The sequence below is a fragment of the Podarcis erhardii genome, assembly GCF_964252035.2.
Source record: "Podarcis erhardii genome assembly, chromosome: 3".
Taxonomy (NCBI): domain Eukaryota; kingdom Metazoa; phylum Chordata; class Lepidosauria; order Squamata; family Lacertidae; genus Podarcis; species Podarcis erhardii.
The window spans coordinates 10,641,767-10,930,124 of record NC_138507.1 but is presented as its reverse complement, the minus strand read 5'-3'; the positions used below and the strand labels follow the sequence as shown (position 1 = coordinate 10,930,124).

At 42.2% G+C, this 288,358-nt stretch overlaps 3 protein-coding genes and 2 long non-coding RNA genes across 10 annotated transcripts; 3 read left to right on the top strand and 2 right to left on the bottom strand.

Moving 5' to 3' along the window:
- Positions 1-19,657: 19,657 nt before the first annotated feature.
- On the top strand, positions 19,658-50,479 carry GABRP (gamma-aminobutyric acid type A receptor subunit pi). Of its 3 annotated transcripts, XM_081855639.1 has the most exons (11): positions 19,658-19,765; positions 19,868-19,957; positions 25,310-25,415; positions 27,351-27,466; positions 30,988-31,055; positions 37,642-37,859; positions 40,260-40,342; positions 46,362-46,499; positions 47,036-47,188; positions 48,571-48,740; positions 49,634-50,479. In XM_081855639.1, the coding sequence occupies exons 3-11, from the start codon at positions 25,360-25,362 to the stop codon at positions 49,928-49,930; spliced, it is 1,299 nt and encodes a 432-aa protein (XP_081711765.1). In that variant the 5' UTR covers positions 19,658-19,765; positions 19,868-19,957; positions 25,310-25,359; the 3' UTR covers positions 49,931-50,479. The 3 variants fall into 3 exon arrangements, with proteins under 3 accessions (XP_081711765.1, XP_081711766.1, XP_081711767.1); XM_081855640.1 differs by having other exon boundaries at positions 19,673-19,957; XM_081855641.1 differs by lacking the exons at positions 19,658-19,765; positions 19,868-19,957; positions 25,310-25,415; positions 27,351-27,466; positions 30,988-31,055 and adding an exon at positions 35,558-35,590.
- An 18,588-nt stretch (positions 50,480-69,067) lies between these two features.
- Positions 69,068-78,758, top strand: LOC309338424 (kazal-type serine protease inhibitor domain-containing protein 1-like). Its single transcript, XM_081855703.1, has 4 exons — positions 69,068-69,566; positions 76,546-76,706; positions 77,158-77,302; positions 78,608-78,758. The coding sequence occupies exons 1-4, from the start codon at positions 69,107-69,109 to the stop codon at positions 78,736-78,738; spliced, it is 897 nt and encodes a 298-aa protein (XP_081711829.1). The 5' UTR covers positions 69,068-69,106; the 3' UTR covers positions 78,739-78,758.
- A 6,319-nt stretch (positions 78,759-85,077) lies between these two features.
- Positions 85,078-274,506, top strand: RANBP17 (RAN binding protein 17). Of its 4 annotated transcripts, none has more exons than XM_081855480.1 (28): positions 85,078-85,135; positions 90,533-90,679; positions 92,325-92,415; positions 95,164-95,330; positions 98,103-98,168; positions 98,889-98,993; positions 100,697-100,862; positions 103,967-104,040; positions 105,433-105,552; positions 108,026-108,172; positions 108,484-108,656; positions 109,441-109,634; positions 113,821-113,926; positions 118,225-118,360; positions 191,176-191,249; positions 192,038-192,118; positions 201,560-201,623; positions 201,722-201,830; positions 204,931-205,034; positions 213,552-213,640; positions 217,395-217,502; positions 224,508-224,590; positions 230,683-230,897; positions 233,648-233,786; positions 242,543-242,709; positions 265,557-265,655; positions 271,283-271,410; positions 273,800-274,506. In XM_081855480.1, exons 1-28 carry the CDS (start codon positions 85,118-85,120, stop codon positions 273,894-273,896), a joined length of 3,267 nt encoding a protein of 1,088 aa, XP_081711606.1. In that variant the 5' UTR covers positions 85,078-85,117; the 3' UTR covers positions 273,897-274,506. The 4 variants fall into 4 exon arrangements, with proteins under 4 accessions (XP_081711606.1, XP_081711605.1, XP_081711604.1 ...); XM_081855479.1 differs by having other exon boundaries at positions 85,082-85,135; positions 90,530-90,679; XM_081855478.1 differs by lacking the exon at positions 85,078-85,135 and adding an exon at positions 88,907-88,975.
- LOC309338508 lies at positions 107,378-108,477 on the bottom strand. Its single transcript, XR_014154950.1, has 2 exons — positions 108,239-108,477; positions 107,378-107,666 (listed from the first exon to the last, which is right to left on the bottom strand). It is a non-coding gene; the product is annotated as an uncharacterized lncRNA (long non-coding RNA).
- On the bottom strand, positions 119,691-137,242 carry LOC309338482. Its single transcript, XR_014154921.1, has 3 exons — positions 137,126-137,242; positions 121,260-121,547; positions 119,691-119,929 (listed from the first exon to the last, which is right to left on the bottom strand). It is a non-coding gene; the product is annotated as an uncharacterized lncRNA (long non-coding RNA).
- Positions 274,507-288,358: the final 13,852 nt, after the last annotated feature.

Sequence of the window (288,358 nt, the reverse complement as noted above, 5' to 3'; positions counted from 1 at the left end):
CACTGTATAAGCAGGCTGGCTGAACCCTTCAGCCCAGTTCTGTTCTGGCCTGTGAATAAACAAGAGCTGTTTGAAGAATCACTGTGTCGTCTGATATGTTTGTTGTTAAAAAGTGTGGCAGTTACTGTAACAACTTCATGGTGAGTACCGGCACCTGTTTTTTTAAGGGAAAAAAAGCACTGTTTTGGAAGCATTTATAAACCATGTGGCACTTTTACAATCCACTGCAAATTTACAGTGAAAAGAGAGAGAGAAAAATATACACACAATGTTAAATGGCCTGTTGAACTTCTCAGGCAGCCGTGGCGTGAAAAGCGTTGCACGTTGGAATCTTCTTTTCTCTCCCACCTCATAATTAGTGAGCTCCTCCTCCTGGAGTCTGTAGCGAACCAGGAAATGGTATGATATTTGTGTGATTTGGGGTTCAAATAACTATGGGAGATACATGATTGCAAGGCGACCCCATCTGGATCAGACCAAAGGCCTGTCTAGGCTAGCATCTCTTGCACCCACCATGACCGGGTACTTATGGGAAGAGGATAAGTAGAACATCAGGAAAACAGCCCTTTCCTACTAGTGTTCCTTGGTGACTTATTCAGAAACACGCTGCTTTTGATCCTGAAGCCATTAGACGCTGAAGGCTATTGAATTACCTCCATGGATGACTCCAATCTCCTTTTAAAGCTGACTAAGATGGCGGCCTGTTGTTACATCTTGCAGTAGCAAATCCCATCATTTAGCTATGTGCTGTGTGAAGGCGCCCTTTAAAGGTTGCTTTAAAGTAGGGATGGGGAACCTCAGGCCTGGGGTCTGAATGCGACCCTCCAAGCCTCTCTCTCTGGTCCTAAGGATCTTCCTTAGGTCACACTACAATCCTCACCAGGTGCCCTCTGCATCCTTGAATGCTTTTGCCTTCTTTGATTTCTGCTTGCTTGGATGGGGGGGGGGGACGCAGGTGGCGCTGTGGTCTAAACCACAGAGCCTAGGACTTGCCGATCAGAAGGTTGGCGGTTCAAATCCCCGCAACAGGGTGAGCTCCCATTGCTCTGTCCCAGCTCCTGCCAACCTAGCAGTTCGAAAGCACACCAGTGCAAGTAGATAAATCGGTACAGCTGCAGCGGGAAGGTAAAGATCGTTTCCGTGCACTCTGGTTTCCATCACGGTGTCCTGTTGCGCCAGAAGCGGTATAGTCATGCTGGCCACATGACCCAGAAAGCTGTCTGTGAACAAACACCGGTTCCCTTGGCCTGAGAGTGAGATGAGCGCTGCAACCCCATAGTTGCATTTGACTGGACTTAACTGTCCAGGGCTCCTTTACCTTTACCTTTTAGAAAGTGAAAATTAAGATCCGTTACCCCACCCACTTTTGCCACCAATGGCAGGTGGCCCTCAGAAGATTGCCTAGAAGGGAAAGTTCCCCTCAGACTCAAAAGGATTTCCTATGCCCGCTTTGAAGTTAGGTACATAATGGCAGACCATGTTTGTTTCAGCCCTTTGGCTGATGCTGTTGTTTTAATCACGACGAAGCAGTAGTCTCCATGTATGCTGTCAAAACATAGGCATCCAGCTGGATGAAACGAGGTTATGCTGAGATTTACATAAAGATATTTTCCTCCGCTGTCGGAGGCTTGGAGAAATGTGAGACACTTTTGGGTTCCTTTACAAGGGGCAGGAATTGGGCAAGACATGTGCTCATTTTCAAGCAAAGCAAGGATGAAAGGAGATGCTCAGAAATTAAAGAGGCAGACTGAGGAGACACAATGCATGCTATGAATTACATCTGGAAGAAGGGGGGGGGACCAACAACTGCTGTTAAATAATTTGCCATGAATACGTTTAGTTAAAATATAAGGCTTTGTCTGTTTTAATGAAAATTCAGGGACCATTCCCAACTGAGCCGCCAAGGCGATAGAATGCAGTATTTCTTACTGGCAAGAGCCCATAAAACATTCATGCTTATGTAACAGTATTAGGGATCTTATTCTTTGCAAAGTGAAGTTGCTATTTATTTAGTTTGATTTATGAAATGTGCCGAAGCAACACTTTAGTGATATACACACCACACACACATATATTACACGTTTAACTAAAATTACAGATGGGACTTGTCTATGGGCATCCAGATTGCCACTATTTTGCTGTAGGATTCAAGCAAACACCATCCAATTCAGGATCTGCAATCAAAGCTCATTTGGTGCTCCTGTGCCACCACCCAAAGATCAGACGTTTTGCAGCAAGGAAACTAAAGGGGAAACACTATGGACAGTATAGAATAGGCCCTGGACTGGATCTAAACACATAAAAAAAAAACATTTCAGGAAAACGCATTGTAAACCTCATACTGTAATGGGGAATCACGTTGCAGAAAGAAGGAGCTCTATACCGCCATCTGGTGTCACAATGTTATAATGCATTTAAAACATTATTAATTTTTTTTACTAATGTAGCCGAGTCCTTGCTTTGATGCAACGTTGCCTAGCCTCTCCACAAAGAAATCAAAGTCAGTGCTCACTGACTAATCAACAGCACTTAATCCTCAGCAAACAGGCTGCCTGGAAGCGTGTTCTGGTAACACATTCTTGTTGGCCATCAAACAAAGTCAGCCGGCCAAAGTCTTGTGATGCTGAGAGCAGCCTGATGCCAATTCATCCTGAAGGCCAGCAAACATGCGGACCTCAGTCCGGTGTTAACCATTCACAAGCACGTAACACAATAATTTTATTTATTTCAGACATTTACATACCACTCAATTGCTTAATTGCTTGCATTTCTAAGCCTTGTGCATAAAAAACAGTAACAGAAAATGGGACGATAAAACCAGGGAAAAGTATCATTAAACCAAGCACTACGTTAAAATGCCTGCTGGGACTACGTTAATATTCCTGCATTGCAGGGGGTTGGACTAGATGACCCCAAGGTCCCTTCCAACCATGATTCTTTGAACAGGAAAGTCGTAATCATGGACTTGACTAGCCTCAAGTCTGGATGCGTCAGCAAGGAGGGTGCCTGCTTAATCTCTGAGAGGCAGTTCCACAGGGTTGGCCCACTGAACGCATCAGAAATAATAATAATGTTATTATTTGTACCCTGCCCATCTGGCTGGGTTGCCCCACTCACTTTGGGCAGCTTCCAACAAATAGATAAACCTAATAAAACGTCAAACATTAAAAACTTGCCGATACAGGACTGCCTCCAGCTGTCTTCTGAAAGTTGTAGTTCTTTATCTCCTTGACATCTGATGGAAAGGCGTTTCACAGGAAGGGTGCCACTGCTGAGAAGGCCCATTGCCGGGTTCCTTGTGTGTTGATGACACTTTGCTACAGAATGACTGCTTCCAATATATAGATGTTAAGCAGAGTTGGTGACAGGATGGGGCCTTTGCAAGGCCCCAAAGCAGAAGGGCCACAGGGCCAGGACACAACCCCCCAATGCTATTTTCTGGACACAGGGAGGGAGGGAGGGATAAAACAGTTCCCACTGCTAACTCAGAGCTGGTCTAGGAGGATATCATGGTCAAAGCACTTGTGTTAAGTTGTGGGTGAACATATCAGACGACACAGTGATTCTTCAAACAGCTCTTCTTTATTCACAGGCCAGAACAGAACTGAACTGAAAGTTTCAGCCAGCCTGCTTATATAGAGATCCACTAGAATGCAACAGTAACCACTTTCTGTAAATATCCAATCACTGAACGTCACTTTCGATCCCTTATTTGCATATCTGGACCTGAACTATCTACAGTATCCCCCTGCTGGCCCAGGGTGAGAACTTCAGTACATAACAACTTGAATACAGCGCTGCAGTAAGTTTTGGATGTAGAGGCATTCCTAAATTCTTAAGTAAAGAAACTGATAATAAAACTAGTAAGCCGCTTTGAGTATACAGTCGTACCTTGTATCCCAAACACCTTGGTACCCAGACGTTTTGGCTCCCGAACGCCGCAAACCTGGAAGTGAGTGTTCCGGTTTGCAAATGTTCTTTAGAACCCGAACGTCCGATGGGGCTTCCACGGCTTCTGATTCGCTGCAAGAGCTTCCTGCAGTCAATTAGAAGCTGTGCTTTGGTTTCTGAACGTTTTAGAAGTCAAATGGACAGATTCTGTTCGACTTCCAAGCTACAACTGTAGGAAAGGTTTTTTTAAAAAAGAAAATAATATTGTTGGTCCTTCAGCAGCACTGAGTCCATGCAGCCAACGGCCACTCACTTACAGGAAGCCCTCCCAAACTGCTCAAGATGCCAAATATATCACTTGTAGTTCTGTGGATCCTCTTAATAATAAAAAAATGCTAGATGAAACAGCAAGAAAGGTGTGGGGAGTAGAGGATTAAGTTGCCCTCCCTCTGCTATTTGCATCTGGAGGGAAGTCAAGCCAGGTAGGGTTGACCTCTAGGTAAAGGTAAAGGTACCCCTGACCATTAGGTCCAGTCGCAGACGACTCTAGAGTTGCAGCGCTCATCTCGCTTTACTGGCTGAGGGAGCGAGCGTACAGCTTCCGGGTCATGTGGCCAGCATGACTAAGCTGCTTCTGGCAAACCAGAGCAGCGCACAGAAACGCCATTTACCTTCCCGCTGGAGTGGTACCTATTTATCTACTTGCACTTTGACGTGCTTTCGAACTGCTAGGTTGGCAGGAGCAGGGACCGAGCAACGGGAGCTCACCCCGTCGTGGGGATTTGAACCGCCGACCTTCGGATCGGCAAGTCCTAGGCTCTGTGGTTTAACCCACAGCGCCACCCACGTCCCTTAGGGCTGACCTCTAGTGCCACTAAATTTAAGCCCTCAAGTATGTTCAAGTCTCCATCTCTTCCTCTTTCTGATCAGGCTTCCTGAAAATCTTGCCAGCTCCCCAGTGGACAGGAGAAATTGCATCCCTGAAGGAGAATCTTACAATAGCTATGGTTTCCTAATCACACCACCAGATGTCACTAAAACCTTTTGGAAGGTGGGTTATGAATGAAAGGCTGCAAGCCTCTTTGGCTCCTCAGGGTTGACCATTCGCAAAGAGCAGGGTTAAAACTGGCAACCTCTGCCGATGCCCCCTGCCTCACTTGGCAAACTGTGCAGTTGGAGAGGGTGGTGCAAGGTGCTTTTGTCATCAGCCGGGAAATGATTAAATGCACACCCTCCACAGAATTTCCTTGATAGGTTTTTTGCACCTTTCACAGCTGGGCAACAGGCAGCTCCAAGTCTGGGGAGGCTGTACCTGTTGATTTTGTGTCTGCAGCAATGCAGCTAAAAGGCCCTGCCATAAAACGCGAGCCACTGATCAACGATGGAAGGCAAGGGGGAGAAGCTTCAGGAAGACCGAACGCATGGAAGAAGGCAGAAGGCTGGCAGGACCCAAGAAGCTGGGAAACTACTTTAAAAAAAATTATTCAAAATTATAACAAGACATATTATCCAAAAACATATCATCCTTGTGTCCCCCCCCATTTTTCCTCCCTCCCCCCCTACAAACCCCACCCACCCCCCGACTTCCCTCAGTTCCAGTCTTTGGTTTCTCTAAGAATGCTGTTTTCTGCATGTTACAAAGTTGTATAGATCCTCAAACTATTTAGCTGATTATTATCAATAAAAAGTTTGTGAATGTTTATTCAAAACCTGCCAAGGAGTCCAGTTCGCTTTGTTGAGTCTTTAGATACTTTGTAAAGGGTTCCCATTCATCCTTAAAGTCACAGTTATCCTTGTCCTGTAGCTTATATGTCAGTTTTGCCAGCTCTGCATAGTCCATCCATTTTTCTTGCCATGATTCTTTAGTTGAGGTTTCTTCAGTCTTCCATCCTTGTGCTACCAGAACTCTCGCGGCCGCTGTCACATACATGAAGGTGTTTTTCTTCATGTTGGGAAACTACTGACCATTTAAACAATACATGCAGACTCTTCCAGTTGTGGTGTTTTCCTTTCCTTTCCTGTGGGGACACAGAGACCCTCAAATGCAGGAGCTGTTGTGTGCCTTAGAGGCAGCCCGGCAGATGATTGGTAGCAGAACGGAAACAGTGCTGATTGTGATGAGCACAGGATATGATGGAATTGGCTGCCTCCATACCTTCTTAGCTGGGCATGAGCCTTGTCAGCTGCTGTGCTCAGCCTGGAGACTGGAGACCTGAGCCTGGAACAGTGATTGAAGGCCAAGATAGAAGAGCCTGGGCCGAGCTCTGCCTCCCATTCACCTGCCACCCTAGCCAGGTGTGTGCTGACTTACCAACCCCAAGCCTTCCCCAACGGCCAAATGGCTTGGGGAGAAGAGGTGTGTGACCAGTGTGTGTGAGAGAGAGACTGAGAGAGGGAAGGAGAGACATGTGCACAGGCTGATTAAGTATCTGGCACATGGGTGTGCACGACTGAGGCAGGAAAGGGAAGGTTGGGTGTGGGTAGGAATGAGGCAGAAAGAGGAAAGGTGAGGTGTACAAGGGTGGCAGAGGACATATTTTGCATGGAGAGGGTCAAAAGTTCACTACCCGATTTTTGCAGCTAATGGGGTCCCAAAGAGCTTCTGCCAGTGTGGAAAACAATGAGCTAGATGGGACAATGGTCTGGCTTCTTATATGGCAGCTTCACGTGTTGTAAGATGGGGAATGTATGGAGGGGTGAGAAAGAAGGAGAGAGAGGGAGAAAATATGGGGTGTGCAATAGGTGGGTGCATGAAAGAGAGAGGATGGGGTGGATACAAGAAAGGGGAACATGTTTCTGGTAGAGATGGCTCTCCTTGAGTGATCATGAGCTTTAAGTTATCTCTATGGCTTGGCTCGGGACGTGGGTGGTGCTGTGGGTAAAACTACAGAGCGTAGGACTTGGATATCAGAAGGTTGGCGGTTCGAATCCCTGCGACGGGGTGAGCTCCCGTGGCTTGGTCCCTGCTCCCGCCAACCTAGCAGTTTGAAAGCACGTCAAAGTGCAAGTAGATAAATAGGCACCACTCTGGCAGGAAGGTAAACGGCATTTCTGTGCGCTGCTCTGGCTTGCCAGAAGCGGCTTAGTCATGCTGGCCACATGACCCGGAAGCTGTACGCTGGCTCCCTCGGCCAATAAAGTGAGATGAGCACCGCAACCCCAGAGTCAGTCACGACTGGACCTAATGGTCAGGGGTCCCTTTACCTTACCTATGGCTTGACTCATCTGCCTGTGGCTTGGCTCATCTGCTTTGCATGGAGTTCTTTGCCTGGAGTCACACTAACTGGCCTTCAGGCGAAGGGGCAAAGCCGTGATGAGGAGATAAAAGTGTGTTTGCCTTAAATCAGACCTAATAGAAACAAGATTACGCAGCCAAAGGAAGCTCAGACATCTCATTGAATTTGTATACATACTCAAGTTACATATGTTATGTAAGAGGCTAATTTATAATTATATTTTGGGAGTAATTATTGTTCTTATGTAGCTGCATTGTTTTATACTGTCTGGCTGTTCCACCCCACGATCATATTGTAAACAGCTGTGTTTTATGTTATCAAGCAAGCCCTGTTTGAAGTTCTTTCTTTTCGTTTTCCAGTGTATTTCTTGTCAATAAAAAAGTTGGTGCGCGAGCAAATTTTTATTCTGAAATTGTGGCTCAGGGAAAAAAGGTTGAGAATCATTGGGCTAGGCAAACAACGTTTGGTGAGGCCGTTGTTGTCCTTAGGGCAGGGGTAGGCAACCTAAGGCCCAGCGACTGGATGTGGCCCAATCACCTTCTAAATCCGGCCCACAGATGGTCCGGGAATCAGCGTGTTTTTACATGAGTAGAATGTGTCCTTTTATTTAAATTGCATCTCTGAGTTATTTGTGGGGCACAGGAATTCATTCATTCCCTCCCCCCCAAAAAATATAGTCCGGCCCTCCAAAAGGTCTGAGGGACAGTGGACCGGCCCCCTGCTGAAAAAGTTTGCTGACCCCTGGGCTAAGCCAACACAGATAACTGAGTATCATATGCTTGTTGGCACGTGCTCTATCTGCATGCCTTAGTTTAGATCAGGGCTGGGGAACAAGCTTTTCAAGGCTACACAATCTTCTGCCTTTCAGGCTTTTGTCTCCCCTCCCTGTTGGTGATGCTGTTGTTTGTCATGAAGTCAAAGAGAAGGAAAGAGAATCTCCTGCCGCTGTTCCAGGCATAAGTTCCTCCACTTGTTTCTCTAGCACTGACCTGAACTAGCTTTTGTATGTCTAGGACATCTCATTTTTAACTGGGAAAAACGTTAAGAGGAAGGCCACCTCACTGTGCATGATTGTGGATAAACTTACACGTCCCAAGCTTTATTTTTTTTGAGACTTCTAGGTTTGCACCCAGGAAATTTTCCTCCTTGTAGTGAGTAACAGAATTTCCACAAACAGGACCTGCCTCAGAATGCTGCTGGGTTTTCTAGGTGGTTTGGGAAATACCATTCTGTTGGTAGAGAAACTCACGTATAAATTAAGAGTGGCTGAAAGCTAAAAGAACATCCGATAAATTTGTCCAAGATTGGTATGATTTGATTACCTCTGTTAATAAAAAGGGCAACAACAAGAGAGCCACCAGCACAATATGCTCTCATCTAGAACTCTTGACTGTTTGCCAATCCAGACATTGAACAGATATGTATTAACTGCTGGGCACACCTGAAAAAAACCCCACACAATTAGAATGGAAATTTATTTTGAAACACCCCCTCCCGCCAAAAATCCCTCTTTGCACCCTTTATGTATATGAAATTATTTGTCTGTTAGGTTTTGTTCTATGCCTGTTAATATAAAATATTAACCACCCTTGGTAACTCCCTCCCACTGCATATCCACCTTCTCTGTTGTCTTTTCAGCACCTGCTAAGTGTCTCTTTCAACAAGCTTTCTAAAAACTTTATCCCAGGAGATATCTGTCTTGCAATTGAATGGATTTTATGTACCATATTTTTCGTCCCATAGGACGCACCGGCCCATAGGACGCACCTAGTTTTTTGGGGGGGGGGAAATAAAGGAATTTCCCCCCCTTTATGCCCCCAAAACCAGGTCGGGGAACAGCGGTATGGCGGTGATCTGCCTCCCCACTGTCTCCCAAGCTTGTGGGGCTGCCCGATGTCTGCCCAAAGCGTGGGGCGCTCTACTTCAGCACGCCCCGTGCAGCAGGCTACTATCCGCAGCCTGGGGAGCCCTGCGGGAACTGCCGCAGGGCTCCCCAGGCTGCGGATATCTGCCCTGTGCGAGGGGCGCTCTGCTTCAGGGCGCCCGCGCACCGGGCAGCAGGCTGCTATCCGCAGCCTAGGGACCCCTGCGGGAACTCCTGCGGGCTCCCCAGGCTTGCGGATAGCTTCCTGAAGCCTGGAGAGCGAGAGGGGTTGGTGCGCACCGACCCCTCTCGCTCTCCAAGCTTCAGCGAAAACCTGTATTCGCCCCATAGGACGCACACAGATTTCCCCTTCATTTTTGGAGGGGGGAAAGTGCGTCCTATAGGGCGAAAAATATGGTATGTCCTGCTGTTTAAAACTGTTTTTACAATTATGTTTACTTTAGACACACACACACAACTGTGTGCTTTTTATATATCACTTTGGGATGCCTCAGGTGAAGTGGTTCACAAATGAAATAAATAAAAATTATTGGGAGCGGAAAAGTTGCAATGTGGCAGCCTTCTTTTAGAAGTTGTTGTTCCTCCTCACCCCTCACAGAGACAGACATTCATCGTTCTGTGACAAATGAACATGCTCAGTCCTCTCAAGTTGTTTGTGAGTTGTTATGCCCTGCCTTCATCCCCCCCTTGTACTTCTTCAATTCTTGAGCCCCCCCCCCCAAGCACAATGATTTACTCCTTTGGTTTCTCTTGTTTGGGGTCTGTAGCCATCATAACTCAACACCTGAGCTTGCTATTGTTATATATTAGGAATGGGGAACCTGTGGTTGTCCGGGTGTGGTTGGACTCCAGCTCCTGTCAGCCTCTACCACCCCCATTCAGGGATGATGGGATTTCGAGTCCAACAACATCCGATAGGCTGCAGGTTCTTTTTATGCACGATGCATTAAAAAAAGGCTTCTAGGGAACATCATAAGTCTATTTTGGAAGGCAAAAGAAAATAAACTCTTGGCATGAAAATGGAAGTTTTGGGTGAACAAAATTAAGCCTATGTGACTGGAAAGAATGGACGAAAATGGTTTTAGCTTCCCTTCACTCCACTTCAAAACATTTTTTTGGAGATGTTGCCTTTTTGCAGAAAGTACAATGGAGCTCAGTTATGGTGTTTTCACTCAAAGAAGCTTCCTTCTGATCATTCTGTGTTCAAGGGTGCTGTTGTTGTGTGGGTGTTTTGTGGTTTCCATGGTGTTTACTAGGTGATCTATTCAAGCTGTCACAGAGTCTTCCCTCGGGGTGCATGTCCCTGTATATGGTGATCTGGCATATCTCCAGCTATAACAGACATAGCAATGTTATTGTGAAAAATGTCAAGCAGGGACTATGCATGTATAATCTGCTTACCTTGGACAGACGTGGGAAGGAGATAATACATTTGTTTTATGTTTGGCACAAGACATCTATATACTCCTTTTCCCAAAATCAGTCCCAAGCAGGTAACTCTATCAGTGTATATTAACTATGGGTGGTAAATAGGACCTCAGATTACCCATAGCTGGGGAGGGTTGCTGCTTTCTGTGGGCTTCCTAAATGCACCAGACAACCCCAAAGTATACCATGTTGATGGTACAAAAAGCCACTGAAAGGTTCAAGAGAATCAACAGGGATGCATTCCTCTCAGGTTCTCTTGGGTCATTCAGGAGGACGTCCAAAGCCACTTCTGTCACAAACACAGGCTGGAAGCTGGGCTGAAATGGGCCAAATTAATTTGCGTTATCTAGAAATTTCTGGAGTTGTCTGAGCAGTGCCTGCTTGCACCCATTTTCCCCAAAAAGGAATGTTGATGGTGAGGCAAAAGTAGGCAAAATAATCAGGAGCCAGTGATGGTTGCTAAATGAGTGGACTCATGACATATGCCTTCTAGGCAGCCAAGGTCATCTCTTCTTTCATGGAGACATTATCTGTCTCTAAGCTTCAGTCCTAATGGTGACCATTTTCAGCATGGTGAAGTGAAGACCTTCCTCTTCCAGTAGGCTTGAATTGACTGACAGTTCCATGATTATCACAGTGGCCGTGAAGTCCCCCTGAGGTACTCAACATTAGGTCTACCTCAACACTAGGTCTGAGACAACTTCCAGCAGCCCTAATAGGCACCACAACAGCTATGTGGAGTAGGTCACTTTCAGGTAGTGAATGGAGGTAATAACCTGGCCAGGACCACATTGTTAGTCCATGACAGACATCATTCTTGAACTCAGATTTCCCAAATTCAAGCCTGTCCGTGTCCTAGACCATACTGATTCTTCGTTACACATAGTCAAGTAATTTAGAGAACATTGTTGACAGAGTTTCTTGGGTAATAAAAGCCAAATTATGCTTAACTATTGCCAAATGTTTCCCCCACTATGATTCCCTTGGGTAAATGTTGTCGGGGGAACATTCTGGGAAATGAGTCAGATAATATGAAGTACTGTTAGGGTACATTCCTTTCCCAGTGATTTCGTGTTGACTTTGAACAGCATAGGAGGTCATGAGACGGCAAAACCTCACAGCACAAGTGCCATGGGGCAGCATGAAACCAGTCAGATAGAGGAGGTCCCCAGACAACAGTGGGAAGAACATTGTATAGTAAGCTACATTGAGCCATGAGAAATTCAGAGGTTCCTACACACAAACACCCTCTACTTCTCTATTCTTTATCTGAGCAAGCAAGAGGCAGTTGAAGGACACAAAAGCACTTGAGGAGAGTCCAGAACATGGCTGCTGGTGGGTGTAACCTGGGGAATAGAGCGTTGCTTAGGGAGAATCCCAGGAATTCAGATAGCTATGGAGGTCCATTTTTGTCCCCCATGTTTTTGGTTCCCCACCCATGTGATCTAGGAACCAAATAATTGAAGAACAGTTTTCCCAAGTCCCATATTAGTCAACCAGTCCCCAAACCCTAGCATGCCTCTCCAATCCCTTGCTTCCTGGGGTTGCATAGTGACAGCAGGGTCTGTTAAGGTGCTCATGGAGACACCACCCCATGAGGTTCCACCACCCGAGGCAACTGCTTCAGTCTACTGTCTGAATGGGCTGGTCCTGATGTGACTCACCTTGCAGGCAAATCTGCTTACAGGGCAATGTGTAGGTGCTCAGCACTAGAAGGAAAAGCCAAGCACCTCACAGGGTCAACCTTTGTATTGTATTTGAGGTGAGCATTACCAGCTGCCAAGTTTTGTATTTCTGAGCCAGGAAATACAAAATTCAGTGTCATCACATTGTAAACCCCTCTAATATAATCTTACCCATGTACTACCAACCTTACCGTATGCTTGTGAAATGTGGACCACTTATAAACGCCATCTCCAACTCCTTGAAAGATTCCATCAATGGTGTCTCTGAAAAATTCCACAGGCGAGGCAGGCAAACTAATGGCAGTGTACTGGAAGAAGCGAAGATCACCAGTGTCGAAGCAATGATTCTTCAACATCAACTTTGTTAGACTGGTCATGTTGTGTGGATGCCTGATGATCGTCTTCCAAAGCGACTAGTCTATTCCAAACTTAAAAATGGAAAGCGTAATGCTGGTGGTCAACAAAAGAGGTTTAAAGACTCTCTCAAGGCAAATCTTTTAAAATGTAGTAAACACCAGCAACTGGGAAACACTGGTCTGCGAGCACTCCAATTGGAGAACAGCCTTTACAAAAGGTATCATGGGCTTTGAAGACAGTCAAACTCAGGACAAAAGGGAGAAATGTGCTAAGAGGAAGGCATGCTTGGCAAATCCACACCGTGATCAATTCCTGGCTGGAAACATATGTCTCCACTGTGGAAGGACGTGTGGATCCAGAATTGGCCTCCACAGTCACTTACGGACTCATTGTTAAAACTCATTGTTCATGGAAATCAATCTTACTTGGTTATGAGTGATCGCCAAAGAAAGACCCATGGCATATGTTCCTAGAGCAGCTGCTACCACTAAGATAAGGCAAATACTGGTCTGAATTCACTTAAGGTTAATACCTCACTCATATTTGTACATAGGAAGGTGATGCTACCTAAAGGAAGGAATGTGCTCAGCTCACCCTATAAGTCATTTACACTTGCTCAGCAAGGCTGACAATGCAGATACAGTGGTACCTCGGATTAAGTACTTAATTCGTTCCAGAGGTCCGTACATAACCTGAAACTGTTTTTAACCTGAAGCACCACTTTAGCTAATGGGGCCTCCTGCTGCCGCCACGCCGCCGGAGCCCAATTTCTGTTCTTATCCTGAAGCGAAGTTCTTAACCTGAAGCACTATTTCTGGGTTAGGTCTGTAACCTGAAGCGTATGTAACCTGAAGCGTATGTAACCCTGTACCATTATTGCCAGAAAGTGGAACTTCTGGGTGTCGTTTTGACGAACGCAAGTATATCTAAGCTTCTTCCATTTCAAAGAAAAACTGATATGGATTGCATTTTCCCACTTAATTTATTCTCCTGAAACATCTGCTACATAGAAAAATCACCATACATAATCTTCGGAAGCATTTAAAGCACCCTGTAATTAAAGTTTTGCAATCTCATTAGTAATTCTTTCTAAAATTCTTTAACCTTCCTGCACACTCCCTTTAAGAAATTCTTGAAATCAAGAGAGACATGTTTTGTAAGAAACGGTACACCGTGCATCTGCCAATGTTGCTTCACCCTATGAAATACTGGACTCTTATTACTGTCTTTGGTTGAGCTATTTTTTATTTTTTTGTAACTGTCGCACTTTGCTTATTGGTGTTTGCCGCTCTTGCTGTGGCTGCTCTGTTGAGTGAGAAGAACAATTGTCTACACACACACACACCCCATGCTCTGTAAAGTTTTACTGATTTGCTACGGATTACACACATTCTTGTCAAGTGCATTGACAGACTGCCTTTAGCAAACTTCTTTTTTTTTTAAATGATATTTATTAAAGTTTCAAATATTACACATAAACATAACCACAATACAAACAAACACAAACAAAAAACAAGTATAATTTCAGTCCTTATTTTCTTGTAACTTACTTCCCCGACCTCCTCGTACCTCCCCTTTCTGTATCCCAATTTCTAATTATCAAATCAGCAAATCCTCTCCCTTATTTTTCATTTACTTTTTAACCTTCTTTTTCTTTTATTTCTTTTATCATTATTCTTTTATTTCTTTTATCATTTCTTTTATCATTACCACTGAAAACCATCTAAGCTTCTAAACCCACATCCTTCTAGCATTCATTAATTTTACAATATTTACTAAGATAGTCCTTAAATTTCTTCCAATCTTCTTCCACCGTCTCTTTCCCCTGGTCTCAGATTCTGCCAGTCATCTCTGCCAGTCCCATATAGTCTATCATCTTCATCTGCCATTCTTCCAAGGTGGGTAGATCTTGTGTCTTCCAATACTTTGCGATGAGTATTCTTGCTGCTGTTGTAGCATACATAAAAAATGTTCTATCCTTCTTTGACACCCCTTGGTTGACCATACCCAGGAGAAAGGCCTCTGGTTTCTTCAGAAAGGTATTTTTAAGTACCTTTTTCATTTCATTATATATCATCTGCCAGAAAGCCTTGATCCTTGGGCACGTCCACCAAAGGTGAAAGAATGTACCTTCATTTTCTTTACATTTCCAACATTTATTATCTGGTAAGTGGTAAATCTTTGCAAGCTTGACTGGGGTCATGTACCACCTATAAATCATTTTCATAATATTCTCTCTCAAGGCATTACATGCCGTGAATTTCATACCGGTGGTCCACAACCTTTCCCAGTCAGCGAACATAATGTTATGACCAATATCTTGTGCCCACTTAATCATAGCTGATTTAACCTGTGTATTCCATTTCAACAGCAAGTTATACATTTTTGACAAATTCTTAGTTTTGGATTCTAACAATTCTGTTTCTAATTTTGATTTTTCCACCTGGAAGCCAATTTTCCTGTCCAATTTATAAGCCTCCATTATTTGATAATAGTGAAGCCAGTCTCGCACTTTTAAAACATTTTTTTAATAACCAGGGCTGCAGGTGGGGATCAAAAACAAGGTCTTTATTTCTTCCCTAGCAGGGAAGGGATTGAGCAACCTCTGCCGTGCCCCCAAAGATTCCAGCTTCCCCCTGGGCACTTTCCCTTAAAATCCCCACTGAAAAGTCTAGTACATAGTCTAGCATGTCTGGTTTTTACTTGCAAAATATAAAAATCACACAGACTCCTCTGAAGCCTTCGAAACATCCTGCAGGGTTCCACAGAAGCTATCAGCACCCCATATCTCACTTTCAATTTCAGCTGCAGATCATCTTCTGGCTTGAACTGGTTTTATGCTGGGATGCACTAACTATGCTCACAAGGGCAAACAGTAGAAGAATCCAGACAGCTGATGGATGTTGGCAAGAGGCTGAGTTTCACTGCAGCTTGTAGCCGAAAGTGTGGGAGTAGCTTGTGTTCTAGCAGAAAAGTGCTCTTGCGGGACAAAGTGTAGTTAGAGAAAATAAACAGTGTGCTTCTAACTAATTGATCAACATGTTCTGAGCTGGCAGTTTTGCCCCCTGTTGTGATACGGGGGTGGGGGCAGCTAGATGCTGTAATATTACATCAAGACTGTTACATTTGGATTTCACATCCTCTCATTTTACTGGCAGAGAAATCCCCGTCAACTCAAGACAGCTCTCTGGTCCTTATTTGAACTACACAGCCCACATACGGCCTTGTTGCATAATGTTAATATTTATAATAAATAGAAGACTGTCCATAGGGGTGGAGGAAGGGGGGTGCAACAGGTGTGGGTCGCCCCGGGTGTTACCACTGAGGGGGGGGGTGACAAAATGCCGGGTGACACTCACCACGGGCCTGCATTGTGCATGAGCCACGTGTCTCTCCTGGAAGAGACGTGGTGTCACGGTCCGGTTCACAGGCGATCGGAGTCCCGGCTGGGGACGTTGGGACCGGGGGCAAGATGGCGGGGTGGGAGCAGGAACAGGAGTCCGGAAGCCAGGAGTCAGGAAGCCAAGGGTCCGAGGGTCAGGAAGCAAGGAGTCACGAAGTCAGGGGTCTGAGGATCAAGGAGCCAAGTGTCCGAGGATCAGGAAGTAAGGAGTCACGGAGTCAGGGGTCCGAGGATCAAGAAGCAAGGAGTCACAAAGTCAGGGGTCCGAGGATCAAGGAGCCAAGTGTCCGAGGATCAGGAAGTAAGGAGTCAAGAAGCCAAACACAGCAAGGAAGGAAGCATGTTGCTGTGGCAAAGAGCCGAAGGGAAATGCTGACCTTATATCCCTTCCGGGCTCTTGCCACCAGGTGCTGTGAGTTACCAATTGGCCTCACTTGTGCGGCCATGCCTTGCCTCATCAGAACAAACTTAGGAAGGCCCCAGCCCTGCAAAGTCCTACTGGTCACAGGGCCTGGCTCCTGCACGCACACCTGACACACGGTAGCTTGGGCGCACGCAGGCTCTGTGCTGCCCAAACGGTCCGCCCGCTGCCTCCGCCCCAGCTGTAGGGTGGCTGAGTGAGAGGAGGCAGGCAGACTCTGGAGGCCTCGTGGCTTGCCCCACTCCTGGGCGCGCCGCCTCAGGCACCCAAGCAGCTTCCTCTGCCGCTGACTGTCCATTGCTTCTTACCAACAATTTCTTATTCGTAATTCACAGAATCCAGGGACCGCAGATCTCAGTCGAGGTCCACTTATTCCTGGATGAACATGTCTAGGAACTAAGATTTTCCTCAGGGACCCTTCTTTGTCCTTTGGCTGTTGAAGCTGAGGAAAGTGGTGTCCTGAGACAGGGTCTTTTCATTGGTGGCACCCTGTCTTTGGAACGTCATCAGAGATCAACCTACCAAGGTCTGTCTCCCTTAGCATGGAGTTCCAGAGCTTGTGAGAAGGCCCTGATCTCTGGAGTTCCCACCAAACGTGTTGGCATTATGGCTGGAAGGGTCTCTCCCAAGGAACCTGGGTAGGTTTTTATGGGAGAATGCGGTCTTTTAAATAACATGGTCCTAAGGCATGTAGGACTTTGTAGGTCAAAACCAGCATATGATCAGTAAGAAACTGCCTATAAAGTTCACACACCCCAGTAGCTGAGCATAGCCAGAGTTGCTTGTGTTAACCAGAATGTATGAAATGAACTATAAAAAATGTACACCTGCACAATTACTGACAAGTATCATCCAAGCGGGGGACGCAGGTGGCGCTGTGGGTTAAACCACAGAGCCTAGGACTTGCTGATCAGAAGGTCGGTGGTTCAAATCCTTGCAACGGGGTGAGCTCCCATTGCTCGGTCCCAGCTCCTGCCAACCTAGCAGTTTGAAAGCACGTCAAAGTGCAAGTAGATAAATAGGTACCGCTCCGGCGGGAAGGTAAACGGCGTTTCCGTGCACTGCTCTGGTTTGCCAGAAGCGGCTTAGTCATGCTGGCCACATGACCCGGAAGCTGTACGCCAGCTCTCTCGGCCAATAAAGCGAGATGAGCGCCGCAACCCCAGAGTCGGCCACGACTGGACCTAATGGTCAGGGGTCCCTTTACCTTTACCTTTATCATCCAAGCATTAAATACGAACCCAATTGCTTGAGAAAGGTTTTTTTAAATAAATAAATAAATAAATAAATAAATAAATAAATAAATAAATACAGTAGTTTACTTTTAAGTTTACTTTAAAATACCAAACAGCATTTAGAAGATGACAAGATATGGTATGAGAGCATAGAAGACAGACAAAAAAAGCACAAAAGTGGTTGTACTAATAAGCACATTTCAGGAGATTTCTAAGTAAGCTTTCTAAGCACCTCTTTCCTTTAAAATGACTTACCCAAAGGATCTTTATGCATTTACCCCAAAGCAGGGAAGAAATGCCATGATTATGTTTTCTTTGAACTGACTCTTATATTCCCTCAGTACATCCTCTTAAACTCATATAGGTCAGTAGCAATCATCTTTTGGTTTTAAAAAGTCTTGGCTCATCACTCTTAAATAATGAACTGTCTAAAGTCCAGATTTATCATCTGCATGTTAGCATTTCTTAAACAATGAGTTTCAACTAAGATTCGAGACAAAATATTTGACTTAGGTCATGTCTAAGTTTCCTAGCTTTCGCCCCCAAGTCAATTGTTTTGAAGCTCCAAAAACATTTTCACTCCGTGTTCATCTTGTTAGCAGGCAACATGAACCAACACTCCCCTTTTCAAAAGCTATGGACACAGCCTGAATTTGCTGGTATGTGATTGAATCTGACCCCAAAACAGCAACAGTCTAGAATCACACTTGATTACTTGTTTATTGAAGTAAATCTCCAGCTTCTCCTTCTCCAGTGCAAGATCCTTAACTTTCTTGTGCCTCTCCCAGACATATTTTCAGTATGTACGGTGCAAGTCTAGTAATATTTCAATTTTCCATGCAAGTGGAAAAAGAGCACTTTTTGTTATGTACTGAAGTTCTCACCCTGGGCCATCAGGGGGATACTGTAGATAGTTTTCACTCAGGTCCACGTATTCAAATAAGGGAATGAAAGTGACATTCAGTGACTGGATAGTTACAGAAAATTGTTACAGTTGCATTGTACTGGAGCTCTATATAAGCAGGCTGGCTGAACCCTTCAGTTCAGTTCAGTTCTGTTCTGCCCTGTGAATAAACAAGAGCTGTTTGAAGAATCGCTGTGTCGTCTGATATGTTCAACTTAACACTTTTGACCACCCTTTGTTCCAACTTACAGTGGTACCTCGGGTTACATACGCTTCAGGTTACATACGCTTCAGGTTACAGACTCCGCTAACCCAGAAATAGTGCTTCAGGTTACGAACTTTGCTTCAGGATGAGAACAGAAATCAGGCTCTGGCGGCGCGGCAGCAGCAGGAGGCCCCATTAGCTAAAGTGGTGCTTCAGGTTAAGAACAGTTTCAGGTTAAGTACAGACCTCCAGAACAAATTAAGTACTTAACCTGAGGTACCACTGTTATAGGAATTGTAAGTCGTGTTTTTTTTAGCAAGTCATTCTTTCATTAGAAATTGTAAACCCCACTCCAAAAGAGAGTGTGCTGCAGTGATGCAATTGCTATAGGTTGTGATTTTTAAAGTGTTTATCAAATTAAATAAATTATTTCGAGAGGCAACTTATTAATTGATTAATTGATTGCACTTATGCCCTGGCATCCAGGTTATGAAACAATGAAATTCAGCTTGTTGAAGCCAGTTAAGTGAGGATGAATGCACAAAAAAGAAAGAATTAAAATCATTAACGAGGAGGCATAAATATTTATTTGGGACAAAAGACTGCATTTATATCTTTTTTCACTTAAGTCCCTTATTCTCTGGGGCCTGCATCCTGGTGGGAGCCATGTTGTTTTGATTAATCAGCCACATCTTTTATTACATCTCATATATATATATATATATATATATATATATATATGAATGAGAGAAGGGCCATTTCCATGCCTCGGAATGGAACTTAAATGGAACTTACATCTGTGTGCATGCAGTAAGTACAGTTTGTGATGATCTAACTGTGGAAAAATGGTCTCACTGAAAATGCTGGAACATAAATGATGGCATGGGTTGGGTTGGGACAACGGCTGAGGGGGACGGGCCATGCAAATCACGTTACAGGTAAAGTCCTGGGAAAGCCCACGGAGGATTTACCTGCAGTTTGTGTCCCTGGGAGGAGAGGGGATTTCGCACGTTCACTTGACTGAGTGAAAAATCGCAGCCCTAGAACAGATGCCCAGCATGATTGATCTCAGACAGGATTATTAGTTGCAGCTGAATGAATGTTGACTCCCGACAGTGAGTCTCTCAGACTTTCATTGAGGGAACTCGGCTTGTGTAACACCTTGACAAGTGGATTGACTTCTACAGCTTCTAACTTTCACTTATTTGCACGCATAGGCTTCAACTGTTAGTGTCTGCCGCTTTGGTTCCGTGCCAACAAAACCGGGAGCCAACACTGGTCATTTTGTGACAAATAATATACTAAATGTAAGTAAATGCTGACAATCCTTTCCCCCCTCCTTCTTATCTTTTCTTTGGTGGTTTAATAGAGGCATACCGTTTTTGCGGGGTTGGGGCTGGGGCAGGGAGCGAGTTATACCATGGAAAACAGCGTAATGACCATTTCTTGAAGGGCTTTCCATGGGCACAATGCTCTGAATTAATTTTTTACTAAAGTGTGCCGTAGTTCCTTCTTGTTGATAGCTGAATGGGAGGGGTGCAGCTGGGATCATGGAAGGTACACAGGGCAGGGAAATCCAATGTGGTGATGAAGGTAAGGTTAATGTTGTCTTCAGATGTTTTGGCACTGAGATCTGATTCTGTTCCTGGTGTCTAATGCTGGCCCAATGAGGAATCTTTGTCATCTGTGCCTTGATTGAAGATGAGATCACATTTTTATTATTACAGATTCATCATGGCTGGAGATGGATAGGTTGGTATTTTTCATGATGGTTCTCCCATTTGGGCATTATTTTTCACTGCCACAGATACCCTGCTTTGCAGGAGATGTGAGGTAAAGGGGACACGAAAGAGAGAAGACCAGAGTTCAGTTGGCATATGACTCATGCCAAAGCTGACTGCTTAAGGCAGGGGTAGGCAACCTAAGGTCCGGGGGCCGGATGCGGCCCAATCGCCTTCTCAATCCGGCCTGCAGATGGTCCGGGAATCAGCCTGTTATTACATGAGTAGAATGTGTCCTTTTATTTAAAATGCATCTCTGGGTTATTTGTGGGGCCTGCCTTGTGTTTTTACATGCGGGATGCGGGTGGCGCCGTGGGTTAAACCACAGAGCCTAGGACTTGCCGATCAGAAGGTCAGCGGTTTGATTCCCCGCGACGGGGTGAGCTCCTGTTGCTCAGTCCCTGCTCCTGCCAACCTAGCAGTTCGAAAGCACGTCAAAGTGCAAGTAGATAAATAGGTACCGCTCCGGCGGGAAGGTAAACGGCGTTTCCGTGCGCTGCTCTGGTTCGCCAGAAGCGGCTTAGTCATGCTGGCCACATGACCCGGAAGCTGTACGCCGGTTCCCTCGGCCAATAAAGCGAGATGAGTGCCGCAACCCCAGAGTCGGTCACGACTGGACCTAATGGTCAGGGGTCCCTTTACCTTTACAATGATGTCCAGCAGACTTATTTCACAGTAGTAGTTTGGATTTGATATCCCGCTTTATCACTACCCGAAGGAGTCTCAAAGGGGCTAACATTCTCCTTTCCCTTCTTCCCCCACAACAAACACTCTGTGAGGTGAGTGGGGCTGAGAGACTTCCAAGAAGTGTGACTAGCCCAAGGTCACCCAGCAGCTGCATGTGGAGGAGCGGGGAAGCGAATCCGGTTCACCAGATTACAAGTCTTCCGCTCTTAACCACTACACCACACTGGCTCTCCACATTTCACAGGGCATCTCCACATAGGTGTATTGATGACAATGAAACTCAGTGTAGTTTCTCAAAGCTAAACATTTTATTTTCTTTAAAGAAAAGAAAGTGCTTGATATTTTTCTAGAAATCTCTGAGTGGTGTACACCATGTACAATATAAAAGCAATATACGTGAAGAGAAAAATGCAGCCTAAAATCAGGTGGTCTTTCAGGTAGAACAGGGGAGATGCACCTCAGCTTTATAGAATCCCGCAGAACAAGTTCCACGGGGTGGAGAAGAAATCTTATTCAGTCTCTCCACCAAGTGGGAACAAAGCCAATGTAACACCACGCTCCTGGCCGCCACCTCTGGCTTGCTCAGAAGTATACTACAACTGTTGGTTCCGAAAGCGACTGATTGAGAGCTCCTAAAGAATCCGAGGGTCACACCTTGGTGGAGATTGTCCACTGGAATGGGCACAGCAGTTTCTGTTCCAGATGTGGGACCTGAATCTATTCTGACATGGGTCCAGATGGTCAGCTTCCCCTTCAAATGCACACCCCAGATTTGCCAGTATGCAATTGATTCCCACCCATGAAATAACAGCAATCTGGAAGCAGCCTTAGACTGCAATCCAATGGCCGCTAGAATGGAGTTCCAGGGGCTTAGGATATATTGGGTGTCCAGTGTTGGAGATCTGATGTCAGATTCTTCCATCATAAACCTCAAGTTGGCATATATAGGATTCCCAGACAATCAAACATCCAGACCATGGGTAGGCAAACTAAGGCCTGGGGGCCGGATGCGGCCCAATCGCCTTCTAAATCCGGCCCACGGACGGTCCAGGAATCAGTGTGCTTTTACATGAGTAGAATGTGCCCTTTTATTTAAAATGCATTGATGGGTTATTTGTGGGGCAGAAGAATTCATTTGGTCCCCCCCCCAAAAATATAGTCTGGCCCCCCACAAGGTCTGAGGGACTGTGGACCGGCGGCCCCCTGCTGAAAAAGCTTGCTGACCCCTGATTGAGATACAGTGGTACCTCAGGTTACATACGCTTCAGGTTACAGACTCCGCTAACCCAGAAATAGTACCTCGGGTTAAGAAATTTGCTTCAGGATGAGAACAGAAATTGTGCTCTGGTGGAGTGGCAGAAGCAGGAGGCCCCATTAGCTAAAGTGGTGCTTCAGGTTAAGAACAGTTTCAGGTTAAGAACGGACCTCCGGAACGAATTAAGTACTTAACCAGAGGTACCACTGTACTGCTTAGCTTCAGTCCATGTCTTTACTGAAAACAAGCCTGCTTGAACTTAAACACATTCAATATGCTCTCAATGACTTTGCAAGGACAGGGGTTGTTAAGTTGTGGGTGAACATATCAGACGATACAGTGATTCTTCAAACAGCTCTTGTTTATTCACAGGCCAGAACAGAACTGAACTGAAGGGTTCAGCCAGCCTGCTTATATAGAGCTCCACTAGAACGCAACAGTAACCACTTTCTGTAACTGTCCAATCACTGAACGTCACTTTCAATTCCTTATTTGCATATGTGGACCTGCGTGAAAACTATCTACAGTATTCCCCCTGCTGGCCCAGGGTGAGAACTTCAGTACATAACAGGGGTGTCTTTCAGGCGAGCGTGTCTATCATTAAACATCTTCTTATGGAAGAAGTCTTGAGCTTCTAAGGAACTCCAGAGCTCCCTAGCACACATTTTGAGCACCACTGAGAGTGTTTCAACTGAGCGAATGCCGTTCCATTGTTTGGCTTTGGTGAGCAATAATAGTGGGCAGGACAGAATGGTGGCATTAGATGAAAGCTAACTGCCCCACCCCCACCCCCGCCAGTTCATGCTTTGGTGAGCACAGCCCTTGTGTAACTTCAGGCTTTGAAGCCAGTGCCATGCCCACTCCCAGGAAAGTCAGCGAAAGCACTTCAAAATATCGCACATTCCCACTTCTGTTCCAAACAACCATACCCATCAGAATGAAGCAATCCAGTATGGCGACACCAGTACTTGCTTCCAAGTATTGAACAAGTATTATAAGCCTATTTAGTGAGACATATAATGGTACCTCAGGTTAAGTACTTAATTCATTCCGGAGGTCCGTACTTAACCTGAAACTGTTCTTAACCCGAAGCACCACTTTAGCTAATGGGGCCTCCCGCTGCTACCACGCCGCCGGAGCACGATTTCTGTTCTCATCCTGAAGCAAAGTTCTTAACCTGAAGCACTATTTCTGGGTTAGCGGAGTCTGTAACCTGAAGCGCATGTAACCTGAAGCGTATGTAACCTGAGGTACCACTGTATTATGTTCCTCTGTTTGGACAGGTGTTACATCCGTTCAGGAGAAGAATAGGCGAAGGCGTGGGTAGGCAAACTTAAGGCCCGGGGGATCTGGCCCAATCACCTTCTAAATCCGGCCTGTGGACGGTCTGGGAATCAGCGTGTTTTTACATGAGTAGAATGTGTGCTTTTCAGCCCCCTGCTGAAAAGGTTTGCTGACCCCTGGGCTAAGGAGTCAACCCTTGCTCTGCTTTCCTTTGGACCATGAGGTTGGGGGGGGGCTTGTCGTCTGGGCAGCCCAGGACCTCCATACACACTGCCCAGGCTTGCGCCCCAGGGAGCTACTAGCACAGTGTTTTGACTTCACCCCTGGAGACTCCATTGTCTCTCAAGACAGATAGATGCCAACAGCATCCATTCCGTACATGTAAAGCACTCTTATATCACTTTAATAGTCATGGCCAGTCAGTCAGTTTTATTGCACATAGCCAAAAGCTGCCACAATGCACACGGAATCATTCAACAGTTAAAAGAAAATATACTGGATTGATACAAAAGACTTAAAACATTTATCTTATCAAAACATTACGTACTCTAAACAGAGCTATAAAAGTACAGTGGTACCTCGGGTTACATACACTTCAGGTTACACACTCCGCTAACCCAGAAATAGTGCTTCCGGTTAAGAACTTTGCTTCAGGATAAGAACAGAAATCGTGCTCCGGCGGTGCGGCGGCAGCAGGAGGTCCCATTGGCTAAAGTGTTGCTTCAGGTTAAGAACAGTTCCAGGTTAAGAACGGACCTCTGGAACGAATTAAGTACTTAACCAGAGGTACCACTGCACCCCAATATACAAATCAAGACATTAAACAATAAAATTCATAAGCTAAAATCATCACATGGCCACTAATATATCAAAAAACAATGTCAATTAATACAGTGTGCAATTATGCTCGGAGTTTGCTGACGAAGCTAGAACATAGCCTGATATAGATAGGGTCAAATAAATTCATCTCCTTTACAGTTGGTGGCTACCTTGGCTATATAATTTGCTCTAGTTTTCCTAGCGGCAGTTGCAAAGAGTGCCACATGCCAAGTCACATACTTATCTGTGTCTGCGAGGAGATATAAAATCATGTTAAAAGTCATGGCTTTCCCCAAAGAATTCTGGGAATTGTAGTATGTTGGGAATTGTAGCTCTGTGAGGGGTCTCCTAATAATGCTCAGCACCTTAATGTATGGCTGTAAACAGGGTGTGGTTTTTTAAAAAAAACTGTGTGTGTGTATTAATTTTTTTAGGGTGGCTTGTTTTATGAGACAAAGTTGGGCACCTAGAGGTTTGCTTGAGGAATTTGAGCTTTTTGAATTCCAACACCTATTGACTTGATGTGATTTGCACCTCCAGAGCTAATGTGTGGACTCTCTCTCTTTCGCATCTCCTAAATGGTCTGATATAGATCTAAGCACTTTGTTATTTGTTATTTTTTTAAAAAAAGAAGAAGATGAATTTAAAATAAATTTTTAAATACACATTTAAATGTGAACTTTTGTGTGGGCTTAAAAAAAAATATTGCTGGTTGGTGCAGAAATGGGCTGAAACAGATATGTGAGTGATCACATGTGATGCTGATATGAAAATATACTGACTGATTCATCTCTGCTTATACAGGTGAAATACTTATCTGCTTTGCTTTGCAGATCATTGACAAGTGAGCCATCTTAGCCGGTGGTGAAAATAATCTTCACAAATGTCTTGCAGTTGTTACTTCTCCATCCATGTCTGTCTGTTTCTTTTGTGTGAAGGGTAAGCTGAAATATTTAAGAATCTCTGCCGCACAGCTAATCCGTTTATGCAAGAAAATAAGACTTGGTTCCTAGGGCTAGGGGCTGGCGGTGGAAAGGTTCTCTAGCATAGAAGCATCCAGATAATTTTCTGGGGCTATTGTATGATGTAAAAATCTGAGGCGGGAATTTAGATAGGCTTTCTAAAGTGTCCAAATCTTTTTTTTTAAAAAAAGAGGATATGCTGAAAAGGCAAAAAGCTACATACTTGCATATGTATGTATGTGTATGTATGTGTGTGTGTGTAATATATATATATATATATATATATATATATATATATATATATATATATAATTTACACACACGCACACACGCACACACATTCTCTCTCTATATATATATGAGAGAGAGAGATGCAAATTTAGAAAATAGTTACTAGAATGTATATTTCACAGAAGGCTAGCCAATTAATTTCACTTCCCAACTAAAATCACCCCGGATAAATTATTGTATTAATTTGTACCCCATCCACATGTCCCCCAATTAACTTATTCCAATAACGTCTTGCCCAGTAGCAGCACCAAACCAATTCCATTTCAATTAATTATCCCCATCTCAGATTCCCCCCCCCCAAAAAAACTTCTAATTGGGGTGGAAATCATAGCTGGAATCCCATATGGAACCACACAGAAAGAGTACAGACTTTGCTGCAGACTCCCCTCTCCTTGTGGGTCTCACAAAACAAAATAATTTAACTGTTAAAGGCCAGGATAAAGAGGCTTGTCTTCAGCAAACAGCAAGAGCTATGCAGTTAAGATGCTAAGTAAAGGTATAGGGAACCCTGACCATTAGGTCCAGCCGTGACTGACTCTGGGGTTGCGGCGCTCATCTCGCTTTATTGGCCAAGGGAGCCGGCGCACAGCTTCCGGGTCATGTGGACAGCATGACTAAGCCGCTTCTGGCGAACCAGAGCAGCACACAGAAACGCCGTTCACCTTCCCGCCAGAGCGGTACCTATTTATCTACTTGCACTTTGACGTGCTTCCGAACTGCTAGGTTGGCAGGAGCAGGGACCGAGCAACGGGAGCTCACCCCGTCATGGGGATTCGAACCGCCGACCTTCTGATCGGCAAGTCCTAGGCTCTGTGGTTTAACCCACAGCGCCACCCTAGATGAGTGGTTTTTCCCCTTCATACCACGGACCGCTTGAAAATTGCTGTGGGTCTTGGCAGACCGCTTCATGGTTTTTCTTCCAGTTGTAGCAACACTAGCCAGTAATTTGGCCACTGCAGTTCTGTTCCAGTTAAAGTTATAGCTTTCCTTACCTGGTACCTGTTGATTATACGATAATAGCCACTTATTTGTTGTTTAGCAATTATCTGGAGCAGCAACAGAAACAATGTTCAGTGTTCTACATGCCTTTTTTTTTTTAATAGTGAAAAAATCCTGCCACATGGCTTTGCACCCATGTTCTTAGCCTCTAGAAGTGAGGCAGAAAGTGGCTGATGATTTATATTGGACACAGGGAGGGCCTCTTCCTTTGGCTCATACTTAGCAGATTATCTCATACTTGCTGTCCAAAATATTCAAGTATTTAGTGTTTCTTTTGGTTCCTCCCCCCCCCCCCGCTTTGCACTGTAAAATTATTCTTGACTGATAATTAAATCCTGCCAACTGGGGTCTGTTGGTGGGGAGTGAAAAAGGTCCCTATTTTCATCTGAGGAATGTGGGAAAGTAGGCAAGCCCTTGTTTTAAATCCAGTGACAATCTGACACCGACTACCTTCTCACACAGAACAACAAGCAGGCGTTTAGGATTTAAATGCTGCATAAATGCAGAATGAAGATTCTGTTTGGTTTGCAAGTGTTGGGTGTGATGAGAAGAGCAAGGCTGCAGCTGTGTAACAGATGAGTATCCACTGCCACATTCAACATTTCTTACTTTTCGTTTTCAGAAAGTGCATCTTGGGTCATTATGCTGACACGTCAGATAGCCGAGCCTCAACATCCCTCCCTGGATTCGGGAACCTAACCCGGGGATACAACAAATATCTCAGGCCAAAATTTGGTGGTATGACATCATCAGCATCTTTTGTAGTTGTGTAGGACCTGCCAAAGCCTTTCAGCCTTGAAGAGAGGAAATAATTTATTGGTCTTTATAATTTTGTCTCTATGCCCCTGTTTAAGCTGAACTTAGAGACCCTTGCCTATTCCCATTCCATTTTATTAACTTAAGATCAGTTGCCCTTACCCTAATTCCAGTGTTTTTATCTGTATCTGGAGAAAGAAGGCTGATCGCCGAAGAATTGATGCTTTTGAATTATGGTGCTGGAGGAGACTCTTGAGAGTCCCATGGACTGCAAGAAGATCAAACCTATCCATTCTCAAGGAAATCAGCCCTGAGTGCTCACTGGAAGGACAGATCCTGAAGCTGAGGCTCCAAGACTTGGAGGCCACCTCATGAGAAGAGAAGACTCACTGGAAAAGACCCTGATGTTGGGAAAGATGGAGGGCACAAGGAGAAGGGGACGACAGACGACGAGATGGCTGGACAGTGTTCTCGAAGCTACCAGCATTAGTTTGACCAAACTGCGGGAGGCAGTGGAAGACAGGAGTGCCTGGCGTGCTCTGGTCCATGGGGTCACGAAGAGTCGGACATGGCTAAACGACTAAACAACAACATCACATCACCTCTGTCATCTCTTCTGTAGGCTAACCCTACCCAATGCCCTCACCTGTTCCATTGTTCATTTACTAGGGAGTCTAAAGCCTTCCTACTAGGTATAACTGAAGATGAGATTCCCATAAAGGCATGCAACTTATTTCTCTATGCAACAGCTGCGGCCATACACTAGATGTTGGAAAGAAAGTAAAACTAAGGAACAATGGCTATATAAATTGACAGAATCTGCAGAACTTGCCAATATGAAAGCCAACATAAGAAATCTGGATGAAAGGGTGAATGGGAAAGCTTTGGGGAGTACCTAAGAAAATATGATACTGCAATTAATTTGCAAGAAGGAGTAATCACATGAGCAGCAGTCAACTATAATTAAGGAGTAAAAGGGATGAAAGAAAGGTGGAAAAATAAATGGAGAAGCAGCAAACCTTAGGTTTATTATGAATACCGTGGGAGGCTAGGTTGGGAAGTCTGTACATAAATATTCTATGTGGAGGAAACACGATGTGAAAATGGAAAAATGGAAAACGCATGAATATATATATATATATATAAAATCATTTACTAGGGAGTAAGCCTCACAAAGCTTGGGACGTGGGTGGCACTGCGGGTTAAACCACAGAGCCTAGGACTTGCCGATCAGAAGGTTGGCAGTTTGAATCCCCGCGACGGGGTGAGCTCCTGCTCCTGCCAACCTAGCAGTTCGAAAGCACGTCAAAGTGCAAATAGATAAATAGGTACTGCTCTGGCGGGAAGGTAAACGGCGTTTCCGTGCGCTGCTCTGGTTCGCCAGAAGCGGCTTAGTCATGCTGGCCACATGACCCGGAAGCTGTACACCGGCTCCCTCGGCCAGTAAAGCAAGATGAGCGCTGCAACCCCAGAGTCGGTCACGACTGGACCTAATGGTAAGGGTTCCCTTTACCTTTAAGCCTTACAAACACATTAGGACTTACTTATGAGTAAACATGCATAGCCCAACATTGCACAAAGCCTGGTATGTTCCTTCCTTCACAGTGGAATTCGATAGTTTCAGTGTATTATTCATATTATTGCTAAACATTTTCTGTACTTTGCGTACTCTTAATAGCAGACACCTCCTAACCTAGCAATAATAAATATGACCTTAGCAGCTGTAGAGCAATGTAAGCAGTTTGAAATGCCGGGACCAAATTTATTTATGTAGTAATTTTAATATCCCACCTTATCCCAAGAATTCGGAAAAGCTAACTAAACGCTGAGATGCAGCGGTTTTTATGCTGCCATATCACTGGCAGGTATTAAACACAGCAAATCCCTGTACTTTGGGTAGCTCTGTAAGCTCCATTGAGTTTAACGGCACTTTCTGCTAGGTATATGTCTGTAAATGACTATAGCCTGATGGCCCTTTAAACAGTCTTTCAGTGCAGCAGATAAAAAGAGCTGGAATGGGAGAAAGAGAAGAACTGGACCAAAAAAAAAAAAAAAATTGAAAAAGCATCATAATTTAAAAATGTAAGAATCTTTACAGACAGATAAACAATTATAGTGATTACTTCACCCGAATGGTGGTCAAGGCAGCAGAAGGAATAATTCCCAGCTGATGGGGCAACATTGAAAGGGCTAGTATATATTTTTAGTTTTTTTATTTATTAAACTTATTAGTTGGTTGTCACCCAAAGGTCTCCAAACAACTTACAGCAAAGAAAAATAGAGGAATCGCCTGGTTATGTCTGGGCATAAGCAAATACTTTCCAAGTTCTAAGTGAGTGAACAGGAAGAAGTCTATATTATAACTAGGATTTTTTGTCCAATCTTCTTTTCACACACCATTATAATCTCCTCTCTATGGAGTCAACACATCAGATGTCATTGTCAACATCATCTCATAAGAAGACCTCAAGATGCTTATTAATCATAACAGTCATTCTGCTTCTTCATGACAAGGCCATGCACTGTTTAGGTAACCTTCATTTTACGATGAATCTGACCTTCTTCAACTTGGCCATCTTCGTTCTTTCAATGGCTCGCATTCCTGTAGAACACAGGAGCTGGTCATTCACATTTTGAAAGCATCTGCTTCAGAATTAATGAGCTAACCACATCCTGGTCTCTCCTGCTAACACCCCTCAGTTAAGGAGCTTTGCACCGTGAGGCCTAGGCATGTCTACTCAGCAGTAAGCCCCAAGGATGTTAATGGAATTTACTCCCAGGTAAGCATGTATAGAATTACAGCCTCAGAGGGCTATATTCTTAATGCATCAGCTCATCGTAATAATAAATGCCACTCTTCCCAAATGTCCTGGCAGGTCAACGGGAATTTTGATTTTGTCCTCATTCATGCTTTCTGTCTTTTGCTCAGTAGGCAAAGATGTCATAACCTGTTTAGGAATGCATTCAAAACTATCTTCCAGAGTGGGGACTGAGTCATAGCAAAGCAATAAGCTCACCTTTAGGGCTGGGCGACGTATCAACATATCGTCCCAAACCGGTTTGATGTCCATATCGTGATATCGGTTTCATAAGTTTTGACCTGACAATATATCACGAATCATAATGTGTGTGCGCGCTATGCAAAAATCACAATGTTGGGGAAACCATGAAGCCATCTCTCGATTCCTGCAGCCCCAGTTAACTCTGCCAGCTCCGTTCTGCCATGCACCCCGGAAGAGGCAGCGAATCATAAGAGCAGGCTCTGGCACAAATCTTGATGCAGGAAAAACTGTGAAGCCAGCCAACAGCCTGTCATAGCTTCATCCTTATTTCAGACATCATGATATATCGGTATATCTCAATGTTTAGCTGGTGATATATTGCGATGTTGGAAACCTAGCCCTGCTCATCTTATGCTAAGTCATTAGACTATTGGTACCCTTAGCTTGGTACCACCTAGACTGATTCTGCAATTTAAACTTCCCTTTCCTTTCCTTTTGCAGGAGAGCCTGTGGTGATAGCCATGAGCCTTGATGTTGCAAGCATTTCCAGCATTTCTGAGAGTGATATGGTAAGCAAACAATCCTGGAGGGGGGAATAAAAGGAATTAAGGCAGCTCCGAGGAGCAGGGAGACAGTGGGAATCCAGATGCAGTTTCTGATACAGTCATACCTCATGTTGCGTCCGCTTCATGTTACGTTCTTTCAGATTACGTCCTGCGGCGACCCGGAAGTACCAGAAAGGGTTACTTCCGGGTTTCGCCGCTCGCACATGCGCAGAAGCGCAAAATGACGTCACACACATGCGCAGAAGCGGCGAATCACAACCCGCGCATGTGCAGATGGCCACTGCGGGTTGCGCTCTTTTCATGTTGCGCACGGGCCTCCAGAACGGATCCCGTTCGCAACCAGAGGTACCACTGTACTTTGCAACCCAGGTTCTCCTGGGTTGCAAACTCTTTCCATTGTGTTCAGTGGTTCTCGTTGCGGCATCCATAGACTTTCTGAGTGATTCTGTGCCATCAATGCTGCCAGAGGCCCACCCTCACCCCAGTATACAGGTGAGAAGTGCCACCACTGTCCTGGCTCTGGTGGTGGAAAGGGCAGAGCAGGAGGTGTTGAGACCAGCTGCAGAAGCATGCCATGCCCAGCTTGTTTCCCTGACATGCCCTCCAGAATGGTATAGCCATAGACTTGTGCCAGCTCTGGGCCTGGCATATATTAAAAAGGAATAACTGCCCCCCATTTCATCCTGGCAACAGCAAGCTGGCATGGCAATGGATCTAGCAGCGACTTTGTCGGTGGATCTCCCTTTGACCCCCATTCCTGATAAGTGACCCTCTGGATGGCTCTCTTAGCAATAGCTTTTGTTTTTTGCTCCGTTTCTGAGAATGATGGTTTTGTTGTTAGTTTTATTAACAAGGTCAGATTAGGTAAAAGTAAAGGGACCCCTGACCATTAGGTCCAGTCGTGGCCGACTCTGGGGTTGCGGCACTCATCTCGCTTTATTGGCCAAGGGAGCTGGCGTACGACTTCCGGGTCATGTGGCCAGCATGACTAAGCTGCTTCTGGCGAACCAGAGCAGCGCATGGAAACACCGTTTATCTTCCTGCCGGAGCGGTACCTATTTATCTACTTGCACTTTGACGTGCTTTCGAACTGCTAGGTTGGCAGGAGCAGGGACTGAACAACGGGAGCTCACCCCGTCATGGGGATTTGAAATGCTGACCTTCTGATCGGCAAGCCCTAGGCTCTGTGGTTTAACCCACAGCACCACCCATGTCCCCTAAGGTCAGATTACTTACCCCTTAAAAGCATTCCAGAGGTAGACATTAGGGATGTGGGGTTTTTTTGTCTCTCAGCCGGGTAGATGAATTAGTCAAAAGTCCTTCAGTTAACTGCACACACCTGAGTAATTGTGCATTGAATTGTATTTTTTCAAATTACTATTTTTAATAAAAGTCCAGAAATCTTGGGTGGTAGGTGCTTTCCTCTCTCATAGAGGAGGTAATGACTGTTCCAAGATGATTCCTGCTATGACACATATAAGCATCATCTAGGAACAAGAATGTTTTCCACTCCAGAATAACTGTTTATGCAAATAGCATGACCTCACTTGGAATACTGAACACAGTTCTGGTGACCTCACTGCAAAAATAATATTGTAGAGTTGGAAAAGGTTCAGGAAAGGGCAACCAAAATGATTGAAGGCATGGAGCAACTTCTCTATAAAGGTAATAGTGGAGAGGGTGGCGCTGTGGTCTAAACCACTTAGCCTCTTGTGCTTGCCGATTGTGAGGTCGGCAGTTTAAATCTGCGCGAAGGGGTGAGCTCCCGTTGCTCTGTCCCAGCTCCTGCCAACCTAGCAGTTTGAAAGCATAGGTACCACTGCAGCAGGAAGGTAAATGGTGTTTCTGTGCACTCTGGCTTCTGTCACAGTGTCCTGATAGCAAGAGAGCCAGTGTGGTGTAGTGGTTAAGAGTGGCGGACTCGTAATCTGGTGAACTGGGTTCGCGTCCCCACTCTGGTTTCTGTCACGGCGTTCCATGGCGCCAGAAGTGGCTTAGTCCTGCTGGCCACATGACCTGGAAAGCTGCCTATGGACAAAGGCCAGCTCCCTTGACCTGAAAGTGAGATGAGTGCCACAATTCCATAGTCGCCTTTGACTGGACTTAACCGTCCAGGAGTCCTTTACCTTTTACCTTTACCTACCTTTTGTGTACAAATAAATGTGGTTGATTCATTACCTTGTTATTATAGACCTCTGGTAAGGGAACTTAATATGCAGGAACAGGAGAGTAAAAGCAAGTTAAGAAACCCCAGTCTAGTCCAAGGTGCAAAGGACATAATTCTCATGAACATGGTGAGCAATGTGTTGGCGTGCCGGGCAGTGTCTCCTTGTTATTCAGGTGAACAGCAGTTGTGGGCTGGTACATTGGCCACTTTCTTTCTCCTTCAACATCAGCATGACATCACAATGGCCTTTGTCTCTCCTTCTGGTTGGACACATCCGTGTGAGAACACAGTGGCCAGTCTGTGAAATAGGCAGCATCAGCATGAGATCACAGTGGCCAGTTTTTCTCCCTCGGGTGGCTAGCATGGGACACAGTGGGCAGCCCCTGTCCTTCAGGCAGGGAGCATCATCTTGTGGGGAGAGGCTTTCATTCGTCTTCGTTCCTCTTCCACTCAGGCAGGCAGTAGCATGTGGGCAGAATATTTATTGCTCTTGCGGAAGATGCCAAAAGCAGATACATGTCAGCACAATCTCTTTCTCAGTGAGGTGGGCTTAGTTGGGAGCAGATGGTGGTCCCTGTATGTTCTTCTCTTAGTGAGGTGGTCAGCAGAAGTATGAGTGTAGTGGTCATCTCACTGAAATGGGCAGCAGCATGCGGACAGAGAAGCAGCAGGCAAGGCGAAGAGCAGGCAAGTAGGCAATCCATCTATTACAGGGCCTCTCTGCTTACAGGAAGTGGACGCGGGTGGCGCTGTGGTCTAAACCACCGAGCCTCTCATGCTTGCTGATTGTGAGGTTGGCAGTTCAAGTCCTTGCGAAGGGGTGAGCTCCTGTTGCTCTGTCCCAGCTCCTGCCAACCTAGCAGTTCCAAAGCACACCAGTGCAAGTAGATAAATAGGTACCACTGCGGTGGGAAGGTAAACAGTATTTCCGTGCGCTCTGGTTTCCATCACGGTGTCCCGTTGCACCAGAAGCGGTTTAGTCCTGCTGGCCACATGACCCAGCAAGCTGTGGACAAACGCTGGTTTGCTCGGCCTAAAAAGCGAGATGAGCGCCACACCCCATAGTCACCTTTGACTGGACTTAACTGTCCAGGGGTCCTTTACCTTTACCTTTTACCTGTAAAGGAAGGTTACAGCATTTGGAACTTTTTAGAAAAGGTGAATAAGAAGCAATATGATAGAAATTTATAAAATCCATATAAAATCTCCTTCTGTTGCACCCTACCTCCCATCTATTATGCTATAACAACAATGCTATCATCTCCAATTCCTTCTGTTACTCATGGTTCAAATCCTGCTCACAAATTCATCATACTGCAGCATTTCTTTAAGTAGTCCGAAAAAGGCTCCCATTCTTCTTTGAAACAATTGTCATTAGGTTCTCTTATTTTGACTGTTAACTTTGCCAATTCCATACTTGTTTATCTGTTCTTCTTTGGTGGTGATGACTTCTTCCTTCCATTTTTGTGCACAAAGAATCCTAGCTGCTGCTGTTACGTACATAAACAGCTTAATCATCTTTTAAAAAAGAACTTCTATCCCTATAACCCCTAAGAGAAAAGCTTCAGGGTTTGTTGGTTTTTTGGTATAATCACTTTAAACATCTTTTTCATCTCATCATATATCATTTCCCAAAATACCCTCGCTTTCTTACAAGTCCACCGCATATGAAAAAAAGATCCCTCTACCTGTTTACACTTCAGAAGTGTATAAAATCCTGCAAGTGGCTAGAGAAACGTTTTTCTGCTTCCCTAATAGCACTAGAATTTGTGGACCTCTAGCAAAGCTGAATGTGGTAGTTGTCAAATTTCAAAGTCCTGTACAGTTTGGTCCTGAAGTATCAAAAGGACCACCTGTTCCTACATGATTTTGCCTGCCTGTTAAGATCTGGAAGTTGTGTTCCTGCTACCCACTGCCATATGGGATGACGAGTACATGCAGTAGAGTCTTTTCAGTGGTGGCACCAAATTTCTGGAACTCCTCCCATGCAGATGCTCCTTTAGCCCCTGCTACCCGATCCCCAGTGTCTGTTTATGGCGATGCTGTTTTTAGCAAATGGATTGTTTCTTTTAAATTCCTTGTATTGTTGTCATAGTATTTTGTTTGCGGGCTGCTCTGGCCAAAAGAGGTGTTAAAATAAACAAACAAAGAAGCCCAGACTTGAGACACTACAGGTATCTTTTGAAAATAAGGCACCTCTGAGATGAGAATGACAAATAGGTGTCCGAAGTCATTGGTCTATAGAACACCGCAGCTTTTTAGTATCCATTTAAATGCAGAACTCCGTTGAAAGCTGCTGTCTACTGGGGTTTGGAACCCATAAGAAGTCTGTGAAAGGCTGAGCCAATCTTTCATGAAGCTAACTTTCCAGGTATCCCAAAGCTATTAATCAACAAATATTATCTTCATACAGTAGTCTTCTCATCACTATAGCACTCACATTTTCAGGTCTCACGCAGAACATTATAGAGATGTACTCTTTTGCTAGATAAATAATTGAACTACAAATGACCCGGGGGTTTTCACCTTCATTGCTGAGATTAATAATTCACTGCTTTGAAATGCATAATGGTGCACCATCTCAATCATTTAGGTAGAGAAATTTCCCCCCTAACAGCATGAGAATAAAATCTGAAAGCTAGAAATGATATACATGAAGTCTTGGGGTGGCTTTTTTTGGTTAACAGCTTTCATTCCAAAGCCTGTTAAAGTCTATGCACTCAACACAAAAGGAATCCTTTCACCCAGCACTGAAGTAGAGTGAAACATGATATTCTGAATGCAGAGAGCAATGAATCCCACTTTGCCTGCCATGATTACCTGAGGACAAGGCTGATGTTCAAATGCGGCAGGCGAGAGACACACCTACAGTGCCATACCTGCAACAGATGCGAATTTAAACTACTTAAGCTATGTTAAGGAACGACAGGTGGGCGGGTTGTGGCCTCATCCAAGCTGGGTTGCAACAGGAACACTCCCACCGTGCAAATTGTCAGGGTACTGCCATCAGTACTGGAGGGAGAGCGCGAAAGCCAGAGGGATTCAAGAGGGCGTCCAGGGATCGGGAGAAGCAGCCCATCTTCTGGGGAAGAGAATCAGCGTAGCACCAGTGGAGAAGGGGGGCAGGTGGGGGAAGTGGCGAGGCGGTCCCATGACTCCTTGCCTGGGACCAGCGGGGAGACTAGGGGTCCTCCGTTGCCCACGCCCTCCCTGCGCAGAAGGCTTCCACGCAGAGAGGGTAGGCGGAGACTAGGCGTCAAAGAACTTCTTTGCTGGAAGAAGTTTAAGAAACGCCCACTCACAGATTCTGCCAGCGATTGAGTCAGCAACGGGCGATTGGCTGTCTGGACAGAGGAGGTTCACTTTGGCAGCCCAGCCAGGTGTTTGCACCCAGCCAGCAAGATAGGCACCTGCTTACGCACAAGCAACCCCCTTAGGAACCATTACACAAATATATGGTAAAAGATTAAGAAATGGGTCCCCAGATGGATGGGTGTTTGGGTTAAAAGTCGATCCTGGGTCTGAAAAGTTTGAAGACTGGACCTTTAAAGCCCTTAACGGCCTTCGCCCAGTATACCTGAAGGAGCGTCTCCACCACCATCATTCTGCCCACACACTGAGGTCCAGCTCCAAGGGCCTTCTGGTGGTTCCCTCACTATGAGAATCAAAGTTACAGGGAACTAGGAAGAGGGCCTTCTTGGTAGTGGCGCCCTCCCATCGGATGCCAAGGAAATAAACAACTACAGTGGTACCTCGGGTTAAGTACTTAATTCGTTCCGGAGGTCCGTACTTAACCTGAAACTGTTCTTAACCTGAAGCACCACTTTAGCTAATGGGGTCTCCTGTTACCGCCGCACTGCCGGAGCATGATTTCTGTTCTTATCCTGAAGCAAAGTTCTTAACCTGAAGCACTATTTCTGGGTTAGCGGAGAGTGTAACCTGAAGTGTATGTAACCTGAAGCGTATGTAACCCGAGGTACCACTGTATCAGACTTTTAGAAGCCATCTGAAGGCAGCCCTGTTTAGGGAAGTTTTTAATGTTTGATTTTTTGTGTGTTTTTAATATTCTGTTGGGAGCTGCCCAGAGTAGCTGGGGAAACCCAGCCAGATGGACAGGGTATAAATTTATTATTATTATTATTATTATTATTATTATTATTATTATTATTAACTAACTAAGTGTAAAACAGCAAAAAATGTACTGAATTACAGAGCAGTGTGGAGAACTAAAAGAATCAAGATGAGCAAATTTCAGAAATGCCTTTAGGACAGAGGGACTACATTCAATAATTATATGCTCAGAGCACCCTTTGGATAAGCCAGTTGAACTCCACCTGCCAAAAGTCTCTCTAACTTAGAGAGTTTCCCTTTTCCATGCAGCAAAGTCCTGAATGCCTGCTCATAGGCTGCCTTCTTTTCCAGGACTACACGGCGACAATATATTTGCGACAACGCTGGACAGATCCTCGCCTGGTTTTTCAGGGGAACAAAAGTTTCACTCTGGATGCCCGGCTAGTGAAATACCTGTGGGTTCCTGACACATATATTGTGGAGTCTAAGAAGTCTTTCTTGCATGAGGTCACAGCAGAGAATCGGCTTATACGGCTGTTCTCTAATGGCACTGTCTTGTATGCTTTGCGGTAAGTCTTGCATGTGCTCCTACTGTTTTGCTACCCTTTGTTACCCTTGAGTAGCAGAAAGATTGCAGACTGGTGCAACAGTCAGGAATTCAAGGCCCAAGAGACACCATTAGATTCTGAGGGTCAAGAATATCTGGGGAAATTGTTTTGTCAGTTGCATATTTCATCATAATTCTCATAATTCATTGTTTCATTATTCCATTATTTCTACAGCTGTAGCTTCCTTTCTTCAAACACTCATCACAGGTATCACATGCTTTTGATAACACACTGACATGCTGCAATAGAGAACTTAGGTACAGGGAATGTACTGACTAATATCAAAGAACAATTGAGGTGGCTGTTTTAAATGAAAAATAGTATGGAATAAAATGAATGTATGAGGTACACAACTGAACATCTATAACACAGCCTTTTAGGGGCCAACCCAAAATACCACAGGGACACAGGTGGTGCTGTGGGTTAAACTGCAGAGCCTAGGACTTGCTGATGAGAAGGTCGGCGGTTCGAATCCCCACAACGGGGTGAGCTCCCGTTGCTCGGTCCCTGCTCCTGCCAACCTAGCAGTTCGAAAGCATGTCAAAGTGCAAGTAGATAAATAGGTACCGCTCTGGCGGGAAGGTAAACGGTGTTTCCGTGCGCTGCTCTGGTTCACCAGAAGCGGCTTAGTCATGCTGGCCACATGACCCGGAAGCTGTATGCCGGCTCCCTCGGCCAATAAAGCGAGATGAGCGCCGCAACCCCAGAGTCGGTCACGACTGGACTTAATGGTCAGGGGTCCCTTTACCTTTACCTTAAAAATACCACAAAATAGCATGTAAGTTTTTGCATCTTTCAGAACTCTGCATCTGGCCAGCTCTGGGGTCCCCAGTGCAATGTACCCACAGACAGTACCCTCAGACACTCCACTTGGTGCCCCCAAAGATACCTGTGCCTTAAATTTTGGCATTTCATTTGTTTTGGGTGGGGAGGCACACGGTTTACCAGTTTTTCCCCTTTTGCCTGCATTATTATTATTTTTTGCTTTGGTGTTTTGTTTGTTGTTTCTGTGGGAGGTTCTGAGTATCATCACTTTTCCTTCTGTGAAATGGATGTTTTGTGACAGTTTCTTAGATTTCTAAAGGTGCCGGCATGCCCTAAGAGGTTAGGAAACCCCGGGCTTGATAGTAAACAGAACAGGAGAGGGGCTGTTGTTGTAAGGATTGTGCCCAAACTATTTTCAAAGAGGACCAGATTTGATGAAGTGAAGTTGTTGAGGATTTTAGTTGTTGAGGTTTAGGGTTTTTTGGGATTTTACCCCTGGAAATAAACTGCCACAGGGGCTGGATTAAACCGACTTTGTACACACCTGGTTTAAAGCAAGACTACACATACATGTTAAGTGGTTTGAGTGTTATATAATTTATTTTTTTTGCAATTTAACTTTTTATGTATCCAGGAATAGCACTTGATGTGGGTGAATTTGAGTCCACATCCTACAATCTTTAGTAGTCACTTGCTTCTTATATAAAGGAGAGAATGGGCTTTGCAGAATGATGGCCATCACACAAATATTCAGCTCAAACTGGCATTGTTGTTGTTGTTGTTTAATCGTTTAGTCGTGTCCAACTCTTCGTGACTCCATGGACCAGAGCACACCAGGCACTCCTGTCTTCCACTGCCTCCTGCAGTTTGGTCAAACTCATGCTGGTAGCTTCGAGAACACGGTCCAACCATCTCGTCCTCTGTTGTCCCCTTCTTCTTATGCCCTCCATCTTTCCCAACATCAGGGTCTTTTCTAGGGAGTCTTCTCTTCTCATGAGGTGGCCAAAGTATTTGAGCCTCAGCTTCAGGATCTGTCCTTCCAGTGAGCACTCAGGGCTGATTTCCTTCAGAATGGATAGGTTTGATCTTCTTGCAGTCCATGGGACTCTCAAGAGTCTCCTCCAGCACCTGAATACAAAAGCATCAATTCTTCAGCGATTAGCCTTCTTTATGGTCCAGCTCTCACTTCCATGGCATAACCTGGCCCAAATTCTGTGCTGTTCTGCTGATCAACATATTTTTGTACATTTTGGCCTAGCAGAGGATGCCAAGGCAGATTATGTCACATAGCCTTAAAGCAGCCTTTGCGATCCTGGTTCTCTCCAGATGTTTTGGACTTGCTGGCTGGGGCTGAAGGGAGGTTGAAACATCTGGGGAGCACCAAGTTCACAAAGGCTGTATTACATTATCCTGTTTCCATAAGTGGAATGATCCAGAGCTGCCAATCTGAACTAAAGGGAAGTCCAGGCTGCAGCTTCAGTGCTAGTTTTAACAGTTATTTATTCTTCGAAGCAGAAACATTGCCACCTGTGGACTGCTATGGAAAATACAGGCCGTTCCTCATCTATGCCTTCACATCACTTTCTCTTTTTGCAGAATCACTACCACAGTTGCGTGTAACATGGACCTGTCAAAATATCCCCTGGATACGCAGACCTGTAAACTGCAGATGGAAAGCTGTAAGTATCACATTCTACAAGAAGATGAAACTATCCCAGCCCCGACTGCTCTTGAATTTGTTTCTTCATATTTAGGTGACCAGTTCAAACATTTCATTTCTGTCTTGGAGCTCATGAAATTTTCCACCTGCCCCTTTCAAATGTAGAGCCATTTCAAAAAGTAAACAGCTGCACCTAATCTTCTAGTAATCATACTAATTTTAAATGGGCTGATGATATATATTCTGAAACCAGAAGAATGAAAAAATAAATCCATAGGTGTAGAACACTTGGCATTTGTAGATTCTAGACTTTTTTTATCCCACCTACGGAAGGTGTCTTTGTGGCAAGTAATAATAAAATAGCTTTTCTTTTTTACTTTTCAAATATTTCTGCATTGCTTCTAGGCTAGCAATGGGCCTTTGCCGAAAACCTTATAGTTTGTACTCATGATATTGGGGCAGTTATACATGATACTGATCCCAATGTTGTTTGGGGTTTAAAAATTTTCTTTCTTTTAATACATTTCAGTCTTCAGTTTTTCAAATTGCCACCAATAATTATCAAACACAATTACATACATAGTTGTAGTTGTTCAGACTGCCCTCCTCCCCTTCCTTGGTTCTCTTTACAAGCATAACAACAACAACAACAACAACAACAACAACAACAACAACAACAACAACAACAACAACAACAATTTATTATTTGTACCCCGGCCAGCTGGCTGGGTTTCCCCAGCCACTCTGGGCAGCTTCCAACAGAGATTAAAAATACATTAAAATGTCACACATTAGAAACTTCCCTGAACAGGGCTGCCTTCCTATGTCTTCTAAATGTCAGGTAGTTGTTTATCTCTTTGACATCTGATGGGAGGGTGTTCCACAGGGCGGGTGCTACTGAACGGGGGGAACCTGTGGTCCTCCAGTTGCTTCTGGATGACAGCTCCCATCCTCTGTGATTATTGGCCATGCTGGCTCAGGTTGATGGGAAAGGGAGCCCAAGAACATCTGCAGGGCACAGCTTCCCTACCGACCTTTTACAATGCCTATCTTTTTTTTTTTTTTAAAAAAAAAAGAATATTTATTAGCATTTCAAAAATAGTACAGAAACAAAAAAGAACAAAAATACAAAAATACAAAACTAAAAACAATTAAAAACACATAAAATTTCAATTGCTTATTTTCTTTTGATTTATTTCCCAGACCTCCTCACACCTCCCCTCTTTGTATTCCAATTCAAGTTATTAGGTCAGCAAATCCTCACCATTAATTATAACTTATTTCTCAACCTCTCTCTCTCCCCCCCCCCCATATTCTCTTAAACATTACAGCTGGGAGCCACTTAATTTCTGTCCAACATCATTCTAGCATTCATTAATTTTACAATGTTTCTGTAGATAATCCTTAAATTTCTTCCAATCTTCTTCCGCCGACTCTTTTCCCTGGTCTTGGATCCTGCTAGTCCCATATAGTCTATCAGCTTCATCTGCCATTCTTCCAGAGTGGGTAAATCTTGTGTCTTCCAGTACTTCGCAATGAGTATTCTTGCTGCTGTTGTTGCATACATAAAAAATGTTCTGTCCTTCTTTGACACCAATTGGCCAACCATGCCCAGGAGAAAGGCCTCTGGTTTCTTCAGGAAGGTATATTTAAATACCTTTTTCAGTTCATTATAGATCATTTCCCAGAAAGCCTTAATCCTTGGGCACGTCCACCAAAGATGAAAGAATGTCCCTTCAGTTTCTTTACATTTCCAACATTTATTATCGGGCAAATGATAAATTTTTGCGAGCTTGACTGGGGTCATGTACCACCTCAATGTCTATCTTTTTCATCCTGGGACAGTTTTGGAAATACATGTGCAAGATTTTATGGACAGACCATACAGTGTCTCTTGCCTTGCCCTACATGGGATGGGGTTCTTTTAAAAACATGAGACTGTCACACAGCACACAAAACAGGCAAGGCGAATTTGCTCCTAATCATTTGGACTTGCCTTTTCTCTCTGCTCTGTCATTTATTAACAGAGCAAACCAATTTAGGGAGCAGGTTTGAATCTGATTGCCAACTGGATAATTGCCACCCCACACAAGCTGTGGCCACGGTCTCATTTTCAATAGCTAGGCCACTTTACTGTATGGAATACAATTATTTTGTATTTAAATAGGCCTCCAGTTGCATTCCCTCTCTGTGTCTTTTCTGTAACTCAGAAATGTTGCGTTTTTACAGTACATTTATTAAATATGAAATTATAAGCATACTTACTAGCCACTATGGAGCAAGCCACATTGAGCTCCATAGGATTCACATCTGAGTAAGCATACACGGACACAGGTGGCGCTGTGGGTTAAACCACAGAGCCTAGGGCTTGCCGATCAGAAGGTCGGCGGTTCGAATCCCCGCGATGGGGTGAGCTCCCATTGCTTGGTCCCTGCTCCTGCCAACCTAGCAGTTTGAAAGCACGTCAGAGTGCAAGTAGATAAATAGGTACCACTCTGGCGGGAAGGTAAATGGCGCTTCCGTGTGCTGCTCTGGTTCGCCAGAAGATGCTTAGTCATGCTGGCCACATGACCCGGGAGCTGTACGCCGGCTTCCTTGGCCAATAGAGCAAGATGAGCACTGCAACCCCAGAGTCGTCCGCGACTGGACCTAATGGTCAGGGGTCCCTTTACCTTTACCTAAGCATCCATAGGGCAGAACTACACTTGGTTAGACACTTCCATTGCCACTAGTGAGAACTGAATCAAGGAATGCATGGGAGCATACGATGCGAGCTTTCCTTTAAGAACTTGACCTCTTTGCTACCTCAGGTTGAATGGTGGGTTTAACTAGGGTCGTATCTCAGTATAAAGCACCCTTGGTTGTTTCCAGAAATCTGGTTGTGTAAATATACGATCAGGAAGCGTAGTCATTGACCACTATTGCTTGCTGTAGAATTGACGAGGGGAAAGTCCGGGCTATCAAGCAAATATCTAAAGAACACAGAGGACAGGTCAAAAAAATCACTGTGAGGTCAACACGGGCTTCACATGCCCATCCTGGCATTCAGAAGGACCTTACTTGACCCACTGACTTTTCTAGCCATTCTGCTTTCAAGCCGACAGGCTTGTTCCATAGTATCAGTTTCCTCACCAACAAATATGCGTGGATTGCTGATCTCACTTTTCATTTTCACCTCATTTTTTTATCTGGGAAATCCATCTAGAACAACAGAAATCGGCATGGTGGTGTGGCGGCAGCAGGAGGCCCCATTAGCTAAAGTGGTACCTCAGGTTAAGAACAGTTTCAGGTTAAGAACGGACCTCCGGAATGGATTAAGTTCTTAACCAGAGGTACCACTGTACTTCAGATGGTAGTGAATCTGTCCTCAGTTTCCTGAAGGAAAGACCCTTTGGGGAGGGGTTTTTCCACCATCACATTTGTGTAAGATTTAGCAGTTGTTAAAAGGTCTGGTCTATTGGATAAAGCAGCCTCCTGTCTGTGTACAAGGTAACCTTTACTTATTTAATAGATTTATTTATCAGGGCACACAAACTGCTCTCTTGTGTGTGACATGCTACTGTGCCCTTGCACGCAGTTTGTGAATTCCTGAGTTAAGGAGTCATGGGCTTTTGTCACACATGGGGCAAGAAGAACCAGAACAATTTGGGTGCATGCGAGGCCTGAACATCTTGAAGACTCTTTGTTCATCGTGGTTACCAATTCAAGTAATGTCTAAAATCTCATTATTTTAAGACCAGGTTTTACTTGCCAGCTACTTGAGTGGAGTTCCTATGGAAGGTCCTATTATTTTCACATTAAAATCATATTAGTTTGCCATGATTAACTTTATTACAATGCACAGAAACTGAAATAATAATGATTAGCCTCTTGTTTTAAAATGTAGCTGGGTTTAGCCTTAAAAAGAGAGAAAGAGAGTAATTGGGTCCTATGTCAAGCTCCTGTGCCATATTATTCTTATGAAATTACATGCACATTGCCAACTGGAGATGTCATTAGGATAAATGCCTGGAATTAATGCTATTTAAATATATGCCAGATGAATTAAGAACAATCAGTCATTTATTATAAAGTTTCCCTTAGTAACGGCAGTTATTATTACAAACTGGGCGCAAACTTTGAAAAGTCATATTTGGATGATTTGTACCTGGGGAATCAGCAGATTCTGTGTAATATCTGTTGCAAGGTTCCCGTCATTTGTTTCTAGTGGAAAACACAATTTCTCGCTCTTTGCTGTGAAGGCAAACTGGTAAATATCAGTGTTTCCGTTTTTACTGCGTGACAGATCTTTAATTAAATAGCTGGGCCGACGAAAACGTTATCGGCTTGTTTATGAAAGCAATCTGATTTTAGGAGAGTTGTATAACTCTTTGTCTTTGCAGTACCTTCCGTTCATAGGGGGAAATGGCTCGTAATTTCTGTTGGGATGAACTTACATCCATGCTGCTGATGAAATGGCAATCTTTACTTACAAGAGACCTCACTCACCCAAAGCTTCCTTTCCATTGTCAACAATGGGGGATAGACTCAAATAACCAGTCTTGTAATGCTGAGATTAAGGGGATGCTGGTGGTTCTGTGGGTTAAACCACAGAGCCTAGGACTTGCCGATTAGGAGGTCGGCGGTTCGAATCCCTGCGACTGGGTGAGCTCCCGTTGCTCGGTCCCTGCTCCTGCCAACCTAGCAGTTCAAAAGCACTTCAAAGTGCAAGTAGACAAATAGGTACCGCTCCGGCGGGAAGGTAAACGGCATTTCCGTGCGCTGCTCTGGTTCGCCAGAAGTGGCTTAGTCATGCTGGCCACATGACCTGGAAGCTGTATGCCGGCTCCCTTGGCCAATAAAGCGAGATGAGCGCCGCAACCCCAGAGTCATCTGCGACTGGACCTAAGGGTCAGGGGTCCCTTTACCTTTACCTAATGCTGAGAGTAGAGAGGGGAATCTGTGTCCCTTCAGCTGTTGCATGCCCAGGTGCTGTGGCCCCAGCCACTCAGGACACCATTGTAGGGTTCAAATTAGGGCGCAACTTCATCAATTACAGGTGTAAGAGGTTTGGCTTACTCATTGGGTTATAACCTATATCAACCAACTCGTCTGCTGGATGATTGACCCAGGGGTCAAACCCAGGAGACCCTATGACATCCATCAAATCCAAAGTGCGTAATTAAGATGCAAAGTTCACCTATATAATTCTATCTCTCAATATGGTCTTTGGAATGTTTTGATGGTTTTATTATCAGTTTGTATGTATGTTTTGCCTGTATTGTTATAAATGAAAACACGCATTCCTCCATCCTCAAGAATCCTGGAAACTGTAGTTAACGCCTCACAGAGCAGCAGTTTCCAGCACCTTTGACAAACAATGGTCCCCAGGACCATTGTAAGATGTGGTTTGAATATATGGTGTGTACACAATCAATCAATCAATCAATCAATCTTTATTACGGTCAAAGACCAGACAGCAAAGTTAACAACAACAACAACATACGCCACAACCGCATAAAGAAGCGGATGTAATTAAAATTTCCCTCTAAACTTATTTACATTAAAAATAATACTCCTTCAGCTCAAACCTTCTATTCCGGAAATTAAAATCAGTACTCATTCTCTGGCCATCACTGTCACCACAGCCTGTCTTGTTCTCGTTGCTATAAAACAGTATTTCGCAACAGGCCTGATGATATCCAGATCTTTATGAGCAAGAAGGTATTTAACATAAGATTCCTCTGAGCGGCCAGGTAATTTCCTTAATAACGGTAAAATTAGCTTTCTTCAGGTATTACAGTACAATGGTACACAGTACAACGGGCCCAATAGAGAAGAATGTGCCCAATGGATTCAATCTCATTAGAGTTGCATGGACATAATCTTTGTTCAGCTGGGATGTCATGATATCTGCCCTCTAGTAGTGCTGAAGGGAGAGCATTAAAATGGGCTCCGGAAATCAAGAACTCCAGTGGGTGTTGAAGAGTCCAGTGCAGCTACTTACTCAATTGGTTGTCCAGTTACCTCTTGATGCTTTCTTAATATATTGCCTGCAGGGGGATATGATGAAAACGATGTACTGTACACTTGGTTGAGGGGAAACGATTCGGTCCACGGCCTTGAGAACCTGCGACTTTCTCAGTACACAGTGGAGCACTATTACAGCCTTGTAACAATGTCTCACCAGGAAACAGGTAACGAAAGCTGAAGAAGCAGAGACGTAAACAAATATGGCTCACAAACGTTGGCTATTCTGAATGGTCCAGGGCCACCTACGAACCTTTCTCTGATTTTGAGAGCTTTGGAGATGTGATCATAGAACTATACGGTGGGTACCTTGGGTTACAGATGCTTCAGGTTACAGACTCCGCTAACCCAGAAATAGTACCTCGGGTTAAGAACTTTGCTTCAGGATGAGAACAGAAATCGTGTGGCGGCAGCAGGAGGCCCCATTAGCTAAAGTGGTACCTCAGGTTAAGAACAGTTTCAGGTTAAGAACGGAGCTCCAGAATGAATTAAGTACTTAACCTGAGGTACCACTGTAGAATCATAGAGTTGTAGAGTCGAAAGGGACTCGTTTCTGATGCCAGACCTGTCTTCTGGCCAGTAATATGGTGGCTCTCTACTTTGTCAAAAATCTGCATCCATTGAATAAAACTTGGCGTAGGGTTGCCTTCTCTCTGTGGATGGTTTCTTTTCATTGTAGGATGTGTTTTCTTTCTCCAACTAGGCAATTACCCAAGACTAGTGTTGCAGTTTGAACTCAAGAGAAATATCCTGTATTTCATTCTGGAGACATATGTGCCATCCACCCTCCTTGTCATATTGTCTTGGGTTTCTTTCTGGATCACTCTGGATTCCGTTCCGGCAAGAACATGTATTGGTGAGCTGTTCTCTGAAGTAGGATACTTCCAGCAGTGGATGGGAGAAAGAGCAAGAGAGCACAAGCACCTGTTGTTTATGCAGTCCTACAAGCTATGTTGAATGTAAAAACTGAAATGTTGTGGTACCCAAGTTTCTAAAGCTGAGATAAATCATCACAAACACTTGATGTGTTAACCACTGTCACCTGTCAAATGCTAATTTGAAGAGCATCTATCAAATACTGTCAGATGGAAAATACAAATTAACTCTGAATGTGCTTTCAGACTTTGAATATTATTGCATGCCAGCCATGTGTTTTTCAAATTGCCTTCAGGAATGCATGAGCTCTTTAGAAGGGGATCAGTCCTTTAAAATTAAAAGGTAAAGGTACCCCTGCCCGTTCGGGCCAGTCTTGCCAGACTCTAGGGTTGTGCGCTCATCTCACTCTAGAGGCCGGGAGCCAGTGCTGTCCACAGACACTTCCGGGTCACGTGGCCAGTGTGACAAGCTGCATCTGGCGAGCCAGCGCAGCACACGGAACGCCGTTTACCTTCCCGCTGGTAAGCGGTCCCTATTTATCTACTTGCACCCGGAGGTGCTTTCGAACTGCTAGGTTGGCAGGCACTGGGACCGAACGACGGGAGCGCACCCCGCCGTGGGGATTCGAACCGCCAACCATGCGATCAGCAAGTCCTAGGCGCTGAGGTTTTACCCATAGCGCCACCCACGTCCCTTTTAAAATTAGCTGTAGCTTAGTTTCTGGATGACATCCTAAACTGAGGAAAATGGATGAGGAAGGGCTATAGCTCAGTGGTAGAGCACCATGGCTTAGCAAGAATGAGCAAATGCATGTGGACCCAGAAAGAAAATGGTGAGACTTCAGTGCTCCCCCAGTTCTTCTGCTGCCATGCTAAGGTAAGGTATAGGTACCTTTACTTGGCAACAGCCACAAAGTCATTCCAGCGTGGTGTAGTGGTTAAGAGCGGTAGACTCGTAATCTGGGGAACCGGGTTCGCGTCTCCGCTCCTCCACATGCAGCTGCTGGGTGACCTTGGGCTAGTCACACTTCTCTGAAGTCTCTCAGCCTCACTCACCTCACAGAGTGTTTGTTGTGGGGGAAGAAGGGAAAGGAGAATGTTAGCCGCTTTGAGACTCCTTCCGATAGTGATAAAGCGGGATATCAAATCCAAACTCTTCTTCTTCTTCTTGAGTGCCTCACCTGTTGGAAGCCAGAGCAGCTAGCCTGCTGCTTTCAGATGTGTCCCATTAACATTGTTGAGGTAGGATTCAGTTGTTAAGGCCAGTCAGATTCGATATGTGAAATGTGAGGGACCACCATCTTTGGCCAGCCCTGTGCTTTTCATTTGATTAAAGTGTTCCTTCCTCCCTCCCACCCTGCAGGAGTAACAACTGTGCTGTCAATGACAACTCTGATGATGGGCTCACGAAACGCTGTGACGAAGACCAACGGTTTCATAAAAGCCATTGATGTTTACCTGGGCATCTGCTTCACCTTCATATTTGGTGCCTTGGTAGAATATGCAGTAGCTCACTATATCGCTTCGCAAAAGGTAAACAAAAAGATTTATTTATTTAGCTTGTAGGCCACTTTCCCCTATACATATACTCAAAGCAGTTCACAACACAAGAAATATGCATCAACATCACAACATTCAAACAGTAAAGGTAAAGGGACCCCTGACCATTAGGTCCAGTCGTGACCGATTCTGGGGTTGTGGTGCTCATCTCACTTTACTGGCCGAGGGAGCCAGTGTACAGCTTCCAGGTCATGTGGCCAGCATGACTAAGCCGCTTCTGGCGAACCAGAGCAGCGCACGGAAATGCCGTTTACCTTCCCGCTGGAGCGGTACTTATTTATCTACTTGCACTCTGACGTGCTTTTGAACTGCCAGGTTGGCAGGAGCAGGGACCGAGCAACGGGAGCTGACCCCGTCGCGGGGATTCGAACCACCGACCTTCTGATCAGCAAGCCCTAAGCTCTGTGGTTTAACCCACAGCGCCACCCATGTCCCAAAATAGGGGGCATCTTATACACAGGGGTTTGTTATACACAGGAAAATACGGTATCTCCTAGATGGTGGCATGGTTTCTCTGAGTGTTGGCACTGCAGTAGTGAGGGGAAATCATTTTGTATTGGGGCTGGAAACTCACTTCAAAAAACACCACCACCTGTAAGCCATCAAAGGGTGTGTTCACCAAGTTCCTAGACAGGATATTAAATTTTGGTCCCTCGGGGTCTAGCATCAGTAAACAAGAATTTGGCTTTTGCTAAAGACTTCCAGGGATTTATTTATTCTTCTAACATCCCAGACTAATGGTATGTTGGCAACAGAGTCACAGTGAACTTTTGCCCTCTTGTATTTCCTCGTACTTGGTTTTGGTGCGTTGGTTATGAAATAGTGATATGGCCCAAATGTTTATTAGTAACTTTTTCTTATTTTAGGCTTCTACAAATGAGGTTACCAGAGAAACGGAAGATGTCACCAGTATCTTTTCCACATCTGTCACCAGCTACAATCAAAAGATCAACTTCAGTCCCATCGATAATATCGCCCACAGTGGTCCAACTATGAAACCAAAGGACAAAATTCGGTTTCTTTTGAGGAACAAAATGCGCAGGGTTGTCGGCTACTTCACAATTCAAAATCCAGGCAACATCGAACACTACTCAAGACTGCTCTTCCCTCTATGTTTTTTGGTAGTCAATTTGTTTTATTGGGTTTATTACTTATTCTTTTAGCAATAGTAAGACCATTTTGGCGTGTGGTGGTGAGAAAGTCTTGCCTATGTTGGCTCCCAGCCGCTACGAATTGTTATGGGTGTGACTATGGGTTACATATCAAGAATTTGGCCCAAACCCAGCATTGATTGTATTGTATCAAAGGCCAAATATTGTACAGAGCGACACGTTAGCGTGACTGTAGAGCTAGAACAAGTGGAATCCAAAAAGAGCAAGCCTATCCTTGAAGCCATTGCTATGATGGATAGATCTTGTGCTTCAAGGCCTTGCAACTGTTTTACACTGTCAACATAGCTAAGCCCCAGTGTACCCTTTTTAGTCTGATGTTTTACATTTGTGCCAAAGAGGTTTTCCGCTAGTTGTTTTCAATCACTTGGGCGCAAGTTACTGCCAACCTGAGGATTGCTCCCTGCTGATCTCAGGTAAGGTAATCACTGTGAGATTATGGCAAATGGAGGGCCTTCTTATCGTCTTCTTTCAAGGTCACAGAGAACTGCAGATATACAAGATGCTGCTTTAAATTATAAATAAGTGCCCTTATCACATGAACACCTCTGGATCTCTGTTAATAACAACTAGATGCTCTGAAATATATTCAGAGTTGAGTGTTGATTTCATGCTCTTTATTTCAGCTCACGGTAAACATTGAGTGAGTCCTTTCCTCCAAAACCTCTGGCTATATATACATTATTTACACAATGGGTCCTGTGTGATTGGCTGATTCAGTTCCCCTCCTGGAGCCTGATTGGACTGTCCTGCAGGCCAATCAGGTTGCTGATTCACTTCCTCCTGGAGCCGGATTGGGCGGCTCCTGCAGGCCAATCAGGTTGCTGCTTTTTAGGATCCTATTGTTCTAGGATCCAGGCTCAGTACTACATTACATGCTCAGTTGTTGTTGTTTTTTAGATATCCCACATCTATTCAAAACGAAAGCTATTTTGAGGTAAATAGGAAATTTATACGTTTCCACAACTTCAAGTGGAAAGCAAAAAAGGGGAAGAAGCCCTGACTATGTTGGTTTGAAAAATGAGTTGGGATGCCTATGCCTCACACAGTGCTAACTGAAGACATTTTGGCATCTGAGGTGAAGGACAAAATGGCGCCCTCTTCCCCATTGTATGTATAGAAGCTAACTGGTTGGGCAACCAAATCTTACTTCAACACTAGAATTGAGATAGCATTCTCTGCTACAGAAAAGGCAGCCAGCAAGTTTAGGCGGCTTTGTACAAGCTGTGTGACATACACAGCTCTGTCCTTCAAGAGAGGGGAATATTCTCTTTTCCTTTTTTGCCTTATGTTGAAAATCTGCTTTGGGAAAAGTCTTGAAAGGAGACAGAAACAGGGCCGACAAACTAATCAGGGTTCATGCAATCAGCTCTTCTGTGAATTACTTAAAAGATAAATAGCAGTCATGGGGGACTCAATTTGGATTGGGGCTGTGGTGTTGAGAAAGGGGCTTTAATCTCTTGCCTCATTTTATAGTCCCAATCCAGCTCAACCTTACCCATGCCTGGTACTTGCATTGAAAGAAAAGATCTCATTTGCCCTAATGGAAGCTCTTTTTCTTTTTCTTCCTGCATGAAGGTCCTGAATCAGATCAGAGGGGGCTGCTATTACTTTTTAAAGCTATTGACATAATTGCTAAGCGTACAAATAGAATCTCATCTACTTTTGGCCCTCCACAATGAATTCCAATAAATGGCCTCAGAACATCTCTTACGAAGACATACCATTTTGACACAGTAAGGTCATCGTTGGAGTTCTGCTGACGCTCCATAATGGCATTTTTAAAACTCAAAACTCTGTGCTGCTGTCAGGGGCTCAGGAGCAGAGGCACAGGGAAGAGAGGAAATGGAGAGCGAAGGGGAAGAATCTGAGGGCAGCGTAGGAGAAGATGACAGTGGCCCGAGAGATTCCATGAGCCTCTCCAGCGAATCAGAAGATTCACAGAAGGGGGCGCCGGTGGCCAGGGCAAGGGGGGTCCCAAGGGGGACACTCCAGAAGCAAGGGGCCAGCGGGGACTCCCAGAGCAGCAGTTGGAGATCAGGACCAGCTTCCCCACCAGAGCGTAGTGGGGGGGAAGAGTCCCAGGTATCGGGGCCAGCGTCTCCCCCAGCAGGGAGAGAAGATGAGTCAGGGCTGACCACGCCTCCATCGGAGAGTCAGGGAACGGAGGGGAGGTCAGGTCCAGCTAGCCTCCCGGAAGAGGGAAGCAGTGACAGAAGCAGTGTAACGGTCAGGAGGAAGGTCACTGGGTTGGCGCGAGCGCCAAGTTCAAATGTACAGGCGCGTGGGACAGCAGAGAACCTGGATTGGGAACCAGGTCCTAAAGCCCGCCGGAGGCAGGGGGAGGAGTCAGGGGACTCAGCGTCAGAAGAGTCCAGAAAGGGGAATGCACCAGTGGACAGGAGGACCCAGAGGAGGAGAGAGCAGAGGAAGAGGTGGAGCAGGGCTAGAGTCTTAAACTGGTGTCAGAGGGGAGGAGATTCAGACGGAGCTTCGGCGGTCTAGGGTTTAAGACGTAGAGCTGCGCGCCACGGCTTTGAAATAGAGACTGAACTTGAATAAAGACTTTTGTATATAACAACGACCTGGCGTTGGTCCTCTGTGAGCTGGGACCTTGGGCAGCTCTGACAGCTGCATTTATCATTCACCCAATATAGGCATGTCAGTTGGGTCAAGGATTTTTATTTTTATTTTTACCAGTTAACCTTGTGTCTAACCATTTAGTATTTAATCAATAATATCAAAATACACATAATGTGCTGTAGACCCCAAGCAAATAACAACACTTATCCTCTCAAGGTAGAAGAATGGAATGCATTGCCTGAGGTCAAAGGTTTACATAGATCCACAGATAGAGCTCTGCTGCCCACAAGGGCTTCCCCATTCATTTAGTGGAGGCGACAGTTTGCACTGTTGGGTTTTGGCTGACGCAGGCCATCTAGGCTGGTGTTAGTTACATATGCTGAATGGCAAGTTCAACTCGGAGGTGCTTACCATGTGATTGATTGTAGTCTTTCAGGTCTCTTGCTCTAGGATGGGAGCACAACATATGAAACATTATGGATTTTTCTTTAATAACTTTTTATTGAACCATTTCCCCACCGTGTATTGTGAAGGATCAAAACCACATATTCATAAATCATACGTTTGATCAAGTATTATATTTCAGGGAGAAACGAAACAAAACGGAAACACCCCGGCAGAGAAGAACAATGGGAAGTGAAATTCTAGTAATGAAATGTAGGCCTGTACTTTTTGACATTTTAAAATATCCTCTATAAACTGTAATAAAGTTAATGGTGTGGTTTAAAATTAAATTTTAAAAAGCTACAAAAATGATATTTGCTCTTTATATAATGTATTTCCAGCCAAAATAAAATGCCTCCTTTCCCCCCAAAGTAAATCTCTTTGTATGTTCAAACTCTTGGCTTGTTGTTACCTAATATTGTCAAGAGCAGCCTTCCCTGACCTAGTTGCTCTCCAGATTTTGGTGAACTCCAAAGCCCATCAGCCTCAACCAGTTTTGCTGAGTGTAAGGCAACTTCCTATGGTGAGGGACCTAACTAAGATCAGGTGAGACTGGCGAGAATATGAGGTCTTGCTGAAAGAACATTGACGCAAAAAGGGAGCAACTCTGCTCAAGACAGCAAGCAGATCATGCCAACAGCAAATACAGGAAGGTTAGATTGCTAACTTTTGTGGTTCCTGAAATCATAGAATCATAGAATCATAGAGTTGGAAGAGACCACAAGGGCCATCGAGTCCAACCCCCTGCCAAGCAGGAAACACCATCAGAGCACTCCTGACATATGGTTGTCAAGCCTCTGCTTAAAGACGTCCAAAGAAGGAGATTCCACCACACCCCTTGGCAGCAAATTCCACTGTCAAACAGCTCTTACTGTCTGGAAGTTCTTCCTAATGTTTAGGTGGAATCTTCTTTCTTGTAGTTTGGAACCATTGCTCCGTGTCCGCTTCTCTGGAGCAGCAGAAAACAATCTTTCTCCCTCCTCTATGTGACATCCTTTTATATATTTGAACATGGCTATCATATCACCCCTTAACCTCCTCTTCTCCAGGCTAAACATGCCCAGCTCCCTTAGCTGTTCCTCATAAGGCATCCTTTCCAGGCCTTTGACCATTTTGGTTGCCCTCCTCTGGACACGTTCCAGTTTGTTAGTGTCCTTCTTGAACTGTGGTGCCCAGAACTGGACACAGTACTCTAGGTGAGGTCTGACCAGAGCAGAATACAGAATACAGTTGCACTATTACTTCCCTTGATCTAGATGCTACTCCTATTCATGCAGCCCAGAAATTCTTCTGGATACCTTAATTCAGGACTCCAGGAGCAAATACCTACTAGAACTTCCCCTCCACTGCTGCAACTGGGACTGCAAAGATAAGGTACCTCCCACAGAGGTAAGCAACGGAAGGTGAATGTTCTGCATTCCTGCATCCTAAACAGTGATAGAGAAGGAGTGAGAGCTCTGAAACAGCGCATGAACAATGCAGCCATCCCTAAAAATTGACACTGTTTTGAACATTGCAATGCAGTTCTCCAGCTAATGTGCACAGAAACGCATATAACATACAAAAATATGATACATTAGAGGAAATTGCTTTGCGGAAATGTGCAGAGACATTTGCACTAAAAGGAATTTTCGACTTTTTTTTTCTAAGTCGAAAACTGCTGCGGAAATGTGTAGAAATGAATATAACTTGGGGAAAATGAGAAACGGAGAGAAATTGAAATTGACAGATTCACCCATTTCTGTGTTCACGGACTTGTTAGTTCTCATCCCAGAGCAAGCAACAAGCTCACTTTTCTGGTCCTAAATGAATGTCAATTGGCACTTGAGAAAGCTTGATTTTAATGTGAATTGACATGAAAGACTTCAATCCATGCATTGTGTTTTTACTCTCCATGTGGTTTATATTACTGTTTCAAAACATAGTGGTGTATGTAAATGTTCCCATCTGTTGACATGAAGTTCATGCATTTTTCATAGCCAATGGGGCTACACAAACAGCCTTTTACTGGGCTGGTAGCAGATTCATCAGCCTCTTCCTTACAGAATTAAACATGACAGCATGAAGAGAACCCCAAAGCTATATTTTACAAAAATCACATATGCCTTGATAAGGTAGAATTACTCCTGTTTGCTGCATGAGTTCTGCCTCTTGCACTGGAATCTTATATATTTTACAGCTATTGGGAATGGGGCGGAAGAAGATAAGTGATAACAACTTTCTCAATATATGGCCTGCCATCGCCACTGCTAAGCAAGACCTCTGTAGAGCTAGTATGAGGGAAGCCTACTTAGGAACAACTGTGCTAATAAATCCCAGAGGGTTAGTAGCCTTGTTAATCTGTTGCAGCAAAAAACAAGAAGTCTTGTGGCACCTTGAGGTCTAATACGTACGATAAGGGCGTTTATTGATTGATTTTAAAACCTCTTAAGTGGTTTACAAAGAAGCAAAAAAATAAAATAAAAATAAAAATGGCAACGTTTGATAAATTTCCTCGAAACTAGATAAAACCAAAATGCAGTTTTGGTCTCTCCTCCATGACCTGTTTGTTTGAGCATTCATCCTGATTAGTTTGCACACAAATTGTGGGGAGCTTAGACAGTGGTGGCTATTTTTTGAACGTCCATTCTGATTTGTTCACAAGGAGGTTATACCAAGCTGGGTCAACCAACTGTTGCATCACCCTTTCGAGTGCATTTCCTGATCATTTTAAGGGTGTTTGAATTATGGTGCTGGAGGAGACCCTTGAGAGTCCGATGGACTGCAAGAAGATCAAACCTATCCATTCTTAAGGAAATCAGCTCTGAGTATTCACTGGAAGGACAGATCCTGAAGCGAAGGCTCCAATACTTTGGCCACCTCATGAGAAGAGAATACTCCCTGGAAAAGACCCTGATGCTGGGAAAGATGGAGGGCACAAGGAGAAGGGGACGACAGAGGACGAGATGGTTGGACAGTGTTCTCGAAGCTACCAGCATGAGTTTGACCAAACTGCGGGAGGCAGTGGAAGACAGGAGTGCCTGGCATGCTCTGGTCCATGGGGTCACGAAGAGTCAGACACGACTAAATGACTAAACAACAACAACAGAATAATAGACTGTTAGTTGGGGGATATGGAAGCATCCAATGAACCCCATCTTTAGACTTAGAGGTCAAAAACAGCATCTTAAATTGTGCTTGGATAGTTACAATAAAATCATGAACCTATAAAGCTGCCTTGTTCTGTATTATACTGTACTTGCCTAGCAGAATCAGCTACGTCTGACAGCAGATCTCCCCAGAGTTAAGGATGGTGCCATTCTCAGCCTTGGACGAATCGGAATTCAGATGTTAAGCTATTTTATCAAACTGAATGGGCCTGTGACTTAGAGGAGTTTATTTGTTTTTTAAAAAATCCGTTGAGTACCCATTACTTAATGAACATGGCTCAGACTTCTGCTGAAGCCAAACTCCACCCACTATGTCAACTACTCTGCTGAAAAGATTGGCAGACTCTTATATATTCTGTGTTGATAGATATATACTGCTTTTCCTGTTCTCATTCAGTTCCAGAATACGATATATGGTTCATATATTGTGTATACAGACCCTCCACGTGTCCCTATTTCCCAGGGACAGTCCCGGATTTACAGAAGCTGTCCTGGTTTCTGATTTGATCGTGGATGTCCTGCTTTTCTTTGTTGTTGTTGTTTAGTTGTTTAGTCGTGTCCGACTCTTCGTGACCCCATGGACCAGAGCACGCCAGGCACTCCTGTCTTCCACTGCATCCCGCAGTTTGGTCAGACTCATGTTTGTAGCTTCGAGAACAGTGTCCAACCATCTCGTCCTCTGTTGCCCCCTTCTCCTTGTGCCCTCCATCTTTCCCAACATCAGGGTCTTTCCCAGGGAGTCTTCTCTTCTCATGAGGTGGCCAAAGTATTGGAGCCTCAGCTTCACGATCTGTCCTTCCAGTGAGCACTCAGGGCTGATTTCCTTCAGAATGGAGAGGTTTGATCTTCTTGCAGTCCATGGGACTCTCAAGAGTCTCCTCCAGCACCATAATTCAAAAGCATCAGTTCTTCGGCGATCAGCCTTCTTTATGGTCCAGCTCTCACTTCCATACATCACTACTGGGAAAACCATGGCTTTTACTATACGGACCTTTGTTGGTAAGGTGATGTCTCTGCTTTTTAAGATGTTGTCTAGGTTTGCCATCACCTTTCTCCCAAGGAGCAGGCGTCTTTTAATTTTGTGAGTGCTGTCACCATCTGCAGTGATCATGGAGCCCAAGAAAGTAAAATCTCTCACTGCCTCCATTTCTTCCCCTTCTATTTGCCAGGGGGTGATGGGCCCAGTGGCCATGATCTTCGTTTTTTTGATGTTGAGCTTCAGACCATATTTTGCGCTCTCCTCTTTCACCCTCATTAAAAGGTTCTTTAATTCCTCCTCACTTTCTGCCATCAAGGTTGTGTCACCTGCATATCTGAGGTTGTTGATATTTCTTCCGGCAATCTTAATTCCGGCTTGGCATTCATCCAGCCCAGCCTTTCGCATGATGAATTCTGCATATAAGTTAAATAAGCAGCGAGACAATATACAGCCTTGCCGTACTCCTTTCCCAATTTTGAACCAATCAGTTGTTCCATATCCAGTTCTAACTGTAGCTTCTTGTCCCACATAGAGATTTCTCAGGAGACAGATGAGGTGATCAGGCACTCCCATTTCTTTAAGAACTTGCCATAATTTGCTGTGGTCGACACAGTCAAAGGCTTTTGCATAGTCAATGAAGCAGAAGTAGATGTCTTTCTGGAACTCTCTAGCTTTCTCCATAATCCAGCACATTTTTGCAATTTGGTCTCTGGTTCCTCTGCCCCTTCAAAATCCAGCTTGCACTTCTGGGAGTTCTCGGTCCACATACTGCTTAAGCCTGCCTTGTAGAATTTTAAGCATAACCTTGCTAGCGTGTGAAATGAGTGCAATTGTGTAGTAGTTGGAGCATTCTTTGGCACTGCCCTTCTTTGGGATTGGGATGTAGACTGATCTTCTCTAATCCTCTGGCCACTGCTGAGTTTTCCAAATTTGCTGGCATATTGAGTGTAGCACTTTAACAGCATAATCTTTTAAAATTTTAAATAGTTCAGCTGGAATATCATCACTTCCACTGGCCTTGTAATTAGCAGTGCTTTCTAAGGCCCATTTGACTTCATTCTCCAGGATGTCTGGCACAAGGTCAGCAACCACACTACCTGGGGTATATGAGACATCCATTTCTTTCTTTTTTTTTTTTAAAAAAAATAATATTTATTAAGATTTTCAGAAATACAGAAAGAAAAGATTAAAATACATTCAAAGCCTTATTTTCATACACCCACTTTCCGGGACTCCCTCTTTCCCCCACCCCTACCATATTCCCCTATCATATTGTTGGCTCCACAAGCTCTCAATTCTAATTAAAACTTAGTTTGTTTAAACCATTAATCGAATTTAAATTTAAATTTGTACAATCCTCATCAATACCCTTACTAACAAAACAAAAGTTCTTTCCCCAGGGCCCACCCCCTTTCCATTCCGCAATTTCCCTTTTTTTTAATGATCAAAAACACCCCACACAATAGAAATATAAGAAAATAAGAAGTAAAAAGTGTAGTAAGTAAAAGAAACCCATTTCAGAAGATAGTTGACAAGCCTTTGGATTCTATTTCTCCCCCTGCCTCCCGTCCCCGGTTTAGTTTCCCCCTGACCACCAATCCATGTTGTCTGCCTGGAATTTTTAAAGTCCATAAATCACATTTTTCCCCCAACTCCTTGCTGGCTTTTTCTTTTTATAATTATTTTTAGAATTATTTTTAAACCATTTAGCATCAAATCTATAATAACGCTCCCCCTATTGTTCTTTCCAAATTGTAGTCCAGTTTCCTCTTGTTCCGCTACTAAAACGTTCTAGTTCAGAAATTTAGTAAGTCTGCAGGGGTTATTGTTGTTCAGGAACAAAAACTTGCGTTCAGTCCCTTCCTTTCTTCAATAGAAAATTCTATTGTCTCCTTTAGCTGAACACCCTGTAGACACAATATTGTTTCCGTTTTGCAGCTTTCCCAGAAGATAACCAGTCCTGTAAAATTCCGATGGTATTTTTCCACTTACGACCTTCTTTGTAATGTCCCGAAGCTCCTCTAGGGGGATTATTGTAACTTTGTTTTCTCTAGTCCAAAAGTCCGATTGTTATCCATGTTTTCGCCATTTTGTATCCAAATTTTAACGGGTTGTAACAAATTATAACAAAATTTAACCAGCAAAGTCCTCGTATTAAAGTCCTCTTTGAATTTCTGACTTTGACAGCTACTTTGACAGCTGTCAAAGTCTCCTTCGCTTTTCGCCAGGCTCTCTCCTCAATCACCCCGGTTCCCGGGGGGTGGGTGGGTTGCGTTTTCCTTCTCCCTCAATTCTTCCTCCAGCACAGTTCTTGTAATTTCCCATCGTGGAATTCTTAATTTTTATCAGCAATACAATTCTTTTTGGACCTTGGTTTCCCAGTCCTTGTTTTGGAAGGTTTACAATAGGGAGGGGGACTGACTTCCTTTTTGGATCCCCCCCGCTCGTATCAAATCCGAAAAAAAATTCTTGTTTTTCCTTTTAAACCCGGTTTCCAAATTACTCACGGGTTGTTGTTGAAAGTCCGAATTCTCAATGGAAGAAGTCAGCGCTCTCCGCCGGATGGCAGAGACATCCATTTCTTTCTGGTATAGTTACTCTGTGTATTCTTGTCACCTCTTCTTGATGTCTTCTGCTTCTGTTAGGTCCTTTCCACTTTTGTCTTTTATTATGGCAATCTTTGTACGAAATGTTCCTTTCATATCTCCAATTTTCTTGAACAGATCTCTGGTTTTTCCCATTCTATTGTTTTCCTCTATTTCTTTGCATTGCTCGTTTAAGAAGGCCTTCTTGTCTCTCCTTGCTATTTTTTGGAAATCTGCATTCAATTTCCTGTATTTTTCACTATCTCCCTCGCATTTTGCTTGCCTTCTCTCCCCCGCTATTTGTAAGGCCTCGTTGGACAGCCACTTTGCTTTCTTGCATTTCCTTTTAACTGGGATGGTTTTAGTTGCTGCCTCCTGTATAATGTTACGAGCCTCCACCCATAGTTCTTCAGGCACTCTGTCCACCAAATCTAAATCCTTAAACCTGTTCCTCACTTCCACTGCGTATTCATAAGGGATTTGACTTAGATTGTATCTTACCGGTTTTTCCTACTTTCTTCATTTTAAGCTTGAATTTTGCTATAAGAAGCTGATGATCTGAGCCACAGTCAGCTCCAGGTCTTGTTTTTGCTGACTGTATAGAGCTTCTCCATCTTTGGCTGCAGAGAATATAATAAATCTGATTTCGATGTTGCCCATCTGGTGATGTCCATGTGTAGAGTCGTCTCTTGTGTTGTTGGAAAAGAGTGTTTGTGATGACCAGCTTGTTCTCTTGGCAGAACTCTATTAGCCTTTGCCCTGCTTCATTTTGAACTCCAAGGCCAAACTTGCCAGTTGTTCCTTTTATCTCTTGACTCCCTACTTTAGCATTCCAATCCCCAAAATGAGAAGAACATCCTTCTTTGGTGTCTTTTCTATAAGGTGTTGTAAGTCTTCATAGAATTGGTCAATTTCAGTTTCTTCAGCACCAGTGGTTGGTGCATAAACCTGGATTACTGTGATGTTAAAAGGTCTGCCTTGGATTTGTATCGAGATCATTCTATCATTTTTGAGATTGCATCCCAGTACAGCTTTTGCCACTCTTTTGTTGACTATGAGGGCCAATCCATTTCTTTTACAGGATTCTTGCCCACAGTAGTAGATATGATAGTCATCTGAACTGAATTCACCCATTCCCGTCCATTTTAGTTCACTGATGCCCAGGATGTCAATATTTATTCTTGCCATCTCATTTTTGACCACATCCAACTTACCAAGGTTCATGGTTCTTACATTCCAGGTTCCTATGCAATATTTTTCTTTACAATATTGGACTTTCCTTTCGCTTCCAGGCATATCCGCAACTGAGCGTCCTTTCGGCTTTGGCCCAGCCGCTTCATCAGCTCTGGATCTACTTGTACTTGTCCTCCGCTCTTCCTCAGTAGCATGTTGGACGCATTCCGACCTGAGGGGCTCATCTTCCAGTGTCATAACTTTTACATGCCTGTTGTCTTTGTCCATGGGGTTTCTTGGCAGGGATACTGGAGTGGCTTGCCGGTTCCTGCTCCAGGTGGATCACGTTTGGTCAAAACTCTCCACTATGACCTGTCCATCTTGGGTGGCCCTGCACGGCATAGCTCATAGCTTCTCTGAGTTATTCAAGCCCCTTTGCCACTGCAAGGCGGTGATCCATGAAGGGGGCTTTTCTTTAGGACGTCCCTATTTTCATCAGAGAAATGTGGGAGTGTATGGTAGGATGTCTCTATTTTTCATTGGAGAAATGTTGGAAGCCACCCAGAGTGGCTGGGGTCATCCTCATCATGGAATAAGATGTCCCTATTTTCATTGGAGAAATGTTGAATGGTATGTGTATACAAGGCAAATCAGAGAATCCACAATTAATGGCTAGGCTGCAATCCTAAAATGGAACAGGGGAGCAAGGACTGGAGACTCATTCAAACCCCTCTTGGTGCTTACTGGCAGGGCAGAAGAGGATGAGGAGGTTAACTCTTGTGGTCCTCTGTCCTTTCCTGGATTTTATATGCTCTTATTTTACAATTTCCCCTGCTGCTGGAAACGATGGGAGGGAAATAAACACTGCTAGCTCCAGGTGTAGTTTATTTTCTGTTTTGGGGGTGCAAGTTGGGGTTGACAAGGGCATTGGGAATGCATTGGATCCATACCTTCCCTTGGTCTGCCACATTGTTATGTGCTGAGTTGAATAGGATCCAAAATGCAGCAGTCTGATTGGTCCTAGAACAATAGGATTCAGAATGCAGCAGTCTGATTGGCCCTAGAACAATGCAGCAGTATGATTGGTCCGCAGGAGCCACCCAATCCAGCTGCAGGTGGAAGTGAATCCGCAGCCTGATTGGGCTACAGGTGAATCCCGGGATTAGCCAATCACATGGGGCCCATTGTGTAAATAATGTATATAAAGCAGATATTGTGGGGGAACTTCCATTCCTCCTCACCACTATGCGCTGAATAAAGAGCATGAAATCCACTTTCAACTCCAAGTATATTTCACTGGCGATGAGGATGGGATCCCACTGAGCTGACCGCTACACACAGCACCACAGCACCGCCACCTGCCGTACAGCTGCCTCACACCGTGTGATTTCACACATCATGCCCCAACTTCCCCTGCCACTTCCCATTTTCCAGGCCTTTGCTGTCTTAATGGAAACAATTGGTCTCTTCAAGTTAGCCCACTGTGAAACAGAAATCACGTGAAGCTGAAAGGAAAACTTCCTGTTTTTATTTATGACCCATGGGCTAGGTTTTTTAATGGTCAGGTAGGTAATAAGACTTTGAACTGCATTGGACTTTTTACTTTTGAGGCTTCCGGTGTATAGTTAAAATTGCCAAAATATACACGATCCCAATAATAAAAATGAATATTTGCAGCGCCATGGGCTAGAATTACATTATTTGAAATGAAACCTGCCGTGCATATCTTGACTATGAAGACGTTTGAGATAAATTGGACATAGCTAAGGGCCCCGCTGACTAATATCAAGGCTGCCAAAGAAAATGACTTTATGTACAGTGACTCCAAATTCTCAGGTCTGCCTTTTTGGGACTGTCAGAGCAAACACACGGAAGCTTTGAAATATTGAAGAGGAGGTGATCTAGGGGTCAGACTACATGTTATACTGGAAATCCATTATTGACTCTCTGTGTATTTATTTTCACAGCCTTGTGGTCTCCTGGATAAGACCAGATTTTCCTCTCCTGCATAAGACCAGATAGCTGTGGAAATATCAGTTCTGGGTTGAGTGTTACTCCTCTTTAAAAGGCAGATGTGTCATTGAAACTCTACCCAGTATTGCTCCAGAGTAGATTCCAATGTATAGTTAGCAGAGTAAAAACCTCAAACATGTTGCAGGATTCTCAAAAAATAGACCAGAGGCAATTGTATTTCATCTAGCAGAGCTTTACTGCTACTGAAGGCAAATGAGCATAATGGTCACAAATCCAATACATTCAGGATTGGCACTGTCCATAAGAAATCCAGTTGCAGAAGACAAACTTACGATAACTTATAAGTCCTCTAAACCTTAAGCATGCTATGTACAGAACACCACACCAGAAGGGAGATAGAAAGAGAAAGTGAAAAACAGGCTCCTTCTCACCCTACTTTTATAGTCAGCATGACCTTGACAGAAAGACATAACAGAACCAGTTTAAACCAGCTGAACTCAGCTTCTCTGAAGGAATAACCCAAACATCATGAACCTTCTGCTTGTTTCTTTCACATAGAGAAGCTTCCAGAACCCTCTTGAATTAATTAGAATAGGAAAGAGCTCTGCACAAAATATCAATACTTTCTGCACTAAGAAATGTGCAAACTGACAAGATGTGCAGTTTGAATGTAGGCCTATACCCAATATTTTTCCTGGATGACCAGGTAGCACGGTGCATTTTGGCAGCTCTGGCTGGTTCACCAGCTGTACTCAATATTTAAAGTTAAGAGGTCACCAATGTGATTCCCACAGGTGCCAGTGTGCCCACCAGTACTTTGCATAGTGGCCACAAAAGGTCTCAGTACACATTCTCTCAAAAACCTTTATTTGATGAGAGACTGTTGGTTTCCCAGTTCCTTTCCTGTTTACACTGGCTGAGATCGCAGCCACCCCCCAAAAGTGCCACCCCCCCCAAAAAAGTGCAGCCTGAAATCACAAAAGATTGCAGCAGCAATTCTGGCCACTGTCCTCTCCTAGGTAAAAACGGGGTGCCCCATTTTTCCAGGGCAGTTGATTGGTCTGCATTTATTGGTCGTTCAACCTGGTTTCTTGGTGGGGGCGCTAGGTGACATTGAACAGTTTCCAGTTCGTTTTGTGGGGAGCAGGTCTATGGCACAAGACTTCCAACCAACCGTAACTACAAAACTTGAATTTGTCAGCATGCAATTGTATCCTACCCAAATCTGGTAACAATCTGGAAGCACCTTTCCTTCCTTCCTTTTCTGATTTTTAATTTTCTTTAAATACCAGGAATAGACTGTTCCTCTCTGTGCCAGTGTGGTGTAGTGGTGTAGTCTCGTAATCTGGGGAACCGGGTTCGCTTCCCCGCTCCTCCACATGCAGCTGCTGGGTGACCTTGGGCTAGTCACACTTCTCTGAAGTCTCTCAGCCCCCACTCACCTCACAGAGTGTTTGTTGTGGGGGAGGAAGGGAAAGGAGAATGTTAGCCGCTTTGAGACTCCTTCGGGTAGTGATAAAGCGGGATATCAAATCCAAACTCCTCTTCTTCTCCTTCTCTGTTCAATCAGTCTTTGGGGAAGTGATTTTGACTGACTGGTCCTTTACATTCTATTATGCTTCTGTCACTTGTAGTGTTTTAGTATTTAAGCAAAAAAACCCAAACCACTCTGGTCTCCAGTGCCCCAGAGTGTAATTGGATAGTTACATTACTCTGGCCTTGACAGTCTAGTTCTCTAGTTTCCTGGACAGGAATTGCCACATAACTGGAATTTCTTGTGACAACTCTCTTTAGAGGGGGAAACAACATATATCTCCAATAAAAGTCACTTCACGTTGTTATCAATAACAAGTGATGTTTCCCCACCAGACTATTTGCGAAGCCCTGTTCCTCGAGAGCGGTGGTGCCTTTAAGTCTATTTTTAGGAAATTGTGTTTTTATTAATTTCCTGCCTTTCGGTCATGTGACAGTATCATGTTAAGTGCTGAGTTCTGTTGCATTATTCTCCATGGCATGGTAATGCTTGGCATATGACTAATGAAATTGTATTCTGATGGGGGGGGAGGGGGGAGTCTTTGAAGTACAAATTGGTGTCAGGTGTTGCTGATCGCAGACTGCGGGGCAGGGAGGAGGGAGGAAAAGAAAAACCTTGCACTGAAGCACTTCCTGAGTTGATGTCAAATGGGAGTAGGGATTAGACAGTAAACAAAAGAAGTACAGTGGTACCTCAGGTTACATACGCTTCAGGTTACAGACTCTGCTAACCCAGAAATAGTACCTCAGGTTAAGAACTTTGCTTCAGGATGAGAACAGAAATTGTGCTCCGGTGGCGCGGCGGCAGCAGGAGGCCCCATTAGCTAAAGTGGTGCTTCAGGTTAAGAACAGTTTCAGGGTAAGTACGGACCTCCGGAACGAATTAAGTACTTAACCTGAGGTACTACTGTACCAAAACTGAAGTTAGGACAAGATATGCAGCTTCAATAACTGGCCACAGAACTGGCCCACTGATGAAACGAGGGGAAGCACCCGCCTCAGGCAGCAAAAGAAGAAGTGGCGGTGCCATTCCTGCCCCACCGCCACCAGAATTTCCCCCCTCTCAAGAGGCAGGCCTGTTGTCTTTGTCCATGGAGTTTTCTTGGCAGGGATACTGGGTGGCTTGCCAGTTCCTGCTCCAGGTGGATCACGTTTGGTCAAAACTCTCCACTAGGACCTGTCCGTCTTGGGTGGCCCTGCACGGCATAGCTCATAGCTTCTGTGAGTTATTCAAGCCCCTTTGCCTCAGCAAGGCAGTGATCCATGAAGGTCCGTATAGTTAAAGCTATGGTCTTCCCAGTAGTGATGTATGGAAGTGAGAGCTGAACCATAAAGAAGACTGATTGCCAAAGAATTGATGCTTTTGAATTCTGGTGCTGGAGGAGACTCTTGAGAGTCCCATGGACTGCAAGAAGATCAAAGCTATCTATTCTGAAGGAAATCAGCCCTGAGTGCTCACTGGAAGGACAGATCCTGAAGCTGAGGCTCCAAGACTTTGGCCACCTCGTGAGAAGAGAAGACTCTCTGGAAAAGACCCTGATGTTCGGAAAGATTGAGGGCACAAGGAGAAGGGGACGACAGAGCACGAGATGGTTGGACAGTGTTCTCGAAGCTACTAACATGAGTTTGACCAAACTGCGGGAGGCAGTGGGAAAGAGGAGTGCCTGGCGTGCTCTGGTCCATGGGGTCACGAAGAGCCGGACACGACTAAACGACTAAACAACAACAACAAGAGGCAGGCATTCTAGCAGCAGTGGCGTAGCATGGGTTGTCAGCACCCGGGGCCGAGTAGAGTGGTTATGTATTTTGTGTTTTTATATTGTGAAGTTATATTGTGAACCGCCTTGAGACCTGTGGGTATAGGGCGGTATAGAAATATAATAATAATAATAATAATAATAATAATAATAATAATAATAATAATAATAATGGAAAGTGATGGGAAAGAGAAACTCCCTCTCTCTGCCAGAAACTACTGGAGAACCACTGCCACAGGGTTGGTAACACTGGGCTTGATGAAAGCAGGATCTGACCAGACACCCCTTCCACACTGGTGTTGTTGTATTTCCCGTGTATTCTGCACCATGTTCTTGACGTGTGTGTTATTTGCACTTTCCCCTAATATGTGCTCTTCTCTCTTTTTTTAAACGTTGCTTGGAGGACTGCATTGCAAAACTCACATCAGCATGAATTTCAAAAGGCAGTTCGCGTACTCTTTCAGAAAGCACGAGTTTGACGGATTCAGCTTTCAATACAAATGGAATAGAATTTCTTAACCATCCCTACCCGTAGCGCCATCATCTGCAGTCAGGCATACAATAGATCGAGTTTATCCAGAAAATGATGTGGAAAGCTGATACAGTTGACACCCCTGAACAATAGAGAACAGGGATCTCTCATTTCCCCCCAGAATTTGTCATAAGAAGAAGAAGAGTTTGGATTTGATATCCCACCTTTCACTCCCTTTAAGGAGTCTCAAAGCGGCTAACATTCTCCTTTCCCTTCCTCCCCCACAACAAACACTCTGTGAGGTGAGTGGGGCTGAGAGACTTCAAAGAAGTGCGACTGGCCCAAGGTCACCCAGCAGCTGCATGTGGAGGAGCGGAGACGCAAACCCGGTTCCCCAGATTACGAGACTACCGCTCTTAACCACTACACCACACTGGCTCTCAAGAAGAAAGGTCAGTGTCACGTCCAATGTGCATGTTGCAAATTTGTGCCATTGCTGGGATTGTTTGCTATGGTTCTAGGCCAGGGTTGTTGTTTTTAATACACTCTGCCCAGGAAGACCATCCACACTTCAGCTCATAAAACGGTAATTGCTGAGCAGTCTTGGAAGCAGAAGAAAATTGTAAATGAGTAGTGAGGATAAGTGGGAGAAGAATCAGAAGTGATTGGATACCCATTAAACGTTCTCTGAGGAGCTGCTGTATTTTCAGGCAGCTTTTTCATGCCAATTTTACTTTGAAGATACATAAATTTTATAATTCTCATCATTAGCGCTATAAGCATGGTAAAGTATAAGTTAATTCTACAGTAATGTGATTATTAAAACCATTAGTCAAAGCCAAGGGATCCATAATTAACTTATTCTCCAGCATCAAGTAAATGATTCTACTGTGTGCTTTAAGGAAGCAATTGTTCACTGTTATGCAAAATACACCAGAGCTATTAGACTATAAAGCTCTGCAATCTTATAATTAAATTATAAATTTTACATATTTTAATAATCCATCCTATATATTTTAATTGTTTTCTACATAATATTAAAAAGAGAGAACTATAATTCTGTTCTTCCGCCTCCCAGACAAATGGAAACATTTCAAAAGTGTTCAACAACAATTGATATCTAACCGTTCAAACGGAGAGCTGTCAATCAACTAGAGGGGGGTTCTGTAATTGGCCCTGAGACAAAACTAGAGAGCTACTTGATCAACTCCTGATCTAGAACAACAAAGGATCAAGAAAGCACTTCCAGACTGCCAATATATTGCACGAGGGATTCAAGTGCATACTAGCAGTTTAGGTTTGTGCCCTGTTACCCTAACGCAACAAATCCACTTTTTAAAAATAGGAAACAGACTTTTGCAGTGTGTACAATGAGCACTGCAAAAAAGTAGGAAAAACATTGCAGATTATGGAATGAAAGAATGAACAATTTACATGTTTTGTAAACAGATCAACAAACAAAGGGCTTGTCCACACTTTACTTGTAGGAGGTTTTCCACTTACACTATTTTTTCATTTGTTCCACTCCTTTCTCCAGGAAAACCCGCTCTTTACTGCTGAATCAGAGCAAATGGAATACCGTATTTTTCAGTGTATAAGACGATGCTTTTTGCTTAAAAAAATGGCAAAAATTGAGTGTCGTCTTATACATGGATAGTGAATGAGGAGGGGGGGGGGACGTGCAATTAATGGCAGCAGCAAGCAGGAGATGGCAGCGGCGATTGGGCGGGTGATTGGTGGCTGCAGCAAGACCTGCTGGCGATTGGCTGTGGCTGTGGCAATTGGGCAGGCGATTGGTAGCTGCGGCAAATTCCTGCAGCTGCTCCAAGCGGCAAATGTATACATTGAAGATTGGCTAAGGTGATTATAAGGAAAATACAGTGGTAGTGAGTGTTACTTGTATGATAAAATTCAAGGGAGGTGAAGAAAGGAGGAACGCTTTTATAAATACTTCCGATTTATTTTTGGTTATTGTGGAGCAACAGATTTGATCAAAACCTGCCAGCGAGGGCAGAATTCTCCTTCTTTGTGGCTGAAGTTATAGAAACAAACAAGTGCTGTGCATATCCTTGTTTGGTTTCTATAACTTAACGTGTTTGCAATGCAGTTACTAATTTATGTCAGTTTTTGCAGGGGGATTGAGACATGGTTAAAGAAATGCACACAGCAACAATGTAAAAAACACAAGTCAGGTTCATGAGTAAAGGAGAAGAGGGTTGTTGTTTTTTTCCCCCATGTGGGGTAGCAGTAGCTGCATTCCAAAACGGTGCTAAAGAAACTTGACATTTAATCTTGACTGTTATTGATATGGGGAAGCTGTGATCTGGTGCTAATTTCTCTTTTAAAGCCTCTAGCGTTTGTTCCAGATTCATATTCCAAACCGAAAAGTGGAATGTGACTGTGACATGCTTTCTTTCGCTTGCTCTCTCCTCCTCCTCCTCCTCCTCCTCCTCCTCCTCCTCCTCCTTTCTTCTGGCTTGCCTCCAAAAGGTCTTTGCTTCTTGTTGATTACATTCTCAAGATGAAACCCCTGGTGGCTACAGTTTTCCTGGTAGCCCTGATGCAACTTTCTCAGTCCTTCCCTGCCTGGTACCACAGAGGATGGTTGAGACTGCTGAGGGAAGGGGACAACTGTGGAATATGCAACCTGGAACTCTGTCCTGTGCCTACAGCCTGCCAAGCAGGGACCGTGTTGGACTCATGCGGCTGCTGTCCCGAATGCGGGAACGTGGAGGGGCAGATCTGTGACTTGGACGAAGGCAGCCATTTTTACGGGCAATGCGGGGACAACCTGGAGTGCCGTTTGGATGTCCGTGACATCAAGTCTGGAGAAATCCCCGAGCCACAATGTGTCTGCAAGCTGCAGGAGACTGTATGTGGACCTGAAGGGAAGACCTATGAGAACATCTGCCAGTTCCATGAGGCTTATGCAGGAAGGGGGATAAATGCGAGCATAAAGCACAAAGGACCATGCAAATCGGGTAAGGAAAGGCAAAGCAGAGTCTAAAGTATGTACCCGGGGGAAGCTGAGATTTACTAATGGTGATATCTAGCAGCATAGTCTAGGGATGCAACAGAGGGGCTCGGAAATCACTCTTTTGGAGTTAAGCAGATGAGCAATTTGTTATCTTTTTGGAGTTTAGATGAGAAATCCTATGTGTGTTTATGCTAAAGTGAGTCCCACAATGTTCGTGGTGTTTACGTTCAGGTAAGGATATATGGGATTGCAGCCTGACAATGCAAGAAGTTAAACTTATTGACTTTATTGGGACTTAAAGGTAAAGGGTAAAGGGACCCCTGACCATTAGGTCCAGTTGTGACTGACTCTGGAGTTGCGGCGCTCATCTCGCTTTATTGGCCGAGGGAGCCGGCGTACAGCTTCCAGGTCATGTGGCCAGCATGACTAAGCCGCTTCTGGCAAACCAGAGCAGCGCACGGAAACGCTGTTTACCTTCCCACCGGAGCAGTACCTATTTATCTACTTGCACTTTGATGTGCTTTTGAACTGCTAGGTTGGCAGGAGCAGGCACTGAGCAACAGGAGCTCACCCCATCACAGGGATTCGAACCGCCGACCTTCTGATCAGCAAGTCCTAGGCTCTGTGGTTTAACCCACAGTGCCATCTGCATCCCTTTATTGGGACTTACTCAATTGTAGATTTGGGTTCCCTAAGGACATAGGCACAAGTGTGATATTATGTGATCCTGGAATGAGAAAATATACTCCCTCTTGTATCCAGTTCCCTCCCTTATTGACATTTTATTAGATAAAGTTCCTCTTAAGGTAACAAACAGTAACAACGAGGAGTCCTGTTCAAAGTGTGTCTTCTGAGGCTACAAAACATTGGATGCAGAGTCCACAAAGCTTTTGTTAAAGCATGTAAACGTGTTCTGGACGTATCCTGTGAGATTAACATTGTAGAATTCACATGGGAATTGACAACCTGTTGATCAGAGGGGAATGTGAAAATGTGAAGCTGAAGAACACAAATTGCCTGCAGATTTGTAGGTGGGCCATAACAGAGTCCTTTTACCACTATCCATGAATGAAAGGCAGGACTGAAGACTCTAGGAATATGGGTAAACGTATAGAAAAAGATGCCCTTTATTTAATAGCTAAAAAAGTAATCAACATAAAGCAGCTAGGTCCAATCTCAGTATATAAAGGTGAAATTAACAAGACAGCAAAGATCTAAATAACCACTGTATGTCAAAGTAGGAAGGTTCAAGCTGAAACAATATATAATGTTTAAAGTCTCAGATCCCCCAAATCCCTTACAGTCTTATGCAGATTTAAATAAATCACATGCAAGGTCATGTTTCTTTTTATACCGAAGAACAAACCTTTGCATGCAGCTTCACTGCATGTGAAAAACCCCAATGGAAAAGATAACCAAATGGAGAGATTAGTTCTTAGCCTCCTGGCAGCTTTATAGCCTGATGTGTAAATGATTCATTCTTCTGCAATTAGCATCATCGCTTTACAGGATTCCAAGAGATTTAGCACAGCCTTTGGAGTGAGGTCCAAATGGCACACAGTTCCGAAACGGAGCCAAGACGAATTTATGTAAGATTTTCCCATATGTGATTTTCTGCATTCTTCAAAGCATGCCAGTGATCTATAGCAGTCGCATGTGACATTATGCGCACAGTGATAACTCCCAGGCACCCAGTTCATACAAAGGCACCCGGGCGTATTGACTGGCAATGTCAGCGAAATGTTTCGGCAACGCTGGCATCGTCTGTGCCATGCTGCAGGCGCAGTGGTCAAGAGCTCTCCATACGAAAAGCACAGGGATCTCAGGCCAGCCTAGAGGTGACATAAATTGCGCATGTAGAATGGTAGTATTGCCCATGCGGTGAATTTTGACAGCAATTGGCAACGCTTCGTATAATTTTACAGGCTCTTGCTGGGTTGAACTGATCTTCTCCTGTTCCTTGATCTGTGTCGGACAACGTTGTATGTATAGCGGAAAACGGTTTTAGGATTCCATGGGCCAATAAAACAGAGAAACATAGGGATAAATATCTGAAGTATGTACATGTGTGTGTTTGAGCGTGGGCATGCGCATGTACAGAGGAATGTCGTCAGTTTATGTAATGCGAGAGTTTCAAAGGGAAAATAGATAGATCCCTGCAGTGATAGAGCATTGGGGTGGCACGCGTGCCCTGTGCCCAGCGGTGGGGCCAGCCACCCACAGGGTGGGGTGAGCCTGGGCAGGACACTCTGTGGGGCCTCTGAGGTGTCTGCCTGCCTCCTCCCACTCAGCCGCCCTACAGCTGAGGGAGAGGCGGTAGGCGGACAGTTTGGGGCAGCATGGAGCCTGCAGGTGCCCAAGCCACTGCATCACTCCCAGGAGAGACGCGTGGCTCGGGCACGCTGCAGGCCCCGCAGTGAGTGCCGCCTGGCATTTTGTCACCCCCCTCAGTGGTGACACCCGGGGCGGACCGCCCCCCCTTCCTCCTCCCCTGCATCCCTGTCCTCGAGGAGCTTCCGATCTAAAATAAGGGATGGTCACATTCGACTAGTTTGCAATCTGTGAACCTGTGCACACAAATAATTAAGCAACATGCTCTCATAAGTATTCACATGTAACATTCAATGGGGACGTGGGTGGCGCTGTGGGTTAAACCACAGAGCCTAGGGCTTGCCGATCAGAAGGTCGGCAGTTCGAATCCCCGTGACGGGGTGAGCTCCTGTTCCTCGGTCCCTGCTCCTGCCAACCTAGCAGTTCGAAAGCAGGTCAAAGTGCAAGTAGATAAATAGGTACCGCTCTGGCAGGAAGATAAACGGCGTTTCTGTGCGCTGCTCTGGTTAGCCAGAAGCGGCTTAGTCATGCTGGCCACATGACCCAGAAACTGTACACCGGCTCCTTCGGCCAGTAAAGCGAGATGAATGCCGCAACCCCAGAGTCGGTCACGACTGGACCTAATGGTCAGGGGTCCCTTTACCTTTACTGACATTCAACGAGCATGGAGTTTGTGCGTCTGTGTGTGCAAATCAACAAGTGCACAGTCACACAATTACTTGTACTTGTGTTGTGTGTAATTTATGAACAAGTCCATAGGTAACAGACAGTAGGGGAAATGGGTGGTAGACGAGGGCAGCGGGCAATGAATGTATGAAAAAACCATCATCTGTTGTTAAAACAGTTACAGTTGGTAATTGGGACCAAAGTCCTCATGCTTCCCATCTCTTCAATCTGTGCAAATATTAATACAGTATCTGCAATAGGTCTTACTTCCTAGGATCACTGCTGATTGATATGGCCTGGTTTGGAAGTAACCGACGTGGTACCTTCTAGGTGTTGTGGAATACAACTCCCATCATCCCTGAAGATTGGCCATGCAGGCTGGGCCTGATGGGAGTTGTAGTCCCAAACAACTGGAGGAAGCTACACGGGCTACTCACTGCCTAACTTGTGCTGCCCTGGGGTTCCACTTTGTGACAAAGCCTGTGTGTGTGCAGAGCTATACAGATGTGGACTCTCCCTCTTCTGATGTTTATACGCAATGCATGGACATCTGCGGGGGGCGGGGCAGCAATAGATTCCCCCTCTTCCCTTTAATCGTGCAAACCTGCTTCATGCATCTAATGCAAGGAAAGGGCTATTGCTATTGAAGATTTTAAGAGGCAGTCGGTTTGACATTCCCAGAAGTCAGGTGACATAAGTGTTGTTCTGCTCTCCCCACTAGTGAGGAATTCCTGGGGCGGTAGTTCCGTGGATAAGCCTCGATTTCCTCTGAAATGAGAGATCCATTGAGAGCACAGGTGGAAGCAAATGGCACGGCAGTTCAGCAAATATCACATCCGCTGCACCCACTTAAGATATCTAGAGACAGAGGCACCACTTCATCGCCCAGATGAAGAGAATAGCACTTTTAGCTCTTTCTCAAAAGTCAAATCTGTTCCCTACTTTGTTCTCAATTTGGGGGGATGTGCTTCTTCTTATTTGATGATGTGTCTAAGTGCATTCTCCCCTCTCAGCCAAGAAATTAGCAACCCAGTCGGATAGGTGGGGTAGTAATAGTAGTAGTTATTGTTGTTGATGGTGATTATCCTATGCCCTCTTACTTGACAGAAACCCCATTCAACAATCGGAATCTGAGTAGAGAAATACAGGATTTCAACAACAGATATGCTTTTTCAATTCTGCATCTTCAAAAGCCCCAGTCTTTATTACACTGGTTGCTCGTTTAATGTGTTCAAAGGAAGACATTAAATCCACTCCCTCTAGTGGCTGTATGTATATGTGTGTATAGATATATATATATATATGACAGGGTCCCTTTACCTTTACGACATACTTTTATTTACTTATTTTTGAAAACACACAACTGAAAACCACATCGTCGTCCTTCAGACAAATGACAAAAATTCTACGTGGTCTAGTATTTCACAAATTTAATCTGAATGTGAAATAGAAAACTGCATTGTAATTACATTTTTAAAAGGTGCTCTCCACCCCACCCCACCCCCCGCAAAAAAGCATAATGACTTTAATAGCTTGATCAAAATGAAAGTTATAAAACAGAATTTAGTGCCCAAATGAACTGGCAGCAACTCACATGGTTCACAGTTATAACTGTCCTTCATGCTGGGTTCAAAATTAACAGCTACCATTCGGAATAAAAGAGGTGGTGGTGGTGGGGGGGAAATCGAAGCATTCTTGTAAGCAGATGGGGTGTTCGGCTTCACTGTGTGCAACAGTGGTAACAAGAACACAAACAAAGCTTAAAAATGCTTTTTAAAAATGCCAGTGTAGCAGTGGCTAGCTGCTGAGCTGCAATCCTGCACGCAGCAACCTGTTTTAACTTTGTGGAAGTCTATGGGATTTGAACTGCCTAAATCTACTCAGGACTGCAGTCTTCTTGGCCACAGGTGGGAGGGAAAATTCTGGGTTCAGTACTTGGGAAAGTCACTCTCCCTCTTCAAGAGGTTATTGTGAGGATGAAATGCTTTGAGGAATTGCTTAAAAAAGGACAATTCCCCATGCTGTGGGAACTGCACTTGCTGCAGATTGGCTCAAGGTCTGTTTGTTAACATTGAAAAGCCCTGAACAGCTTGGGACCAGGTTACTTGAATGACTAAAGGTAAAGGGACCCCTCACCATTAGGTCCAGTCGTGACCAACTCTGGGGTTGAGGCGCTCATCTCGTTTTACTGGCCAAGGGAGCCGGCATACAGCTTCCGGGTCATGTGGCCAGCATGACTAAGCCACTTCTGGCGAACCAGAGCAGCGCACGGAAACACCGTTTACCTTCCCGCCAGAGCAGTACCTATTTATCTACTTGCACTTTGACGTGCTTTCGAACTGCTAGGTTGGCAGGAGCAGGGACCGAGCAACGGGAGCTCACCCTGTCGCGGGGATTCGAACCGCCGACCTTCTAATTGGCAAGTCCTTGGCTCTGTGGTTTAACCCACAGCGCCACCTGCGTCCCTTGAATGACTGCTCCCCCCTATAACACCATCTGGCAAATTATACTCCTGGCACTACACTCTTCATAATATCATAGGATGCAGTCCCCAGAAAATGGTCATTTCCAGCTGTTGCCCCTGCATGGTGGAAGGGTTTTACCTGTGCCAAATATGAATCAGCAACCACCAGTTGCTTCAGACACCTTGAGATGACCAGACGTTTGCTGGCCTATAAACTAGGACCCAGTCTGACATGTTTGAATCCTCTGGTTTTCTGTTTAATGCTTTTATGTGCTTTGTTATATTGGTGTTTGATTGGTTTTTGGTTGTGTTTTTGTACTTGTTTAAAGATTTTGTTGACATATTGCTTGCTTTTAGTCTTTACACCGTATATTTTTTGAAATATTAAGCAGTTTTCATTTAGCCATTCATAGGGAAAGTTATTTCTCCAACTCCTTTGGGATTAAAATCTGTTAGTGGCTAACACTTGCTCTTATTAGGCCTAATAGATCAGCAGTTTGACCCTGCCTTGGTTTAGCAGAAGTGCAAACATGATGCCATTCTCGGTTACCACAGTTCCATCAGTCACATGTGTACTCCTAATTCTCATGGTCAGAGATGACACAGTCTACAAACAACACAGCTGCAAACCCTGGTCTGAAAAAACAAAACAAAACAAAACAAAACAAAACAAAACAAAACAAAACAAAACAAAACAAAACAAAACAAAACAAAACAAAACAAAACAAAACAAAACACTGATACAATTCCCAAAACATTGTTGTTGTTTAGTCGTTTAGTAGTGTCCGACTCTTCATGACCCCATGGACCAGAGCACTCCTCTCTCCCACTGTCTCCCGCAGTGTGGTCAAACTCATGTTAGTAGCTTCGAGAACATTGTCCAACCATCTCGTCCTCTGTTGTCCCCTTCTCCTTGTGCCCTCCATCTTTCCCAGCATCAGGGTCTTTTCCAGGGACTCTTCTCTTCTCATGAGGTGGCCAAGGTATTGGAGCCTCAGCTTCACGATCTGTCCTTCTAGTGAGCACTCAGGGCTGATTTCCTTCAGAATGGTGAGGTTTGATCTTCTTGCAGTCCATGCGACTCTCAAGAATCTCCTCCAGCACCATAATTCAAAAGCATCCCAAAACATGCACACAGGCAATTTTATGGCTGGTGACACTTTCTCCCCTCCTTCTTTTCACTCTTGGGACATGCTCACATGGAGATTTATGAAAAACAGCAAAGCTTTGTGACTTCACTAATGAGTTGTCAGGAGTTGCCAACCTGTGGGGGCTATTGGGTGCATTGAGTGAGTGCTGTGGGCGCCAGTCACAAATTGGCTGCTGTAGGGTGGTGGCATAACCACACAATGCTTGTCATAAGAAAACCTCTTTGAGTTGTTTGTTTGTTACAATCAAGCAGTGTATAAATTTTATGAAACAAGTAAATAAAATAAACAAATGAATAGAATTAGCCCGTGTTGTGAAATCTGTTTAATGTGACTCTTGAGCGTGATGATCCTCTCAATCGTGTCTCTTCCAGCTCCTGTTATTTCTTTGCCACCTCGAGACACCCAGAATTTCACAGGGAATGACGTCATCTTCGGTTGTGAGGTATCTGCATATCCCATGCCACACCTTGAGTGGAAGAAGAAAGGAAATAAGATGTTTCTGCCAGGAGATGATGCTCATATTTCAATACAGGTATACAGTTTAAAGTAGGTAAGGTGATATAATTACCTTTTCTTTGTGGTAAACTTAGCAGGAGACACAGACCTCTCCCTACAACAAAATGGCGGCTGAAGAAGACATCTAGAATTCCTCACCTTTCAAGGGTGGGAAAAGACAACCGAGGATTGGTTTGGGAGCAGTGATTTTTAACTTGTTCATAAGTGACTTGGAGTTTGGGATGAGCAAATTGTTCAGGTTGAATTTTAAAAAAGCAAAGCTTGTCCTCTTTGCTCTCCTCTTTGCCATGTTGAGGAACACTGCAAAAGTAGTTGCTCCATACATGACCGTAGAACATATATAACGCCGCAATCAAAATCTCAATGATGTACATTTCACTGACGTCAGTGGAGTATACATGGTGAAGACTTCATCCTATTTGTTATTTGACCTTCATTTATTTGCTATTTGGCTTTCATTTTCTCAGGCAAGAGGGGGACCTCGGAAGTACAGTGTGTCTGGATGGTTACAAATTCAAGGGATCAAGAAATCAGATGAAGGTGTCTACATATGCCAAACAAAAAACAAATACGGGTTTGCCTATTCATCTGCAAGGCTGAAAGTTATTGATGGTAAATCACTGTATTATTATTATTATTATTATTATTAGTCCTTTTTCCATGACAGGGGACTCAGGGTGGTTTACAGATAAAAATAAGAAAAACTAAAAACATAGAAAAAAACAATAATTAAGAAAAAAATTAACATTGATAGAATTTTATATCTATTAATAATATAACCAGCACGGCGCCAGCCCTTTTATTAAAAACAATCAGTTCCCAAAAAGCCTTCTGGCGGAAAGATACAAAAAGATCAAGCTTTCGGTTGTGGTTGCCTGATTCTGCTAATAGTAACCCAAATTGTTCATTTCAAACCGGTATGTTTTAGATAGGAAATCTATGTTTCAGTGGACATAATGGCTTTTTGTAACCTTTGGTCAGTGGCATGAAATTAAGAAGTGGTGCTTCGCCGCAGGATTTGGCAGCGCGACATTTGAAAACTGAACTCATATTTTAATGTAGTTGATGTCTTTCCAATGTCTGATTAACTCACAATATTTTTGTTTGAGGTGCAATTTCCGCTCTCCCATTTTCTCCCTCTCCCCAAATATGAAGCGGCCTTAGGCTATTAGCCTGTGTAATGCAGTAGTGTCTGCTCTGACTGGCAGCTGCTCTCCAAAGTCTGAGCATAGCTGTCAACTTCCAGATTTGAAAATAAGGGACCAGCAGCCTTGAAAATAAGGGACCAGCAGCCAAAATAAGGGATTTTTCGGGCACAGGTATGTTCAACTTCTGAGCCCCTCCGAGCCAAAGGCAGAAAGCCCAGCCAGCAGCCAAACAAAGCCTCAAGCGGTGGTTCCCACAGCGCAGCCACCCGGCAAAGGGGATGCAGCAAGGAAAACCACCGTCACCTCTCCGCTGGGAAGCGCTGAGCAAAGGCGAGTCCCCAGGCAACGCGGCCGATTTGATCAGCACAAGGCATGCAAGCTCCACCCCCCCAGTCGTTCTTAGACTCCTTATTGTGTGAGCAACGCAGCCAAGCAACACAGTTGGAGCCTCCTTCCTCCCTGACCGGTAGGGTGGGAGGGAGAGGAGCTGCTTCCTTTGAAACCCGGGAAATTTAAGGGACATCATCAATAAGGGACAGCAGCGGGACATGGCGCTGGGATAAGGGACTTTCCCGCCAAATAAGGGACAGTTAACAGCTATGAGTCTTGAGGCACAGTCAGTCTGTTTCCCAGTCCTGCCACCTGAACTGAATCTGCCCAGGAATGAAACTGGGCCTCCTGCAGGCAAAAGAGGGCCCTATTCACTAACCTATGGCCACTCCCCAATCACAAGCTTAATTGTTAACACTATATATGCCTTATTCTGCAGACTCATCATTAACTTTCCAGAATATTCCTGGCAGCTGGAGCACAAGCGATGGCACAGATTATGGAGACGATTTTGATTCTGCTGAAGACGAGGAAGAGGTAGAATATGAATCTGGAGACTATGAAAAATGAAGCAAGTTTGGATTGTGTAAGGGGTTGTTATGTGCTGATGCTTTCAAGTTCCTCTGTTTCGCTTGTGTGATTTGCACTGTCCTGAAACCTCATATTATCACAACAAAAATGTGTATCAAATTCTAGAAATGATCACAGTGCCCTGAAGTATACATACCATTTCAATCACACTTTTCTAATTTTAAGCCTCCATTGTATTTATTATATTCAGAATCCTGTACACTGAGAAAAACCATAGTGGCAAAATATATAAACGTTGCACTTATCAAGATCCCTCTACAATTCATTGTGTGAGATATAGCTCTCTGTCATACAGCTGTAGGGCAGGAAAGTAACATGAGGACTTCACAGTCACAGTAAGTTTTTGAAGACCGATGCCACCACATGATTGCTGTCCAGAGTGCAACAAGAGTGGGACAAAAATAACCTGTTAAAAAGTTACAGGATTTCAGCAGGAAGTTACACTGATTGGAAGTGCAGTTGTGTGACCATCCCAAAACATTTTCACCGCCCTGATCAATGGTAAAGGTAAAGGTAAAGGACCCCTGACCATTAGGTCCAGTCATGACCGACTCTGGGGTTGCGGCGCTCATCTCGCCTTACTGGCCGAGGGAGCCGGCGTACAGCTTCCAGGTCAATGTGGCCAGCATGACTAAGCTGCTTCTGGCAAACCAGAGCAGCGCACGGAAATGCCGTTTACCTTCCCGCCGGAGCAGTACCTATTTATCTACTTGCACTTTGACATGTTTTTGAACTGCTAGGTTGGCAGGAGCAGGGACCGAGCAACGGGAGCTCACCCCATCATGGGGATAGTTGCATATTTTTTAGTCCCCATGCAAAAGGGACCCAGTGGTACCAGCTGATTCAGAATTGCTGCCATTTTTATAAAGCAGTGACATGCTGCAGGGGTGAAAGGCAATTCTTTTCAAGCTTTTTTTCTGTCGGAGAAGCTGAAATATTCTGGGAATTCCCATTATATGCAGAAGGCCTGTATGTAAATTGGCATTGTTAAAACAAGAATACCACATCTTTGTGGCATGGAAGTTAATCAAGCACAGTGCTACCGTTGCAAGTGAATTTCACTATGGTTTCAACAAACAATTTTCCATGTCTGAAGCATTCATGTTTCATCTATCACAGTATGGATTTATTTCAAGGTCAGCTTCACATAAATAATTCAATCTAACATTTTAGGGTAATCTGCAGCACAAAACATTTGACAAACTACAGATTGCTTATTTGCAAAGAAATGTATTTAAGTCTAAGGACAACAATTAAATATTCATAAGCACATAATATATAAGGCAATACTGGTGATAACTTCCTCTTTTTATACTCCATGGACATCTCAGATCCATTATAAGGGTAAACCTCCTTTGGAGGTGTGAAGTTTTAGCTCACAAGCCTGTTGAATGCTGGAAAGTAGGACCTGGTCATACTAAAGCTGGTGACAAAATATCACAATTAGCACAATTAAATCCTCCTTTTTCTTCCAAACGACTCCGATTGTTCAGAGCCTATCTAGGAGCAAGAGAAATCACTAGTTTGCCAGCAGGTTGACTCAGGAATTTCACCCCTCCAGTTTATCTCAGAAGCTGGCTGCCCAACTCTAGTGCACTTTCCCCTCCCTTTCTTTCAGGATTAAAAGAGCACATTTGCTTGCTTGTTTTGGCATTAGAATGAAACATGCCCTTTGGAGGCCTAGTTCTCACAGAAAGCACTAAAAAGAGGCAGGCGGTAAAACCATTCACAAATGCACTTTTCCCAGCAGTTTTGCAAGTCTCCTCTCAAAAAAGTTATTCACGTGTTCCCACCTGATTCTAAAACTGCGAGCAATATCTGGTGTGAGTCTGTTGGACAATTGTTGTTCAGTACTTCCAGAGCAGCCCTCAGGCAGAGGCTCAAAGGTCTCAGTTTCAGCAGATCTCCTTCTCACTAACCATGGTCAGGCGATCTCAGGGAGACTGAATGGCCGTTTGCCTGGCTGCAGTTTCAGTCCGCCCCACAATAATAATAATAATAATAATAAATTTTATTTATATCCCGCCCTCCCCAGCCGAAGCCGGGCTCAGGGCGGCTAACAACACTCAAACAGTACAACATTATAAAACATTATAAAAATGGATTAAAATGAATTAAAATCAAAATTGATGGCAACCATAAACTAAAGTTTTGTAAAGATTGCCAGAGGAGGGAGTCAGGCTGCGCCCTGACCAAAGGCCAGGTGGAACAGCTCTGTCTTGCAGGCCCTGCGGAAAGATGTCAAGTCCTGCAGGGCCCTTGTCTCTTGTGAGAGAGCGTTCCACCAGGTTGGAGCCGCAGCCGAAAAAGCCCTGGCTCTAGTTGAGGCCAGCCTAACCTCTCTGTGGCTTGGGACCTTCAAGATGTTTTTATTTGAAGATCGTAAGTTCCTCTGTTGGGCATACCAGGAGAGGCGGTCCCGTAGGTACGAGGGCCCTAGGCCGTATAGGGCTTTGAAGGTTAAAACCAGCACCTTAAACCTGATCCTGTACTCCACCGGGAGCCAGTGCAGCTGGTGTAGCACCGGATGAATGTGATCTCTAAGCGAAGACCCCGTAAGGAGTCTCGCTGCAGCATTTTGCACCCGCTGGAGTTTCTGGGTCAGTCTCAAGGGCAGCCCCACGTAGAGCGAGTTACAATAATCCAGTCTGGAGGTGACCGTCGCGTGGATCACAGTGGCTAGGTCAGGGCGTGAGAGGTAAGGAGCCAACTGCTTAGCTTGGCGGAGATGAAAGAATGCCGCCTTTGTTATAGCTGCAATCTGCGCCTCCATGGAGAGGGAGGTATCGAACCAGGATCACTGACTGTAGATACAATAAATGAGCTGTGATGGTTAAATCACTGCCAGGGATGTTACGCTCCAGACTTCAGGTGGAAGAAAACTTTGGAGTGAATGTTCTTTCATGCCAAATAAATAAATAAATAAAAATCAAATCTATATAGTGGGGCACAGAGACAACTAAATGTCAGGGAGAAGAATTCGAGTCTGGCTTCCTCCTAAGGAGTGGTTGTGCCAATTTGACTATTAATGTTCTAAGCCCACCACTAATAGTTGCAAGAAAGGCAGTGGTTAATATTGACTGAAGAAGGCTGGCCTTAGTCATGCAAGACAATGACAGCTCCGGTTTACTGATTGTTCCATTTTAATTTAAGTGTGTCACTAAATTGAAGTTTCCGTTCCGACTGTCCCAGGTAAGACACTAGGCTATCTCACACATATTCCATATTCTCCCAAACTGAGCATTACTTAAGCCTGTGTGATGTTGCGGTTAGTCTAGGACCGGGAATCTGGAATTTTTCAGATACACCTGTGCATATCCGCATGAATTTGAAATTCTGTCTGTGCTTGGCTACCCGGAGTTTAAATACATGACCTTCCACACAACCTTCCACACACATGTATTTGGAGAGGTTCCCTAACTTGGCAGAAAGAGAAAGGACCTGAAATACAGGACAAAACTGTTATCCATCTGCATTTTACATTGAAATACAGTGGTGTCCCGCAAGACGAATGCCTCGCAAGACGAAAAACCCGCTAGACGAAAGGGTTTTCCGTTTTTCGAGGTGCTTCGCAAGACGAATTTCCCTATGGGCTTGCTTTGCAAGACAAAAAAGTCTTGCGAGTCTTTTCCCTTTTTTTCCCTTTTTCTAAGCCGCTAAGCCGCTAATAGCTGCTAAGCCGCTAAGCCGCTAATAGGGATGCTTCGCAAGACGAAAAAACCGCTAGACGAAGAGACTCGCGGAACGGATTATTTTCGTCTTGCGAGGCACCACTGTATGGGACAATCCTGTATTATACAGGACAGGTGACAACAGCGCCAGATTGAACCCTATGGAGGGCCCTTAGGGCCTAGGCAGTCGCAATCTCAGAGGGCCCCTCGCAAATTATCTCCTAATACGTTTTTGATTTTACCAGCCAAACCAAATCAATATTATTTTGACCCCCAAAAGGCCCGTAGGTCGGCACCTATTCTGCCTATTTGGCAACCCCCAACCCTAGCTCCCTAGAGTCCAGAGACCTTGTTATGAAAGCGTGCCTTTCGCACACGTATCATAGGGGTCAGGGCTGTATTTAGGTTTGATGTGGCCCTAAGCCAGGCGTAGGCAACCTAAGGCCCGTGGGCCAAATGTGGCCCAATTGCCTTCTCAATCGGCCTGCAGACGGTTTGGGAATCAGCGTGTTTTTACATGAGTAGGATGTGTGCTTTTATTTAAAATGCATCTCTGGGTTATTTGTGGGGCCTGCCTGGTGTTTTTACATGAGTAGGATGTGTGCTTTTATTTAAAATGCATCTCTGGGTTATTTGTGGGGCATGGGAATTCATTCATTTCCCCCCCCCAAAAAAATATAGTCCGACCCACCACAAGGTCTGAGAGACGGTGGACCGGCCCATGGCTGAAAAAGGTTGCTGACCCCTGCCCTAAGCTACTGAAGGTCCAGCTGTCCTTTCTCAACAACAAATTGTCACTATTTTCCCCCGCTTATGCGGTAATTTATGGACCTAAAAGGCATCTAAAGCCATTTGGACATTACGAATAGGATTACGCAGTGGCGTAGCGTGGGGGGTGCAGGGGGGGCCGGCCGCACCGGGCGCAACATCTGGGGTTAGGGCAAATCCACGGGTTAGGGGGCGCAAATCCACGGGTTAGGGGGCGCAAATTACTTGCCTTGCCCCGGGTGCTGACAACCCATGCTACGCCACTGGGATTACGAATAGGAGCCTACACAACACAAAACACTGTTGCTGTATGTAGGTTTTATTTTATTTCTTTTTTATCTTACATTTTGGAAATGTACATCCATATTTTTTTTCTTTACATTTTTGGGGAGCCCCAAGAGAGTGGAGCCCTAAGCTATAGCTTGTTGAGCTGATATGTAAATCCACACTGATAGGGGGTCAACTCCTGGGGGGGGTCTCCCCCCCAAAAAAAATATTTGAAGGGGCTGCCTCACCCCGCCCCCAGGTTGATGGACACTGAGAGGCACAAATACAAGATGGGTGACACCTGGCTTGAGGGCAGTACATGTGAAAAGGATCTAGGAGTCTTGGTTGACCACAAACTTGACATGAGCCAACAGTGTGACGCGGCAGCTAAGAAAGCCAATGCAATTCTGGGCTGCATCAATAGGAGTATAGCACCTAGATCAAGGGAAGTAATAGTGCCACTGTATTCTGCTCTGGTCAGACCTCACCTGGAGTACTGTGTCCAGTTCTGGGCACCACAGTTCAAGAAGGACACTGACAAACTGGAACGTGTCCAGAGGAGGGCAACCAAAATGGTCAAAGGCCTGGAAACGATGCCTTATGAGGAACGGCTAAGGGAGCTGGGCATGTTTAGCCTGGAGAAGAGGAGGTTAAGGGGTGATATGATAGCCATGTTCAAATATATAAAAGGATGTCACATAGAGGAGGGAGAAAGGTTGTTTTCTGCTGCTCCAGAGAAGCGGACACGGAGCAATGGTTCCAAACTACAAGAAAGAAGATTCCACCTAAACATTAGGAAGAACTTCCTGACAGTAAGAGCTGTTCGACAGTGGAATTTGCTGCCAAGGAGTGTGGTGGAGTCTCCTTCTTTGGAGGTCTTTAAGCAGAGGCTTGACAACCATATGTCAGGAGTGCTCTGATGGTGTTTCCTGCTTGGCAGGGGGTTGGACTCGATGGCCCTTGTGGTCTCTTCCAACTCTAGGATTCTAGGATTCTATTTACAGATAGGTAGCCGTGTTGGTCTGCCATAGTCAAAACAAAAAATTCCTTCCAGTAGCACCTTAAAGACCAACTAAGTTAGTTCTAGGTATGAGCTTTCGTGTGCATGCACACTTCTTCAGGTACACTGCCAATCACCGAATCCCACCACCCTTCTGAGTAATACCCCTCCCCACCTTCTCAGTATATAGAAGGGTCTGGTGACTTCTGTTTCAGTGTATCTGAAGAAGGGTGCATGCACACGAAAGCTCATACCTAGAACTAACTTAGTTGGTCTTTAAGGTGCTACTGGAAGGAATTTTTTGTTTTGACTAGGATTCTCTGACACCGCCATTCAAATGGCGCGCGCGCGCGCGCCGCGACACGTGACCAACCCTGTGGGCGGGGCTTAACCTGCCCGCCTGTCATTCCGTTCAGGCCGGCGCCCTTGACACGCGTCGAGTTCAAACGGGGCCAGATAAGGGGAGGCGGGGGGGGGGATTTAAAACACGCGCGGAAAGACTTCAGAGGGCGGCGAGGGGCCTGGTCTCTCTCCTCCCTCCGCGGTGCTCCCCTCAAGCCCTTCCCCGCCGCCGCCGCCGCCGCCTCCTCTCGTTCCGCCCCGACTCTCCGCCCGGGCTGCTCGCGGCGTCGCCCTCCCGCCCCGCTGGAAGATGGCGCTGAGCGGCCAGGTCAGTGGGCGCCCCGCGCGGCGGCGGCGGCGGCGTCGAACCCGGAGCCTGAGACCGTTGCGTGGCGGGGAGGTGGCTCGTCCCCTCGGGGGGCGGGTAGGCCGCCGGCCGAGCAGCCCCCCGGGGGGGGGGAAGGAAGGGGTGGGGGGCGGGCGGGCTGCCCCACCGCCGCACGTCCGTTGGGGATGCTGCGAGGAAGAGACGCCTGGGGGGGGGGGGGAGGCTGCAGGCATCGTGTGGGGCGGGGAAAGGTAAGGGGGAAAAGGATGTCCTGGCAGGATTTATATATCTACACACACACACACACACACACACACACACACACACACACTCCTTTCAAGATAGAGAGATGCCAACTATCTCTATATCTCTATCTCAGTCTATGTCTATGTCTATGTCTATGTATCCATGTTTCAGTTACAGATAGGTAGCCGTGTTGGTCTGCCATAGTCAAAACAAAAAATTCCTTCCAGTAGCACCTTAAAGACCAACTAAGTTAGTTCTAGGTATGAGCTTTGGTGTGCATACACACGAAAGCTCATACCTAGAACTAACTTAGTATCTGAAGAAGTGTGCATGCACACGAAAGCTCATACCTAGAACTAACTTAGTATCTGAAGAAGTGTGCGTGCACACGAAAGCTCATACCTAGAACTAACTTAGTATCTGAAGAAGTGTGCGTGCACACGAAAGCTCATACCTAGAACTAACTTAGTATCTGAAGAAGTGTGCGTGCACACGAAAGCTCATACCTAGAACTAACTTAGTATCTGAAGAAGTGTGCATGCACACGAAAGCTCATACCTAGAACTAACTTAGTATCTGAAGAAGTGTGCTTGCACACGAAAGCTCATACCTAGAACTAACTTAGTATCTGAAGAAGTGTGCATGCACACGAAAGCTCATACCTAGAACTAACTTAGTATCTGAAGAAGTGTGCGTGCACACGAAAGCTCATACCTAGAACTAACTTAGTATCTGAAGAAGTGTGCATGCACACGAAAGCTCATACCTAGAACTAACTTAGTATCTGAAGAAGTGTGCATGCACACGAAAGCTCATACCTAGAACTAACTTAGTATCTGAAGAAGTGTGCTTGCACACGAAAGCTCATACCTAGAACTAACTTAGTATCTGAAGAAGTGTGCATGCACACGAAAGCTCATACCTAGAACTAACTTAGTATCTGAAGAAGTGTGCGTGCACACGAAAGCTCATACCTAGAACTAACTTAGTATCTGAAGAAGTGTGCATGCACACGAAAGCTCATACCTAGAACTAACTTAGTATCTGAAGAAGTGTGCATGCACACGAAAGCTCATACCTAGAACTAACTTAGTATCTGAAGAAGTGTGCTTGCACACGAAAGCTCATACCTAGAACTAACTTAGTATCTGAAGAAGTGTGCATGCACATGAAAGCTCATACCTAGAACTAACTTAGTATCTGAAGAAGTGTGCATGCACACGAAAGCTCATACCTAGAACTAACTTAGTATCTGAAGAAGTGTGCATGCACACGAAAGCGCATACCTAGAACCAACTTAGTTGGTCTTTAAGGTGCTACTGGAAGGAATTTTTTGTTTATGTATCCATGTATATATATAACTGTAGTTACAGGTAGGTAGCCGTTGTTGGTCTGCCCTAGTTGAAACAAAATCAAAAAAACGTCCTTCCAGTAGCGCCTTAGAGACCAACTAAGTTTGTGATTGGTTATGAGCTTTTGTGTGCATCTGAAGAAGGGTGCATGCACACGAAAGCACACACCAATCACAAACTTAGTTGGTCTCTAAGGCGCTACTTGAAGGATTTTTTTGTTTTTTTGTTTGTTTTATATATATAAGTGTGTGTCTTGGAAAGTTACATGTCCGTTTGTGCAACTGTTTCTGTGTGCCATGAAAGACACAGGTGCGTGTATGTGTAATTATTTGTGTGTGTCTTGAAATACACCTATGTGTGTGTGTATAACTTGTGTGTGCCTTGAAAGACACATGTGTGTTTGGATATAACTCTTTCATTCTGCCATGTATGCATGTATAACTCCGTGTGTGTGCCTTGAAAGGCACACACATGTATGCATGTACAGTGGTACCTCGGGTTAAGTACTTAATTCGTTCCGGAGGTCCGTACTTAACCTGAAACTGTTCTTAACCTGAAGCACCACTTTAGCTAATGGGAGCACGATTTCTGCTCTCATCCTGAAGCAAAGTTCTTAACCTGAAGCAATATTTCTAGGTTAACGGAGTCTGTAACCTGAAGCGTATGTAACCTGAAGCGTATGTAACCCAAGGTACCACTGTATAACTATTTGTATGTGTTAGGAAAGACACAAACGTGTATGCATGCATGCATGCATGCAGAGAGCATGTGGCACCAAACTTGCAAAGTTATGCTATCTTCTTTATCCAGATCAAATTTAATATACAAGTCCACCCCCACCTTTTTATATATTCTATTTCAAGCAGCAAACAAAACATTTATTTCTCAAAACTGTGACTTTCAAATTACACATAACACCAGTGTATTTTAGTTACATAAGAACAATTGTTGCCTTCATGGACAAATGTCCTTGTTTGACACTCCTAGATAATTGTTTGGTCTTTCTTTTCTCTGTTTCTGATACTCTGTTACAGCTCTTTTTCTTGTTTTATATCCATTGGAAAAAAATAAACAAACTCCCACCAGATTATCTCTTACAACTGTAAGTCATGTCTGAAATCTATTCACCACACATTGGGATTATCTGCATAAAGCATTAAAGCCAAGCTCGACATCAGTTTTTAACCTTTAAATCTCTAAAAAGTCTGGGTCTGGGGTATTGTAGGGAATGTATTTTCCTGTGTTATCTCACCCCTGAGAAGTGAGATAAGTGATTGTGAATTCCATTGTCAAGGGTGGCTTGATTGGCATCTACTGGTAAAGGCTTGGCAGGGGGTTGGACTCGATGGCCCTTGTGGTCTCTTCCAACTCTATGATTCTAGGTGGTGACTCCTTTTCTGTAGAAAAGGGAAGTTTGCCTGATCTCCGTGCTTGACTCTTGGGCAAAGCAAGAGGGAGGTGGGTGAATCCTCAGTGAAATAATAGCCCAATCCAGAGCCCTGACAGTTTTTGGGAAGTGTGTATGTGTTGGGTGGTGGTATGCCTGCCCTAGACTCCCCTTGTTGGGGGAATGGGTAGACTTTAGATCCTGTTGATATGAAGCTTCTCTGAATGTGTCACCATGAAGAGTGAGGTCTGCAATATCAGCTGCCCTTAGAAGAGCAGTTAATGCTCAGTCTGCTGAAGCTTTTGAACTCTGGTTGTGTACTTCTGATATCATCTCCTGGCTGGCTTTAATTATTTGATCGGTATTGTTTTTATTGAATCTGTTGTTTGAATTTTGCCCCTATGCTACCTTGGATTGAAAGGTGGCTTACAAATACCATATTTTTCGTTCTATAACACACACCCGACCATAACACGCACACAGTTTTTAGAGGAGGAAAATCCGTAGGCATGCCACCCGTAGGCATTCCCTCCATAACACGCACAGACATTTCCCCTTACTTTCTAGGAGGAAAAAAGTGAGTGTTATGGTGCAAAAAATACGGTACTTGTGATGATTTCTTTCTGTCCATTAGAGGTACGAGGTATATAACACTACTTGAAGTTTGTATTTGCATCATGACTGCACTCATGCAAACGATGAGGGGACATATTGGGGCCTATAGTTAATGCACATCTGAGTTTGCGGAAGGTAGAGAAAAAGTTGGTGAAACACCCTTTTGGCTGGTGACCAAGAATACCTATGCCAGTCCTTGCCATTTGGGAACAGAAAAGAAAAATATTTGACATCTATTGGGTAAAAATTCAATTGTTTATTTCAGTTATAGGACATATTTACATATTCAACAAAATCCCAATTATTTACTCACTTCTGCTTAAGACAAGGATAGACAACCTGTTGCCCTTCAGATGTTGTTGGCTTACAACGGCTATTATCTGTGATCATGAATGGGGTTTATGGGAACTGGAATCTAGTAACATCTGGAGGTCCATATCTTTTTCATCCCTGCCCTAGAATATAAAAAGGACATGCTGGACCAGAACATGAGCCAGTCTAGCTAGCCAAGTACCCCTTAAACCTTACAAGTAGGTAAGAAGGTGAAGGTATCATTCCTTTCAGCATGGAGGTTCTGTTTAGCTATCATGGCCAATAGATGCTAATAGACATCCCAGAAGGAGACGTCTAACTCCCTGTGAAAACAATATGTTGTTAGGGTGGAGAAGGGGCAGTGTTAAGCACTTTGTATTTTTATGTACTTTGATAATCATCCAATAACTGTCCTTCATATGAAGTTGCTATTACTAGGGTAATGACTGTACCTTGACATGCACCTTGACTCTTCCTTTGATTAGGAAGGATATCCCACAACTCACAAGTGGTGAGTGGGAAATAAATGGTAAAGACCAAAAGCAGCACTGAAAATATTGATTATTACTGTTAACTTTGCCTGCTTTCTTGTTTGTTAAGCGCAAGAAAAAAATATTGCTGATTTAGATGCTCAAGGAAATTTAATTGCTTGTGCATGATCTTCCATTTTGGAACTGACAAATAATCCCCGTTTCCTTTGCACATATGCTACTTCAGTGCTAGGATATTTTTCTTGGGTGATAAATGAACAAATTACTTTTGAGCTGTGAGTGGGAGGAATTGGATGAGCATCCCCTGTGTCCTTCCTCCTACCCCTTGGCAATGGCTTAGGGATACTTCATTATTTAAACACACAGGGTTGTACTTACAATGTATGTGCATTTAACCAATGTGATTTCAAGTTTATGCACTTGGCAAGGTGGGAGGGTGGGCAGTAGGCTGGGAGGAAAACATAAGCAATTCCACCTGCAATTGCACTTGCATTTGGTGGTTCGGTTAGAGTGTGTGTGTGACCTTAGGGTTAGGGTGAGTATTACAGGCCATTTTCCAGTTTTAAAATGGTTTTTTTGACTACATGCGATTGTTGTTTTATGCGCTGTCTCTGGAACAAAATATGTGATTTGACTGTACCATATTTTCTCAAGTCTAATGCGCCATCAAATCTACCATGCACCTCAATTTTCAGAACCTTGAAACCAAAAAAAGTATTTGACGGTGAATGTAAATGTGCCATCGAATCCAATGCGTACCTTAATTTTCGCAACGTAATTTGGCCAAAAAAGGGTGAGCATTAGATTCGAGTAAATATGGTAGTGATACTCAGGAAAGACACGTTGAGGTAAATGGTATTAAGGTAGTTATGAATATGACTTACTTGGACACAGCCCATTCTGACTTTCATATTCTATATCAATGTGCATGAATAAATAGTACTGTGGGGATATTAATGGAGGCCAATTCATGTCTGATTTTTACCCCCAGCAGAGTCTGGCAGAGCTAGAAGTTCTTTGTAAACAGCTCTACGAGGGGACAGACTTAGCACAGCGAATACAAGCAGAAAAGGTGCTACTGGAGCTTATTAATAGTCCTGAATGTCTTAGCCAATGCCAGCTTTTACTGGAACAAGGAACAGTAAGTGCTTTAAACTTTATTATCTAAATACACATTCATTAAATGCCTATCCTTTCTCTGCTTTTCATAAACAGTAGTGTGAGATTTGAAAGTAGTGATAATGAACTTTTGTAGATTAAAAGGAGATTCCCTCCAACCCCAATGAAAATAAGTTGGCTGCAAAGTAATCATTGGAGGTGCTTTTTCTTCTGCTTGTTTTGATTTTCAAATGATCCCCCCCCCAATTATGGATAAGGTTTGTACAAGCATTAATACTTTAGAAGAACATAGCAAATATGTCATATTTATGCATAAGTTTGGAGTTAATCAGGCTTACCATTCCACATGACAATGGCTTGGTTTACACGAATGAAATACCATATTTTTTGCTCTATAGGACGCACTTTTTCTCCTCCAAAAATGAAGGGGAAATGTGTGTGCATCCTATGGGGTGAATGCAGGCTTCAGGAGGCTCTGCAAGCCTTGGGAGCCCGCGGAAGTTCCCGTCGGGCTCCCTAGGTTTGCGGATAGCAGCCTGCATCTTGAAGCCTGAGGCTTCGGTTCCCCGACCTGGTTTGGAGGCTGGCGGTGGAGAGAAGCACGCTTCTCCCTGCCGCCAGCCCCACAAGCTCGGGGGACAGCAGGGAGGCGGAACGCCGCCATCCCACTGTCCCCCGACCTGGTTTGGGCTTCAGGCAGATATCCGCAAGGCGTGGGAGCCCGGCGGGAAGGTGGAGAGCTGCCTGTTGTGGGGGCTGGGAAATATTTTTTTTTCTTTATTTCCCCCCCCCCCAAAAAAAACCTAGGTGTGTCCTATGGGCCAGTGCGCCCTATGGGGCGAAAAATACGGTATTAGCTCCCTTGGGTAAAATGGTGAAATCATTCTAGACTATTCAAGTTTATCAGTCTAAAGCTATGATCTGACAGATCAAATCTATGTATTCAGGTTGAGCATCTCTCTTCCTGCTTACGGACAGGGAAAGAGTCCCCTTAACTTATAGAGCTCAGAGGCAGAAGGGGCCACATTTATGCAGTATGAAGTCTGCAGTAGGGTCTGAGAGTTTGGACTCAATGTCCTTCAGCCACAGGCAACTTGGTCAGTGATGAGGGATGGTGGGAACTGTAGCCCAAACCATCTGGAGGGTACTGGGTTGTTGTTGGCAGCCATTTGTCTTGAGAGACAATGGAGTGCATATCCTGGGATGAAGTCAAATTGCTGTGTTAGCAGCACTGAAGTGACCTCCCTGGGGTGCAAGCCTGGGCAATGTGTGTGGAGGTCCTGGGCTGCCCAGATGACAAACTCCTCTCTTGGCCTCGCTGATGTTGCTTTAGTTGTTCTGAGAGAGCCGTGATTTAAAAGGAGGGACTGTAGGGTCTATGAAGGTCTGACCCTGTGTATATTTTACAGCGTATCCTTGAAAATAATAAAATAGCTGTTAGATAAAGACAGTATGTGTCTTAATCCCATGTGCTTACATAGTAAATCTCAGGACTGAGCTGTAAATTGTATCAAAATGCACACATCCAAATAAGTAGAGCAAATTTGTGACAGCAAGGTTTTAGGAGATGTATTTCTTGTTACAAGATTATATTTTGGGATGCTATCTAAGGATTTTTCAAATGAATAGTTATTACTGCCACCTGAATTGTGTGCATTTTCCTCTAGACCTCTTATGCACAACTGTTAGCAGCAACATGCCTCTCAAAACTTGTGTGCAAAACTCCTCCTTTACCTGTTCAGCAAAGGATGGACATCAGTAAGTATTGTTTATTGCTTTCAGTATTGCAGTAGGGTATTTCGTGAGTGTAAAATTCAAATTTCAAATTGCCCTAGTAGTTAGTCAAAGAGTTTAAGATTGTGGTTCGAGGACCTGACCCCCGCAATGTGAAATGAATACGCAAGGACACGTGATATAAGGTTAATGGGCAAGGAAAGGCCACAACTTTATTGATTACAGCAGTGAAAAGAGATTGGCTTAGGCATTGGATGTCTAAAACAAGGGGGGTTTATTCACCAGTAGGTGGAGCCTGTTGATGCTAATCCAACTATAGGCTCTCCCCTGATGTCACCGAGGGTCGTGCCATGGCCTCCCACCAAGCAGGCATCGGACAGAGTACACGACCGCCGGATTCCTTTAATGGAATACCCAAAAACTGAAGGCATAGGCAATGGCCACACCTAGCCCTTCAACACACCACAACACATTATTCCAATGCCTAACCTACCCACCAATACCGCAAAAGTTGTGACGATTGCTACGGGGTAGGCGAAAAAACCAAAAAGCCTTATGCCAAATGGAAAAATTCCTACCAGCCCCCCTGGGCAACCAGGCCGACCAACCTAAGGTCCATAGCAAGGCCAGTGAACTAAGACCCTGAGCTAAAGGGAGTGGAGGGTGGGTGACTCGCGACGGGTCAAAGGCAAATGAGACTGAGAAAGGGCTGGCGCCTCAGCATTTAGGATGCTGTCCATGCCCCCCCGGAGGCACCTGGTTGGGTGTTTGCCAAGGGGCGTGGGCGCCAGCCAGGTGAGGGGAGGAGGCAGGGGGCTAATGCCCCCTGCTAGGGGCGGTGCTTGGGCTCCCACCCACAACCACTTCCTTCTCTTCGAGGGAGGAGAGTCCTTGCCAGTCAGAATGATTTTAGGTGTTCTTCGTTTATAGCTGCTATATACTTTATCATTCTTTGAAAAACTGTTGATGTTTCTAACTTAATCTAAAAATCAGATTAAGATGCGATCTGGAATTTGTCTTGTCCTTTATTTTTTATGGGACAAAATGTGTAAACATGTGGGTGTGTTTGTATTGCATGAATTAAAACGCCTAAGAAATTGATCAGGAGCCTAGGTACATGTATGTCCTTGTTGTAAATGCATTTATTTTAAACTATCCCATTGCTTTCAGTAGTCCTGAACTCAAATACTTTTAGGTCTACTCCCTTAACTAGGTTTGATCTGTCAAACAAATGCAGCAGCAGGCATCTTCTTCATCTGCTTTATAACAAAAATAAAAAAATAAATATGAATAGATGTGCTAACAAAAATTGGCTTCAGTTTCTCCGCATAACATACCGTATATTTTTTATTTGGTTGTGGGCATAAGAGTACAAAATTCACAAATATCTGTGACTCTTTCGTAATTAATGTGGTACATGCGTGCTTGGGTATCTGTCCCTTAGTATAAAAGTCTTGTAAGACATGACCTTCAGTATTTATTGATCTAAAATATGGACTGTTAGTTTATCAGTTAATAACAAAGGAAAAATATTTTTTATCTGGGGTATTTTGGAGAAGTCAGCTACATACTGAATTGTGCAGCAGCTCCATCAAAACCAGCCCATTTTGTGATTGAGGCTCTTGTTTAAGTCTAAGCTTAAGTCTCCTTCTTTAAGGAACCTATGTATGTGGGGTTAACATCAAATATTTGCTTAGCTCTTTGGTCTTCAATAATAAAGAGTTTTGCTAATAGTACTTGCCTGTAGTTCTAGTCCAGGGACTTAACATTTAAGGGAGACAAAGCCATATTTGGATCTTTATTCTGAGGCACGCTGTCATGAGCATGTTGCCTACTTGTATCAGTGAGCTGATTATTTTAATCAGAACATCTGGAGCTGATACAGTTGCTCAGCTAATTTCTTGTTTAATACAGAGACTTTTCAGACTCTCATCTTCACAGATTCTGAAATAATATCTCCAAGTAAACCTGGCACCAAGCTGTTTTGGCCTCATTGATAGGCAAGAGGCTTTAGACTAAATGGGGGAAAGTGAATACTTGTAATGGAGGAAGAAAAGATTTATTTATAGAATGTTGTAATGCATCAGAATATGAAATAAGCCTTCTAAGAAATTAAAAAGCAAAATAGCACCCTGAGATAGCTGATCAGGTAGTCAACCAAAATAATAGGGCACATGGTGATTGATTCCAGTTGACAACTGGAAGCTCACAAGGTATGGCACACACAAGTTTCCTGCAGGGTCTTGTCTGCCAGGAAACACCAAACGGTTGTTTAGAGAATTAAAAGTGAGTCTGGTAAGCTGTTCCCATAACCTTGGTAGTTTTGATGAGCTATAGCAGAAATAGCCAATGTGCTTGTTCTGTAACACCCATTGACCCTGTCCAGTATGGCCAGTGATTTGGGGTGATGGAATCTGTAATCCCAACAGAGACAATCAGGCACTGTTTTGGCTATCGCTGAGCTTTGGTTTTGGCATGGACAGCATGGAAGCACTATGCTTATGGACACACTGGACATTTTTCTTGTACAGTCAGCTGACATGTTCGGCCTTCTCAAAAATACTATTTCTTGAGTAATTGTAATTTAATAATAGCACTAAAATACCTGCACTTGCCTTTGAAGCATTTAATTAGGAATATTACTATACAGTTTTCAAGATCTGGCCTTCTGGAGACTCAATCCGTGTATTTCACAATAACAATATAACTTAGAACAGCTTGATGTATTGAACATAAAATAATTTTGATTTAATTTTTGGTATTTCGGTACAGGAAACTACATATTAAACTATGTTGCATCTCGACCAAAACTGGCCCTTTTTGTGATCCAAGCTCTTGTTCAAGTAATTGCTAAGATCACAAAGTTGGGTTGGTTTGATGTTCAGAAAGACCAGCTCATCTTTAGAGACATTATTGCTGATGTTAAAAAGTTTTTGCAGGTAAGAGAAAGTGAACATGACTGCTTGTTAAAAACATTTCTGTATTAAATATAGTAGTCGCATATTTTAAATGCCATATGATCCTAAGGAGGAGATACAGAAGGAGAAAGTAGTTCAGTCAGTTGCAAATTGTACGATTAAGAACTGCCTGAAATAGAAAAGAAGAGCCGACTTAAGGCGGAGACTATTTATGACTTTGTCGTGAGAACTGTGCTGTAGAAAATGATGCAACTGGATGAAAAATTGATGCAAAAATGTAGCATTGAAATAGACCTCTTGCTAGTGTAATGTTGCATTGGCACTAAGGAGATGTATGGGGTTGCTGGGGAGGTGATGCTAGAAACAGTTGGTTGCATCTCCTTTCAATAATTTCTGCTCTGTACTTCCTCCATGTCGGTCCAGCAGTGCCAGGGGTTGTTGCTGAATGGAGCTAGCTTCTAGTGCTGAATAAAAACAATGATGTGTCATTTGCACCAGAGTTTCCTTTGCCTGTTAATAGTAGGGGCAGCATATGTAGAGACTGGTGAATGAGAAGGCTTTTGTATATACAGGAAATCCACGTGCATATGAAGCCCCAACCAGATTTGGGAAGCTATGCTAACCCAAGTACATAAGAGGGGATCCATTTATTGTATATTAAATATTCTGTTTTGTGTTGTTTGGCTCCAGCTCCCACCATTCCTGACCTTTGGTCATGCTGGCTGGGGCTGATGGGAGTTGGAGTCCAACAACATCTGGAGGGCCATCCCTGCTATAAACTCAAACCTTCAAGAAATAACAAGAGTTAAGGTAATGCCCAAGTCCGGGAAATGCCTATTTAAGGTTTTCCCTACTTATGGGTGGTGCTTACCTTGAGAACTAAGTGATAATTTATACCCAGGACTGTGTTTTGATTCTCTTCTTGTGATTCTTATGGCCAGGATTGTTGCTGTCATGCTCCTGTCTTCTCAACTGTTCAGTTCAATAAGTTTTAAAAACTAAAATAGAAAAGGCACTTCATTTGTTTCAAATTATGTAAGGCAAGGGGAGTTAATAGAGGAAGGCAGTTTCCAAGGGATTGTTTTTCTGTGTGGGGAAATGAGTTCCCGTAACTTGGAATGAGAAATGTATTTTTATCATCAAAGCTTAGATTAGGTAGTTTTTGCTACCCAACCTAGGTGGAAGTAGAGTTGTCATGGAATTTTTACAAATTCATTTGAAAGTAAATAGCAGCTGCAAACTGAATATTCAAACCAAAGTGGTGGATTGAGTGTTTTCCCTCCTGGTAAATCTTTGATGCTTGCCAAACACAACTCCTTTTGTTAGATAAAATCTCTGGCACTCAGTGGGAGTGGTGAAGGAGATAAGGAATTATTTAGCAAAGCGAACTCATGATTGTGAGACTTAGATTTATTGGTGCTCAAAAAGTGTTTGATATACTTTTATCTGAGTAATCCTTCCCAGTGTGTGGTATGAGGGAGTAGTATTATCCGGATATGGGAAAAGGACTGACTGTAAGAGTTGTTTGTCTTAGGCTACCCAATATGTTAATGGCTAAATGAGATTTAAACTGATCCTGGTTTCACAAATGTGAAACCATCTGCTGTTAAATGTCACTATATTCTGTTTCTATTTTTGCATGAGGGGGGAAAGCTGATAATATGTTACAGTTAATGCACTTTAAAATCATTAGGAAAGTGTGATAAAAATGGCCTTGTGTTCATTAACAACAAATATGGGAAGAATACTGCGGCTGTTTTGCAGTTATTTTTATTAATGTAATTTGATTTTACATTTATTATTAAAATGTTTGAAGTGCGAATCTGCTGTAGTTAATTCATTAATAATAGAGATTCAAACTCAAAACTCTGCTTCTTGGGAGACTTCCTTCACTGAATTATTATCCTTTGGGAGCCAAAATGAAACCATATTTCTAATTCCCGGCTGAACTTACCATTTAAAATAGAGATGTTGATCAGCAATAAATATTAAGTCTTGGGCACAAGTGTTTGGATTGTCATTAAATAGGGAAAAACGGGGAGGGGGAGTACAGTTTAAATTTGTAAATATATCTGTCTTGCCTAGTATAGCAGTAAGTTTGCCTGCCATCCCTGGAGTTTGCCTGTGTAGGGCTTTGGAATGGTTTATTCTGATTGCCTAAGACATTGAGGAGCCAAGGCCAATTTGAGTAGATGGCACTTAACTGGGTTAGCAAGACTAATAGTCAACTAATATAAGGCAACCTCATGTGCTTGTGATAGCAGAGAATCTCCCTCCTCCCTGATATAGGCATTCAGGTGTTAGTACTTGTGGGTACTGAATTCTGAAGGGGCCGCGAGAATGTATGGGGACAGCCCTACCTACTTGATGACGTTTGTGCTGGCCATCATATTTGTTATGATAATATGGATAAAAATGGCCAGATTCATCTAAACTCAGTGTTTCCCAAACTTGGGTCTCCAGCTGTTTTCAGACTATAATTTCCACCATCACTGATGCTTGCTTGCTAGGGATGATGGGAGTTGTAGTCCAGAAACTGCTGGAGACCCAAGTTTGGGAAACCTTGCTTTAGCAGAAGCTAGTGTAAGGGCTCTTGCTAGCTCAGTGGTCTTCCTCTTCTCCTTCCCACCATGTACCCTGTTTCTTCCCCCAAATTTGCTCTGCAGGGTTGGGAGAAATGCTTCAGCTGACAGAATGATCAGAAAAGCACGGTGCTGAATACCTACTTGAGATTAAAAGCCACCTAAAACATTCATTTTGGAACATTAACACTTTTTTCCCTATATGCTGTAGGGGACTGTGGACCACTGCATAATAGGAGTAATGATTCTTTCAGAACTGACTCAGGAAATGAATTTTGTAAGTGCACTTCTTTCCTCTCGAAATTCTTTTATGCTGTCAAGAGAATGGTCAGAGTGTCTTACGGGGCTGAAAATTGGGAAGCTGCTGTACATTGTAAAAAGTAAAAAAAAAATGCCTAAGAAAGGTTTTTAATGGAATGAAGCAGAGAAATGGGTTGCAGGGAATGTGGCCCATCCAACAGTTACTAGAATTAGTTATAATACTCTGAAAAAGGACAAAGAAACAAAATACCGCCCCCCAGCCACATCAAGAAAATCACAGTTTTCCTCAACCATGCAACATAGATGTGCAGGCAAATGCACCCTGCATATAGGAAATAGGTTAAGAGAGGAAAGATGCAGAAATGTTCTCTCACTTGTCCTGCAGCTTTTAATAATCCTATCCACACCCCACTAAGGGCTGCAAGGACTATTAGTCTTTATCATTTTGGAGGAAACCAAAGAGAAGATTGAAGGGAAGGAGAGCAGGGTTCTTGCTTCTCTTTATTTGCATTAACTTGTCTTTGCTTCGAAGTATAATCCAAAGTGACACTTTAAAGTGGCATTTTCTTCTCCCGTGGATATTTTTACCCTTGAACCTTGCATATGAATTAAATAATAGCATGTAGACCTCCTGTTGCATAATAATTTTCTTGTAGCTCACATACAAGTAATATGTTTTATCAAGTCAAAATGAAGACACACTGATTCTGAAGTGTTTTTTAATTTTTATTTTAAGGTTGATTATTCTAGACCTTCATCAAAGCATCGTAAAATAGCTACCTCATTTCGTGATACTACTTTAAAAGACATTTTGATGCTGGCATGCTCGCTGTTGAAAGAGGTAGGTCTAAACACAAGCTGTATTATAAAGATAGAATTTTCAGCAATGCAGAAATCTTTTGCCCACCATGGGTCTCAAACTCACTACCCTGAGATGAAGAGTCTCATGCTCTACTGACTGAGCCATCCCAGCTTTACCCAAGTGGCTAATAATTGCATTTGTTTTTGAGCAAAATTAGTATGCCACCAGGACATTGTTTGCTGTTGAACAAGCAACAGAATAGAACATAGTAGAACAGAGATGAATTCACGATTGGAATCAGATGCAGAATATACATCTATACCTGTCTATGATAAGTCTAACTGGCTTACGAATTCAGCCGGAAACAGAACTCTTGCCAGTAAAGCTCACATATGCTGGGTTTTTAACAAATAATACTCTTTGCTCCAGTGTAATTGAGAGAGAGGTACAGCTGATTGATACTGGCAGACATTTGTGGTGAAAAGTTAAACTAGCCACTGAACATGGTATACTTTAAACACATGAATAGGCTTATTTCAGTGCAGATCCGTGAGAAGCCTTGGTGATGGATGGATGGGTGCAGAACAGAGGGACAGCAAATTGTTTATTTCTCTCCCTGCTTGCCCCCATCAGGTCCATCTCTATGTTGTCTCCACTTAAATTTCTGAAGCATGATGGTGGTTTATATTTCTACTTTATTTTTTGAATAAACCAAGAGAAGCGATTTTTGCTTATTATTATTATTATTATTAATTGAATTTTTGTATACTGCCCTGTACCAGGGGGTCTCAGAATGGTTATTGTTGGATTGGTTACCGTTGGATGTCAAAGCAAACCACAGGGTACAATTCAGTGCTATGCTACTACAGTTGTTCCATCAGTGCAAAAATTTCAGTTTGCCAGACAGAATGAGCTCCCCTCTCTTCACCCCACACACTGTTATGGGAATTCTCCAGATCCCCCAGAGCCCATTGGGGGAGGCAGGAGGGGAAGTCCCATTGCAATAGCAAAACTCAGTCCACTGGCTTCCACGAGTGTGTCTATTTAGTTAAATCCAGCCCATAGTTCATATTTTACCATGAATGTTCAGATAGCTCCCATGTAGCGTTTCCCACGGTGAGAGCAGCAAACCAGGATCATTGGCTTGCAATGATAAATTATGCTGGTGATCATAGTTCTTTTTTTGCTTTGCACAGTGCATAGTTAAAATGCAGCATTCCTTTCCATGGGATGACCACCAACTTTAGTTATTTTAAAAAGCAGATTCGACAAATTTATGGAGGATATAAATGGTAACTAGCCATGACTGCTATGTTCTGTGCCTCTGAATAACAGTTGCTAGGGAGCACAAATTTATTAATTTGTTTTTATTTATTAAACTTGCATACTGCCCTTCATTCATAGATCCCAGGACGGTTCACAAATGGGGAGATCATTGCTACATTCATATCCCACTTGTGGGCTTTCTGTAGGCTTTTGAATGCTGGACATGATGGACCTTTGATCTGATCCAGCAAGGTTCTTCTTATCTTTATGGTGTGACCTGATGGTGATTTGTATGAGCCCCCAAAAAACTCCACAGCCCCTTGTTTGGACATATTGCTAGGAGAGGGATCATGCTTTGTTGCTCTCAATAGGTGAGGAGGGAATAAGCAGCTAGCTATCTGCGAGGTCGACTATGATGTGTGAATGTGGCCAGTTACTGACACACACTTTTTTTTTCTTTTTTGGTCTGGATTTAGATGTTGGCAAAACCATTAAATCTTCAGGATCAGCAACAACAAAATCTAGCAATGCACCTTTTGAAACTTGTCCTCAATTGTCTTAACTATGACTTCATTGGCAGTTCAGCAGATGAATCTGCAGATGATCTGTGCACTGTACAGATCCCAACAAACTGGAGATCAAGTAAGAGAATTAATTAGTGGTGATAACCTGACATTTTACGTGGTGCCCATGACTATACACATTTGAAGTTGAATATCTGTTTTGCATCTAAAGGCATTCTATCTTATGGAGGTATTTTTGATCATATTAGTTGCAAAAAAATAATTCTATTGGTTGGGAGAGGAACTGTCACGACAAAACTTCCCATGTTTCGCAGCTCACAACCATTTGCAGTCCCACACCTTAATTCCCTGAACTTGGACAGTAGTCCTGGGTAGAATTAAACTCTTTGCATGTGAAGTGTGAGCCATGCAGTCAATATGTAATGTAAGGGACCATGGTTTATATTTGTCATACGTGATACTTTAGGGTGGTTGGTATCCAATGAAATAATGTTGTACTAATTTTGTTTCTTTCCCCCTGCTAGCCTCTGAAGTGTTAGTATTAATGCTACAGGGGCACAATGATGTACTATGGAGTTCCATGATACTAGGACTATAATATACCCTAAAAACAGGGATCGGCAACCATTAGTGTTGTTAGCCGCCCTGAGCCCGGTTTCGGCTGGGGAGGGCGGGATATAAATAAAATTTATTATTATTATTATTATTATTATTATTATTATTATTATTATTATTATTGGTCAGTGGGCACATTTGGAATTTTGAGGAAGTGCCAAGGGGCAGCAGTCACAAAAATCCCCTCATTCCTTTTTCCTTCACCTTTTCTTATTCTTTCCCTCCTGAATATTCCCCTTAATACCCTTCCCTCCCATTATCCATCTAGCTGTTCTTCTATAATTGCTGTTTTGCAAATATTCTCTTGAAAAAGTGCAGGTGAATTCATGCCCAACTAACCATGATATTACTCCCAGTCCTTCCCTATCTAAATAGAATATTTCATTGAACCCATTCTTAGTGGTGAAAACTGCTTTAAGTTAATAATTCTTTAGCGGAAGAGAAGTTAATGAAAGTTAAAATGGGCAACGTGTATACAGCAACAACAGTCTGCAGAGTGCAATCTTTCTTTTCTCTCTAGTACATCCATTTTGCCTACTCTGGAAGCTTTTAAATAGCGTACATTGTTGCTGCAGTGGTTGCTTCATTGGTCCATTAGAAAGCTTCGGTTAGATTAGATAACGTACTTAAGAAGTATGTGCAAACTATATTCTGTGGGTTTCCCTACCTTCCAGCTGCTGTGCTTTATGCTGAACAGCTTTTTAAAAATGTCAGCCTTTCACTTTGGAGGGGCAGTAGTAAAGACTGAGATGCGTCTTCTCATTTTGTGTATATATTGCTAAAGTTTGTTCCTTGAATGTTTTCCCTTCCCTACTGTTTGAAAAGAGCTTTTCGTTAAAAAGGAACTTTTCAAAGCAAAGTTATTTATACCTGTAATATTTGTGTATTTTGTGGGACATTTTTAAAAACCAGTAAGCATACATAATGTTAAAATGGCAAACAGCACTGTTTCATTGTGTTAATAGAAAGCTATCTGGGTCATGAAACAAAAACTGTTGGTTTTCAGGGGTATGCTAAAACCTGGCATAGGCTGTGAACAAGAACTTTATGTATATTCACTGTTTGCTAAATGTAACTCTGACAACCAATGAAACGGGGAACAGGGCTATGGTTTGGTTTACAGTGGTACCTTGGTTCTCGAACTTAATCTGTTTCGGGAGTCCATTTGACTCCCGAAACCTTTCGAAAACCAAGGTACGGCTTCCGATTGGCTGCAGGAGCTTCCTACACTCAAGCGGACGCCGTGTCAGACGTTCGGCTTGCGAAAAGCATTCGCAAACTGGAACACTTACTTCCGGGTTTGCAGCGTTCGGGAGCCAAGCTGTATTGTCCTGCTTCTCCTGTGCTTGACAGTCACAAGGAGAGGCTGAGTCAAAAGAAGGAATACTGAAATAGCAAGAGTAGAATTTAGTGCTGATCTTAAGCAGTGGCAGGTTCACATCCTTTTTATTCCCCTTTTCTCTGTGGTGGTTTTGTGTGTTTTTTTGGGGGGGGGACACACACAAAGGAGAGTATGCAAACAGGTGAAAGTGTGTTGCAGCACAGCTTCCTGCACATTGTTTCTTGCCCTAGCTTTAATTGGCTTTGTGACATTCTCATGCAGCTGTATTTTGATTGGCTCCATGGCATTGTGATGTAAACATGACCACACATTGTCCCCAGTTGGCTGGGATCTCAGTTCAGCAGCAAGGTGAGGCAGTTAAAGGGGACAGAACATGGATTGGAGCATCACTTGACAATGGTTAACACTATCGGTGAACAAGTATAAAATATTGGGAGGGAGCTTGGAAAACATCCTCACCCTACACCAGACACCCATTTTATGTAAAAATGTGTACTGGTGAATATTTGACATAGCACTAGTATAATTTGGATTGTACAGTGGTGCCCCGCAAGACGAGTGCCTCGCAAGACGAAAAACTCACTAGGCGAAAGGGCTTTCCGTTTTTCGAGGTGCTTCGCAAGACGAATTTCCCTATGGGCTTGCTTCGCAAGACAAAAACGTCTTGCGGGTTTGCTTCCTTTTTCTTAAAGCCGTTAATACCCAGGGAATCCGCGCTCCGCAAGATGAAAAAATCGCAAGACGAAGCAACTCGCGGAACAAATTAATTTCGTCTTGCGAGGCACCACTGTACTCTTGAAGTAGAGAGCATTTAGAAAAAAAAACCTGGGTTGTCCAGTTACAGTAAGCCTGCAACTTACACGGGGGTTACATTCCAGGGATCACACCAAAACCCAAAACCACGTGTAGTCAAAACCCATTGGGTTCAATAGTGGGTGGGATTGTCAACGTCATTTTTCCTGTAATCCTGCCTCCTTTCTGCCCTTTTTTATTTTTATTTTGTGACATAAAGCTGAATGTGCACATGTTAAATGCACATAAATTGTGGGCTTACCTTAGCAGATTTCATTTTCTGCAGGAGTCCCAACAGTTTGGGCTATGATTTATAAGGCCTGCTTTTTTCTTTTTCTTTTTGCCAGTGTAGACCAAATGCTAAACGGTTATATTTCTTACCATTTTTAAAAAGAGGAGTGGAACTTGGGAAAGTTATTTTCTTTGTAACGCAGGGATTTGTCCATTTCATAATTTTGTCTTTCTCTTCTCAGTCTTCCTGGAGCCAGAAACCTTGGATCTCTTTTTTGATCTGTATCATTCCCTCCCATCAATGCTGTCTCAGTTAGTAAGTATGTTTTTCCAATAGTAAAAGAAAGTGATTTCTGAGAAGCTGTTCGGACATTAGTACATGCTTAATGAATATGTCATACCAGAATTGCCCCTTGTATCTCCTTAGATTTCACTCCTGTTTATATGCTCCAAAGGGGTTTCTGTGGTACAGTTCAGAAGAGGGGGAGCAATTGCAATTGGAAGCAATAGCACTTTTCTGCTAATCAGTCAGCAGCAAATCAACAGTATATTTATAAATGTAACTGCAGCCTCTCCCACAGTCCACAGCAAATGCTCAGCCCACCATCAATTATGTATCTGCCCACAGACAGTAAAAACGTGCAAAAAGCACATGCCTTGCTTAAATGTGTGGGTTTATTTTGGCCTTGCATTTCCTGGTGCAATTCCATGGGCCTCTCTGTCCTTAGGTGTTGCAGTAGCACTCTTTGTTCGTTTATTAAATTTGTGTACTGCCCTTTATCCGAAGATCTTGGGGCGGCTCACTGTTCTGCATGTGCTTTGCAGAAACTAGTTTTCAGAGCCCTATCGTCTCTGATGCTGGAGTTATTAAATATCCATCATGACTATTAGCCACAAATTGGTCTAACCCTCTTTTAAAGCTGATGTTGTGGCTGTTGTTGCATCCTGTGGAAGTGAGTGGGTTGACTGTGCCCTGTGTCTGCCCTGAAGTTTCTGTCGGCTTCTTTCAGTGACCCCAAATTCTAGTAGTCTGAGAGAAGAAAAATCTCTCCCTCCAAATAATGCATAATTTTAGATGTCTCTCTATAAATAGCCTCAAATATTAATTTCTGTCATACAGGAGTTGCTCCAGGGATAATCCCCAAATTGTGGAATGATGGGTAGAATTCTAATAAAATGGGCCACTCTGCCATGCTTCCCCTACCATGCCCCTTTTCCCACTAAGTTTTGGCCTTGTATTGCCAGAGTTGCTATGACATTCTTACATTGTCACAATACAGCATAAGTGACTGCGCTCTTCTGGTTAGCTGTGTCACAGCACATGCCCTTGCAACAGGGCACAGTATCAACACCATGTTGCCTGGCTAGTGTTCTGTTAGGATATGATCATACCAGAAGCCAGTAACTACCTGAATTGTGTCCGTTGTAGAGATGGTGTACATACAGATACGTGTATTCGAATCAGTTTATTTAGCATTGTTTTTAATGGCGCTTAAACACTGATGACAGCTTTCTGTGTTTTAAATATAGACACTGTTTGACTACTGTAGCTGTTGGCCCAACATGAATATATAGACTTTTCTAAGCTAGAAGAAACCTGACTGGTATAGCAGTAAGGTGTTTGATGCTTCTGGTAGCCATTAGTCCCAAAAGGAATGGTTGTATCTTGCTAATGAATAAAATTATTAAATCCTTGTTTTCTTTCTAGGCACTTTCTTGTTTAGTTCAGTTTGCTTCTACAAGGAGATCCTTATTTAGCAACCCAGAACGTGCCAAATATCTTGGTAACTTGATCAAAGGAGTAAAAAGAATACTTGAAAATCCTCAGGTATACATTTGTCAGTTTTTTCCTCAGTTCTGAGTATAAGATGTCCACTTTTTAAAATATGTCTTGCCGCTAATTTAAATTGTGGATGAAGCTGTTATCTTCCTGTTTGTTTGGGCTAATAAGCTGGGGAAGGAAGGGGAAAATAGGGGGCACCACGTGTGGCACATAAGCTGCCATACAAAGATCCTCTACCTTCTGGGTTAAAAAGGAGCAATAGGAAATGCTTCTGTGCTTGATGCACAGTGACAAATGTTATAGAGTTTCCTGTATGGCAACTTCATACAAACCATTGGTGAGGGAAACATACCAATTACTCAGCAAATATCTCCTGTGGTGTTGCTAGCTTTTGGGGAAGACATGAGGGTTGGGATAAGTATGGTGGCCCATCAGCTCCAAGTGTTGTCTGCATGGTTCATTTTTTCACCAGACTTAGCTTTGTGCCTGTGCTGTCTTTTCTAGAAGAAAAAGGCAGCTTTAAAAATATTTCCCAGCAGTGATGTTGCTGTTTTGTTTAGTTTCAGCAACTATGTTTGAAAATACACTGTTGTTTATTTGAAAAACACAGCTGCTTATAACTATGTGGAATATTCATTTATTAAATTTATTAAATTATTATACTACCCTTCATTTACGTACCACAGGGAGGCTTACAATATAAAAATACAAATACGCAGAACATAGTAACAAACAGAAACAATACCCCTCTTCCCTTATAGTCACTTTTAACTGTTTGTCCCTGTTTTTGTCTTTCTAAGTATGTATGATATAATCACCTTTTAATTACTAGTTTTTATTCCTTACCTGTTTTAAGTTTTATGTGTTCAGTTTATCTATATGTTTTATCTTATGCTGCTCTGTGACCGGAATAAAGTTTGAGACTGATACTGTAATGAAGTTGCCAGGTGAACTTCCCTGGGGAGAGCATTCCACAAACGGGGAGCCACTGCAGAAAAGGCCCATTCTCGTGTTGCCACCGTCTGGATCTCACATAGAGGGGACCACACAAAGAAGATGATAACCTAGTAGGGTAAATGAAAGCATAGGATCATCAGGCAAGGGTGCTCTCTTTAGCCACATCTCAGTCAAGCAAAAAAGTGTGAATCTGCAAATATCATGTCTGACCTCCACATAATGAGAGTTGTATTATTGCTCTCGTATTTTATATGCTAAGCAGTATAGAAATTCCTATCAATAACTAAAGAATCAGAAAGGAGTCGCAACAAGCTTGGCTTTCTTCTGCCACAGGTTGTGAGATCTCGCTGTGCTCCTAGTGTGCCTGAATCAGGGTACTAATAGAGCTGGCTGAGGACATGAGAGAAAGTCCTCATCCTGCTCAACCAAATGGTGAAATGGTGCTCAGCAACAATTAACAAGAGGCAGCCAAGTTGCTTACATCACTATATTTTAAAAATTGCTTTTTTCTCAAGGACATTAAACTTGAAGCATTTTGTGTGAAAGTAGCTGGAGGAGACTCTTGAGAGTCCCATGGACCGCAAGAAGATCAAACGTATCCATTCTTAAGGAAATCAGCCCTGAGTGCTCACTGGAAGGACAGATCCTGAAGCTAAGGCTCCAATACTTTGGCCACCTCATGAGAAGAAGAAGAAGACTCCCTTGAAAAGACCCTGATGTTGGGAAAGATGGAGGGCACAAGAAGAAGGGGACGACAGAGGACGAGATGGTTGGACAGTGTTCTCAAAGCTACTAACATGAGGTTAACCAAACTGCGGGAGGCAGTGGAAGACAGGAGTGCCTGGCAGGCTCTGGTCCATGGGGTCACAAAGAGTCGGACACGACTAAACGACTAAACATCAACAACAAGCAGTTGAAACATGAATGGCAGAATCTATTCTCGTTTAGCTTTTAACATCAGTTGGCACTTGCATGCACACAAACTTTATATTAATGATTCCAAAGAGACAGCCAGCTGCTCCACTGCTGTAACTCCGTATCTGCTCACCTAACACATGGGCCTCAGTTCTACTGATTTTTCTTCTTATAATAATAATAATGTTCATTTTTCTGAATATGCCACTTGTAACACAGCTTTCAGTGCCCTTCTTAATCTTTCAGGATCCTCTTCAGGACATGCAGATCATTCTGGAATGGCCCACCTTGTGCAAAATAATTTAGTATATATTTTCAAAGCATGCCTTTCTGCCATTCTGAGAGCCAGTGTTGTGTAGTGGTTAAGAGTGGTGGACTTGTAATCTGGTGAACTGGGTTCGATTCCCCGCTCCTCCACATGCAGCTGCTGGGTGACCTTGGGCCATTCACACTTCTCTGAAGTCTCTCAGCCCCACTCACCTCACAGAGTGTTTGTTGTGAGGGAGGAAGGGAAAGGAGAATGTTAGCCGCTTTGAGACTCCTTCGGGTAGTGATAAAGCGGGGTATCAAATCCAAACTCTTCTTCTTATTATTATTAGACGATTGATTTACTAATTACAATCTTCTGTGTTGGTGTGCAATTTAGGGTTTATCGGATCCTGGTAACTATCATGAATTCTGTCGATTTTTGGCTCGACTGAAGACTAATTATCAACTGGGAGAATTAGTAGTTGTGAAAGATTACCCAGAAGTTATTAGACTGATAGCCAGTTTCACTATTACTAGTTTACAGGTAAGAAAATGGTAGAACTGTTCTGTGATCTACTTAATAAAAAGGAGGATTTTTTAAAGTGCATACCTTGCACGATGATGAACTCATTAAAACTGATGCTTTTACATGTTCCAATAGCCTTACTCTGTGAGAGCATCAACTTTGGGGAGCATATATTTTTGCAGTTTTACATAACACCTTGGGGCTTTGGTTCTAATTGAGGCATGGACAGAAATAGTAAATAACAGTGATAGTATAGATTACAATGTTTGTAATTGCTCACATTGGGCTAAAACCTACTTTAATGAAAATCTCCTTTTGTTTCTTTGTAGCATTGGGAATTCGCACCAAACAGCGTTCATTATTTGCTAACCCTTTGGCAGAGAATGGTTGCCTCGGTGCCTTTTGTGAAATCATCAGAACCCCATCTCTTGGATACATATGCACCTGAGATCACAAAGGCATATATTACTTCTAGATTGGAATCTGTCCCCATGGTTATAAGGTAACAACATGAAGTAGTCTGCTCCACGCGTACTGCTGTACTGTTTCCAGTTTGATAGCATACTGTCTTTGTCATGTATATTCTTCTTGTGTTATGATAACAGTATTGATTGATTGATTATACAAAATTGTGAGGGGAAAAGTGCTCCTAAATTCAACTGGGTCCAGTCAAAGATTGGGTTATTTCCTCTGTTGCATGCCTAAGATAATAGATCATCGTAGCTTTATAATCTTTCAGTGTACAGTGGTGCCCCGCAAGACGAATGCCTCGCAAGACGGAAAACCCGCTAGACGAAAGGGTTTTCCGTTTTGGAGGTGCTTTGCAAAACAAATTTCCTATGGGCTTGCTTCGCAAGACGAAAATGTCTTGCGAGTTTCTGCGGGTCCCCCCCCCTTTTTCTAAGCCGCTAAGCCGCTTATCAGCTGATCCGCTAAGCCGCTTATCAGCTGATCCGCTAAGCTGCTAAGCCGCTAATAGCGCTAAGCCGCTAATGGGCTTGCTTTGCAAGACGAAAAAACCGCAAGACGAAGAGACTCGCGGAACGGATTCTTTTCGTCTTGCGAGGCACCACTGTATGTTTTGAAGGAGCTCTCCTGAGAAGCTTTTTTCAGCTTGTAGCTAATACAGAGTAACACAGAGCCATCCATATATGTCTGTGCTGAAGTAAGACCCGTTGTATCCAGGGTATAGGATTGCAACCTTATACGTAAGCCAAAATGCTTACATTCCTACACAATGCATTTTACATTGCCCAGAATGACTTTCCTATTTGTATGTATTCTAGAGATGGCTTGGATGATCCCTTGGATGATACAGCCACAGTTTTTCAGCAGCTGGAGCAACTGTGTACTGTTAGCAGATGTGAATATGAAAAGACTTGCGCTCTTCTTGTACAGCTATTTGACCAAAATGCACAAAGCTATCAGAAGCTGTTGCAGTCTTCTAGTAGAAATCCCTTGGCGATCTCAATTCAGGAAGGTTAGTATTTATGTTGTCTGAAAGTTTGCCTGTCTGGTACATTTGCCTTCACCTCCTGAACAACTTTGCTGGCACAGACAGGAAAAATACTATCAGAAAACACAAAGCAGGGCGGGCTAACCTGCCTTGTTGGAATCTTGTTGGCCCCAGTCAGCATGGCCAGTCATCGGGAATGATGGGGAAGTCCCACAACTTTCAAAGGGCTCCTGAGTAGCAGATTTTACCCTGCTGTTCAGCCAAAAAGACTTCTTGAGCAGTTTAAATAAGAGAAATAAAAACAAATATAAAAGTCATGACACAAAAGAGTGTTTTTTAAAAAAAGAGTAGGAAGAGGAAAAACTTGAGCACCAGTTCAGTTGCATTGTAGCTCTTACACTGAATGGCTGGAATGGAAGCAGTCCAGAGAGAGAGAGGAGCCAGATGGACCTGGCCTTTAAAGAGAGCTGACTGAGTGCTCCTATTTCTCCTACTGATTTTTCTGCTGAGCCTGATGAAATGGCTTCTGCCAAGTGATAGATTAATGTGGGCAGGGAGGAACTTGATCAGTGGGGTTCAATGTTTGCTGCTGCCGCTGCTTTTCCTTTTTCTTAGGTGAGGGAATTTGTCAAAACTATTTTTGAAAGTTGAGGTGTATATAGCCTGCTGGATCGCTGCTATCAGCATGCTTGCTGAGACACTCAAAGAATTAAAGTTTGGTGGGATGAAAATGACCCTTTTCAGAAGCTAGATCTTTTGGTCTCTGGACTAGAAATTATTATTGTTGGCTTTCCAACTGGTCGCTATGCAGTTGTGTTTAAGCATAGGTAAGGGACCCCTGACCATTAGGTTCAGTCGTGGCCAACTCTGGGGTTGCGGCGCTCATCTCGCTTTATTGGCCCAGGGAGCCGGCGTACAGCTTCCGGGTCATGGGGCCAGCATGACTAAGCCACTTCTGGCAAACCAGAGCAGCGCACAGAAACGCCGTTTACCTTCCCGCCGGAGCAGTGCCTATTTATCTACTTGCACTTTGACGTGCTTTTGAACTGCTAGGTTGACAGGAGCAGGGACCAAGCAATGGGAGCTCACCTCGTCGCGGGGATTTGAACTGCCGACCTTCTGATCGGCAAGCCCTAGGCTCTGTGGTTTAGACCACAGTGCCACCCGCATCCCTTGTTTAAGCATACATAATTATAATCACTAAGTGGCCTTACATTACCAACTATCTCAGCCTTGGTACCTCCCCGTTCCATATGTAATACCAGAGTAACAACTCTGACTTATTTTACAGGGTTGTTGTAAGGACTCTTGACATAATTTATGCAAATAGTTTTTAATACTCATGAAGCAATATGGGGTTGTTAAGGATTAAAACGGAGGATGCATCTTTTGAAGATGATACTCATGCTATAAGAAAATGAATGACTCCATTAATATTTTTGTACCCCAAGTTGTGTGTCAGTACATATGATGAAAGTGGTTAGATGCTATTCTCAGAAAACCTCTGTAGGTCAAAGCGTTTGAATCTGCCCACCACCACCAAAGAAAACGTTGGCATTATTTTAAATTTGTATTTCTCTTTATATAATATTCAATATCTTTTCTGTGGACTAAACATTTTCTGTTAGCACAGAACAATAAATGTTACCTCCTCTAGTTATGCACACTTTAATTTAGATGTTTAATGGTTTTTAATGTTACAAAATAAGTTAATGCAATATTAAGACCTCATTTTATTATATTGTCTTGGTCTCTGTATCGATTGTGATGCAGTCGTGGTTTACTAAAACAATAATCCCCAAGAAATGGGTCATTAACAGTAGTTAACGATTACTTGTGATCTATGGTAATGACTGATTTCTTTGGGATTATTGCTGTTATAAAACATAATTACAGATTATTACAGCAATAATTATTTTGGTAAGGAAAAAAATATTCTCCTTAAGCAGCTGGAAAAGCAGCAATACTGAGTGTTTTGAATAGAGGAAGTAAGCATCGAGAATTGTGATGGAAAATGAATTCTATTTTCTGTGCATAGGGACTAACTCAGGATCATTAACAGAATACTCCATGTGCTGATGGGAGTAGTTTAGAGTTTAATCTTAAATGTTGAGGAGGCTATCAATCCTTTTAACGGTTTTCTGTGCTTCAGACTTGCCAATATTCCAGCTTTCAGACATGGTGGTGCTGGCCTTAAAATTGTGAAATAGTACTTTTAAAATACTGATTTTATATTTGCAATAAGCATTTGATTACAGAATCTGCATTAATGGCAGCAACCAAATAGATAGCAAATGAGGAGCAGAACTTGGTCAGTTTATTTTAAATAGTTATCACTTTAAGCTATTGAGACTATAACAAATCAAATCAAACCAACGGGGGATGGGGGATAGAAAAATGATCATGTTTTCACTCCTCGCAATAGATCCCATAAAGAAGGGATGGTGTCTGCAGTGATCACTGTTCATCTATTTATAGCCCACCCGGCATCCTAATATTTTAGAGTGGGAACAATAATTTTTTTTTTTTAAAGCCACAATCCAGTAACTGAACATGAGAACAGATCAAATTTCAGTTGGTCATAAAATTGCAGAGACATGCCTCGAAACCCAAAGTTGAACATTAATTATTTCCAATGGCTTGAGTAAACAGACATGTTTTAAGCTGGCACTAGGATGGAAAGAGAGTAGGTACCAGCTAAATTTCAGCAGCGAGGACATTTCACAGCTGGGGTGTCACCACCAAGAAGGCCTTCTCTTGCATTACTGCAGGACGATATAAGAAGAGGCTCTTTCAAGTATTTAGGTCCCAAATCATAAGAGTTTTATAAGTTGTCAACAGTACATGATGGCATCCACTCCTTCAGAACTGGTGGTATGTGGATCTGGGTGACTGATCAACTTCTGCTATTTCAGAATCTATTGTAGAAAGACAGGCCTATGTAGAGCACATTGTAGTAATCTATATGAGAAGTTATTAGAGCATGAATTACTGTGGCCAGGCTGTCACTGTTCAAGAATGCCTGTAGCTGGCAAACCAGATAAAACTGGCAAAAGACACTCCACATCACTGAAGACTCTTAAGCCAATAAAGACAGCTAGATCTAGGAGTAGGACGCGGGTGGTGCTGTGGGACTTGCTGATCCTAGGACTTGCTGATCAGAAGGTTGGCGGTTCAAATCCCCACGATGGGGTGAGCTCCCGTTGCTCGGTTCCTGCTCCTGCCAACCTAGCAGTTCGAAAGCACATCAAAGTGCAAGTAGATAAATAGGTACCGCTCCAGTGGGAAGGTAAACGGCGTTTCCGTGCGCTGCTCTGGTTTGCCAGAAGCGGCTTAGTCATGCTGGCCACATGACCTGGCAGCTGTATGCCAGCTCCTTTGGCCAATAAAGCGAGATGAGTGCTGCAACCCCAGAGTCAGCCACGACTGGACCTAATGGTCAGGGGTCCCTTTAGATGTAGGAGTATTCCTGGTTCCGCAGGTTCACAAAATGTGACCATTGGAATGACCTCTCGGATACTTGCCAGATGTTCAAGAAGGTCCCAAAGAATAGTGTCAAAAACTGCAGAGAAGTCTACCCAGGATGAGGAAAGAGATATTCTTTCTGTTGATTTGCAGTGAAGATCACTTGCTAGAGGTGTGAAGTCCTTTCCCCTCTCATAGTCAAGGGCCAACGAACAGAATCTAGGTCTGCAATGTTTTTTTAAAAAACCTGCTGTATTGGACCATTAGTCAGAATGTTGTCATAAAAATGGACGTTATAGTGCTTGGGCTGACTATATCAAAGTATGGTTTATAACAGAAAGCAAAATTTGGTCTTAATTCTGAAATTACTTCCTCAGCTGTGTTATGATACATAGCAGAAACTTAGGGAATGTTGATGTTTGCTAGCAGTTCTTAACATTTTAGAAGATTTTATGAATAGATTTGAAGGCTAACCAAGTGGTTTTGGTAAACTCCTAAGTCTCATCCGCATTTCCCTCTTCCTGGTAAAATGCGATACACAATAGCATGCCCTAAAATATAAGCATTTATGAGTTTATTATAAGAATCATCAAGTGGCTTCAAAGAATTAGACAGAAATTCAACAATTTTTCAATAAACATTAGCATTTACTAGAACAGGCTGCAATATGTTTGGATCAGATGCTGTATGAAGTTGTAATGTAAATGCTCTCTCTCCCTCCCTACTCCCATCCCTACCATGCTAGGATGCTTGGCATGGCTTGTATATCTTGTTGGAACTGTTGTAGGCGGAAGATTAACTTATACCAGTACTGATGAACATGATGCTATGGATGGTGAATTATCTTGTCGGTAAGTGTGCATCATTACCCTCAATTTTTTTTTTTTAAAAAAGAAGGCATGTTTTGTGAATGAAAATTGCTATGGGCAAAAGTCCTGTTTACCCCTCTGTGTTTTCAGATTTGATGAACAGAGAATGGTTTTCAAAACAGCATAGTGACTTGGAATTTGAATTGGCATTATAGAACTGCTCATTTGACAGCATTGGATAACACCTCTGTTTTAAATCACAGTCAGCTGACTGTCCCTGCAGATTGCATGCAGCTTGTTTTCAGTGTGGTAAACCAGTTGAGTTTGTGGGCCTAGGTCCTCAGTGCTAAACTAAAATGGGCAATTACAGATGGGTAGCCGTGTTGGTCTGCCATAGTCAAAACAAAACAAATTCCTTCCAGTAGCACCTTAAAGACCAACTAAGTCAGTTCTTGGTATGAGCTTTCGTGTGCATGCACACTTCTTCAGATACACTGAAACAGAAGTCTCCAGACCCTTCTATATAGTGAGAAGGTGGGGAGGGGTATTACTCAGAAGGGTGGTGGGAATGGATGATTGGCAGATAGCTGTGATGAGCCTGTTGACGACTCTTAACGACTGCAATAGGTCTTACAGGAAAAAGCAAGGGGTGAGAAGGTGAAAAATGGCTTTGTCATGTATAATGAGATAAGAATCCAAGGTATCTCACTATATAGAAGGGTCTGGAAACTTCTGTTTCAGTGTATCTGAAGAAGTGTGCATGCACACGAAAGCTCATACCAAGAACTGACTTAGTTGGTCTTTAAGGTGCTACTGGAAGGAATTTGTTTTGTTTTAAAATGGGCAGGTTCTTCTTTCATGGAAGGTAATCTGATCCTTCTGGATGTTCTCTGTGTGGAAAACAAGATTAAGGAGAAAAGGGTTCTCCTAATTGGCAAGAGAAGCAACCATTTGTTTGCCCTGTGTGTGTATTTTCCTACGCAGAACACTTTCCCAGCCTAGAGATCATGGATTACAGGATCTTATTGTCAGGACAAGGTATGGATCATAGGTCGAGCCCAAACTGACTGGGTCTCAAAGAAGTGCATTGCGACCATGTGAAGAGAAAATCCTTGGTTGCCCACCTCTGCTCTAGCTATTGTTGACTTTATGTTCTTTGGACACAGGTATTCATACACACACTGTGTTTCACGGTGTGATACACACACATATCATCATACGTATACAGTGGTACCTTGGTTTAAGAACAGCTTAGTTTATGAACAACTTGGATTAAGAACGCTGCAAACCCGAAAGTAGGTCTTTTGGTCTGTGAACTTTGCCTTGGAATAAGAACATGTTTCGCTTCCTGTTGAGTTTGTTCCATTTGTAAATAGAGTCCCCCGCTGCTATGGGAAAGCATGCCTTGGTTTAAGAACGCTTTGGTTTAAGAACGGAGTTCCGGAATGGATTTAGTTTGTAAACCAAGGTACCACTGTACATACATACAGGCACTATTCTATATATTGTCAGGATCCAGTGTCCAAAGCCCCGGGACATTGCCCAGCCATTGATTGATTAGCAGAGTAGTGGAACTTTGGCGATTGCATGCATCCCAAAAAGACACCAGACGCAGGAAAAATCATTAGTAGAAAGTTTTCTAAGGCATAAACATTTCTTTGCCAGATCCCTGGCAAGGCACAATTCAGCTCTTTGTCGAGCAAAATCCAGTTCCAACATTAAAAAATTACACCACACGAACATAAAATGCAAAAAATAAAAGCAAGGAAATAGAAGTCTGTAGAAAAATGAGAGAAAAAGAGAAAAACTGCTCACTGGGCAGCAGATACACTCTTCCCAGTGGCCTTGGCACTTCAGATGCGTGCTCAGAGCAGAATGGAAAGTTACAGGCTCTCTAGAAAGTTCTTGCGCAGGCTTCCTCAGCCTCGGCCTTCCAGATGTTTTTGGCCTACAACTCCCATGAGCCCTAGTTAGTAGGACCAGTGGTCAGGGATGATAGGACTTGTGGTCTAAAAAATCTGGAGGGCCAAAGTTGAGGAAGCCTGCTCTAGTGTGTTCTAATATTTACTGGGAGCTTCTGCACATACACAAAACTTCATAAACACACACACACACACACACCAACACACAAATATATATATTTTCCGCACCAATCAATACATATTTTTTAGATGGCTAGCAAACAAAACAATATTAAAAATGCAATATACAATAATTAAAATGAACAATAAGTGATAAAAGACAGCAAAAAGGTATGTGCAGCACAGACAGCATAACACATTTTCACAGTCCAAACTGAATCAAAAAGCCTGGGTGAAAAAATCGGTCTTCGCCTGTCGCTGAAAATACCATAGAGTAGACCCCATGGGAAAAAGGAATACGGGTGGCGCTGTGGTCTAAACCACAGAGCCTAGGGCTTGCCGATCAGAAGGTCGGCGGTTCAAATCTCCGCGACGGGGTGAGCTCCTGTTGCTCGGTCCCTGCTCCTGCCAATCTAGCAGTTCGAAAGCACGTCAAAGTGCAAGTAGACAAATAGGTACCGCTCTGGCGGGAAGGTAAATGGCGTTTCTGTGCGCTGCTCTGGTTCTCCAGAAGCGGCTTAGTCATGCTGGCCACATGACTCAGAAGCTGTACGCTGGCTCCCTCGCCCAGTAAAGCGAGATGAGCGCCGCAACCCCAGAGTCGTTCGCGACTGGACCTAATGGTCAGGGGCCCCTTTACCTAGACCCCATGTGAGCTTCTCTAGGGAAGCAATTCTGCAGCTGCAGTCCTGAGGCCCCTTCCTTGGTATCTCCTACTCCCAACTTCACTTGATGAGACCCCTGGAGCAGAGCCTTTGAAGAGGACCTTAAAATTTGGAAAGGCTTGCACAGGAGGAGGTGATCTTTCAGCTAACATAGTCTCAAGCCATTTAAGGCTTTATGGGTTAAAAACAGCATTATAAATTGGGCCTGGAAACGGACTGGGAGTCAATGCAATTAATAAAGTACTGGCATAATGCCTCACTCCAGTTAAACGTTTTGTGTCCCTGTTTTGAAACAATGTCAGTTTCTGGATTATTTTTAAAGGCAGCCCCATATATACCGTATTTTTCGCCCTATAGGACGCACCGGCCCATAGGACGCACCTAGATTTTTTTTTTTTGGGGGGGGGGAAATAAAGGAAAAAAATTTCGCTCTCGGAGCTTGCGGGGCTGGGGGTGGGGGTGGGGGAAGCTCGAGCTTCCCCCGACCCCAGTCCCCAGAACAGGTCGGAGAGTGATGGCGAAGGTGCGCGCACGTTCACCATCGCTCTCGGAGCTTGCGCGGCTGAGGGCGGGGGAAGCCCGAGCTTCCCCCGACCCCAGCCCCCAGAACGGGTCCCAGAGCGATGGCGAAGCTGCGCACAGCTTTGGCATCACTCTGGGAGCTTGCCGGGCTGGGGGGATAGCTTCCTGAAGCCTGGAGAGCAAGAGGGGTCGGTGCGCACCGACCCCTCTCGCTCTCCAGGCTTCAGCAAAAGCCTGCATTCGCCCCATAGGACGCACACACATTTCCCCTTCATTTTTGGAGGGAAAAAGTGCGTCCTATAGGGCGAAAAATACGGTAATACACTGTCATAGTCTTAAGTGGCAGGTTACCAAAGCCTGGATAATTGGATAAGCTATCCTCATCCTGGTATAGGTATAGGTATAGGTATAGGTATAGGTATAGGTATAGGTATAGGTATAGGTATAGGTTTATTAGCTGGAGCTGACTGAAGCTGCTTTGAGACAGAGAAGCTACTCAGTGTTGGAACAGAAAACACACCCAAACTGTGAACCTGGTCCTTTAGGGGACTGAGCACAATCACCATACCTCTCCCTACCTGAAACTGCTCTTATAGGGGCATCTGTATTCATCTCCCCAGGTCCATCAAATCACTCTGTACATAATTAAAACCACAAACCAGGAGCATTTAAATAACATACAGTTAAAAAGGGCAATAAGTTGAAAATAATGCTATGCAACAAATAATACTATGCAGAAAAGAGTTTCCAAAACAAGATCATAACAAGAGATACATGAAACAACAAACTGACAGTGTTGGTTCCTATTGGCTCTACAGTGATACTCATATCCTAGTCAGCACTTTGGCTGCTTGTGTGTTGTGTAAACTCAAATTCAGAACAGGGAAATTGGTAAAAATGACTGCCCTTCTCTTCTGTTAGCAGAGGTGTCTGCTTGATCAAAAAGAACACAGTTTTATTCAGCTGAAGACGTGTTTAGATTTTAATGGTTGGTGCACCTGTGAATTATTTTGAGTATCAAGTTTAAAACCCAACAACTTTATACATCTTTCTTTTTTTTTACTGATTTCAGAGTCTTTCAGCTAATTTCTTTGATGGATGCCCAGTTACCACGCTCTAGCAATGAGAAAGTGGAACTTGCCATACTCTGGTTTTTGGATCAGTTCCGTAAAACTTACGTAGGGGATCAGCTCCAGCGCACCTCAAAGGTAAGTGTTTCCCTTACACAATTTAATTTTATACAGAAAAGCCTGTTGTTGTTAGATATGTGTGTTGTGGGGAGAATTGATCCTGAACCAAAGAGTTTGCGTGTGCTCTTTCACTTAATAAGCAGCTCTGCTCCTTTTAGTAGAGAGAGATTATCTGCTCTTTAGTTCATTGAAAGTAAATTGGGAAGCTGTTTGGGCAAAGGAGCTGAAACTGCTGTTTGTGGAACAGAGTGTGGAACTGGTGTGACTAGACTGTAGATGAATGTGATTTTTATCTCTGACATATTTTCTGTATTTGTAGTCAAGTTCATTTCAGGGTGCTGTATGAAAGTACTTCACTTTTTCAACAGTTGTATTCATTAAACAGTTTGAGATTACATTGCATTTTGTCTTTTATTTCAAGCATTTAACAGAGTTTGCTATATTGTATTATATTTCACAGCTGGGTATGCAGGATTTATACTTTTAATAGTTCTGTCCTTTTGACAGTTACTCATTTATTCGGTTTCTACTGAATTTCTCACACTACATGGCTTTTCCTGCATTTTGACTAGAGAAGAAAGAAATAGTAAGACACATACTTTAAGGAAAAAGTACCGGTAGTTAATTCCTCCTAACTTAAGGGGACACTCATAATACAGATATTAAACAGAGCTGATCAGTTGATGTTGAGAAAGATTGAAATAGTTTTTGCTTGTTCTCCAAAGCAAATATTTAGCAGGAAGACAGTGATGAAAGACTAGACACAGCAACTGGACTTTCTGATTACCAGATCAGTATCATGATTTTTATTCTCCCCTTTTGGTGTACGCCTCTTTTTAGAGATACTTAGTGTTGACCAGATTCTGCCAGAATCTGGCAGAATCCAAGACCAGAGAGAAGAGTCGGTAGAAGAAGATTGGAAGAAATTTAAAGCCTATTTACAGAAACACTGTAAAATTAAGGAATGTTAGAGGGAGGTTGGAACGAAGCTAAGTGGTTTTAGCAATAAGGTGGTTAAGGGGTATGTAAAAATGGATTGTTAACATGTAAAAATGCAAAGCTATAATATATTATGATAAAGTATCAAGATAAATGCAAAAAGGGTAAGGACTTGCTGAAACAACATTTGAACTAGAATACAAAAGAGGGAGGTGTGAGGAGGTCAGGGAAATAAGTAAAAGAAAGATAAGATATGGAAAGATTGAAATGTTTTTAATTGTTTTTTTTTTACTTTTTCTGTATTTTGTATTTTGTATTTTTTTGTTTTCTTTTTCCTCTTTCATTTTTGTAATTCTTTTGAAACTTTAATAAATATTATTTTTTTTTTAAAAAAAGAGATAGTGTTGAGTCCCATGAAGAAAAAAATAAATTTAATTGTGTATGTGGACACTCAAAGTGGGGACAGGGGTGCGCACACAATCCACACCCCCAGGGTGGTCCTCCATAGTCACCGACCTTTGCCTTGTTGTGTGGGAATGGTCTTCGAGGGGCCTCCGCTTGTGTTTACTTGAAGCTGGGTTGCTGATCACGTGGAGGAGTCTAGTCTCATTCAAGCAAACTTGAACAGGAACTCCCTGCAGACTTTTCCTATACAACACAAGAGAAGGCAGAGAACTGACCGTGTGTGTGCAATGCAGGCAAGGATGTTTGGGAGTGGACTTATAGATGCACCCCTGTCCGCGCTCAGAGATTTTGTGTGTTTAGGCAAATTCCTGAACACAGAACGTGTTTCTGTTTTGAGATGTGAACAGTGGCAAACACTGGTCCTTGACTGTGGCAGTAAAGATTTGATTTGATAGTGACCAACTATAAAATTCCTTTTCCTGTTGTTGAAGAAGTCTAGGCTGTTGCAAGCTTCTCTAGTTGGAAGTACGTTTTTTTCTAATGCTTTAATTTTTGTAGTTTCTTTTTGGCTATTTTTGTTTTCACCTGATGTCATCAAACTGAGAATTGATACTGTGGAAGAGCACATTAGTTTCATTAAAAGGAAACAATCGTGTAATGAGGCAAAGCAGTAGTCTGTGAAGCCCTCGGCTGCCCTCTCTGCATTTGTTGCATATGCATATTTCCTAGGTCTGGGCATATTGACCCTGCTGCCATAGCTCCTGTTTAACCAAGTGTACCTTACCTAGTTAAAAAGATGGATAGAAAGTTATGTTTTAATCAGAGTAAGGTAAAGGGTAAAGGGACCCCTGACCATTAGGTCCAGTCGTGGCCAACTGGGGTTGCGGCGCTCATCTCGCTTTATTGGCCAAGGGAGCCGGCGTGCAGCTTCCGGGTCATGTGGCCAGCGTGACTAAGCCACTTCTGGCGAACCAGAGCAGCGCACGGAAACGCCATTTACCTTCCCGCCGGAGTGGTACCTATTTATCTACTTGCACTTTGACGTGCTTTCGAACTGCTAGGTTGGCAGGAGCAGGGACCAAGCAACGGGAGCTCACCCCGTCGCAGGGATTCAAACCGCTGACCTTCTGATCAGCAAGTCCTAGGCTCTGTGGTTTAACCCACAGCACCACCCGCGTCCCATTTAATCAGAGTAGATGCACTGAAATGAATGGACCTAAGTTGGTCATGTTCATTAATTACAATGGGTGTACTCAGAGTAAAATGCCTTTTCAGAGAACCCTATCTTCATTGATTTCTTAGAGGAACACTGTGTGCCTGCTGTGGCCTCCCTTTAGATAGGATGCACTGTAAACGATATTGGATGATATTGGATAACTTTCAAGCGCTGATCAGCCTAGAATCATAGAATTGAAGAGTTGGAAGAGACCCCAAGGGTCAACTAGTCCAATCCCCTGCAATGCAGGAATAATCTGGTATCCCTTTGGGTAAAATCCCTTTGGGTAAAAATTGCAGGGGAAAGTGAGTGGTGGTAGATAGCAGTTTTTAGGGGTTCTAGTCCATCGTTACTCACTGATTCTTCCCTCGGAAAATGAAAGAGGAGCCCAAAGACAGATCTAGTCCAGTATTCTGTTTCTGATGGTGGTGAAGAAGATGCCTAATGGAAGTCCACAAGCAGTATTTGAGGGCAAGAGGCCTCTTCTGTTATTTCCCTTCAGCAGCTGGTATTCAGAGGCAATCTACTTCTGAATATAGCCAGGATCAAGTTGCTTTGTGATCCAGGTTCACCAGAATAAAACTTGACCACCACCACACTGTGAATCAGTATTGGATCCTTTACACAATCCAGTTCAGCACGGATCTGTGAAAGGATGAGAGAACTTGTATTGTAAATCTATTCTGAATATAGTGTTTCTGAGATCTGGCAGGCAATAGAGGTGTGTAGTTGTGGGATGGTGGGATTGAAGAATGACAAAACCCTGGTCCTTTCTTTGAATGTCTGAGCTTAACGTTTCTGGGATAAAATGAAACAATATGATCTCTAAAGCATTTTTTAAAAACTAAAGGCCCGGTTATGTCTTTGTTTTTTTATCTCCCCCTGCTATAGCAGCAACTGTAGCAGCAGATGGCATTATATCCCTACAGTAAATCCTCTGCTATATATTGCCTGCATAGATATACTCTTATTGATTAGAAGGATTCATGTTTGGAAACAGAAGTAAAGAGGGATGTAAAAACGGATCTAGTTAAGATGACAACCATTTATATGGCTACTGAAAGTAGCTTAAATTAACTGAAAGTGATATTTATAAACTTGATAAAAAGATTGTCTGTGTTCTTCAGCCTCATTGAGACACAGCTGGGGATCCTTTTTAAGCTGAACTTTGACAGATTTTTTTTAAAGATGCATTTTGTTAGCAACTGATAAGGGGAGGCTTAGTATCCAGCTTAACCAAAGAAGCCACAAGGTCATGCTTTCTGTAATATAGCAAACACTTTATTATGCTTGCTGCAAATCTGGAGGGTTTGGAGAATACTAACAAAGGTCCTGCTCTGCCTACTGCAGTGGGGAGTTATAAAAATAGGCTGTACTTGGTTGTACAAAGGGCCAAGTTGCAAATGTTTGACTAACCATGCAACCAGTCAATCAATGATCATTCTTTCAAATAGCTATGCTCAGACGCATAGGTGGAAAACTGTGGTGCTGTAATGCTATAGAACATTCGCTGTGTGTACCTTTTTCTGCACATAGATCTTGAATTTGTTAACCTTTACATCTGTATTTTCTCCCATGCAAATTATACACGTTCTTTCTTTCTTTATTTTATTTAATGTGGTTATTTCATTCTGTTGAGGAAATATAAGCAGTAGGGAATGATCAGAAGCCCAAGTGGGTAAAGACTCCCTCTGTTCTATGTATTACACATTTATATTGTTATGGTTTTTAATGATATTTATGAGATTGCATTTCAGCATAATGTGCTCCCCAAGTAGCGCTTGGTGAAAAAGAGAGGGAAGGAATCAAAAATATTCAATTGACTGTGGATGTTTTCTCTCTTCAGGGCACCAGGTTTATCCTTCCATTTAATTGCCCTCTGCTTTATGCAGGAAATAAATGACCTTGCAGGGGTAACGGAGAAATATATGTCTTGAAGATTAACAGTGGAGAGAAAATATTTACATTTGTCCTTTATAGTTAGAGGCATTGATAATAAGCACTCTCAACATTGCTTAGATTATTTCAGTTTGGAGTGTTTAACAACCTATAAGATTTAATCCAACTACGGTAAGTCATACTTAGAGTAAACCAACTGAAATCAATGTGTATGATTAACGTTAGACCATTGATTTCAATGAGTGGTACTCAGTGCTAGTCCGACTCTGAGTGGACCCATTGAAGTAAGCTGGAATGACTTAATTTAGGTTCATTAATTTCAGTAGTTCTACTCTGAGTAAGATTTAGTTGAATACAATCCAGTAGATTTATTCTGAGTTATGCTTTACTTGGATACAACCCACAAATTTTGGAGATGAGTATAACCAGTTGTGGGACACGGGTGGCGCTGTGGGTTAAACCTCTGAGCCTAGGGCTTGCCAATCAGAAGGTCGATGGTTCGAATCCCCACAACAGGGTGAGCTCCTGTTGCTTGGTCCCTGCTCCTGCCAACCTATCAGTTCGAAAGCTTGTCAAAGTCAAGTAGATAAATAGGTACCCCTCCAGCGGGAAGGTAAACGGCATTTCCGTGCGCTGTTCTGGTTCGCCAGAAGCGGCTTAGTCATGCTGGCCACATGCTTAGTACGCCGGCTCCCTCGGCCAATAAAGCGAGATGAGTGCCGCAACCCCAGAGTTGGCCACGACTGGACCTAATGGTCAGGGGTCCCTTTACCTTTATAACCAGTTGTAGGAACTGAAATAGTTTTAAAAGCCAGAATGATCATTGGTAATGCAATAGTATTGGTTTAAATACTACATATTGTTACCTATGCTCACCTATAGCCATAACTCTTTATAAGGAATGCACATCATAATTTAATTTGACCATAGATGCCTATTAAACAGCTTTCCTCATATTTTCATTTATTTTAATATAAAGGGCTTAAAATTACTGTATAAAAATTAGAAACAACACACCCTTATCTTAGGCTTTCAATCTGAATATAGTCTCTTTTGGAATGTGATTTAAAGGGCATGAGTGATTGTCCTGTCCGCAGTATTGCAGCTGGTGGCGCTGTGGTCTAAACCACTGAGCCTCTTGGGCTTGCCGATCACGTGAGGTCCTGTTGCTCTGTCCCAGCTCCTGCCAACCTAGCAGCTTGAAAGCTCACCAGCGTAAGTAGATAAATAGGTACCACTGTGGCAGGAAGGTAAACAGCATTTCCATGCCCTCTGGCACTTGTCATGGTGTCGTATTGCGCCAGAAGCGGTTTAGTCATGCTGGCCACATGACCTGGTAAGCTGTCTGTGGACAAACGCCGGCTCCCTCGGCCTGAAGAAATATGAGCGGTGCACCCCATAGTCGCCTTTGACTGGACTTAACCATCCAGGGGTTCTTTACCCTTTTTAAAACCTATGTTGAATCAATCCATCTGCTAAAAAATACGAAGACCAGATTCTCCCTGATCCATAAGATTGGAAGTTGTTTTATGTGTTTGAATCCTCTGAATTGCTATTTTTATATACTTTTACTGCTGTTTTGTTTTAGGTTTCATTTTTGTTTTCGTTTTAATTATATATATATAATATATATCTATCTATCTATCTATCTATCTATCCTACGAAAGCATATATATATATATATATATATATATAATCTCATTACAGTGTATCACTTAGAGATTTTTGAAATACTAAGTGGTTTATAAATGCTGATACAGTGGTGCCTCGCAAGACGAAATTAATCCGTTCCGTGAGGCTCTTCGTATAGCGGTTTTTTCGTCTTGCGAAGCCATCCCATTGACAGCTTAGCGGATTAGCGCTATTAGCGGTTTAGCAGCTCTTAGCAGATCAGCTGATAAGCGGCTTATCAGCGGATCAGCTGATAAGCGGCTTAGGGCTTAGGAAAAGGGGGGGGAGGGAAAAAACCCCGCAGGAACTTGCAAGGCATTTTCGTCTTGCGAAGCAAGCCCATAGGGAAATTCGTTTTGCGAAGCGCCTCCAAAACGGAAAACCCTTTCGTCTAGCGGGTTTTCCGTCTTGCGAGGCGTTTGTCTTGCGGGGCACCACTGTAGATAGATAGATAGATAGATAGATAGATAGATAGATCAGTGTTTCCCAACCTTGTGCCTCCAGCTGTTTTTGAACTACAACTCCCATCATCCCTGACTAGCAAGACCAGTGGCAAGGGATGATGGGAATTGTAGTCCAAAAACAGCTGGAGGCACAAGGTTGGGAAACACTGAGATAGATAGATAGCAATGTTGAGAGGCGTTTTCATTCCCCATTTTGGTCTACATGTTTTGGTGTCGATTGCACAGCATTATCAAATGCCAACATTAGTCTTGTTTTTGCAGTTAGTGTCATTCTGTTAGACTGAAGATCTGTGGTCGTATAGCTTGACACGGATAGGATGGTTGCTTCTTCTTCACAAATTGCATCTTCCAGCACTCAAGACAGTCTCATAGTTTTGCTAGTTGTATTGACGCTAGTCGTAGACTGAATGGTTGACAAGGCATATTCATCCTGGTGATCCGAGGGGTAGCTGGCTGTTGGTGTTCTAGAACCAACTGAGCATGTTCTGAAACCTGTTGAGTGTTGAAATGACTTGTGTGTTCTCGTTTATGCAGATGGGGCTCAAAAAGTTTCCCAAACAAGGCAAGGCTTTATTAGGCTGCACGCAGTGTGTAGATCAGGGATATTGAACTTCCAAGAGACTGCGATCTACTCCCACTGAAAAACACCGACAATGATCTACCCATTGTATTGACCAGAGTTGTTGAGCTTTTTTGGGTGGGCAGGGTCCCGTGATCGACCAGAGACACCCCGCGATCGACCAATAGATCACAATCGACCTGTTGGACATCCCTGGTGTAGATCACTGCTGGGGGACCTCGGGAGTTTGAATGTGGCCCACCAGGCGCCACTGTCTATCACTTGCAATTCTCCCCAGGTCACAGCTTCTGTGGCTTGGCTTTGCCTGGCTGGAATGTGTCCTTCAATTCTGGTAATACCTCTTACTTTTCTGGATGTGAATAAAGAGAGATATGTGAAAGTACATAGAAGCTAGCCTACTGCACAAGGTAATATTTACATTCATTGTTCCGCCCCCTTTTCTCCTGATTGTGGCCCTTGGGCTGAGCATGATTTGGAAGACCCAAGCATCTACAGTACATTGTTTCTGTGAAGAGGTGCTATAAAGCAAAGATGAATCTGTGAAGCATAACTATTGCAAAGGACATTTGGAGCAGGGAGTAGAGTTTCTTGGAAAATAATACTAGAAAGACACCCCCCCCCCCCAGTGCAGGTGATTTAGAAGAGAAATTGTTAGTAATCCCTCACTCCAAAAATATAGAGACATTGAGAAAGTTGGTGATTGTTTCCTGGAAAGAACAACTAAGTATTTTAATTGTAATTCCTGTTTTAATCTCACTTTCTTGTGTGCAGTTTCTATCTGTGCTTGATAATTGTGGAGTAAAAATACAAAATATAGGGACATAAATGTACAGTATGTTAAAGAAAATTTTCTTTCTTTATCAGTACAAGTTTCATATTGCAAACAGAATCTGTATATATTCTGGCAATTTACTTTATTTGGAACTGGAATGGTTTAAAATAAAAAAATGCTCATTATTGTGCCTCTGGTTTTCTTGTTAATCTTAGTTTATAAAATACTGTATTTTTGCAAGGCTACAGAAGTGATTTTAAGTATAAATATATGGTTCATGTATTTCTAATATTTTTGCAGTGCATTTCACAGTGTATACAAATGCATTTGCTTCATTGGGACTAGAAGAATTGAATATACTATATATGGTTCACATTGTAATCAGGGATTTGTACTTTTAGTGGTTAATTACATTAAAATGTGTGTTCAATTTTTATTTTTAATGAGCTGAGCAGAAATATACCTCATTTTATTACTAGAAAGTAAAGGATTGCTGTTCTGACAGGTGGTGGAAATTAGCAGGCATTTTTGAAATTGTGTTGTGTGACCAGGAATTGGATCTCATTTTAATTCATCTTTTCTCAACTGGTAAATGAGGTTAATGCCATACATATTCAGCTGATATGGATGAAGAAATTGATATAAAGTAGATCAAGATAGCTAGAGGGCTGCTTTAATTTATAGGTAAAGAGGCAGTGATAAATGGAAGCAATGTAGTAGTGGTCACTAAACTGCTCAGCCATGAGGGCTTAAATAGCGTTAGCTGCTCATTAAAGGTATTGTCAGGATGCAACAAACAGGAATGTGAAAAGGAATAGCCAACTAATCCTTAATTATCAAAATACAGAAAATACTAATTATATCTTAATTAGTTTTTCTCTTAATGTACTGAAATTGTTACTTTTTGTGTAGCACAAATGGATAGTTATATCAACAATAAATAGGTTGTTTTAATAACTTTCTTGTACCTCCTGGGAAAACTGAATTCCAATTTTTAATATGCAATAATGCTTCTCTAGCCTGTAGGAGATGAAAATTATTAAGTAGTTTTATTTTTTTGAAGATTTTTACAGCAGCTTTGGGAAGAATTATTTCACCATGCATCAATTATTTTTAATTGAACTGAATATTTTTCAGATTGCATTAAATGCCTCTCATTTAACTTTAACATTTAGAGTTTACGGAAGAATTTTAGCAAATGGTGGGTTCAGTTGTGCCCCCGAATGTTTTAGGGAAGGGCTGTTGAGATGGCTAAATTAGTTTTAAAGTAGGGCTTTTAGGGTTCTTGGCCAAAGTAGGTGAAACTTCACAGAGGTATGACAATGATAAAGATACGTTGGAGTCCAGTTTTATAACGTATTGATTACCAAAGTACCAAACTGTACGTGAACTGTTATTTAGGGTCATGAGAAAGAATAGCTGGGATGAACAGATACATTTTGTACTTCCACACATATGAAGTGAACATTGGGCTCACATGGCCCTCCATCCCCGGACTTCGTTTGCTCAGATGAACTTGATTCCATAGTTCGCTGTTACATCTGAAACTGTGGACTGTGGCACTTCCTCTCTTAATCAGAATAGGAAACTACATTCAACATTGGAGTGTACAAACCTACATACTGGCAAATACATCTTACATTGCATTTTTGTATGTATGGCTGCCATGGGCTACCTCCCTAACGTTGGTTCAAGTGGTGTAAAGAACTCATATGCTCAGTCCTCCTGTTGCATTGTGGCTTGGCTTGCTTTATACCATGTCAGACCATTGGCCCATTGAGCTTGGTATTGTCAACACTGACTGGCAGTGACTCCTCTGGGGTTTCAGGTAGGTGTTTTACCCAGCCTTAGCTGAAGATTGAACCTGGGAGTACTGGCTGTTTTGAATGAGAGTCCCGTTTCCCGTTTCCAGACAGTTGTACTAATGACTTTGCCACGCACTGTTTACCATATCTAGTTTTCTGTATGTTACAGAAGTACCATAATTTTTAACGGCCCATAAGTAAAGGGGAGGCAACCAAGTGTCATTTTATATATCACTATTAAAAATGGATTTACCGTGTTATTCTATAATGTGGCTATAGTCATGATTATGGAGAAGAAGGAGTTTGGATTTGATATCCTGCTTTATCACTACCCGATGGAGTCTCAAAGCAGCTAACAATCTCCTTTCCCTTTCTCCCCCACAACAAACACTCTGTGAGGTGAGTGGGGCTGAGAGACTTCAGAGAAGTGTGACTGGCCCAAGGTAACCCAGCAGCTGCATGTGGAGGAGCGGGGAATCGAACCCGGTTCACCAGATTACGAGTCCACCTCTCTTAACCACTACACCACACTGGCTCACTGGAGAGTGCTTCTGAATGGCCTTCTTGCACCAGACAGATCCTTTTGTTCAAAATAGCAAGCCAGTTGAAAATGCCTACTTTGGGAGATCTCCCATCATGGTTGTAAAAAGTATAACTTACCTGGGTTTGCTCAGAAACAGAAGTGGCAAAAGCAGGAGTTTTGACTGTTTGGAGGTGATGGGACTTGAAGTTATGGTCATACTGGCATTGCTTGTCTAACTCTGGTCAGAGGAAGACTAAATGTGAAGACTAAAACTGGAAAACATGCATGAAACACACAATAATAATAGGGATAGAGAGCTGTCTTTTGAGAAGTATTACTTGGCATGTCTACCCTAGTAAAAAGCTGAGGCTGAGATTTGATCTGGCTCTGCGAGGAAGATTTAACAGTAATAAAGTGCTGGTGTTCATTATCAGTGAATGATTGTGGAAGAAATGAAACTCGGGTGTTCATCCATTTAACCACTGTTTTATACATACTGTTCTATACATATGCATGTCAGTTGGGTAGTGTGCTTGTTGGCCGGTCAGCACACATATCCTCTGCTTCAATGTAATCTGTATTGTACAAACAGTGTGTGAAACTTACATGGAGGTTATGCATATTAGGTGCATAATGTATAGAGTGGTCATTTTGTGTTCTCCAGTATCCATTTTTGATTGTCTTTATTGATCAGACGGTGAACAATATTCCCTCATGATGCTGTCAATTCTTGAATATTCTCCACATCTTCATGTGAATGCGTACAATCTCTGGTGTGTATGAACTCACAATAACCCCAACAGATATGAAATTTGGTATTGTATTGATATAAACAAGAAAAGGTACATGGGTCAGGATAGCAAAAAGAGCAATTAAAATTATGTGCACAGTCTGAATGAGTCCTAGGTAGCAAGGACCTGGTGATATTCAGCCAAGGGCCCTCGAGCTGCTAGCTGAGCAAACCTCAGATTATCTAGTTATGTAGACAATGGGAATATTTGGTTCAATATACTTAAACAAAAACAAAACAAACTCCAAAGGATAATTGGGATGAGAAGCTGGAGAATTGGAATTAATGGGGTTACTAAGGGTTGAAATGAAGACTACCAATAATTTTTGAATATTTTAATTCAGCACCTGTCTAATATTGGAAATATTCTAATATCATATTTTATATTATATGCAGTACTCATGATAGCATCCCAGGTACCAGGAAGTGCTCTTGCTTTCCTGTTTCCTTCAGTACTCAACTTGTTTGTTTATCTTTTGGTCCAGTTTAGATTCTTTTTGGCTCCGTGAGCATGCAGGTGGATTTGCCACCAGGCTGAATTTGAACGGACACATTGGTTATGAAGTGGTACTTCCATCTTTGAGTGCGTGGTGGACATGCAATTGATGTGATTAGCGAAATTTGCCCCTGCTCCAAAGATGTTCACCGTTGGAACATCATAACTCATCATCATAGGGGTTCCAAAACCCTTGGCACAGGGTCTACAAAGTATCATGTGCCTACTACTTGGTTTACTTGGGGTAGATTTCAGCTAATGAGTCCTGTCAGTCCTGAGCAGGAACTTCGACTAGTGCAGTGGGTCTTTCCCACCCTATTCTTCCCTAAGCCTGCCCACTCCCTCGGTTGGCATTCAAGGAGGAGATAACCTCTGGAACAACATCCTGGTGGAAGGGAGGGGAGATAATTCCATCTGGTGAGCCAAGATACTTGCACTGATGGAACAATCATGAAAGTGCAGTGTTGAATTCTTCTCTATCTGAGAACAAAGGTATTATATTGGAATGTTCATGCTGCTAAAGTGTTACACCATTGCTTTTACTTGCTTAGCTCTAAGATGAAGTTCCTTTCTCTTTAAAACGTCTGGGAGATTGATCTGGGAGATTAATTTACTTTAGTGCTGTTGATGGACTTATTCAACAATTCAGGCGACAACAAAGGAAGGTAGAACAATTCCTATTAGTATGAATTTACTGAATTGGGCTAGATGATCATACTATTATCCGAGAAAGGCACTGATAAGCTAATTGTTGTTATCAGAATCCTGGAACGTTCCTGATGCATATTTTATGCTTTCTTAGAAATGTATCATTAGAATAGGCCAAAATTCTTGCTGAAATTAGAGACAATGACTATGCCATAAAGTAGACATAGAACTGACTTAAAAAACCCACATCTGATATAATTAAAGTACAGTTTCAGCAAGCTTTCATGTAGGTGGTAAGCCAAGATAGGCAGTGCATGAACTATTCAGTCCAGACCTGAACAATTTGTTGCTCAGACTGAGGATCCAGGTCAGAGTCGGCTGCACTGTAGGGCCAGATTCACTCCTAATGGTGCCTGATCTCTGTTTGGGGCTACTTGGTACAATAACACCCTCTGACCATCTGAAGAGGTCAGGCTAGCCATGTTCTTTGCTTCCAAGTAACCATAATTGAGCCGGGAGTAAAGTGCCTGGGGTGTGCCACTGTAGCTCCCGGTTCAAAACCTGCAATGTTTTACTTTGTTCTGTGAGAGTTTACTCTAGATCCAGTACTGTTAAAATATATATATATTAATGAAATACAATGAAATTTAGTAATAGTGCATTGCTAAATTTGTGGGTCATATAGAACCAGAGAGAGCTATAAACGCTGCATTAGTGTGTGTAAGGTTATAAATTCAAAATGGTGTACAACAACAGAACATTAGAACATAATGGCTTTACTACTGAAAGTATGGCAATACTCGGCAAGAGTATTAGGCTTGTCCTATTATAATCATCATGTCGTAACACTTTTTCATCCAATTAATGTAAAATCTTCAACCATGTACTAATTAAAACCTTGATCTCTCTCTCCAGTCTCTGCTAGCTCCACCCACCGTGCCTAGTTATGTTACCTATATGAATACTTTTCATTTTTTATTACGCGATTGTCGTGCAAATCCTGATTTCGGTGTTTTCTGTTGTCTAGAGTTTTTAATAATATGTTCTATATCTGGTCTCTAAAATGCTTAGCTAAGTTCAGTTCTGGCTTAGCTTTTATTTTGCAGCAGCTAATAAAGGCATATTATCTTGTTCAGGCATTGTAATTATTGAAATGTGTGTGTCCATTAACTGCAACATTAGGCTGTGGATATAATTACTGTCTAGAGCCAATATCTTTGCAAAGCTGCATCTTCAGTGCTTTGAAGCCATAAGCAACATTTGTGAAATAATATTTAAATGATTCAGAATTTTATCTTGCAGATTGAAATGTAGCACTGCTTGCATTCAGATGATTGTGTTTATAAGTGGGTCATTAGCAACTATATTATCAGGTTATCCTTGTATTAAATTTTTTTTGTATTTGAGAGAAGTTACTATTGCCCCAAATAAAATAATTATATCAGTAGGTGACAGTTATTATGTATAAAAGCATTGCTGATAAATCATTGAGAGAGCTTTAGAGGTACGTAGTTAAGAATTATATACTGTAGCGACAGAGGCTCAGCTCTTTCCAATCTAGGATACAGTGGTGCCTCGCAAGACGAAAAGAATCCGTTCCGCGAGTCTCTTCGTCTAGCGGTTTTTTCGTCTTGCGAAGCAAGCCCATTGACGGCTCAGTGGATTAGCGCTATTAGCGGTTTAGCGGCTTTTAGCGGCTTTTAGGCGTAGCGGATAAGCGGCTTAGCGGCTTAGAAAAGGGGGGGGGAGGAAAAAAACCCGCAGGAACTCGCAAGACATTTTCGTCTTGCGAAGCAAGCCCATAGGAAATTCGTTTTGCGAAGCACCTCCACAACTGAAAACTCTTTCGTCTAGCGAGTTTTCCGTCTTGCGAGGCATTCGTCTTGCGGGGCACCACTGTACTCCCTTTTTTCAGAAAAGACTGATGTAACTCTGGGCCAGGAGGAAATTATTTTGCCTCTCCATGAACTGTTTATATGAAACAGCATTTTCTATTTGGGATGGTATTATTTCTGGATAAAAATTGGAAGCACACCACTCATCCTTCTCTGCAAAAGCAGAAAAGCCTAGTCTTACCCTCATTATGTCGTAACACTTTTTCGTAACATAGGGAAAAACGTACACCTGCAGTCATGGAAATGGCTGTGGCTCCATGTGTATATAACACGGTTCATGCTAATCTAACTCTATTTTGTGATATACTAGTGTGCTGATTTGTATGGCAGAGTTTGACAATGTGAACTTGCCCTTTAGACTTTAGGGAAAACAAAACAAGTTCGGTAGGTGGGAATCTTGCTTGTTTCCAAGTACACTTTGTGTAAGATTCGCATGCGTATTCCTTTTTTGTCTTCTTAAAGTTTCATTGAAGGAGATAATCTTTAGTTTAAAGTGTGGTTTTATTTCTTGGAAGCTATGAAGAGAGTCACTGCTGGACTGATTCCCAGATGTGAGTTTGTGTAAATACCTCTTCCCAAGGCAATGTTCAGGTACACTTGTTGGCACAGAGTGGAGGAGCCTGATGGTTTTACTTATATAAGAGATTTTCTCAGATTACTGATTGAAAGTATTAATCAGCAAGGGCATCTATTAAACATTCATGAGCAATGTCTGCAGATTTTAGCAAATTCCTTTCATTTAAGCAAAGATTATTATTGCTTTATTACTAAGTAATGTTTTGCGCTGGCGGCAATATGTGTGTGTGTGTATATATATATATGGATGAGAAAATGAGAGATTTTTTAATTTTTGAAATCAATTGGTAAAATAAAGACTCTCCTCCCTGGAAGAGACGGGAGTGGTTGTGGGCGGGAGCCCAAGCTCCGCCCCTAGCAGGGGGCATCAGCCCCCTGCCTCCTCCCCTCACCTGGCTGGCGCCCACGCTCCTCGGCAGGCACCCAACCAGGTGCCTCCGAGGGGGCGTTTACTGCAGCCTTTTTCCTGAGGCGCCAGCCTCTCCTCGGCCTCATTCTTCTCTGTCATCCCGCCGAGAGTCACCCACCCTCCACTCCCTTTAGCTCAGGGTCTTAGTTCATTGGCCTTGCTATGGACCTTAGGTTGGTTGCCCTGGTTGTCCAGGGGGCCTGGTAGGAATTTTTCCATTTGGCATAAGGCTTTTTGCTTTTTTCGCCTACCTCGTAGCAATCGTCACAACTTTTGCGGTATTGGTGGGTAGGTTAGGCATTGGAATAATGTGTTGTGGTGTGTCGAAGGGCTAGGTGTGGCCATCGCCTATGCCTTCAATTTTTGGGTATTCCGTTAAAGGAATCCGGCGGTCGTGTACTCTGTCCGATGCCTGCTTGGCGGGAGGCCATGGCACGACCCTCGGTGACATCATGGGTGAGCCTATAGTTGGATTAGCATCAACAGGCTCCACCTACTGGTGAATAAACCCCCCTTGTTTTAGACATCCAATGCCTAAGCCAATCCCTTTTCACTGCTGTAATCAATAAAGTTGTGGCCTTTCCTTGCCCATTAACTTTATATCACGTGTCCTTGCATATTCATTCCACATTGCGGGGGTCGGGTCCTCGAACCACAAAATTGGATATGAAATGGCAGAATAAGAATGTAAGGATAACCTGCTGGATCAGGCCAGTGGCCCATCTAGTCCTGCATCCTGTTCTCACAGAAGCTAACCAGATGCCTGTGGGAAACTGTTAGAATTCCTGCTCCATGATTGCAGTCATGGGATTGTTGTCTATCACATGATGGTATATGTTTTGACTCCACAGAGTGGGAAGTGACGGAGACAGGATGTTTGTGTTCCTGTGTTCCATGAAGTGGGACTATTGCCCTTGGTTCATTCTCTTTGCTGTCTGATGCTAGAGAGAGAGGGAGCCATGCTGCAGTGCTCCCTGTGTGTTTATATGTAAATAAAGTAGATTAGCCAAAATGCTGAGGTCTGTCTCGCAAGCTGCGAAGTCTCTGCGGATCCCTAAGTGTGCTGATGTCTGTTGACATCGCTTGCTGTGATGTTTGGGCAGAAGAAAGCTTTTTAAGCTCCCGACCGACCAAGAGGGAGGGGACATGCCCAGTCGTGCATGTGTCTCTGCCAGGGTCCTACTTGAGTGTAGGATGAGCTCCTGACAGAAACTAGGGAACAGAACATGAGCACAAGAGCATTTTCCCCTCCCATGGTTTCTAGTAACTGTTATTCAGAGGCATTGCTGCCTCAAGCTGTGGGGGTAAAGCATAGCCGTCAAGGATAGTAACCATTGATAACCCTCTCCTCCGTCAATTTGTCTAATCCTCTTTTATAGCCATCTGAGCTGGTGTCCATCACCGCCTGCTTGAGGAGCGAGTTCCATAGTTTGATTATTAGCCGCATGAAGAAGTACCTCCCCCCCTTTAAATATATCTTTATTAATTTAAAATAAATACATTTATGAAAAAACAAACGTGCATACAAGTAAACAAACATACAATCAATCAATCAAACAAAGAAACATATAACAGAAGAATCAAACAAACCACCACACTATTAAGATATACCATATTTTTCGCTCTATAAGACACACCAGACCACAAGACGCACCTAGTTTTGGGAGGAGAAAAACAAGAAAAAAAAATATTCTGAATCTTAGAAGCCAGAACAGCAAGAGGGATCGCTGCGTAGTGAAAGCAGCAATCTCTCTTGCTGTTCTGGCTTCTGGGATAGCTGCGGAGCCTGCATTCGCTCCATAAGACGCGCACACATTTTCCCTTACCTTTTAGGAGGGAAAAAGTGAGTCTTACAGAGCAAAAAATACGATAAATACCTTTTTTTCTTATCTGTCCTGCACCTTCTAACATTCAACTTCATTGGAGGTCCATGAGTTCTAGTGTTATGATAGAAGGAGGGAAACTTCTCTCCACCCACTCTCTCCATGCCATGTATAATTTTGTAAACTTCTGTCATGTCACTTCCGAATCTCCTTTTCTCTAAACTAAAAAGTCCCAAATGCTGTAACCTTTCTTCACAGGGGAGTCGCTCCCTATAGCGGTCATTTTTATTTTATTTTTATTTTCCGCATTCTGCTGTTTCGTTTGTTGGCCTAAGCACTAGATCTGTATGGCAAACTTAGGGAATCCCATTCCCTGTCTTGTGATTATCTACCACTTTAATTGAACGTAGCTGGTTGACTCTCACTCTTCTGGACTATTACTGCTCAAAGACTAAGAGACTACTTCTATCTCTTGTTAGAGGTTACCATAGTTTATTACGGCAGGAAGGGGCATCAAGCCCCATGCTCTGCATTCCTCTCACAATCTGGCTTTACAGTTTTCCAGTCTGTCTAGAAAATTAAACTCGGATTACGTATTGGTCAGCATCAAGAAGCCCGTAAGATTAAAAAACGTAATCCAAGCCTGCATTGTTCCGCATAGTGCATGTGTGTAGACTTCCCACAGTGCCTACAAGACTCTGTTTTCTGCCCCTTCTGACTGAGATGGAATTTTAAAAGATTCTAAAAAAAATTAATAGGCACTAGGTTATCCACTACCTGTCCCTGAACCTACTGATGATAGCTGTGCAGGAGGCTGGAAGAATCTTTAAAATTGACATTTTTTCTCCAACCAGCCTTCTTCTACCTGCACTTTCTGCTCCCTCCCATCCTTTCCTGCTGAGCCAGAGGTGTGCATTGTTGTTCCCCTTCCCTCTCCAAACACTGCAAAATGGCTGTCTGGAGGAAGCAGGCAGAGGCAGCAGTATGAAGCAATTATTTATTTAAAGTAAAATATTTCTATGCCACCCTTCATTTAAAAAAACCCCCAGAGTAGGCTACGGGCAATATAATCTGATCTTCATTAAATAAATAAATTAAAATAATAAAATATACAATATCCACCATAGCTCAGACAAATTACTAAGAGCTTGTTATTATTCGCCCGAGCATTCACTTGTTATTAAGCAGTTCTTGGAACAGATAACTGAAACCAAACAGAGTTGGTATTTGTCTTATTTCAGGGGGAGATTTCCAAAGGCTAGGTGCCACCACAGAAGAGGCCCTCCCTCTGCTCGCTGTAAGATAGATTTGTGGAGGTGGCGGAACAACCAAGAGGAGGACCTGATCCGTTCTCAATGGATGGGTTGGTTTATATTGGGGGGGGGTGCAGTCTCCCAGGTAATCAGATCCTAAATTGTTTGGGGCTTTATCCATTAATAAACTTGCTTTAAACTTGGCCTGAAATTGGTAGCCAATGTGGTTATTTGGGGAATGGTAGGTAGTTTCACCCAACAACCTTTCCTTTGCCAGCTGCTACAGATGGTGAATCAAAGCTTTTGTTTTATCTGTGTGCAAGTTTGAAGTGTCTGTGTGTCAGGAAAGGATGAAACAGCACTACCTAGGTCTCCCTAGAAGTAGATCATTTTGTTATTGGCCACACTCGCAGAGTAGTCGTTTTGTGCTAGTGTCCACAAACCTTTTTCAAAATTTGAAATGTGCTCACAGGTTGGGGACCCCTGACCTAAAGCCGGTAATCTGACACTTGCTGATCATTTGGTTTGGAGATTGCTAGCTAAGACAGAAGTGTGTTCTGCTGTGTGTCCGCCCCCCCCCCCCCAAAGTCTGTATAAGAAATAAAAGGGCAGTACTTACATATATCCCCAGGTTAATGAGGAGCAGGTTGTTCAGGACGAATAGTCTGTCTTTGAAAAGAATTTGGACTACTTTTGATTTTGTGCTCAATCCACCAAGCTTGCTAAATATACACAAAGAGTGTTTTAACACAAGGTGCAGATCAATCTGTGAGTGAAAGGTGCCATTCACATATGGGTGGGCTTCTTTTGGAGTCAACTCCTTGCACCCCTGCTTGCTCACTTTGGCATACTTTTCCTATTATACTCCATAATTTATATGAGTTCATAAGCTGGACATAATCTAGTTAATAATAGTGTTCAAAAGGTCTCCCTTCAGGTGCCGAGTTACAATGCATTTTGTATCATTCCTGCCACCTCAAAAAATGGGTGTAAAGGGTTGAACTGGTGTTTGAATTTAACATGAATTGTTGCATCATAAATGTACATATCAAGCCTTATTGTGATGTCTTACTCCTCCTATTACATCACCATATTTTGTTCAAATAATTCAGTGGCCCAAAGGGAGATGGTTGCAATCAGACACACTGAGTTCCAAGCAGGCAAGTTAAACCAAATGGTCAGAACATGTGGGATTTAGTTTGGGGAAAGGAGGAGGGAGCACAGGTGTCTGTGATCTCTTAAAACTTTGACTTATGTGCCATATCTACTGGGCCTAACTAGTTAATGGCTTATATAAGATTTGAATTGGGACATCCTGGTCTTTATAACTTCAGTGTCTTAACCGCTGGACCACTTGAGTTGAATTTAAATGAAGAGTACTAGAATGAGAATAAGAGAGTTCTAGACTAATTTATTAACAGTGGTTTGGTGCTGGTTTTTCTCTTAGATCTATAGTTGTCATGTATGCCAGGAAATATCAGAGGCTAACTGTACTTCTAGAAAATGTTGAATATTACCTCCTAGATTTTTCTGTTCTAAGAGACAGCCTGTGCACCAGACCCTGTGCCTAGATGTTCAAAACTGCTTTTCATCAGTGGGGTTTTTTATCCAGTTTCCAGATTTTTCCAGGTATTCCAGTAATAGCATACAAGAAAGACTTCTTGTTTTTCAGCACCTCACAGTTCCAGGGGGAACTGGAACTTGTAGAACAAGAGGCTGGTTGCAAGGTCAGTGCTACTCACTGAAAGATCTTAAAGTTTCAGCAGAAATGATTCATAACAAAATTCTTCTGTTAATAATGCTCTTAGTAATAAATGAACATTCCTTTCAAAAGCAAAAAAGAAGGGGCCTTGCCACCAAGGAGCCTACAGTCTAAATATGTGCCTTCAGATTGGTTCAGAAGTTTGTTTGTTTGTTTTAATTGTTGTGTCAGATAACTATGGCTGCAGTCCTAATACCACTTAACTGGGAGTAAGCCCCATTGAAAGCAACAGGACTTACTTTGAGTAGGATTGCACTGAAAATCTTTTTATCATTGGGGAAACTATCAAATTGGCACTCATAACTTACCATCAGAAGGTTTTCTTTTAGACAGTCACTTTTTTTGTAACTTGTGAGGTCTTGAATTCTTAACATAATTTTTGATGGTCAGTTTTCATTCAAGAGATGCCTTATTTGAGTTCACCACTTCTAATTCTATAAATATAACTTCTTGCTGGCTGTTACATTTGGTATGTTAATCAATGGAAGATATATTTTTTAATTCCCTCTGCTGTGTGGTAAATACTGAGAAAACTGGGCCATTTTAATTTTTGGAAGAAACTATTTATTTATTAAATTTATATACTGTTCATCTGAGAATCACAGGGTGTTTTACAATATAGAAACACAAAAATACATGGCATAAAAGCAAACATAACAGTAACACATACACATACACATACACATACACATACACATACACATACAGGTCATAGATTGTTCAATTAGTCAACTATTGACGAATACAGATATCAAAGGAATATAAAAAGGGGGAATCCTTTATTTATTAACCTGGAGTGTTAGCATAAACTATGGAATAATAATAATAATAATAATAAATTTTATTTATATCCCACCCTCCCCAGCCAAAGCCAGGCTCAGAGCGGCTAACAACAGTAAAATAATACAATACAAAATAATAAATAATGTTTGTGTTTCCTCTTGACACCTCTAAAGGAATATCCATAATGTGAAGTTATCCTCTAGATCTGAAATTTTAGTTACATGATACACAGCTGGCATTTTCTTTGAAACATCTGGTGGGTGTGCACTGTAGGTTGTATGAGCCCTTTCCACTTTCTAGGGCGATGAGCCTTGGCAGTATTAGAGCTGGTGTCAAAGAGTCTGCATTATAGAAGTTGTCCCACAGAAGACTGCCCAGATACTGAAAATCTGGCGGATGCAGCCTTACTTACTCTATTGTCTTTGAATAAATACAAATTCTGGTGACACTTTGGACTTTAAATAATATAAGATTTAGCAGTGGAGAAATTTCAGTCTGGGATAAATGTAAAGGGACCCCTGACCGTTAGGTTCAGTCGTGGCCGACTCTGGGGTTGCGGCGCTCATCTCGCTTTATTGGCCGAGGGAGCCGGCGTACAGCTTCCGGGTCATGTGGCCAGCATGACTAAGCTGCTTCTGGCAAACCAGAGCAGCACACGGAAATGCCGTTTACCTTACCGCTGGAGTGGTACCTATTTATCTACTTGCAGTTTGACATGCTTTCGAACTGCTAGGTTGGCAGGAGCAGGGACCGAGCAATGGGAGCTCACCCCGTCACAGGGATTCGAACCGCTGACCTTCTGATCGGCAAGTCCTAGGCTCTGTGGTTTAACCCACAGCGCCACCCGCGTCCAGAATAGTAATAAAAGTTGATTTTCCTTCTAACATAAGGAACTTCCAGAATTTTGTCGACAGCATAGTTTGCACTGCAACCAAATTCCCAGTGAAGAGTGTTGGTCTGTCTAGCAGAGTATTGTCTGTTTTGATTGGCAGTGGCTCTTCAAGGTTCAGGCAGAGGTATTTCCTAGCTCTGTTGAGATAAGAGTCCCATCGAAGAATGCATGCACACACATACATATATTAGGGCTGTTGGCTGATTAAATAATTTTTAATTGATCATAGGCCTTTATCCATTGAATTGGACACAGACCTTTTATACAATTAATTGGATACATTTAATTTTCATATGATAAAAGAACCTCCCTGTGGTGCCTCTGAGAGATATTGACAGAGATGTGAGTTATAATAAACAAAAACTGCCACTCATTGGAAGAAAGGCTGTTAATAGTAACACACAGCGACCAAAATAACTTCAGAAATAAATATGCTCTTAATTTTCAGCACCGTCAGTTAAAAATTTCCCTCTCTGATAAATGAAGTAAAGCTGATATTCTGATTTTAAAGCTTGCAGCCCTAATCTGTATATTTACATTAATCAAAATGGGAATGCATCTACTACGACTATGCTCTCTTTCCATATCTGTTTTTGTTTTATTGCACAGAAGACTGTCCATCTATCTATCTGTGAAGACTTGTAGCAAACCAGTTTGCCCTCCATACTTGAAGATTTTGGTTCCTCTTTTGCTCCATGCGGCAAATGGGTCAAGCCTGTCTTTCATGCATGACGCAAGGTAAGCTAGTAAGAAGACTGGCATTAGAAATGGATTGACCTAATTTGGAAAGTTTAACAATGAATACATTTTGTACATCTCTTTATAGGTGAGCTTAACTGGCGGCCAGAACTGCCCAACATTTGTGTGTGCGTGAATTAATAATTTATGTCCTTATTCATCTTACAAATACATTGAATGTAAAGTTTGGATTTATTGTGTGATGTTCAGCAATTTAGAATAAATGCATTGTGGGGGGGCAGAAATCAACAAGCCGTTCCTGTATCATGCGGCACATAACGGAGCGCGTTACTTCCGGGTTTCGCCGCGCGCGCATGCACAGATGGTCAAAATGATGTCACGCCTTCTGGATGTGAACGGGGCTCTGGAACGGATCCCGTTCGCATCCAGAGGTACCACTCTCTCTCTCTCTGTGTGTGTGTGTGTGTGTGTGTGTTTGTGTATGTGTGTGTGTGTGTGTGTGTATGACTTTAGAATTCCGATAACAGTTGTAAGAATGCCGTTTGTTTTATGTCTGCTTTGGTTACTATAATATGTAGTTAGGGCTAGCAGTTTGATATGTATACAGTGTAGGATTTTGCAGAGCACTTGACCATCTGAAAACTCAAATCTTAGAATCCCAGCTTTCATCTTCCTAGTCCCCATGGTTGCAGATATTTTTGTAGGTGTGTAGGCAATGCCTGCAAAAGGTTTGGTTCTGTGTGAAGGAGAAGCATTCAAGCAGACATGTTTTCCTTAAGCTTTGAAGTTGAATCCTGCATGCAAGTCTTTACTAGTCATGTTGTAAGCTTTCCTTGTACCCCTGGCAAGATAACTGTCTCTATTTAAGATGCACAGTTGTATTTTGTTTTAGCCACTGCCTCTTTGGGGGAAACGTCAAACCACTTTTGTTCACTAGTCTAACAAGTTAATTGATGAAAGGATAGCTGCCCTAATCTGTGTATCTGTCTATCTGTCTACTTACAAAAGCTACATGATTTAGTGTGCATTAGTCCAGGGATAGTTGCTGCCCTGTACTATCTGCATATAAAGGTTTGGGTAATGCACTCAGGTGGTTCTTACTTAAATCAGCCATACTCAGTAATTTGGGCTCTTTTGGGACGATGGGCAGGATACAAATTTAATAATGAATATTTATTTTGACCAATATGTTATTACAAATTCTCATAGCTCTGGTAAATAGCTTTCATATGACAACTATAAGGCTTCTTTTCTACAAAAAGAGATGTTTTGTTTTTTTGTTAAGAATTATGACTGACCAATGAGCGAGAAAAGGCCTTGCTAATCAATTTTAACATAATATTTCTTTATAATGGCCCTTACTGGAGTCCATTTAATTACTGCAGTGGGAAACCTGTAATGAGTGTTTATATATAATATATAAACATTTTTTTAAAACCCTTCTTAACTGATCATGACTTTCTGTATCCTGTCTCACGGTTATAATTTGGGTGGGTGGTGTTATTGCATTCACGAATGGCTTAATGATGGCTACCTGCTTATTTGCATCAATATAGTTAACCCAAAATAATGTATATATTTGCAATAGTTGTATACCGCTTTTAAAAACGAATACATTGATTTTAGTTTTTATTCTCATTCTGTTGTGTCTTACAGACCTTTCTGCAAACTACTAATGGGATGAACACAATATATCACTTTTATAATAGCGAGCTATTAAAGGCAAACATAAAGCAGTCTGAAGGCCATAAGTGCTGCCAACAGCTCCTGCTTTAATGAATTCCCTTTTAGATGTCCATTAAATGCTCATGGCAAATGTACTCATAATGGAAATGGCAAATCTAAATGGGTAGATATGAATAATCCATGGAGTTTAAATTCTGTTTATGATCATCTTCACATTTAGTTTTCAAGACAGCACAGTTTAGTTTTCATTACAGTTTGGAATAAAGAGGACAGGGAGTAATTGATTGCTTCAAGCAGATTAAAATCAATGGTCTTCTTTCCAAAGAACGAGTTCAATGCCATAATTCCAACTTTAAATATTGATTTAGGGAATTCAACACAATGTTTTGTGCTGTGTGAATTTTATATAAAGACAAATATTAATTTTATGTATTATATGTATGTATATAGAACCACGGCAAGGCTGTTAGCAGTATGTGCATGAGTTAATAGTGATCTATATTAAGTCATTTTGATATTATTGCAGTCATAATGAATCAATGATATTCCCGTCATCATTGTAATACTGTTTGTAACCCATTAGCACAGAGAAATTACAACCCATCATACCTCATTATAGTGATTGAGGGTTTATTACCATATTCTCAAATTGCTTGCTTGCGATAAAACTAAATAGGCACCAGACAACTGTAGGTAGACCATAGACTATGTGTTATCATACTAGGGTAATGAAGGATTGTTATAGCATAATAGGACAAAATCTATGCAGAAAATAAACTTGCCAGTTGAAAAGAGCCAGAGAGTATTTTTTATACTTGTCAGTGTATTAAAGGTCAAACATTTGTTTTCATCATACTGTTTAGCAAATTTCAGGAGTCATACGGCTTTTACACTTGAATAGGTGCTGCACTGGAACCTTTTAAAGCCTTTAGATCACATAACGTGCAACTCGTACATAAACTGACAAGCTCTAGGGTGGTATTTAAATAGCATATTTTTTGTTGCAGAACTGTACCAATTATTTTTACTAAATCCCACTGTTCTATTGAGTTATGTGCATTGTTTTGAGAGACGGGGACTTATACTCTTAAGAGTCACAATCAATAGTGACACATTGTATGCCAGAAGCAACTTTCGGGCCCTCCAAACATTGAGGGACTCCCATCTCCCAGTTCATTGGGACATGCCTTATGGTGCTGATGTGAGTCAGAGTCCCCACCCAGGCAAACAGAAAAGGGGCATATGCTATTATTATTATTATTATTATTATTATTATTATTATTATTATTATATTATTATTATTATTATTATTATTATTATTATTATTATTATTATTATTAGTCACTTTGTCTTGCCAAAAGCAGCTCAAAGCAGCTTACAAGCAAAAAAGAAAATAAACAAAAATCTGCATGAATACATTAAAATGCACGGATACATTTAAAACAAACATAAATGCATTTAAATTTCAAACGATTTAAAAAAAAAAATCTACAGGGCAGGTAGAATTGCAAGCATATGCAAGAGTTTATTGTCCTGGGGTAAAATTTGTTTCACATTTTATGTGTGTGTGTTTGTGTGCGAGAGAGTTTTTCTTTGTGTGCTTATGTCCAACTCAGTTCTGGTGTAGTGGTTAGAGTGTTGGACTAGGAACTGGGATACCAGGGTTCAAATTCCCGCTGAGTCATGAAGCTCTCTTGGGTCTGTCATAGTCTCTCAGCCTAGCCTGTCTCACAGGGTTGTTGTAAGTATAACAACAAGGAGGAGGCAAATCATTTTATGCCACCTTGAGATCCTTGGAGGAAAGGTGAACTATAAATGTAATAACAGAAATAAAAAATAAGTAAAGAGTACAGTTTCTACTGAGCTGCAATAAAATTGGAGCGGGGATGTCCTATGTTATGGTTCGCAAGCCATGTATGGTTTCTGAGACATTTCTCCTAGTCTGTGCTAGTACAGTGGTGCCTCGCAAGACGAAATTAATCCGTTCCGCGAGTCTCTTCGTCTTGCGGTTTTTTCATCTTGCGGAGCACGGCTATTAGCGGCTTAGCGGCTATTAACGGCTTAGCGGCTATTAGCGGCTTAGCGGCTATTAGCGGCTTAGTGGCTTTAAGAAAAAGGAAACAAACTTGCAAGAACTCGCAAGAAGTTTCGTCTTGCGGAACGACTCAAAAAACGGAAAACTCTTTCGTCTAGCGAGTTTTTCATCTTGCGAGGCATTCGTCTTGCAGGGCACCACTGTACTCTTGTGTTGAGTCACACTCTGTCTGGTAATATGGTGGGGAAAGGTCAAGGAGTATATTTAAAGGGAAAGCCTTATTGGCCGAGTGAACTCCCTTTTAATGATGCATTGCTCTCTATCCGAGAGGACTATCAGACTCTTTGTGCATTTGGGTTTTTATATTATCTGAAAAATATAATATCCAGTTGCGCTTGTCTACTGAGTTGCTCATTTATTTGGCCTTTTCTGAGCAGGTCGTGTAAATGTGGTCTTTTATATCTTTCTAAATGTTCTTGGGACCTTTCTAGTGCCTAAAATGGTGTCCTTTAAGGTACTGTTAGAACGTTTAGTGCACAAATTGTGATAGAGATGCAATAAATAAATGTTCTTTTGCTAGGCTAATAAAAATTTGGCTCGGGAGTTAAGGAATAATTCAGAAGACTTAATAGTTTTATGTTATTGACGGCATTAATCTACTTGAGTCTGAACAGCCCCTGGAAACCGCAATCAAGATTGAGCCTTGTTGCACTATGGATATGAGGCACAATCCAAATGCCTGGCCTTGCAGTGAAGGGAAAGGCTCTGCACATCACACATACACAATTATGTTGCTTATAGATGATATACAGAAGACCCAGGAGGCCTTGAATATCAAGCATGCTTTGGAACTCCTGGATCATGGTGGTAGTGTGACTCTGTAGCAAATCTGTGCATGCATGTGCTTACTTTTTTGGGGGGGTGGGGACAACTCTGAAAGTCAGGAAGTTTTTTTATGATGGGTATTGGCAGGAAGTGAAGTTTGGTTTGATGCTAGGAGCTGCTATTATGAACCTGGACTATACTGTTGACTTGTTTGTATGCTTGGCACAAATTTTATAGCAAGGCTGTGGAACTTGCAACCCTCCATAAGTAGGACTGCAACTCCTATTGTCCTTAACCATTGGCTATGCTGACTGAGGCTGAAAGGAGGTGGACAGCCAACAACATCTGGAGGGTTGCAGATTTCCCATCTCAACTATAGCAACCCAGAAGAAGAGCAAGTACACAGGGCTTATGTCAAGCAAGGTAGAAAGCCAGCTTTTCCCGTTTTAACTGCATGCAGTGGTCATTTTGGTCTTACAATATTGAATAGGTAAGATGGCTACTGTGACCACTCAGAATTTTCATGAATGTATAGTGATCTGAGATTCCTGTTCTTTTAACATAAGTTTATTCTGTGCTCTCTCTGTCTCTCTCTCTTGACAACATTCCATTTCTGTCTTGTTATTCTTGGCGGGACACATGTGACAAATGAATTACCTAGCTGAAGGACATGGGAAAGGGCAAATTCTCATGTGGGATTTTGTTCCAACACATTGGTCATGGGGCTTTTGCTGGTTCAGCTACCTCTTCCCCTCAGCCCATCCTTATTATTTACTGTACTTTTCCGTGTATAACACGCCGCCATGTATAAGACAACCCCTATTTTTTTGAACCCAATATTAAGAAATCACAATTTCTTGAGTTGTTGAGCTTTTGAATGTGGGGGAGATCTCCCACCTGTCGGCCTAGCTAGCACCGATTGCAACAACCACGATGCCCGCCCCCCTATCTGTGTATAAGAAGATCCCGTATTTTTGCCTATAATTTTCCCAGGGAAAAACATCATGTTATACATGGAAAAATACAGTACTCTGTTTGATGCAGTATCGCAGAGGAGGTTGCGGAAGAGAGGTAAAAAATGACTCTTGATGGCCACTAAATTCAATTTCTGCAAATGTACCCATACATGTACATCCTAAGAACCTAAGTTACTATAATGCCTGTTCATATGCTTGTTCACCAGGACAGTTTTACTACTGAAAGAAACTTGTCTTCATCAAAAGAGCTGTCACAGTTTGGGAGGAAAGAGTAAACAAAGAGGGATAGTTTTAGAAGGTATATTCTCTGCATGTCATGATCTTTGAGGAGGACAGTGTTTGCTCTCTGTCCCACTTCAGCCAGTCAGTGGTAAGAAAACTGGTGATATGGTAATGCCATATCACCTCATGCAGGCCCTTCATCTTCCATCCATCACCTTCCTTTGTGTATCTTCATTAATCCAAGATTGAAAACTTCAAAAAGCAAAGCATTCTCATTCTCTCTCTCTCTCCCCCCCCCTCTATATATATGAACAAAGAGCAAGTAAAGATTAAAGACCACAGAAAGACAAGATAAGAGAATAAATAAATTAACAAAAACAAAAAATACACTCCCAGTTTACTTCTAGCTTTATTAATGTCCAGCTTTTTCTCAATCTTCACCTCCAGGCACCTCAGATTCACCTTTTTCCACTCAAAAATCGAAAGTAGCTCTTCAATTATTGTTTTCATTAAGTGTCCAAAATAATGCATCTCCAAGCCAAGATGATAAATTTCTCCCCAAGGGTTCCACAAATCTTAATAGTATAATAGTCCCAACTTATTTGCTTGTTATATCTTCATTAAATCAAACTCAGTTCCATGTTTTCTGCTCTCATTTCCTGTTAATCATTTTTCATCCATTTCTTCCAGTCTTCTCCCACACCAACCACCAAAAGGTTTGAGGCTTTTTGTACTGTGTTCACTTCAATTTGTTCACTTGAACCTTTCCTCAGTTCCATCTCTACATCCCTCCTAGTGTTTCTGATCGTAAATCCATTTATCTCCCCTGGTATCGTAGCTGCTTCCTTTGTCTGTTCCAGTCCTCCAGACAGCTGCAAGGCCATCCCCTCCAGTTCATTATTTCCTGCTGTCTCATGTACAGGCAGAAATTGATCCAAATCTTCTCCCACAAGTCCAGTGCATAAGAGATCTCTCATCTCTTACAATTCCACGTATTTTGACTCTTAATTCTGACAACTGTTCATTTAGTAGCCGTTGTTAAAAAAAAAAAAAGCCACACTCTGTGGGGTATGCAACATTATTTTTGCCTTATTCTGTTTAGTCACCCACCCACCCCTTGCGAGTCTCCACTTCCAGGAAGTTGTGTCTGCCTACACATTCCTTCCCCACAGGAATCAAATACAGTTTCGCTTTTCACAGCAGACACAACATGCCCAAGATGGAGATTTATAGGCAATGTAAGCTGAAGATTTATAGCAGGTTCAGAGGTACTTTATCAGTTGTAATCTTTCAAAGTCTTCAGTAGTTAATTTAAGCTTTTTGGTTCGTTCTCAAGCTTGTTAACTAGCCTGTTGGTGCTTTATCATCACCCAGCAGCCCACTTCCTTTCTGGATACTAATTAACTGGCAGATAGAAAGTCCAGTTCTTATTTGCTTCCAGTCTAACAAATAGTTAAAAGAAGGAGTTTTGTCAAACTTGTGCCCTAAATGGGTAATTGTGCAGTGCATGGGCCAAGTGGAAAGTTCCACACTCGAGATGTTCATTCTGAAAACTTCCTTTTCTCCAGTGTGATGTTATATTCTTCCAAGCCTTTGGGGTTTCCCAACCTCCCTTATCTCAAAAGGGAGTTTGGTAACCAAGATTTATGCCTTGATTATATCTGACCACCACGTAATTATCTCTGCAGACGGGAGCATCGGTAGCCAATAACTTAGTCCGCCACCTTTCCTCCCCAGAGGTTGTGGTGATGAACTTCAGTTTAAATGTCCTGGCATACTCAACGAACCATGGTTCAAACAAACTTTGGCTTTGTGTTGTGTCAGTATTGTGTTGTGATTGTATTATTGTATATTATTGTAAATGAGCAGAAAATATTCTGTTCTGCGGCATAAACAGAATGCCATTTAGGATGCTACTTCAGTGTAGGACTGCAACAAGCTGAGAGACTAAAGGTCTGTTCATGCTCTGAAAGAACTGGCTGCCAATGAAATTCTTCACTTTGCTGGTCCCTAGGCCAGCAGAGTACATATCTCAACCAAGGACTGACCAGTATATGTCTCCCTTAACAATAAAACTGATTCTTGCCATTCCCTCATAAAATAAAGTACATCCTCAAGAGACTACACATTGAATTAGATGTTACAAGAGCTGACCTGATGCAGAAAATACAAAACAAATATTATGAATACCAAATAAAGCTATATTTCATCGGTGGTTTGAACTTTATTTTTTGAGGTAATGGCTGTGAACCCTGGTTGGTTTTGGGGTTGTTGTTTTTTCTTCCTTTATTTCATATTCCTTATGGGATTGTTATTGTAGCTTCATAATAAAATATTGAATTTTTTATTTATTTTTAACTGATTCCTAGGGCACATAGGAACAGAAGGCAGAGATTATCCTAGTTGTTCCTTAGAAGACCTCCCTGGGTCTTGTCACATAGGCTGGATCTTATGAGCAAAACTCAGTTGCTCATTCTCAACCCTGCCTATTACCTCTTACAGGTGGAGGTTGAGCAGCAACAGCTCCACAAACTAAGGTACCCATGGTGTAGCATTCTCATTCTGCCATGGTTTGATATTGCATAATCCACAGATTGTTGAATAGATTTTGAAAAACATTGCGTTTTCTTGTCTGATTTTTTATTTTATTGCCACTGTATTTTAGATGCTTATTTTGCCCATAAGATGGAGAAAAAGTGTATTTACTCATAATAAAAGTATTAGAAAAACTGTCAATAGATTTTCTGTTATAATTTAATCATCTGATATCTAAATTGTTGATAATGTGATCTGCTTGTTAAGCAAAAGTGTCTGGAGAAAATGATGGATTAATTGACTGATGGCTAAGGTTTCTCTCAAATATAATGGCTTACCCAATTTGATTTGATTTGTGTAAAATAACTTTCTCTAATAAACAATTTGCTCAGAGGCAATAGAAGAAATGAATGGTTATCAAACCAAACTTAATTAGTCTATCCTAGATTGATATTACTTGGGGAGTCTTCATTTTAATTGTGAAGGGCTGGATACAAAGAGTTTGGTTCATTATATTTTTTCCTGTATAAACACTATTGTGTAACTACCTATGGAATAATAACATGTGAATTCATTTTAATAAATGCTTGTAAAGTGAATTAGCTAATCATGCCACACTAAACATGATTCCTTTAATTATTTTCAATATTTAACTGGTACTTCAGTGTTGTTGTAGTTAGTCTGTAAAAGTGATTTGTATTTGATCTGCCAAACTAATTATAATGTATAAAGCACACAGCTTAACGGTTTTGCAATACCCTTAATGATCTCCTTCATACCAAGGAACACATTTTAAATTATGGAAAATATCGCAGAGGAAGAGCAAGATATTAACATACTCACAGAGGAAAGTAAAAATGATCAATATATTTTGTAGTACTAATAATTTTCCTACTCTCTGAAGATGAGTTCTTAAAACAGTTCTGTCCCTAAGAAGGATATGAACACTTTTTTAAAAAAAACAATCTTGTTTTATTAATGTCATTGACATGGTATTTCTGAATAGGGACCGCTTTTGATTTCTTTGAGATGTATTTCTATAGTGTTCCTCTGTATTCTTTTGGCATTTCTTCAGTGTGTCTTCCCTTTACAGCCCTGAATAGGGAAGTTTTTGATGTTTAATGGTTTATTATGTTTTTGTATATGTTGGAAGCCACCCAGAGTGGGTGGGGCAACCCAGTTAGATGGGCGTGGTAGAAAGAATATATCAACAACAACAGCCAGTGTACAAAACTGTTCTCATCTAGAATTATTATTATTATTATTATTATTATTATTATTAACCTTTATAAATGGGTTGTTTTATGTAGTTTTGCCTGTCATAAAGAAATCACTAAGGGGAGAGAAATTATCCCATCTTCCCACAACCATCACTTGCTAAAAGTATCCGCTTTTGGCTGTGTGTAGCAGCTCTTGTCAAAAGAGCTGGAGAATCAGGAAGAACACATGAAGTCTTCTGTTTGTTTTATTTAGATGAATAAACTCTCATTTTCCTGATGGTCCACGTGGGCTATAAGAAGTTTCTAATACAAATCAATAGGTCCACGTTCCCTCAGAAGAACTCATATTAGAAACAGGAGAGATGAATGGCTCTCTCAAATAAAAATGAGGAGTTATTGAGTGATGAGTTCACAACTACTCTCTTAAATAGCTGTTGTTTAACCTTAGCAGAAACTTTGATGGTAAAGTACTTTTGTACTGTCAGCACAGTGGGGTATCAACTGATCCATTTTGGTCTGTCACTGATGGAGTGAATACTCAGTGTCTTAGAATTCTTCTGACTGTGATCACACAAGTGAGGTAGCTTCCACACTTGACTCCCATCGTAGTCCTCTCATGGGACAGTTCTTGGTCCAGACTGATAAGGACTTCCTACCGCCTCCAGTGTTTTCCTTGTTGTGGGTGTTTTCCCCCCCAGTGTGTCTAGGAGGGTCAGGCGTTTGGATATTATTGGGTAATTAGCAGTCCTTTTTTCTAAAAAAAATGTTTAGAGGTACTCTCATTTTCCTACTCAGATTGAAATGCTGCCCCTCAATGAGTCCAAACTTAGATTCACAAAATGTTTAGGGGTATGCGTATCCCTGCGTCCCCCCAGAAAAAAGCACTGGTAATTAGTAACCATTTCCCAAATGATTTTGAGTTTTTTTAGAGGGAAATTCTACTTCTGGAAAATTAAGCTTTGCTCTTTTCTTTTTTTCAGAATTGTGTAACAGGGTATTGAAAACCCTGTAGTATGAATTTCCCTGAAAATCTGTTGAATATGAATTTGCTACAAGATTTTCAGTTTTCCACAATGTAAGTTGGATTTCCTTTGTTTAATCCTACTTTTCACACACAATTGAATGGCTTGTTCTACCTTTTCCCTTACAGTGTACCTTGATAGGAAGCAAGTGGTGTATTGTGTCTAGTTTGATTGTCTTTTCTGTGATTCTTAATTCAAAAGTGAATGATCTTTGTTAAGGTTTTGTTGTTGTTGAGTCATTTTGTCATGTCCGATTCTTCGTGACCCCTTGGATCAGAGCACGCCAGGCTCTCCTGTCTTCCACTGCCTCCACAGTTTGGTCAAACTCATAATGTTGATGTTACTAGGGCTCAATAGGAATATATAAAACATGGTTTGCACAGCTAAATTTGGCTTAGGGCCCTAGGGGTGAACAGATCTGATCTAGTTACAAAGGTGGGACATTTTGTTTTTAAAAGAGATGGTACTGGTATCTCTGTAATTTCCATGATGGATTCTGTCAGATACAGAGATGAGGACTGGCGCTTGATAGCGAGCTTGAGGACTGGAGAGAAGGTTAAATAACATGAAGTCATTGCTATTTTTGACTATCTGAAATGCCCTGATTTTGTGGGACTTCAATGCATTTAAACCGTGCATAGTAATGGCACTCAAGCCAAGTAATGACGAACTACATCAGCTTCAATAATTTTGCGGTTTGCTATTTTCATGTAATGTGTTCTGATTCTTCTATTACTTGAAAAATATTTATTATAGAGTTCCTTCTTAAGGATATCAGTTCGCACCCATTTTTGTATACAAGACACTGCCAACTAGATAGTGTCTTGAAAGGGACTCCAGGTCCAGTTTAATCATGGAAATGGAGAGCATTGCCTGGGACAAATGGGAAGGTTGCAGACGTTAAAGCAGTACTTCATGTCTTGTCTTTATTTGGACATTTCCAGGGTGCCAGTAAGTTTGTGGCAAATGAGTCCAGTCATTGTAACCCAGACTGAGAGAGTTTTATTGCTGAGCAAACATCTGGGAAAGTAAATGAAAAGGTTGAGAAAAACCAGTAGGTCTCTGTTTGTTTTCTGGCATTATAATCTTTACAGAATGTTTCACTGCATTAGCAGGGCTCACAGTCAGGCAAGTGTTCATAGGATTGCAATCTTAAGCTCTCCCTAGGACAGGGATGGGGAACACCTGGCCTGCATAGCAGATTAGGCCCTCCAGACTTCCTCATCTTGCCTTGCCAAGCCATACCTACCTGTCGTACATCTAACATCATATGCAATATAAAAGCTTGGCTTAGCCAGGCATGGCCAAACTTGGCCCTCCAGATGTTTTGGGACCACAACTCCCATCAACCTTACCTAACAGGACCAGTGGTCAGGGGTGATAGGAATTGTAGTCCCAAAACATCTGGAGGGCCAAGTTTGGCCATGCCTGGCTTGGACAAAAGGCCAATTGAATAGTGGTGCCTACAGTCCCTATGCAAAGCACTGGGTGAGAAAGCATTTTAAAAGGGGATCCTGAAGCCCCAACTGGCAGCTGATTGCCAGGTGCCCAGAAATCAGCTTTTGAAGAACTCTGCTGGTTGTGGTGGAGGTTAAAGGTAAAGGTAAAGGGACCCCTGACCATTAAGTCCAGTCGTGACCGACTCTGGGGTTGCGGCGCTTATCTTGCTTTATTGGCCGAGGGAGCCGGCGTACAGTTTCCGGGTCATGTGGCTAGCATGACTAAGCCACTTCTGGCGAACCAGAGCAGCGCACGGAAAAGCCATTTACCTTCCCGCTGGAGGGGTACCTATTTATCTACTCGCACTCTGATGTGCCTTCAAACTGCTAGGTTGGCAGGAGCTGGGACAGAGCAACGGGAGCTCACCCCGTCGCGGGGATTCAAACCGCCAACCTTCTGATCGGCAAGTCCTAGGCTCTGTGGTTTAACCCACAGCGCCACCCGGGTCCCTTGTGGTGGAGGTTACATGACATAAATGTGATACAAAGTCACTGGCAGGTGGGTGGCTTTGCGCACCTGTCACACGTGGGATGGAAGGGATGGGGGAAGCAATGTGGCTCGATTCAGTTCCCCACTTGTGACCTAAAGGGTCAGGTAGTTGAGGGACATGGTTGAACCTGATGGTTGCCATATGTCCTCTTTTTTTTGGGTAGAGTTCTCATAGCGATCCATGGTTAAAGCTGAAGTCGGCAAATGTGTCCTCTTTTTTGCTCTTCAAAATATGGCAGCCCTACACCTGCTGTCTCTTCTGAGTCTTTCCCATTGCTTCCAAACTCCTGAACAGCAGGTTAAAAATGTATTATGCACACCAGTGTAGCAACCCCTGCCAGCGCCGTGGGGGCAGGGGAGTATACCTGCTCACCCCCCCCCCTGCACCATAGGTTTGAATGCATCCCTCCCGGGTGGGAAGCAACTGACATGTGCCAGCCCAGTGCTGTCGGAAAAAACATGGGGTGCGCCACTGGCAGGACACCCAGGACTCAAGAGGGAAACCTGCAGGCTATCGCATGCCAGTGGTGCCCCTCCTGGGTGCCCCTTCCAGGTGCCCTCCTGGCAGCGCAACCCACCATGCTTTTTGTGGTAGTGCTTGGCCTACTCATGGCCAGGAGGGATGCAGCAGCTGGAATGCCCTGCAGGCCGGAACATCTGCAGTGTGCCCAGCGCTGCTTTTTCTGGCAGGGCTTGGCCCGTTGGAGGGTAGCTGGGAGGGAGGTGGCGGCTGGAGTGCCCTGCAGGCTGTGCGCCACCCATGCCTCACAGTATACTCTGAGCTGTCTTTTCAGGCAGTGTTGGACCCACCTGCTGGAGGGCACCTTGCAGTCCCCTTCCTCCGCTATGGATTATGCCGGCATGCAGGCTACATTTTAAATGGCAGTGACCAAGAAAGGTGACTATGTGTTTTGCAAATGCCAAATCAATGTGATCTATCTATCTATCTATCTATCTATCTATCTTTCTTTCTTTCTTTCTTTCTATCTATCTATCTCCTGTGTAAGACAATAGATTGTACCAAGCAGATACTTTCATATTTACATAGCTGTAATAATGGTGCAGTCAAGATTTGCTTGTAGGAATTATCAGTATAGCGGACTAAAAATTGCCTGTTTCTTAGAAGCACTCCAACCCCTTTGCAGCGTCCATCCTGCATCTATAATGCTATGACAATGTGTACAAACGTTCTAGCTGCTTGGACAGAGCTCTTGGCAATAGCCTTGACAGCATAGCTTCTTCTGGGGCTTGAAAGGTGGGGAGGAGTTTGACGAACCATTGAGAGCATTGGCTGAAGGTCTCCAGTTACTAATGAATAATACACCCATTATCATGTTACTTTGGTTCTGCACGTGTATTAAATAGCTTCATAATACCCACTAATGGCCAGCTGCTTGACATTATAACACTAATACTCCATCAAAGATGTCTAGACTAAATGGTGTTAAAGCTGTAGCTGTATTTAAGGTTGCGCTAACTTTTATTCAATTAGGGAGCGTTTTAGAAGAAAGAGATCTTGATTTCCTGTGTGCATTTTTAAGGGGTGGGTCGCACTCGGAAAGTCATTTTGCATTTTGCAGCAATTGCTGCAAAAGTAAAGAAGGTAAAGAGCATATATACAACGTACACTACAAAGCTTGTACAGTTAATGGTTGTACAACAATTAAAAACAACAACACTTGTCTGCTTCAGAACTTAGGCCGTTTCTTACTGCTTATATGCAGCATTATGACGTTTGCCAAGGGAGGACAAAGACAAACATGCTGCCGTTGTGAGAGCATAGCTCAAGCTTTTAGACGGAAGTGGTTTTTTAAAAAGCACCAATTTCACAAGAAAAAGCTAGATCCTACAATGTAATTAATGAAGCATTTTATTTTGTATTCTGCTTCTGATAGTCATCCAAAGAACCGTGCAAGACCACTGAATATCTTGTTCCTTTTTGAATCTTGAAAACTTGCTTTAAGTTGAAAAATTCCAGAGCTGAATTCCCTACCTACTATTGCATCCTTTGCAACCAGGTGGTTATGGAGCCACACCTTGCTACAGGCTGCTGTTATTGATCGACTGTTGAAATAACGCTGTCTAGCAATTCTGGTTCTCATGTCTTCATTCTCTGTCTTTGAATTACCATGAATTTGAGGGAGGTTGCTCCTGGGTGTCTCCTTCTAATAAACGTCAGAAAGCTGGTCTAAGTGTAGAATTTAGTGGCGCGCTATGCTGAACATCTTGTCAGCATTGCAGCTTGCCAGATTGAATGATCCCCCCTTTCCTCTTCCTGTGCATTGTTCTGGGGGTTCCCTGACACACAGAGACATTGAGCCAATTTGAGGAGGAGCACAAGGGAAGGCGTGGGAGGAATGACCCATTGCACAAGCAAAAGTCCTTGTGCAGGGCTTGGACTCACTAGGCGAGTCTCACAAAAGGTCTTCAACTGACCTATCTAGTAAAGTGAGGGCATTTGATAGTGATTGCAATACTGCAACTCGTAAGTCTTACCATTACTTTTTGTTTCTCAGTATTATAAAGGCATGTACTATTCTTCCCTCCCTTTTTTTTCTTTTTTGGGGAGGGCATAGTTATCTCCCCCCAACAAACTCCTTATCCCTTCTCTTTGCCCTCTCCATTGGAGGAATTCGTTTTGACTAGGCCTACACGGTTGGCGCTGTGGTCTAAACCTTTCCGATCAGAAAGTCGGCGGTTTGAATGCCCGCGACGGGATGAGCTCCTGTTGCTCGGTCCCTGCTCCTGTCCACCTACCAATTCGAAAGCACGTCAAAGTGCAAGTAGATAAATAGGCACCACTCCAGCGGGAAGGTAAACGGCATTTCCGTGCGCTGCTCTGGTTCGCCAGAAGCGGCTTAGTCATGCTGGCCACATGACCCGGAAGCTGTCTGTGGACAAACGCTGGCTCCCTTGGCCAGTAAAGCGAGATGGGCACCGCAACCCCAGAGTCGTCTGCAAATGGACCTAACAGTCAGGGGTACCTTTACCTTTACATATACAGCAGAATAAAATGATGAAATCTTTATTTCTGCTATCGATTTTCTGCTATGCAGTTTTACGATAGTGGTTATTGTTCCTTATGCCCTTTTAATTGTTTTTTTTGCATTCAGAATTAATATTTTTATTATTATAATTTGCTCTGTCTGGAAGCCACCTTGTGGTGGTTTGGCTAAAATTGAAAGCCAAGGTGTGGGTATTTTAAATAAAATATATAAATAACATCCTATTATGCTCCCTGTGCCTATGAGCCTGGGTAAGCAGAAGATAGGGTGAAAACATCAAAATTATTTGCCATGCCTCTAGTGCGCATGGATTGCACCTATAGTTTTGTTTGGGCTGCAAAATTTGGGTTCGCCAAGGATTGGCATATAAAAAATACAGAGGAACAGGTGAAATATGGGCAAATTTGTTTTCGTGTGTTACTGTGCATTTGACATAAATATGCAGCCCTTGAGAATATATCCGTTCTTTTACATCTAGATAATACATGTGTATGTATGTATGTGAGGCGAATAAACATAAGTAGGGGATGCCATCTTTGCTTTTATGGAGAAACGGTATGTTCTGCTTCTCTTAAGAAGCACAGGAAAAGTGCATCCATTTACAGCCTCTGATAAATGCAGTGTCTCCGAGAATAATGCTTGAGAACCGCATGCTGATTTTTTGATGGCTCAAAACTCTCGGAATAAAATGAGAACAAACTGCCTTGGTCCAGACAAACCGGTAAACAGATTTGGTATGAATATGGGAGAGGGCTTCAAACTTTAATTCCAGAAACACTTTTTAAAAGGCCTGTGTCAACCATACCCCAATAACTCGGGTTGCAAGGATGCAAGAGCGAAAGGTTAAGTTCTCGTTGCCAAGTGTGCTTCTATTGTATGCATTATCCTGCTTTCTTTCTCCCCCCTTCTAATGGTCAGTATTATCCATATTGTGTACTGTTTACATGTTGGAGATCTTGTTTGGATTTTACTTGGTGATTTGATATTAATTTTTAATGTGAAAGCACTTAGCATTAGGAGTTTGACATTTTGTCTGACCTTAATCACCAGGAGGATCATGAGAGGTTTATTCAGTGGGAAGAGAACTGTTACAGCGCTGACAAAAATGATGGGAAATAAGTAAACAGCCTTTTAAATCTTCTCCAGAAATCAATAGGGTTTAAAGATGATGGACGCTGGTGTTTTTGTTCTTTTTTGTTTTTTGCTGCTTAAGGACTTCAACCTTTTACGGGAAATGTCTTCGAGAAAGTGTCAGCAATTTTTTTTTTCCTGAGCACAATGAATCATTGCTCCAAATAGAACACTCTGCATGGAGCACTTTATCATTTATTACAGCAATGATGTAGTATGGTACTTATTGGGGTAATGCAGTTGATGTTTTGCAATTTAGTGCTTTAGGGGGAAAAAAACCTGATGCAGGCCTTCATAAACTCTTTAATTGTTGAATCGGTAGACACTTCCTTTGTAAAACATAAATGGAGGAATTGGCAGTTTTCGTTCCTTTAGTGAAAGGCTTTCTTTTCCGTCCCCTCCTCCCATCGCTCCTCCGTCAGGTTTCCTTAAGGTCAGCGAGAGCTTTGCTAAAGTGACAGTTGTCAACATCATTTAATAACTAAAGGTAATAGTTCTGGAGTAATTGAATCAGCAGTCTTTTTAAAAAGGCACAGGTTTTGAATTGCCAAATAACAACACATAAATATATATTCCGTTTCCATGAATGATTTATTAGACACTAAGCTGATGCAGAATTTAGTAATGTATCCACAAACAACTACATTCAGACTTGAGTATTCCTGCATTGATTTACATCGTCATTCGCATGCTCTGCTGGTTTCTTATGTATTAGCCGATACTGAATTCATTTTTGAAATTGCCAAGTATATGATTATTTCAGACTAAGCATGCTTGCTATTAAACAGTAATTGGGGGTTTCAAAGACTTCAGTGGATTTGTTTGTATCTGTATACAACTGTATGCTTTGAATAAAAATGAAAGATTTAATGTGTGTTTTGCAAATAGACCTTTTACCCATTGGCCATTAGAATGGGAGCAACTCTATGCTAATACCTAAGTATTCCGCACATACAGTACTTCTAATTAAACTTATTCCTTAGATGCCTAGTACAAAGTCACTTTTGATTAATGATGCAATACTTGGACTCTGATTCTTATTACTGCTTAGCTAGAATTATTTTCGAGCTGAATGGAAAATGTTTTAATTTCTCAAAGCCACGTGCCATGCCTAGTACTGGGACCTATTTATGGCAATTCTTCCTAATTTCTTGCGAAACAATCTATGCTTGCCGTTAGCTTTTTCCCTCCTTTAAAAATATTTTATATCTTTTGGGGCTCATGCAATAGCGAAAGAACATTGGGCTTTTGATCCGAGAAGATGCAGAGTTTGTCTCCTGTTGAGGCGTTTAGACGGTTTGGACCCTAACAATGCCATACTCTCATGTGGCATGTGTTGTTTTTATACAAACTTTGCCATACGGAATAGGTGCAAAGTAGTATAGCAGCACAAAGCTATTCATCTTTCAATGCTTGATTTGTTAGCCACAGTGAGTACCTTCCTTTTGGAGTGGGAATAAATCCCTATTATTTATAGATAGATAAATAGTAGCTCTGTGGGTTGAGAATTTCCAGAGGTGGCAGTCTTGCCATCAGTTGCGCAGAAGTAACAAGGATGCACAGTTGCGTCCTTGGCTTGTACCACAGCATTTTTGTGGGGAAGATTAGCAGAGTGGAGTTGGATAGCTGTGCCCTGCTTGTCTAACTCTTTGTAGAGAGCAAAAAAGCATTTGCTATAGATTCTGACCACCATGAGGTTGTGTCAATGCTCCTGTGATGACCCTTGGGGTTAGTTCACAACACACACACACACACACACACACACACACACACACAGAAAAACACACGACAGCAACCAAATCCTGAAAGTCCATTGAAAATATTACAAAGTATTAAAGTCTCTGAGGTAATCAAAATTTAACTGTTTTTAGAAATTTTGATAGTAACTTTTTTTAGTATTGATGTGTTTGCTGCCCTGGGCAGGAAGGGTGGGGAAATTAATTAATTAAGCAACCAATCAAGCATATGCACTGTGTGAAGATCTTGAGAGAACTGCTCCTCTGATCTAGATTGTTGAAATTCAGACATGCCTTCTGCATTTTTTAATTGTATTTAACAATAAATTTATACCTCTTAACTGTAAATAAAACTTCTAAGCTGTTTACCAAACACAACAACCATAAAAGTTACACTCAAATGATTAATTACAAGCAAAAGCAAATTTTAACAAGCATGCACTGCCAACTTATATTGGTTGGCTGCTGGAAACAGAATGGCTGGGCTGTGCTCAGGTGAGGAGCAAATGAATGCAGGGGTGTGGCGGTGGTGGCCAATCACTGAAACACGATAAACCACCCAGCCCCCCAAAATATGCTGCTAAGCTTCCACACCTGACTGTGGATGTATAAAGAGCTAAGAGAAATCCAGATTAAATAATAAGGTTAACAGTGTTGGGCGGACGATGCTAAAGTCTTGCATGCATGGGCACCACCAATTCCAAAATAAACTCTCATCCGGAAGATCATCAGAGAGAGAACTGAAGTTCATGTGCTTTAGTTCCCTTGCAAAATATGATATTCTCTATGCAACTAGTAATGTTCCCCCACACTGTAACCCTATTAACGTTTTAGGCTGCAATGTGCAATAGCCAGGGATGGAAAAAATCATATTGGTGTGTCATTATTATTTATATTTCACTGTCAGCAAGCATGGTATCTTACAGAGTGACATAAACAACATAGATTTCCCTGACCCTAATGAATTTATAGTCTATAGACAGTGGTAAAACTACAGAGGGAGAGGGAGAGGCAGTGGAAGAAGGATGTGTGCAAATGCTGCTTTGCCTACTTAAAGCTTGGCTATAGCTGGGAATGGATATTAAAATAATAAGCCAAGGGCCATACCAAGCTGGATTTTGAGGAGGCATTAGGAGGAACGGAGTGTACAAGTTTAGAGAGGAAGCATTGTGCATAGAAGGGCAGCAAGGGAGAATGGTAAGAGTTGTTTAAACCATCTTTGGATATTTTGCCTTTTGCAAAACGGTTGTCGTTGGGAATATACAACATCGTGTAAGCAGAAGACAAGCACACATAAGGAATTTTCTCTCCCCAGTCCCCAACAGCGCATGGCATCCTGAAAAGTCTCTCGGAGGGGCAGGGAGTTACTAACATTGTGGAATATGTTGTGTGCTGCTGCAGTGAGAGAAAGGGGATTGCCTCAAATTGGGCAGAATAATCCTGTGCTAGCAGAGCAAAAGATTTTAGGAGATTCCCCCTTACTGCTCCAGCCCATACACCTTGGCCCATGATGTTTAGTAAGTCCCCCCGCTTCCAAAATGCCACCAGTGTGGAGAGTCTTTTCTGGTGGTACTGGGGGGCTTCAGCAGGGAGGTAGGGAAGACTTTTGTTACATTACCTTGTATTCAGCATATGTATATATGGGGAAGAACTGTTTTGTGCATATCTCTAATTGTACTAATGTCTGTTAACTATAAAGGGAAGCGGGTGGTGCTGTGGGTTAAACCACAGAGCCTAGGACTTGCTGATCAGAAGGTCGGCGGTTCGAATCCCTGCGACGGGATGAGCTCCGGTTGCTTGGTCCCTGCTCCTGCCAACCTAGCAGTTCGAAAGCACGTCAAAGTGCAAGTAGATAAAAAGGCACCGCTCCAGCGGGAAGGTAAATGCGTTTCATGCGCTGCTCTGGTTCGCCAGAAGCAGCTTAGTCATGCTGGCCACATGACCCGGAAGCTGTACGCCGGCTCCCTCGGCCAATAAAGCGAAATGAGTCCCGCAACCCCAGAGTTGGCCACAACTGGACCTAATGATCAGGGGTCCCTTTACCTTTGCCTGTTAACTATGGCTTGACCATTGAGTGGCTTATCATGGAAACATGGAATCAGTTGTGGTTATATACTTCTGTGCATTAATTGCACTCTGACAAATAATCACGTCCTTTCAGCTTCATTACCTCCATGGTTTCTCTAATTCTGAGTTTAACCGGACAACACATTTTTGCTTGACTTTGGCACTCTTTGCCCATGAATTTAATAAAATGAAAACCAAAGCATTTGCAGCACTTTTATATATCTTCAGAATTAAAAAGAGCTGACAGTTTTACTGGCAGAGCAAATGTTAATGCCTGTTACATTGATGTTAAAGGACCCAATCATTTGTCAGTGCACTATAATGCATGCAGTACATCTTCATTTTATAGGCATATAGAAATTGGCTTCATGTTTCCAAGATAAACTGGTGATCAACTTATAATTAACCTTTTGAACCTTGCTTTGTAATAGAATAGCCAATTAGTATACATTATCAATTGCAATTGCAGTCAATTCATTGTTGTGCTAAAAGAGCTCTTGTGAAGGGATGTGGACTGTAATTTTTGCCAAAAAGTAAAATAAAATACTAAAACTCCTGGGATAAGTAAATTCCTTACTACTATAATGCTTTCCCAGTTTATGGCTGGTCTTCTTTTTTCCTTTTCCTTTTTTCAAAGGGTTAGATGTTTTGATATTGCTATCCAGGAGGATATTTAGTTGTTTGAAGCTTCTTCTTAACAGTTTTTAAGCCTGGACTCAAATTTGGGATCCAAGGGGGGGGGACTGGCACTTTTGCTTGGTTTCGCTGTGTGTTTGTGGCAATTTTAAGAAGCAGAAATTATAAATAATTCCACATTCCTCAAGATCACCACATGGCTGCTTTCAACAGAGTGTACCTGTGACGAATCAGTGCAGTGCATCCCTCTCCATGAAAGCCATATTGGATTAATAAAGATATTATTATTATTATTATTATTATTATTATTATTATTATTATTATTATTAGACCTACATTGGAATACAAATATGGGTTGTTTTTCCCCCAGATGGAGGTCATTGTCTCTTTTTTGGTTGCTGTTGGATATGGATACGTATCCCTTATGACCACCTATGCCAACAATAGTGCCACAGCATTCTGACAACCGCCATTTTGGAATGGGACTGAAAAGAAGAAGTCGGGATTGATTTGCATGCGCGTAACAAATTCATTTTAAAATTGGTGTTAGGGTGGGTTGTTTTTTAGGCGTAAGGAGGGACAGCTCTGCCTTTGCCCGTATTTGCATGCCGAGCCAAGAAGAAAGACATCCATAGAGTTTCATCCTCTTTGTGTCTGAATTCAAGAGAGGCAGAAACATGACTGCATGGAAACTTAGCCATTTATTCCCTTTGCTTCTTTCTGACCCAGTGGCATTCATAGACGTCGAAATCAATGTTTTTCTTTAGGGGGAAATACTTTGTCAATGCCTCCTTTGCTTTGGAATAATATTCATCAACCCTGTGTGTTGAAGAATGGTAAAGATGTCATATACTTGTTGTGCAGCATAGTGCAAAAGGAGGATACTGCCCTGAGATCGCTGGGCATAGGGCAATATAGTAATAATAATACACTTCCTGGTGTCACTGCAGTTTTGTAGCAGAGAATAAGCTTTCTAACATTTGGATCCATTTATCCCAGGAAGATCCCAGAGTTGTCTGGGATCCAAGGCTATATATTTAGAAGAATTTAGCACAGGAGCCCGCTCCACAAGCAACAGGGGCAAGCCAGCTAACAAAACATCTCTGCCCCTGTGACAAGGCCCCTGAGCATTAGGTCCAGTCGTGACCGACTCTGATGTTGCGGTGCTCGTCTCGCTCTCGAGGGAGCCGGCGTACAGCTTCCAGGTCATGTGGCCAGCATGACTAAGTCGCTTCTGGCAAACCAGAGCAGCGCACGGAAACGCCGTTTACCTTCCCGCCAGAGCGGTACCTATTTATCTACTTGCACTTTGATGTGCTTTCGAACTGCTAGGTGGGCAGGAGCAGGGACCAAGCAATGGGAGCTCACCCCATCGCGGGGATTTGAACCGCCGACCTTCTGATCAGCAAGTCCTAGGCTCTGTGGTTTAACTCACAGCACCACCTGTGTCCCTACCCCTGTGACAAAGCAGGAAGCAAAGATAACAAGTGAGTTAAGCAGCTGGGCAATGAAGCTAGAGCAGACTACTGCCCTTCTCTTTGGGTCATAACAAATCTCAAGTTTCGAAGTAAAGCAACTCAATATACAGTCATACCTTGGTTTTCAAATCCTTGGGAGTCGAACATTTCGGCTCCCAAACAATCGAAAACTGGAAGTGATTATTCTGCTTTCTGAAAGCTCTTTGGAACCCAAGCGTCTGATGTGACTTCTGCGGCTTCCGATTGGCTGCAGGAACAATCGATTTTATTTAAATAATATTTTTTTACAGAAAGACACATTCTTGCTGGTATAATCTTAATATTTACAACCAGGTGAAGGTTTTATTTTTGGAATAATAAATTTTCAGAGTAGTTTTTACAGTTATATCAAAAATTTGCGTTTTTTTTTTTTGATGAAAGGTCACCTTTCATCAGACATCCCAATCTCGAAAGGGGTAAAACAAGGGTGTATTCTTGCCCCCTTTCTATTTAATTTATTTTTATCAGACTTGCCAGATTACCTTCAAAAAATAGAATCACATGCCCCTAAACTTAATCAGAAACCAGTTCCTCTCTTACTATATGCAGACGATGCTGTCCTACTATCCTTAACGAGCTTGGGTCTGAAACGTCTTATATCTTCACTGATCCTCTATTGCGAATGTAACAAACTCTCTATAAACTATGAGAAGACAAAAATTTTGGTCTTCTCGAATGGTTGGAAATTAGAGAAATGGAAAATAAGAGGGCAAGAAATCCAACAAGTGAAAATCTATAGGTATCTGGGAATCTTATTCCAGAGCAATTTAGGGTGGGCAACCCATCGCACAAATGCCATAAAACAGGCAAAGTGCATCTCATCAGCAGTTGCCCGTTTTCATTATCAGAAAGGTAATCAATTTATTCCTGCGGCAAATCAGATATTTCAAACAAAAGTGCAATCCCAGATATTTTATGGAATCCCGCTATGGGTCCAAGCATATAACAATGATTTAAAAAAGATTCACTCTAGCTTTCTGAGACGTATTCTTGGACTCCCAGCTACGATCAAATATGAAACAATGTGTGCAGAAATAGGCATACACACAATGGAATATTGGGCATGGTCCACCTCAATAAAGTATTGGTTACGCTGCCACTTTCGCTGCCCTCCATCAAGTCTGCTCGCTGATTTGCTCAAAGACTCCTATAAATCAAGATGGTATCAGCACCTCGAAAAAAAGATTGAATCTTTAGGCATCGAGCTGGAGCCCCTGTACAATTCTAATGAGCAATATATTTCCCATAATATCCTAACTAGACTAAAGGATGTCGAGAGACAAAATATTATGGCAGCTGTAAACAAAATTTGCTCCCCCATATTCTATGAATTAAATATCTTAGATAGCAGAGCCAATTACGTCACTAAACTAATAATCCCAGCCCAACGTAGGGCTTTTATGCTGGCCCGTTTGAATGTTTTTCCCTCAGCATTTGTCAGGGGAAGATATCAAAACATTCCTAGAAACAAGAGACTCTGCAGATGCTCTATGAATGTCCCGGACACTGTAGAGCATATTCTCCTTCATTGCCCATTGTACAGTACGCTCCGTCAACGCGTGCTGTCCCCTCTTTTGGGTGGTCTGGAACCGCAGCAAGGTGAATGTGTGGGATTCTACCTATCCGACGTTGACCAAAGGGTAACGGCGGGGGTAGCCGAGTTTTTGGTAGCAGTCCTCCAAGGAGCAGGTTAACAAGGAAAACCACTGACTCTATATGTATATATATATATGCATTTAGCAAACTGCTGCCTTTTTATATATATTTCAAGGCTTTTATATGTTATTTTCTCTTTTAAGGTTTTATTTCCATAATGCCTAATAAAGGTTTGATAAAGTATATCAAAAATTACTGGTTATACTATTAGAAATACAAAGACTGATAATAATGAAATTATTGTGAGGTTTGATAAGTTAACTATTTACATTTGGACAACTTTGCTGCTTACTTCCTTAGAAGGAAAAAAAATAATCATTTCCTTAATAACAATTTAAACAATTTAGTCAACTAAAACAATAACATTTTAGCATATGTATCCATGTTTGTTAATTGACGTGGTTAAACAATAATAAAAAAAACTTTGAGTTTTAGCACACATGAAAAACTTACAACAAATCCTTATTTCCTGATGAATAGCCTTTGGGCTACAATGCAACTTAAATAGAAAACTATCTTTAGAAAGATTTTTCCTCCGAAAGCATTTTATTTTAAAAATCCAATTTAAATATTTTTTTTTTAAAAAAATCCGATATTTATTTATTTAAATCATTGATTTTTATCCACCCCGGCATCAAGCCCATCACTCGTTGTGTGATGTAATTGTTCTGTAAGGAGTGAGGTTTGCTACTCTATTTTGGGACATAAGCATAACAAGAGTCCTGGTGGATCGGACCAAATGCCCATCTAGTCCAGCCAACAACATTCCTTTGGGAAGCTCTCTAGCAGGACTTGAGCTCAAGAGCGCTCTCCGACTCGAGTGTTCCCTAGCAACTGCTTTTCAGAGGCACATCGCTTCTGATACTGGAGATAATATATCCATCATTAGTAGCCACTCTAGCCTTATCCTCCATTAATTTGTCTAATCCCCTTTTAAATCTGTCCAAGTTGGCAGCCGCCATCCGTACTCAGTTTGATTGGATTACTCCAGATTCTATTAACTACGAGAGAGGGAGAAACCTACCCCTGATCCACTTTCTTTACACCATTCATAATTTTTTTATGCGCCTCTTTTTTCTCCCCTAAGCCAAGAAGCTCCAAATATTGCATCTTTTCCTCGAGTGCAGTTGCTGCACCTCATTGATTATTGCAGTTGCCCTTTTCTGCAGCCTTTTAAACTCTTTTTGGGGTGCGGAAAGCAGGGCTGGTTATTCCACAGAATTGGGTTAATTCGTCAAGATAATGGCAGTTTTGTTTTGATCCCTTTCCAAATGATCCCCTCAGATGGACCTGTATTGCCTTGCATTTCAGGTTAGGGGAGCATTTTGTAGTCAAAAACTTTCTGTACAGTGGTACCTCAGGTTACATACGCTTCAGGTTACATACGCTTCAGTTACAGACTCCACTAACCCTGAAATAGTGCCTCAGGTTAAGAACTTTGCTTCAGGATGAGAACAGAAATCGTGCTATGGCGGTGCAGCGGCAGCAGGAGGCCCCATTAGCTAAAGTGGTGCTTCAGGTTAAGAACAGTTTCAGGTTAAGTACAGACCTCAGTAACGAATTAAGTACTTAACCCGAGGTACTACTGTACCTCGGTTTTTGAACGTATTCCGTTCTGGAAAACCGTTTGAGTTCCAAAACGTTCAAAAACTGAAAACTCAGTATGGAAGCTTCAGTATGGAAAACTCAATACGGAATCCGTGTGGCATATTCAACTTCCAAAAAGTGTTCGAAAACCAAAGCATTTACTTCTGGGTTTATGACGTTCGATAGCCGAAACGTTTCTCAATGGTGACGTTCGAAAACCAAGGTACCACTGTATCTGAATTTATTTTAAGAGCACAATCATATGCATGTCTACTCAGAATCAAATCCCATTGAGTTCAATAGGACTCATAGCTCCCAGGTCACTTACCGTATATAGGATTGCAGGCTATGTGCCACCTTGGCAGAAGTCCCTGCTCCCCATCGCTTCTGTGGGAACTGGGTTAAGCCATTTGCCGATTTTTAAGTACTGCTTTCCATCTAACGACATTGACCAGCACTCCTTTTCAGTGCAATTTAGGGCACTGATTATGCAATTACTACCCCCCGCCTTTGCACTTGATGTGTGTACTAGTAATTCTGACATTGATACTTTGTCATGTATTGCTGTGGTTTTGTTCCCCAGTGTGTCTCCATGCCTACAATTTCTAGCAACCCAAGCGCTTACAAATAATAATTTTAAGGACAAGCTTGGTATATCATTATTTTTTACCAGCGCGGCAGCTATATGACAGGGTAATCTGCTGTTTCTGCATTGTATGGGTTTTGCATGTTGAAGTAAAGGACTGTGAGCATTAATAAGACATTTAAATTCATTATAATGAAAAAAAGTCTCCATTTAAAAGCAACGATTGTATATAATGTCTGCCAGAGCAAACTGTCTCATAGAGGAGCCTTCCCTTTATCTCTGTATAGAAGAGTGCTGGAAAACATGTATAAAGATAGCTGTAGTAATGAGCAATACAGTCGAGAGAGGTGATTTATGATACCTGTATTTGACAGCTATAGTGCTGAGATTCCCAGGGTATGTGATCACTGTGTTAGCATTCTGACAGCTCAGCATTTAGAACATTATGGTAATTTATGCAGCATACGCTGTCACCTGCACTGTCAGAGTTTCTCTTTAATGATGGTGTAACTATTTTGTTTGTTTGTACTGCATTCTTTTCATTTGGCTAATGCCTTCTCATTAGATTCAGCCTAGAAAATGAGAGTAATTAAGTGCTTCCTATAGCTCAGATGCAATGATTAAGTTGCAGAGCTGCTGCTGGTTATGTCTTGTCATTTATCTCTATTAATCTGAGAATAATCGAGATGATAAACACATGTAATTTTTGCTAATGTTCAATAGATGAAATTTATAGTTTCTTAATCGAACCCAAATACTGCGCATGTGTTCTGTGTGTGTGTGTGTATGTTTTATTATTGTTGTCGTGTTTTAAGCAAACATACAATTATCCATAGAATTACAGCAACAGAAAAACATACAGCATTATGCAGTGATTTCAACTTTCTTGAGAGCATCTTCCTTACCGGAATCTGATATAAATAAATAAATAACTGTGTGCATTTGTAATTCTCTGGGGAGTCTGCAAAATATGCTGAGGTTTGTGATTATTGTTCAGGGACAAAGCTAGTTTTATTTTTAAAAAATACTTTCCCGCTTTCATCCTTTTTTTGTGTGTGTATTCTACAGCATTCTGTATTTAAGGCCTCATATCTTTGTAAAGCAATACAGGTATGCATAAAATAAGGTGTGCATATTACTTGATCTCTAAAGGGTTTTAATGTCTTTCAGCAATTTGTAAACCTTTTGTTCTGCTTGTCAAGCTGGCAGTGGAGGTTGTGTCAAGCTTTGTTCTCTTCCTACATTAATTGTGACTGAAGAGCAGCTTCACATGTGAATTTAGACGTTGGGGAATGATATGTGCAGTGCAAGAGAGTTGAGCTTCCTGTTTTTGCATGTCTGGCAGATTTGTTTTTAGGAAACTTATGTGAGGTTGTTGTACAAGGAGATTTTGCATCTGGAGCTTGTGCCTTCCCTCTAGGCAACTAACTTTCTAAGCATTAATTATTATTATTTTTTAAAAAATTATATATCACTTTTCCTATAAATCCCAAGTTGGTTTAAATCTTTTTTTAAAAAAAACAACCCACCACCCCACATTAAAACAAGGTAAATAAAAGCTTGCTTCTTGCTTGTTTAGTCATGTCCAACTCTTCGTGACCCCATGGACCAGAGCACGCCAGGCACTTCTGTCTTCCACTGCCTCCCGCAGTTTGGTTAAAATCATGCTGGTGGCTTCGAGAACACTGTCCAACCATCTCGTCCTCTGTCGTCCCCTTCTCCTTGTGCCCTCCATCTTTCCCAACATCAGGGTCTTTTCCAGGGAGTCTTCTCTTCTCATCAGGTCGCCAAAGTATTGGAGACTCAGCTCAGGATCTGTCCTTCCAGTGAGCACTCAGGGCTGATTTCCTTCAGAATGGATAGGTTTGATCTTCTTGCAGTCCACGGGACTCTCAAGAGTCTCCTCCAGCACCAGAATTCAAAAGCATCCATTCTTCGGTGTTCAGCCTTCTTTATGGTCCAGCTCTTACTTCCATATATCACTACTGGGAAAACCATAGCTTTAACCAAACGGACCTTTGTTGGCAAGGTGATGTCTCTGCTCTGCAGCCCCAGCCCTGCCATTCTGGGTCTGTGGGTGGATTGAGCGGAGGCATCCCTCTGTTTGCTTCTTTTGGCTCACCCACTGAACTTGTGGCAAGCAGAAGTTCTCCTGGCAGTTTCCCCACTTTCAGAGCCCAGTGGATAACCACAAAACGGGGTGTTCCAAGGGCTGGGGTGAGGCAGGGCTGAGTTGGCCTAGGATCCACTGGATCTTGGGCTGCTCTCACAACTGGCTTTAGCCAGCATTGGACCTGATCTGGCTCCAGCTCCTGTGGCAGCCGGAAGCTGGCATGAGGATTGGGCCCAATCTGCCTGCCCCATCTTCTGCTGTGAATGCCATGCTGCGGATACGCAGGGTCTTCTGTTCCACTCCGCAGAGTCTCGGCGGTGGCAGATTTGAATTCCAGTCCAAAACACAAGAAATAGACACTTTAGCCAAACAGTCCCTCGAGACAAGTTATTGGTAACCCACGAAAGCAGAGTGAATAAATGCATTTTCACGAGGCACCAAAAACTCAACCATCATTAAAGGCAGTTACCTTAAGTTCTTGCCTTTAAGCAGGGAGCAAAAGAACTGCTTTAGGAACTCTTGATGACTTGGGCATGGTCAGTTAATTTTTTACTAAACCTTCACGGCATATCACAGCTTGCTTTTGAAACTCGTCAGCTTTTTTTAAAAAATAATAATATAGTGATATAGTGAGTTGCTGCTGATTTTTATTCTTTTTAATGCATCCAAACCTCCCTTTAGGGCTGTGTGAGATCTGGTTTTCAACATTGTGAATATCACTAGCTAAACATAGTGATATACCGATATATTGTGATATCGTGATATCTGCAATAATGATGGAACTATGTAGAGGTGAGGGAAGTGGGTGGTGCTGTGGGTTAAACCACAGAGCCTAGGACTTGCTGATCAGAAGGTCAGCAGTTCGAATCCCTGCGACGGGGTGAGCTCCCGTTGCTCGGTCCCTGTTCCTGCCCACCTAGCAGTTCGAAAGCACGTCAAAGTGCAAGTAGATAAATAGGTACCACTCTGGTGGGAAGGTAAATGGTGTTTCCATGCGCTGCTCTGGTTTGCTAGAAGTGGCTTAATCATGCTGGCCCCATGACCCGGAAGCTGTACGCCGGCTCCCTCGGCAAATAAAGCGAAATGAGTGCCGCAACCCCAGAGTCGGTCACAACTGGACCTAATGGTCAGGGGTCCCTTCACCTTTTTATGTAGAGGTGAGACACAGGCACACACATACAAACAGAAGGGAGGAAGCGAGAAGGGAGACAGAGACATATGGGAGACACAGGAGAAAAGAAGGGGACAATGGGCTCCCAGTGTCTCCCTCAACCATTACCAGCCTGGTGGCTGCTCTTGAAACAAAAAGCTCATGATGTCTATATTACTGAGGACAGTTCCTGGGTAGACTGCTTTCTTCTGCACATGCTCTTGTGCTTCAGCGCCCTTTGAGAAGGAAGGAGAGAGCTGAGGCAGCAGAGCAACAGGGGTGGTAGGAATTGTGAGAGAAGGCCATGGCAAAGAGCAGGGGTAGGCAACCTAAGGCCCGGGGGCCAGATGCGGCCCAATCGCCTTCTCAGTCCAGCCTGTGGACGGTCCGGGAATCGGCGTGTTTTTACATAAGTAGGTTGTGTGCTTTTATTTAAAATGCATCTCTGGGTTATTTGTGTGACATAGGAATTCGTTCATTCCCCCCCTCCAAAAAATATATATATATATATAGTCCAGCCCACCACATGGTCTGAGGGACGGTGGACCGGCCCACGGCTGAAAAAGGTTGCTGACCCGTGGCAAAGAGGCACATTTTCAGCATATGACGAAAACACTAGTAACTGTATTTTGGGGTATGCTTCTAGGTAGCATAAAGCTTACGTCTAGCAACAAACGGATATATTTTTAATTGTTGATAGTCAATTATGCATGTTCAGGAAATACACAGAGGAGCTTGATTTGCATCAGTGATTTAACTCAGCCCTGTGTGCGTGATATTTTAAATCCATCTCTGCAACCCACGAGACTCTTGACTCTTCGTAATTTTTATATTAAAGACTACAACAAAGTAAACTAATTGAGGGTTACCTGTGCAGGCAGTTGCATTGAATGTTTGTTGGCCTGTGGAAGTGGTATGCAGTTAGTTTTACTGAGAGAAGACCCACTGAAATTAATGAACGTTACTGAGTTTGATTCAGTAATATCAGGGTGTCTATTCTTAGTTGAATAGTGGTTCGAATCCCCGCAACGGGGTGAGCTCCCATTGCTCGGTCCCTGCTCCTGCCAACCTAGCAGTTTGAAAGCACGTCAAAGTGCAAGTAGATAAATAGGTACCGCTCCGGCGGGAAGGTAAACAGTGTTTCCGTGTGCTGCTCTGGTTCGCCAGAAGTGACATAGTCATGCTGGCCACATGACCCGGAAGCTGCACGCTGGCTCCCTCGGCCAATAAAGCGAGATGAGTGCCGCAATCCCAGAGTCGGTCACGACTGGGCCTGATGGTCAGGGGTTCCTTTACCTTACCTTTTATTCTTAGTTGAATTAAAGTACCCTATTCTGAACCAGTTGGAATCAAACTCACAGAGCAGGAAACACTTACTCTCCTGCAAGTCACTTCTGACATCTTGGCCAGTTCTCACCTGTGCTTCATGGTTGCATCTAGGGTTGCTGAGAGATAGGTACAGAGGATGTTGATATACCAGGCCTCCATCTTACTTTAAATAAAACAAATAAAATAAAATAAGCAAGCTGCTAGTCTTCCTAGAATGTGGGTCTAGGATTACAGCCTAGGTTTTGGTTTAGTAAATTGGTACTGGGTGGGGGAGAGCAGAGTTCTTGTGGCTTTAACAGTTAGGTGGCAGGCAGAAATACAACAGGTTCTTTTCTAACATGGAAATACAATTATGGGGAAAGTCTCACTTGTTCGCATTCTGTCTGTCAGACATTTCATTACATGTGTAGCCAGTGATTTATTTTTGGGCTTTCCTCAGCACCAGAGCCTAGGGCTTGCCAATCAGAAGGTCGGCGGTTCAAATCCCTGCAACGGGATGAGCTCCCGTTGCTCGGTCCCTGCTCCAGCCAACCTAGCAGTTCAAAAGCACGTCAAAGTGCAAGTAGAGAAATAGGTACCGCTCCGGCAGGAAGGTAAACGGCGTTTCCATGCACTGCTCTGGTTCGCCAGAAGCGGCTTAGTCATGCTGGCCACATGACCCGGAAGATGTACGCCGGCTCCCTCGGCCAATAAAGCGAGATGAGCACCGCAACCCCAGAGTCGGCCACGACTGGACCTAATGGTCAGGGGTCCCTTCACCTTTACCTTTATTTATCGAGCATATAACTTAAGTCTGAGGGCATTCTTCACCCTCCCACAACTCTCGGAAGATTTTGGACTATATTTGGCACAGATACGGAAGTACCTTGTTGTTGATTTAACATTTGATTGTCCCACACCACACATATGCAAATTTTACAAAAATCTGTGTCCTCTTTTGCTTGTGGGCTGGACAGCCCAATGCACATACATTGTATTGGACCTAGAAAAAATTATTGGCACCCCTGGTTGCATCCCTTAGGAAGTTATTAATCTCCAGCTTCTGTTTCTCATTTATATAAGAGATCCACCGGAAATGTTGAATTATACATTCGTAGTAGCTGTGCATCTGGGAGTTTGGGGGTTCATGTAAATGGTTTAAGGACATGGAGTTTCCTGACTGATGTTAAATAAGGGGTGTTAATGAAATGACTTCTTGATCCATCTCAGCCCAATGATTCTGTGACCTTGGATCACCTTGGCCAGCTCTTCTTTCAATGTGACTTTTAAAACTAAAGAATTAAGATGTTTATCAGCTTTCATGGCAACTGTCTCTATGTTCCACCTTCCCCATTATTTTCTTCGTGTGACAAAAGCCTTGGATACTTGTGGTACATACCAGCATTTTTCTTCAAAGCTTTAGTAGGTATACATTAAAATAAAAACAGAAGTTACGCCAGAATCATGGAAGGTTGTAGGCATAGAGAAAGGCTGGACTATATTGTGGAAGGGGGTGAGAAGAGAGGGAGAGAAGATTTGTCTTTGAGCAGTCGAACGATAATTTGAAATATCTGCAGGCTTTTCAAGTGAAAGGGGTTTACTTGTCAAGCATGACCTGGGTTGTGGCATTTTTGATGGATAAGTCAAAGGCCTCCTAGCTAAAATGTATTAAATTTTACCAGATTTTTTTAAATTAAAAAACAACAACTTATAGTTAGAAAACCTTATTTTACAATATTATTTCTATTTGCTCTGGGTTACTACAGCTATAAGTGACTTGGAATGTCCCAAAGACATTAATTGCCTGGTTTTTCAGACCTGCTCCCATTTAAAAGAATATTTAATTTTAATACAAATTGCATTGTTGGAATATTCTGTCCAAAGGGTAAGTGCATTGGCATTGTTTTTAGAAACAACATTAAGGAGTAATTACCACTTATGTAGGGCAGCTCTGAAGCTGTCATTGAAAATACCATAAATTCTTGGATCATTTCTCCAAGAAAAAGGTTGAAAGTAGCCAGTGATGGCTGCTGGGCTTTCATTTTTCTGTGACTGGTAAATGAAACGCATGCAGCCTCACCAAACTACATGACTAATGACAACCTCTAGTGGCTTCTGCAATCAAAGATTAATTTGCTTTATCAAGTTTAAAGAATAGTAGGTGATAAATCATGTCAGAAACACATAATCAGTGGCAGGCTGATGTTCTTTTGCACAGTGGAGGGCAGGTGCAATGGAGAATTTGTATCCACAGACATTAAATGCTGTTCCCGCAGTCTTGTGCTAAGTCCTAATTTTTATTGCGTCGATTTTTGAGCTGGACAACATCCTTTGTCAATTCAACTAATTTTTTAAAAAGGAATTGGCTTACCCTTTAAAAATGAAGTGCATTTTGAGGGACACATGCTTTCACTTATTTAAAATAATTGTTGGGTATATATTTATAGCATCGCTTTTAAATAGCTGAATGTGTGACTCAGAATAAGGATGTAAAAGTGATTGTGTACCTATGTTTTTCCCCTTTTAATTATTTAAAGAAGCCAGGTATTTGACAAATTCAGCCCAATATGATACATCATAAAAATTGGTGAATGTATCGTGCATTCATAAAAACATTTAACTTGAATGTAAAGCATGTACACTGGGATATATTTGAGCTTTGCAAGATGAGTCCACTATGGATTGTGTGGCTAAAATCCAGCGATTCAGTATAACCATTCCACAAGTATTCAGTGGAGATAGTAAGCAACAGTTCAAAAAAAGTAAAACTACAGCGTTTTTAATTGCGTTAATTTTTGAAGGGTCTAGGTATTTTTCTATGCACATTTACCTAGGAATAAACCTTAATGAACACAGTGGGCTTGTTTCAAATGCTTATGCATATACGTTTAGGTTATAAAACAATATAACTGAAAATCAGCTATGCAGTCCTCGTATTTTAAGGACACAGGTAAGGTAAACATAGAGGTGATAACACTAGTTGTTTCTGAGAATGTGTCGAGTGCTGACATAAGCTATCCAGGACCCATCATTCATTGTTGACTACCGTTTGTTGTTTCATGTCTTGTGATGATAGGCAGTCGAGACAATTTTGATAGTGACGCATTGAGAATCAGTATATACAATGGTTGCTCTTGCAGTAACTATTTGAACTGGAAGAATTCCCCACCACCACCCCACTTGATAATTATCTTCTTTTTAAAAACTTGAAATGTGAATACAGTGATGTTTTTCCCTTCTAGCTTACCTCTTCTGGGAATGGTCATTCTGCCCCATTAGTGTCTGAAAATGATGTGGATGCAGTAGCATATTATATGTGGAGAGAATGAAAGCAATACTCTGTATTAAGTTTTTTCTTTTGAGCTGATGTAATGCTAGATAGCAACCTTTCTGAGTCAAAACACTTCCCTTAAATATGAGGTTTTTTAAAGATCAGAGTTGAATAATTTATTGGCGTTTTTGTACAGTGTATTTGTCATTGCCTATTTGTAGAAGTGAAGGCATCTCTGTATTTGCTTTTTACAGACACGGCTGCATTTTCCTGCAGTCTGATCCTATTAAACTGAAATGTCTGCTTGCCATAGACTTACCATATAATTAAAGATACTGATCTTTTGTGTGGCATTAAATGTATACCATCTATGCAACACTATTTGAAATAGAGAAAATATTTCCTTATTCTTCTTGAATAAAGCTATGATTGTTATGTTTTAAATCCATGAATTCTGATCCATGAATTCAGTACACTCCAGATTTTCCTTTCCTCCACATTTTTCTGAAGAACTTAAGATGTAACTTAAATTTATGCTATATAGAACTTTCGTTTTAGAATTATTTAGCATGGACACTGCTGGTCCACTCATGCAACACACCTCCACATGCCCAACAGATCTGCCTCTTGATTTTATTTCCCCTCCGGCCCCCTACACGCCCTCAAAATCTACTCCAGGGTGTCGGAAACCCTCTGGAGCATTTGGAGTGAGGGGTTGAATGCAACCCAATGCCTTAATGGATAAATAATAAACAAAAGACTCTGTCTCATTACAGCACACAGCCACACATTTAAATGCAGTATATAGAATTAAAATATAATTACAAAAACATGAAATAATTCTAAAATGAACTCAAATAAAGGCCCCAGCCACTGGTCACCAAGGGAACCATGATTTCACTCCAGAATGCTTCTGTAACATTTAAAAACCTCAATGTCAGGTGGGCAGGACCAATCTTGTAAGTATTTCCCATGCAGTTGTTGGAGAAAAGGATATAGTTTTGGTGTCTTAAATGCTACAGCACAAAAAAATGAAACCACAGGAAAGTGACTCCCACGTACAAAGAGCATCCGAAAGCTAGTCTGAACTTAATATTTGTATTTCTTCCGTAAAATAGTTAGGCTTGGTTTTAATCTTCCATGAGTGTATTTATTTTCTTAAGGTAAAGAGCATTTTAAACAAGTATCTACCAAATATTAAGTCAAAAATAGTGAAATACATGATTGTAAAAAGCAGAAGCTGTTTTCTTAACTGCTGTCTAGTTCTGTGGACTTTTGCAGAGCCAGGGTGTCCATGTCAGAAGTCTGAGTTAAACAGAGGTAAAAATAAGACCTCGGTCTTCTCCAAGGAGTCCTGCTAAAACATCTACAAGGGAAGTTGTCTCCGTGGGACACTAGAGACAAACATTCAAACATTCTTTAGTTGGTCATTGTGGAAGACTCTACCTCTACCTCCCCGGAGGAGTTGGTTGGCCGAATTATTTGGTTAAATGGCCCTTGCCTTATTTTGTAGCCTTTGGCTTTGTTGAGGCTAGAGGGGCAGAGGTACTGTAGGGAACTCATCCTCTTGAGTCTAAATATGATGGGAGGGTAGTGCTGGTGGGCAGTAATGCTTCTGACTACCAGTTCCTGGAAGCCAAGGAATGGGAGAATTCTGATGTGCTTAGGTCCTGCTTGTGAGTGTCCCATGGGCATTTGGTTGGCCACTTGGAGAATAGGATGCTGTACTAGATGGGCTATTGGTCTGGTACAGCAGGCTGTTCTTATGTTCATATATCCTCCAGCTGGGAGGGACCTGAATGACTTTTTGGTGATTCTTCCCTCCCACCCCACCCCCCAGGAAATAGCCCGGACCTCTTCCTCATCTGGGTCCCCAGCCATGTACTACAAGGTCTCCAGGCCGTGGGTTATGACAGCTCTGTCCTCTGGCTCTGCAGATTTATTATTGTGGGGGGAAAGCATTAGTTTATTTTGCTGCTGCATCACACTGTTGACCTATGTTAAGTTTGTGGTCTACTAAGACCCCTAGATCCTTTTGTGCTAAAAGAAATGCACTGGCAAGGTCTAAAGTTCTATTATTAACTTGCAGAGATCTAAACAACTTGGGAACAAGTTACTGAACACAGCTCTTTCCCAGACATAGGCATGCCGATTACCAAGAAACCTGTTATCCCATGTTGCCAACCATAAACTCCATCTTGTGGTGACACAGACATGTCTGCAGTTTAGCAGGCAGCTGCGATGGTGTGCTTCTGTCACTTACTAAAAACATTTTTTTGCACAAGCATTTTCTGACTTTGGATGCCAGATTTTCTTGCCCCATGTCCTGTAACTCTGATGTTTTACTGTTTCATTGTTATCTTTTATTAGAACTATTATTGTTTTAATATTTGTAAACTTAATTTGGATTTATTTTTAAAAGGAAAGTGGTACAGAAATGATTTAAAATAAATAAATCAGGTATTCTGTTAAACCAGGCAAGGGATGGAAGCAGCCGCAGAAGGAGAGTATTCAAACTCATTGCTTGTTCCCAAAATGTCCAAAGCATCATATGAGGACATGAACAAAGACCAAAGAAAAATCCCAAGGGAGGGGGTGAATACATCTGAAGATGCAAAGGTATCTTCATCCCTAACCATGCAGTAATCCTAAATTATAATTGCTGTTTGCCAGAACAGCAATCACCTGTGTTAATTAACTGGGAGGTCGCTCCAAGGTCTTAAACTATTAAGAAGAATGGGTTGAAGATCTACATTAGCCTGCTTCATGGGGGCTCCCTTTGGCATCCTGCAGAGAGAGGTACAAAAAATAAATGCTACTATTTCCATCACGTATGAGGGAGCTTGAGCCTCTTATCAGCTAAGATCTTTCAAGATCATTGAAGTCTAGGTAGTCCATGAATGCCAGACTTAACTGCAGATGTTCCCAGCAGTGACAACATTCTCCCCTTCGTTTGTGGTTCCTCACCACCCCCGTGTTGATCACAGTTATGGAAAAGGAAGAGGCTGATGCTCTCTAGAACCAAATTGCCTTGTAATAGTCTTCGATTCTGAATAATCCCTTTTTCCTATCTGTATTGTACAGCCCATGCCTCCTATGAACTGTTGAGCATGTTAATTTCCTTGTAGATAGGCCATTCCCTTGACCAGGCTGCATTTGTACATGCTTCAGATCTGCTCCGCTGCTTTGAAGATCAAACGATTGGCCCCAGTACTGCAAGAAACGTGGTGGTGGTCCCAGTAGAACACACTAATATGGGGGGCATCCATTCAAAAACAAGGAACAGGATTAGAATGCTACAGATACAAGCCTCACTTTTGGAGGAGCAGTGATTAACATGGTCCAATCAAGAGTAAACAATTATTACTTATGTAAACTCTAAGCAGGCCAGTTGGTCCTTCAGGTCTCTGCTTAGGATCTCATATCATGTGTAAAGACACATTGCTTGCTCTATTTCTTGGAATTTCTACCATAACCCCAAACTGTGTAAATATACAACTGTGTTCACATAGCTTATAAAGAACAGTGTTGCAGACTGCTTCACTAGAAGTTAAGAGCCAGTCAGTAGTAAGGAAAAGTTATATGTGAAGAACACAGCATATCAGGAAAATCCTATATTTAACCAAAGCATATGAAATATATAGTGTAATTATGAGGCTCTGGAGAGCCCATTGTGTTCCAGCATGGTGCAATGTTATCAAAGTGTACCTTCATGATATTAATGGTATTTACTGTGACTGTACGATTAAATAAGATTGCCTTGGTTGTGCTTCATTATTTGCTTTTTAACCTAAAAGAGCTTTCTTGTGGAATTATTAAATGTACCTAATGAACAATCAGTACAACTTGCCCCCCGCACGTCCCGAAAATGTGTATATATTGTTGAAAAACCTTTGTAGTTATGAGATTTATCCATAACTCCCATTTTCTTATGGAAAGTGTAGCTGAAAATTAATGTTCCTTTTTTGTCCAAGTTCAAATCTTATTACTTCACTGAAATTAAAACCTAAGTTTTAATACTGTTCAAGTCGAACAGTAAGGTGTTGAGGGACACCTTATTTTTGTAAGCATGGCACATCTCGACCAGCTAATTATTTTAACTGTGTGCCAAATTTTGTGTTGATTGCATAATAAGAATGGCAAGAATTGAAGTGTTAGTGGATAGGTGGCACATTCTCTATGTGTATTTACTCTTAGATATAACCTCAGATTTGCCTTCAGCTACTAGATAAAAGGTCAGATTTTCCTAAAGTGGTTAATAAGACATAAATATAGACATTTCACATGATGTACCATGTAAATGTAAACCTTTGTAGTTACAAGTTTTTGTAGCTGGAGAATTGTTTTAAAAGGCATGTAATTTATTAGCTATCGGTAGCTGCTTTATTGCCTTGCCGCACTGCAGTAATAAATAAAAGAAAGTGAACTGATTTTACAAATGGCACACAAGGTGCACATTTTGTGAAAAAAGTCTTTTTTTTAAGAATTGGCATTAAATCCTTTTTTTGTGATGACAAAGAGGCTAAGAGTGCAAACTGTATTTTCTGTTTATCGAAAACAGAGTCTTTTTTTCTCGAGGGCATTTTTTCCTATGATCATCAAGGGATTTCAAAAGCAATAAAGTGTGGAATCGTTGTTCGACTTGAACAGTATTAAAACTTAGGTTTTAATTTCAGTGAAGTAATAAGATTTGAACCTGTCTCACGTTACAGCACTGTAAGGCATTTAGCAATTGTATTTTAAAGGAGGTTTTTAAAATGCATCTCACTTGTAAGCTAACAGTCTGTCTAATAATTAATAGTTTCTCCTTGGTACGAACTGTGTTTTTTCATATGGGCTGTCTTGGTTTCGTTAATAACAGATTATAATAATTATAGGGTTGTTCATTCTTAATTAGCTTAAGCCCACAGCCACTCTTTGTTCTTCTCGCCAATTGCTGTTGTGATTATACATCTAACTTTAATTTTGTTTCCTAATTCTCCTCATGAAACCCTAAATACATTTTATGTCTAGAATTAATAATGGATCTTCTCCGAACATGACTTGCAAATACTGTAACATTCAGTTTTCAGCAAAATAAAATTACATAAAACACACTCTTGTCTTACTTGTTGCAAGTATAGCACACTTAGGTAGTTCTAACTCTACTTACCCAGGGGTAAGCCCCATTGAATTAAATAGGAGTTACTTCTGTGTAGACATAATTGAGATTGTGCTGTTACATTTGCATTATGTGAAAGCTACGTAAAGATCTAAAATGTAACTACCTGTACAATAATTTTTCTAACGAGGTCTTATACTTAGATAATTAGTACCTTTTATTATTCTAATGGGACATGTTCAAAATGGCTGGCAATATTTAACGTTGGAGAGGTGAGCTATGATCTTTCAGGATGATATGAAATACTAACAGCCTCGATTAGCTGTAAGGTTTCTTTTCTTTATTTTAGTAGATGGTCTAGACTGTAAATATTAGAGGATCTAAAATAAATCAACATATTATCCTAAGGATACAAAATGTAAGCGCTGTTTGTGGTTGGGAACCTTTGACAGATAGTTTGGATGAAGCAGATGATTGCCCGCCTTTCGTATCTGGCCTCCATTACTATGCCTGGAGGCAGTTTAGTGTTATAGTTGTATACTGATGTCAGGATTACTACTGAGTGGCTAGCAATGACAGATGTCTATAATTACAGGCAATGCTTCCAGTAGTTCAAAAGAGCCAGCCTATGTTGAACAATTATCTTATTTCTGGCCTGCCAAAGAGTAGTGTTCAAATTGCTAGTATTAGCTATGGTGTATCCTTCCCCCAAGGCTCTGATATAAATGTGCAAAAAGCATTCTGATATATGGCTTAAAACGCACACAGGCCCTGATCCAGGAAACCTTGCATGCAGGCAGTAGGCTTCATACATACTTTTGCGCTTGAAGATATCCTGTAAACTCAGAGGAGGAAGAGACTGTCTGAAAACACACAGTGCATGCTACAAGTCATCAACTCTACTACTGTTTATTTGGTGGAGCATGCAGGATATAGAAACAAACTCCTCACATGCACCACGATTCCCACCCACCCAGCTCTGTACCTTTTACACGTAAATGACAGCATCCCAGATATTCAGCCCATGCACATCCCAGATATTCAGCCCATGCACATTTCTGAAGATCCCTCAACCTTGCTGGATTGAAATGATTATCTACTTTAAATAAGGGCCCTGCTATGCTTCTGACACATAGGAGAAAGACCCTTGCAAGATGGATTCTCTAAAAATACGATTGGCTAAAAATAACATTAGCCATCTTGTCACAACTTTAAGGACTACTTCACACATTGTTTTTTCATAATGTGGTAACTAATGTTCAAGTTGGAGGGATGTGGGTGGCGCTGTGAGTTAAACCACAGAGCCTAGGACTTGCCGATCAGAAGGTCGGCAGTTCAAATCCCCGCGACAGGGTGAGCTCCCGTTGCTCGTTCCCAGCTCCTGCCCACCTAGCAGTTCGAAAGCACATCAGAGTGCAAGTAGATAAATAGGTACCGCTCTGGCGGGAAGGTAAACGGCGTTTCCATGCGCTGCTCTGGTTTGCCAGAAGCGGCTTAGTCCTGCTGGCCACATGACCTAGAAGCTGTATGCCGGCTCCCTCAGCCAATAAAGCGAGATGAGCGTTGCAACCCCAGAGTTGGTCATGATTGGACCTAATGGTCAGGGGTCCCTTTACCTAATGTTCCTGTTGAGGGGGAACCAACAGAAAGAAATTATCTTTGAACGGGAAGTGTCAACGCAAGGCGTCACAGAATAGGAAAAAGAAAGAATATAACACATTATCATAAGACTGTCACAAAAGGCTATAAATAGATGGTATTTGTTGGTTGGTATTATGGATATCTTGATGACATGTCATATATTTCTAGAGCATAGCTTGGAGGTGAAACATGCTTTGTAAGCAGAAGATCCTCGGTGTCTCTTTGGCTGGGAAAGATTCTTATCTGTAAACTTCGAGAGTTGTGTCAACACTGAGCTAGACGAAAAGGCCCATAGTCTGCCTGGGCAAGTTAGCTTCCTAATTTTCCTATGTGACACCTTGCTGTGTGGTCTGATAGGATATGGCCTTTTGTGCTATCTTTATGCCACAGTGCAACCTAAGGTCATCAACCTAAGGCCAGTGGGCCACACAGCCCATGGACCCCCACCGCCTGCTTGGGGACCCCTGCTGCCAGCTCGGTCGGCTCCCATGCGCCGTGCTAAACCGACGCAGAGCAGAGTGGGGACCACCTTCCATGACGCAGGCCGGCTTCCCATTGGCTGCAGGAAGCTCCTGCAGCCAATAGGAAGCTGCACACTCCTCCTCTGAGTCGGAAGGAGCGCCAGAAATAGCGTTTGTGCATGCGCGCACACACACTCCAGCCCGCCTCAGCGGGACCGTGAACCGGCCCAGGCCACAAAAACTTTGCCGACCCCTGCCATAGTGGCATAGTCTACTGAAGGCCTACCTCTGCTCAACAGTGGTGGGGTGGAAAAGATGGAGGTGCTCTCTGAAGCTCCAGGAATTATGAGAGTTATGTCTGAAGAATTTGGGGGAAGGCCATCCCACTTCTCCAGTTCCTGGCGTTAAGTAGCTTCAGGGATTAGCCCCTTTTCCATGATGATGCAAGACTTCTCCATCCTTTACCATGCTGAACTTTCTGATGTGCAGAAATTTCTCACTGCCTGTATATGACTGCTTAAAGATATGTCAGATTTGGCTGGGAGAGGATTGCTGGAGATGGGAGAGTATCTCCTTTCCCCAGATGCCTCTGTTACTGCCAGAATTCCAGCTGTGGCATATTTGGGTACAGAATCTGTTCAGAATTCTTTTAATTGGCAAGGATGGGGGGCATCTGAATGAAATGACAATGTATTTGCTAGCTACTTCACACACAGGGATAAAATTCCAAACAGAGAGTTGAACAGGGATCAACAGCTATATTTTCTTGCACATACCAAAGGCACAGTCAAAATAAACTTCCGTTATACTTTCCAAAGGGCTTTGTCCTTTGTACTCAAGACACTGCTCTAAAATGTATCTGTTTAGAACTAGTATACTCACCTTTTACATTTTGGAAATTTTAACTTTATTTTCTTCATGGTGTCTTTATCCCACTCTTCTTCCAAAGTTCTCAGGACAGTTAAGTCCACCCCCTTTAATTCTCAAAACAACTCTGTGAAATTGATTCAGCTGAGAGCTATGTGACTGCCCCAAAGACGCCGAGTGAGTTTCGTTGCTGAATGGGGATTGGAATGTGGGCTCCCCAGCCTTTGTCTAGCACAGGAACCATTACACCACACTTAGCTCTCTCTGCATGGAAAGGAGGAACTTAATTCTTTCCCTGGTACCTGTGTCTGTGTATTTTTTTCAGGAATAAGTGGTGATGTGAACATTCTCAAATGACATAAGGTGTGAGTGTTTTGCATTCTGATAACTTGTGCCTGAATACCAAATGTCAAAGTCAGAAGTAGCCCTAAGAATAATGTGAATCAGGGAAAGGGTGTGTATGCTCAGTTTGCATACAGAAGGTCCCAGGTCCAAACATTAGCAGTCTCCAGGTAGGGCTTGCAAAGACTCCCATTGGAAACCCTGGAGACCCGCCTTCTCCAAAACTGCTTTCTTCTTTTTTTAAAAATAATAATATTTATTCCAGTTTTAAAGGTTACAAAGGGAAAAAAGAAAAAACACCAAAGTAAGGAAGAAAAAACAAGACAATACATCACAATAGATAAAAACAAACAAACAAACAGAAAAACAGAAAAATACAAACAATTAAGGGGGAAAAAACAAATCAAACCTTCCCATAACTTATTTTTCATTTGCTTGTTTCCTTGACCTCCTCACACCTCCCTTTTTTGTATTCTAGTTCAGTTAGATATTTCAGCAAATCCTTTCCATCTTTGTTTTTATCCTAATAATTTATCTTAATATACTGTCATTTTACATTCTCTTCTTTCACCAATTAACAATCCATTTTTACTTAGTCCTTTATAACATTTCTGCTAAAACCACATAACTTCATTCCAGCATCCTTCTAACATTCCTTAATTTTACAATGTTTCTGTAAATAAACTTTAAATTTCTTCCAATCTTCTTCCACCGACTCTTCTCCCTGGTCTCGGATTCTGCCAGTCATTTCCGCCAGTTCCATGTAGTCCATCACCTTCATCTGCCATTCTTCCCGGGTGGGTAGATCATGTGTCTTCCAGTACTTTGCAATAAGTATTCTTGCTGCTGTTGTAGCATACATAAAGAAGGTTCTATCCTTTTTAGACACCAATTGGCCGACCAATTGGCCTCTGGTTTCTTCAGGAAGGTATATTTAAATACCTTTTTCATTTCATTATAGATCATCTCCCAGAAAGTCTTAATCCTTGGGCACGTCCACCAAAGGTGAAAGAATGTACCTTCCGTCTCTTTACATTTCCAACATTTATTATCGGGCAAATGATAAATTTTTGCAAGCTTGACTGGTGTCATGTACCACCTGTAGATCATTTTCATTAAATTCTCTCTTAAGGCATTACATGCCGTAAATTTCATACCTGTGGTCCATAACTGTTCCCAGTCAGCCATCATAATGTTATGTCCAACATCTTGTGCCCATTTGATCATATCAGATTTCACTGTTTCATCCTGAGTGTTCCATTTCAACAGCAAGTTATACATTCTTGACATGTTCTTGATTTTGGGATCTAACAGTTCTGTTTCCAATTTTGATTTTTCCACCTGGAAGCCAATTTTCTTGTCCAAATTGTAAGCCTCCATTATTTGATAATAATGAAGCCAATCTCACACTTTATTTTTTAGTTTTTCAAAACTCTGCAGTTTTAATCTATCTCCCTCTTGTTCCAAAATTTCCCAATATTTCGGCCCAAAACTGCTATCTTCTAGAGGTGGTTGGACTCCAGCTCCCATCAACCCCAGCCAGCATGGTCATTGTTCGGGGATGATGGGCTTGGAGACCAACAACATTTGGAGGACACCAGTTGGGGGAAGGCTGGTGTAGACAATAGTGACTTAGATGGACCAATTTTGCAGCTTGGTATAAGGTAATTTCCTACCTATTGGCACAATTCAACACTGCACTCTTCCAGTGGTTCCATCTCCACAAGCATTGTGGTTTGCCACATAGAGCAATCCCTCCTCCATGCACTGTTATAGGGGTTCTTGTGACACCACCACCCCAAGCCAATTTTAGGGGGTGGTGAATGCCCCATTGTACAAGCAGAAGCCTTTGTGCAGGGCTTCTGCTGATGGGCTTGTTAAGTGTGTTTTCCCCAAACTCCTATGCAGTGGCCATTGTGTCTATTATCTCAGCTCAGCTAGTAAATGTTCAACTGTCCTAAGTTATCTGATGACAAAATGCTTTAATGTTGCATCTGTATTACTGCTGGTTTCCTGCAGCAAAGCCTGAATAAAGTTCAAGAAGTTGTAAGAGCTAAAACATTTATGCTGTGCCTCTTGGTAATAACTTTACTGTAATTTTGTGAAGATCTGCTACCCAAAATCTTAATTCATTACTGCAACCCATATGAAACACAGAGAATCAACATTTTCTTTTCTTAGTTGCACAGTGTGAAGGATTCATTGTTCTAGTTTAATTTGTTTCATGCGGTGCTTCTGAGCACATTCCATACAGAGCTGTTATTGAATTTCTCTGACTGTCATTATATATCCATACAACCTTTAGAAACCCTCATTCTCAGTTTCCCAGTTTTATAATATGCTTCACATTTTAAGGATTGACGTAATTAGCTTCTTCTTCTTACCTAAACATGTCCGGGGCCGAAGGATTGTATGAACAATATAGTATGAAGCTTTCATTTATTTAATGATGATACCATCTTTTCTCAGCCTAAGATTAAATACAAATATACCACTTTCTGCAATTTTGTCTCTGAAGTTGGATATTTGTCTCACTGCCTCCTGTATTCTTTGCAGCATAGCACAACATACCCACCCCACCGCCCTAAATAACTGCAAACCCTTTTGGATTGCAGAAGAAATAAGAATAGGCTATTCTCGTTTCTGTAATGTTACCTTGTGGTATTTTAAGTATTGAATTGATTGGGGAATAATTTGATTGGACACTGCTTCACCTTCTGATCACATTATGTCCTGTAAGAAGAGAAACATTAGCTAATGGGAATATATTTGAATGGAGCTCATTGCTGAATCTTTCCTTGCTTTCAACTGAACCTAATTTTTTACTTAGGGCATAAGCACTGAATATGAGGGGGGGCTTTTGTAATTTAGCTCCAACTGAGAATATTGTAGCCCCACACTGCTGTGTTTGTTACACACGTTTTGTATTATTTGTGAGATGCAAAATTCACCTGGAAGCGCCCTTTCAGCTCTTGCCAGAGGCATAGAGTTACAAGAGTTTCCCATAGAGGCACCATGTTACAGGTGCCATGTTTGATGAATATGGGGAACATGAGACTGAGTAGAGGCTATAGCTCTGTGTTACATGGAGTTATCACTCCTATTGGCCTTGCCCCCTTTTTCTACCTGACCTCCACATGTTGGCAGCTCCAACTTCGAAGGGGACTGTGTGATCAATAACTCTTCCCCCCCTCCCAGCAGCATATGGTTGATTCCATGCATTGGGGCAATACCCTTTCGCATCTAAACCTGCAACCAGGATTTGGATTACAGAGAGGGACGAGCTTGTTGCGTCCATCTCAGTCACATCCCCAGCAGAGAAGTGGGAGGCAGTGCCTGATCTCAAGCTGAGACCGGCACGAACCTGCAAGAGGGGTTACATCTTGAACGTTACAAGTGGGACCTGCCGCAAATTGCTGCAGCTTCCTCACCACCCTAGCAGAAGACTAGCAGGGAACCAACAAGCCAATCAGGGCCCCCACCCACCCAGGAAGATGGAAGGCACTCAAGCAAAATATTTGGCTTTCCCCACCCTTTTTTATTTTCCAGCACAATCAATTTTCCGAGGCTGCCACGCAGGCACATGCTCCATTGGGCTGTATTTGCCTTGTTCGCTTTTGGTTTTTTTAAAAAGAAAAGAACCAAAACCATTCCGCAGCCTGCGTATGTTGTGTGTATTTATGGTACTTTTCTAGGCAAAATTGTACTAGACAAAATTGTACAAAGAGCAGGAAAAACATAAATAAATAACATAATTCCGTAGCTGTTTTAATTTAAGAGCTATTCTTTCCCACAACGTACGGTATAGCTATGTTACCCACACAGCTATTTAAAATGACCCTGTCACATGTGAAAACAAATTAGATTGTTGCTGTTAATGAGCTTTTCAATTTACTTATTCAGTGGTTCAGATAAGTAGATTTAAGAGGTAATGATCCTGTTTAGCACCAAAGCTTAGCTGTCAGATTCTAGTAGTTGAGGGACATCTCCAGGGATAAGTGTTGACATAGATCTTGATGGGATAATAGGAATCATAGCGAATGCATGATAAAGGGAGTAGCGAAAGCAGCAAGGAAATGGAGGATTAAAGGAGTGTTCTTTGTTAAATTTGACATCTCTCCCAGTGTTTCATTTGCTAAGCCATGATCTGAATGTTAATTGACAAGAGAGCAAAATGCTACCACATAGCACACAGCTTCCTATCTTTCTTGTATATTTTTATTTTCGTTTTCATACAAATGATAAATATTCGTACGCCTTGCGCAAAATGTTGAAACAAAATCTAAGTTTGTTAAAGAATCCTGAAATATCATTGCATGCAACGTCTAGGGCTTGTCCACACAGGAGTTTAATGAGGATGTAAATCTGCTGTGTGTCATTCTTGTGAGTGGCATCCACACAACATCCTTTCCAACTATTGCCACATTCCCTGCTTCCCTGCTCTAGTTATATCCCGCTTGGACTACTGCAATGCGCTCTACGTGGGGCTACCCTTGAAGGTGACCCAGAAACTACAACTAATCCAGAATGCGGCAGCTAGACTGGTGACTGGGGGCGGCCGCCGAGACCACATTACACCAGTCTTGAAAGACCTACACTGGCTCCCAATATGTTTCTGAGCACAATTCAAAGTGTTGGTGTTGACCTTTAAAGCCCTAAATGGCCTCGGCCCAGTATACCTGAAGGAGCGTCTCCAGCCCCATCGTTCTACCTGGACGCTGAGGTCCAGCGCCGAGGGCCTTCTGGCGGTTCCCTCATTGCGAGAAGCAAAGCTACAGGGAACCAGGCAGAGGGCCTTCTCGGTAGTGGCACCCGCCCTGTGGAACGCCCTCCCATCAGATGTCAAAGAGATAAACAACTACCTGACATTCAGAAGACATCTTAAGGCAGCCCTGTTCAGGGAAGTTTTTAATGTGTGACATCTTAGTGTATTTTTGGTCTTTGTGGAAGCCGCCCAGAGTGGCTGGGGAAACCCAGCCAGATGGGCGGGGTACAAATAATAAATTATTATTATTATTATTATTATTATTATTATTATTATTATTATTATTCCATTTGCTCCTCACCTGAGCTCAACCTAGCCGTTTCGCTTCCATCCACCCAAAGGAAAGGATGCAGCGCGACTATTTCACAAGCGAAGGCATGTTTGTGATCCATTTCTAAAATTTTAAAACTACTGTTTTGCACAAAAATGCTGTGTTAAAAATGGAAATGAACTTTCAGTTCAGGAAGAATCAACAGCTCCAGGAGCTGGGAAAGTAAAAGGAAAACTTACTTTCTTCACCAAGCCGAAAGTGGCTTTCTGCCTGGCTCTTCTTTGCCTCTCTGCTGCTCTGCTGTATTTTATGCTGCTTGGCATAAAACTGATAAATGAAAAATTCGTTGGGATTTCGAAAAACGTTGAGATTGATTTCGAAGTTACTGATTAAAGTGCATACAGAAAAATTGAAGCACACATGTATTAGTGTAGTGTAGACATAGGAATAGTAGATGGTTCTGGGTTAATTAGCTGGAAGGTCTAAGGAATTCAAAATACACCAAACTTTACTTTCTCCTTTATTCTTAAATATGTGTTTCTCCAAGACTTGCATGTTTGCATACCATTGTAATTATTGGTATGTTCTAAACAGATTTTATGTATGCATGTAACTTTAATTCTATCAATGTTTAATAGTATTTAATGATTAATTTTTCTATGTTATTTATGTTTTTAATCTGTAAGCTGCCTTATGTCCCTTCAGGGGGAAAGACGGAGCTATGGCTAATACTATTACTAGTAGTAGTAGTAGTAATGTTTCTACACAAATAGAAACCAATCCACTAATAAAAATAATCTCGTATATCAAGTGTCCTTTGCATAGTGATGTACGTAGAATTAATCCCTAATTTATAACTTTTATCATGTGCATGTGTTGTGTGACTATAGCTATTAAATGTTTATTTACCAAAAAAAGAGTTGTGCTTCTGAAAGTGAAACATTAAATGTAATCCTAAGAAATACCTTAAAACCCAATGGCCCATCCATCCAGATTCCACAGAGAAATAACTAAAGTTGGGCAACCCTTCTTAATCCTGTCACCTACTAGGTAGATCTGTGCTTTCTCTGAATCTCAATGTTGCTGTTCTGTAATAGCTATATCCTGGTGATTATAGCCATCACCTAATCACCCAGAAAAGCAAGGATTTTTATCACAGTAAATGTGATAAATATGAACATATATGTACAGTAGAATACCATCATCTTTTTGCCGAGCGCTTGTTAAAACACTCTTTTCTATTCTAATATAAAACTTTATGGCGTGGCGTGGGTAGGCAAACTAATGCCTGGGGGCCGGATCTGGCCCAATCGCCTTCTAAATCTGGCCCATGGACGGTCCGGGAATCAGTGTGTATTTGCATGAGTAGAATGTGTCCTTTTATTTAATATGTATCTCTGGGTTATTTGTGGGGCCTGCCTGGTGTTTTTACATGAGTAGAATGTGTGCTTTTATTTAAAATGCATCCCTGGGTTATTTTGGGGGCTTAAGAATTCGTTCATTCCCAGCCCAAAAAAAATATAGTCTGGCCCCCCACAAGGTCTGAGGGACAGTGGACCGGCCCCCTGCTGTAAAGGTTTGCTGACCCCTGCCTTATGAGATCTTTTATGGGGGGTCTCAAATTGCTTCCTCATACAAAGAATAAAATAGTAGCATTTATCCCCAATAATAAATAATTTAGGATAAATGCAAGAAACTAAAAATATTAGTCACCGTAGCTTTTTGACATATGGATGGATTCAGAATTTGAGAATACAGTTGGCAGTAGGTCTGTGAAGCGGATTCAGCCAAAGCCCAGCTCCTGGGCTGAATCATTCTTATTTGGGGGAATCCAGGCATCGCCCGAGTTGGGTTAAAATAGCCATGGATTGCTGTGAGTCTGGTGGTCCAGAGCAATTTGAAACTGTCAGGGTTGGGCATCAAGCAGAAACAAGGTCAAGCAGGAAGAAGAAGCAGTGACAAGGCCTAGGATAGGAGAAGGGAGCTTCCTGACTGGCTGCATTTTCCTGGGAGAAGGTGGGTGGCTTTGGGTTCGGGGGTTTGAGGTGGTTCTTTCATAGCAATTTTCTCACCCAACCCCTCCTTCCAGCAGCATTTGTAGCTTGTTGTTGTTGTTTAGTCATTTAGTTGTGTCCGACTCTTCGTGACCCCCTGGACCAGAGCACGCCAGGCACTTCTGTCTTCCACTGCCTCCCGCAGTTTGGTCAAACTCATGCTGGTAGCTTCGAGAACACTGTCCAACCATCTTGTCCTCTGTGGTCCCCTTCTCCTTGTGATCTTTCCCAACATCAGGGTCTTTCCCAGGGAGTCTTCTCTTCTCATGAGGTGGCCAAGTATTGGAGTCTCAGCTTCAGGATTTGTAGCTATCACCCATCTATTTCAGTCTGCTTAGTCATCACAAGTTGCTTGAGACAGTCTTTCTTTCTTAACTATATAATGCAAGCAGGCTTCCTCAACTTCGGCCCTCCAGATGTTTTGAGACTACAATTCCCAGCATCCTTGACTATTGGTCCTGCTAGCTAGGGATCATGGGAGTTGTAGGCCAAAAGCATCTGGAGGGCTGAGGCATCTGGAGGGCTGAGGTTGAGGAAGCCTGGATTATAGAATAGGAGGAGGAGGAAGCAATGAGAAATACAGTTTGCCCATATTTTTAGCCTCATAGTCACAACAGAACTGACTTTCAAAACCAACACCCAACTTGCTGGTTCCCTGCTACCAAAGAAAGTGATCTCTCTTTAGAACAATACATGCTTAAAAAAATCACAGTACAGTAAGCCATTAAGATTTCACTGTTGAATTGGTTTTTTCCAGGTTTATGCTCGAATGTCAGAAGTTTTGGGAATAACAGATGACAACCAAGTTCTAGAAACATTTATGGCAAAAATGTGAGTTTGAAATACCTTCTCTTGTGGTTTTTGTCCCGCCCCCAATGTAAACATTAATGCAAATGCTGCTAATAGTTAATGCCTTAATTTTAAAATTTTGAGATGTGACATATGAATGCAATTAATGTGGCTTTTTACTGTCGCCACCACCCTTTTTCTGTTATTATCAGTTAGCAACTGTCTCCTGTTGTTTTCACGTTTTGATTCAAATCTGAAGGCAACCTTGCTCATTTTGTATTTCCCTTTTTATGCTACATTATATAATACGTTGCATAATACACTGGGGAAACTATTCAGCAAATCTTGACTCTCTAGATAGTTGTTTGAAACATTGGTCCAAATTCTTCTCTGGAGAGAAAAATAAGTGAACCATGAGAAAGAAGGACAACTTTGTAACTGGGATAAAAAAATCCAATTCTTGCCTTCATACCACCTGGAACTAAGTTATTTTTAAGCAGGCCAGTGGCTGATGGTTTAGAGTAGAGTTCAATTTGAGTTTGAAGAGAAGAACAAAGAAAGTATGGATTGCTGCAAACTAGAATGAATACAGTGTATCTGAAGAAGTGTGCATGCACACGAAAGCTCATACCAAGAACTGACTTAGTTGGTCTTTAAGGTGCTACTGGAAGGAATTTGTTTTGTTTTGACTATGGCAGACCAACACGGCTACCTATCTGTAACTGGAATGAATACAGTTAGCTGGAAATAAGTCCCATTGAACTAATATTGTACATGTGTATGTCTGTTTAGAAGATACATTTGTAAAACTTTTCTTTTTTTAATTCTAGTGTTACAAATCTTAAATACTGGGGGCGATGTGAGCCTGTGATCTCAAGAACTCTTCAGTTTCTAAATGACCTTTCAGTTGGATATCCTTTTAACTGTATATCATGGGTCCTATCCACTGGGTAGTTTAGACAATGGTAGAATGTGCACCATTTTCATCTTTACTTTTTTACTTGTTAATACTCTTGGGAATAGTTGATACTGAAATAGTAATTACCGTATTTTTTGCTCTATAAGACGCACCAGACCATAAGACGCACCTAGTTTTTGGAGGAGGAAAACAAGAAAAAAAATATTCTGAATCTCAGAAGCCAGAACAACAAGAGGGATCGCTGCTCATTGAAAGCAGCAATCCCTCTTGGTGTTCTGGCTTCTGGGATAGCTGCACAGTCTGCATTCGCTCCATAAGACACACACACATTTCCCCTTACTTTTTAGGAGGGAAAAGGTGAGTCTTATAGAGCAAAAAATACGGTAAGCATAGCCCTTTCTGTGCATAGTCCATTGTACAAATGCCATCTTGCACGTAATCTTCCTTTCAAATTCATCTAAAAGTTCTGGTTCCTGTCCAGTTTTATTGGTCAGTAAAGCTGGGATTTTGATATAAAACCAAAATAGGTTTATTGTGTCCTTCAACCCTGCTTCTGATGGCTTCCATGAAAGGGTAACAGCTATGGCAATTGGAATCGGGCAGTGATTGGTGAGATGGCCAGAATTGTCTGTGCTTGCTTCAGAGCCTGACGTTGATTGAATGTTCAGCAGCTCACTGGTCCTGTGAATTAGACTTTTTGGAGAGCACATGGTCTTTTTCACTTTCTCCCATCATCAGCCCAGTGCCATCATCTGCTGTGCAACTCAAGGTCAGGGTCAACTGAGCATTCAGCTAATTGTACTTCTAGTTTAATTAGCTGGTTAACATGATCTGGTGTGAATGTATGTTTGGGTATTTTATGTTTGCCTGTGAGTGTGTGTAAAGGGAAGTGTCACTTGTATGTGACAAAGACGGAAGAGAAGAGGTTATTGTCTTGTATTGCTAAAATGTTAAAAGGGTAAAAATGATTGTTTTTCCTCGATGATTTCTTTCAGTACCTTATTGTTCAATAAACTAAAGGTCAACAAGAAATTCTACTTTAAATAGCTTTGTTAAGATATGATCAGTCTTTAAGTAATAAAAGGTAATGAACTTCTTTCATTGCTGCTTCTGTTCCTAGTCTACGCAGAGAATTTTAAACTTCAAGCAGTTGCTGCAAAGCAGTTGTGGTGCAAGAACACTCTGTGTTCATCTCAGTCACCATCTTTCTCCTTGTCCTTTGCCATTGAGAGGTGAGGATGACCCCAGATTGGAGGAGGAGGAGCTACTAGGCAGCGGCAGGCAGGAGAGGGGAAAGTAGTAGGGGTGAAGGTTGAGGAAAAAGATGGTGCAATGGGGAAAGCAATGGCGACAGTGACCCACCTTGGGTGGCACACTGTGTTGTGCTGGGCCCAGATCAATCTGACATCTTCAAAATAGTTGTGTGAATGTCTGTTTTGCTCTCCTTCCTATTCCCCACCCCCCAATTGAATCAGCATGTTCTTCCAAGCTGCCTTTCCACCTTTGTTTTCTTCTCCATTTCTTTTATAGCAGAAATTGCTTGTTTCTTCCACTCTCTGAAACAAACAAGCTTTAACAAATGCTTACTCCTTTACAGTGGGCCCTCGAGTTATGTACTGCTCTGGATACGTAACTTTCAGGTTGCAAACGCGGCAAACCTGGAAGTGTATAATTCCGGATTTCGCAGCACATGCGCAAAAGCGCTCTGTAGTGCCACGTGCGTGCGCAGAAGTAGCGCCTCGAGTTACAGACTTTTCAGGTTAAATATGGACCCCTGGAACGAATTTAATTCGTATCCGGAGGGTCCACTGTACAGTGGTACCTCGGGTTAAGTACTTAATTCATTCTGGAGGTCCGTTCTTAACCTGAAACTGTTCTTAACCTGAAGCACCACTTTAGCTAATGGGGCCTCCTGCTGCTGCCGAGCCGCTGGAACACAATTTCTGTTCTTATCCTGAAGCAAAGTTCTTAACCTGAAGCACTATTTCTGGGTTAGTGGAGTCTGTAACCTGAAGCGTATGTAACCTGAAACGTACCGTATTTTTTGCTTTATAAGACTCACTTTTCCCCTCCTAAAAAGTAAGGGGAAATGTGTGTGCGTCTTATGGAGCGAATGCAGGCTGCGCAGCTATCCCAGAAGCCAGAACACCAAGAGGGATTGCTGCTTTCACTGCGCAGCGATCCCTCTTGCTGTTCTGGCTTCTGAGATTCAGAATATTTTTTTCTTGTTTTCCTCCTCCCAAAACTAGGTGCGTCTTGTGGTCAGGTGCATCTTATAGAGCGAAAAATACGGTATGTAACCCAAGGTACCACTGTATATGCTGCTTTAAGATCTGCAAGTTAACCTTTCTTCCACAAGAAAATAGGCCTGTGAGTGCTCAGAGAAAGAACCTTGCCTGCCATGCGCTAATACTAATTCATAATAGATGTCAAGTCCAAAAGGTTCTGTACTACTGAGCTTTTAATGGTTTTTCACCTGTGCAGTTCACATCTGCTCATTGCCAACATTATACTCAGATTAGACTGCAGAATGGTCCTGCTTCTGATGTTATTGGTTCTGGTTTTCTTTTGATTAAGTGGAGATTCAGATTTTTTTAAAAAAAATATATATGCTTGTTTCAGTTTTGTTCTTGCTATCATTTTTTAAAAACTGTCTTTAATTTATAATATACAGTGGTACCTTGGGTTACATACGCTTCAGTTACATACGCTTCAGGTTACACACTCCGCTAACCCAGAAATAGTGCTTCAGGTTAAGAACTTTGCTTCAGGATAAGAACAGAAATTGGGGTCCAGCGGCGCAGTGGCAGCAGGAGGCCCCGTTAGCTAAAGTGGTGCTTCAGGTTAAGAACAGACCTCCAGAACGAATTAAGTACTTAACCCGAGGTACCACTGTAATTTAAAAGATACATAAAATGTATGAATCTTTTTTTAAAAGAAGAAATGAATTGCATTGCAACTGTGCTTCAGGTAAGTATCAAAGCAGTTAAATATCTCCTGTGTTTAAGAATCCTTGGTGTGATGGGATGATGAGCTGCTTGTGCGTAAAAGCTTAATCCCTCAGAGCTTGGGCATGGTTCTCAAACTCTGTCTTTAGCGGAGCCCCTTAAACATAACTCCCTTAATCGCTGGCAGAATCCGACAGTGGGCGTTTACGGAATCTACTCCAGCATAAAAGCTCCTTAACGGAAACGCGTCTTCGGGTTTCTCGACGCGACAGTTTCCGGCGAGGAGTGGGTGTACCTATAGGAGGTCCTGAGACTTCTCCACTGTTTTCGCTGGAAGACTCCCTGAGCCATCCCTTCGACTCACTTTCTCTCTGATCTTCCTCTCTCCCCCTGCTGGTACCTTCCTCCGCTGCTGAGTCTCTCCTAGCTTCCGAGAGCCCCTCCACCACCTGCCTTTCCGATGGCAGTTCCCTGACACTTGGCCTTTGGATATATTTTTTTTCATCTCTTTATCTGATTCAGTGGCATATAGCAGCATTGGACAATAAACTGGGGAGGCATCATAGCTCAGTGGGTAAAGCACATGCTTTTGATAAAGAGGGTTTTAGGTTCAAACCTGGTTCCTTCTTTCAACCAGACTGGAAAGAACCTCTAAGGCAATACTGGGCTAGGTGTCCAATGGCATGGCTTGGTATATGTTCCCCTTGTTGCTTATACAGTGGTACCTTGGTTCTCGAACGGCTTAGTTGTTGAACAAATGGCTCCCGAATGGTGCAAACTCGGAAGTAAGTTTTCCGGTAGGCGAATGTTTTTTGGAAACAGAATATCCAATACGGCTTCTGATTGAGTGCAGAAAGCTCTTGCAGCCAATCAGAAGCCACACCTTGGTTTTCAAATGGTTTCAGGAGTCGAACGGACTCCCGGAATGGATTAAGTTCGAGAACCAAGGTACCACTGTATCTGTTATTAAAAAATCTCATAGAAATTGATGCACTTTTTCATTCCAAACCAGGGTCCAATAATACTCAGCGTTCTACTCTTCTCTTTCTTTGGTATTATTATTCCCCAAATGAACTTTGTAAAACCCTCTTGCTTGGTAGGTAATTTTGCTATATCAATGAATGGGGGTACACAATGAAAAGAGCATATAAAATCGGCATTAACTTTGCTAGTTAACTTTTTTTTAATTGGCAGCAATGAAATAAACAACGTTTTGAATAAATAAACTGCATTAAATGTAATTTGACTCGAACTTCTGTGATTTGTTTCTTTTTCCAGTTAAAATGAATGTAGCATGATAGAGCTAACGTAAATGCTGTTTCACTTTATTCTTATGTGTTAGTATTAGTTAAGTTTAAAATTGTGTTCTTTGGCAAATGAAAAAAGAATTCAGAAGTATTAAGACACCCACTTTTGTGCTGGAATTTAATATGCAACTTTTTATTGGAAAATAATCGTCCTTGTCTGGCAAAATCCACCATGCAATATTTCTGTTAGTAGGCATAATGTAATAAAGGCAGGGAGGGCTATTTATCACAACAAATTTTGAGGATTTCAGGATTCTTTTTATTATTTTAATATATTTCTTTGGTATTAAATCAGAAAAATGATAAATTACACCTGTCGAAGCTGTTTTTCCTTTTTGTTGGAAAATGATGTACAACCCAATTTTGCTGGTCATTTTGGCTTTTAACGATACATACACTTTTCCCTCTTTTAAATCTATTGGCTCAGCTTTTAAAGAACAATACTGAAGTACTTCTTATTTCTTACATATGAAGTGTTTATAAATACTTCCTGGTATTGCAAACTTTAACCTTTTAACAATGCATTAGTTTGTCAGAGCAACTCAGTGGCTGTGACGTTCAAGCTCACTTCAGACAAGCCCTTCTCATTCTGATAGGGATTAAGTCACTGTGGTCGGTTGAGGATTAAGCTTTCATTATATATAACTTTGTTGAGAAGCGCCATGTTTTTTAGAGACCACATCCAGGGGGCCCATTTTCAGTACACAGGGTACATTAAATTGTGATTAATTTGAAAGGCTAAAAAATAATTAGTTTAATTTAAATGCCTGCCCATTGCTTAATTCATTCATATGCATATAATTTTCTTTCAGAATCAAGCGCTACATGTTCCTTGAAATTGGTACTTATCTTTTATTATGCATAAGGGTTATTTATTTCTTCAGAGATTCTATAACAGTTTTTTTTAAAAAAAAATCACAATTTTAGAAAGGATTAAACAAAAGAACAAATATATATATAGGGAGTATTTTAAGCAACAAGAGGCAACAAATGATTTGTGTTGCTGTCTTGTTTTGCATTATTTTAACAATTATTCCAGGCTTGCATATTTAGAAATATATTAGCCCAATTTGATTTTAAGGCTCAGTTATTTGAATTATAAATCATTATGTCCCTTCTAGCTGATAAGTCACGGAATAGCTTTGAATTCATTTACATAATGGAATGTGTTAGTGTTTCCTTTCTGTCAGTGTAGTCATGGTACTCCCTCATGCATCCTCTGTTGTTTCTCATAATTAACTTTAACACACAAACACACACACACACACACACACACACTCATGGTTATTTTGTGAAGGAACTGACCACAAAGTGTCTTTCAGGTATCTGATTGTTCTTCTTCCTAGTTACACTGTGATTGCAGCTATTAAAGTTTTTCTTTTGGTTTAAAGCAAAACCCCTGCAAAAAGACTTCACAACATAAAACAGTCACTTGATAAGAAGCAATCAAGCAAGTTACCTAAAAGTCTCTACATGTAATTGTTAAAACATAGCCTAGGAAGTGGATTATTTAAAATGTTCATCTTCAGCTGATGAAGACGTATCTAGACCTAAGCTGGCTTGGTTGCAGAAGCATTGCTGTAAACTATCATTTGGCAATAGAGAAAGAAGGAAAATTCTAGACAAATGTAGTAAAGATAAAAATTATGGCCAAATCCATTGATGCAAGTGTGTTTAAACATGCTTGCTTCTATACTGGATTGTGATTAAAATACAGGCAACTCTCAGTTTACACTGGGGTTACATTCTAGGTATAGGGATTTTGGCGTAAAGCCAAAATTGTGTACAGTATAGTCAGAACACATTGGGTTCAATGGCAGGTGAGATTGCCACCTTTTATTATATGTTGTTGTTGTTTAGTCGTGTCCGACTCTTCGTGACACCATGGACCAGAGCACGCCAGGCACTCCTGTCTTCCACTGCCTCCCGCAGTTTGGTCAAACTCATGCTTTTTTAGCTTCGAGAACACTGTCCAACCATCTCATCCTCTGTCGTCCCCTTTTCCTTGTGCCCTCCATCTTTCCCAACATCAGGGTCTTTTCCAGGGAGTCTTCTTTTCTCATGAGGTAGCCAGAGTATTGGAGCCTCAGCTTCAGGATCTGTCCTTCCAGTGAGCACTCGGCTGATTTCCTTAAGAATGGAGAGGTTTGATCTTCTTGCAGTCCATGGGACTCTCAAGAGTCTCCTCCAGCACCATAATTCCTTCTTTATGGTCCAGCTATAATATATATATATATATATATATATATATATATATATATATATATATGCAGGTTTTGGTGTCCTCGGGTGTCTTCCCGTGTAAAAGTTGGGGTGTCTAGGCGACGTTTCGACGAGGTCTCACTCGTCATCTTCAGGCTGGTGCTTTCGGCTTCTTGTTACTGGAACAGAGCAGGATCTCAGTGTTTGAGTTCCTATAAATACTGTAGAGGGGGTGTGGTGTATAGCCTCCAATGTTCTGGGCAGAGAGGAAGTTCCCAGGCTAGTGTGCCTTTTCTTCTTTTGTTCCTTAATTACTTGAGAGATATCTTGAGTGATTTCTTGAGTGATATCCTGAGTACCACTTAGGTGGGTCATTAGGTGTGGATTAGTTGTTAAAGTCTTTGTGTCTTGACCTCTTGAACTTTGTGAAGAGTTTTCCTGAGAAGATGGCTGTACTGTACTTAGTTGTGCTCTGGCTTGGCTTCGTGTATAGGGGCGAGCTGTGGTTTTGTGGCTTGTGTCAGCCAGATCTGTGTAGGGATTGCAGGGGGGTGCAGCATCCGGAGGTGCCACCATGGATTGGCTACTGGATGGTGTCTGTAATTCATCTGTGGAGAGGGTCTGGGTTTGGGTCTGGTGTGGTTGATTGGTGTTGGCGTTCTGTGTGCCTCTGGATCTGGTGTCAGTTTTTGTGGGGAGGGCTAATTTCCAGATGTCTGGCAAGCGGGATGTGTCGTCACGCTTGTTCATGTTGTGAGGGTGTTTCTCTATCTCGATGGCTTCCATGATTATTCTCTTGTGGTGATGTTCCGTGTTAAAGAGCAATTTGGAATCTGCAAAATTAATTTCGTGTCCTGTTTCTTTCATGTGTTGGAAAAGAGAGGAAGTTTTTTCTTCTTTTTTGAAGAAGGTGTTGGGAAGAAAGGCTAATGCCGTATTTTTCCGTGTGTAAAAAGACCCCTATTATTTGATCCCAAAATTAAGAAATAATTAATTGCAACATTCCGTGTATAAGACCATACCCAATTTTAAACTTAAAAAAATTGGGGGGAAATATAGTCTTATACACAGTAAAATAGTGTTTCCAAACTTTTGACTATTTTGCTGTATTGAATATTCAGTGCCTCACTATAGCTAACTTTGATGCAGAGACACAGTGGTACCATGGTTCTTGAACTTAATCCGTTCCGGGAGTCTGTTCGACTCCTGAAACCGTTTGAAAACCAAGTCGTGGCTTTCGATTGGCTGCAAGAGCTTTCTGCACTCAATTGGAAGCCATATCGGATGTTCGGTTTCCAAAAAACGTTCATCTACCAGAACACTTACTTCCGAGTTTGCGCCGTTCGGGAGCCGATTTGTTCAACAAGGCCTCTCCTCCTTCCGGAGGGGAGGTGTTGTGAGCGGGAGACGATTCCCGCGTCACGCAGGGGGTGTTCTGCCCCTTGCCCCACTCACATGGCTGGCGCACCACGCCCCCTGTTGAGCACCCAACCAGGGGGCTTGGTGGGGGCATGATTTGCTGCTCAAATGCAGTTGCGCCAGCCATCCTGCCCACTCAGTCACCTTTCGCCTCGAGTCACCTTTCACCTTTCTGCACTCAATTGGAAGCCATATTGGATGTTCGGTTTCCAAAAAACGTTCGTCTACCAGAATGCTTACTTCCGAGTTTGCGTCATTCGGGAGCCGATTTGTTCGACAACTAAGCCATTCGAGAACCAAGGTACTACTTTATTTGTTTCTTTCCTTATACAGCCTCCCTCAACCTGGTGCCCTTGAGATGTTTTTACCTACAAATGCATTATCCTTGACCTATAGTGATGCTGGCTGAGACTATGGGAGTTGGAATCTGGAGGGCACCATGTTGGAGAAGGTTCTCCTAGAGTAAAACAATGGTACGGGATAATGTCAGTATTTTTCTGTAGCTCCTTCCTGTCTTAACCATTTTAAACAGAGAAAATATTTTAATAGGAACTGTGAGAGATGAGATGTTGAACTCAAAACCTTGATCCATATGTAGCAGCAGGTTTTGTGCCAGTTCTTCTGCATGAGAAAATCCCACCCTCTTCCGCAATATACACACTACAGAGGACCAGCACTATCTATTCTGACAGAGCTGCTCTCTGTGACGTTAAGAGAGAGTGCTAGAGGTAAATAGTTAAACAGGTTGCCCAGTCAGGACCCAGGGGGGTGGAATCAGTGGGACTATAAAACCAGTTCTGGGAGGAGTTTGGGGAGGAGTTCATTGGGAGTTGTTGGTGGGTAGTTGGTTGGATTTAGTGGGTTGGCTGGTGGGGAAAGGCAGTTGGTAATAGAGAGACAGGGCAGTGGGTTCTTGAGTGTGGGGAGTTAGAAGAGATAGAGAGAGGAAAATAAGACTAAGAAAGTAAAGAGCAACAAGGTTTGGAATGCTCTAAAAGTTTTGTTTGTGTCTGAAATAAAATACACTTTTCTTTATTTAATTGAGAAGCTGACTGAGACTGAAGTGATTTTACCAGGGAGGACCTGGTTGGTGGCAGTGGATTAGTGGTGTACGGGTCAATAGTCCGTGAGACGACCGGGGGCTCCGTACGAACGCCACACTTACCTGTTGAGGATTAGTGACAAGGTTTACCTGAATTTGGCACCCCATTCTCCCATCTGCTGTGAGAGACGACTGCTGTAAAAGATGAAAGAATTGGCCTCTATATGTCCTGACAAGTATCATACATTTCCTACTTGTCTTCTAAAAAAATTAAGAACACCATGACTGTTGATAGTTTTAACAACTTCTGCTCTTCTGCTTAGTAATATTATTTATTAATTATTATTTTCTTTGCATTTTTTAAAATAAAAAGCCTAATTTTTGAAATCTCTATGTTCTAATACTCTGTAAAGCTACCAATATGGGGGTCTCTGAAGACTATAAGCATTAAAAAGTTAGGTTTTGTGTTATCAGCATATGAATTGCATACTGTTGTTTCCCTTAATTTCAAACACTTATATTCTCCTAAAAAAGCTTGTGAAAATAGATGCTGTGAAGTTCATGCTGCAGAATCATACGGTAGGTCTCTCGAATTAGCTTCAATATTTTAAAAGTTGTTAACATAAAATAATGAATGGTGGTGACTTTTTTAAATCTGTTCTTCATTTTTCCACCAGAGTAAACACTTTCCTTTCTTGGGTGTAAATGATAATTATGGTTTGAGTGACCTTAGGTGCAGAACCAGATTCTATACTGCACTCACACGCCTTCTCATGGTAGATCTAGGTAAGAAATTTTTCATTGTATGCCTTCACTCCCTTCCTGAAGTTAGAAAGGTCTCCCAAATACATAGTCTACTCTATGGTCTAATAATCAGTTCCTGGCAATATTGATATTTCTTTTTAAATCAAAAGAACACTACGCCAGACATGTTATTAAAACATGTTATGACCACTTTGAGACCTAATCTGCCCACAGAAGGATTGTTTTCCTCATCATGTGCAAGAAAGGTGAAACTAAATTCAACATGGTTCTTCTGGTTGCATTAAAGTCCGCATGACTGCTTGTGCCAGAATCAGCATGAAATTTGCTATAGAATGTACTAAAAAATACTCCTTCAAAATATTTGTAGAACGTATTGGTGGCTATTTTCATTCCATTCAGGTTCCTTGGATCCAGTTCATTTTATTTTCCTACGGGCTTTCATTTCAAGGCTAATGTTTCTTACTATGAAATAAGTCTTAGAAGAGTTAATTTCTGAATAAACGTATTTTAGATTGGTCAGCTAAATTATAAAAGTGTGATCTTTGGACATGGGATCTATCCCTGTTTCACTGAGGAACCTACTTTCTCTTCCTGGATTCTATGCCAGGAGCAAAAAGACAGATTTGAAATGTACTTTCTTTTTATTTCCACTGGCTTTAGATTGTCCCAAAGATGATTCAGTATTTTAAGTTAATGCTACTTTATTTCCAGACTTATAATATTCCTCTGCAAAGTAAGAAGGTCCCTCGCCAGATTCAAACTAGAATATGCAAAGTTCACCTGTAAACTATCTATACAGTCCTTAAAGTTATATTGCTATTTCCTGGCACCTTGAAAATCCCTATTCTCATTGGGATTTTTTGAAAAAAGTTTAAAATGCCATAGCATCTAGAGGAAGAAATAAACTGAAAGTGATCATTAGCATCAGTGACTCAGATTATGTTTTAAAAATAGCTAGACTGAATAAAAATCACTATCTTGCTAATGCATCTCAGAAGGTGGTGGATTACTCAGTTTCTGTGTGTGTGCAAAATGTGGACCCAACAAACCCCATAACACAGTACTGTCTAAGCTGAGAAAAAACTCTTCTTCGCTACCACTAATTGTAGCCTTTTAAATGGGTTCAATTACCTGTTTGGTCCAACTGAGCACAAAAATTGCACCACTTTGCTATATTGTCTCCCAAGCCTCAGTAGCCTTCTGTAATCCATCCACCGAAGGAAGGTCTATTTAGGATTCGGAATGAGAGAACACTTAGCAGCTGTAGTAACTTCTTCAACTGGTCACCTATAGGCATAAGTAAAATTAATCTCCCAGAGCATTCTGTAAACCCATTGGAATTTTCAGTCTCCAAGTCTGGGCCATCCTTTGGCCTGTGCATCTCATCTCTCTTCTGCCTCCCACCAGAGACTGTGTCATGAAAATGTACACCCTTTGTGATGTAATGATCTGATCATAAGGGTGACATCTACATCCCCCATACTCAGGCTGCCTGTTTCCATGACAGCGTAATACAACAAATCCAACATAGTACCTGTCACACGTGTCAGTAACAATGACTTGATGTAGCTGAGTGTGTTATGAGGGACATGTATTTTTGAGCCACAGCCTATGAGGTGGCCTCAGGATGAGATACCTGGATACACCACATGAGGCATGGGGCTTCAGCAGATCAAAAATCCTTGGATCTCATTATAAGGTAAAGGTAAAGGGACCCCTGACCATTAGGTCCAGTCGTGGCCGACTCTAGGGTAGCTGCGCTCATCTCGCTTTATTGGCCGAGGGAGCCAGCGTACAGCTTCCGGGTCATGGGGCCAGCATGACTAAGCCGCTTCTAGCGAACCAGAGCAGCGCACGGAAATGCCATTTACCTTCCCGCCGGAGCGGTACCTATTTATCTACTTGCACTTTGACGTGCTTTTGAACTGCTAGGTTGGCAGGAGCAGGGACCGAGCAACGGGAGCTGATCCTGTGGCGGGGATTTGAACTGTCGACCTTCTCATCAACAAGTCCTAGGCTCTGTGGTTTAACCCACAGCGCCACCCGTGTACACACATTCAAATTTGATTGTGCAGAATGTATCCAAAGGGATGTATATTCTTTCAAATAAGTGTGATCCTGTTTCATCAAATTCCATCCCATGTTTGCTCAAGTGGAGTAGTCCAGAGAGTCCTTGGGGGAATTCTGAAAGTGATGAGGAGAGGGATGCGTGCTAAAGCCGGTATATAGAAATCGAAAAGAAATAAGAAGAAGACAGACAATTAGAATATATAGACATCAGCAGTGTCAACTGGGAGAATTAACATGTTAACTGGAATAATAGGCAGCTATAGTTCTTGATATGATATCAAAATGCCCTATGAGTTTTGTGTTTCCATTTCTTGCATAACAATGGAAAATCAGTACTCGAGAGTACAATGCAACACAGTATGAGGGAAGCTGGATTTAACTACAGATTAAATAATATTGGCTGGGCAAAACCCTGCTCTGAAGCCTTGGTGTGGTGTTGCCATTCACAGCAGGCAGTGCAGGAAATAATAGATTCAGGATTCAGACCTGGGGCGGATTGAGTGCCAGTTTGGGCCCCCGATCAGATTTGTGTGTGCATGCGTATAGCCCTACACACAGGCTTACCCTAGCTGAACAACTGAGTAACTAACGCTAGTAGGGTCCTATGAGTGTCAGTCATCCCAAGGGCCCTGCTCTGGAGTGGTCTCCTAGACTACATCTTACTGTAAAAATGTGAAGTTGTGAAGAATGTGGATTCAACCTTTAAAGCTGTAACATTAAAAGCCCTCAGCAGATTGGGCCCAGGATACTTGAGTAACCACCTGCACTCATGCCAACCTGTCCATTTACTGAAATCAGTGTTGGAAGACTTACTTAGGTGTCCACCTGTGAAGATGATTAGGTTGGTGGGCACCCTTAACAGAGCCTTTTCATTGGCTCGGCAACAATGGAACTCCATCGCTTTGTAGGCTTGGCAGGCCTTTTGAAGACCTATCGCTTTTCAGTGGCCTTTAGCAAGTTTTGTATATTAGGAGTCCTTGTTGTAGGCCTCCTGGACTTCATTGTTCTTTTCCTGGCATTTAACCCTTGCCTTTCTTCCTTTTTTCCATAGGTGAAGATGAAGATGAATTTGAAAACTTCATGCTTCCCCTGACAGTTTCATTTGAAACTTTAGCTCAGATATTTAACAATAGTTTTAAACAAGAGGAAGCAAAGGTAAGTTGTTTTGAAGTGGGAAATCTTATTTCTCATAAACCAATAGGGAGATTGCGGGGTGGAGAGATGTGTGGGGAGACATCATCCAGCAAAAAAAAAAATCACACTAAGGCCCATTGACTTAAATTGATGGAAATTAAGTGTGAAAGTAATTCTGCCCTTAAAAACAGAAAGATTCAATTTGGCTGGTTGCCTTTTTCTCAGTTCTGCTTTAGTTTATGTGATGTTTCCCTTTGAAGGTCCATATGTGAACTCTTCATTTTTAAGCCTCTGGGGATATGAATCTACTCTCCCCTACATGAAGGGGCAAGGCATGAGATTTGTTTCCAGAGCAAGATGAAGCAGAGACTGGCATAATGAGCAAACAAGTTGGAAGATTAGGTAGAAGTAGAATTGGTTCTCTGCTCATTCCTCTCTTGCGATACCTCCCTGCCCCATCCCTGCTTGCAAGGTGCCCTACTTCCTTATCTGTATCAATCCCCATGTGGTGCTGAGCTTATTCCTAGGCATAGATGTCAACTTTTCCCTTTTCTTGCGAGGAATCCTATTTGAAATAAGGGAATTTCCCTTTAAAAAAGGGAAAAGTTGACAGCTATGTTCCTAGGCTCTGAGGAATGCTGAAGTAGAAGAACAAAAGGCCTTGATAATCCTAAACTAGGAGAAGCAAAATTGCACCGTTGAATTTTCCCTGAGAATTTTGCATTACTGGTGAAACTAGGCTGTTTGTGGAGTTTCCATTAAAAACCTACAAAACCCACACCTAGTTCCCTTGTCTCTCCCTATGTCATTTCATAAGGGAAGTGTGTGATATGATGTCATCATATATTGCGTACTTGCTTCACTTGCCATCCTCCCCTGAATGGCAGTGATGAAAACATGACGCCATCTCACACTTTTCCTTTAATCAGTGGGAGATAGGAAGTAGATATAGGGTTGCTGTTTTAGTGACAGCCTTATGATCAGCATTACATTTAGCTCCACTCTCTGTTTTTCAGTGGGTGATGCACAACATTAGTCATACACAGTGGACTGAATGAAACCAGTGGACTTAAGTTCATTGATATCAGTGACTCTGCTCTGAGCATGATTAATGTTGGTCTCTGCTCTGAGCATGATTAATGTTGGGTTTCACCCTGACTGCTCAATATCTTATACTTCTGGAATTTTGGCCTGTTGTTTATTAACTACTTTCATTTTTTGTGTGGATGAGCTTTTCTGTTTCTTTATGTATTTATTTATTAGGTGTGTGTAGACCTACAAAGTTATAGGAATAAACGGGATGGAAACACTGTATATTTAGAACATCTCTTCCAAACAAGAATTTAATATATAAATCAGGAGTTTATTAAATGGCTGGGCATATATGTATAAATAGGAACTGGTCTTGAAGTATTGCGTTCTTAAACCGAACAAAGTGATTAGGATAACTGATAGCTAAATAAGGTTTTTATGTGCCTGTGGGAGCCATATTAGGATTGATTTGACAAGTCAGTTCAGCTGTGGCAACAGTCATATTATCTAGCACAACATTATGTTTTATTAGTAAAATCCTTAAGTGTAGCAAGCTGTTTGTGTCAAAACAACAGTATATTTTAGAGGGTGGGGGGAGACTTGCTAAGTGGAACGAAGCACATTAGCATAGCATTACATTAAATAGATTGCCTTCTACTATTATGAACAAACAGTTAACCATGCACTCTAGAGTGGCTATTTCAGCTACACTGTGTAATATTTGCAGAAGCTCTTATCAATAATTTTTCCTTAGCATTTTAAAATGTGGTGGGAAACTTCGTGGTGCCATTGCTGTTCTTCCCTCTCCTCAGCTCTTCCAGAAAACGCAAACAGATCTGGAGAACTGTATGCTTTCACTCTATATATAGGTAGCAATCTTCTTTGGATGCTTCTGCCTGCCTTGACAAGGTTTCGGGAGGTAGCTCATGGAGATATTGATGGGAGTGGAGAAGCCTAGAAGCCCAGTTTATTTTTGTACAAACCCTGGTATATGCTAAAATGTGGCCCTAAATAATAAGCATATGCTAAGCATGCTTGCTAAATGTTGTCTTTAATGTTGCTCCATGAGAAAATTACTACCTTGGTAAGCAACTTTTTGAGAAAAATATGACAAGTGTTTTGATGCATCAGTGCCTTTAGTAACAGTAAATGCACTGTTTTGACTCAAAAAATACCACATACATTAAACTCTTCACTTGACTTTGCTGATCATTCAGAATAACACATTGTTTGTTAGTTTGTTGAATTTATATCCTGCCCTTCTTCCTGAAGGAGCCCAGGGCGGCATTAGATACTACTACTACTATGTAAAGATTGTTGTTCCAGGGAGCAGTTTGAGGTTAGGAATCAGATTTGGAGTGGATTTTAAACGACCTTCATGAAAGATTGCAGCTTTCTGTCATTTGAGGACTTTATCAGTACTGAAACCATTTCGCTGTTGCACTGTCTTGTTTGATAGAGAAACGTTCTTACTGGTGGAAAATTTTAATAGAGTTCCAGTGGTATATCCCTAAACTAGCAAGTTCTTAATGACCCTGGAAAGTGATTGCTTTGATTACACTTTAACGGTATTTGCAAATAAAATCACAAGTAATTAAGGGGAAATCTCCAGGCTTTTGAGCAACTTTGATGCATGATAACTGCCTGATTCAGCTCCATCTAGAGTAATGCTGTGTAGACAAGAGCTACTGAGATCAATAGCAACATAATGATAGTGGCAGAATTAAGTGAGTAACCTGAGAACTGTCCCTTCAGAATGCATGCAGCTGCCACAAGCCAGGGCCACACAGTGCACTCCTTGCTTCCGTCCTAAATGTTCATCAAAAGACGCCCTGCAGGAAAATGGAGTTAGATGCTCTTTATTGCTGATCGTGTCTCTTGCCACATTTATCAGGGAAATTGGATTAGCAGTTGGCAGCTGCAGGTAGACAAGGTTCTGCAGTGATTAAATATGCAGCTTGGCTGCATTTGTTGTGACAGACCTTTAGTAAATTCTACTGTAAGCACCATCTGTCTAATTTGTATAAAGGGAAACTTCATGCTCTAAGCCACTGCTAAGGAACTGAATTTGTTGCTTTATCATAAAGTAAACTTTCCCACTGAAATCTTTTTAAACGTAATTTATTAGATTATAGAGTTTTTTTGATTTTTGTTTTGTTTTGTTTATTTGTTTGCTCATCCTGATGAATAAATAATACGTGGTAAAGTGCTTTCAGGTACTCTATTTGGAAGTACTGAAAAAGAAAATAATAATCTGTTCCGCTCTTCAATAAAATGTTTAGTATTCTTATCTGCAGGGAGGTGACACTGTTAAAATATCACTTAGAAAATGCCCTATGAATGCCAAGCTCATTTAATTTGTGGCTTCTACTAGGATTTTCTAATTGGCTTTTTATACATCTGAAACACGTAGTTGAAAAATAATTGCAGTGGGGCAGCTTACCCTTGTTGAAATACATTTGTAGTTGACAATCCTGTTCATAAAGCATATGTTCAGGTTTATTTTCCAGGAAGTCCTCACCAAATATGTGAGGACGTCATTAGCTAAGGATGGAAAAAAATCATAGTTACAAGATTAGTGCCTATTTCCTCACCACCGCTCTCTTAAAGAAGCCCCCGTATTGGCCCTGGAAATTTGGCTCAATAATATATCGACTTTCTATACTTAACCTCGTTGGTACTTTGATATTATTTATGACATGATTAGTTTGATAGGGGCAAATAAAGCAATGTGATCCGAGGAAGAGGAGTGGTTAAGTAGCACGGTGCTATCTATAGCTGGTTCACAGAAACTCGAAGCTGCTGAATTATTTAAAATCCTTGATTTTCAGCTTGCACACATTAAAAGTTTTCACACTAAGTGCCAAATGTTGCAAACAGCACTTTAACAGAATGATTTTGCTTTGATCCCTGTAGCAGTTCCTGAATAATTTATCACAGGTTATTGCCTTAATTCTGGAGAGGGATAGCGCAATAAAGGCAGATGAAAACACTCCAGTTGAAACACCTTGGGGCCTGCTCATTTCTCTGACATGGCTCTTTTGTTGGAACTATTTAGAGGTTATTAAGACGTGTCTGTAGAATTAAGAGTATGCTGTAAGGACGAAGACAGCCATCTTAATTCTAAAGACAAAGCACTATGACCCTTCACCTTTTCCCCGGCTGTTATTATATAGTAGAATTATGAGGGTAATATTATAGCTGCACCCAGAAGTGCAACTATAGTTAAAGGTCTGTCAGACTTCCCATTAGAAAATCCTGTTTTGGGGTGTTTGAATGGGTTGTCTTGTCTGGCTCCACTTGGAACAAGTTAGCAATGCGGTGCGCGGGCTGTCAAACTGCAATTTCGGTTTCGATGGGTCTTTTGCCCCCATGTTGCTCTTACTTTTAGAAAGCCGCGGAAATTTATTTCAAGAAATCAGGGGGAAATCAGCAACAGGCCTAGCGAAGTGGCTTTTCAAGCAGCCAGCCTGTTCTTTTATTTGTAGTTATGAGAAATGCAGTAATTATTTCAAAATGGAAATGTTCTTATTCATCTGAGTTCTGGCTACCAAAATTCTCTCTGCACGTTTTCGCATTCAGTCCTTCACGTAATAACTACATTGTTCGACAGTGGTTACTATGCATCCCAGGAATGAATGTATCTCAGTGGTACATGTGTTATGATCCTTCAGTAACCTTATGTTCCTCAGATTAGATGCAAGCCATTTGAGGTTCTTTGAGGTTATAAACAAATAAGCATTTTTATTTTTTTAAAAAACAGTTGCTTATTCGTGTTTCTACCTCCCTTAATATCACACATATCTGGCAACAAGAAAATAAATCATGCAATGTGACTACTGTTAGAGGCATCTTCTGATTTTTTCTTCAGACCATGCCACCTTAAATCTGTACTTTTAGATAGATTCATCTTACTGAAATCTGAAAATAATCTACACCTGCTTTGAGAGCCTAACATGGACTAGTAAATTGATTATTGGTCTTACAATGAATTAATGAATGAATTTGGTGGCCTTAACATCCTTTTAGTGTCAGCATGTGATCACATAAATGTTTGGGGCATCTGTTCAATTTGAGCATTTGTTTTTACCATTTGGAATAAGTAGGATCTTCTGGCTAGTGAGACTTGACCTCAGTGGAACTTCATGATTCTCCCCGCTTAGACTTACAGTGTATGGTGTGTTCTCCATGCTCGTTGTTTTAAACAATGAATGATGACCCAATGAAACACATAGTTCTCACATTCTTTTTCTTTCATATCGTATGTGATTGGTATTTTTCACACTTATTCATAACTTTTAATTTATTTAGCCCCTATTATTATTACAGAATATTTGTACAGAGTGTGTATATACAGAGGACTGAACCAGCCATTGAAAGGAGAGGTAGACTGGTTTCACCTTCTCTGAACTATCCCAGATTGACTTTGTTGCATGGATCTCAGTGTGAGTCATTAGGGACTAAACCAACCTCCAAAGGCGGTAGACTCTCCTTTTTAATGGAAGCTGGATGGTCGTCTGTCAGGGATTTGTTGGGTGTGATTCCTACATTGCAGGGAGTTGAACTAGATGACCCTCCCAGCTCTACAAAACTGTGATTTCTGTGATCTCTGCAGCCATACACTGTGTAGCTTTAGGTCAGGCTTCCTCAACCTCAGCCCTCCAGATGTTTTGAGACTACAATTCCCATCATCCCTGACCACTGGTCCTGCTAGCTAGGGATCATGGGAGTTGTAGGCCAAAAACATCTGGAGGCTTACAGTAGACTTTGCTACTGTAAGTTATATACATTTGCCATTGGAAATGATGAACATTTATAAGGGGAAGCAGGCTTCATCTGGAAATCATAAGTAAAAGAGCTAATAGAAGAAAAAGAATTCTGAGAAATGACATTGGTGCTTGGAATTATTCATACTGTCATACCGTTTGTATTGAATGACAGGCAGTACATCAACGTAGTCTTGGTCATAGAAAAGTTTCTGTGACAAGGTCCATTCTGAGGTCTCATTGTAAGTCTTGTCCAAGAAAGAGAATTGAAACATAACCAGGTCCTGTCCAAACCATATAATTGTAAAGTGCCCTTCCCCCCTCCTGACACGAGTGGGTTATATTCTCCCAAGTTGCCTATTCAGAATATTGGCTGTGTTACTTATGCTCAATGCATTTTGTCAGAAATGTAAAGAATTTTGGACTAATTAGGACAAGGGAGTGAGGGGACCTCATAGTGGTGTTGATAGAAACACAAGTAATACAAAATAGTCATGTGTTCAGTGGTATAGTGCTAAATTTTGAACTTCTGGATCCCCATAGCCAAACCTCAAAGGGAGGGAGAGAAAGAGAGAGAAATTGCTTTGAAGGCGTGGGTTCCCGACCCTGATGATCCATGAAGTTCACAGATGACCTGGGACCAGTCACTGTCTCAGCCTAGCCTGCCTCACAGGATATTGTTATGTGGACTCCAAGACTCTAGCAAATGTTATTATCACTTCTGAGCCCATCGCTGTGCTCATCCACATTCGCCCTCCCTACACTGTGTCCCTGGGCTCTCTGCTAAAAACAAACATGAAATATATTTGACAAAATAACCTGGATTTTCCTGTATAAATTATGCAGATTAAGCACATTTACACTTGTTTCTTTGCTTTGTGTTATTATTTTTACTTCTAATCATGGGGAAGGGCAGGTTTCCGCGTAGAGTATTGCAGATCCGGGCCCTCATTGCTGGATATCCTACCATTGCTGCCCACTAGGGTGGTTTGCTGGAAATCTATTTCCACAAGTAGAAAAAAGGCAAATATAAATCAAAGGCGAGGGATGCGGGTGGCGCTGTGGGTTAAACCACAGAGCCTAGGGCTTGCCGATCAGAAGGTCGGCAGTTTGAACCCCCATGACGGGGTGAGCTCCTGTTGCTTGGTCCCTGCTCCTGCCAACCTAGCATTTTGAAAACACGTCAAAGTGCAAGTAGATAAATAGGTACCAGTCCGGCAGGAAGGTAAAGGTTCAATTACCTGGTTCTGTTAGTGAAAACCAGCGTAAGGACTCCAACTACTGCAATCGAACTGTCTCCGTCATCCCCTCTGTGCCTCCTCCAAGTCTGCTGGGGGGGTCAGGAGAACCCCCAGAAAAGCACACAGCAGAAGGGGAGATTGTTCCCTTCAGCAATTGTTCCTTAGACCAATGTTCAGTTCCACTCAAGGTTCCCATGGATTACATCTTCCTATATTCCCTAAACAATGGTGCAAAAAAAGTCTGCATTGGTTCTGTGTGTACCCCAAATTCCTAGATGAATTGGGGAGATTCAGGGAAGGGTCCCACATTTCTGAGTAGAATCGCACCATTAACAAGGCATCTCAGGGACTCCCCAAGTTTCTGTGCTGCCCTACGGCGTTACCTGTCCAAAAATATAAAATAAAAATGCATGACTTTTGTAGTTGTTTTCTGTTAAAAGAAGATGAAATGGGGAACTTTGCTTCTTTTCATCCTTGTTAGTTTGGGTCCATACGTTTTCAGCGTGGGTGATACACGCTGGATAGAAGCTATGTTGCGAATTCAGTAGGGTGGCTGAATATAATTGATGCCTCAAATTAGCCCTGTCTTGCAGTAAACGTAATTCCAGCAAACTATATTTCTTATGATAAACCCATCTGATTAACCTTCAGACCAAAGAATTCCTATTCAGAGTCAGTCTGATTAACATTCTCATTTTAGAGCTAACTATATGCAGATGGCAATGTCAACCCCCATTTTTTGCGGAGTCTAAAAATGGCATAGCTTATTTATTTACCTAAAAGCACCACTTTCCTCTCCTAGAGGACAGCCATGTACACTTGAAGTCTACATGTGATTTTAGGAATTGTCTTTTAAACAATTTCAGCAGCTGCTGAATCTGTTTTATAAAGAGGATGCATGGGCCAATCTTTAAAAACAAACATTTTATACTAATAAATGTTTTCAATGAATTGCATGTTGATACACACACACACTCAATAATGAATATACTAAATAATAATTATGGAAATATATATTCATACCCCATGCTTAGCATCTATTCTTGTTTCAAACATAAAACTGAACAGCTAAATAAATTTTGCTCAGACTATTTCTGAGGGATAACCAAGTTAGAATAAGTGACATCAGTGCAAATCCCCATGCCCAGTTTAAAAAGAGAAAAACGAAAAATGAAAGGGGGAATATAATGGAAGTTACTTTCTGTTTAATGTGTCTTCTGGGCTTTAATTTATTATATGATCTCATATCTCATATTTCAAGCTGAATTCATTTTATTATTTCTATTGATAAGCTTATTGTTGTGCAAAAAGCACTTGATTAGTATTAATATTTAAGTTGGAGCCTTAGAAGCCCTAGGTTTTTTTAAAAGAAAAAAGAATAAAAGACGTTTACGCTAATGAATTAAAATCAGATATTGTGCTCATTATTGGCTGATCATGACTCCATCTGCTCTGTGCTAACGTGAAAATCAATTACTGTGTCTCTTTCCCACTGACAGCGTATGTTGATCGGACTGGCGAGAGATCTTCGAGGGATTGCCTTTGCTCTGAACACAAAGACCAGCTACACCATGCTGTTTGACTGGATGTATCCTTATTACACTATGACAATGCCGGCTCTGTGCACAGAGGGATAGCAGGTCCCTTGCATTAGTTTAATAGTGTGGCACAGTGGGGAAGAGGAAACAAAGCTAAATGAACTAATGCGTAATCAGCTAAAATTACAGTACAGTTGCAGTCATACCATTAACTGAGAGGGCAACATTTGGAGAGAGACCACAAAGAGGTCACTTTTGGCAGAGCGGGGGTTGTGCCACACTAATCCCTAATTATTCTCCTACTCTATTGTTAGCCTGCAATACTTAGATAAATTTAAAGCCCTTTAATTTACAGTGTGATGTACCTCTGCTATCGGGGCTCCTTTCTGATTTCTTTTTATTATCATCATAATCCACCCATTGAAGAAATTGTATTTAGTATATTTTAGTCATTACTGTGTAAGTAACTGTGAGATCTCTCCTGTGACATTATGCATGCTGTAGGATTTCCATTATTTGAGTCTTCTCTTACGCTAGAGAACCAAAATTACTTTTTCTGCAAATGTTGGATGCTCGCTTGTGGGTTTGAAAGGGGTAGGGTGAGCAAGTTGAGCAACTCGAATTCTTAGGGGATTTAAGGGTCTGAAGCCTACAAAGTCATGGGGCTTTCTGGACTTTTACAACCTGCCCAACTTAGGTAGTGGCACCTGCCCTGTGCAATGCCCTCCCATCAGATGTCAAGGAAATAAACAACTATCTGACTTTAAGAAGACATCCGAAGGCAGCCCTGTTTAGGGAAGTTTGTAATGTTTGATGCTTTTTAATATTTGGCTGGGAGCCGCCTAGAGTGGCCAGGGAAACCCAGCCAGATGGGTGGGGTAATAACAACAACAACAACAACAACAACAACAACAACAACAACAACAACAACAACAACAACAACAACAACAGCAACAACAACAATATATCATCATCCGGTGGATAGTATATAAAGTCAACTCAAACACTTTAGGGCTTTAGCAATTTTATGATGTTCCAGTTGCAGGTTTTCTTAAGTAATGTTTAAACTGGTTTTTGTGTTTCTCCTGTCTATAAAGTGGTTTTGGGTGTTTTTAGAAAGAAAGAAAAAGGACACCTCACTCTAAAAATAGGATTTTATAATTTTAATTTTTTGATTCCCTATATGTAAAAAAAATATATCCAAGCAGTATGCAGATTAAAACCTAGGAATATTAAAACTGTATAAAAATGATTCAGCAGCAAGTAGAATAAAAGGAAGAGAGCAAAAGATGAAGCAGCCATCATCAGTCATATGCATGCATTTTCTAGAGAGCCTAGCTTCCATTTCAGATGAACAACATTTTTAAAAGATTCAAAAGTGGTCTTAAAATTGCTAGTGGTGACCCCCTTAGATATCCTCTTCAGATTTGAGGAAACCACTCTGATTTTACTTCTGTCCACTAGATGGCAAAGATGAACAGAATTCATAACATCTTTGACTTGGTCTTTAACCTGGGAATTATTATGTTTTATATATTATAGCAGTTCTTGGGTAATGTTTAGAAGCGAATAGCCCAGCAAGCAGAATAGTAACATTATCCTGTAAAATAGGATTGTTTGTAGCAGGCTTGCTTATACTAATTGGGTTTCTGTAACAAATCAGGCTCCTTGGAAAAAGGCCAAAGGCTTTTCATAATTGTATTGACAAGAAAATGAATATGATAAATGGTGTTCATTCAGTTGAGAAAAGATTTATAGTTTTTCCCTCTGGGCAAAGGATGAAGAGCAAATATGTGCAATAATAGAAAAATCTGTTACAAAGTTGTTATTTGATCTCTCATAAGGCTTTATTAAAATATCTCCAAATATTTTAAAGACATTTCTGGTGGTAAGGTATATAGGCTGTTCTTGAAGTATTGCGAGGGAAGGTGCATGGAACTAAAAAGATCATGAATATGAAAGTCATTCATTTCTTTTAAAATATTGATATGTCAAACTGTCAGTGATTCAAGTGTTATATTTTGGAAGTTGGTTTTCCTTGTATATTCAGCAATACAGCATATTAGGTGTGCAGGGTACTTTTGAATATACAGGAACAATATTTTCTAAGACCATGTGCCCTTAATCATAAAATCAGAATGCATTCTCATTAACATAGTTTTCAGTAGTCATGTGGTTCTAGCACTTACTTATCTCAAGAAACTACATACTTTGATCATGTTATATGACCTATTTTGTGATAATGCTGAAGAAATAGGTACTATAACATGATCAAAGTGTGTAGTTTATTGAGATAAGTAAATATTAGAACCACATGACTATTGAAAACTGTTAATGAGACTGCATTCTGATTTTGATCATTTGAATGAGTTTGTGTTAGACACTGCTTTGAGAAGTGTAGCATATCTTTTAATGTAAATTTGATTCTAGTGTACATTTGATTGGTTATATATTGATGTCTGCAGATCAAAATTTAGTGGAGGAGGAGAAATTCAAGTCTTATCAATTTGTCCATGATTATCCATTTGTCCTTAGACTTCAATTTCCCCCTCTTCCACAAAATGCTTGCCTGCAACCTCTGGCCAGAATTTGGGAGATGAGATTTTTGTCCATAGGCACGTTATGAAGCACAGTACATCTCTCCAGACCATGTAGACCCTACTTCTGAAAATCCAACTTCCAAGGGTTCAAATCCATAGGTTTTGGCTTCTGGAGGCAATCTTTTGCTCCCTCACTTGGTAGGTTTTGCCAGCTCAGCTAAGCTGAAGCTGCCCAAAGGAGCAATCTTTTTAGAATAACAGCCACAACAGGTGCCACTCTGACCAATGGGCATCCCATTGCCAGAAGCCTTCGTCTCTGAGCCTCCAGTGCACCCGGGCCTATCACATTTGGCTTCCAAGTTGACAGGTTACTACATTCACATCATGACCAACAGTGTTGCCACAAAAGGCTACATCACCAGACAGGGAGCCTGTGCTCAAAATCCCAGAAGAAGGAGAAACAAGTAGACTGGCTCAGCTGCCAAAGTCAGGACCCTCCCTTAAACAGGAGATAATTGCAGCAATCTAATATCTACTGAATGTTCAGAAACTCCATTAAAATTTATTTATTTTGGCCAAGAACACAGAACTTCCAAGTTATCAACGAAGGAAAGCAGATATAAAAAAAAGCTGAATGAACTGTCTATGAAGTTCCTTCTGCCACTGTACTAGGCATCCATGAAATCAAGGATGCCAAAAGCCATTCTTCCTTTGGGTTTCCATCACCTAAACTTTATCTCCAAATACCTCCCGCTAGAGCTCCTCAGTTTTGATTGAACCAGCTAGCCATATCAGGATATTTGCAGAGTTTTTATAACGGATGTTATCAGAGCATTTTGCTCTGATGGCTTTCCATTTAAGACTAGGAGCATTGATATATTGATTGATATCCTTGTTTTTCTTCCTTTGTAGCTACATCGGGGGTTTTTATTAGTGTTGTCTGTTCTTAAACTATTCCTCTAACTTTAGCATGGTTGATTCTTTCATTAAATTTGCCTCTGCTGCTCTTGGGCTGCCAGAGTTGGACCCGTCAGCAAGATCTTTGATTCTCTAGTGATTGATATGACTACAAAACAAAATCTTCAGTTAGTGCACATTAAGATTGTCTTTTGAAGCAATTTGGCTTGGTTTCAGAGATAATTTATAGCAGCTAAAGAACAGACCTCAAACCTTAGTCATGTTTTTAAAAGTAAGTTTTGAAATGAAGCTGTGTGTGATGAGCATCTTTTATTAAGAATTTTATCTTTAACTTACATTACGAAAGATACCCATCATATCTCCCTATTCTTCAAAGAGCTATTGAGCTGTGGTATCGTGAACCAGCATGTACTACTCCTATTTTGAAGCTCATGGCTGAGATGATGCAAAACAGGTAGAATTAATCATGGGCTTGCTCAACTGTCCTGATAGTTCCCTTTAGAGATTGTAATACGTTTTCAGACTTGGAATATACAACTACCATTGCCATGCTTTGGAACTCCTTCAAAACAAATTTTATTTTGCATTTGTGGAAATCACATCTAAGATTCCTCTGGGGTCTTTCTTCAAAATGATATTGATGTTGAAAGGTCACACCTTACGGCCATGTTCACACAAACAATTGCAGTCCTTGAAGTTCTTGTGCAATGTTGTTGTTGTTTAGTCGTTTAGTCATGTCCGACTCTTCGTGACCCCATGGACCAGAGCACGCCAGGCACTCCTGTCTTCCACTGCCTCCTGCAGTTTGGTCAAACTCATGCTGGTAGCTTCGAGAACACTGTCCAACCATCTCGTCCTCTGTCGTCCCCTTCTCCTTGTGCCCTCCATCTTTCCCAACATCAGGGTCTTTTCCAGGGAGTCTTCTCTTCTCATGAGGTGGCCAAAGTATTGGAGCCTCAGCTTCAGGACCCATCCTTCCAGTCAGCACTCAGGGCTGATTTCCTTCAGAATGGATAGGTTTGATCTTCTTGCAGTCCATGGGATTTGCAAGAGTCTCCTCCAGCACAATACAGTCTTGTGAATATTTTGCTCAGTGGTGAATCCCATTAAGTTCAATGGGACCTACTCAGACTGCGTCCTGTGCACACTGACTTGAGAATCAGCCTCATTGAACACAGTGGGACTTGCTTTTGAATAAATATGCATAGGATTGCTCTGCAACAGGGGTCAGCAAGGCTTAAGCAGCCTGGACTGCTTCACTCCCCCGGAGATCTCTCTGTGCACCATTCATGCGCAGAGCAGGCACATGCGTGTGTGCGCACATACGCAGACGCTAATTTTGGTGCGGAGGAGGCACCTGCAGCTTTCTATTGGCTGCAGGAGCTTCCTGCAGCTGATAGGAAGCCCCGCCAGCACCGCAGAAGTGAGTCCCCCGAGACTTCCGGGTTAGCGCCATCGTTTAATGGTGGATTCCCTCCGAGCTCCGGAGGGAATCGGCTCCGCAGGATCGGGTCTTGCCCGCGGCGGCGACGCGGGGACCCTCAAAAATCACAGGCGCGGATGCCTGTGAACCTGGTGACTCAGCGGGCACCATTTGCGCCCCCCCAAACCGCGAAGGAGCCTTTTTAAAGGCTTCTGAACGGAGACGGGGTGCGGCGCGGTGCTGTGCTTTGAGTCCACTGCTCCTTCTGCGGAGCGAAGCCGCAAGCCATTGACGGAGAGCGCTGACTTTTTCCTTGGATCAATTGGACTTAAAACTAAAAACCCGTGAGTAACATGGAATTTGGAATTTAAAGGAAAAATTTACTTTGAATCAGGAACGAGCGGGGAAGGGTTAAAAAGGAAGTCCGCCCCCCCCCCCATGTAGATAATTTTAAAGCAAAGAACTTATTACCTAAGGTCTAGAGGATCTTCTTTTTTTATTAAATGATTTCAACCCTCATGGTTTGACACTGTAAGAAATTTTACCGGAGGATATAAGACTAAAGTGTGGGAGCTCAAGTTTTCACCCTCCTGGACCCGGGAGTGTCCCGCGAGAGAGCCTGCTGATAAAGCACTGAGGACTTTGACAGCTGTCAAATTGGCTGTCAGAGGGAAAAAGAGAACTTTGTTTCTGCTGGTTATTTTTGTTATAAATTTGTTGCGAACAAGGAAGAATTGATACAAATAAATTGGCTTTTGGACTGGAGCTGAAAAATACTAACAAACTAAAATCCCCCTAGAGGGGGTTTTGGACATTACAACAATGGCTGGAGAAGGGAAAATCCAGACTGAACTGGAAAGAACATTTGTTCTCTTGGGAAAATTACAAGGGGAAATTCGTGTTTTGGCTACAAGTGTCACAACTCTGGCCTCAACAGTAAACAATGCTGGTGGAGCTGATAAGGATTTGAAGCAGGAAGCTCATATATTTGAACATTTAGGCAAACTTGAATGTTATGAGAATATGGAAGAGGAGATATGTGCTGTTTCTGGAGCCAAGGAAGGTGGAGTTGTAACTTCCCAGATGTTAAAGGAAAGCTGTTATGAGAGCTGCAATTGGTGGCCTGACATGAAGGCAACAAAGGAGAATGACAATCTGATGTGGAAAGCCTGGCCTGAATTGGTGAGCCTGAAACTAAGAGATCCCCTTTTGCGGAGATCTGAGGACCGAAGGATTACAAACTTGATCTTGGGGATATTTGGACTTGATAGGAGTATGTTGGGGTACCCTAGAGGTTTTAAGTATGGAGGGCTGGCTGGGAAGAATATGGACCCTGTTGGGCCAAAGCCTTGTCGAAATGTGGGGTTTAACATTAAGGACTATCAAAAAGGCCGGCAGAGAGGGGTTGAAAGAGATTTAAAAGCCTCGGACGTGAGATCGCCAGGCTAGACAAGATATTGAACTGATGAACATTTTTTGGGGACTGAAACCGGGAAAGGGGTGGGTGGGGTCTGGGAATCCAAAGAGTATATAACTATAACCTGCTTTATTTTTACTATGCTCTGTTATTTGTTTGGAATTGGGGAAAGCCATGGAAGGGATATTTTGGTCGACTTTAGGAAAAGTGTAAAGAGCAATGTTGTTTAAGTATTTGATGTCTAATTTTGAATATAAGGATTTGTTGAATTAAAAATTTAAATTGGAATACAAGAAGGGGAGGTGAGAGGAGGTCTGAGAAACAAGTTAATGGAAATAAGCATTTGAAATTGTATCTGTTTTAATTTTGTGTATTTTGTGTTTTTTGTATTTTTGCTGTTTTTTCTTTTTTTAAAAAAACTATTTTTTGGAAAATTCAATAAATATATTAAAAAAAAAAAAACAGAAGTGAGTCCCCGAGCCGCGCTGTGCCGGTTTAGTGCATTGCACGGGGACTTGCCGAGCGGGCAGCAGGGTTCGGGGGTGGCTCGGGGGATGGTTAAACGACTCCTGCAGGCCATATCCAGCCCCCGGGCCTTAGGTTGCCGACCTCTGCTCTACAAGTTGATCATTGTCAGGACTGCTGACAAATAGGTAGAAAGGGTAGGATTTAAGGGCCAGCAGGGCCCCCAGACACTTAGCTTTCATTTTTCAGAAAGAGTAAGTCAGTTGGACATTTGAGTAGAAAACTCAGAGCAGCTCTAAAGCTTTTGCACTCAGCAAGCAGCACTATTGCTAAGTACAGTGGTGCCCCACAAGACGAATGCCTCGCAAGACGAAAAACCCGCTAGACGAAAGGGTTTTCCGTTTTTCGAGGCGCTTCGCAAGACGAATTTCCCTATGGGCTTGCTTCGCAAGACGAAAACGTCTTGCGAGTCTTGCGATTTTTTTCGCTTTTTTCTCCCTTTTTCTAAGCCACTAAGCCGCTAATAGCCGCTAAGCCGCTAATAGCACTAATCCGCTAAGCCACTAATAGGGTTGCTTCGCAAGACGAAAAAACCGCTAGATGAAGAGACTCGCGGAACGGATTTTTTTCGTCTCGCGAGGCACCACTGTACGCTTAATTCTAAGCAACCAGAGGAAGGGATGTTGACACCCCCCCACCTGAGACTTAGAAGGGGCCCCTTCCATTATGGGGAGGGGACCACCTCAAGCAGGATGATGGAGGAGGATACTGGGGAATGTTTCTTAAAGCACTTAATTTATGTCCACATCATTTCACTCCCCAAGTGATGTGCCACTTGTACAGAAAAAATCATTGATGCTTGGCTCATGCAACCACTTCTAGTTTGTTTGTCATCTCTGGGCTGCTGTTTATTAATATACTGTAAACATCATTACCCTGGCCTTTGACAGTTGAGATGTGTGTGTTTTTAGGACCCACCCAATTCCTATGGCTATGAACTGTTTTTAACTGTTATTAACACTTAATTTTTGGGACGCGGGTGGCGCTGTGAGTAAAACCTCAGCGCCTAGGACTTGCCGATCGCATGGTCAGCGGTTCGAATCCCTGCGGCGGGGTGCGCTCCCGTCGTTCGGTCCCAGTGCCTGCCAACCTAGCAGTTCGAAAGCACCTCCAAGTGCAAGTAGATAAATAGGGACCGCTTAACAGCGGGAAGGTAAACGACGTTCCATGTGCTGCGCTGGCTCACCAGATGCAGCTTGTCACGCTGGCCACGTGACCCGGAAGTGTCTGCGGACAGCGCTGGCACCTGGCCTATAGAGTGAGATGAGCGCACAACCCTAGAGTCTGGCAAGACTGGCCCGAACGGGCAGGGGTACCTTTACCTTTACCTTTACCTTAACACTTAATTTTTAAGTGTTGTGACCTGCCCTGGGACCTGTTGGTAAAGGGTATGTAATGGAATAATGATTATGATGATACAAAAATATAAAATACAAAATGAATCATCAAATACAACCAAATAATAATTACCGTATTTTTCGCCCTATAGGACGCACTTTTTCCCCTCCAAAAATGAAGGGGAAATGTGTGTGCGTCCTATGGGGCGAATGCAGGCTTTCGCTGAAGCCTGGAGAGCGAGAGGCGTCGGTGCACACCGACGCCTCTCGCTCTCCAGGCTCCAGGAAGCTATCCGCAAGCCTTGCGTGCCGGGGGAACTCCCCCCGGATGCGCAAGGCTTGCGGGCGGCAGCCTGCAGCACGGAGCAAGGGGCGCCCTTTGGAGGACGCCCCGTGCTTCGTGCAGGTGTCCACAAGCCTTGCGCGCCTGGGGGAACTCCCCCCGGCGCACAGGGCTTGCGGGCGGCAGCCGGCAGCGCGGAGCACAGGGCGCCCTTGGGAGGACAGACATCCGCAGCGTGGGGAGCCCTGCAGGAGTTCCCCGCAGGGCTCCCCACGCTGCGGATAGCAGCCTGCTGCCCGGCGGGTGGAGCGCCCTGAAGCAGAGCGCCCCGCGCACCGGACAGACATCCACAGCGTGGGGAGCCCTGCAGGAGTTCCCCGCAGGGCTCCCCACGCTGCGGATAGCCTGCTGTCCGGCGCGCATGGCGCCCTGAAGCAGAGCGCCCTGCGCGCCGGACAGACATCGGCCAGCCCCACAAGCTCGGGGGACAGCGGGGAGGCGCAGTGCCACCATCCCACTGTTCCCCGACCTGGTTTTGGGGGGGAAATAAAGGGGGAAAAAATTCCTTTATTTCCCCCCCCCAAAGTAGGTGCGTCCTATGGGACGGAGTGTCCTATGGGACGAAAAATACGGTAAACACCTTTCAGCTGCAACAAGTTAATATTCCTATGGACTATACTATAACATAAACATACGTTTATCAATTTCTGCAAAATGTTTGGTATGCATATGTTTTGCTGAGAGTTGTGAAACTGCACAAATTGGTTGCTTGTTCTGTATTTGGAGCTTGATCTTTCATCCAGGAGCTCAAGGCTGTTGTCCATTGTCTTTCCCTTTCCCCTTTTACCTTCACAACAGCCATTTGAGGAGGGCTAGTTGGACAATCTTAACATTCATTTATCTATATCACACGTCTTTAAAATTAGTAATGCTGAGACATTGGAGGAGAAAGTTTTTGGAGACATGTTTACAAATACTGACAATGCAAAGAGGTGCTAGTAGATTAAATCTTCAAAGGAGGAAACTCATTGAACTACTTTGCATATTCATGGTATTCATCTACCTATTGGTATGCAGAAAGCCTGTATTGTTCCCTTTAGAGAACGTCATCAGGGATGGATTTGCTTTTTCTGGAGTTGTGTATTGAATTAGGTTTTACAGGTTAAGATGCATAATACAATACACTTTGACATGGTGAAAATATGTTACAGGGTATCAAATTGTGCATTATGATAGAATGAGGGTTTGCTTCAGTTTCTTCCATCTGCCAGATGTTACCATTTTCTACAGTGTATGTAATACACACATTTTGTAAAGCATTTCGGTGCCATACAAAATTGCAACTTCTTGTAGAGAACTGAAAAATCTGATAGGTCTCTCTGGTATCCACAAAGCTTTGCTATGTCTATACAAATGAATGGAACATTTTGCTCCATTGCTCCATTATTTTAATTATTACTTAATTTAATTTAATCTAGCATTTCACAAAAATAGTACTGAAGCTATTTACAAAAGTTCAGAAGATGCAATAAATGAAAACATAACTATAACAACAATTTAAACCACCAATAAACCAGCACTGTAAATACCTAAAAGATGTCACTCATATGGAACGAGAAGAAATATCCGCAACATGTGTAGAAGGAAGCATGGGATCATGCTTCATCCTTCTCAGAGCCTGTGAGATAAATCTATTTCCACCTCAGCACCTTCATGATGGCTTTCCACATGTTTTGAAACTAATCCTTTCATTCCATACAGGAGAATGTAGTGAATATGCACCTTTCACTTGAAGAAGTGGGGTGTTGTGATAGATCCTCTTGTGAAAATCACTGAGGGGAGCTAATACTTGGAAGTAACTTTGAAACTGCAGCTAGTGTAGAATTCAAATACTGAAATCAAAGTGCTGTTTTTTGCTTTGGTTTTTTTTTAAAAAAAAATCTTTTATATATTTAAACAAAAACATTTATTCAGTAACATTAAAATGTCTGGCCCACCAAAGCAACAGAAAGCTTCAGGGGTTTCTAACTTACAAAAAATGTTTTTCTATTAAATTGGCCACTGTGTTTAATCAGCACTATGTATTAAGTCCTTCCTCTTCTCTTCACAACTGTCTTCTTTGCATTTTGATTCAGATACATCACTTGTTCCTGCTTACAGAAAATCCATGCAATAAGCAGTTAAATTCTTAAATAAATAAAAAATAAAAAAACAGTGTTCTGTGGCTACTTAACATGCTCAGTCCCCATTGGACTGTTTTGGGGTACATCTCCCCAGTAAGTCTCTCTGTGTTTTCTTTCCTACTTCGGCAAGTCTTGGGGGTTCTCCTGAGCATACCTCCCTCTGGTTTCTCAGCACCCCTGATTTAGCTGTTTGACCACCATAACTCAGTACCTGAGTTCACTGTTATAGCATGTATGATTAATGTTTGTTTTATTGGGTTATTTGAAGAGATGTTGCTACTTTCCCCCCAGATCACAGCGTTTAAATTTTGACGTGTCTTCTCCTAATGGAATCCTCCTCTTCAGAGAGGCCAGTAAGATGATCTGCACTTACGGTGAGCAACTGTTGATGCTTTGTTTTATATATATCACTTTGCCTTTTTAGAAACAAAGGAGTTTCTCATTCTCATTAAGCAAGATTTAGCTTCCAAATACGTTGATATTTGCAAGGCCTACTGTGAGAGATGATAAGTGCAGACTGTTTCTGGACTGCAGGTTGCTTTGTATACACTAACCTTAGGGACAGATTCCCACAGGGTAGCCACCATCCCTCTAGCACCGCACTTGCGCAATCTTTTGCCTATCAGGCTGGAAGCAAAATAAGGCAGTTTGAAAAATAAGCTAGTAGCTCCTGTATACTTGGAAATTCCCTACGTTCAAAGAAGTATATCAGTTCGTTTATGTGTTTTTTTTAAGTTAAACAAAATCAAAACAACCCCACAAGAACCTGTGAACTTATGTGGCCTGTTGAGACCCAGTAAGTTGAGGGTGTCAGTTGGAAGTGGGAGGGAGGAAAGGAAGGAAGGAAGGAAGGAAGGAAGGAAGGGAGGGAGGGAGGGAGGGAGGGAGGGAGGGAGGGAATGGCCTTCTCAAGCCCCTTACTAGCAAAGTATCAGTGTTCAGAGATGCATGCAGAAATTTCCAAACTGCATCCCTGGGATCACCAGGTAGGACTAAAACAGCTCCTTTTTGGCATGATGGAACGCCATTGCTTATTGATCATCATCATCATTTCATCATTTTAAATTTGTATACCATCTTTCTATCTTACAATACTCAAGGCGGTTTACAAGCTGAAGAAACAAACAATGTACATCTTATAACAATCTAATGCAATAGAAAAATGTGATAATAAAACATAACTTTAAAATAGGTAACCTATATCAAAAAAGTAACATTCAACAATCACTAGAATAGTATTAAATAATAATAACATATAAAAGTTAAACAGAAATCCACTCAGCAGTTATAATAAATTTCCAAACTATAATCAATAAAAGAACGGCAAGACACAGTACATAAAGTAATACAATACAAATTGAGAAGCAGAGATTAGCGGGTGGGGCAAGGCAGGTGGAAAGAGGTCTTTTTTTAAAAAAAAAAATATTTATTCAAAATTTTGAAAGTTACAAAAAGAAGAAAAAATAAAAAATAAAAATAAAAAAGACAGAAAAAAATACAATCATTTAAAAAAGAAAAAGAACAAGTTAAGCCTTTACATAGCTTTCTTCCTTTACTTATTTCCTTGACCTCCTCACACCTCCCATTTTTGTATTCTAGTTCAAGTTATTATTTCAGCAAATCCTTCCAACCTTATTTTTATCTTAATAATTTGTTTTAATATACTGTAATTTTACGTTCTCTCTTTCATCGATTCATTTTTACTTAATCCTTTATATCATTTCTGCCAAAACCACATAATTTTCTTTTTCCAACATCTTTCTAACAATCCTTAATTTTACAATATTTCTGAAGATAAACTTTAAATTTTTTCCAATCTTCTTCCACCGACTCTTCTCCTTGGTCCCGGATTCTGCCAGTCATCTCAGCCAGTTCCATATAGTCCATCACCTTCATCTGCCGTTCTTCCCGGGTGGGTAGATCTTGTGGCAGGTGGAAAGAGGTCTTGCCTGATGGAGTCTCTCCCCTCACTCTCTGCTATATTTGCACTCCTCTGTTATCACACTGTTGACAAAGGGCACATGTCTGAGTGGAATCCAGGTAACCAGTTAAGCACTAAGTGGTCCATCATTGTACCACCCCTGCACTACACCAGACTTGGCCTTTAGTTGTGTTCCATGATAGCGTAGGCTAATCAAAAACTGTGTGTATAGGTATAATAGATTCAGATGTGCTAAGTATCAGAAAGTGAGACGTAATTGTTCTAGATCCTAATATATGTATTGTTCTAGTGTTTTGTGACTGGAGCCCCTTGTATTTTTAGCAGCTCCTACTACCTCGCCATTACAAAAGACTGACAGAAAAAGTAATATTTTCAATATGCTGTTTTTTATTTATCTACATTCTGTCATGATATACTTTGATGTAAGTTTTTAATTTTGCTGGAGCTTTCAGCTGTTCTAGCAGTTACCGTTCAGGGTCAGATTCAAGGTTACCCACAGTAGCACAGAACAATTTCCTGTTCTCATAGCCCAGGTAACATTTGGATGTGGGTTACATTTACCACATTTTCCAGTAGCCAGGGACATTATTTCTAATGAGCTTTAAATTGCTTCTAGAACATCTATTGTGGAAAGCTTAGTGTTGTAATCCATTCCACCCTAGCAACATAATAAAATAATGCCTCTTAAAAAAAAGTCAAATTGTTCTTTGCTGTGTAATAAATATTATTTTTAATAGATTGCCCATTTTAATAATGGACTATATTTTTTGCCCCGTTAACAACTCTTGTTCCTTTATACTGAGCACTCATGGTATTTACATTCTGTAGCTATATGTATTGGCAGTTTTAGCATCTGATAAACTCGTGTAGTTTAACATCACACAATATTCTCTTCTTTTAGTGATACTTGCAGCATGTCAATCCGATTTAAAGAATGCCTCAGTCCTGTTACTCTAAGAATCCATACTCCACTGGTGCATCCTGCAATTGTGTGAGGCATGCTGTTCAAATAAAATTAGTTTCATTTTGAAATAGGGGTGGTGATTTTCTTACTTCACTTTTAATTTTTAAGCCCTTTTTCTGCTGAATAGTCACTATTGACTAACCTATTGCTAAGTCTGCTTCTGTAACTTGAAACTGCAACCTGTTGAATATGCCCTTTCCGTCCCACCTTTACTTTCCCTCCCCTAACAACAAGGTTGTAGAGGTGCTGCAAGTAAACCACAAGATTTGTGCCAGCTGCCTCATTAATAGGAAATTATCCTGCCAACCTTGAAAGCACGTCAAAGTGCAAGTAGATAAATAGGTACCACTCCGGCGGGAAGGTAAACGGTGTTTCCGTGCGCTGCTCTGGTTCGCCAGAAGCGGCTTAGTCACGCTGGCCACATGACCCGGAAGCTGTACGCCGGCTCCCTTGACCAATAAAGTGAGATGAGCGCCACAATCCCAGAGTCGGTCACGACTGGACCTAATGGTCAGGGGTCCCTTTACCTTTATCTTTATCCCAATAGTACAAGCTTACCCAGCCTGGTATCCTCCAGATGTTTTGACTACAACTTCCATCAGCCCCAACCAGCTTTGCCAGTGGCCAGGGATTGTGGGAGTTGGAGTCCAAAACATATGGAGGTTGATGGTTGGGGAAGACTGAAACAATGGATGGTGGGTGTGCTTGACCCCTGTCCATCATTCCATGTCTTCCAAAAAGATGAGAACAATATCAAAGATAGCACTGGAATCATGTAATCAAAGTGAAATTTAAACACCAGCAAGCAAGTAAACAGGTGAGAAGATGATTGCATGTTGCACTCTTATCATCACAAGCTTTTAGTAGCTCTGTTATTAGATCAGAAGGGGCGTAGCATATAGAACAGAACTCCAGATAGATAGCATCATTCATCAAAAGCATCCTGGAAATAAGCCTATATTTTCCCCAGTGTGTGTGGTGGTCAGGACTCTCAGGGAATGCACAGTTTGGAAATGAGTGGTGCATTGAAGCAGCTCATTGTTCTGTTTGCTGCCTGCTTATTATCCAGCTTCTTAGCTGCCACTTCCAGTGTGCCCTTGATCAATTTGAGATTCTTGTCATTCTCAGAGCACGTGTGTCCTAAAATCCCCCCACAGATACTCTCTAGCTTCCTTTAAAAGTTGGCTTAAAAATAATTTGTGAAGTATTGGAGATCTTTTGGGGAGGGTGGAGACTCAGCAACATTATACTTTGTGAAAAATTAGAATACAGTGGTGCCTCGCAAGACGAAATTAATCCGTTCCGTGAGGCTCTTCGTATAGCGGTTTTTTCGTCTTGCGAAGCAAGCCCATTGACAGCTTAGCGGATTAGCGCTATTAGCGGTTTAGCGGCTTTTAGCGGATCAGCTGATAAGCGGCTTAGGGCTTAGGAAAAGGGGGGAAAGGGAAAAAACCCCGCAGGAACTTGCAAGACATTTTCGTCTTGCGAAGCAAGCCCATAGGGAAATTCGTTTTGCGAAGCGCCTCCAAAACGGAAAACCCTTTCGTCTAGCGGGTTTTCCGTCTTGCGAGGCATTCGTCTTGCGGGGCACCACTGTACCATATTTACACGAATCTAGTGCACCATTGAATCTAATGCACACCTCAGTTTTCAAAACCTTGGAACCAAAAGTCTAATGTGCCATCAAATCTAATGCGCACCCTAAGTTTCATGATGTAATTTGGCCAAAAAAGGTGTGCATTACATTCAAGTAAATACAGTATTGCTCTCTGTCCAGTTTTAGGGGTTAGAGGTAGCTGTGTGTAGGGCTGTGAATAGGAGCCCTCTGCAACTACAGGAAGGAGAATTCTGGACCAGTCAACCGGGGTGGGGGTGCTAGCCAGCTTGATCCCCTCACAAGTGTTCATGTGAATCCCCTTACTGTGTAGAACATGCATGGCCAAACTTGGCCCTCCAGCTGTTTTGGGACTACAACTCCCATCATCCCTAGCTAACAGGACCAGTGGTCAGGGATGATGGGAACTGTAGTCCCAAAACAACTGGAGGGCCAGGTTTGCGTGGTGTAGAAGGATGGAACAAAGGCAACTCTTTTATAGATAGAGCCCAGGAAGTTGTGTTTTACATATTACCAACAATAGGTAAAGGTAAAGGGACCCCTGACCATTAGGTCTAGTCATGATCGACTCGGGTTGCAGCGCTCATCTCGCTTTATTGGCCGAGGGAGCCGTTGTACAGCTTCCGGGTCATGTGGCCAGCCTGACTAAGCCGCTTCTGGTGAACCAGAGCAGTGCATGGAAAAACCGTTTACCTTCCCGCCGGAGCCTACCTATTTATCTACTTGCACTTTGTGCTTTTGAACTGCTAGGTTGGCAGGAGCAGGGACCGAGCAACGGGAGCTCACCCCGTCATGGGGATTCGAACCGCCAGCCTTCTGATCAGCAAGCCCTAGGCTCTGTGGTTTAACCCACAGCGCCACCCGCAACAATAGTTTCCCCTAAAAGTGATACTTCCCAGGTAGTCTGTGATGTAAAAGTTTTAATCCAGAGTTTTTCCTCAGATCTTAGCTCATTTTGCTCTTGATTATCCTGTTACCCATTTTAGAACTGTTCTCAGTAACTGGTCAGTATCCTCTTTCCTTGGTCTTTACAACTTGAACAGATACCAATCTCAAGTCAAATACCTTTACAAATACCTTTACAAATACCTTGACCAATCTCAAGTCAAATACCTCATATGCTAGTATTTCCACAAGTCAGGCAAGTCATGAAATGGAGTTTAGATCGCCAGCAGAGCCAGTGTGATGTATTTTTCTGGGGTACAGCAGGAGCCATACTCACTGCAGGTGTTGGCCAATGGAGCTGTGAAGTCAGTGCAATTTTCACTGCTCCGGGGACTTGGAAGTTGATGTAGAGATGAAGAAGCACATCAGTAGACTCGAGCTAAAAAGTATTCATCACTATATTCCCTTCAGCCCAGCAGCTTGATGTGCAGTATTTCTCCCCTTTTTTTGCAATATCTCAAGGACCATTGACAGGTGTCTTATCTCTTTATCATAGGTACACCTTTACAAAGGCCTGTGAATTGTTCAGCAGATCTCAAAATAACCATTGTCTCACACTAAGCATGCCAAATAATTGCAATACTAGAATAAGGGGAAAGAATACTGAAGCTTTAAAAGCACTAATTCATTCTCACGGCCTGGTAAAAGTAAACCACTTGTTTATGCTCTGTGTGTAATGTTCATATATAAACAACCATGTATTTTAGAATGACCATTTATTTTAGACTATGCAAGCTCTAGAACTTGGTATCTCACTATAAAGAACCACTATCGGTTTGGTACTCCTGCCTTATTGTGTTATTATGGACCTTCTGTTAAAATATATTGTTGTGATTCCTTTAAAATGTTACTGTTCTAGAATATAAATGTTATGGGGTGTTCAGATAATAATAAAAACCCAGTGAAATGAAAACGTTAAGTGACACAGTTTTCATTTTTTTCAGTTACTTATGTCAATTCCTCTCTTTATCCCTTATCCCCCCCCCTTCCTTGCAAACAGGTAATCAGATCCTCTCCCTTGGGACTCTGTCGAAAGATCAAGTTTATCCATTGAAACTCAAGGGTATCTCCATCTGTTATTCTGCACTCAAATCTGCCTTGTGTGGAAATTATGTCAGCTTTGGCGTCTTCAAGTTGTATGGGGACAACCACTTTGACAATGTACTTCAGGCCTTTGTCAAAATGCTGCTCTCAGTATCCCACAGTGACTTGCTAGTAAGCAATTATTCGTCTTGGGAGTCTTTATGCAAAATATGAAATCACCACCACAGGCTTAAAATGGAGAGAGAGGGGGATCTAGAACAACTCAAAGGCAGTTCTTTTTAATCTCAGCTACCTGCATTTATTTGCATTCTTAGAGTCAAAATATTCCATTAGTATTTCCAATGATAAGTATTCACTTCAAAATATTTAAAATGCATCATAAGGATAAGAGGATATTGGTCAAATTATCTTCTGTGTCTAATACCTCTCCTGAATGGCAGTAGGATTGTTTTCCACGTTGTTCTAATTTAGCTTAGCTGCCATAATGCATTTTCTGTAACAGTGCACACCAACAACCTTTCTTTATGAAATTTGGGGCATATTTTTTCCAAAATATTAGTCTTCTGACAGCTATTCATATGGGTTTAATGGCAACGATACTAACAGTCCACTACTTGGCATACGGGAAAGAGAAATTCTGCCATTGTCAAAACTGTAGTATTGAACCAAGTTGTTTGTTCTTTCAGTACTAGATAAACTGGGCCTTAGCTATTTTAAATTGCCTTTTATTGGTTTATACAACTTACCTTGTAGAAAAACATTCATGGTTGTGGAAGAATGAAGTCAAGCATATAAATCCAGACTCTCTCATTATAATGACTAACCAATAAATAGTTTTATGCAGAAGCAATTTTTAATTGTAGATTAAAGATACGCATTGATTGTATAAGCAGTCGAGTCAAGCAGAGAATGAAAGACCCCTTTTTCCCTGCAAAAAAAGAAGAAAATTAGTGGGGAGACCTGCTGACTTTCACTACTTGCCAAAATATTCCCAAAGAAAGTTTGAGTTAATAAATGAGGCCTATATTTGAGTGTAGTTTTGAGTCTTCAGCAGCTACAACTGATGTGCATATGCTAAACATGTACAGTGGTGCCCCGCAAGACGAATGCCTAGCAAGACGAAAAACCCGCTAGACGAAAGGGTTTTCCGTTTTTTGAGGCGCTTCGCAAGACGAATTTCCCTATGGGCTTGCTTCGCAAGACGAAAACGTCTTGTGAGCCTTGCGAGTTTTTTCCCTTTCCCCCCCTTTTTCTAAGCCGCTAATAGCCGCTTAGCCGCTAATAGCCGCTAAGCCGCTAATAGTGCTAATCCACTAACAGGGATGCTTTGCAAGACGAAGAAACGGCTAGACGAAGAGACTCGCGGAACGAATTATTTTCGTCTTGCGAGGCACCACTGTACCAGATAGGATGGAAGGGCCAGTCAAGTTCCCCTTCCAGTAAAATCCCCACATACTGTGATCAGAGATGACCATGGTCTAAAACCGGGGGGGAGGGGTATTGGATTTGTATTTCTGTAAAACTGAAAAATAAAATTTATAAAAACATGACATAGTGCAGCATTTTCAACAGTGGAATATGTGGAAGAGCCAATAGGTGGTAGAATGCCACAGGAGCAGGGGGGTTTTTTTGTAAGCAGTTAATGTACTGTGATTATTATTTTTTTAAAGCAGCAATAGGATAGTTGTATATTTCTCCCTCAAAACGCATGCCCCCCAAATGATTAAGCTATTTTCAGAGTCTGAAGGCTAAAATCTGGTGCATATCCAGCCCAGGACACTGATTTCAGTAAGAGCCTGGAAATAGACTATTTTCAATTTTAGCATTAAAATCCAGGGCATGATACTCTTAGATGACAACAAGGAACCAAACAAAGCCACGCCTGGAACAGAATGTTGTTTGGGCTGTGTGGATGTTCTGTTGCTCCTTCACGCTGTCCCCAATAACAGCTAGGAACATATCTGTGTTTGCAGAATGGAAGCAAGATTTGCTAATGTTTTTAAAAGTTAGGGTAGCAACTGGTAAATTCTTAGGTGTTATGGCTGTTGCTTTGTTGCTCAGAAGTAATGGTGCATATTCTCACTCCCTTTCCACCCACAGAGTATGCCTACATGTGCGTAAATGCACACAATTATCTCTCCTCTCTCCAGTAGGGAAGTCAACATATAGACAGAATTGTGTGTTCTATACTTTGAATATTGGCCTTAGTTAGCGGGGAAATCTTTAGTGCTTGTGCAGCTCCTTTCCTCTTTCCATACTTAACAGAACGAAGCGTGCAAAATGATCTGATCTATGAATAAGCTGGCTGCATTTGCATAATTAATACAAGTTTCAAAATGCAGATTACTTTGGCATCAGTTTGGTGGTCTACAGAACAGACTAAATACAGCCCAGGGTATATCTTATACAGTGGTGCCCCGCAAGACGAATGCCTCGCAAGACGGAAAACCCGCTAGACGAAAGGGTTTTCCGTTTTGGAGGTGCTTCGCAAAATGAATTTCCTATGGGCTTGCTTCGCAAGACGAAAATGTCTTGTGAGTTCCTGCGGGGTTTTTTTCCTCCCCCCCCCCCTTTTCTAAGCTGCTAAGCCGCTTAACAGCTGATCCGCTAAGACGCTTATCAGCTGATCCGCTAAGCGGCTTATCAGCTGATCCGCTAAGCCGCTAAACCGTCAATGGGCTTGCTTCGCAAGACGAAAAAACCGCAAGACGAAGAGACTCGCGGAACGGATTCTTTTCGTCTTGCGAGGCACCACTGTACTGGGTTTGTTTCCAGTGTAAAATTGATTTAATGCAGTAGATAATCCAGAATGCATTGAAGTTACTTTGCAGGTATTTTAATGCAATAAATGTTAATAATCCACATGGAGTAACTTTTCATCTGTTCTCTTTCTCTCGTTCTCTCCCTCCCCCCAACCCTAGCAATATCGAAAACTAAGCCAGTCTTATTATCCACTCTTGGAATGTCTCACCCAGGACCACATGAGTTTTATCACCAGTTTAGAGCCTCATGTACTAATGTATATATTTACTTCAATATCTGAAGGACTTACTGCGCTGGGTAAGTACACCATGCAACACAGCTAAGGAAGGGTGTTAAAACTACTGTGCAGCAGTCAAAAGCAATATGGTATAGCTTCCAGAGAATTTAATTTTGTTGCTGTGACTCCAATGTTGCACAGTATTATTATTTTTATATAAAATGGTTATTTTGTGAGGAAATTAACAGTTTTGGTCCTCAAGCAGTCATGGGTATAGACATCAGCTCATGGACGTCAGTGACATAATTCCCAGTGAATTTATGATAAATATGCATATTGCTGCCATTCGTTAATAACTTTTGATACTGAATCATGGTCGATACACACTCATTTAAATTCAACTTTTGTCCCTTTCTTCAGTGTTGCTCCCAACAATTTTTTTTAATGCATAATTTGCTCTCCTCACAGAACATTCTAACCAGGCATAGTTTCTCTATCTCATTCAACCTTACAAACAAGCCTGTCACCAATATTTTCATTTTGCAGGGGGAAATGAATCAAGCAATAGTAGTTCCCTTGACTTCATTGGTGGGCTGGAATTTGAACTCAAGCTTCCTGGTCCAAGTGCATAAAATTGCTTCATAATTAAACTTCCCATGAAACTGGATAATGTTTTCTGTTCCTAAAGTTGAGTTGGGTGTTTGTAAGGATGGCGGATGTTTAGTAGGGATGTCAGAATACTGGAAATTCAACTGTCTCTCAGTTTGATGGATTGATAGATGGAGTTTAATTGTATGGTGCTTTTCTGCAATGAGCTGTGGCCAAAGCACCGCACCAGCAGACATTCAAAGCATTATTTTCCTTTTCAAAGGACCCTTCACAGCCTAGGACCCTCGTACCCACAGGACCGCCTCTCCTGGTATGTCCCAAGGAGAGCCTCAAGGTCCATAAATAGCAACACCCTAGTGGTCCTGGGCCCTAAGGAGGTTAGATTAGCCTCAACCAGAGCCAGGGCCTTTTCCACACTGGCTCCGGCCAGGTGGAACGCTCTGCCTCATGAGACCAGGGCCCTGTGGGATCTGATTTCTTTCCACAGGGCCTGTAAAACAGAGTTGTTCCGCCTGGCCTTTGTCTTGGAGCCAATTTGATTCCCTCCCCCTCTTTCTTTTTCCTTTTTCCTTTCTCCTTTCTCCTCCTGTGATGAGGCTGCATTTTAATATTTTAATGTTTCAATATTTTAATTGTTGTATTTTAATCTTGTTTTTAAGTTGTATTCATTCAACTTGTTTTTATTATTTCTTGTTAGCTGCCCTGAGCCCGGCCTTGGCTGGGGAGGGCAGGGTATAAATAAAAATTATTATTATTATTATTATTATTATTATACAAATGCAAACACACGAAATACAGGGCATGTTGGCAAATTCACAAATGTAACACCGACCAACTCATAAGCACTCTTTTTGAAAACTGCAGCCATGATTTTGACATGCACAAGCAGTGGGCAAATGTCACCCAACAGTTAAATACAAAACTAGGCCTTGGATGTGCTAACACCAGACCATTAGAGTAAGCAACCTATATCCTGTGCTTAGTAGAACAGAAGAGCATCTGCTAAGACGCATTTGTTTGCTTGTTTAAAGTGCTAGCCCTTTCCGCCTTGTGTCATTGAAGTGCTTGGCATATATTGCGGTTTAAACAGTAGAGCAAAAGATGTGAAAACCCACATCTTAAAACTTTTTTGTTTTATACAAGTATCCTGAATGGAAGTACTGTGTGCATCATAGTTCCACACTATATTCGATACTCTGCAATAATATTTATTCCTTTGGTATGCCTTGGTTGTAAATCATGTGTAATGTAATGTATAGACTTCACAGTAAAGATAAACACTTTCAAGAGCCCTTTTCTAAAGTGTTTGCCCGGCTTTTCCACATCCAACTGAAACCTTTTAATGTATCTTGTATGATGTTCTCCCTAATCGCCATGTAAAGCTTTTCTAATTTTTCTGTGATTGATAACATACTGCCATTCATTAACTAAAATGAAAGCATGGCATTTTTTTTGGTGTCCTGCCATTTTAATTGGATGTTAAATAGATTAATTTGTTTACTTTCAAACTCCCTTAAAAGAGATCATTTAGGTATGGTGTAAAAAGAACCTAGTCCAGGAACATAGCAAGCATTGCACTTGTACCTCTTCCTGCTATCTTCAACTTAAACGAAATAAAGCTCTTAGATTATGGTCTGTTCAGTAATGCTGTCAAGTGTTGAAAATAGTTCTTCCATCTATGCTTATTCATAAAATGCTCGGGCCAAATGGGCCTTTTCAAGTAACAATAAATAGCAGTAGCACCTTGGTGCTAATGTAATAGGAAGTTGGCTTGAATACAGATGTCATATTCCCTTTTCTCATTAGCCAGGTTGCCTACCAGATGTTTCATGGTACCACGGCTGCAAACACTTCCCCTCTCTCTCTTTGTTTACCAGAGCAACAATTGTCATTCCTCCTCCTCCCCTTTTAACTTGCCTGCCTGCTGTTTGTCTGTCTGCCTTGAGTAAAATGCAATAAGGACTGCATTCGCGTTCAACAAATGACTCTGCTTGTCCATTAAAATCAGCGTGGGGGTCTTGCATCACATCCTCCTCTGTTACACTCTTACAATAAGAAGAAAAATGAGTGCCACAAGCATCTTTGATATACAGTTATGGGAAAATATAAGTAGCTCTTAATACTTAAATTGCATCCTCGTGAGCAGATGAGAGGGTAGACCTCTCCACTGTGCTGCTAAGATCACTTACAGAGGAATATAAAATATCTACTTGTACAGTATCAGCATGTTTAGAACAGCTACTGGTTTCTAAATGGATGTTAGTGATTTACTTCGTGTTATTCAATTTTAAAACAAATAGAGTCAAAAGCACTGGTTTAAAAGTACTGCAAAACTCGCTTATGAAATATGCATTTCCAAATACATTTCTTAAAGTGTTCATTACTTCCATATGCAGCTACAAGGCCAGAAGCCTTTAGAAGTGAAAACATAATGGGCCTGATCCTACACTGTTCACATAAGCCGCCCTCATCCCCTTCGTTATTCAGCAGCTACTAAATACCTAGGGCTGAATTTGTGTTCAGTTATTCTCTTTATACAGTCTAATCAGGAGGGCTAAAAACCTGGTAGTTGATTTCACTCAAACCTTTGTACTGCATAGCCGATTTTAGGGCAGGCAATGTGTTTTTCTTTACTAAACATTGTTTGAAGAATCTTGTCCTCTTCTTTTTAAAACACACGTTTCTTTGTGAGCCGAGTTTTTGTTTTTCAATAAGGGAACCACTATTCAATTCAAATAAGGAAAGGGCTAACATTTTATTTTTATTTTTTTAGGCCCACCTGCACTCTACCTAGAAGATTTAGAAATCTTACATCCCTTTTTGCTTTTTTAATAACAAACAAACTTAGTTTAGACAGTACACTCCCCCTGATCTTATTCCTGCACATTTCAGGGAGAAAGAATGGGCCTCCCCACCCATCTACATGCCTGTTTTACTATATGTTTGTATGAACACGTAGCATTTCAGAATGGCATGCATGCCTAACATCCAGTGCACATAGACCAGAACAGCACACTAGATATCTCAGGAAATGCCTGGAAGCTTTCTGCATTATTTTGCATTATTTGGGCCTATCCACATTGGATATTTCTTATGCATGTCCTACTGAAGTGTTATGCTTACATGTGGACATTGAGTGGCTTCACAAGCTGAACTTGTCAGCCAGATGGGTGGGTAGGGAAGGCATAGGAGTGGCCAGGATTTTTGTTAGGTAGGGGAGACAGAACCTCAGATTTCTATTGATTTTTATTTATTTAGGGGGCAGCTGCCTCCTCTTCACTACGCCCATGAGGGAAGGTATGCTCTTTCCCCATCCTGTCTACCCAAAACATAGGAGAAAGATTGGATGGAAATATCTGAACCAGGCCCATGCAGTTGCTTTCCTTGAGTGGTCAACATAATAGATTAATTTTGCACTTTTCAAACAATTACTTCATATATCTTGATGGCTGGAGTTGTGTTCTTGGCCATATCTCTCAGACCTTTGTTTGAATAATGACTTTAGTTCACCTCAAAGCAACAGTCAGGTTCTCGATTGAGATATTTCCTCCCTCCACTTCTATGTCACAATCAATACTGCCATTGGAAACGATATCAAAAATAGAATTACAAGGGGAAATGATGGAGTAGATGAGAAATCCGCCTTCCTCCACCCCAAATGGGTATGGTAGTCACTGGTCATCTACATACATCTTTCAAATTCTACTTTTCACAACCTGTTCAAATGATCCCAATGTCAGAAGTGAAAAGCCAGTCGTCGTCGTCGTCCCCCCCCCCCATGACTCACATTGAAGCTTGTTTGTTTTGTCCCAAAGTACTCAGTACCACTGAATAGTCCCACCCTACATTGGTCCTGCCTTGGGTTCCACTTCAGCAAAAATCCCAAGGACAAGACAGAGAAGCCCAGAGGGCCTGAAGTTGCCCATCCTGTTATAGGGGGTCTAGTTTTCATCAGCTGTATGCCATAATCATCACAATTATAACAAATAAAGGCTTGACATATCTCGCTTTGCATGTCATGAGTCCATCTCATATATTAGTTTCACCTTTTATGTTGAATTACTGAAATAAATGAACTTTTCCACGATAGTCTAATTTTTTGAGTTTCACCTGTATATCAAGTAGCCCTGAGATCACAAGTCATCGTAATAACTCCCGTTGCACTACAGACTGCCATGCCATGGGAGAAGGAATTTCTTGGTTCTGCATTTTCGTCCCTTTGGGAATTTAAAATATCTTGATCTTAAGCTTTGATCCTGCACTTAATGTAGTGAATTCTGTGTGACTTGATGTGTAAGGATGTCTAATTTCTCCGTGTTAGATTCAATGCTTACATGCTGGTGAGATGATAAAATGAGATAACCATGTATGACAACCTCAGCAGCATGGTGAATGGATGGGGTATTATTATGAGAGATGGATAATAGATAGATTGGGTAGATTCTACAAATAAAGAAACTCTCTGGGAAAGAGATACGAAAGTTCACCTCCACTTGAAGCCAGTAGAAATGGGGATTATCAGAAATTCACAGGAATGTTTCATACTTGGTAAGATTAAGAGAGTCTTGAGACTAATTGTGCCTATATTGTCTGCAAAATCCTTTCTAAGACCTCAGGAGAACTTAGCTTAGGAAAAAATATATTGCAATGATGTTCAAATACAAGTAAACTTGAAAACAACGTTTATGAAGCAGAACTGGCACAGATCAACAATCTGGCGTCTAGAGAGAAGTTCTCAAATGCTCACTGCAATATTGGCAGGTTTCCACTCATCACAGTTTAGGGGGATACACTTAATTGAGTCTATCATACACCTTCTCTTTCTCTTCCAAATGAATATTTTAACAGTTTAATTCGTGCACCCATCCAAAAGCTAGGCAATCAAAACCAATTCCATGGTGACCTAGATTTGCAACCCTTGGAGTCAATTGTCCTCACTTGGGAGCAGGTTGAATCCCCAAATGCAGGCAATCTCCTAAGAATCTGATCGTTTCTTATACCAGCCTCCGTTCCATTTTCTCCTTCTTTGAACAAAAAGGGAGACAAATTATCTGCAGTAGCTTAAAGCGTGACTGCCGTTAGAACTGAAACAGAAGCTGCACTTGGATACAGAGTAATGCTAGAAAAAACTATGATGTGGGAAAAGAAGACCAAATAACCCAGTAATGAGAAACTAGATAAGATTGCCTACATTTATAAACAGGGCACAGATAGAAAATAACCAAGATATTGTTGCCATATGCTAATGCATATAAGCAAACAGGCTCTGTTTTCATTGAACTGAGGCAGCATGTGTTGGAGTAAGGTTATGATGATATAATGGCAACATGAATATTTTTATCCACATTACAAGCTGAGCAGATAATTCTAGTTAATGTAAATACAATGAACATTCTCCAAAGAGTAGGCAAAGTTATTGCATCAGTAATCAGTCTACATCACAATCCCAAAGAAGGGCAGTGCCAAAGACTGCTCCAACTACCGCACAATTGCACTTATTTCACACGCTAGCAAGAGTATGCTTAAAATTCTACAAGGCAGGCTTAAGCAGTATGTGGACTGAGAACTCCCAGAAGTGCAAGCTGGATTTTGAAGGGGCAGAGGAACCAAAGACCAAATTGCAAACATGCGCTGGATTATGGAGAAAGCTAGAGAGTTCCAGAAAGACATCTACTTCTGCTTCATTGACTATGCAAAAGCCTTTGACTGTGTCGACCACAGCAAACTATGGCAGGTTCTTAAACAAATGGGAGTGCCTGATCACCTCATCTGTCTCCTGAGAAATCTCTATATGGGACAAGAAGCTACAGTTAGAACTGGATGTGGAACAACTGATTGGTTCAAAATTGGGAAAGGAGTACAACAAGGCTGTATATTGTCTCACTGCTTATTATATGCAGAATTCATCATGTGAAAGGCTGGACTGGATGAATCCCAAGCCCGAATTAAGATTGCCAGAAGAAATATCAACAACCTCAGATATGCAGATGACACAACCTTGATGGCAGAAAGTGAGGAGGAATTAAAGAACCTTTTAGTGAGGGTGAAAGAGGAGAGCGCAAAATATGGTCTGAAGCTCAACATCAAAAAAATGAAGATCATGGCCACTGGTCCCATCACCTACTGGCAAATAGAAGGGAAAGAAATGGAGGCAGTGAGAGATTTTACTTTCTTGGGCTCCATGATCACTGCAGATGGTGACAGCAGTCCAAAATTAAAAGATGCCTGCTTCTTGGGAGAAAAGCAATGACAAACCTAGACACCATCTTAGAAAGCAGAGAAATCACCTTGCCGGCAAAGGTCCATATTGTTAAAGCTATGGTTTTCCCAGTAGTGATGTATGGAAGTGAGAGCTGGACCATAAAGAAGGCTGATCGCCGAAGAATTGATGCTTTTGAATTATGGTGCTGGAGGAGACTCTTGAGAGTCCCATGGACTGCAAGAAGATCAAACGTATCCATTCTTAAGGAAATCAGCCCTGAGTGCTCACTGGAAGGACAGATCCTGAAGCTGAGGCTTCAGTACTTTGGCCACCTCATGAGAAGAGAAGACTCCCTGGAAAAGACCCTGATGTTGGGAAAGATGGAGGGCACAAGGAGAAGGGGACGACAGAGGACGAGATGGTTGGACAGTGTTCTCAAAGCTGCTAACATGAGTTTGACCAAACTGCGGGAGGCAGTGGAAGACAGGAGTGCCTGACATGCTCTGGTCCATGGGGTCACAAAGAGTCGGACACGACTAAATGACTAAACAGCAACAACAAACATATGGATTTGGGAATCGGTTGATTATTGAGCATACGAAGGTATTCTGCTGTTAAAAGTATTGCATTGAATGGGGTGTCCGTGCAAAAGAGAGGTGTAAATAAAGGAACTGAGGTGAGGAAGACAAACCACGCCTGTCCTTCAAGCGGGGGGGGGGGGAGCATACATGATTCAGATGGACACATTAATGTTGCATCAGATATGGTTCGGTTTTGGTCTTCTGACAAGTTTCCTTCAGTTTAAATCCTGCACATAAGGATGAGCCATTATCCTTTGCTCTACTTTCTCTTATCAGCTATTGCATTATCAAGTTCATAGCCCAAAACCTCTGGTAGAAATTGTGCAATGGCACTTATCATTATTCTGATTGCAATAAAAATATCCAAACAGCCATTTACTTCTGTCATTTCTCATTCCATACCTCAGTATTATTGTCATCCTAAGGTTTAATGTTCTATCGAAATACAATTTTTAATAAGTTTGTGTCATTTTTCCAAATTCTTAATAATATCCTGAATAAGGTAAAGGTAAAGGCCCACTGGATGGTTAAGTCCAGTCAAAGGTGACTATGGGATGCGGTGCTCATCTCGCTTTCAGGCTGAGGGAGCCAGCAACGGAACACCGTGACACAAACTAGAGCGCACGGAAACGCTGTTTACGTTCCCGCCAGAGCGGTACCTATTTATCTACTTGCACTGGTGTGCTTTTGAACTGCTAGGTTGGCAGGAGCTGGGACAGAGCAATGGGAGCTCACCACTGTTGCGCAGATTTGAACCGCTGACCTTCGGATCGGCAAGCCCAAGAGGCTTAGTGGTTTAGACCAGTGTTTCCCAACCTTGGGTCTCCAGCTGTTTTTGGACTACAACTCCCATCATACTTAGCGAGCAAGACCAGTGGTTAGGGATGATGGGAAGTGTAGTCCAAAAACAGCTAGAGACCAAAGGTTGGGAAACACTGGTTTAGACCACAGCGCCACCCACGTCCCTACAATATCCTGAATATTTAATAATAAAAGACCCTTGGATTGCATGTTCAACCTGTGCATTCATTTTCAGGCAAATTGTGATATTGGCTCTTCAGTTAGGATTTTAAAGCAGGAGAATGAAAACATTTGCTCTTATCCCCCAAGTACAAACTCTTCAGATTTCATAATTTCATAGCAATAAGGAAGCAGCTGGAATCATACAATTTGGAACACCCAGCAGGAGTGCTTACAACTAGGCAGAATACCAGTGGGGTTTAGGAGTCCCCCTGTGCGGTTTAGAGTGAGCGAAGAGGGCCTGGTGCACTGAAATCTACTTTGACTATGTTAAACCTACCGAAGAAGAGCAACGGTGCGATGAAACATTTTCATCCAGATACCTCATCTCACTGTAATATTGTGATTTCTCTTTCTCACCTAGGATGTTACTATTAGAACTGTCTCCTAATTAATTACATTTTATTTCATTTGCCGTGTGCAGATACGATTGTCTCCTCCAGCTGCTGTGCAAGTTTAGACTACATTGTCACCTACCTCTTTAAGCACATAGCAAAAGAAGGCAAAAAACCTCTGAGATGTAGAGAGACTTCCCAAGACGGGCAAAGATTACTGCACTTCATGCAGCAGAACTCAGAGGTATTACAGCAGGTAAGCTCTGTAGCATTGTGCAGCTTTCCTCCATTTTTATCGTTGTGAGCAAAGGTGTTCTCCTCTCCTCTCCTTTCTTTCTTTAAAAAAATATATTTGTTTTTGCCTTTAACAATTATCATTACAAATAAATCATAATCATGTACACATAGGATTCTCTGAATCTCAGAACTTCCCTCCACTCCTCCATGGTTTCCAAAGTTATTCTTTTTTTTTTTTAATAATAATTTTTATTGGGTTTTCACATTTTTTAGAGACAAACACACGTTACAAAACACAGACACAAAAGTTACAACAAAAACAAAACAAATATCATCACAACACCTTATTTTCTTAACCTTGTTCCCCGGACTCCCCCCCCACCCCCTCTTCATACATCCCTATTCCCATAATTCGTTCAGCAAATTTTAGTTTCTTCTTCTTAACCTATAATTGATATTTTTAAATATATCTCTTCATAATTAGCCCGATTTCTCTTGTCCCCAGTTCTTATAAACATTTAAATTTTTCCCTAAGGTCGGCGTAGATTCCCTTCCCTCGATTTCCCATTTTTAAATATAGACCCTATTCACCCAACCCAAAATTTATCATCGTTCTTACCCTTCTGTAACTAAATAGCAATAATAAAGATATTTCCCCCTCCCCCCTTCCCAGGTTCTGATCCCTTTTCAAATAAAAATCAACCATCATTTTCAGCCCGGATTCCTCACGTCGAGAGCCTTTAAGTCCCTTTCAGTTCCTCTCCGTCGATTCTGTTGGAAGTCTCTTATATCGGTCCTCGAATCTCGAAAGAATCCATTCTTCATCACTCCGGTTTTTCTTCCCTCATAGATGCTTGGTAGGAACTGCTGCCAAAGGTCAACCAGTCTTTCATAATCAAAAGGATAGCCCCAATCATATTTCTTATATCCTTCAAGTTCCTGTGTTGCAGATACTTCAGGGGGCCCCTCCTTCATCCTTAACATCTTTTGCAGTGTTGTAATCCAGATAATCCAATAGTCTTTTCCCTTGCGTTCCACCATTATGGACTTTTTGTTGGTATATTTCAATTGTTCTTTCTCCTCTCCTTGCTCTCTTTCCTCCAATTCTTGATGTATCTTTTCTGTTTCGGCTGCAGATTCCTTTCCTGTCAGTTCCTTCATGCTTTCAGCAGAGTTGCTTGTTCCTGAAGTCAAGGTCATTAATTGTTTGTTCATACTCAGACTCTGCTCTTGCAGTATTCCCACAAGATAAAACATCCTGTTTATCTCTGCCTGTAGTTTTCCATCTGCCGCCATTGTAGTAGCTTTGGAATCCCCCTAGAGGGATTCTGGTTACTTTGTAAACTTTTTCCAACAGTCCAAATCTTTTTTATTTCTTTCTATCGAGTCTCCAACCACTTTGTTACAATTTAACTTTTAGTTCAGAGAGATATCAGTTAACAAATTTTCAATCTGTCCATTTAACAGTTCTTTTGACAGCTTGTTTTTCTGCACCAGACTTAAACACGGGATTCTCCCTGGTCCCGGGGGGAGGGGGGGTTTCGCAAAAAAAAAAGAAGAAAAAAAGAGAAAGAAAAAAGGTTTTCTCCTCACTCTCCAGCACAACACTTCCTTTGTTAAATCGTGGAAGAAGTTTCTTTTATAATGTATAAGTGTATCTTTTCCGCCTTAGTTCTCTGAGCTTTGCTTTAAAATTGTCCGTAGTTAGGGGGGGTGCGGACTCCCTTTTAGCACACCCTCCGATCGTCTCCAATTCAAAGGAAAAATTTCTTAAAGCCAAATTCCATTTACTCACGGGTTAATTCTTTCAGTCCAAATTTCCAGGGAGAAAGTCAGCGCTCTCCGGTCGTGGCTTGCGGCTTCGCTCCACCGAGGTGTCGATCGACTCTCAGCGCCACACCGCCCTCCGTACCCTTTTTCGAGGGTCAGGGGGGGTGCTTAAGGCGCCCACCGAGTCTTCCCGTCCGCAGGCTTCAGCGCCTGCGGTTTCTAAGGGTCCCCGCGTCGCCGGCGCGGCAAGACCCGTCCTCGATGAAGCCGATTCCCTCCGCAGCTCGGAGGAAATCCGCCATTTCCAGATCGCGCTAACCCAGAAGTCCCCCAAAGTTATTCTTTTCCAAATGCATCATATAATGTTCTCCATATTTTCTTAACCCTCAATTTCTCGCTACATTGCAAGTGTTTTTTTTTTTTTAGAATCCTACCAATGTTTTTAATTGTTTACAGTGTTCTTTGAAGTAACATAAATTTCCCCCATTCTTTATTAAATTTATTATCCTCTTGATAGTAAATCTGTGGGATGTAAAAATCAGGTGCAGTCAAACACAACATTGCTAGAGTTGACATGAAGGTTGTCTCAGTCCTCCAGCCGGAACTTCCTGCTTTCCAGGACTGAGATGAAACTTCCTATGTGTAACTTGAGATGGGTGTGGCCTCTCCTGAAGTGGAATAATCTAGAATCTACAGGCTGGCGACCATCTTTTCTCTTCTTGTCCCTCTTATCTCTATCGATGCCATCTTAACAGCACTACTAAAATTCACAATTGGCTCCAGTCCAAGAGAAGAAAAGGGGGACTTTCTCCCATAAGGAGATAGTCACCACATTTAAACATCAGAAGACTGCGTAGAGTCTTATTTTAGGATTAAACAGGGAAAATACCAGGAAATATTTACAGAGACTCTAATAGTCTGAGCAAGCTACCTGCTGTGCGTGTGTTTAAAAAACGGGGAATGTTAACTGTGCTGATTTTGTTGAACTTGTAAAGACAAGTTGGGATAGGATATCTTAGACAATATATCCTCCCCTGCATCCCTAAACGTTCCCACATAATCTTCCTGGTCATTTTTGGCATAGTCCATCATCTTTGTCAGCCGTTCTTCTCTTGTAGGTACTTTGTCTGCCTTCCAACTTTGGGCAAATAACATCTGTGCTGCTGTTGTAGCTCCTCTTCTTTCTTATAAAGCAAGTTTACAAGGATAGTTCAGTTTATCAGTTAATAGATGAGACTTTTAAAAAAATTGCTGGTGTTTTTGTTTTGGAAGTTTAGAAAAAGCCTCTAGTGATACAGTAGTCATGGGGAGATCATGTTCTTAACTCCAGGCGCTGGTGACCTCACTATCAACAATCACAATAGTCTTCCTCATTGGCCCAGTATCAACTACCTTACAAATAAGTGGGTACCTTTGACCACTGTGAGAGATGCTGGGGTCATCTGCACACAAGAGACCTATTCCACCACAACTTCCTTTCGCACTGGATTTCCAGTGTCAGTGCATCTCTGCCGGAAAGCAAAAGGCAATATGCCAAAAACCCCATGTGACCAAGCAGCACGCATGTGAACTGATTTTATTATAGAAGTTCAGAAGCTTCTATAATGCACTAAGGGAGTCTTCAGTGGTTAAGTATTCAGGAAAGAAATCTTGGGGCCATGGTGGATAGCTCAGGGAAAAGCATTGCAACCTGGGATGCAACAACAGTGAAAAATATTAACTCATTATTGGAAAGTATTGGAAAGTTGGGGTTGAAAATAAGTTGACCTCTTTGTGGTACCTTTCCAAATGTGTGGCCAGATTTGGAATTCTGTATACAGTGGTGCCCCGCAAGACGAATGCCTCGCAAGACGAAAAACCCGCTAGACGAAAGGGTTTTCCGTTTTTCGAGGCGCTTCGCAAGACGAATTTCCCTATGGGCTTGCTTCGCAAGACAAAAACGTCTTGTGAGTCTTGCGAGTTTTTTCCCTTTTCCCCCCCTTTTTCTAAGCCGCTAATAACCGCTTAGCCGCTAATAGCGCTAAGCCGCCAATAGGGATGCTTCGCAAGACGAAAAAACCGCTAGACGAAGAGACTCGCGGAACGGATTATTTTTGTTTTGCGAGGCACCACTGTACCAGTTTTCCTGAGCCTGATACTCTCGAGATGTTTCAGAATCTCAAGTTCTGTCATTCCCAGCCAGCATGGCCCAATGGTCTGGTACTATGGGAGTTTACAGCTTGATGTTGCTGACACACCTACGGGAGTCCTGGTTGACCTCTGAAATATAGGCAGTTTACCAAGAAATATAGTCTTGATCACTTGTTGGCATGCTGACCCTCTTAACTAGAGCACTTTTGGCTCCCAAGTAATCCATTTTGCCTTACATCCTGTTTAGTGAAACCATCTGGAGAGTTCTCCCTCCTTCTCCCAATCCAAATATAGTGGTGAATGTCTGGGACAGGAATAGGTGTAGGTATCTCGATAAATGCTGATAAACTAAATCTCAACAGACAAGACTGAAGAATGTTCATAGATGGTATGATTGGGTAGTGAGTTAATATTTGGCCTGTTCTTGATGAAATTGCAGTTTCCCTTAAGAGAATTTGGTGGTGTTGTTTTTAGGTCTAGCCTTGCTTATAGGCACCCAAATGAAGTCTGTAGGGTGGAAAACTTTCTGCCTTCAGTTGGTGTGCTAGCTGCAGCCTCTCCTTGATAACTAAAATCTTGCCACATTTATCCATGCCATGTTGATATCTCACATGTGGCAATACATTAGGCTGCCTGTATAAGAGTTTTCAGAAACTTCAGCAGGTTCAGTGACCAAGTTACTGATGGGAACCTGCTGTGCTGCATATGTTTTTGCTGGAACCAAAAGAACTTTGCTGGCTTCTAGTATGCTTTTGGATGCAGTTCAAAGTGCATTTTAGTGTATGAAGCCCTAAACAGCCTCAGGGCAACAATCTTCTCTTACATGGATGTGCCTGTTTGCTTAGATTATCAACTGAGGCCCTGATCCAGTTGCCTCCACCTTTGGAAGTTTGATACAGGGCCCTTTTTTTTGGAAAAAGTGTGGCAGCTTGACTTTGGAACTTCCTCCCTAAACATTTTTTGTCTAGTACCTACTTAAATGTCTTTTAGGTGTCTGGTGAAGGCTTTTTAATGTACTTGAGTCTTCAACATATATATTAATTGTACCAGCTTTTAGTAAGTACACTTATTCTTCTGACTTTTCTTTTTCCTTGTATATTAGATGGATTTTACTTAGTATATTAGTATTATATTTTGTATTAGTATTTAATCTTTTATCTAAGTCACCTCAGAGATAAGCAGATGGAATACAGTAGTTCTAAATAAAAAAAATAACTAGATGCTCATATGATATTCAACTAAGCAATTGATTGTCGTTTGTCTTTTCAAGGCAAATCGAGTAATAAAAATTTCATGATCTGAAGATGATACAGAGAGGTGTTGTGCTTCTGTTTCTATTATTATGGGATGCACTATTGTTGCAAGGAACCATGGATTTTGACAGTTTCATAGTCAGTTTTGTCTTTGGTGAATGATTTAATCCCAAATGGCAGACTGGTGGGCATTTTAAGAACAGATTGTTAACTAAATACCATGTAACTGCTTGGATTTATGGCTGTAATCAGGACAGAGTGACATCAGTGGAAGATCTTTAGTGACCTGGAGATTGTACTGATGGTTAGGTAACAGAAATGGTGGTTGCTACTTAAGTTTACAAGATTTATCATTGTTATTTATTGTTCCGATTACATTGGGTGATCTTTGTTTCCAAATAAAGGCAAATAAGGAACTGGTACACAGCATATTATTTAGGCATGTATTTGACTGGCATTATTATCGGCATGTGATTCATTGCCATCATTCCCTCTCGCTACGACTTCCTGCAGAAGCCAATCCAAAGCAGAAATTGATTAGAACTTGGCGGTGTATTCAGTACTCACCTGTCACTGTGTACAGTAGTTCCTGCTCTATAAATACAACTGTAGGATCAGAAATAATAGCATACTGACCTCAAATCAGGATTTTCATATGTTTGCCTTCTTTATGACCTTAACGCCGTAGTTTGTGTTAATGACGCTTGGCAATCCTGAAATTTATATCCTATGAATAAGCAGTGATCTGTCTTTATTAGCTTCGCAGTTTGTCGAATACATTATAGTTCGTCTGAATGTAGGCTTTCAGGTACTCTTTTAAATATTAATGACTGGTCTCCAGTAGTCAGCATAAATATGATTTGCATTAGCACGAGTCATACCGTATTGAGTGCTTCTGATGTCAACCATTCAGTGTTCTAATACCTGACATCATCTCCCGAGGTCACTACCAACTTTGACCTTTCTCCTTGTGCACAGTTTCTCCAGTCTCAGAAGCTCTTTTGAATTGATTTGAAATTTTGACTCTCCCCTTTATGAGGCAGTAAAATTGATAATTATTCAGATGGGAACTGAGTGCTGAGTGAAAAATCAATTCCACCCGCTCTCTGCTGCGTATAAAATTACTTCTGACTCTGCTGGTCTAAACGAATGGCCAAGGTAAAAGCAGCAGGCAGGGATAGTAGAAAGAGTTAGCTGGACGGAGCTAATAGCCTAAAGGGATGGCTTTTTGAGATGAGGGAGTGAGCCAGTTGGGGGCGGTTATCAACAATGATGGGACTCATTGATTATATGTTTACATCAGGTTTCCATTGGGTTATAAATCAGCCCTGAATAGAAACAGAACCCAAGGACTTGAATCTTACCAGAGGGACAATGAATTAGATTATTCTCATTTTCACACTCAGATGAAAAGTGAGCCATTGATTATTCATCGGCAGGCCATTAAACCCTGGCTTTAGAGCTGATTTGACTATCATGGCGGCTAATGAACAAGACTGTTGCTTCACAACTAGAGGTTTCAGTTTTCTAGACAGCTGTGTCTTGTAAGTAATGCCTAACCCTATTAAAAGGAAGGGGGTTATTACAAATTGCTTAACAGTGCTAGAAAACTAGGCCCTAATGACTAATTGTACTGTGAGCTTAAAGAGGCTTGTCAGTTCTTTAAAGTGATGCAATGTAACAGAATATTTTCCCCTGTTCTTCTGTTCTGGCGGAAGCACCATTTATATTGTGTTTCTTTTAAAATAACGAAAGGAGCATCCCTAAATACGGGTGCATATCTGCACAAGCGTCAAATAGATAGGTAAAAGAAAGTTCTCTTGTTACTGAAGAAATGGAAATACATTTTAACAAGCTATAGCACGACAGTGGCTTTCCTGGATTAGACGACATTTAAGGTCCCTTCCAACATTCTGGTCCTGTTTAACGATAGATGCTGGTCCCATAGAATGAATGCCAGTTGATTCAAATCTAAGCAAACTGCTCCTTTATTCAGCTGGCATTGACCAGTTCCTATGCCATATCAACTATACCACCCAGGGGTGCCAACTTGAATAAAATATTATTTTGGGGGGCCAAGTAAGCCCTGCTCTTCGTAATTGATCACATGACATGGTGCACAGACACAAGGCAAATGGCAGCCTAGAGTTAGGGGGGGGGCTACATGTCTTTTCTCGTGGCATAAAGAGCCAGAGGAAAGAGTGGTCTTATTCTTTAGAACCATGAGAACAATTTCAGCTGACCACCATAGCACTGCACTGCTGTTTTGCTGTCCTCCTGACTACTGGGATATTAAAGAAGTAATAGATGAGGAGGATGTGCTGTGCTGGCAGCAGGGATATGAGAGAGGGAAGATTAGAGGATGAAAGAGCATTGTAAAACTATTCAGATTATTGTAAGTGTACGTATAACGTAGTAAAGCATGCCATCTGCTTATCTCCATCTGAAACCACATGCATATGTTAAGATTCAAATATATGTTGGCCCTGTGAGATAAAGGCCTCGTAACTTCATAAAACATCTGAACACATAGCAAAGAACAGGCTATCCAAGTGCTTCACTGCTTGGCTTGATTGGGTTATACAATAAACAGGACCTCTGCTAAAGCCTTGAGGGGTAGGAATAATAATATTGTGGATATAGTCAGAGGCATTTAAAACATATAGTCTTATTAAGAGTATTAGAAGTTCAGTGAAAGGCATTTATTTAATTATGTCTCAGAATGAAAACTACTTCTGTGAGTGTATATCAGATAGTTAGACCTGGAGCAATGATCTTTAAGAGGTTTTAGCTTTCTCCGTTGCCTGATCTTGCCTGCTGAAGAAATGAAATAGAAATTTGTGTAGAATGCAAATGGAGTTGCCCTTGCTCACATAAGTGAAACTGCTCTAGAAACGTGGAATGTAAGAAGCCCAATTATGCACAATTCCTTTTTTTTATTATATGATTGGGTGTTGTTTTATATTCCTAACCAGTATTACTTCTAAGCTTTAATACAGTCTTGTTCAACGTAGTAAAATGCATCCTCTTTAAATATCCTTGTGCTTGCTTTTTCTTTTACTACAAATTACAAATGCAGCTATTCCGTCCTTGCTAAGATTAAACAAAGCCAACACCCTTCCCCAACTGTTTTTTTAAAGTGTTGCATTTAATTAACTAATGTTTGAATCGCATACATAAGCTGTAACTTAACAACTTGCTCCAACGTAAATAGAAGTTATGTTAATACGTTTTCTGCAGTTCATAAATCAATAGAAGTTTCCGTTCTTCAGTGCTGGTTATGTTGTTCATCCCAAAGTTAACCACAGCCCCTGGAGGGAATAGTCTGTCCTTCCTATGGGGAGCCCGTGTATAACTTGCAGTAGATATCCAGTGCTTTGACATCCTTTGCGGTACCTTCTTCATATTTAAAATTCTGATTGCTTTTCTTGGTATTAAGCAGTGGGAGAAGCAGCAGCGTGCCTAGTAGTTTACAAAAGGATTTAAAATTAGCCTGCTTCACAGGGGGATCGAGGTAAAATACGCCATTAATAAAATGCCTTAATGTTTCACGCTTATGTTTTTCACAATAAGTAAAAAAGCAAAAGTCTGGTCACCCCTGTTCACGTTTGGATGAATGTTCTCAGCACTGTATAGCACGTTATCTTTTTGATTCTACCTTTTCAGGTGGCATCTCAGTCATTTTTATAGCAACTAGAATACTATGTGGACAATACTATAGCCTTACTATGAAGTGTGGGGTGGGGTGGCTATAACACAAGAAGAGGATTTGTTTAAACAAATGTGTGTGTGCCTTTTCTCTTTCTCAAGGGAGGGGAGTGTAACCCAGGGGAGGGAGGGAAAAAGCAACCAGAGGGGGCAATGCCCCCATCTCACTCTGTCAAAATTAAATGTACCCTCAGGCCCCAAACAATGGGCAACCACTCATATCTGGATTCAGGATTTTAGCATATTTTAAGGATATGATCCAATCAGCATCATAACTTTTTCTTAATTGAAAGAAATATAACAGCTGTAGACCAAATCAGTGGAGATGTGGGTGGTTAAGGAACAGGAAAAGATACTTTATTGAATGAGCCAAAATTCAATCTCAAGGCCACTTATTGAACTATTGACATAAATTTAGGCATTTCAGCATTGATTGATAGTTTAATATAAATAATTTCATGAATTTGGGGGGAGGAACTGGATGTGCCTTAAAATATATTAACTTTTTATTCTGTCAGGCGTATAATACATTTATTAATTACTCTGCCTTTGTGCTCGTGTAACTTTTATCAACAAAATAATTGCCTTCTCATCTTAAGGCAGAGTAATTCAATAAGCAAAACAATATTTCATAATGGTGTGATGGTGTCAGCAGCTTTGATAAAAGCACAATGCAGGTATAATTCCACCTGTACAGAATGCTGTGCTTACAGTGCTCTGTGTAAAATTATAGAATGGAGGAGGGGACCCCACTAAACCTTTCGTCCATTGTTTTGCATCTTGCCTAACTTTTCAGCTTTTAATCCGAAGCTTGCTACTTTATAGTTCTTCAAAGCAGTTGTACTTTAAGAGTGCAATCTGTTTGTAAAACAAAACAGTCAAATCGAGCAAGAATGACTTCCCAGATCACAAATCTTGTTAAGCACTTAACAATACAGTGTGCTACTTTGGTGTGCATGGAAGTTTAGCTTCGTAAAGTAACAAGTATCGCCTAGTCCATGGACGGAGACAAAAAGGCTGCAATTTGGCTTTCAGAAAAAATTGCTAGAGGTGTTGACGGTAGAGGTGTACCCTAAGGCTAGGCAGCTGGTGTATATATGCTTTTTGTTTATCCGTTTCTGGTTTATGTACCCTTTAGGCCAGCAGATGAAACAATTGCTCCTACAGGGTCAGCTGCTGGTCAGAGGCAAAGTAAGAAAAGGCTTTGCGTTCAAACACGTCAGCCATCGTTTTAGCGCAGCTGGCACCTGCTACTGGTGCACAGCAGGAGGGTTAAAGGTCAAAGAGGCAGTTGTTCTAAACTCAGTGATGGCTTAAAGGGACTTGTAGATTAATCTGCTTTATTAACTTCCGTATATTAGATAACTATTGCAGTGAATGAAAGCATGTCTTTCTGAATAAGTACCATCACCTCTTTCCCTTTTAAATTGGCTTTTGAGTAATGAATATTAAATAGAATGCGTTTCAGGGGTAATTAAATGAAAACATTAGGATGCTGGTGTTTGCATCTTATTTGAAACTTTGTTGCATATTTATAAAGCAAGGCTTACCTTTATGTTTTGAGGAAAAACAAATAACTGGGATGTTTTGAATTACAAATGAAATCTCTCATGCTTACTGAACAATTGTAATTTTCTAGGCAAACCTCCTTTAAAACAGCATCAAACACGGAACAGTCTTTAAAAATATTTGTATCAGAATTTGCCCACTTCTTTGCAGTTGTCTGACTTTGTTACTTTGTGCTCCAGAAGTCGTACAAAATGTTTTGGTTATGTTTTCCGCATAAAACGGATGTTGCCAAATGGCAGAATGTAACCATTTGATTGAAAGCTGGCCTTGCCCTTCTTCCTATGTTTTACACAGGCTGCCTGCATTTTTCTTTTAGGATAAAATGAAATAGTAAGTGTTGCAGAAACATTTGCACGTCTGTCTATCTGAATATCCCAGTGGTTGTAGGCAGAGCTTCTTGATATATCTCTGAATACGTGTTGCAGAGAAACGAACGACGATGGGGAAAGCTGTTGCCTGCATTCCTGGCCGCCTCTTATTGACTGCTGTTGAAAACACAGTGTTGAACTAGATCGGCCATTGGCATGATCCAATAGACCCCGTTCTAATGATGGGGTGGCAACTTGGGTGAGGGGGTCATGCATAGCCAAGTCACTCAGTGTTCTTTATGACTGAATGGGGATTGAACTCAAATCCACCTAATCTGTCTAAACATTCTGGCCCAGCAATGGTTAGTTTTTGGCCTTTCAAATGTTGCTCAACTACAACTCCCACCTTCCCTGAGCATTTATTATGTTGATTGGGTCTGATGAAGTACAATAAGATGGGGGGGGGGTAACAGGTTAGCCACCCCAGTTCTAGGCACCATTCTGCACTGGCGATCTCTCACATCAGATGTATGTATTTTTAAAAAATTAAATTCCCAAACTGCCCTTCATTTGAGGGTTTAGGATACAAGCCCACAAAAATACATAATGTAGTAACAAACAAAAACAATACTCTCCCCCCCCCCCAGGCCATCTTCAAATCTGGTTAAAATATACTTCTCAGTCAAGAATCAAAGTTCATTTATTTCCAGGTTTTAGGGGCATATCTTTTGTTCTATTTCCTGGTTCTTCTGAGCTCACATGGCATCGACTTCATATTAATAATAATAATAATAATAATAATAATAATAATAATAATAATTTTTATTTATACCCCGCCCTCCCCAGCCAAGGCTGGGCTCAGGGTGGCTAACAAGCAATTAAAAAAACAAGTTGAATGATTACAATTTAAAAACAAAATTAAAATACAACATTAAAATATTAAAATGTAGCCTCATCGCAGGAGGAGAAAGGAAAAGAAAAAAGAAAGAGAGGGAGGGAATCAAATTGGCTCCAAGCCAAAGGCCAGGCAGAACAACTCTGTCTTACAGGCCCTATGGAAAGAAATCAGATCCTGCAGGGCCCTGGTCTCATGAGGCAGAGCGTTCCACCAGGCCGGAGCCAGAGGTGAAAAGGCCCTGGCTCTGGTTTAAGCCAATCTAACTTCCTTAGGGCCTGGGACCTCTAGGGTGTTGCTATTTATGGACCTTGAGGCTCTCCGTGGGGCATACCGGGAGAGGCGGTCCCGTAGGTACGAGGGTCCTAGGCTGTAAAGGGCTTTAAAGGTCAAAAGCAGCACCTTAAATCTGACCCTGTACTCCACAGGGACCCAGTGCAGCTGGGAAAGCACTGGGTGAATATGCTCCCATGGCAGATACCCCGTGAGGAGCCTCGCTGCAGCATTCTGCACCCGCTGGAGTTTCTGGGACAGCTTCAAGGGCAGCCCCGCGTAGAGCGAATTACAGTAGGTGCCAAATTTGGAGGTGCCAAATTGTGGGTCCTGAGCTGGGTCCTTGACGTCGTTGAAAACAGCGATAATCTTTGGTGAAAATGCCTTCTCAAACACTTGGTTCCATAGATCATTGGTGTCTCTGCATGCAATTGAGTTGGCCCTTTTCTTACCTCAAATATTCTACAAGAGAAGAGGTCTCTGCTGGTTTATTATGGCTAGAGCTTTTGCGATTTGTGCTGCCATTTAAGCAGCACAAATAGTGCTCTTTAGTTGGTTAGTTATTGATGTACTCAGATTAATGCTGCTGACAGAAAACCAATTAACTTCTTTTTGGCATAAAGAGCAATATTCCAGTCTGTAATAAATATTCCAGTGAACATTGGTTAACCAGAGGAATCCAAAGAGACTGGTACAGAAGCAGTATTAAGTAGGAGAAGCAATATTCAAGGAAGTTGTTTTTAATAATGCCAGAATGTATCCTGCTACTTCTAGCTTTGATGGGTGGTGGTTGTGAGAAATTATATTAATTGAAAAAGACTCTTGATTACTTTTTATAATGCAGTAAGGGAAGACCTGTTGCCACTTGGTAATTCCAATCATTTGGAATAGCTACTGTTAGTATTCAATTTCCCACCCGTCATTTTATAAGAATGTGCTTTCAAATTATCATTTGTTCCAAATGCGAATAGTTGCAAGTAACAAATTGTTCCATAAAATTTAGGATCAGTTTGTGAACCACTTGAGAACAAAGAGGATTAAAGAAGTCTGTATACATATACAAGCTGTTCCAGCATGTCTCTTTAATGCTTTGCCAAACACACAATAAGCTGATCTTCTAGAAGAATTTGTGGTTCTCTATATCATAGAATCATAGAGTTGGAAGGGCCCTGAGGATCATCTAGTCCAACCCCATGCAATGCAGGAATATGCGGTTGTCCCATACGGGGCTCGAACCTGCAACCTTGACAGTATCAGCATCGCACTCTAACCAACTGAGCTATCCAGGTAGAAGTTGTGTTAGGCTAAGAGTCTCCCTTTCTTTTCACCCAAGGCACTAACATTCTTTTGAACTTTCCCTTACAAACTTTGTTTTGTCTTTCAAAACCCTTTCTCTAAACATCAAGCCATTATTCTTGATAGTTCATGACCAGTCTAATTTCTGTCCTTTTCATCTCTTCCTGGTCCGCACTGGAATGCAGGTTTTGGCAAACAATTGTGCAAGACCGAGACACAGCATATAGATTTTGTGTACTTTGCCTATCATGATTTCAAGAGCAGGGTTGCTTTTTGTTGATACCCATTAGGGGTCAATAGAAAATAAACATCCTTTTTCAAAAAAAAAAAAGGGGGGGAAGTATTCTTCAACATGCTCTTCTACCACTTTCCCCCACCTTGCTTTGCAAAACTACCTTCTGGTTTCAGCATCTTGTGGAAGAGGAATTACTCTCAAAGCAGTGTCTGTTTGATCACCATAGAATAGAAAGGAAGATGTTTTGCAATGATCAAGCACTAGGAAGAAATGGCGCAGAGTATATGTCCCAATGATTTAAGTGTAAAACAGACACCGAAGGTTCCAGCAACAGTTTAGGGCCAGATGTGGTGGGCTGGTAGGCTAAAAGCTAGCTTTGCAATCATAGACTCTTGCCAAGGCCATTGGTGGAGGAAGCATATGACACAGCTATTAAGAGGATCAGCCTGTCTGCGCCTTTCTTCTCTCAAGAGGCACTTGTAATGGATGCTATTTTCTCCCCTCATTAATCATGTGGTAGTGATTGTTCAAAGAGGAGCTGTTATCCAATCCCAATAGTGGAAATTTAGTGCAAATATGGTAACATGTGGAGCGTTTGTTCTACGAAAGGCCTGCGTTAGCATTGCCAAAAGGAGAAATATGTTTGATTAAGTGCTTAAAGAGCTCATCGTAATTTCCAAACGGTCCATACTGCAATATGATATACTCTAACTGGAAGGGACTCTTAACTCTAATGAGTTTGCTAGTTGAAGAATGCCAAGCTTCATCCAAATGAGCAACTTACAAATCCTTTTTTGGTGAGAGATAAGTTATTCAAGCCTTGAGGAAGAAAAATCTGCACACCCAAAAGCCCAGATGGGAAGATACAAGGGTGCTTGAGTTGGAAAACATCTGTTGGGTGCATCACACACCCAAATATAAAGTAGCCTGGAAACGACACAGCACACAATAGAGAGCTGACAAGGAATTCAATGTAGACAAGAACAAGAGATGCCTCTTCTGATTATGTTTCTGCTTGTAGTGCAGCATGTCAGCCACACACCACCTATTTAACCTGCAGGAAAATAAATCTATAGCAACCCAAACTGTTGTGATAACGGTGCAGCCATTTTGATGTTAACAAAGCCTCTCCTCCTTCCAGAGGGGAGGGGTTGTGAGCGGGACCAGATCCTCGCGTCATGCAGGGGGCGTTCTGCCCCCCTGCCCTGCCATCATCGCTGGCGCGCCACGCCTCCCAGCTGGGCACCCAATCGGGAGACACTGTGGGGGCGTGGTTTAGCCGCTCAAATGTGGCCACGGCGGTTAGGCATTGGAATGTGTTGTTGGTGTATGGAAGGGCAAGGTGTGGCCATCGCCTACCCCTTCACTTATGGGTATTCCGTTAAAGGAATCCGGCGGTCGTGGATCCTGTCCGATGCCCTGTGTGGCGGGGGGCCATGACATGACCCCCGGTGGCATCAGGGGAGAGCTTATAGTTGTATTGGCATCAACAGGCTCCCCCTACTGGTGGTTAACCCCTCGTCAGACTCACCCCTCTCCGAGTGGGTGGAGTAAAATTTGCTCTTGTCCAATGCCTAAGCCAATACCTTCTCACATGCTGTAATCAATAAAGTTGTGGCCTTTTCTAGCCCATTAACCTAATATACTGTGTCCACGTGTCTTTATTAACCCAAAGCGGGGGACGGGTACTCGAATCACAACTGGACCTTCCATCTCCTTGTTTTACGAGTGAACCAGGCAGACACATGAACCACAAACATGGCTGCTGTTGTCGCATCCAGCTGGACTGCATGTCAGATGCATTCCCCTCACCGGTACTTGCTTTTAATAGCATTGATGTCAACATATTGGAAATCTGCAAATCAAACTGAAAGTGCTTAAAATTGATATTTTGAATCAACATTGTTTTTAGAGTGAGGCATTAGACTGGCACATTTGCAGTCAAGCTGCTTCCTGTCTTCCCATTACTGTTGTATTTACTTTCAGATAAAACATAGACATCAACTTTATTATCTTGTCAGCAGTTTGGAAGGCATTTTGCCAGTTGTCAAAAGTTTCAGCAGTAAACCGTAAGATAGGATGAGATACTAGCTTTTTAATTGGTGTGGAACTGTTATTACATGATGTTAATAGATACCGCAGGTGTAAGAAACGCTTGAGCTCTTATTCAAAATGTCTTCCTAAATAAAGAAAGAAACACCTGGGAAACTGAATTTGTTTTTTCCCTTCAGCAGGGTCACTTCCTGTGGTTAAACTGTGCCATTCATAATGTATTTTGGGTTGTCTTAACTTAATTTCCACACACTTGATATGAAGGTGAGAGCTTTCGTTCTTGGTTTCCCAAGATTCACAGGATGGGGATTTCAAGTTACCCTACCACTTTGAAAAGTGATTGATTATATATATATATATATATTTTTTTTTTATAAATATTTATTAAAGTTTTTAAATATAAATGCACAAATAATAAACAGTCTTACTTCTATCACAGACATAATTTCATCACTTCTTTGGACTTCCTCACGTCTCCCGCTCCCATTTACATCGTTAAAAGTTTTTTCCAAACAAATTATCAACTTGTTTACAATCTCATGTCCACTCATTCAAATATAATCTAGCACTTCTTCCAAAAAATTTTATATTTTCTTTAGTCTCACTTATCATCAAATTTCAAATCTAATTTAATGGTGGCCAGTTTTTTATAATCTAGCATCCTTCTTAGCATTCAACCAAATTACAATGTTTTTGTAGATACTTCTTGAATTTCTCCCAGTCTTCCTCCATCTTCTCTTCTCCCAGGTTACGGATTCTGCCTGTCATCTCGGCCAGTTGCATATAGTCCATCAGTTGCATCTGCCACTCTTCCAGTGTGGGTAGATCTTGAGTTTTCCAGTTTTTTGCGATGAGTATCCTTGCTGCCGTTGTTGCATACATAAAGAATGTTCGGTCCTTCTTTAACACCTTCTGGCCGACAATACCCAGAAGGAAGGCCTCTGGTTTCTTAGTGAAGGTATACTTAAATACCTTTTTCAGCTCATTATATATCATTTCCCAGAAGACCTTCACCTTAGGGCATGTCCACCAGAGGTGAAAGAATGTTCCTTCGTTTTCTTTACATTTCCAACATTTATTATCAGACGAATGGTATATTTTGGCAAGTTTAACTGGGGTCATGTACCATCTATATATCATTTTCATTACATTTTCCTTCAGAGCATTACATGCGGTGAAGTTCAGCCCAGTGGTCCACAACCTTTCCCAGTCCTCAAACATAATGTTATGCCCAATGTCCTGTGCCCATTTTATCATAACCGATTTGACCATTTCGTCTTGTGTATTCCATTTTAACAGCAAGTTATACATTCTAGATAATACCTTAGTCTTTGGTTCTAACAATTCAGTTTCTAACTTCGATTTCTCCACCTGGAACCCTAACTTTTTATCATTTTTAAAAACTTCTTTAATCTGAGCATAATGTAACCAGTCTCGCACCTTATCCTTCATTTTCTCTAAACTCTGCAATTTCCAATTGTCTCCATCTTTTTCTAATATTTCCCAATATTTTGGCCATTTAGCCTCCATATTGGGTCTTTTTAGGGCCTTAGCCTCCAGAGGTGAGAGCCACCTTGGAGTTTTATTTTCCAGTAAGTCTTTGTATTTTGTCCAGACATTAAACACTGCTTTCCTGACAATATGGTTCTTAAAGGCCTTATTGATCTTAACTTTGTCATACCATAGGTATGCATGCCAACCAAAAGCATTGTTAAAACCTTCCAAGTCCAACATGTCAGTGTCTTCGAGAAGTAGCCAGTCTTTTAGCCAGCAAAAAGCTGCGGCTTCATAATACAACTTTAAGTCTGGCAGGGCAAAGCCCCCTCTTTCTTTCGCATCTGTTAATATCTTAAACTTAATTCTGGGCTTTTTGCCCTGCCAGACAAATCTGGATATATCTTTCTGCCACTTCCGGAAGCACTCCGTTTTGTCCACGATCTGTAATGTTTGAAACAAAAACAACATTTTTGGCAATACATTCATCTTGATAGCAGCAATTCGGCCTAACAAAGAAAGCTTCAATTTTGTCCAACTGTCCAAGTCTCTCTTAATTTCAGACCAACATTTTTCATAATTATCCTTAAATAGACTCAGGTTTTTTGCTGTTATGTTTACCCCTAGGTATTTTACTTTTTTAACCATAGTTAGTTCTGTTTCTCTCTGAAACCTTTCCGACTCTGTATCTGTCAAATTTTTTCCCAAAACTTTAGTTTTCTGTTTATTTAATTTAAATCCTGCCACCCGACCAAAATCCTGTATCAGTTGTAATACTCTTTTCGTACTAGATTCTGGCTCCTGCAGAGTCAAAACTAGGTCATCTGCAAAAGCTTTCAATTTGTATTGTTTCGCTCCGACCTGAATCCCTTCCACCAACCGGTCCCCTCTGATCAAGTTCAAGAGCACCTCCAGAACCGAAATAAATAACAAAGGGGAAATCGGGCAGCCTTGTCGTGTTCCTTTTTCAATTTTGAACTCTTCTGTGACCACATTGTTAACTATTAGTTTAGCCTTTTGTTCTGAATATATTGCGTCAATCCCATTCTCAAACCCCCGTCCCACTCCCATTTCATTCAAATTTCCCTTCATAAATTTCCAAGAAATATTGTCAAAGGCCTTCTCCGCGTCTATGAAAATTAACACTGCTTTTGTATTTATATCTGTTTGCAAAAGTTCCAAAACGTCAATAATGTTCCTAGTATTTGCAAACATATGTCTGCCTGGGAGAAAGCCTGCCTGGTCTTTATGAATTACTTCATTAAGAACTCTTTTAAATCTACTTGCCAAAATGTCTGCAAATATTTTGTAATCCACATTCAGAAGGGAGATGGGACGGTAGTTTTTAAGTTGTGTCTTTTCAGCTTCAGATTTTGGTATCAATGTGATAAAAGCTTCCTTCCACGATTCCGGCGCCTTCTTCCCTTCCATAATTTCATTACAGACCTCCATCAATGGTTGGGTCAGATAGTGATTGATTATATAGAAGGGGTATTGCCCGTGTTGCAATCTAAAATTCCATTCCATCTGTGATGCCTTTGTCCACAGATACAACTGAATAGGTGGCCCAGCAATGACAACAAATAGGTCGTAAGACATAAGAAACATCCTCCAAGAACTAAAATTACTTTAAAAATAATCACATACAGATTCCATGTGTACATTATCAAATCCATCTAGCCCAGTGTTTTTCAACCTTTCTTACCCACTGCCCCATTTTAGCTAACATAAAAATCCCATGCCTCCCCAGCTGTCCTAATTATGTTACAGTGGTACCTCGGGTTACATACGCTTCAGGTTACAGACTCCGCTAACCCAGAAATAGTGCTTCAGGTTAAGATCTTTGCTTCAGGATGAGAACAGAAATCATGCTCCGGTGGCACGGCAGCAACAGGAGGCCCCATTAGCTAAAGTGGTGCTTCAGGTTAAGAACAGTTTCAGGTTAAGTACAGACCTCCGGAACGAATCAAGTACTTAACCCGAGGTACCACTGTATTTGAATTTTCAAATGGATTGAAATTTTATGACTTAATTTTATACTTCTTTTGTGCTTTTTCTTTTCTTTTTTTACACTCATCCCACTCCCCCCAGATCTTCTCAGCTTTGGAAGCACTACTCTAGCCCATTATTTTCTGCTGCGACAGGCATCAGCTTTCCAAAGCCTAGGGCAAGATGAATCTTCCGCAACCTTGCTATCTGAGATCCTTCTTTAAAAAAAAAAAACCTGGAGTAGCCAGGGTTTTGAACTTGGACCTGTATGCAAAGCATTTGCATATTTTGTGATTTTTCCTGGCTTTACTCAGATTGCTAGATCTTCTTTTACAGCCTTGGTTGGAAGGCGGAGAGTTTTAGAAGACCGCATTCATCGTGAGAATTTGTCACTCTTCATTACATGAATTGTGCACATCAGAGCACATTGCACTGTTTCCTACTTTTCCTCGTATGCACAAAACTCAGTTTGTGAGATGCCTCGCTCATTCCTTGCACACTTGAAAATGGTTATGAGGTAGAACTTAGGACTGATCATGGAATTTACAGTGGTACCTCGGGTTACAGACGCTTCAGGTTACAGACGCTTCAGGTTACAGACTCCACTAACCCAGAAATAGTACCTCGGGTTAAGAACTTTGCTTCAGGATGAGAACAGAAATCGTGCAGCGGCGGCGGCAGGAGGCCCCATTAGCTAAAGTGGTGCTTCAGGTTAAGAACAGTTTCAGGTTAAGAACGGACCTCCAGAACGAATTAAGTTCTTAACCAGAGGTACCACTGTATAGCTATGTCCTGAACGTGCACATCACCTTTAATTTTTCACAAATCTTTATGTCTCTCTAGAGTGTGTTTTTCATGGTTCCTTTCACCTTTGTTGAAAGTTACAAATTTTACTCTCAGTCTAGATTAAATTATTGTGGCCCAATCCAGCTTCCTGTGGGTCCTCTCTATGAATTCCAGTGAGGAGCTCCTCATGTGGATGTGTCAGCTCACTGAGCTTTGGGTTCTGCTATGCACATGGGGACACATGGGAGCCGCACATAGTACAACGCCTATTTACAGTTCCTCTTTCAGCTAGCATTATGCACACACAGCTCTGCTGGACTAGGTGATAATTTTTGTTTTAAATTTATTCTGCTGCTGTTAAACTGTACGGAACTTCTGCGCAGTTGTAAAAAGACATGGCATTTAGGAGATTGCATACCCCTGCACTGAACTGAGTTATGAAACCACCCAGGGGAGATATTTATATCAGTGCTGTGAAGACCTTGATTTAAAAACAGCAATTTGATAATGTTAAACTGAAATAATTGTAATTTAATTGTAATATAAAATATAAGATTAATATACTGCAATAGAAGCCCCATTTGATTTCTGTTTGTTTGGTTGCAGTATGGAGGGAATTGCTATGTTTTATTTGCATATCTTATGTTTTCCGCTAATGACTTTTAGCTTTTTCTTTCATTGTATCATATTGCTCAGGTGTAAGTTTATTTTACTAGAAATGTTGGAGGAAGTGTCTTTTTTCTGGAACCACTGTCAGTCCAGAGAGCAAGCGTTATCTCTGGATCATGCATGTGTAATGAGAACAGGCAATAAATTCAAATGTTCTTTTTCTTTCAAGCTTTCCCCACTTGTGAGTTGCTCAAAAGCCCTTTATCATTGTTGCATTCCTTTGAATGTGTTGGTATCCTTTTATAAAATATTGTGTTCAAAACTAGATATGACGCACATGGTTTCCTCTCCTTCTGAGGCCTAACGTCCCACATCCTACATACGATACTTCGGAAAGCAAACTAAAACAGGCTTTATTTCCTTTCCCCATGTCCCAATGCTGATTCATATGTTCAATGTTCCATGCTAACTCTTCTTATATCAGAACTTCACCTCGCGGCCCAGTGTAGAGCCAGATGGCAGATTATAATCAAAATGTAAATGTTAAAAATAACCCTCCTTCCTAAAAGCACAAAAATGGTGTGTGTGTTTTTACATTTGACTTTATTGACTGTTGTTTCTACAAGATAGTGTCCCACTTTGTTTCAGGGTTGTTTTAAACTGTATTCATCTCCTCTCCATTGATTGCTATTCTTTCTAAGATTGTAACATCTGTATTTTTCAGTCACTGCATCACCAATATCAGCAGACCTCACTCTCTGCTTTGGGTACAGCTTTTCAACCAGTTCAGTAACCACCTGACTTAGGCCCAACTCTCACCAAATGCGCCTAGCTTTAAATATTTGCTGTTTAAATGAGATCCTGCCTACTTAATGACACACAGAATCTGTGCCACCAAGACCACCAGCCAGCAACATTGCGTTCAGCTTCTAACAAAGAGCACTATGGTTTAATTCCCCAAAACAAATCTTGTACATTATCCTCTCCGCCTCTCCTAGGTCTATTGCAGTTTCTGTGAACCCATGCTCTTGTTGCATCAGACCATTGCAGAGATGGAAAGCACAGGCAAAACTAGATATCTGTGTGCGTGTTGTACCAGGTATTCATGCAGAACCATTTTGTATTTGCGAGTTATTTGGCAAGACTTGGTACCTAATGCTGCAGACACTGGATGTTCTGCTCAGAAAGCAATTGTGGGACCTAAACCAAATCATTAAACCCAGCATTGTCTTCTCTAACTGGCATCAAGGAGACCAGGGTTCTTTTCTGACATCTGCTGTCAGAGATATTTTTAAGTGAAACTATCATGGGCCCTGGGATGAGGATTTTTTTAGTTATTTTGTTACAGCAAAGGACTACTTTTTCCTCACCAAATTTTACAAATGTTGAACTCTAAAACTACTTGGGCACTACCTGATGTTTGTGTTCTGGACTCTATAAACTATGAAATGTCTTGTTTACTTTGGTTTTTTCACTATCTATAAAGCTCACGATAGTGTGTCCCAAAACAAAATTTGTTCATTCTCAGAAGAGGCCAGGAAGCTCTCTGCAACATCTCAGTTATCTGAAGGCCAGCATAAATTCCTTCCATCTCACTACAGAAATCTGCTTTTGGAAATACGGCTCTGTGGCTTTGCATCCTCAATAATGGCACACTTGAATTTCATTCATATCCTGTATTTTCATGGGAAATGCCCCCCATGAAACAATTTAGCGTTCTACCACTATGTAAATTTCTCTTTGTGTTCCTTCTCCTTTCTCCTTTATAATATCCATTGTTATATTTCATTCCTTACCTTATTGGTGGGATTGAAATTTTTAATAAATAAATAAGACTCTCTGCTGCCCCAGAGGGCAGAACTAGATCTAATTATCTTTAATTACAGCAGGATAGGTTTCAGTTGAACATCAGGAGACATTTCTTGATAAGAAGATCAGTTTGACATTGAAACCAATTACCTAAAGGTTCTTGGACTACAATTCCCATCATCCCTGAGCACTGGTCCTGCTAGCTAGGGATGTTAGGAGTTGTAGTCCCAAAACAACTGGAGATCCAAGTTTGGGAAACTCTAACCTAAAGGGGTCATGCTCTCTCCCTCACTTGAGGTCTTCAATCAGTAGCTGTCCAGAGGCTCTAGATTATCTCCATCAAGCGAGGGGTTTGACAAGTTTGCATTAAAGCCTGTATTCAAAACAGGTGGACACAAGTCTACCTTAATTATTTTTACTTCTGTTTTCTCTCCCCCCCTTCTGCTGTTTTTATAATAAGCTACGGATAAGGTTGCTATTTGGGAATCAAAGGAAATAACTAATATATTGCATAGGTTAATTTGTATTTTAAAAAATACCTTGTCTGGTTAAAACACCATGCTATGTCAAAAGTAACTTCTGCAATACTTGAAATTCTATTTCTTCTGTTCATTTATTTCAGAGCTGGGATTAGTCATTCATGGTGGTATATTCACCAATTACACTCTTGGTCATTTTCTTTCTTTTCAGATGATGTCAATTCTCATGAACACCATAATTTTTGAGGACTGCAGAAACCAGTGGTCAGTCTCCAGACCCCTCTTGGGCCTTATACTTCTCAATGAGAAAGTAAGTATTCCAGAACTAGTACATTCGTTTAGATTAAAAATGAGACAAGTCAGTGTTCGTATTGACAGGCTGCTTTTCACAGTCCATTGCTGAGTGTAATAGAATGAGGAGAGGGAAGAAATAAGGCTCTTGGATCAGGCAGAGGTGTTTGGAGACACTTCATGTTGCAAAAAGAAACCCTATATTCTTTGCATAACAAAAATGAATCTCCTCTACATTCCCAAACCATTATGTAGCTCATGTCTCTAGCCCTGGTCAACCTCAGCAGCCTAATTTAGGACATTCTACCTTAAATGCATGGTGGCATACAGGAGTATGGGGGTGGTGGGTGAGACTAGATAATGATGCCCCACAACCCCCTCTGCAGATTCTTTCAGTGTGTGCAGGGGTTCCTGTGAGGTAAAGGTAAAGGACCCCTGGACGGTTAAGTCCAGTCAAAGGTGACTATGGGGTTGTGGTGCTCATTTCACTTTCAGGCCGAGGGAGCCAGCGTTTGTCCACAGACAGCTTTCCGGGTCATGTGGCCAGCATGACTAAACCGCTTCTGGCGCAGTGGGACACCGTGACGGAAGCCAGAGCGCATGGAAACGCCGTTTACCTTCCCGCCACAGCGGTACCTATTTATCTACTTGCACTGGTGTGCTTTTGAAGTGCTAGGTTGGCAGGAGCTGGGACAGAGCAGCAGGAGCTCACCCCGTCACCGGAATTCAAACCTTTAGCTCACAACAATTGACTTGTGTTTCTAAACCAGTGGGAAGGAGGAAACTCCCATCATCCCTGACCACTGACCATGCTGGCTGGAGCTATGGGAGTTGGAGTCCAACAACTTCTGGAGAGCTCCAGGTTCCGCATCCCTGCACTCTGCCCTCCTTCTATCACTGTTGAAGGAGAGGGTTCTCCTGACACTTACCACATCCAGTGTCTGCTCCTCCACTGATGCGTCTGTTGAAGCAGCAGAGGAGAATTTGGGGGCGAGGGGAGCCCTCCTCCTTCTCAAAATTTTCATGATGCTGGTGTGCAAGCACAGCCCCAAATGTGATTGCACCCAGTGCCTCTCAAAGAACTGACCGTTGTCAGTAAACAGCTAGAATCCTGGGGTTTCCCATCATTGAGATTCACCGCCAGGCTTTGTGGTGGACAGAGGAGTCATTTTTCAGACAAATCACCCCCTGTAGGGTTTTTGCATGCAAATTTGGGTCTGTGGACTTGAGGCTAAGGTCAGGTACCCAGTTGAAAAGAAAACCATTTCTGTATAGCCATGTAAACCCGTCTGAACATATACGGGCTTGCTGCAGATACTGAGGGATTGTTCCTGGAGATATTGACCTGTAACGTTCTCCATACTTCTGTGTGCGTTCTGACTTTATTCCAAATTCATTTATCTCCTGGGCAGTCACAAGTGGCAGTGCATTACTGCTTTGGAGAATGAATTGTCTATACAATAAGATGGTGCTGGGAAAAAATAAGACACTAAGATTAGCAGCAGCCGCATACATTAAAATTCAAACCGAAATCCCAGCCCTGGTAGGAAACTAATAGAAGAAGAAAATATATCAAGTATAGAAGCGCCGTCTCATCATTCACCTGTGCTGAAGGATCCAATTTTAACCATATCCAATAGCACTGTCATTCATCTTCTTGGTGTATTATTGTGATTTAAATCCAACCTCCATACGAGGAGCAGTTCTTTTAAAATGATTGAGAGGGAATAAGGGCAAATTCAGTGTTTAGAAAAAGTTTATGACATCACAATATTATCCTTTACAGATGGAAGCAATATTTCCTACTTTGGGAGGAAAACTAATCATTTTCTATCTGCCCTGAGTCAGTGCATCATTATAAAAGGCGGAAATAAGTAGTCTTATGCATTCCCAATCTTGTTCTTGGCAACATTTTTGTTTAGCCAATGCCTCTGATTTATAGTATTAAATATTAGCCTGACTCTATATTAATTATGTGGTTTTGATTTTAGCAGCTTTAGTGTAAGAAGGAATTAAATATTTCACAAGGAGATATAGCCATGCAATCATGAATAGTAAGAAATATGAGGCTAGCACAATTTTCTTTCTTCTGGAACAATATTGCATTCTAATGATCATGGAGCTTGGTTAGCCGTGGAATGTATATATGCGTGTCATTATTTATCAGTAGGTCTTCTGCATTAAGGACTCGTCTGCATTAAGGAGGCAGGTACTGGGTTGGGTGGGTTTTTTTAATAGGTTTATTGGGAAATATTTTGATATAAAGGATACAAAACAGCAAATAATCTGTGCGCTTTGAGTATCCGTAACATTTGCTGCTCCGGTTTCTGAGAAGCCAGAAATATACCGTTGAGCAGTGGTTTGTTTCAGTTTGCGGCTCCAACATCAATTTGGATGCAATCTGGCGTGGCAATTCTGTCTTGCGAGTAGGCCCCATTGAACACACTTATACTTACATCTGAGTAAACACGTGCAGGCTGGTGCTATCAGTGTTTCCAAGCCCGCCATTGCATGATGCTTATCATCAGTGTAATTTATTTTTACCTCTCTTTCTTCGAGGTGTTCAGTGCAGTGTGCATGGTCCAGTCCTTCACTTTATCATCACAACAACCCTGTGAGGTTGGTTGGCTAAAAGGGAATGATGGGACAAGGGTCAGCCAGTGAGCTTCTCTAGGTTCAACTTCCCAGACCTAGTCCTAGTCCAGTACAACCCACTACAATGAGGTTTAACCTCTCAGCATTCATTGATGAAGACTCTTTTTTAAAATAATAATAATAATAAATTTTATTAAATTTCCATTTACCAAACCAATCATATCATATTAATTATTCCAAATTATACCAATACATATCACAAAGTCCAAAAATTTAACCAAATTTTAATTTTTTTGTGGGGGGTACCCATGCTTCGAGTTCGGTAGGGGTCCAATCATCTTATATTTCTGCTGCTTTGACGTTCACAGTCCCATCTTCTCATCTCCTTGTCGTTATCCTTTTTCTTCTTAATAACCTCCGAGTTGTATCCACAAGCGAGTTGAAAGAAGCAGCCTTGTTTATATTTCTGTGTGAACTTTGTAATGCTCTCCCGTAATTCATCTCACATAGATCCAAAAGTCCTGTTCAAGTGGCAGTCGCCATTTTAGTCAGTTCTGATGAAATACAGTCTAGGCGTCCGCTCCTTACTTTTCCCAGACCAGTTGCACCATAAATCAGTCTTTCCAGGAGGGTTATTACCCTTTCAAATTTACGATCCAAACCTGATAACAAAACAGTGGCTCACCCTCCCTATGACTGCAAATCTTGCAACAAGGTCTGCCTCATAATGGCGGATCGCTTTAGTAACTACGCCACAAGAAAGCCTCCCTTCTTTCCAGATCTTTCACAAAGTAAAACCTTTTATTAGTATTTTTTGTTTCCACACATTTTATTTTTCAGTCTCACTTGCTATCAGTCATTGTGACAGTTCTTCTAAGGGGGAGGGGGGTTTGTTAGGTAAATCATATTGAAAAAGAAGAAAGTCCCCCCTCTTTCCGTTCCGTTCAACATACCAACATGGCTGTGATTCTTTGATGTAGTCCTCTGTTCATTCCGTCCCATCACTCTATCTTCTCAGTGGTAGATTTATTTAGCAGATAATACACTCCTGACCTCGCTCGAAACATGTGCATTTACTTTCTCCAACTTTTTTTTTATCTTAAGCAATGCAGCTAGTTTCGCTCTTGAAAGCGGCATTCGGGAGCTCCAGACCTCGCTCGAGGGCCTTCCGCCCTGTGCCCCCACTCCCTCCTTCTTTCAAACTCGGGGGTGATTTATGGGCAACCGCGGGCGAGGCAGCATCTTCCCACCCCCTGGGAAGAAGAAGGGAGGCTGATATACTCCCCATAATCAGCCTCTAATTACCTCGTGCGAACCGGATAGGTGGTATTGTCAGCCATCTTCCAAGGTGCCCCTAGCGGCACCCTCCATTGATGAAGACTTTCATTGGGGGTTTTTAGCACATTAGCGGGGAGCACCCAGTTCTGCGCAGTGGGTGGGGGTGGGTGTTTGCTACATTTAGTGAAATTGATCTGGTTTGTGCTTTGGGCCACAAGATTGCACTGTGGCACATTACACAATACTTTAAAGCAGATAAGAGAGGGGGTATTTGTGGCAAGATAATATCTCCTTCCTTCCCTTGAAAAGTGTGAATAGCAGAGGATTATTATAAGGGGCGGTGCTGCAAACACAGCAATTTGACTTCACCCCCCAGAGGGGCACTCCATTGTGTCTCAAAACAGACGGATGCCAACAAAAACCATTAGGAAGGTTGGCCTTTGGGTCCCTCTTTCAAAAGATCTACTGGTTTTTTAAAGGGCCCAACTGAACTTAAAATTCAGAGTGAGGACCAAGCAGTTGTAAGAAAAGGAGCCCTTGTGGGAAATTTTTTAACTAATCTCAGTGCTTAAAATGTTAACAAAGATAAGAAAAATAAGTTTTTCCTTCACCAACAATGGGTTGCCTCGATTCCTTATAGGAAGACTAAATTACATTGCTTAGTCCTGGCCTTTGTTCCCATATCTGTAACAGCAAACATTCACAGTCCCGATATGATTAGTCATGCTGAACTTATCCTAGCCATGTTTAACTTGTCCTATTGCTTTCAACTGGATGTAAACACAACTAGCTTCTTCTGGTCAGTGGCCTGTGTGTTACAATAATCTTGTTCCTTCTTGCCTTCACTTGGCACTGGGGTACAATGGACCCACGTGGGTTTTGCTTGCGTCTTGCTCTTGTCGGAGAAGTATTTGAGGATGCCACAGCATATGAGGCTGGGCTAAAGAGCCCTGAAACACCTTCCAATGATCAAGTGCCTCATTCCAAACTGTAGCTGGAACTAGATATTCATATTCCCAAGACGGAGCTCACTTACCATTGGAGTTTGAAAATTCAATCCTCTATACACCAGGAACTTTGTAGCCTTTTTGTTGGCTGCTTCAAGGATGGAAATTGCTGCTAATTGGAAAGCTGAATCTGGTCTTTCCCTACAAAGTTGTTGGCTTCTTAGGATTTGAGAGATAGCATTGACAGAATGATTAATGCGGCACAGCAGGGTGGTAAGAGGTGTTTTTTTTAAAAAAGTTGAATGCAACCTGGTTCCTGTTCATTTCAAATGTTAATAAATCTTCCTCACTTTATGGAGAGGTTTGGTATCTTACTACACTGTCAGTTTTACATTACATAACAGAAAAAAACTGTACTCCACAGTACATTATTGCATATACAGTGGTACCTCAGGTTACATATGCTTCAGGTTACAGACTCCGCTAACCCAGAAATAGTACCTCGGGTTAAGAACTTTGCTTCAGGATGAGTACAGAAATCGCGCAGCAGCGGCAGCAGCAGGAGGCCCCATTAGCTAAAGTGGTGCTTCAGGTTAAGAACAGTTTCAGATTAAGAACGGACCTCTGGAACGAATTAAGTACTTAACCCAAGGTACCGCTGCATATATATAGCTAATATATTTTATTGAAATATATATGTATACAGACATACACACAGAGAGAGAGATAGTAGCACTAAATAAATAAATAGAAAGTTTGATCCTGTAAACTCAGCCGTATGCTACATTCCATCATTTTAATAACTATTTCTTCTTTGTTTTTTCAGTACTTCAGTGAATTAAGAGCCAGCTTGATAAACAGTCAGCCTGCCAACAAACAAGAAGTCCTTCATCAGTGCTTTAGCAACCTAATGGAAGGAGTGGAACAAAGCCTTCTAGTAAAGAACAGAGACAGGTAAGCTTCACTATATCCTGAGATAGAATCTGTGACTGATAAAATAACCTTAAAATAGGAGATTTTCCAGGTAAGTATGTTACACACCATAAATGCACAGTTGCTCAGACAGCAGTGTGTGCATGTATATGTATGGAAATGTCATCTTGTGCCAAGGCAATAGCGAACATGTAGCCGAGCCATTACACAGGAACAAGATTTATTGTTAGTGTTGGTGGATTCAGAAAGCCATGAACATAGAACTAAGGATAAAATCCATGATGTTGCCACAGAAGTGGCATGATCTATGACTTTTGTGTGTCTGCTTCTCACCACGGTGTTGTTGTTGTTGTTTAGTCGTTTAGTCGTGTCCGACTCTTCGTGACTCCATGGACCAGAGCATGCCAGGCACTCCTGTCTTCCACTGTCTCTCACAGTTTGGTCAAACTCATGCTGGTAGCTTCGAGAACACTGTCCCACCATCTCGTCCTCTGTTGTCCCCTTCTCCTTGTGCCCTCCATCTTTCCCAACATCAGGGTCTTTTCCAGGGAGTCTTCTCTTCTCATGAGGTGGCCAAAGTATTGGAGCCTCAGCTTCAGGATCTGTCCTTCCAGTGAGCACTCAGGGCTGATTTCCTTCAGAATGGAGAGGTTTGATCTTGCAGTCCATGGGACTCTCAAGAGTCTCCTCCAGCACCATAATTCAAAAGCATCAATTCTTTGGCCATCAGCCTTCTTTATGGTCCAGCTCTCACTTCCATAATCCCAGCAAGGACACAGGATTGGGTCCAGTGGGCCTGGTCCTTTGTCTCCTCACCTCCCACATGCCGCTTTGACAGTTCGATGGGCGCTTCCCATCTGTCAGCCACCGGATGTGTGCATGACCTCAGGTGAGCTATTTTGCAGCCACTGGCAGGACCTGCAAGGAATTCAACTCATTGGCAGCAACTTTCAGCAGTGAGAAATTGCCCTCCATACAGTAGCTAATCCCAGTGGGGTTTGCATTTGGTGGCAAATTTAAAAGTCACTGAAATGTGCCTCCCCACTGCAATGTGCCTCCCCACCCCAATGCCAAGGTACAATTAAGCTCCCAGCAATGCTTCAGGTACAAAGATTTGGTTATTCTCAACACAAGTACTATGCCCAAAGGTATAAAGCTCAGTATCTGCAGACCAAATGTCCAAATATTTATTTAGAAGCTCTGGCCTGTGATAGGCTGCACAGTCTAATATGGAAAGCCCTTTGTGCAACGGCTGGTGGAAAACTTTCCTTCCCGTGTTGGATAATTTTTCTTTTTTTCCTGTCATAAGGGCTTGTAGGACCCATTTGAATCGCCCATTTGTTAGCTTGAGGCTTGAATTAGTGTAGAGAAATCTGCCCCAAATATGTGCTGATCTGCTCCACTGTGCTGCATTATAACTGCTACCTTGTGGGCAGTTTAATAGCATCTAATAATTATATTTTAGACATACATGATCTTTATTGTTACCGTATTTTTCGCTCTATAAGACGCACCAGACCACAAGACGCAACTAGTTTTTGGAAGAGGAAAACAAGAAAAAAAATATTCTGAATCTCAGAAGCCAGAACAGCAAGAGGGATCACTGCGCAACGATCCCTCTTGCTGTTCTGGCTTCAGTGATAGCTGCGCAGCCTGCATTCGCTCCATAAGATGCACACACATTTCCCCTTACTTTTTAGGAGGGAAAAAGTGAGTCTTATAGAGCAAAAAATACGGTATTTTTATCCTTTTTGTTACTTTCCCCCCTGTTTTACCTTCACAGCATTCTTACAGGGTAGACTAAGCAGAGGGATAGTGACTGTGTCTTCACCCTAAATATTTGGGCTTGTCACAATTCTAAACCAGTCTGGAGCTGTTTGTAAGGCAGGGATCTGTAAGGCTCAAAGAACAGGCCTTCAACTAATACACCAAAATCATTAATCGCACAGAAAAGTTTATCACCCTTGGGCAAATCAGAGGGGTGGATTTAAAAGTTTGCTTCTCATTTTAAAAACAATGTTGATGGAAATCTAAACCCAAGGTATAGTCATGGCTAATAGCCTTTTCAGAGAATTGATAATGGTTTGAAAGAGGCGTTACTGTTCATATGCATAAATTGTTCCACTCTCACCACTAAATAGAGAAGGAAAGTTCATCTGCATTGATTAACCAGACTTTTTCAGGTTTTAGCTATGCCTTAATTCTGACCTTCACATGCTTTGGGGGCTTTCCTTTCCAGCTCAAATAAGGACTAAAATAATCCAAATATAATCATCATCTGTTAAAAATTTTAAAAGGTGTTTATTTTACTTGTAGGAGTTCTTGCAGCTGTGGGAGTTAATTTCTGACAATAGCAATTCAATTCTAACAAAGGACTGGTTTGACATGTTTGGTGTCTTCTTGGTTCCAGATTCACACAGAATATGTCGGTCTTCCGCAGAGACATGGCTGAAACCCTGCGCTGCGAGGGGGCGTCAGAATCAAGCAGTTCAGAAATGATGAGTTGATGCTGAACTTGGAAGATGTTTGATAAATGACAGACTTTGAAGGTTGGGGAACCACAATATTGTTAGATAGGGTTTGACTTTAATAGAAAATATTTTTTTAAATAACTTCTGCCTTTTTATATCTCTGGCATAAATGTAAGGATTTGTAACACTGGAAACAATGTAAAATCACACTTGGCATTAAGAACCATTTTGAACTTCCGTATCCAAACTTCTTATCCCCTTTCATAATTAAATGGTGCAGAAACAATATCTAACCAAAGAACAAAATAAAATGTGTATTTTCTTTCTGAAATTGCATTGCTGGGAAATTTCAGTTTCGCGATTAGACCAATATCAGAGAGTTTAAAAAAACAGTGATGTCATATCTATTTCTCTCATGGCTTCATCTAAACAGTAACAGAAAGCATAATTTGTAAACAATATGGCTATATGTAGATATGTAGATTTTTCAAAAGCTTTATGTCTTAAGTGCACTGTTAACAAGCAGAAAATTGGCAGAATGCAAATTAACAATTCTGGATTAAAGTAAGAAAGTCGTACTTTTTGAAGCTTACAGGTGATGATCCATTCTTTAATTGAGAAGGAATAAATGTTCGTTTCACACTCACGTATTTTGAATGTTTCATTCTAGGACAAAATACAGAGCTTTAGTTTGTGTTTTGACTGCTAAAGTATTCCTTGCACAAGAATTACCAGTACAATCCTACACAGGTCTACACAGAAGAAAGTCCTGTTGTTTTCATTTGGGCTTACTTTCAGGTAATTGTGTATAGGATTGCCTGTAACTGTGCGTAGGATTAAAATGAATTTTAATATTTTTAAAGAAACAGACTGCTCCTGTCACAGCACCTAAAGGGCATATTCATCTTAAATGGCTCTACATAGATCAAGTAGAAGAACCCTGGAAGTTAGCCCTGCTCACCAAGGGTCCATGGGGCACAGGGAATCCACTTTTATTGGGATTAGGGTTCTGTGCAAGGAACTGTTGCCAGCCATTTTTCCTCTCCACAGCTGCACAGTACTCAGTATCAGCACTGGGGGGAAATGAGTATGCTTGGTGCTGGAATGCTTTTTGCTCTGGTCCTCTGACTCCTTATTCAGGCAGCATCCCACATAGGATACGGGCGACGGTGCACCTTTCTTGAACCTGCAATCATTTAGGTTCAAACTCTCGTAGTAAGGCTGGGAAAAATCCCTTCCAGAGACCTTGGAGAATGGCTAGATGAATCTGTGGTTGGCCTCTGTCTGTTTCAGGTGGGTGCCCAGATTTGGCATTTTGTTCCTGCTGTTGATACAGGAGGAGAGAATTGTCACTCGTAACTCACTTCAGCCCTCGAAAAAAGCAAGGAACTGTCATTCTGTCAAATTATTTGTTTCAAGAGGCGAGGCGCTCCAGTCCAAGGTGCTTTTTCCTTTCTCCATCCCTGTAAACAACACCTGACTTCCACGCAAAGCCAAATTTGTTAGCTTGAAAACCTGTACCTCCGCATTGAAAGGCTGAGATCCAAACTGACTTTTCTTTAACTGTGTGGGAGGAAATTCTGTTTGGGTGCAATCTGTCTCTGTCCTCAGATCAGACATGGGTTTTTTGTTGGGTCTGGACCAGCTTCTCTCTTGAAAGCTGGAATTGAGAAGCCTTGTAACTGAGCACTCTGGATTTAGTGCTGCTTCCTCGTATATGGCTTCAAGCTCCCTGGAGCATATAAATCCAAAGCCGGATTCACGTTTAATACAAAACTTCCAGATAAATAAGATCACTCCTGAAACTTGATACACATATTTTGAACAGCTTCTCAACCACCGTTAAGAGCTGAAAAACTTATTGGAGTACATGGACATATGAACCGGCCCGCTTTTAGATATGGAAATGGGTGCCATAGCACTTGGCCTTGGGTTTTTACGGTTCCAGCTGCTGTTGTTAAATCTATCTGTTGTTCCAGGGAACCCTGCCAAAATTAGTTAAGTCCAGAATTTGATCCTTTAAATGGCTTTTTTATCTGTTCAATAACACCCCTCCCTCAAGTGTTCTTAATTGCCCTACTTTACGTAGTTCTCTTTCTTGTGCCCTATTTTCTCCATAGCTATGGGCCAGGCATGAACATAATAGAGGGGAAATAATTGGGATGGGGAATATTCTAAAAGCATCTGAGAAGTAGGCAACAGTAGTTTCCTCTGAATTGAGTACGTGGGAGTTTAAATTGCAGCTATAAATTTAACAAATTAGGATTTTCAGTTTGATTCGTCCCACTAAAGCATTGTATAGCCACGAGATGAAACCAAGCATCTACCAGGCTTTTACATAGAGAAGTAAACAAGTGTGTATTGCTTTGTAGCCCAGCGAAGGCTGTGTTGCTTGACTTTAAAAAAAAAATAAATGAGAGGTGTGGGGAAATAAGGAGAGAGGGAGATCTAGCTCTCTTAGAAAAATATTCCGTTTCCTCTTACATAAGAATGCTTTGGAGGAATGCAGTTTGTGGCGCCTATGCACTTCATAAAATAATTCCTCCGACTTTTTAATGTTTTATTGTGGTGTGTGTTTATGGTGACAGCAAACCTTTCAAACTATTGAGAAATACCATGGCTTCCTTGCCGTATTAAAAAATAATGGTGGTGCAGATTTTATGTATCTTAGTTTAAGAGTGCTGCTTTGACAACATTCTTTTTGAGGTTTACAGAAAAGCGTAATAAAATATGTAAGTTACATTTCTACAAACAAAAGCCCCATAACATAAGTTATTTATAAGTGTGAGATCTAAACTGTATCACGATAAATAAACTCTAATGGATACCTGCGCCATCCACCCTAATGTAATTTGCCCAACAAAAGTCTTTGAAGCAAAGTTATATTTAGTAGAGGGGGGGGAAATCTGGTAAGGACTTGAGTGTTGTTGGATAAAATACAAAGAATAAAATGGAACAGAGTAGTATGCTGCCTTCGTGGGCTAACTGGTCTGTGTCTGGTCTGCACACTGATATCGACCTGTAATGTGCTATTCCTCTTAAAGTAGATTCCAGTTGGATGCAAATAATTATGAAGGGCAGAAAGACATCCTTGCTTGGTACCAGTGAACCAAGATTCATTCTAGAGATGACAAAAGCTGGCCGATTTTGTACTTTGGCACGCTTCTCCCTTCAAATCACTCCATCTGCATTTCATGCAATGCTGCCGTACATTTCCACCGCACAACAGTCTTGTCAGACAGAGCTTGCCATGCCTAGCAGAGAGGATACTGTCCACTGCTGTCCATAGTTTTGAATTGAAATGGTTGCGGTTATGATTGGCAGTGCAAGAAATGCCACGCTTTCCCCATGCAGATGTAGAAATGGAATGCTGCCTCTATCCATACCTTACAGCAGAGCTTCTCAAACTGTGGTTTGTGGACAACCAGTGGCCTATAGGCTTCATTTAGGTGGTCCGTGCCGTGTCCATGTAAAATAGGCATATTGGTTTTAATTGCATTTTTACTGCTTTTTTAAATCTCTTACATTGCATTATGTTAAGCAGGGGTCAGCAAAACTTTTCAGCAGGGGGCCGGTCCACTGTCCCTCAGACCTTGTGGGGGGCCGGACTTTTTTGGGGGGAAGTGGAAATGAACGAATTCCTGTGCCCCACAAATAACCCAGAGGTGAATTTAAATAAAAGGACACATTCCTTTTCATGTAAAACATGCAAAAACATGCTGATTCCCAGAGCTTCCGCCGGCCAGATTTAGAAGGCGATTGGGCCAGATCCGGCCCCCGGGCCTTAGTTTGCTTACCCATGGTGTTAAGGTTTGAATTGTACGGAATGCAGATTGTAATACAATAAAATACAACATTAAGAAATAAAAGAAGCAATTAATAAGCATGCAGCTTCTAGCACAGGAAAAGGTAAAGGACCCCTGGATTGTTAAGTCCAGTCAAAGGCGAATATGGGGTTGTGGCGCTCATCTCGCTTTCAGGCAGAGGGAGCTGGCATTTGTCCAAGGACAGCTTTCCAGCTCAAGTGGCCAGCATGACTAAACTGCTTATGGCATAACAGAACACCATGACGGAAGCCGGAGCACACAGAAATGCCATTTACCTTCCTGCCGTAGCGGTACCTATTTATCTACTTGCACTGTTGTGTTTTTGAACTGCAAGGCTGGCAGAAGCTAGAACAAACCAATGAGAGCTCACCCCATCGCATAGATTTGAACTGCCAGCCTTCCAATCAGCAAGCCCAAGAGGCTCAGTGGTTCAGACCACAGAGCCACCCACGTCCCTGGCACAGAACAGTTGCTACAACAGGCAAAAAAAATAAAAAATCATTTAAGCAATTTTCAAGCAGGCCTTGAAGTTGGCCATCAGCAGTTAGCAACCGGACATCAAGACATGAGTGGACACATGTCACCAGTTTCCCCACTTTGGTGAGGTGCATATCAGTGGCATGTGGTCAGTGTAGGGAGGCTAGGATAGTCCCCTAAATGTTCCAGGTAAATTAGAGTATTAAAGTCTTATGCCTCCTTCCCAAAGCCCAGGAAGCTTCTGCCCGGCTTTGGAAGGCAGGTGTGAGGCTCTGACATGGTCCAAGAGCCCTCCTGCCACCTTCCCAAAGCCCACCCAGCTTTGGGAAGGAGGCAGCAGAGCTCCAGCATCCTGTCAGAGGCCTGGTGCCTCCTTTCTAAAGCCCAAGAAGCTTCTGCCCAGCTTAGGGAGGGAGCCACATGATGCTCACACAAGTGACGTCTGGGGGGGAGGGCTCCCAGTTGCCCTTGCAAGTTGGTCCTCTGATCCTAACTGTCAAAAAAAAAAAATCACCTTACACCATTGGTGAAAGCAGAGACATCACTTGCCAAAAAAGATCCGTATAGTTAAAGTTATGGTTTTCCCAGTAGTGATGTATGGAAGTGAGAGCTGAACCATAAAGAAGACTGATCGCCGAAGAATTGATGCTTTTGAATTATGGTGCTGGAGGAGACTCTTGAGAGTCCCGTGGGCTGCAAGAAGATCAAACCTCTCCATTCTGAAGGAAATCAGCCCTGAGTGCTCACTGGAAGGACAGATCCTGAAGCTGAGGCTCCAATACTTTGGCCACATCGTGAGAAGAGAAAACTCCCTGGAAAAGACCCTGATGTTGGGAAAGATGGAGGGCACAAGGAGAAGGGGACGACAGAGGACGAGATGGTTGGACAGTGTTCTCGAAGCTACCAGCATGAGTTTGACCAAACTGTGGGAGGCAGTGGAAGACAGGAGTGCCTGGCGTGCTCTGGTCCATGGGGTCACAAAGAATCGGACACGACTAAATGACTAAACAACAACAATTATCAGTTAAATTTTAATGCAAATGTGCACCCTGTCTTTTGGCAATGCAGAAGTGGTCACCTTACTTCTCAGGCTGATGCATGTACCATTAGGGGGCAACAAAGACTGGCATCAGGGGGCTGGCACTGTTGGAGACTTGCCAGGGTCAATGTCTAAACTGGGGCCTGTTGCCAGGCCCTAGAGTCCCCTGGCCCTGCTCCCCCTCCTTGTTGTTGCTGTCTTCTCTGCCTGCTCTTTCCATGCAAGTAAACAGTGAGCAGAGGGGAAAAGGAGGAACAGTAACTGTAGCTTACTTTATTCTCTCCCTTGGGGATATACTGTATTTTTTGCTCTATAAGACGCAGCCGACCATAAGACGCACCTAGTTTTTAGAGGAGGGAAACAAGAAAGCAATGCAAAGCCTCTTGAGCGAAGAGGCAGGAGTGCTCTGGCTGCGCTCAAGAGGCTTTGCATGGCTATCCCTGAAGCCAGGAGAGCAAGAGGGATCACTGCGCACCGATCCCTCTTGCTCTTCTGGCTTCAGCGATAGCTGCACAGCCTGCATTCGCTCCGTAAGACGCACACACATTTCCCCTGACTTTTTAGGAGGCGAAAAGGGCGTCTTATAGAGCGAAAAATACAGTAGTGTAGATTCGGGACTAGAGGGAGGGCAAGCAAATGGGTATTGGCAAGAGGAGGAGGAGGAGGAGGAGGAAGCACTTGGGGAAAGGGGGGAATCTGTTGCAAGCATCTCATCCACAAGCTCCTCGAAATCTGGTACGTGGAACAAGGCTTCAAAATCTGGTACGTGGAGCAAGGGTTCATTACAAGCACAAGGCGATATAAGATTATTCTAGCCAACAGGGTGAACATGACAAACTGGTTAGCCAGAGTCAGTTGCAATGTCACAAAGTCCTACCAGAACCCCACCTGCAGCTGATACCTTACAATCAATATAACGTGCAGAAAAGAGGTTTTGTTTAGCATTTTGCCACACATTAACTAAGCCCCTATTTAATACACCGCCATGCATGACACTTTGTTTTTAAAGACTGGGTATGTCGTGTCAGCAAAACCATAGCAAGACAACAGAGCAAAGCTAATCTGCCTCTTGGTACCCGCTTCGTTTCTCCAGAAAGGAATATCTGGCAGTACTTCTAATACGATGACCTGGAAATCCATTCTTCCTTCATTGTGCAATGCTATCCATCTTCCTGTCCTCCTTGTATTATTGTGGAGGCAATATATGCAACTCCACAGGAATTTCCGAGTAATGTAATATCAATTAATGTTCCATTATTATAAAATGCTACCTGTCTTTTTAAAAGGTTCTCATCGCATCGCTTTCTCTTGATCTCCTTCCAGAAGCCTGTCTACCTTGCCTCACCTCTTCATTTAAAAAGTAATAATAATGGAGTATAAACATGACAAGCAAAGCAGATAATAATGGGTTATATGGCTTCAACTGGAGCTCTATCAAACGTTGAAAAGGATCTGCTTTACGGACAGCCAAGGACTTCATTAAAGCTCTGGATGTAGCCCACTTGCACTAGGGCCAAAGATGGTAGTGAGTATCACCATGCTCCAGATCGAAAACTGGCTTTCACAGAAACATGGCCCAGTTCAGAGATCCGTAAATCCATTTTTAAACTTGCACAGCTTTAAAAAAATATGAAAGACTATACAACTCTGGGAAAGGGATGGTTCAGCTGACACCCCAGAAGTGTAGGAAACCACTTCCCTGTTGCTTTCATAGGTCCTGAATGGGGCAACTGTGCCCCTGAAGGAGCAGGGGCACAGCCTGGGCGTCATTTTGGACTCGCAGCTGTCCATGGAGGTGCAGGATAATTCTGTGTCCAGGGCAGCTGTTTACCAGCTCCACCTGGTACGCAGGCTGACACCCTACCTGCCCTCAGACTGTCCCACCAGAGGGGTGCATGCTCTAGTCATCTCCTGCTTGGACTACTGCAATGCGCTCTGCGTGGGGCTACCTTTGAAGGTGACCCGGCAACTGCAACTAATCCAGAATGCGACAGCTAGACTGGTGACTGGGAGCGGCCGCCGAGACCACATAACACTGGTCCTGAAAGACCTACAATGGCTCCTAGTACATTTCTGAGCACAATTCAAAGTGTTGCTGCTGACCTTTAAAGCCCTAAATGGCCTCGGCCCAGTATACCTGAAGGAGCGTCTCCACCCCCATCATTCAGCCCGGACACTGAGGTCCAGCGCTGAGGGCCTTCTGGCAGTACCCTCCCTGCAAGAAGTAAGGTTACAGAGAACCAGGCAGAGGGCCTTCTTGGTAGTGGCACCTGCCCTGTGGAACGCCCTCCCTTCAGGTGGCAAGGAAATAAACAACTATCTGACTTAGAAGACATCTGAAGGCAGCCCTGTTTAGGAAAGTTTTAATGTTTGATGTTTTATCATGTTTTTAATATTCTGTTGGGAGCCGCCCAGAGTGGCTGGGGAAACCCAGCCGGATGGGCGGGGTATAAATAATAAATTATTATTATTACTCATTTGGTCTGCATTTTCTGGATTGCCATACAGATTAGAATTTGGATTTGGTCTGGATTGGTCTGGGCCAAATCAGGTCTGACCTGAATTTACAAAGCGGGGCCACAAATTGGATTGTTGGTTCCATGCACAGTCCTGCTCTTCTGTCCTAAGACACTGATAAATAATTGTTTTTGGTTGTTGTTTTATTACTGTTCCCCTTCTGTTATAATTGTGCTGAAAGACCTCCAAAAGGGCAAGTAATGTATATAGGAATGTGTATATTGCCTTTTCCCAGAGGCTCAGGGTAGTTTACAACATTGTATGAAACATTCATTAGTATTAATTAGCACAGAGTGAATAATTAACATCAAATCCAGATTAAAGAGAAAAATGAAACTATAAATGAATTTTCCTGGCAAACCTCCAGAAGATGACATTGGTATTAAAATGCTGCATGAATATGCACTTGTGTTCAGTTCTAGCTTGTGGATACCCTACTGACATCTGTTTGGCCACTGTAAGAACAGGGCGCTGGAATAGATGGCTCATTGTGCTGGTCCAGCTCTTCTGTTTGCTGGCCCAATGTCATCTGCCTGTTTCCCATTAAGAGGCTACAAATGACTCCACTGAAAAAGACATAGGACTAACCTATGGTACATGCAAACTTGGGGGGGGGTTAGTGTACCAGCTCTTGATCATATATCCTGACATCTCTCTTTCCAGTCCCTCTCTTACCTGCACCATTCGAGTCGTCTTTGGTGATCACTCGCAGCCAGGTAAGATTGTCTTCCATGAACACAGTTGTAACAGAGTGAGGCATCCGTGTCAAGTGTCAAGTGCAGCCAGCCACTGGAGAACATTGCTTTGAACACTAAATAACCTGCCCTCCGTCCCTTAAACTAGCCGGCTTCTCTCAGGTGAAAGCTGAGGGTCCTGTCTCATCACCAGAGCTGAACCAAGATTTAACTATCAGTACATGAGATGAGCAGGAGGGGAAGGAGACAGGCATAATCTTGTCCTTTTCATGGTCAGCTCTGGTTACCTGGTCCAGCCCCTTTGTGACTTCAGAGCCCCCTCTGTGACATCAGTTCAGCTGAGGCAAGGACATCAAAAGAGGCAAAACAGGGAGAGAGGGCAGGGACATTGCCTGAGAGAAGGAAAATGCCATGCTTTATAACAGCTAGTTTACCTGTAGACTCCAGACGTAACAATATGAGAATTCCGTGAGGCAAAATAATTCTGGTCCTTTGTGAGGCAGAGGGAGAATGTATTTCACTCCCCTTCCATACTCTCCAACATTTCTCCAATGAAAATAGGGACGTCCTATTCCATAACAACAAGAAGAACAATTTTAATATTTTTGCCTCAGTCACTTTGGGTGGCTTCCAACATTATATATATATATAATTAAACATTAAAAAAACTTCCCTATATAGGGTTGCCTTAAGATGTCTTTTAAAGGTTGTATAGTTACTTACCTCCTTGGCTCAAGGGTCACATAACTTCATACCCTCCAACATTTCTCCAATGAAAATAGGGGTGTCCTACTGATGCATGGAAGTGAGAGCTGGACCATAAAGAAAGCTGATCGCCGAAGAATTGATGTTTTTGAATTATGGTGCTGGAGGAGACTCTTGAGAGTCCCATGGACTGCAAGAAGATCAAAGCTATCCATTCTGAAGGAAATCAGCCCTGAGTGCCCCCTGAAGGACAGATCCTGAAGCTGAGGCTCCAATACTTTGGCCACCTCATGAGAAGAGAAGACGACAGAGGACAATATGGTTGGATAGTGTTCTCGAAGCTACCAGCATGAGTTTGACCAAGAAGGGGACGACAGAGGACAATATGGTTGGATAGTGTTCTCGAAGCTACCAGCATGAGTTTGACCAAACTGTGGGAGGCAGTGGAAGACAGGAGTTGCCTGGCGTGCTCTGATCCATGGGGTCACGAAGAGTCAGACATGACTAAACGACTAAACAACAACAACAAGGAAAAGCAGGCCATTCTAGGATCAAATCCTTAACTAGGATGGCTTCTGTTAATCTGGGACAGTCCATGGAAAATAGGGACATAGGGACACTTGGACCACTCTATATTACCTGGGTGCCCAATTGAACAGGCTCTCCACTGGTGCAATTTTTGCTCCACAAAAGAAGAGGTGGCTGCATCATATAGCACATTGTGTGATGGAGAGAGTAAAGGGTTGGGCCTGTTCACAACCTATACAAGGTTGCTACTGCACAGGTAATTGTCCAAACCAGACCTTTGTTGTTGATTTGTTGCGGCCCTTGTTTGTTCTACTTTTGACATCCTTCTCTCCAAAGCTCCTGGCAATGTATACTTTATCCTTCTCCTTGCTGCTCTCTCCCAGGGGAGAGGCCTTGGCAATTCGGTCCATGTTGTCTTGTGACATTTATGTAGGATGTGGTGGTGGTTGTTGTTTAGTCATTTAGTCGTGCCCGACTCTTCGTGACCCCATGGACCAGAGCACGCCAGGCACTCCTGTCTTTGGTGGTGGTGCTTATTTTTAAATTTAGTTCCATACGATGGCATGAAATGTCGAATGAAGCCATTTCTACCCAGTGTCTTTGGTGGAAGTGGGGAGATTCTGCAGGCCTCAATATTTGTTTGTTTTTAGGTTGCACACCTAGACATGCACTTTCCTGGAAACAACAACAGTGAATACAGTGGATAGGGTTCCCTCTGCCCTCCCTCATTGCCTGCTTCTGTTTCCTTTCCCCAGGAGCAAATCCAGATCCTCAGAATTGGTAGCCTAACCCGGAATGTGCTGTTAAGAAGCCTGGTAGATGGAAATGAGAACAGGCAAGTTACTGGGTTGCCTATTTCAAAATATTAAGAAATCCCAGATTGATTGGAGGGAAGAAGGAGGTGGCATTGGAAAGAGCGGCAGGAATGTGTGTGTTTAAACACCTCTTTGATGCATTCCCAGGTGACTTATACTGTGGGTTAAACCACGGAGCCTAGGACTTGCTGATCAGAAGGTCGGCGGTTTGAATCCCCGCCACAAGGTGAGCTCCCGTTGCTCGGTCCTTCCTCCTACCAACCTAGCAGTTCAAAAGCATGTCAAAGTGCAAGTAGATAAACAGGTACCACTCCGGCAGGAAGGTAAACGGTGTTTCCGTGCGCTGATCTGGTTCGCCAGAAGCAGCTTAGTCCTGCTGGCCACATGACCCGGAAGCTGTATGCCGGCTCCCTCAGCCAGTAAAGCGAGATGAGCGCCACAACCCCAGAGTCGGTCACAACTGGACCTAATGGTCAGGGGTCCCTTTACCTTTACCTTTAAGCAGTCATGGCTCCCCCCCCCAAGAGAATCCTGGGAGATGTAGTTTGTTTAAGGGACCTGGGAACTGATGAGACCCCCAACAATTTACAGAGCTGTGTAACAACCACCCACGCCTTTTGAAGGGCACTCTGGAAACTGTAGTTCTGTGAGGGGAATAGGTGGGTCCCATAACAACCCATATCAAACTACACTTCCCAGGATTCTCGGGGGGCGGGGAGGGAGGCGAGCATGGCCATTTAAAGTGGTATGATACTGCTTTACGTGTATAGCACAGAGTGGGACCCAGAGTCGGGGAATTCTAGTCGCTTCCACTAAGTAAGCGTCAAAACGCGGAGCAGCCTCCTTCGTTCGCTTTTACGCCCGCACGTGTCCCTCCCAGGAGCACAGCTCGGTTGGGCAGGGGAGATTTGTCTCCCGGCTCTCCTTCTCTCCTGCGGCTGCTCCTCCAGCAACTCATCCCCCAGACAAGCCAAATTCCGCCGAAGCCAAGGAAGTGGCGATGGAGCCGGAGGCCGTGGAGAAGCCCGCTAGCCAGAAGGAAACGTCGCCAAGCGACTGGGACCTTTCCCACTCCACCTGCATCTCAGCTTTCTCTTTCTCCTCCTGTGGGTTGGCTACGACGAATCTCTCTCTCTCTCTCTCTCTCTCTCTCTCTCTCTCTCTCCCCCCCACACACACACACAGAGAGAGAGAGAGAGAGAGAGAGCGCCTCGGCCTTGCTGTCTCCGCGCCCTTGCCTGGCCTGCAGGGCGCTGGGTGTTGATGCCAAAGTTTTCTGCCCTGTATTCAGATCCTTCTCATCTTCAGGGGTTGAAATCGGTCAGGGGGGGCGGGCCGGGGTGGGTGTGTGGTCATGATCCGGATGATCCAGCACATCCCTTGAAGGAATCCTGTACGAGGACCAATTCCCTGAACTCCTGCTGGGCGTCGCCAAACTGCTGCAAACAGTGAATCAATGGGATATTTAACAGTATTTATTTCGGCCTGGGTCTCCAATGCGTAAGGTAGCCGCACTCCTGGCAGCAGCAGCATCTCAAAAGGGCGAGGGCCGTCTTTTCAGTGCTCACACACCCGTTTCATTCCTGATGCTTAAAAAACAACACCACCACTCATCCTAAAAAACTTAAACTGAATTTTCTTACATTTATTAGAATAATCTATCTTTCTTTTTCCCCCATCCCCTGTACACACTTCAAACGATTAGCGGCACTTTCACCTTTCTCATTGTTGGAAAGGAGACCAAGTGGAAAACTTCGCAAACAGAAGAGCTAGCTGAAAATGCATGGATTTTCCGAAATGAATAAATTATAACAAGCTCATGTTTTGTTTTTTTAACCAAGTAACTAAAATGAATTAAATAACACTATGAAATATGAACATGGTAATGCATAAATCGCCTGCAATTTAACGAATTAATTGAACGTTTTCACTGGCTTTCGTAGGCTAGTAAAAACCCGAATACCGTTTGTAGAATTAGGTATTTTACATGCATGTTTTCTGCATGGGCTACGATATATTACAGGGCCTCTCCATAAAATATTCTGGAACATTTATATTGAGATATAAAACGGCATCTCCGGTAATAAACTCACCTGATCGTGAACAGAAAACATTTATTTACAGGATGTGACCCTTTAAAAGCCCGCCCTGGAAATTAATTCACAAGTTTTGTTGTTGTTGCTTTTTTATGACGTGGCGGGGGTGGAAGAGTGCAAATATAAAGTCGAGTTTAAGAATACCACCGGTCCTAAGTTATTAATTATAAAATATAATTAAAGTAAAAAGTACAGAACGTCAACATATTAAACTTAAAAGCTAATATTAAAAAAGAGTTAATATTTAATAAGGTAGCCAAGCCCTACACAACTGGGTAAAGCCGAGAGAGAGAGGGAGAGAGATCTTCCAAAGAAAAATGTATTGTTTATATGATTATCAAAGACTCCGTGATATATTATCCATTTTGCCAAAATAATATAGATATCTTTTTTTTTAAATATAGTAATAAAAACATACTAGCGCCTTTTAAAACCCACTATTACTTACCACCCCTTTTCATATTGTACTATCAGAGACACTTTGGAATTGGTTTAAAAGCACATCATTCATTATTCAAAGCTAATCTTTGCATATTATTCCAGCTCGAGTCTGCCAGGCTCCCTGTGAAATCGTTCGCAAAATTGATAACAGCAGACACACACGCAATAAAGAGATAGCCCTGGGCACCTAGAACTTCCATTATGCAGATCAAGCTGCAATTTCCTCTAACAAAGACTGCCCTGATTCAGGACCGGTGTCGCTTTATTTATTGCTGTGCCTGCGCGCAAGTGTGTGTGTGTGTGTGTGTGTGTGTGTGTGTGTGTCGCCCCCGCCCCTCTCTTGCAAAAGTCAGGATCCGGCTCGGAGAGGCTCCCCAAAAAGAGGAGGGTGCTTTCTGCTGCGCAAAAAAAGCTCGCCTCGGGGGGCGCCTCTCCTCCTCGAGGGGTCTTTCGCCCCTCGCCGGAGCTGGGACTCGACGCCTCCTTCTTCCCCGGGAAGCTGGCAGAGCAGCTTGCTGGTATCCTGTAAATCCAATTAGCTCCGCTCTATAGGAAACTCAAACTAATGATCAGGCCGCTTAGACACGCCGCGAGAGCAAGCGGAGAGAATCCAATTAGCTCAGCCTCCCAGACGGCAGCGGCGGTAACGGCGGCGGCAGCAGCAGCTTCCCGGCCCCCCCACCCCACCCCAAGGCGGGAGAAGGAAGGCCTGCCCGAGGGTGACCGGAGAAGCAGTGAGAAAGGGGGGGGGCACGGAACTGGCCCAGCCAGCGACTGGCGAAGCCGGTTTCTAGCAAGAGGTGTGTGCCCAAAACTTTCTGTCTGCGCCTGTCTAGGGAATCTGTCCAGCTTCCAAGTTTCCGGCCCTCTGACTGCTCCCGTCGCGCATCACTTTTAGATTGTAAGCTGCTCCTGGCAGAGGCCTTTCATTTTGTAACGCCCCACGCATGCTGAGTGCGTAGCAGCAGCAGGGGTGCCAACATGAATAAAATATTGGGGGGGGGGCATGTAAGCCCTGCCCCGCATAATCGATCACAAGATGTGGCACGCTCGGACCATTTGATTGGCAATGCCTATCAACTTTTTAGGGGAGCGGCCCCCTCAAATATTTTATGGGGGACGACGACGAAGGGACTTGGGCCCCCTAGGAGCAGCAGTAATAACATTAAAACTAAAATAATGTATGATCAATTCTATGTCACACACATATTGTCTATAGCCGCGCGCGCACACAGCATACATTGAAACTGCAATCCACGTTCCTGGAAGCGAACCTCACTGAAAATCAGCGGGCCTTACTTCCGAGGAGATATGCATAGGATTGCTTAGTAAAGCATATGTGTCTACATTAAATCGTA

Coding starts and splice junctions, on each gene's coding strand:
- GABRP (XM_081855639.1), top strand. CDS start 25,360: ATGTCTTGCAGTTGTTACTTCTCCATCCATGTCTGTCTGTTTCTTTTG. Junction 31,056..37,641: donor GCATTTCTGAGAGTGATATG/GTAAGCAAACAA, acceptor CTTCTTTTCCAG/GACTACACGGCGACAATATA. Junction 47,189..48,570: donor TCCGGCAAGAACATGTATTG/GTGAGCTGTTCT, acceptor CCCACCCTGCAG/GAGTAACAACTGTGCTGTCA.
- RANBP17 (XM_081855477.1), top strand. CDS start 88,922: ATGCCAGTCCTTGCCATTTGGGAACAGAAAAGAAAAATATTTGACATC. Junction 98,169..98,888: donor TGACTCAGGAAATGAATTTT/GTAAGTGCACTT, acceptor TTTTATTTTAAG/GTTGATTATTCTAGACCTTC. Junction 191,250..192,037: donor GAAACATTTATGGCAAAAAT/GTGAGTTTGAAA, acceptor TTTTAATTCTAG/TGTTACAAATCTTAAATACT.
- LOC309338424 (XM_081855703.1), top strand. CDS start 69,107: ATGAAACCCCTGGTGGCTACAGTTTTCCTGGTAGCCCTGATGCAACTT. Junction 69,567..76,545: donor CAAAGGACCATGCAAATCGG/GTAAGGAAAGGC, acceptor TGTCTCTTCCAG/CTCCTGTTATTTCTTTGCCA. Junction 77,303..78,607: donor AAGGCTGAAAGTTATTGATG/GTAAATCACTGT, acceptor CTTATTCTGCAG/ACTCATCATTAACTTTCCAG.